Source organism: Apteryx mantelli, chromosome 10, assembly GCF_036417845.1.
Source record: "Apteryx mantelli isolate bAptMan1 chromosome 10, bAptMan1.hap1, whole genome shotgun sequence".
Taxonomy (NCBI): Eukaryota; Metazoa; Chordata; class Aves; order Apterygiformes; family Apterygidae; genus Apteryx; species Apteryx mantelli.
Genome location: NC_089987.1, coordinates 5,735,680 through 6,001,922, shown reverse-complemented (window position 1 = coordinate 6,001,922; position 266,243 = coordinate 5,735,680). Strand labels below are relative to the sequence as shown.

At 41.5% G+C, this 266,243-nt stretch overlaps 3 protein-coding genes across 5 annotated transcripts; all 3 read left to right on the top strand.

Moving 5' to 3' along the window:
• Positions 1-5,568: 5,568 nt before the first annotated feature.
• BCO1 (beta-carotene oxygenase 1) lies at positions 5,569-21,851 on the top strand. The gene is made up of 11 exons (XM_013941258.2): positions 5,569-5,656; positions 8,574-8,702; positions 10,623-10,752; positions 11,927-12,074; positions 13,021-13,168; positions 14,214-14,434; positions 15,217-15,474; positions 16,796-16,898; positions 17,935-18,029; positions 20,290-20,401; positions 21,103-21,851. The coding sequence occupies exons 1-11, from the start codon at positions 5,593-5,595 to the stop codon at positions 21,273-21,275; spliced, it is 1,581 nt and encodes a 526-aa protein (XP_013796712.2). The 5' UTR covers positions 5,569-5,592; the 3' UTR covers positions 21,276-21,851.
• A 3,960-nt stretch (positions 21,852-25,811) lies between these two features.
• On the top strand, positions 25,812-54,976 carry GAN (gigaxonin). The gene is made up of 11 exons (XM_067302444.1): positions 25,812-25,995; positions 39,777-39,891; positions 40,762-41,112; positions 41,593-41,810; positions 42,915-43,036; positions 43,518-43,630; positions 44,691-44,840; positions 45,963-46,099; positions 46,670-46,798; positions 52,628-52,737; positions 53,551-54,976. The coding sequence occupies exons 1-11, from the start codon at positions 25,829-25,831 to the stop codon at positions 53,730-53,732; spliced, it is 1,794 nt and encodes a 597-aa protein (XP_067158545.1). The 5' UTR covers positions 25,812-25,828; the 3' UTR covers positions 53,733-54,976.
• Positions 54,977-89,496: 34,520 nt separating this feature from the next.
• Positions 89,497-230,255, top strand: CMIP (c-Maf inducing protein). Of its 3 annotated transcripts, none has more exons than XM_067302433.1 (21): positions 89,497-90,490; positions 164,298-164,423; positions 174,791-174,841; positions 192,827-192,988; positions 194,177-194,218; positions 197,082-197,144; positions 198,224-198,304; positions 201,586-201,689; positions 202,257-202,361; positions 203,649-204,002; positions 213,387-213,452; positions 214,537-214,563; positions 215,026-215,074; positions 216,527-216,634; positions 219,180-219,296; positions 220,700-220,840; positions 221,760-221,807; positions 222,579-222,725; positions 224,242-224,347; positions 225,514-225,584; positions 228,340-230,255. In XM_067302433.1, the coding sequence occupies exons 1-21, from the start codon at positions 90,194-90,196 to the stop codon at positions 228,391-228,393; spliced, it is 2,319 nt and encodes a 772-aa protein (XP_067158534.1). In that variant the 5' UTR covers positions 89,497-90,193; the 3' UTR covers positions 228,394-230,255. The 3 variants fall into 3 exon arrangements, with proteins under 3 accessions (XP_067158534.1, XP_067158533.1, XP_067158535.1); XM_067302432.1 differs by having other exon boundaries at positions 216,527-216,652; XM_067302434.1 differs by lacking the exon at positions 222,579-222,725 and having other exon boundaries at positions 216,527-216,652.
• Positions 230,256-266,243: the final 35,988 nt, after the last annotated feature.

The window sequence follows — 266,243 nt, the reverse complement described above, 5'->3', positions numbered from 1 at the left end:
TAACTTCTGTTTATAGAATGTATATGGTTACATTTAGCACAGATGTTGCCTGGATAAGTCCGTGAGGATCTTCTCATAGGAACTGTCTTTTTGGAAATATCTAATATTGCCTTTGGGCTTGCTGCTTAAGTCTCTTCACTTGCCATATGGCTCATGCTTTAATACATCCCCCTTCCCCAGTCAGTTCCTATGTTTTATTGCTTCCCACAGCAGAACTCTGACTATTGGGAAGGAGACAAAGAGTGTGCCACGTAAGACCACAACATTAATGCAGCCTGTTATTGATAGCTAGGGTTAGCCTTGAACTCACATAGAAAGTAGCAGAGCTGTCTGAAACATCTGCTGACACCTCATGTGTTCTTATCATTATGGCTGACTAAGTGGCACAATTTAGATGTGCCATTACCTTAATATCTTAATAAGAGAACTATGCTAGGGATTCAAGATAACCTATTTGAGTGAAACATTAACTGTTGTTAGATAGCAAATGGACCGAGCTGTTCCTAGCCTATACAGCAAGGTAAAAAAATCGCACCTGACTAAAACCAGAAAACAGTTCTTTTTAGTTCTTCTTTTATGTTCTACCAAAGATGTACAGTAGGCTAAAAGGCAGGATAAGGTACAACATTAATTTGTCTTACTGTAAATGTTTGTAATACCATTTTTACAGCCTCAGTCATGGAACCTAATGCTTACCTCTGTATTGTCACTGTGCCCATTTGGAAACACGTTGCTGACTGTAATAGTCAATAGCATAGTAAATATTAAAACAAGTAAATAGTGGTGATGTTGAAAGCTGCAGGTAAGGTTATGCAAGTCTTATGGTGAGGAAGTTTGTGTGGGTACTGTTTGAATGTCTAGTGTTTAAATGTTTGGGCGTTTACATGTTTGGACATTGTGATGACTGGTTGAGCTCAGTCTGGTTAGATACTATTGTGGGTGGAGCAGCAGTTTTGTGCCTGAGCACTTAAACAATGTTGATTCTAAGTTAAATCATGTTTTTATTTAAATGATCAAAGCAGTATTTCTGGTGATTTCTGTACACAAAATGACAGCAGTAAAAGAAAAAAAAGTATTTTTATTTATTACAAAAACATATTAAATCTTCCAAAAAGTTATTTTGATTTCAAACAATATGACAAACCTGATCAGAATAATGTATTGAAACTATCATTATTTAATTTGAACAAACTATATTAATAGCTTGTATATATAGTTGTACTTGGACAGCACAAGATAATTATTCATACATAGTGATGCTGAGTGTATTTCTTCTGAAGGGAGGTCATGTCAATAAGACAATATTTAACAAAGATAAAGGTTAGAGCTCGCATGTCCTGGCACAGTGAGATAGCAATCAGTATAATTTCAGCAAGAACTACTCATATCTGCTTTAATATTGGAGTCTTTATGTGGTAATAACAGATTACGATAGTTAAAAGCACTTAGCACAGCTTAAAATCATATTGAGATAATTTGACCTTTGTTAACGGGTTTGAATTATAACTTGAATTTTATAATAGAAAGGTTGAGATTAAAGTAAATTAAATAAGTACTTCTCTTTCAATATAGAGATAAGGAATAATATTGTTCTCTCTCTGTTTCATAAGGCAATGATTTGCTTCTTGTATAAATAAACCAAAAGTAGAAAGATAGACCATGGCAATTACATTATCGTTATAATAAAAGCTTAATTAATTGGCAGTTAGAGCGGTGCAAAATACTTACATATTGACATACACAGAAAGCAAACATGATTACAATTTTACAATAAAGCAACAAGACTCTTAAAGCTACTCTGCCTTGGGAAATTTTGTTTTCATTGTCCAGCAAAAGTGGAATGAATCTGTTTTTAACAACAGAATGTCTGCTGCTGATGAGAGATTTTAGGCTTTGAGAGGTTTTATGCCTGAGCTTTGTCAAACTTGTATCTCATCTTGTTATTAGAACTAGAGTGGCTGGACTATTTCTTGAGAAAAAAATAAGTGTTTTGTTTTTCTTTTCTTGACATATGTTGGTGCTTGTTTGACTGTTTTATGCACTGAATCAAACCAAAAACATAAACCTTTATCCAGCACTTAGGTACCCCCCGTACAATGCTGGCTGAATACATCTGACTAGGTGGCTTCCACTCAGCTGTTACACTTGCTAGAAAGCTAGAAAATGGATGATGTGTCTGATTTCAGAAGATTCTTAGTGGAATCCAAGCTCTAATCGCAGAGATGACACTCTAAATGTCATCCCCAACCTTGCATGGCCACGGGATGCAAGCAGACCAAGGCAGAGCAGGGCAATGCTGTGCTCTGAAGATGTCTTCATGGCCCTTCACTAATAGATAGTTTCTGTAAATGAGGTCAGTCATCTGGAGAGGCTATTCAAACCGTGGGATTGAATCTTTTGCATTAAGGCAAGGTTTTCAATATCCCTTACTAGGAAGAGTCATGAAGGGTGCAGTGCAGAGACAATGTAAAGAAACTGTCACACAGCTAGTAAGGCACTAACCATGAACATGAATTTGCCTTTTGTGTTCCATTAAGCCCGTGAAAATTAGTTCATTGCATTTGAAAGTTTCAGAGGCTACAAAATATGGGTCTCCTCTCTACACCATTTGTTTGGCAAAGAACAGCAAAAAAAGGACCACTCCTACCAGACTGTAGATCCTGTTTTCCTAATGTAAGTACTTCTGCAACAAGCCTGATAGATGCCTTTTGACTACATTCATGATTTCATCTTACAGCTAAGATCTTTTCCTTCCTCTCTCTGAAGTTGTGAACAGGTCTGTTCCCTCTTCTTTCCTTCATTGCTAACTATTCAATTACATGGCTTCACTAACATGGCAAAAATCAAACACTATAGAAAACTGTCTATTCTTCATACATGCAGAACATTCTCCCTGAGTTTATAATGTTTTGTTAAACATTGTACGTAGGAATTATAATGTGCCTGGTAAACCCAGGATCAGAGAGGTGCTGATAGTCTCCCCTAAATCCAGAAAACGTATTTCCTGTAGGCCCAGTTCCCTTTTCTTACCTCTTCTTTGTATTGTTCTGTACAGGAAGTTTGAGCCAAAGCCAAAACGCACACATGAAAACATTAATAGAAACACTATCGGATTCACCATAAAGATACACAGTTTTGTGCTGACAGAGTTTTAGCTCTTAGGGAGGATCCTGTTGATAAAACAGAACTCTTTCTTTTTGTATGGAATATCAAAATAAATTAAAAGAATAGTAGGAGTAGAAAAGGTTTCTTCTACGTTCTCTCTCTGTTTTCTCTAGAACACGGAGTTCCATATTCTCTCCCTGTGCTCTCCCAGCAAACAAGTGTTTCTACAGTGGGGGAAGACACTTTGTGAAGTAATTTAAATAGAAATGTCACCTATTCATATCCACTTCCTCTGACAATTAAAAATTACTGTTGTAAATAAATATTTTGATACAGCTCCATTTCAACATAAAAAGGGGAAAACTACACAGTTAGCAAGAAAATTAATCTCTGTATCTTAAGATGCTTATCAGTCATTAGCACGATGAAAACAAAAAATGACGTGTTTTACTGGTAAATAAAGTATTTTTTCCATGACAAGCGGGAGAAATGAACTTTGCAAGGCTTTCTTAGTTAAGTTTTATAAAATATGGGTCAAAACCTTAAGTGCATAGATGCCTGAAACATGTCTGGGTTGATTTCAAAAGTTGATGGATATCTGTAGCTCCTTGTTCTTCCATTCAAACAACTTTTAACAAGGTTTTCACCTTGGATGAAACTTAAGCTAGATGGACAGTCATGGTGAAGAAAGGCAAAAGTGTTTTGAAGTAATATTTTTTGTTGCCTGCTTTCTGTTTGGAAATCTGCTTAGTGCTGCTACAAATTAGACCACTCACAGAACTTCTATTTTAATGAAGTACAGGCCAAATAATTAAAACTGCAGCAATAAGAGCTGTGATCATGTCAATGGATGAGGATACACTGAAAATAACATGCTAAAGCAAAGCAGAACATCATGGATAGAGAAAATGTCTCCATGGCTTAGTGGAAATAAGAATCAGACAACTTGGCTTTCTTGCCAGACCCTCTTCAGGCTCTGGCATTGCTGAAAAATCCCTTACTTGGGCTTGGGTCTGTGTTTCCAAAAACTCTACATATGTGTATAAACATACATGCATATATGTGTGTGTGTGTGTGTGTGTATAGGTATGGGTATTTATGAATACATATCTGCATATGTGTACATATGTGAACTTTGACCCCTCCATCTCCTTCAGCCTTAAATTCATCCTGGCTCTGTCCTGCTGTTCCTTTATTAATACTACAGACTCTAGCAAAACCCATATATTTTCTTTTTTAACTGGTTTCTTATTTTTGTTATCTCCTGCTTCTGTTGGTGCTTTCCAAATAGAGAAAAACGCATCCTGTTTTGAAGATCTCCCAAGGTGAGGATAAGCCATCAAACAGACAATGGGCAAGGAAGAAGGGAGCAATATATGTGTGTAGCAAGTGAGTCACAGCAGTCATGTGTAACATAAATTGTGTTTTAAATAAAATAAATATGTCTGTGTATAAAAGATCAGTCACCTTTAAGAAGTGATGTTAAAACATTTTGGGAACAACAGTGATTTAGCTTAAAAAATCGGATTTTAGGGTAGCCTCACATGAAATTGCATAATATATAACTGTGCAAAGAATCTTTTTATCCTTCACGTTCAATGGAGCCTATGATTTGCTCTGCAATCACATGCTTTATATTGAAATAATTCTTTTCCTAGAGGATTTTAAAATTAACAACATTGAACTCAGTTAAGTACCTTATCTTGAAGCAAAAGCAGTGAAGTTAAAAATGCCCCTTATTTTTAATGATCCCTGCCATGCTTACATAGAGACTCCAAAGAGCTGATAACTAGGTTCTCTGTGCATTCAGGTCACATAGGGGAGAATATGTTATAGTGTTTATATGTGAAAAGACGTTTAACTCAAAATATGCCACTCTAAAACAGCTTGTCTATAAAGAAATAAAGCACATAGGACTGTTCAATGATGGTATTTCGTTAATTCGTAGAAAAGCCCAGTTTAAATTTCCACAGGATGGAAAGGAAAGGACGAGACCCTGCTCTGAAATGTTTGTGACTCCCCAAAAGCCAAGTTCAGAATAGTGAGTAGAGATTTCTTTTACTTTTCTCTCCCTGTCTGTCAAATGGGTCAAGCACACCTAAACAATATATAAAATTTATCTGAAATGCTGAAGGTGAAGTTTTAGATTCATTCTTCCTGACTCCTTGGGTGTGTGTGACTGTTTGAAATAGGCTTATTTTGAGCAAAAAGGCAACTGAGTTACATTTTTCTTACTCTTCCTTTGAAACAGTGAAAGAGTTAATTTTAATGAGAAAGTGCAAGAATTATAGTGTGTGTGTTAGGGATTAAAGATCGGCTATTATAAATTGTCAATCTATAAGCCACGAGCCACTAGCTAGAAGTGCACTTTGACCTCATCCTTATATATAACAGGAAAGAGCTGTTCTTAGCCCAGGCAGGAGGGGACCACTACGACAGCAGGAACAGCTGGGCAGGGGACACGGAAAAATTTTAATTACATGAGCAATGGATGTAATATTTGGTAGAAATAAAGAAGAACATCCAGAGCCCATAAAAGCTGAGGTGCAAGGTAAGTGAAAGCAAACCTGTTCTAATACATGTTATTACTTTGGTGTTTTCAAATGTGTAAATATTGAAACACACTTTCACTCAAAGCAACACTGAAAAGGGAAGCTGAGAAAGTGAAAAACATAAGTGAATTTTGTTTAAAGGATTGAGCTCTCTGATCTTATTTGTGCCCCTAACTGTGGGACTTTTCTCACTTTATGGGAATTTCTGTGTACTTTTCCAGAAAGTCTGTTTGAAAAGGATTCACTGAAGTTGGTGGCGAGGGACGTGAAATCTAGGGATTTAATCTGGTGACATCTCCTCCCCCAATCTCTGTTCAGAGTTTCGGTTTCTCCTTTCTGTAACCCTTCACTACCCTCTCTCTGTTTGCTCTTTCAGCTGAGCACATTCTTCCTTGCTTCTTGGAGAGGATCAGCAAAACTGGAACTCTTTAGCAATAGTAAATCTAAACAGAAAAGCAGCAGTAACTGATGCCTCAGTGTTCTGTTAAAAAGACAGTTCAGAAGGTAATCCCGTAAAAAATGCAGAGTATCCTCCAGGGAGATAGTTTAAAGTGCCCCTTCTAGGGATGCATTCTTCATTACATTGCTTACTATTTTTATTGCTTTTTTATCCTACAGAAGGGGGAGGCAAAGAGTATTTTTTTAAGACAAGTTGCCAGAAAAACAGTTACAGAAGAGATTTCTTATTGAGAACCCCTATTTAGTTGAGAATAAATACATGCTGCATTCTTTGTGATATATGGACCAAGAAATAGCAGGCATCAATATCAATTTTAAAGTCACTTCCCAAGTAGGAGACTAGAAAGACAACAATTACAACTTGTGTGACTTTGTTGTTGCTGTTCAGTTTAGTGGCTGATTTTGAAAAGATTTTGTTTCAAGTCAGATGAAATGCTTTTTTTTTTAATTTGGGGTATTTTTATGCCTTTCTAAAATTTTTCACTCCAGGTGAAAACTTACTACTGTAACATTTGGAATTATTTTCAACCAAAACCATTTATCATATCTGATCTGTATAGAAGAATGGTTTATTCCAGTAAAGACTGCATATTTCAGAAATTAAAATAAATTTTACAAAGAACGCTTTCATCCCTAATGACGATTCACCATTTACCAATTTTGAAAACTAAGGGGAAGCTTGACCTCTTTAAATATTTAGCTAGCTCTGGGCTCCGCCAGTATTTTGTCTGGTTTGTTATTCAATATGTATGCTGTAAATATGACCCCATACTACTGACGTTGGCCATAATTTAACCCTTGCTTTCCTAAACCTTGTACATCCATGTGATTGTATGAGACAACTCCATTGCTATGGCAGCTAATAATCTTCCAAATATTTAGAGATTTTGCTGTGTCACTTTTGTGACCTCACACAGTACAGAAAAGTATCATTATTGCTACTTTATGTAAAAGTCTAAAGCAAAAGATACTAGGTCTAGACTTTTAAAGCTATTTAGGTGCTTTAGGATGCTGATCGGTACCTAGTGTGATTTACACGAGTTCTTAAGTCCTCGATTGCCACTGAGATTAATTTTCATCTGAAACCCTTACTAGATGCCCCTTTGCACCATGCTTTTTATCCTGCTTTTTTTTTTTTATGCCAAAAATTACACTAGATTACACCAGAAGTTTCAGAAGCTGCACCAAGTCTCTTATGCACAGGGGGACTTTCTTCCCTGTTTATCTCTCCCAGTGAATTGTTTTGTTGGCCTGTCCTGGAACTTCTTGAGCATCTTTATTCTGATATAGAGAAATAATCTCCATGCAATTTTTAGCCCCAGGTCCTGCAAGATGTTCTTTGAATTGCAGAAATATCTGGGTTTTTTTGAATGATGTGCCCCTAAGCAGAGGATAGTTTTACTGGGTTCAAATCCTGCCTGTGTACAAGACCTCAAATACAGCAGCAGTATTACGTTTTTGCTGAGTGGTAGGAAAGAATGGTTGCAGCAAGACCACGTGCAGTCAGCCCAAACTCAGCAATAGCACAGACATAAAGGTTTGCTGGGACATGACCAGCAGTTCATGTTTGTTGCACGGATTTACGGTCATAAATAGCATTGGTAGGAGCACAAAAGACCACACTCACTACATTGCAGTTACCCATAGTATTGGAGAAACAGCAGAGACTACAGTATTCTATTTCCAAATAACAGAAAACTGTAGAAAGGGAAGTGACAAGAAGTGAAACACTTGTATTTTAAGGCATATAAACAGGCAAAATTTGTTCAGTATGTGATTTTCTCAGCTTTGCAAGCCTAATGACATTTTTTGAATTTTGTTATTGTGTGTGTCAAATGGTAGCTTAATTTATTTTTTGCTGAAATTTGATGAGGAACATTTTGTATTCAAACCTTGACAGGACTTAAATATTTTCAGTATAATATTTCTATCCTCTATTTCTGTTTGAAACACCAGCAATAAGATTAGTGTCACAAAAGCACTGCTGAAATGACACTACATTATGTTGTGTAATTTAATTAATGAAATTGTTACTGGAATTCATTTAGCCTGAAGTTTAAATTGATATATTGAAGGCCAATGCAAGTCATATAACCTATAAAATATGTTTATTTCTGATAAGCCCCAGCTTTTCCTGGTAGGAGTAAAAGGATTTAAATGGATTACTTTAAAATCTGAGTTCAAGAAAGAAAGGTCCAGCTCTATTTACTTCCTGATATTTAGCAAATTATGTTCCAGCAATCTCATATTCTTGGTGCAGAATATTACTAGTGCCTTGTTTTTGAGCTGGTCATATTTTAGTTAGCCAAAACTCCAATATCACTATACGCTCTTAAAATTCTTGACTTACACCCATAATCTGTCTGCCTATATGAAGTCTGTGCCCTTTGGAAAATTGTCCTATAGCACGCTCATCACCTAAATGAATGGATACTGATATGTCCTTTTTGTTTATAGGTGAGTTGCCTACTTGGTTGCAAGGGATACTTCTCCGAAATGGCCCAGGGATGCACACAATAGGGGACACTAAGTATAACCACTGGTTTGATGGCTTGGCTCTGCTGCATAGCTTTACATTTAAAAATGGTAAGTTGTAAGTTGTAAGTCTTGGTGTCTCATGTTGCTAATTCTGATCTGAGTTTTATTATCATTAAAATGTTTTCAGCTCAAAAAATAGGACATGTAGGCTCTATTTGGCTGATTAGTCTGCCACAATTGCCAGTCCAGACAGGCAAGCATTTTCGTATAACTTCTTTCTGAGAGGGAAGGACTGTGCACACCTCAGAAGAGGAATGTCCAAAAGGGGCTGTAAATGAACTTCCGATGTCACCAGATTCTGGAGCTGCTCTAATTTGCCTTAGATGTCCAGTCACTCCAAGTGACCATTAGAGAAGGGCAGCTGCTGGATATCAGGATCTCTCAGACATATCCCTGTCTTCCAGCTACAGCTTTTCTCTCCCATCATGAAAGGAGATGGTATAGAAAGTGCTGCGATGGTTCACTGGGCCAGACCGTGATGTGAGAGTAATCCTTTCTGAAGCAATTACTTGTTTTAAGGCCAGCTTCAGGTCATGCAAGCACGTCACGCAAGCAAGACCACAGCTCACTGCCTATGCTAAATGAGGGTAAGATTTGCTGCTCCAGCAGTGCACTGTGTCTAACAGCCAGTTCCTGCCTCTCATCTGCACAGTGGAGTGTGTGAGGGAGTAACTGGCTTTGGGGAAAGTGTCTCTAAACATCCGCTCACACATTGCTCTCACTAGCAAAAGAAGCACCTCTCCAGTGCTGTTATCCAAGATATATTATGTTGTCCTTTTCCCTGGAGTGCCACAGTTCAATACTGTCTGAATTGCAGAACAGCCTTCAACCAGCTCTGAGCAGTCACAGCAGGGCAGCCTTTGCCTTGCACCCAGAGCAGGAGAACCTCCATTGTTTCAAACCACATCAGCCAAAAGTACCCTAATGTACAGAGGTTTTTCTGCTGTGGATGAACAACCTAGTTTCAGGGAAGACTAGCATTCCTCTTCTGGGATTTGGCTGTAGCTATAACAACTGCCAGGAGAGAAACTAGGCCACTGTGTCACTTCACAAATCAAGCCTCACTTACGTATTCATAACACCCTTACAAGCAGTCCTCCTACTTGACATCCTCATGGAGGGAAAACACACATCTCCTCTATCCAAAACAATATCATTTTCTGTAAATTTTTCAGTTAAAACATTTTTTGTCTTTCATCTGTTTTACAGTGTGAGGCAGGATGTTTTACATTGTGATTCTTGTTGCAAAAAGTGTATACCTGTATAGACACTGTGTATACAAGAACTGTGTTTTACTCCTGCCATCCTCCATTACTAGTGTTTATCTATTAGTTTCCATTTCTGTGGTAGGAGGCATTTAATGAAGCTGCAGGAAGTACTTGCCTGTCCAGCTCTATGTCCTTAAAAAAATAACCTATAAAGAAATGACCAGTCATTTTGTTTTCTAAACTGGCAGTATATTTTACTTCCTTAAACCAAACAGAGCTCAGTTAGTTCAAATGTAGAAGTCCATTAAGTGGGTTAACATAGACTAACCTTCAAAAAATTGCTACTCTTAAAAAACAGCAAGACTAAATTTTGCCAATACAGGATATTTACCACTGCCCACACATAGATATATAATTAATCATTTTAGCACAGATTGTTTTGGTTTACTAGAAGAGTTTAAATCCTTGCTTTTCTCTCACCAGTTCCACAGTATTGTCCAAATTTGTTGGGAATCAGGGAAGCTAGACAAACTGAAGTACTGGCTTATCTGTCTCAGCAGCCACAAGCACAGTTCTGGGTCCCAGGGCTGAAGAAGCCTTACAAAACAGGGATTCAGGGACACAGCAGAGTTTGTTTTATTGCAGCCTTTTCTTAGCTGAAGGACATCCAGTGGAGAAATTCCTTCTCTGACTTTGTCTGTGCTAATGTTCTGAAGAACTCAGTGTGAAATGTGACTGAAACCTGTTTGGCCTTTGTCAGGTGAAGTTTACTACAGAAGTAAATATCTGCGAAGTGATTCATACAAATGCAATGTAGAAGCAAACAGAATCGTGGTGTCTGAATTTGGAACTATGGCTTACCCAGATCCATGCAAAAACATATTTGCCAAGTAAGCAATGCTTTTTCCAACAAGATTCTGCTATCTACTTCTCTCTCCAACACAGATGTCTTTCAGTTTATGCTCTGCACTTATTTACAAATATTAAATTTGTATTGTAAACTTTCAATTGCCAAATGGCAATATCATCAATATGAGGCCAGGAGATATCTTATCTCTCTGAATCTCAGACAGCACTATGCATTCTATAGGTTATTCTAAGACAAATATTTTAAATTCATTTTATCAATAATTTTGTCTGTTTTATTCAGTATTGCAAGTAAATTTTGTTGTAATTTTGGAAAAGCAAATATTTTCCTTTTTAAGTGTTTCACAAAATTTTATAAATACAAAACTTTTGAAGGAGAGAAGGAGTAAGAAAGGAAGGAAAAGATGAAGAGATAGGGAAGGAATTAGTGCAAAGTTTACTCAGCAAAAGGAAGAAAATCATCCATAACTGAAAAAAAAAATCAAAGAAATTTCTTATTCTTTTCAAGTCCATTTTTACCAAAAAAAGAAAGTGATGAAAAATCTTAGTTGTTTCTGTAGACACGTGCAGTGCTTTGAAGGACTGCACCCATAGGTACCTGAAGTAATCTTATGTTCAAAATCAGAACCACTTGGTGTCATTGCAATAGTTCCTTTCATACCTTTAGAAATGATCAGAGTGTACGTATGAAAAATCATATAAAATCATAATTGTGATAAGGAATAACACTAGGAACAAAAATACACCATAAGGCAGTATATGAATCCATTGTGAAAGCATCTCTGAAAAACCTACCAGCTTTTAGGTAGAAACTGTTAGGCCAGTTCTCAAAATGCTTGCACACATATGAGTGTGTAATTAGCCCATCCTTGTTAAATATCTCACAGCTGACAGCAGGACTGGATGTGGCTGCCCATTTGTGCATGGAAAAGCAGCCACATGCATGACCTCAATCCTAGCGCAGGCTAAGGGCGCTCAAGAAGTCCATCACCTCCATCCCAGCCCTTTCCACGGGGAAGGGTAAGAGGGGCCAGAAGAGGCCTCAGCAGGGGAGTGCCGAACCCAGCTTCCTCACCCTGCCACTGTGCCCAGCCCACACTGCCCATGGGGACTGCTGCTTTGTGCAGGGTACAAACCAGTAAAACTTCTGCTTCTCCCAAGGACTAATGAACCAATATGAAACTTGCCTTTGTACAGGGCCTTCTGTTACTTGTCTCACACCATTCCTGAGTTCACAGACAACTGCCTGATCAACATTATGAAAGCTGGAGATGATTTTTACGCTACCACTGAGACTAACTTCATTAGGAAAATTAATCCGCAGACTCTGGAGACACTAGAGAAGGTATAAATGACTGTCTGTCATGGTTCCTTATCTGCTAATGAATACAATTTCAGGCTGACTCATAAGGCTTCTTTAACATCGGCAGGACACAAAATCAGAAAGATACTTTTCTTCTTCTACTATTTCGTTACTGACATAGTAAACTTTTTTGAAATCATGGTACAGTGAGATAGTAGAGATACCAGATCTTTTAAGAACTTATGAGTGCACAAGTACTTTACACTGTTCAAAGTATAAATCCCCGGCAGGTGAGGGAAAAGCTGGGCTTTTGGCAATTTCATTTGTACATAATCTCACAAGGCTGCAGGCATAATGCCATATCTCATGCTTATGACAGACATCTGATTATTTTGGACTGTTCCCATTTTTATGCTCCTGTAGTTATCTTTATAACAAACCAATTGATTTACATAATTAACAATAAATTCCATAGGTCAATTATATCACTACTTTTTAAGTACCTTATGCAAGATATTACTTAATTATTAAAAGCAAATCTTGACATATTACAATATGCATTGGAGTTTTTTTTTTCTGGCAAGAAGTACAATTTGAGTAAAATTTCCAAGCTGTAAAGAGAATAGAAATCTTTTTGTTCTAGAAAATTGCTAGGCTCAGAGCCCTGTTGAATAAATTGCATTCAAGATAAAATGGGCATTTGCAGAGTAACTTCTTTAACCAATCCTTCTGTTGCGTTACAGAGCTGCAAGGGAGAGATGAATGTAATTCAGATTCCGTAACTTGTTCTAGCCTTAAATTAGGAAATCATCTGAGTACCTGCTTAAGTCATTTGACTTAAATGTTTAAACTAAAAGCCTTTTTGAATTTGGGGCACCAACAGAAGGCCAACCAGCACTAAAAAGCTAGTGGACTGCATAGTGTTAGCGGTGGTGTTCCATATTCTTACTTAGATATCTCTAATATCTCCTGTTGTGTCATTTGCCAGGTTGACTATAGCAAATATGTAGCTGTAAATGTGGCAACTTCTCACCCGCACTATGACAGTGATGGAAATGTTCTCAACATGGGTACTTCCATAGTTGATAAAGGGAAGACAAAATACATTCTATTTAAGATTCCTTCGTCTGTGCCAGGTAAGACATGGCTTCTGTCAGTATTTCTTAAAAACCTGTTAGCAATTTCTTTTCTTCTGAGGTTAAGGGGCTGTGATACAATTCTTCTAAAAACCAATTGTGTTTATTTTCTTAATGTTAACTTAGTGTGAACTTAATGAACTTAACTGCTTAGCTTGTCTGGGCATTTGCTATTAGAAAGGTTCCTATTAAGTACTACATAAGCAGGGTATTTCATTAGGAAGAACATTGCTTTTAGAAGAATTTGTCTCCATTTGTAGCCTTCCACCCGGTATTGTGATGTGTAGATGGAGGATGAACAGAAACAATTTTATCTATCTGGCAGTGTCTTGTAATTTGAGGTTGTAAATTTTATTTTTTCTTTATAAATGAAAGTGCTTTTAAAATGCTGATACTGCAATTATAGGGAAGCATAACACCTAATAATACCTGATTTAGAGTTCATTCCTCACTAACCTGGCCTATGCTAGGCCTTGCTGAAATACTGTCATTTTTTTCACACAGCAAGTCACTTGCTCTTTTCCCCACAACACAGTCCTTTTACTTTCTTTGTTTAACACCAGCTGCTAATATGATGTCTGTCCTCTTGCCTGAATGATCAAGAGGCCTTCCATAGTTGAAAGATACGTTCATCATTAAGCCTTTCTATCTGGGGCTGAAAGAAAGTCAACAGAGATCATATAGGGACATCTCTTAACAATAAGTTCACAGCCATGGGGCTGCCATTTGAACCCCCTTGTAAAGCTGCCAATTTAATTGAACAACCTTCTCCTCTGTGCTGGAACTTCTGAAGACAGTAGCCAATGGAATCAAATACTGAGGCATGGGGTCTCTGTCTAACAGTGTATGGCATTGTGATCTTACCGGGGGGCTTCACTCAGATACAAACTTCCCTGCTAATTCTGCAGGAGGGAAAGAGCCATGTTCTTAATGGGAAAATGTAAAGACAACTGAGAGGAATGTCCTCCATACGTGGGAGTAACCCCAACACAACCACTTGCTTGGAATTTAGTATAAATACTTTATTTTTATTATTTATTTTCAGAAAAAGAAAAGAAGAAATCTTGCTTTAAACACCTGGAAGTGGTGTGCTCCATTCCTTCTCGCTCTCTTCTCCAGCCAAGTTACTACCACAGCTTCGGAATCACGGAAAATTATATTGTCTTCATAGAGCAGCCGTTCAAACTAGATATTGTCAAAATGGCAACTGCTTATATCCGAGGTGTGAACTGGGCTTCCTGCCTTGCCTATCATAAGGAAGATAAGGTACTTTTTCTAATGCTGAGCAATGGAGTCAGCCAGGCCAATAACCCCTTCCACGCTGTTCTGTCTTTCATCCGGTTCATTAATTTCAGTAATCACTCTTTTTTCTTCAATCCCTGACTTTCATGCAGTACATTTTTTTCAGAAGTCGTATGTTTTTGAATACTATCCCCCATATCCAGAAATTTCACAAATAAATGCCTGATTCTGAAGTGTTTGAGAAAGATGATGTTCTTTGGCATTATCTGGCCAGGACAGAAAATAGTGTGGATGAGATCTGCTCTAGATCCGTGGTATCAGATAGAAGAGCCAGGTTGGTGGAAATCCCTGGAGCCAACAAAAGGATAGTCTTTCATTGTGGAAACTGAAGAAGAAAACTGTTTTCTGAGGGCCTTATTTCCACATGCTATGGCCATCAATACACGGGGCATGTTGGGGCAGAGGGCGCCAGCAGAGAGCATGACAAAGGCTCTGGCCCGAGGCAGAATGATGCAACTTAAAAACAGGCTGTGGATTTTCCAGGTTTTACTGGAAAACTTCAATCCTCAGACTAGCCCAAACACAAGAAGGTGCAGATGTGCTTTAAGCTCATTTTACTCCTGCATTTTTTGGTCTTTAAGTTAGTATCTCTTGTCTCAGCAGCAAATCCTGAATTCTTAACAAGCTTTAGTAGAAACAAACAATGCACTAGATCATAGATGACATTTAGTAGAATAAAAGTTCTACTAAATAACTATTTGCTGATCGTGAATGGTTTTAAACAATAATTTTTTGCTATCTTTCAGACTTGGTTTCACTTTGTGGACAGGAAGACCAAAAAAGATGTATCCACCAAGTTTTATACTGATGCCATGGTGCTTTTTCACCATGTTAATGCTTATGAAGAAGATGGCCACATTATTTTTGATATTATTGCCTATGCAGACAATAGCCTGTATGATATGTTCTATTTAAAAAACTTAAATAAAGACTTTGAAGAAAACACCAAGCTTACCTCCACGCCAATCTGCAAGCGATTTGTTGTTCCTCTGCAGTATGACAAGGTAGAAAGAAAATGGCTTTTTTATCTGCTCTTTGATCAGTAATTTAAAATACATTAATGTGAGTAATGGGTGAATTATTAGTTGCCAGCCCTTGTGTGCAAATTTCTGATTCTTTGAAATAACATGTTCATGAAGTATGTAGGAGTTTTGTTTGCTTTGTGTGAGAAATGGCAATGAGCAGTTGGACATAGAGTTACGTGGATCTAGATTCTGATATCTTCCATAATGGAGACAGGGCTATTTAGCATACATAATTTTCTTGTCAGTGGGATTATTTGTAAAATGCTATCAAATATGAGCAGATATATCAGCTTGGATGTTGATTGGCAAGGCATGCATGAGGTTTTGAATAATCAGTCTCTTCCATTTTACTGGAAACCTATATAAAATGTACTCACACTCCCAACTGTTGCAATAGTTTTATCAATATTAGAAGATTTCATTTAAGTGTGAGATTTACCAGCAAGAGGAAAGATCTTATCTTTCAATTTAATTTAAAACATTGCTTTACATCATTGTTTGTAGGGAAAATTTTATACTGCCCAGCAACTTCGGCAAGTTTCTGCCTGATGCATTTGGAATGGATGATACTTTTTCTGACTATGTCCTAGAATCTTGCTTTTGTTAATGTCTCAAAAACAATCATGTAGCAATGACAGACAATGTGTTGGATCACACCAAATATCCAGCCTACACTGCAATCTTAAGAGTTCAGCAACAGCGTACTGAGAAAGTACTATTCAAGCTATGAATGTAGCTGTTCTTTAAAATAAATATTGGTGTTTACTCATTTTATAATGTAAAATAGCATCACTTTATTACATACACTGTCTACCTCATATTGTGCTTACTTAGAATATTACTAGAGTGAACTATCAGCAAATTAAAAACAGGAATGCATAACACCTATTTTTGCACTTGATCTATAGCAGGTGCAAACACGTAACTTCTGATGACTTTTAGTGGGAATTTGATATCTGACTCGACTCCTTTAAACCCATCTTCATAAATTAAATTCACAAACTGTGTAATCCATTTATTGTGTTTTTTAGCCATGTCCACATAAGTCTTTCTAAAGGCTCACTGTGATTCAAAATGGTTAAGCTATGCTCTGTTAAAATCATATGAATATAACAAGAGTTCTAATGAAATGGTCACAGTCTAATGTTACAGCATAAATGCCATTAAAAAGCAACTTCTTGAAGCTGGATTATTTGTTTAATCCCAAAAATGTATATATTAATATCAAACCTCATGAAAAATCTAAATTAGAAGCATATTCTTGGAAACACATTAGGTTTACAGCATATGTCTTTTTCAGGATGCAGAAGCAGGTTCTAATTTAGTCACACTTCCATGTACTGCAACTGCTGTAAAAGAAAAAGATGGCAGCATCTATTGCCGACCTGAAATATTATGTGAAGGTGAGACATTCATTAAACAAATCTCAAATATATCCTCTTACACATAGGTGCACTCTAATACTTTCTAGCTGTTTGCATATGTAAGATCTTTTTAAAACTAAAAGAAATGAAACTTTTAAATAATATGTTTTGTGTAGATATTGACAATGTCTTTCTCCTCTTCCTTACCCGCCTCCATTGAGTCTATCCAGTAATATAAGACCCTGCATCTGCAGAGTAGTTCAGGAATGTTTCACAGGCAGAATGCAGAAATCGAGGTCATAAATTGGGGCACAAATGAATTATTGATACTGATATTGATAATGGTACACCAGTTCTAGAAACATTTATATTTTAAAAGTTTAAAATATCATCGTGTTGAAGACAGAGATCTTAACTGGGCAAATTGTTGAGATCTCTCTGTTCTTACTGATGACCTGCAAAGTCAAAAGGAGGACAAATTGCAAAGGATCTCACAGGTCAGGCAAATACTGATTACCAAAAAACATCTCAGAACTTTGAACATACTAGTAGTCTTGACTGAATGAAATCCAAGGCATGCATCTCTCAGATATATATCAAAGGTGAAATTGTTGAAATTTCTGAAGTTACATCAGTTTTTTATTGGTATAGTATCCCAAGTTTGATCTTATAACTATTAATATGGCTTGCAAATCTACCTATTATAAAGAGTAACTTCAGTTATGTGCTGTATTTTATAAAGATTGCCTTTGAAAGTGGATTTTAAGCTTTTTTTTTGAAGTAGTAATCTCATGTATGTATGAAAAAATGAAATATAATACTCATAATTTCTAGTATAACGAATCCCTAAGAATGAAATATTGTCATTTTTTGAAGTCACAACCCAAGCTTAATTGTGCTGTGTTAATATCCATCTTCAGCTTTTTAGAAATACATACCAAATCTGTGAAACACCTATTTTAAATGCTGTCAAAGTATTTCATAGGACAACATTTCCTGAAGATTGTCATATGTAAATATGCAGTTAATCTTTTTTTTTCTTGTGTTTCTAAGTCTTGAGTTTTATGTTACCCAGGGATAGAGCTGCCTCACATCAACTATGACTATAATGGCAAGAAATACAAATATGTCTTTGCAACAGAAGTCCAGTGGAGTCCAGTTCCTACAAAGGTATAATTAACATTTATAAAGACAGGAACTGTATTTATAGAACACAAACCAAATTTAAGCAGTTATAGTAGACCATGCTTTATCAGTCCGGCCCAAAATATATCCTAATCTGCAGTAATACATGCAAATTAAGATCGTGTGGGTCTGAGGCCAGAACTGAAACTACTAAATCTTGGTTCTCCTCTGAATACAACTGAACTAGAAGCAAAACCCTTTTTTTTAAACAACAAGTTAAAGCTTCTAAAGGACAACAGTGCAGTTAAATACTGTCTTCACCAACTTAGCACTTGAAAGCAGGGGGATGAAAAGTTGGACGTACATGTTAGTATGACTAAAAACAGCCTCACTGGGCCAAACTAAACAGCCTCACTGGGTCAAACTATCAACCAGTATAAAACAATTTTTCTTCATTTTATTAGCTTAAAACCTGGAACATTATAATCAGCTGTTAAAAACATGTAGTTCCATAAGCAGCAGAACAAATGAAGACTGCTTTCTTATGGAAGTGTCTTGAAATTGGATTCTCTGGCATTCAATAGTGACTGAGTTTCTGTCAAAGCTTTTCCCATTGCTGGGTCATTCACATGAAGAGAAGCATGAATTGTCTAAATTCTACTAAGGGTACGCTCATGTTGCACCATTTCCTTCAAGAAGTACTAATAAACTCAGGCTTCTTTACCCACCTTCATATTTCCACAAAAGCTGTTGGAACACAATGGTTTCCGAGACCTCCACTTCTCAGCTAAACAGGGCTGAGCTTCTGTTAATGTGCCAAAAGCCACCGAGGAAAGAACAGGGGAAAGGAACAGGAGTACTAGACAGACATATATCTGTATTAAATAAGTTCTTTTTTTCCTTTAGGAAACCTAACTGAGAAAGAACTATCTCATTTTTCAGAAAGTGTTATCTTTTGCTAGAGAACTAGTTGTGGATTAGAGGACAGCAAATGCATCACTTTTGTATGCATGATGCCAACTTTTCAGGAGACAGCCTAGAGTACAAATAGATTAAGATGCAAAGTATTATTAATTGAAGGTAAGAGAGCTGTAGAGACAAACTCACTCTTTATAATTATTGTTCCATTAGAAGTGACTATAAGGCAGAGCAAACTGAGTTCACTGTTGGTTCTCGTATATAATTATCACAACTGATTATGAAATAAAGCTGGATTTCTGCATGATGCAAGAAAACTTATTGCAGCATATCTGACAATAGCTCAAGCAAATCTGCAAGCTTGTGATTTCCAGTACAGATAATCCCTGCTTGACTTAAATATAATCAAAATGGGTATTAGAAGATTTTTTTTTCACATCAGTTGATCTTTGCGAATGCAAGCACAGCAACAAACATGTATGATGGTAAAGGCTATCAGGGAAATGGTTGTCATCTTGGTTAGAGGAGAAAATCCAAATTCTTCCATGGGTTGAAATTAATTTGAATACTTCCATTTTGGTGTGAAAGTTTTCTTCTGATTAAAGAAGTTCAAAGGAGAAAAGAATAGGACTGCATTGGGATGGGCAGAGAGAAGGCCGTAACAGAACTGAACTGAAAATGCCATGCCTCCCCAGTGGCAATTGGTTTGGTCAGGCAGTTGGCCCATTAATGAGATCAAAATCTGTACTCAGTTCCTTCCATTAAATACCAGTATCTGTGTGGAATTCTTGCCCCATTGGTTTAGTCTTTACACATCACCGTTAAGACCTTTGCTCTGGTGTGTATCCCCTACTTAACAATACAAGGCCTTGATAGACACTGAGATAACATCAAAAGGAAAATAATTCACAGGATTAGAAATTGGAAGTTTCAAATCCTGTTCCCTGCTTTACTACAGAATTGCAGAGATTTGGGACAAGTCACTTAAACGTTCTGTGCCTTGTACTCTTCCTCTGTATAGTGAGGGTATTCGTTACCCATGATGCAGGATTCTCTCATGATCTATTACTATTTCTAAAATACTTAAAGTCCATAAATGAAAGGTCCAATTATAATATAATAAAATGGTATCAGTGCCTCTTTTAAGACGTCTATAGTAGAACAGTCTCTACAAAATAAAAATAAGATTTTGTGATTATGCAGCAACTAAATGTGATTCCAAAGTTTAACATTTTCCAGATGTTTCCTCCGTGTGATGTCACATGCCTTGTTGCTCCTTAACTCCTAGCATGGATCCCCCATGCTAGCACTCTGTTCCTGTTGTACCTTGGGAATAAAGCACTAACTGGTTTACTGACTTTTTTTTTTTTTGGTCATAATAATTTAGACTGTAAAATTTAATGTCCAGACAAAGGAAATGCTCCAATGGGGAGAAGACCATTGCTGGCCATCTGAGCCCATTTTTGTTCCCAGCCCTGATGCAAGAGAAGAGGATGATGGTAAAAAAAAAAGACAACATTCCATTCCATTCCATTTAATTTTTACATTAAATCTTAAAAGCTTTGTTGTTGTCAGTTATAACAAGAAAGTTGGTTCAGTGATTGATGTTTCTACAGTGAGCTTAAAACTAGCACGAACCATTTTACTCCTGCAGACGAAAACCAACGCAACAGTAGACCAAAATTAGCTTGAGTAAACTCCCAAGCTAGCCATAAACAATAAAAACAGCCCTGCTCAGGACTCTCCAGATAGCCACTTGGGGCTGGTGTTTATCTAGGGGTTAGAGCAGCTGGAGCTTTAGGAAGGCAGTGTTGTTACGGATCAGAACGTGAAGCAGCCCCGCAAGCATCCCTGTCGTCTCTGTCCCGCTGTTCTAGGGTGACTCCCTGCAATGGTGAATGACAGGCAGCTGAAGGGATGTGCCCCAAGCTTCCCTACGCAGTTGCCCAACAAGATTGCTAGGGACACCGTTCAGGGTTTGTTTGCTTCTCTCCTTCCTGATAAACTGCAGACAGACCAGAAAAGGGCACAGAAAAGAACCACTGATTAGTTCTTTAGCACTCTGTTAGACTTCATCTAGTAGGCACTTTGAGTTTGTATCCTAAAACTCTTAGGAAACAAGATTTGTTTGCAGATATTGTTCTCTTTTCTGTTTGATTTAACTAGTATGTCCTTCTAATTCTTCTTTTATATGTCACAGGTATTATTTTGACCTGTATTGTGACGTCTGATCCAAACAAAGCACCCTTCCTACTTGTCTTGGATGCGAAAACATTCAAAGAATTGGGCCGAGCCACAGTAAATATAGACTTGCATCTGGACCTGCATGGAAGGTTTATACCTGAGAAAGATGTGAAGACTGAGACTGAGTAAAATGCTATTTATTTATCCTATCACATAGACTGAGACAACTTTTTTACTGAATATGGAATAATATCCCTTTCACCATTCAGGACAACCTTATCTTCTGACAAGAAATTACCATATATAATCTCTTAAATAACTATATATAATATTTTATAAGAGATGGCAGTAACTTTTATTACAAATAATAATATGCACAATTGGTACATAACTATTCCAAAAGAAGAATCATCAGTATTTAAAAAAGTACTAATGTTGTATACAATTTGTGGAGCAGGGAATAGGAGAGAAAGGTAAAATGAAAATTTTTATTTGAGTAGAATATATTTTTTTGGAGCAAATGGAGTACTGTATTTATAATATGATATATGGCATGAGTCATGTTGTCTGCAGCTCATGTAATTTTTTTGGATTGTTTCAAGACTGCAGATCCTGGTGAAAGTTCTCCCCTGCCAGAAAACCTCAAAGTAAACTATCTGCTATGATACTAATAATTCACGGCAATGCATTTTGTTGGTGCTTGATTTCTTAAACTCTGCCATAACCAAAGTTGAGTATTATACTGAGGTGTTACATCAATTTATAGCCTAAAAAATCTGCTTTGCTAATAGTTTTATGGTATAATTTTTCATTTTTATGAAGACAAAAATAAATAACTTGAAATAGAATATATGGTTTTATGTAGCATTCAATTGCACTTTAGCATTATTCAATCCTAATGTTATAAACAGTTTGTATTTAAATCAGTTTTACTTGGGGAGAATATCTGATATGACATTTAAAGTAATTAGATGATTACACTATCTAAAAGATAAATAGAAAGGTAATATTTCTTAATATTGTTAATAGTCTTTTTGTCTCTTTGTTAATAACAATATGCATATGAATGAGAAGAGTGTATTTCTAGCATAACCCAGATACACATGTTCAACAAATTGCTTAGGTAAAAGAGTGAAAGACTTAATTTAGACCTCATCTGAACCACTCAGTAGCTAAAACTACAGTCTGTTGTTCTGTCTAGGCATTTTCCTTATTATCTGCTCAGGAGCATCCAAGTTGTGATGCAGGTTTATCACTGCCTGTAACAGATGCTTCCTAATAAAAGTATACAACCTTCTCACTCATACTCACAGTTAAAAAGCATGTTTCAACCCAGAGTTCTAACACCAGGTACACTATGTCTGGTTTTTGGTATAGGAATGGCCCCTGAGTGTACTTCTGTTTTGGGATTTGGGGCATGGATTTTGCTTTAAATGACAGTTTTTGTTCTTTAAGTTGTATTTTCCTATTTTAGATACTTTTACTGTTGAAGAAAACTAGCTATACATCTGTCCATGTTGGGAGTTCATATGGTCTGTATGTATCATCACATGATTTGGGTATCTTTAACTCTTCAATATATCCATCATCACAGCATCTCTGCTACTCGCTTTTTTTTACAGGTAGGAAACAGAATGAAATCATTGTCATTTCCTATCTACCCATCAGATGAGAATCTGGCCTTTGGTGACTTGTTCATGATTGCGTAAAATGTTTATGGCAGAGCAGAAATTGAATCAACGTCTCCCACAGTTCTTGCTTGCACTGTAACAACTGTACCTCCCTTTCTCTGCTTAAGTCTTTACAGTTTGTAAGTATAAAGAATATGAAGAGTTTGTCTCCAGAATTTCATCTGTAGAATTCATTGTTTTATGTTTCTGGATGATCATGAGTTTGGATACAGAAGATACTTGGCTTCTGAGGAGCTAATTCACATTGGGCAGAAATTACATAATATGGGAACATCCATCATAAAAATAAATCAGATATGTTATCTAACATCTAAGAAAGGAAGTATGTTATATTCATTTAGAAAGAATGCAGAAAATAATAAATTATAAGAGCTTGTTTGAGGTATGATTTTTTAAAGTTTACTTAAAAAACAAAGTGCACCGTATTCACTTGGTCAAAGTTACACAGGATGTGATTAGTACGATGTTTGTCGTCAGCCTGAAAAAAAAACACAGTGATGTAAATCTAGATTTGCCAATCTGAGTATTCAATCCAGGTCCTACTGCACCAGAAACAATGTGGTTCAGACCATAAGTATGGTTAATCACAAATCTGTTTGAGAATGTTTTTAGCAGTTGCAATAGCAGCCTGATGAAACATTTAAGGTGAAGATGCTAACACACAGTATCATTTCTAGGCTGACAATACCCGTGAGGAATGCCTGTAAGTTTTGCCAAGTGGCTGCAAGGCTTGTGTTTTTTTCTGCTGTAGCAACATGACAGATGGTAGCAAGTCTGTCATTTGTTGTGCTTCCCTGACATCCTTCACCATGAATGAATGTTGAGGGACAGAAGGGTTTGAGTTGTCTTTTGCATCAATTAAAGTCATAAATTAGCACCGTGAAACCAGTGGAGTTACTGTAATGGCACAGAAAAGAATCTAGACGCACTGACTGCAAATAGAAATAGTATGGCTAAGTAGCTTCAATAAATGTAAAAAAACAGGAAATTGTTGAGCAACAGAATCAGGCCATAGGTGTGCATACATATAATTACTTCAAAGATGTTACAAATGGCCCTCTAGTTGGTACCAGTGTTTTTTTTTATCAACAGGTTCCATTAAATGGAGCAAATAACAAAACATAATAATTATTGTTCTGTCCAAGTGGATATTATCTGTCTCATTGCCTTGTCTCATTGCCCCACATACACAGCAGAAGCAGAATCAATTAATTTGACCTATTTACTAAATATATATACATATAGAATAATAACCAAAAAAAAAAAAGAGAGAGAGAAATACAGCTGTGCTTTCCTACATAATAATCCATGCAGGAAGCACGGAAACAAGCCAGTGTTTTTCTTTTTAAATAACCAGGCTGCTCAATGACAGCTTTCACAAGAGCTTAAACCACTACTCCCTTGAGTATGCAATTACCAAAGTATTAATAACAACAGGCAGAATACATCTTTTGCCAGCAGTGCAAGATGCAGAGCGCTCTCCCCTTGCGTGATGCTCAATGAGAGCTCTGGATCCCTTCTGCCCTTCCTCGTTCTGCCGTGCCTACGCAGAAGGAGGGCATTCGCCGTGCTGCATAATTACACCCCAGCCAGAAGTGGCCTTCTAATATTTTTAAATGGGTATGTTGTGTTACGCCAGTCACGTGCTGCTGGTGTTTCGCAGGAGTTAGCCTGGTTTTATGCCCTGCATTGTACCAGGATGTGAAACGCATTCACTGTTTCTCCTAAAATACTTGTTCAAAGCGGCACAACAAACCTGGAGCACGATGCTCCTCCCGGTGCCCCTCTCCCCCTCCAGTCCGCAAAGTACCTAAGCAAGGGTGAACTCCAGACACTGCCTTAAGCGGCTATTCGCCTTCTGCTAAAGCAAGCACTTGCGGCAGAGTTTTCCCTTACCGAGGCCGCCGTGTGCGGGCGCCCCAGGGAAATCTCCGTCTGGAGAGCAGCATAGCACGATGTCCGGTTCGGCAGCGACCATGTTGCCTTCCGAAAGCCATCCGTTTCTCTTTCCCATGCCGACATTCCCCAATACCTTTATTCTAATTTTTCCAGTGGTAAAACTATTTGGAGACACTACCAAACTGCATTAGGATGAACCACAGAATACAGTTTTTAAGTTTTCCCCATTTCGAATAGATGTATTTTTTAATGTCACGCCTGACGTCACTGATTTAAGGAAGTGCCAGTAATAAAAGCACGCTATCTACCGCAGATATATCACATCAGGCCCTCAGGAAATGCTGTTCTCCCAGTGGAAAGCAAAACAGTGATCTCCCGTTGCAGCAGGGTATTTCACAAACTGAGAAATCGAAGCCAGACCACTCGTAGCTCGGCGCGGGCCCGTGGCGCGCTCCTCCCTGCCGCCTCCTGCCTGAAACCACGGTGAAGTAGGCAACAGTTGTTAAAACACTTTCAGTTGGTGCAAATTCACAGTTTCACTACTTAAATATTGGATGCTATTAAAGAAGAAACAGATGGCATCAAGTCATCCCCTAATGCGCAACTGAAGTATGTTAAATATATGGCCTAAAACCTTGCGAACAGTCCTTCTAAGGACATTCTTTTTTGCCTGAAAAGGGCGTATTACCAGCGGGCGGGGACAGCTAGCGCTGTGCAAACGCATCTCACTTTATGTAGTTCCCATTCGCTTTTAAATTTTTAATGCGAATGTCTATCATCTTCACGGCCAGAAGAAAAAAAATGGTTTAAATGGTCACACTGGGGCAGGGGGGGAAAGAAAAGCAGCTTATTCGATAGGCAGCGCTGAGCGGAAGGGGGCCCCGAAGGACCCCCGAAGCGGCCCAGCGCCCCCAGCACCGCGCCCTCGCGGACACGGACGCGGACACGGACGCGGACGCGGACGCGGACGCGGACACGGACACGGACACGCGCGCGCCCCGCCCCGCCCCCTTCTGCACCCTCCCCCTCTGCCCCCTCCCCCGGGGCGGGGCGGCGCGGCCCCGCCCGGCGCGGGGAGATGACGTCAGCGGCGAGCGGCGGGCGGGTGGCCATGGTGCGCGGGCGCTGAGCGGCGCGGAGCGGAGCGGCAGCATGTCGGGGCAGAGCGCCGTGTCGGACCCCCAGCACCCGGCGCGGCTGCTGCGGGCGCTCAGCTCCTTCCGCGAGGAGAGCCGCTTCTGCGACGCGCACCTGGTGCTGGAGGGCGAGGAGATCCCGGTGCAGAAGAACATCCTGGCGGCCGCCAGCCCCTACATCAGGTGCGGCGGGCGGCGGCGGCGCCGGGGCCTTCCCCCGTGGCCGGGGCCGGGGCTGGGGCCGGGGCCGGGCTGGCGGCCAGGCCCGGCCCGACCCGACCCGCCGGGGCGCCGCTGCTGGCGCGATGACTCGGCCGGAGGCGGCGGGAAGCGGAGCCGCCTCTCGCCGCGGGTCGCCGGCCCCGGGCGGGGCAGGGCCGGAGCCGGGAGCGGGGCCGGGAGCGGGCGCCGCCGTGGCGCTGCAGCGGGGCCCCGCGGCCTCCTCCCGGCCCGCGGAGCCGCCGCCGCCGCCCCGCGCTCGCCCGGCCGAGGGGCCCCGCCGCGGCGGCCGCGCTGCCCGGGTCGCTGCCGCCGGGAGCCGCGGCCCCGCAGCCCCGGGGGTGACGGGCCCGGCGCGGCTCGGCTCGGCTCGGCAGGGGGCCGGGGGCGGCATCCCGCTGCTCCCGGCGCCTCCGGGCCCTCGCAGCGGCGGGCTGGTGCGGCGGGCGCTGCTGCCCTGGGGGCGCTGGGCGCCGCGGCGGCCGGGGCTCCCCGGGAGGTCCGCGCTTCGGGTCTGGTTTCTCTTTCTGAGTGTTTTTTAGCAGTCCGTAAGGCTCCAGGCAGTGGGGACGGATTCTGAAGCACATCCCTCTTTAAGTTTAAAAAAAACGGGTTCGTCCCATCTCCTTTTCCTCTGTGCCCTTGCAGCATATACAAACATACCTCAGAAATCGCCAGCGGTGTCAAACCAGGTCTGTGGCAGCGGAGCTGGCTGTTCTTGGCAGCGGGTGCCAGCAGCACGTGCAGGCCACACCGTGCTCAGCGCAGCCGCCGGTGCTGGGGGCGCCGACGACGTTCAGCACGGTCACGGTGTCGGGGCTGGCCCCACGCTGCCTGTCCTGGGCTAAACTTCCAGGGGAACCTTTTTCCAGAGAGCTCCGGGACAGCACCGTCAGCTTTCCTTGTACGCTCAGCAGCGAAGACTCCTGTGGCATAAAATAGCAAAAGTGTACCCCAATGGGAAGATTTTTATAGTACCTAGCTGCGTATTCGAGAGAGTAAATGAAATGTATGGGGGTGAATTGCATAGTGGTGCTGGTGGTTTTCTTTCTTTTCTTTTTTTTTTAAAGGTCCTACCATTTGCAGGTAATGAAGACAGGTATTTTGTCTTAGCACGTGAAGAAGGAGCAGACCTTTCAGTTTCACATAAACTTAGGATTATCATAAGGCTGTAGCAGACTTCTGCCTTGTGGTTCTATGATCTTTCAGGCAATATGATATTTTTGGGTGATGATTGTAGTTGTGATGATTGTAGAGCTTCAGCATTCTTAAAGTATAAAAATAACCTAAGAATGAATAGCATGTAAAGTTGGTGATTAACTTTTAACTGGATGTCAGTAATGGGCAGACTTAAAGGAACAGTTTTCTGACCTTTTAAGTTAAAATCTAGGCCTGATTTTTCTGTAATACACGGACTAGCATTATGCATCAGCTAGCAGGGCTGAAGAGTAAAATGAAATAAAATTCACCAAAATTAGAAGAGCCACAAGGATTTGAAAATGACACCAAAAAGCTGAAGTACTAAGTCATTTTTTTCAGTTCTTGTCTTAAGAAGCAGTTCTGGAAGACTGTGATGAAAGGCTCATCGGAGACATGAGGTCAAAATAAATATGAGCAGTTGATCCAATACTCTTCAAAATGCCAGGATGTTTTTAGCTTGTTGATCATCATTATGAATACTTTAGATGGCCCTGTGCCCTATCTGAAGTTAGTGTCCTAACAAAGACTCCGTGGCTGAGAAGAAAGGTTTGATTTAGATGGAAAGAGGCCATATTCTTGGAAAAACTGCTACTCTACTATAATTATCATATGGATTTACATGAACTGTGCAGCCTTTTGCTATGAAAAAGGCTACTTAATTAAAAGATACCATAAGTTATTCTAAAGAAAAGATCTTTTTCACAGAATTTCTTCTATAAGTATTGCACTTAGTCATTCATCTCTGAAAAATGTACTGGGAAACATGAGCTAATAAAGTGTATGTGAAGAGTCAGAAAGCCAGACGTAACTACATTAATAACAACAAAACAGTCATTAGAGTTGTGGTTGTTTTAAACTTAAAATTGTGCAGGTTCACATCCCATCAAGGAACTCATTAACTATGTGTGAATGTAGGTTACATGTATTAATATATAAATATCTTTTCTTTTTTTTAAGCTTACTCATTTTTTTTTTCCCTTGGACTTGCAACAGGTAGTGAACCATAAATAACACATACCGATATTCTTTCTATGGCACATTAAGAAACACGTCTGTCTTGCCTACCTTTGCAGAGCCTAATTTTTACCTGTGCTGCTTGTCTCCCTTCTTTCCAGCACTCCAGAATCTCTTTCTTATTCCAGTTGCTCTTCCTATTGGGTAGAATTGGTCAGGTAGGTTGCTGATATTGGAGAATTAAGTTTCTAAGACAAAATTAACATTTCAGTGGATCTTTTTAGAGATAAAAATCACCTTTAGCCTGTCCCTAGTTTCTGCAAATATTTAGTCCTGTTTCTTTTGAGTGTTGTTTTTTTTATAAAATGACTAACTTTTTTTTATGTAAAAAGTTATTAGAGGAGGCTCATGAATCTTATGTTGTATGTATTTGAAGGCTAGATGATTCCAAAGCATGCTTTGGTATCAGAATCTGTTTAAGTCTCCAAGTGAAAATTAATTTAGATTGCTTTCGGTTGAAAATTCCAATATAAAGCTCAGAAAATCTAGTAACTAATTTCAGAAAAATTATTGGGTAGAGAAGTGAGTGGGTATGGGAAATGCGCGCTTAGCAGTGAGGCAGCGGCGGGATCAGTTGGCGCCCTGTCTTCTCTTTCTGCCTATGTCTCTGTGTGCTCTGACTGGGGACAAGCTGGTGGGCAAGCTGAGAAGCCCTGCAGGACTTGCACGAACGCCTAGTTTAGGGTGTGAGTGGGAAAAGAGGTAAGCGTGGGACCTTCTGAGGGGGCGGCTTGGGTGTGAGCGGAGTCTGTGCGCTGAGGGATTTGTGCAGCCGCAGAGAGGAGCGCTACCTGTTTTTGGTTGTGCATGGAGGTGGTTTGGCTGGCTAGCTGCGACTAGGGCACTTGTAAATTAGAGTGATGTGGTTCCCCTCTAGTTATTTGGCAACTGGATTCTCCACGGAGCTCAGAAATGGCAGCTTCTGAGAGAAGAGGAGGGAGGACGTGAAGATGAAGCAGCAGCACACGGTGGTTCTACCAGTGTTGCAGGTCCCATCTGTCTTTCTGCTCCATAGGCTAGCTACTGCAAGTATGGAAAAAAGCTGCTGGATTTATGAATAAATTTGCTGTCTGTGGTACCAGTAAGACTTTAATTTTCATGGTACTTTGATTCTTGAGGTCTTGCCACAACTGCTTAATGCCAAGTCCCTTGCAGCTGTGAGGGCAGTGAGGTCTTGGGCGGTTGTGTGAATTCCCACAGAACTGCCTTATACGTGCAGGCTTATCTCATCCCTTTGCGTGCCCCTGGAGCAAATCCTGCCGCTTACAAAAACCAGAAATCTCCCTGCATATCTCTAACATCTTGTGGTCTGTTCCTGAGCCTGAGAACAGGAGAACCCAAATGAAGACGCTGCCCTAAGACAAAGCGTGGTTTGGCTCAACAGGATATGGCTCTGTATCCCAGAGAAGTTAAATTGGAGCCAGATTAGCCTATGTTTTTTCCATGCTGTAACAAATCAGCCAGAAGACTGCACTTTTTTTTTTCCCCCAAACACAGTTTTTGTCCTGGCAGTATCCCTAATGCAGACAAAATTCTGCTGCCCAAGCTGTGTTTCTGTTGGTTTTAACTTATTTCATTTGTGAACCTAGTGTGAATTATACTGGCGTAAGAGTGCTTTTGGCAGGGTAAAGTGTTTACACTTGGAAGTTTGGCATAAGTAGCGGCATATATCCGCAAACCTTTTATAGGGTAGATTTGGTCCAAGTATTCCTGGTATCCTCAACAGTAGGAGCAAATGTTCTCCTCCTAACAGGTCTGTTGCTGTCTAGCATGAGTAGTTTGTGGCCGGCTGAAGCTTGCAGCTCTTAATAATTTGGTAGCATGCTATCTGCCGGCCTATGTAGCAGGGTGCTCAGAAGAACTGTTTTAACAAGGAGAATGTCTGAACTCAACTTCTTAGACAAACTTAATGTTGTTACACAGTGATTGTCCTGTTCTTCTGTCTTTAGCACAGTATTTGAAATTAAATGAAGGTTTTTTGTTATCTCAGCATGTTTTATTTTCACACATAAACATGAACAGATTACAGGTGGATATATGTATGCAATACTGTTCTACGAGGCTCTCCGAACTTAGTAAAGGATCTACTACTATATTTTCATCTCTCTTTTGGGGTGGGGCTTTATTTTGCTTACCTGGAAAATGCAAAATTAAGTTCACATTGTTTTCCATTTACTTTAAAAAAAAAAAAAAAAAAAAAGCTGTACTCTTTTCTAAATTGGCTTTGGTGAGAAGTAATACGACAGCATTTACATGTTCTTACTTGTGCAGTTCAACTTTCTGACGCCCCCTGAACCTTGTAGACCGGATGATGTTGTAAGACCCTTGCCCAACCAGAAAACTGTGCCCTCTGCCATTGCCGCAGCAAACTTCAGGGGAGCCCTGCTTGGAAGTGCTCTCTGTCACCATATCCGTGTTCCTTTCCTCCAAGCGCTGTTCACTTGTAGTGTTTTGAGTTGTCACGAGTCCCTGAGAAGGCAGATGAGTAAAGCTTCTTTGTTGTGTAAATCTACGTGAGCGTTGCTAAGCCCTGGTGTGAAAGGTGGGATGTGACATGTAGTCTGCGGCTTCGTGGGAGAGCTGGGCTTGGCCACTGGGCAGGTTTTTTCCCACAACGGTCCCGTCTGACAGCGGTAACAGCACGAGGCAGAAGCCAACGTGTGCTAGTTGCTTCTGCTGCTCATTTCCCGCTAGCCATTTGTTCAATTTATGCTGGCGTTTATAAAAAGACCTTTTAAACGGTGTTCCAGAACTGTCTATTTGTGACTGATACTGAAATCACTAATAAACTGCTGTTAAAGTCGGGAGGTACTTTGGTAAGCGGGACCTTGTTTTCTCAAGTGATTTAGCTGAACCGTTCTGTGCTTGTTTCAGGTCAAAGGCGCGAGTCTGCTCTCGCTCTCCGCGTCCCTGCGTGCCCCCAGAGCCAGAGGCTGTGGTGACCCCTCATCCCGGAGGGTTTGCAGCCATGCCGCATTCACAATTTTTTATGAGAAATTTGTGCCAGTTTCCTGGGAACTGTGCAGGTTGCTGTGACAGTTTGAACTCTTGTATGAAGTTTGGACAAATCAGCAGGCCAGATTTTCCTTCCAGCTTTTAAAGCTGTGGGGGGGTTTTTTGGTTTGTTTTTGTTTTTTTTTAAATAGGGAGCATTTTCCCCATGGAACTGAGGTGTCGCCTGTGATGCTTTAGCGATATCCGAATTAGTCACTCTTTGTAAAGCCTCTCTGACTTTGAGAAGCAGTAAATCCAAATAGCGGCCAAGTGCAGAAGCTCTGCGTACGTGGCATAACTCGGGAGAAGGGCTTTGGTGTGTGTTGGGTCTGAGCGAGTAACCGAGGGGCAGCAGCGACGAGGGTTTGCTAGGAGCTTACGAGAGGGGTTTAAAAAGCGCTGTACCAGGCTTGCATGGGGAGTTGTTAGTTATATTCCTGTTCTAACAGGCCCCTAAAAGATGGCCTGAAGGAAGCAAGCAAAAAGGCTCTTGCCCAGCTCGGAACAGAAAGCAAATACGGCTGGGCGTCTTCTGTGCGTCCAGCTCGGGGAGAGGGGGAGGTGGGGGCGTCTTGGCTGCATGGCAGGACTCCGAGATGAAGCGGGGCGGCTGTGCGCCGTCTGGAGACACAGTTCTGTACGTACGTGCTTTGAGAGGCAAGCTGGGGTGGAAAGAGGTGTGGCGGAATGGAGATTTTTGGGATGTCTGGGTAATTGATACTCTCTAGGTAGCCTTTACGCCTGTGTTAATTGTCTTGTTTGGCAAAATCTGTATTTTTAAGAGGACATTTCTATTAATCATTTTTCTTGCATGCTCGAGAGTGTTTTGTGGCTGGAGCAGGGCTGTTGTGGAAGTGCCGATTTGCCTGGAGAAAGGAATGTGGAGAGCTGAGCAGTCTGGGCACTTGGTTGGTTGGATCCGTTTTGCTTGCGTTGGTCCCGGCTGCGAATGAGGACTAGCAAATGTGAGAATTACGTGTTTGACCGTCTTGCAGAATTCATCTCTTCTTGGCGCTCTGCTCGTTCAGACTTCTCGTTTCATCCGTGGTGTAAAGCTCTCCCTGAGTCCTGCTAGCGCAGCACTGCCTGTGTGCTGCCACGCTGGAGTATGGGTTGTGCCCCCTATTTCGTCTTTGCTGCTGCTGAATATAGCCAAGAAAAGGAACAAAAAAATCACTGTTTGGACAGCTCTGAAATTATTCGTTGCCTGTCAAGGAAGTAAGTTCCTAACTCCAGGTACTTAGCGACTATTTTATGTCCTGAGGCATGTTGGTTTATACCACCTGAACAACTTTAAGCTGCCTAATACAACTGTTGTTATTGTTTATGGACACATTTAGTACTCCGAGTTGTAGATTCTTGGCTCATTTCTTGTGTTGGTGAAATCCATACTTGTGTTTCCTTTTTCTTCTTGGCTGGCCATCACTTTTCCCTGCAGTCTTGCAGACCTCAGTTTTCCAGCTCCCAGTGTATTTAGAGTTTGGTGCTTTCCTCAGTTGGGTTCACACAGAAACAGTGCTTGTTACCTCTTCTGGCTGTCCTACAGTATTACGCACACGCTTTAATTTTAGGTGTTCTGCTTCTTTCTTCCTAGCAGTTGTGGAAATCCTAGTTACCCTGATGCGTTTTTCTTCTGTGTGCTGCAAGAACAAGATGAGGTGTAAAGAACAAGATGTGGTGTAAAGACCTGATAAAGTTTTCTTAGCAAGTTCATTGATGTTTTCCGAATGTGATTTCAGTAAGTCACAGAAGTGTTTAGGTTATTAGAGATGTTACACAGCACTACGTTCTTTAATATTTTTAATCGCAGATTTAACAATGTGGGTGTGTTGCAGTACTTCTTCCTTTTAAGAAAACATTTAAATAAATTTAAAAGCAGAGTTAACTTGACAGGAAACATTTTCAAGTAAGATAATGTTCAGTTCTTGATTTAAAGCTGTATTCCAGAAATGCCCTCCTTGGAAGTCATGGTTCCAACCTGCTACCTGATAGACATAGCAGTACTGTTAGTAGAAAGTTGCTTATAATTTTCAGCTGATGTGGAGTGAAAGTCTGATGAATCATCTATTAGTGAGTGAACTTGAGCATCCTATGAAGCACAGAAATGTCACAAGTGTCGTACTGATTTAGTTTACTGAGAAGATGCTCTGACCAGTTAGCTAGCTTGCTGCCTGCTAAGGAAAAGGGCTATTAGATGTTAAAAACAAAACAAACCCTTTCCAAATTCAATGGCACAAAAGTGCCGCGTTTCAAAAGGTATTTCTTATATAAGAAGGTACATCCACAAACCTGTCCCAGAAGTGTCGTGTTGTAAAAGGTGCTTCTTATATAAGAAGGCACATCGTAAATCTGTGCTTTGTGTGACAAGAGCTGAATCGGCTCCATCAGCTGCAGGCGTAGGCTTTGCTTCGCGCGGCAGGCGAGGTGTCTGGCTTAAGCCATCGGTGCCCAGCAGCCGACTCCTCTGCATTGCTTGTGTTTGTGACTTGTTGGTAATCTGAGCTGCTACAATTTTTTAAGAATTTCTTTCTCTTTTTTTTTTTCCTCCTTAAGTTGGCTAAAAAAAACAAAGTAAATTTAGGTGATACGTACTGTTGCTTAGAAGCTCCGAGAGGCCGTTGGTGGGGACCGTGTTAGTTGAGCGTGTGTTCTACTTATGGCTAACTCGCGTGTTTAGGCAAGACGTGCTGGTTGGGAGTAGATCTCATTTAGATTATAATCTAACTCCGGATGAGATCAGTGTAATCAAGAGTCGCTTCAGATTTTCGGGGTAAACAAGCTCTTTGAGCAAAGCCCATGAGCCCTGGACACCTGCCCTCTGCTGCTGTGGAAGGAATTGCTTTGTTCTTTTTTTCTACTGCGGCTGACTTGAAATTTTGGCTGACTCTTGATTTTTCTGTCCGTTGAAAACTTTAAGTTGTTCCTAGTCATTGTTCCTCTTAAACAAAGCTAGGCGACTTCTCCAGTTTTTTATGCTGAGCTAAGTGAACTGTTTTGCCTTGAGACCTGAAGTTGCAGTTACAGATAATCTTAAAAAGAGAGGCATAGCCAAAATACCCTGAAAGCTGGCACTCTTCGCAGGGTGTGGTGAAGACAGCCTTTTATGCCTGCTGCTAAAGGCCAGGGTGCGACCTCAAAGAAAACCTACTGATTTGGTTGTAAAATATCTTTTTGGAGGAGGGGAGAGGGTGGGGTAAAATGCTGCATCATGTTTTTGTGTCTGACCTATTTAACGATATGTTTATTATTTATTTGTTTGCATGCAGAAAGACCAGCCTTGATGGGAGAAAAGTGTTGCAGGTATAAAGGCAGACAAGTAAGACTCGTGAACCCACATAAGGAAGCCCAAATTAGGAGACTAAATTAATGGTGTTTGCATTGAAACCAGAATTTTTAAGTTTTCTCCTTATTGATGCAAAAACTCGAAATACTGACTTGCCGTTTTTGGTGCTCCCTAATGTTTGATAGTGATCCCGTTCTAGCTTGGGCCTGAGTCACAACTGCGAGCATGTTTTAGTCTCAGTGCATGTCTTTGCTGGTAACTTTGGTTAGAGGTGTGACTTCTTTTTAAAATGCTCTCCCGAGAAGGCCAAAATAGTGGTGCGGATAAAGGGTATATTAGCGAAATGACTGTATTACTCTCTTTGACTTGGAAGGGTTGTTTTGCTGCTTCAGTCCTAAGATTTACTACTGTATTGGCAAGGCTTCGCTAGCGTGCATTGGCCCTTATGGTTAGTCTGCTTGGAGCAAAATCATTCCTTTTGAAAGAAGCTGTCTTTCCAAATTAAAGATATTTCCCTCTTGTCTCTTGAAGTTTTGTTTCGGACACGTTACTACAGCTTTATAAGCAGGTCAGTGGAACTGCATTGTTGGCTACTTTTCCCATCCTTGCAGTGCAGAAAGTTTTGATTTATTTTAACCTCTGCTCTTTTCTCATTGTCAGGTATCAAAACCAAAGCAACTGGCTCTGTCTCCCAGATTTTCCAATTACTGTTGACTGTAAATATTGCAAACCCACTTGAGGTGAATGTGGTCTGGAGTATACTCTTTTATGAGGGTGTAATCTTGGCAGATGTGTTTTCTTTACCTGATTAGGTACAAATATACCAGCGCTCTAAGGATTAAAGCATTCCAAGAACTATACTGTTGTTTTCTTATGTCACTGTTGTAGAAATACATTAGGTTATCTTTCCATAACAGTTTGCATGTAAGGTAGAGACTTTAAAGACAAAACTATTCCCACAGAATTATGTCTGACTCAGTTGGGAAAGCAAACCTTATATGTGGTGTTTGAGTCCTTTGTTTTGTCTTTCATTTTGTTTTTTATTCCCCCCCCCCCCCCTTCTGAGGTCAGCTGTAAAAGATAAAACAAGTTTTCAGGCACAAGGCCCTTTTCTGAACGGGCCTTGCTTGCATCTTGGTTTAAAAAAAAAAGTGTTTTAAAAAAAAAAAGGCAAGTTGGAGATCTGACTTAATTTGACTAAGAACTTTGGACAGTTTTAAATTTATCTTTTTTTTTTTTAAGATTTGAATCTGTTTTTGACCAGTTTTATGCTGTTAGATGTGAATTGTGACTCCTAACAATATCAAAACTTGTTCTTTAGTCCTTATTTTCATTTTAATGATTTGCCTTGCTCCGGTTGTTAGTTACCTTTGCAGAGGAGCTACTTGAATTTTTTCCTTCCTACTGCCTTATGCAGTGACATTTCAGATGACTCATTGAGACTGTATTCCTTAAGTGAGGTGGAAGAGCAGAGTCTAAATTTGCGTGTCTGTAATACCACAGTTGTTTTCCTGGCAGGTATATGCCAAGCTGTTTTCCTGACAGGTATAAGAGATTTCATAATTCTTGGGCTGTTTTTGTAGAACATTTGATTTATGCTCCTGTATAAATCGGAAGCAATTTTGTCTTATGGTGGTAAACTTAACTGAAAAAGCGAAAACACATTTCTAAAGTGCTTAAAGGACAGAGTCAAGCTGTTGAAAATTAAATGACTTAAGAAAACGGGACGAAGGAATTTTGGGGGTAGTTTGCTTGTTTTCCTCTCTCCAGCTCCTCCCCGCTGCGTATGCATCTCTTAGTCAAGTGCGCTCTGCTCCCAGGTAATAACTTTTCTGGTCGGCTGTGAGGTTCTTTTTCCTTCTAATTCTTGATGTTTTCATCTTTCATCTGCATTAAGGAAGACTGAGGCAGCCTTTCCTCCTGTGGTTTGGCAACTGGAAACGCCGTGCAGAGGGAGCAGCTCTGGTGCCGGCGTTGGAAGCAGTCGTCCTGCGGTTGGGCAGATCTCTGCGTGTCAGTCTGGTGATTTCCACTTCCAGTTTCGGCCGTGCAAATCCTAGTCTGAATAAATCACTGCGGAGAAGAGCAGAACGGGGAAAGGAAATGCCCTTTCCTGGGAGGGAAGGGAGGTCGAAAAACCTCTCTAAGTTTGGAACTGTTCTTCTGAAGTGGAATTTGCTAGAGAACCACAGTTAAACCAGCTTTTTGTGACCTGCTGTCCGCTCCCGTCTCATCTGACCTGGGAACAAACACGTTTGGAAACTTTCTTCTCTGTTGCGTGTATTACGACAAGGGTGCCCAAACTTCAGTTCACTAGCGAGGTGTGGGAGTGGGTGCTGATGGCAGCTGATAGCGGGTGATGCAAGAGGCGGCGTCTCCTTTCCCTCCTTACATCCGCCCTCCTTCCTCCTCCTCCCGCTTTCTTACCAAACACTTCCACACTGGCCTCGCAATTTTATCTTAATCTTTTTTTAACCTTCTCAGCCCTAAACCTACTTATAATACATCCCTTTATTCACCTTTTTGTTTTGTTTTTCCTTCTCTCCTCTCCTCCCGTCAGCCCGTAGCCGTCTCGCAGTGCCGATTTAAGCTGCAAGGAGCACCTCCAGCTGCCGCTGGGGACTGGTTCTTGCGCCGTGGTCTGGAAATCTCCCTGTCAAAAGGGAGAACCTAGTAACTTATTAGTTAAAAAGTTAAAGATGTATGACTGGTAGGTGAGGGAGCTACCGTTTCTCAGGACAGGTGATAGGAACAAAGTTCAGTTTGAAGCTAACCAAGTTGCATTTGTATGATGTGAGTATTTGTCCATGAGTAACTTTGGATTTGCTGGGATTTGCATGTTTTCTTTTAGAAAGAAAAGTATGATGTTCTCAAGGTTGTTTTCCCCCCCACACCCCCAAAGTGTTTGTATTTTTTGGTTGACATCAATGCTTTCCCCCCCGCCCTCCTTCAGATAAACAGTTGTGGCCTAAAATAATACACAGCAATTGGAGCATCTAGGCTGATAACTGGTTAGGCCCAAAACTCTGAACAACACGTGCTTGTTTCTAGGAGGCGTCTGCGTAAAGTCCATGCAAGGAGGTGATTTAGCTTGGGTGTGTACAGGAGATGCGAAGATGAAAGTTAATGATAAACATCGCCAGTCCTTACACTAATCTGCCCATTAGTGCTGGCAAGCAACTTGTTTATCCTGTGCCTTGCATCTGGTTTAAAACCCGCAATGCCTTGAAATACCCTTGAAGTACCTGTGCAGGTACCGCTGGGTCCCTGCCCCTGTCAGATCATATCCCAGCTCGCTGTATCTTTTTTCTGGTAATTCCTAGAAGGATGCTGCAGATCTTTAACATAAAAATTCTCAAGTAACAGAAAATGGAATTTCATTCCAGGAAACAAGATGTAGCCTTTGTTAAAAGTGGAGAAACCCAAAACTCAACTATAATTAGCATACATAAAGCTGAGATATTTTGTTTGGATAGACTTGAAAATCTGTATAAAGACACAGTGATTAAATCAAAGCAGTGTTAGAGTTCAGAACACGCACTTGCGTTGTGTGCGTGTGTGCTTGCAGGCATGGAAAATGTACGTATTCCGCGTGCTGCGTGCTAGCGCTTGGGGGAGGCTGGAGCAAGCTGAGATACAAGTTGTACGGTATTGCTGGAACTCTCTCTTCAGCTTAGAGGCTTTCAACTGACAAGTCACAGATCTGTTTCTGTTAATGTAGCCTGTGCTTTACTGTAAGTCCCACACAATGTATTTAATTAATCTTCTTCCAAGTGTTAGGGGGAAAAATAAAAAAGGACTAATTCAAATTATGTTGTTGTTAACACTGTTATTTGTATAACTTGTGCTAGGTGCTGTACAAATATGGAATGAAAAAGCTTAGCTTCAGACAGCTTAGTCATATACATGAATTGGAATAGTGTTAAATCTGAGAGTGTCCAGATAACTGGAGATGGATCTTTTGCAGCTTAGAAAAGCCATGAGAAAATAAGTCCACAAATATGACTGACTTAGGGGCTAAAATTACCATGATTATTCATACTTTGAAATCACTTGCAGTAGACTAGGATATTATTTAATGGGAGCAGTGTCTATCTTTGTGAGAAACTAATTTATTCCAAGTCTGAGTAAGTGAAGCAGAATCTGGCTCTTAGATCATATTTATGTCGTTACTCAATGTAAGGATAGCGGACAGCAGTGACTAATTAAGACATTTGCAGCTTAGCTAAGCCACTGCTTTTCACATTCAGAAGCTAATTATATGGAAGAAATATATTCAAATGAATATGAAAATGTTTTTAAAGGCTTTTATTTAAGTCTATATAGTGATATAATGAGGCAGTGAAACCAAATTTTCTGGTCCTTTTATGTTGTATTCTTAGTTCCTTAAAGTGTGAAAGCAGGTGTTCAGAATTATCATCCCGCAGCTCTGGTGGCAGTTCTTACTGGGCTGGCGGACGGTGTTTCTGAATGCTCAGAGTGCTTGTTCCTGGAAAAGTGTCTGTGCTAACGTGCTGGAAAGCCAGCTCTGCTGCTGCGGCATTAGCTCCCCATCTCATTCCCCCCAGTTCTCCTTCGTTCTGTTCAAAAGGACATCAAACTCTTCCTGACACTTATTTATTTATTTGAAATGGCCAGTGGTTTAGATGAATGTTTAAAGCTTGATTCAGCAGAATATAGTCTATTTCCTAGAACTGTGAGCGTGCAGTTCAGTTGCGGCCAGATATAATGATAGGCTGATAACATCATAAACTACACAAAATAGTAATGCAATCAAAATATCTGTGCTGCCAGTGTAGATTCTGATCACGTCTGCTCATTATAATGATTTTTTTTTTTAGTAAAGTGGGTTTTTGGTTTTTTTTTGGGGGGGGGGGAGGGTGTTTCATTATTACCAAAGCAAATCCTTGGTTTCATCCATCAGCAGTACCCTGTGACTAAGTTCTGGTTGAAGTTTTTGAATGCCTGTGATGAACGAGCCAGGAAAAAGTTACTTAGACTCTTTGATGCCAAGAAAAGTTTGCAAAGCTCATGGAATTGTTCAGTCTGGAAATGTGATGAGCAATATTAGAGACTTTAAATGCAGCCTTTTTGTCCTAAATCAAGAGAGAGAATTTTCAAATTATGTTGCAGGGTTTTAACGTATCTGTTATGGCTGAAGTGATCTGTAGCTTGCTTGCTGTTTTCTAAAGGAAAAAAATGCTGTGCTCAGGTCATGAGCTCTTTTTTAGGCTTCTTTTTTTTCCTTCCTCAGAACGAAATTGAACTATAATCCTCCAAAAGATGATGGCTCAACATACAAGATTGAACTTGAAGGGATTTCTGTTGATATCATGAAAGAGATACTAGATTACATCTTCAGTGGGCAGGTATGGTATTAAAAAGAACTAGACAGAAATGGAATTTTTCAGCAAAATAAAGTTTTAACAGTGCTATGCAGAAAGATAAACCTATTGAGAATCTTGCTTTTAAACTTTGATAAATTTTTTTCTATAAAGCAGTAAATCATACTCGGGCTTTGCATATGAAAAAGACAGTAAGCATTTCAGGAGCCCTTTTGCTGTTTTTCTGGTACAGTAGGGGAGGACCCTTTAAAAGATTTAGTGTCAAATGCTTGTTTTAAAACTGAATATCTCCAGTAACCTAAGTTAAAGCATGCAGTCTTTCAGAATGGTAAAAGATAAACTGGGTTGGTAGCGATGGAGATTAAGACCCCATCACTGAACTTGCATATGGCAGTACATCAGGCATCCTTCCTTGCTGACCCCATAATGTCCAGTTTTTTGGCCTCTTGTTGGTGACAGCATGCCTGTTCAGTCTGGGTCAATCTTTGTTTCATTGGTTTTAGCGGGACTTATCGCTGGTGTGTCCAGTCTATTCGGAGCCAGGTTGAGATTGCTGAATTAGTTTAACTTTCAGCAGAAAAAAAAAAAAGGCAGATGAGAGTTCTTTTCTGGGTATGTTCCTCCCCCGCCCCAAATTCGTTTTAGGTTCTCAGATTAGATTAGTAATTTCATTGTTCCTTCAGGCACAAAATTCTGCAAATACCTTCTGTTTAGTTAATGCCTTTCCAGTCCTCTGTTCATTTATAAATGTGCAGTAATCGCATCTATTTCTCATAAATTTTATATTGGCATTAATGCTCAATTTTTCAGCCGCTGAGAATGAGTGTTATGAATGTGGACATCTCATGTAGCAATGAGTGATAGTAGCTATAACTTCTAAATTAATTCTTGCAGATCAGGCTAAATGAAGAAACTATCCAAGATGTGGTACAGGCAGCTGATCTCCTGCTGCTTACAGATTTAAAAGCTCTCTGCTGTGAGTTTTTAGAAGGTTGTATAGCTGCTGAGAACTGTATTGGTATTCGGGACTTTGCACTACGCTATTGTTTGCATCATGTTCACTACCTTGCCTCAGAGTATCTGGAAACTCACTTTCGAGATGTCAGCAGCACAGAGGAATTCTTGGAACTGACTCCAAAAAAACTGAAAGAAGTGCTGTCAATGGAAAAGCTCAATGTTGGAAATGAAAGATACGTCTTTGAAGCGGTGATTAGGTGGATTTCTCATGATGCAGAATCAAGAAAGGTAAGGATAGCAAAGAGTTTGTTTTTTGAATATGACTCAAATAACTGTGTATATTTTAATTGGTGGGAGCTTAAAATAGATATGTCTTTCAGGGCTGCTGTTGCATTCACAGAATTAATTGAATTTTGTCAGAAATGCAGATGAGGGCATGGCAGTAAAAGCACGAAAGCTATGCTTGGCATGTATTACCTGCTGTGTTATGATGTTGTCTTCTAATAGACATTAAGTAAAAATTTTGCTTTTTTTGGCATTAATGGTATCAACTTGTTTTTGTAGAGAGAAAGCAAGTAGTACCTCTTCAGCGAAACTTTGAAGACTTCATCTGTTTTCTTAGCATTGTGATAAAGATTTTGTTATTGCTTCCAGATACCAAAAATACTCTTCAAGTTTTGATCGATGCAGAAGTTTCTGTATGTACGAGTGCATTAGTGCTGTTTTGTGAAGTGTTGGCAATATTCTTCCGTTTATCTCATTCTGCAGGTTCACATGAAGGATGTTATGTCAGCAGTGTGGGTTTCGGGCTTAGATGCAGCATACTTACGTGAGCAGATGATGAGCGAACCGCTGGTACGGGAGATTGTCAAGGAATGCAACAACATTCCCCTCACGCCCCCGCAGCAGGGAGAGGCGATGCTGGCCTCCTTCAAGCCCAGGGGTTACTCCGAGTGTATAGTGACCGTTGGGGGAGAAGAAAGGGTGTAAGTATCGAGTGGCGTTACAAGCCGTCGCAGGTGGTAAAGTAGAGGCAGCTAGCATTCACAGCATGTCTGAAAACACAACGTGACGAGAACTTGTGCATCTAATGTGTACGTGCTTATTGCTTTATCATTTGAATGTTTTTAGGTTGGTCAGCTGCACCTAAAATGCCTTTGAATGATTCAGCAATAAATAGTTAATTTTTGACAATTTTCTTAAATTCAACATAGAGTTTTTAAGTTTAAAAACTAAACTCTTTCATGTTGCTTCATACGTGTACAATATCATATAAATGTTATCAATCTAAGTCTAATTTTATTCTTAAGATCTTTTGCTTAGGGAGGTTCATTTAAAAAAAGAAAAAAAGCTTACAGTAGGACATATTGTTCTGTTCAGGAAGTGGTGGCTGTTTTGTAACTGAATAGATTTTATCCAAAATAAGCACAAAACATTGGTGAAACTAAAGATCTGAAAACCACCTATAATAAATCTTAAAAATAACGGACATGTCCTCCGCTTTGACTGTTTTGTTTATAATAGCTGTGGTTCCGAAGAAAAGTATTTATTGGTGCATCTGAGATGCCAGATGAAAGTTCCTGTTCCACAGAATAATTCCTTTATTTTCTTGAGTATCCCCTGCAGTAGAGGGGAGGGGTTTGTCCTATGTTTAAATGAATTTAGGGCTTTGGTATTTGCTCTTTATAGAAGTGCAATAAAATATTCAAATAAAATCTTGCACTTCAGTTTGTGTATCATTTTACAAAGAGATTACTAATAGGCTGTATCAGTGCTTTTAGTTGATTAAAAATATTTTTAAAATTAAATTATTTAAAAATATTACAGGCAGATATAGTAAGAATGAGGTGCACCTGTTTTGTCTCCAGTCTGTACGCAATTAAATTTATGCACATTTGACCTGTGGGGCAAATTTATTAAAACTCCTCCTTACCAGGGAAGTGCTACATTTTATGAATGTGTGTTAAGTCATGTGTGTTTCAGACAAAGTTGCTAACAACTAACTAATAAACTTATGTCTGTTTCTCTGTGTGCGCTTTTTTCTTATCTTTTTCCTTCTGCCTTCCCTTCCCACCTGCCCCCGCGTTCAGATCACGGAAACCCACCTCAGTGATGCGGTGCATGTGTCCTCTTTACGATCCCAACAGACAGCTCTGGATTGAACTTGCTCCGATGAGTATTCCACGGATCAATCACGGAGTGCTGTCGGCAGGTACAGGGGAACCTTGTGTTTGTAAGGCTGATAGTATGGAAACTTAGCAGTGCCTCAGAATCTGAGATACGCTTTATAATATGTTTTTTTCCCTCAGGATTAATGGCACTGGGGTTATTTCTTGCTTCTCCTTTGGCTGCCCAGAATGCTACTTTATTCTGTGATAATTCCCGTCATCTGAACATTGTAGAATAACTTTCATATTTTGCAGGAGTCTGCTACAGCTGTTTCTCCAGGAACATTTCATGTTTTAAGTAAATTGTAGTTAGTTGCTGCATCACTGAATTTGTTGAAGATTATCTGCAGTGATAGGCTGGAGTATAGTTGAAGATATGTGCTTTACCTCCTTCAGTCCAGTTTGACCTGTGACCAGTCTGAGTCTCTTAATGAATTCAAAGATGCAGCTAACCAGTCTTGTGGTCTTGCCAAGTGTACAGATGTGAATCCTGTTTTTAAGATCACATTATATTTTGTTTTACAGAAGGATTTTTATTTGTGCTTGGTGGTCAGGATGAAAACAAGGCAACGCTAAGCTCTGGAGAGAAGTATGATCCAGATACCAATTCATGGAGTTCCCTGCCACCGATGAACGAGGCAAGATCACTATCTAAATCTTGATTTAATTATTCACTTTGGCAAAACGTTCATTTGCTTCTGCAAAATTTTATTCTGAACCTCCAGTCATTTGCATCTTATGCATTCAGGATCATGGTGCAGACTGCCCTCTGTTTATTTCTCTGTAGTTACTTTTGGTCCGGTAATGACTATAGGATCTAGAAAATACTACTTATTGGGCAAGAGCTAGCTGTAAAGCTGAACTACAGAATTTCATGAATTACACGTTTAGTTGGTCATATAGTGTCCTTAATGTCTTCTGTATACTGGCTGCCTTAAAAAATAAAAATAAATAAATATATATATACACACACACATATTATATATATGTATTTCCCTTCTGTGTTATGCACAAGAGAATTCCTTATATGGACAAAGGGATTGAACTATGCAGAAACAGACAGAGGACTACAGAATTTGGCTTGTGCAGGCATTTATATTTAATTTTGGTTTGAGCTAATGTTTCCTCTTCATGTTTGCATTCCATCAAAAAGTGACAGTTTATTATATGTAAACATATATCCTTAATATGCCTATGTTTTATTTTCTTGATGAAGGTCTTTTTATTAAGAAATTGTTTTTCTTAAGCAAAGGCTGTTGTTGGCATAGGCCTGTACTTGCACTTAAAGGAAACCCAATGTTGTAGTCATGATGCATTATTTTTCATGTTTTCTGTGAATAAGATTGAGTGAGGTTAGATGTGCTCCTATACAAGAAAATAGCAGAGTTGTCTTTCTGCAGAACTATGGGTCCAAACTTTGACAGCAGCAGCTTCATCTAGTAGACCAGTACTATGCAAACTGGAACGCAGCTAAGCACTGTTTTTTAATTTCTGTAGTCTCTTTTGATTTTGCTGTTCTATCTGTTTGAATACTGTTTTCTTTAGAGATTTTTAAGAACAACAATATCTAGAATAACATTTTAAAAAAAAAAAAGACAAAGTCTCAGCAGTAATGCTGCAGACAGATACAAGAAAAAAGATGGTAAAACATAACTGCTGCTGTAAATAAATCAGTACAATGTTGATGTTATTCCTTAGGCACGGCATAATTTTGGTGTGGTAGAGATTGATGGAATTCTGTATATTCTGGGAGGTGAGGATGGTGAAAGGGAGCTAATCTCTATGGAGAGTTATGATATTTATAAGCGGACCTGGACCAAGCAGCCAGACTTGACCATGGTTAGAAAGGTAAGAACTCCATCGTATGATCATATGTTATAGCATTATTTATTGTTAAACAGTTAGGGTCAAAATATACGTTGGCCATTTGTTTCAAGTAAAAGCTGCAACAAACCCTCCTCAAACGGAGAGGAGGGAGAGCAGCTTTATATCAAAACCCAGCTGCTGCTGGCAGTTCTCATGGGCAGCATTGTGCAACAGGCGGTGCGGGAACCCGAACCCCTCTCTCACTCTGTCTTGCTTGTCATCCTACCCCTGCCCCAGTTTTAAACTTCCGTAGTGTTTTATTCTTTCTAAGAGGTTTTTTGTTCTTTCCCCTTCTGGAGATCAGTCTATAGTGTTGAGTCCTAAAGTGGTGGAAGGAAGATTCTTTTAGTCCTCTCTTAATGCTTGTTCAACTTTTGCCATTCAGAATGAGGTAGGAGAGGACTCGTTTGCTACACTGTTCTCTTCAGCAACAAAAATAAATGTTACGAGAAAATGTTGCATCTACACTCGCAGGCAATTAAACATTTAAAAAACTAATCATTTAAGGCTATATAGTTAACTTCATTGCTGCTTACTACAGAGAAAGCGAACTTTTTATGCAGACTGTTTTTGGAGAATTGTCACAGAGCAGATGATAAAGAAAAATTAAACTGAAGGCAACATTGTGCAAATTGAACTGTAACAGCATTGCCCAGTATGAGCAATACTTTAACCTCACTTTTGCTGTGTTTTATTCCCTTTGTTTTCATAATAAATGGCCTAATGTTCAGGGTGGTAGTCGCTAATATAAAGCCTGTATTGGTTAGCTAGTTAAAAGGAGCAGTTTTATGCTCATATTTCTTTTCGACCTGGAAGTGAAATCAGGTAAAGAAATTTGAACTAGTTCTCCCCCACCTCTCCCCTTGTGCTTAGAGACTATTCTTTGCGAAAAACTCAACTTGTGTTATGATTATGAGCGTAATTAAGACTCCTCTCTGCCTTGTTGCTTAGACTGTGTTTTATTTATTTTGATTAAGCTTCCTGACATGATTTTTCTAACACTTAACACTCTCTATTAAACAAGATTCTTTAGTTTTGAGCTCTTGATATTGTGTGCAACTTTGGGTGTTTGGTTTTGTTTTGTTTTCCCCCCCTTCATTCAAGATTGGCTGCTATGCAGCTATGAAGAAGAAAATCTATGCAATGGGTGGAGGCTCCTATGGAAAACTCTTTGAATCTGTGGAGTGTTATGACCCTAGGACTCAGCAATGGACAGCAATTTGTCCTCTAAAAGAGAGAAGGTGGGTGACAATGGAAATAAAATCTAGATTACAAGAATATATTCAGTGAGAACCTTCCAAAACAGTTAGAAAAGTGTACTCAACTTCCTTTTACTTTTTAAAAAGGAGTTGATTGTTAATGTCATCAGTGTTGTATCAGTATATACTTGATAACCTGTATGGTTCCTTTAACGCTGAAGCGCTGGTCCTCTGATAAGAGGAAGTTGTCTTTGTTTCTCTGAAGAATACCTAAGATGTCTGTTAGAGTCCTATGAGTTTCAGCGTGCCTTTCTGAATCACGGTGGCCTGCAGTTGTAATGCCAAGATGTGGCCGAGTAATGTGTCAGAGTTATAAATACATCCTGATGTTACAAGCAATACTACCCTGATGCAAACTGAAAACCAAAAACCAAACACAGATAAATGCTTTATTGTTCTGTTCTTTCACGTGGTATGGCTTACAGTTCACATCCATGACTCATCTAATTTTGTTGATTATGCAAGATGCCCAGAACAGAGAAAATTCAGAAGGATATGTAGAATGGTTTAGATGCATCACAACTTTGCCTGTTTTCTTATTTGAATTCTCAGATTTGGTGCAGTGGCCTGTGGAGTTGCCTCTGAGCTTTACGTGTTTGGTGGGGTCAGAAGTCGTGATGACAGTCAAGCCAGTGAGATGGTGACATGCAAATCTGAATTCTATCATGACGAGTTTAAAAGGTAACTAGCCACAGCTATTAACATAGGAAATACATAATTTAGATGCTCATCTGTCCATTTCACCTCCACTTGAAAGCATATTAGACACTTAAAAGCTTATTAGACCTTTGCTGTGCATCTCTGTTGCTCATTTTACCTTGTAACACCCCTACGGGGTCATGCAGTGGCTTGTCCCTCTAAGATACCACACTGGGCTCTTGATGTGTGACAGGGCCACCATGAAAAGTCCTATCTGTACCTGAAAAGGAGAAACATCATGACTGAAAAGTGGTTTGCCTGGCTCTTCGCCTGTGCTCTGCAGTTTCCCTAAGTTCACAACACTGCTGTCACCACCCTTTACTCATGCCCCAGGCTCCTAGAGACTGCTTGTGGAGAAATGTAAGAATATATAGCAATACTTCCCCCTGGTCCAGGCCCGTTCCCAAAGACTTGCAGCTTAGGTGGTTCCTGAGCTAGAGCTGCTGAATTAAGATATTTCATGGATTTCTGTTCCTAGCATTCATCTGATTGCTGTTTGAATCCACGTAGGCTTTTGCCATAGGAAGGACGCTGTGGATGCTATGCATTTCTCGGTTATCTCTGCACACTGTGTATGGCTAATCTCTTTGTGTTTGTTTTGAATCTGCTTCTTAGGACTCCATTTGTTATCTCCTGGCTCTTGTATTAAAATCCACCTTAGGCCTTATTACATGTGGTAACTATTCAGAACATAATTTGTGTTAGACAAAATTTTGCATGGAGTTCAGCTTATTTTCCAGGAATAATTGACAAGCTTTGGTACCTCCCATGCTTTCTTCTTGCATATAATTATAAATTGGATGTCTTATTTCAATGTAGTTTATAAAGAAACTGTCAGATATTTCAAGGATTGTTGACAGTGGAGGAGATTAATACATCTGTATTACAAAATCAAGACTGATTTATGACTGTGACCTTTATAAAAGCACATGAAAATAAAATAGTAGGGTGTAAGTTTACGATATAATTATCTCATAAAATGTGGTTGTAAAGAGACTTCAGTTTCTGCATGAAAATATCTTCTCTGCTCTAAGTAGAGTCCAAAATAAACAGCTATAGTCAAAAGAAACTGGAGAAGAAGAAATACTCTTCAAAGTGACTATAAGAAGCAGGCAGATGAGATAGCTTGTTGCTCCTCATGTTCCATAGTGACTTCTCATCCTTTGAGGGTGTGGAGAAATGATAAAGCGAATAAACTTCTGGGCAAGAGTTCTTCCAGAAGGAAAGAATTCCAGCAGGAAATACTTCCCTACCTCCCAGTTGCTATTTCTAATTGATTTGCTTGAAATGTTTCCAGACTGACTCTGTTTTTTGAAAGGTGGTATATAGCTCAAGATTCTCACCAGTGACTGTAAATTTCTAGTCTCCTTGGTTGCTACAGATTAAGCTTTCCTAAAGCGTAATTAGAAAAAGTTTGCAAGTCCCAGCCTTGATTGTAGGTGAGTTCTCACTGCCACCTACTGCCTGCAATGCAGTTGTATAGCTGGCAGTATTTCCAATATAATTACATTTTTACTTGGTGGCATCCCAGAGATTTTCCTAGATTCATGTAAAAATATAATAAAAATCCAGCTGCTTCAACTCTTGAATGGTGTTAAATTATGGTATTGATACTTATGGAAGTGTCAGTATTTCTTCCCCCATAACTGTCAATCTTCCTTCAAAATATTCCAGACCAGTTGGTCTTGGGTTGGTGGTCCTTTTTCCTCCCCTGACACCTGTTGATAGATGCAAGGTTAGGATAGGTAACTGGTTTCTATTGAAATGTAGCACCCTGTGTAGCGTGTGAGTGGCATGTGAGCTGTGCTGGCACAGAGGAAGGTGAGGTGGAAGTGAGTAATCTCCCTCTACGTACTGGAGGAGGCATGTGTTGAGGGCTGCTGAGCTGTCCAGGCTTTGTCTCTGCTCTGATAGTTTGGGCTTAGAAACTTGAAGCATGTGTTTGCACTCCAGACTGTTCACAGGCGTGTGTCCTCCATCAGAAGTGGAGGGCAGGGGAGACCAGAATAGTTACTGCTTTTGCTTCAGTAGTAAATGCTGCTACTCCAGCTTTAACTCTTGTTTTCCTGTGTTTGAAGGTCCACTAGTTTCCTCCCCGGAGTGGTGTTAGTTACCAGAAGAGGGTGCTGTGTTACCATGTTACTTGATAGTTAGCTCTAGCTCATGAGGACTAACAGTTATCCAGAGCTTCAGATTAATTCAGATACATCTGTGCAAGCTGAACACAGTCTGCTGTAGCCATGGTGGTGACTTTGCTACCTGAGCAGTTGTACCTACTTGAGGAAGAGGGAAAATAATCATAAAGGGACCTCACTACAAAACAAAGTGACCAAATATTCCCCTGCTAATACCAGGACAAAATACTTTCTGCTGTCTGGATGGTACTTGTTTACTTTGCAGTACGACTGAGACTGGAGAGTTAACATAATTTCATTGTAATAGTGGCCTGCGAGCATCAAGTGAAGGCAAGTTGACTGTTTCTGGAAAATGCAAGACTCATTTCTTCAGCTGATTCAGAAATAACAGAAAACAAATCTAAATCACTTTATTTTGAGTGAAGGAGTAAATCTCCTAGTTTTAAAATATTCATCAAGCTAAAAATTTTTCTTTAAAAAAAAAAAAAAGGTGGAGAGTGGGAGACAGGGACAGCAGAAGGGTAATCTTGGCTCAGTGATCCAATATTTGTTTAGTCTGTAGAAAATAGGAAACCTTAAGTACATATCGAAGATCTCATTGAGTTAGTCTTTCTTTTGGCCAGAGTTTATAATGTATGACATGGCTTTGTGTTTCATGTAGATGTGTGGACACCTGAATGGTGTCTGTATACACTTTTTTTTTTTCAGTGTGGATATTTGGAAATCCTTAGAGTGCAAAGTGCCTGTGGGATTCTTTGCAAATGCATGATAAAACTGCTGGTGGAGCTCTGGCCTTGAGTACAGCTGCTGCTGCATTTACTGGTGTTCTGTAAATGTGGGGTAGGCCTTCTTTCTGCTAGCTCCTGATACAAAATTACTTATCAAAATTTGCAGGGTGGGGGTTTTTTGTTTTGTTTCTGGGGGAGGGGGGGGAATACAATGAGAGATGCTTGTTCAGGGGCAATACTTGGTAAGCACCACTTAAAATAATTCTCTTTGCTACTGAAACATCACAGAAACCCTCTAAACAGTATGTAAATAGTAAGCTAAATAATCTTATGCCATAGTATTTGTAGCTAGGAAGATGCTCCTATGCAGTGCGCGGGAATCTCATCCAAAGGAAATGCTGCCTATACAAATGCAATGAGAAAGCGAGCTGGCTGCCTGGCAGCGCGTCAGATAAGAGGAACACTCACGAGATTTCCAATCGCTTGTAGGCTTCGTGACTCAGCTGGTATGAGCTTAAGGTGAGGGGTCTGAAATAGGTTGGTTCTGTATTGCCTCTGTTTTACTCCCATCTGGAAATAAAATAGTTACCATCCTGCTTATTAATTACAGCTGTTTGGATGGATTTTTAGTTGATACCACTTCAACCCCCCCAAAATCGGGATTCCTTCCCCTTTTAATTTCAGGGGAGGCCCATTTTGGTTTCGTATTGCCCGTTTTTGTCTGTAGTTACAAAGGAACATGTCATCTCTGTTCTTCTCAGAGTCCGTTTTAGTAGAGCCATCCCAGGGAATTGCGCAGCAGAGCTGTGCTCCAGCGAGTGCTTTCAAATTCCTGAAGACTCCGACTTTCTTGTCCTCATGTTTTTTCATGCTGCTCAAACGGTAGGCAAATGATCAACCCGCATTAAGCTGGAGCCCAGTCAAGTTCTGATGAAACGTGACCCCTTGCCCTTCCTGTCTTTGTTCCTTCCGAGTTTTAACTGCTAAAACTGCTGTACGCATTCCTAAAAAGTTGGGGCTGTTTTTAAAGTATATGTGTTGGGAAAGGTTGAGAATGAATTTTCACAAGCAACTAAAGATACTTTAAATTTTTCTTTTCTTGATGTGCAGTAGCAAAATGTCTGGGTCCTGCGCTGTATTTCTGTTCGTTTAAACTCCGAATCCATGAGTATCTAGCACTGGCAAGCCCCCAAAGTTCACATGATTTCCAGCTGCTCCATCAATAGCTAGAGTAAAAACCAGGTTTTGCTTTTCAGTGAGACATCTCCTCTCTGTGCTGTGTGCTGAAGCTCAGCACGCTCAACTCATTCTGTGTTCTTCCCTTCTCTGATACAGTCCTGTTCTTTTTTTTTTTTCTCCCATGTTTTTTTGCTGTTTATTCAACTAAGTTGAGGTAACTTGGTGGTGCTAGAATGCACTGCAAATATTGAATATGCCCCCTTACCACAGTAAGGGGGAAAAAAGCTAATGATACATGCTAAAAGGTGTTTTGCTGTCTAACAGACTTTCTGAATGACTATAGAAGACTTCACTTTTTTCCCGTTGTTAGTTCATCTGTCGTCCTCTGCGGCAGTTACACGGGTTCCCGTGCTTTCTGCGGACTCCTAAGCCTTCCCTGTATAGCACAGACAAAGTGACGGACAGCTTATCCTTTAGTGTGGCCTTTAAAAATTGATGTCTCTCTCCAAGATAATGGCTGTGTATCAGCATCTCCTTCAGCCTCAAAGAGGCTTACCTCTGAGTCATGAGTTAAGATGATGCAGGGTCTTCAAGGGTCAGCAGTTTCCATGAAGATATTTCCTAACTCTTCCCTCAAATTAACCAGGTATGGCAATGAAAATACATAGGATGCTTGTAAAAGGTTTTTCAAATTTCTCTGTTCTCTGTAAACTATTAAAATATTGGACTCCCTCTAGGAGAGGTCACCTAAAATAGTCTTGATTTTACATCTTAAGGGTCTGTAAATAGTAACTATGCCAACATCTGCAAAAGTTCAGCAGCAATCTGCAGAAATTTGTTTCAAAGCCATAAGGAGGATGCTGACACATCTGGATAAATGGGCCATCTTTATAAACCAGTGTCTCACAGAGGAGTGGTAAATACATCCATACTTAGCTGGTTTCCAAAGGCTTCAACGTGGAAAACTGCTCTTCACTCTGTGGGAAGATCAGGCTGACGTAGTGCTGAAACAGAGGCATTTTTAAAGTGACCATAAGGGATTTTAAAGATTTCAGTAGGAGCTAGGAAGCAACTGAAAAGAGCCTGATATGCGGTTGGGAAGTTCTGCTTCAATTCCAAGGAATGGACTTTTTTCTTTCCTCAAATCCCTTAACACTGAGTTTCAATCTTCTATCCCTTGTTTAAAATTAAGTATTGCCAAGTGCTGCATTCCCTATACTGCACATGGGATTTCTTGTCTCTGACAAAGTACAATTAAAGAAGTTGGGGAATTATGTGGGGGAAGGTACTGCTTAATAATAAGGCCTTGCTATAGCAACGTGTTATTTCCTCTGCTATGTACTATTAAGATTTCTATGCTTTTATGGCTATGCTGATTTTAAGACAAAGTTGCCTAAAATTTTCCCTGTAGGGAAAATTGACTGTTATAGCTGTTGCAGAAAAGGCTCTCCTGTATGCCTGCTGTCTTCCAGAAGAGCATACTGGGTGGCTGCAAGAAAAATTTATTCCAGATAGATTACACAGATGAGTGGAGCAATCCTGAAATAAAGTAACCTCAAGATAAAGTATCTCAAACTTTCCGAATAGCAGTACCAGTTACTTTTGCTGGCTATGAGGCCTGATCAACTAGACAACACTTCCAACTTTTACATAGAAAATTAACTTGTATGCTCTGCTTTTCATTCAAATAGGACAGCTGGAAAAAGGACCTTTTTTTTGGTGCTCAATAAAAATAACATACCAAAATCTTATTTTATTTATTTTTACAGGTGGATTTATCTAAATGACCAGAACTTATGTATCCCAACTAGTTCTTCTTTCGTGTATGGAGCTGTGCCTATTGGAGCCAGCATTTACGTGATTGGAGATCTTGATACAGGTTAGAGTTGAAACTAATAATTTCCTGTTGCTTGTTGTCTTCAAGTCTTTTAAATACTTGGTGCTAATGAGTCTGATCTTTAGAATTAAAGGCTAGGACTTTAATTCTTTGTAATTCTGAACTATTTTCTGTTCCAGTACTGTTGCCCTCAGGGGAGATGTGCTAGATTTACAGAAATGTGCATGTAGGTTTTGTACATTGGACCTTTTCAGAAACAAAATCAGTAGTACAAGCATTTGGCTGATTAGCACTGCAAAGATGAGGAGAAAAGACCAAGAGGAACAGCATAGTATTGCATTAGTTTAAATATAAGAAAAAAAGTTGGTGTCTGTGGGTTTTTTCTCCACCTTTTCAGTGGTGAGCAGGTGGTTCTGCATTTTGTGGACATCATCCTGTGGCTCACACAGCTGGTAGCAGCTCTTGGCTCTAAATCCCAGCTGTATACAGGTGTACTTACAGATGCATTAAATTCTCCTCCCTCATAGCTTTCAGCAGCAGGCCAAATGCTGTAGGAAATGTTCGAAGGACTATACTTGCTTTCATGGCTGTATATAGATATATATGTGTGTACGTATATAGACTGTCTACAAAATATGAAAAAGCAAATTCAAAATCTGGCGATTTTAAGTAGATAAATGTCTGTTTTCTTTTGAAAATAACTTTAACAATATATCCAAAAACTGTTTTGAGATTGTATGTGTGCTCTAGTGCACTCTAGTAATAAGTATTTGCCTTACTAGAGGTTAAATGTGCTGGTAGCTACAGTAGGCATTAACTTTTTTTTTTTTTCATTCTTTGTGTGTGTGAGTTTAGGTACAAATTATGACTATGTTAGAGAATTTAAAAGAAGCACGGGAACCTGGCAGCGCACTAAGCCACTACTTCAATCAGACCTTCGCCGTACTGGCTGCGCGGCTTTGCGAATTGCAAACTGCAAGCTCTTCCGACTGCAGCTTCAACAAGGATTATTCCGCATTCGTGTACATTCTCCATGATCCCTGTGCTGGAAGTGGAGGAGACTGGAAGAACTCTACGCAGTCCACCATAATATAGCTCTATATAAAGGAAAAGCTGAGAAATTGCAACTGAAACTTACACTGTATGCTGTGCTTTGGTATGGTAACTGTTTTTGTTTTAAATGCTTAAAAAGCTTGAGTCTCAGTTCATGTTTCGGGGACAAATAACTCTACGTATACATTAAAAGAAGAGATATAAAAATGAGATAAGGAAACACCTTCAGTCCTAACCATTTGGAGTTTAAACTGTGCTATCGAAGGAGTTTCTTTGTGTCTGAAACTGGTGGGAATTGGTATTCCTTTGACAAAGTTTGTTGAAAGCAAAAATGATTTAAGGTGCATTTCCCCTGAGGGGAATAGATAAGGATGAATGTGCTATCTTGGACTGGATAGCTATAATGCACAGAAGCTATATGAAAACCAACCTCTCTGGTATACTGCAAAGACTGTTGTTTGACTGTAATGCCGTAGGAGATGTTGGTTGTTGCACCATTTATTTCTAGTCCTTCCTCAAAAGTTAAGGTCTGTGCCTAAAAATGGTGGAGGTGTACATATGTTTTTCATTCATTTGCAATGTTTTCATTCCTAAGAATATTTTTAATATATTTAAAATGGACTAATCTAAAACAGATACACTACAGATAAGTAAACTGTTTTTTCTATGCTGTCATTTGAATAGCCTGATGCACTGGTGTACAGACGGGTGGCATGCATTTCTCTGTGGATTTTGGAGGCTGTTTTCTTGAAGTAAAGGGAAAAGATAATTGGAAAAGTTCATGACAGTTGCTGCTCTTGGTAAAAGACAACAGAACTTGACAAAGAAAATAGGTTGTGTTCCTTTTTACTTCAGATGTTTTGCTAACTAAGAGTAGGGTTTTTAAGACTGAGGATTGTAGGAAGGTGCATTTTATCTCTGTTAGAACAAAGGTGGCATGTGACAAGGATATATTTGTTTTGCAGAAAACATGATTTTTGGACCATCAATTAAGGAAAATTGTACAGCAACTTTAAATTGGGATCAAAAGCTGGTTTATTAATGATTTCTATGCTAAGGTACAAAGTCTTGTTTACTACTGTTTGACTTTGAAAGCTGGGTTTTATGGTGTGGTTATAATGAAGAATTTAGTATCTTGCATTTTATTTCTTAAGTCTTGTTCACATCAGTAGTGATATTTAATTGACTTATTCATAGTAAAGATCGGCTGGTAGAACATTTTACCTCACTTCTTGATTTCATTGTTGTTTGTGATAGGTGGGATATAACATATTTATTTAAAAAGAATAAAATGAGATGGAAATAGAATCGAAATTTCCTGCCCATCAGAAAGACTTTATATTACCAGTATTATAACTACATATAGTACTTTCCATTCTGCAACTTTGTGGACCTCAGACAGAAGCCAGTCTTTGCCCTCAGTTTTGTTAGTGTAAACGTTTGCAGTCATCTTTGTATCATTATAGATCTGCTGAGATACAATTCCAAATTAGTACAAAATAATTATATTTAAATATTCCTTTAAGAGACATTCTAAAACTTACTCCTGCTCATAATCCTTCCATAATGCTGATTCCTAGTTGGAATTACTCTGGTTCTGAGCAGTGTGAGGTGGGAAGGGGCAGCAGCTAACCCATTGACCACTATTTATTTTTTTATTTTTTGTAATGCTGAAGTGCTGCAAGACTTGAACTATATACATCAGTTTTCTGGCCTATATTAGTTGGCGTATTAGAAATTATATATATTTATGCATTGCAGTAAACTTGGTGTGTATATATATGTCTTAAAATTTTAAATTTATATATAATGCTTTACTACAGAAATGTGAACCACTAATTCTATCTTCAGCTGTCTTGTGAAATAAATCTCAAGTGCTGTTAGCTTATCCGTAAAACATCCCTTTTTCGAAAATTTTGCATTGATTAATTTTTTTCCTGAATAAGTGCTGAAATCCCATATTAAAAAATGATCGAATTGAATGTTTCCAAGTATCTATCTCACTTTTGAGCTTAGTTTTCTAAGTGGCTTAGAAAACTTCTGAAAATGTTATTTAAAATGTTGCAGGCTGCTATCTCTGAGTCCTTGTAGCTCCCCAGTACATTTGAGGGCATTCAGCATCCAGAAAAACTAAATAATAAATGCACATAATAACAAATAATGTATACATTAGCAGTGTTTTGCAGTTAAAGTTAGTGAACTAAATGTTTACACTTTGAGTAGGATTAACAGTAGATTTTCTTACTTAAAAAAAAAAAAATAAAGCAAACAAAAATCTGCTGGTAATTGGAGTGTGTTGCTAATACACTCAATTAGACTTGACCGAGGAGCTTAAATCTTGTCGCTTGGAATAGTTGCAAACTTAATTTCATAGCACACGTATACTCCTATAGCTTACTTCAAGATTGGAGATTGGGAGCCAAATCTCTAGAGACACTGTCACCTTAAGTTTCAGGTATGTAAGTTGTTGAAGATTTGGTATTCATTCAGTCTCAAAATTGGCTTCCTTGGTCCTGCTTCAAGCAAGGAGTTGAACCAGATTTCCAGTATGGATTAATTGGTGATTTTAGAATTCACGTTGCCCAACTACCTGCCTGACCCTCCTAGGGCTTAAAGTTGCAGTTCTGGGGACTTGGAGTAGCGTGTGGTGTGTGTTTTTGTCTCTGAGCTAGTGAGCTGGATCAGCTCCCAGAGAGCTGGTGCGAGGATGGGAACCTGAGGCTCAAGGTGGAGGAAGATGGAGCATGAAGCAGTAGAGCAGGACAGGAGGCTAGACCTGCCTCTTTGGGTGGCAACATGCCATTGATCAGCCTGCATCCTGCTGAGGAGCTGGGAGGAAAGCTGTCTGCGTCTCCGTGCTGCTGGTTTGCTCCGACTCCTTTTTATGTTGCAGCCTAGGTAGGGGATGGGGATGGTCCTCAGACTGCTTTGTCTGTGGGCCTGATCAGTAGATGATCCAGCCTAGCTTGTGGTTGTGCGTGGGAGAGAAGGGATGTGTCTTGGGGTCTGGTGAGCATATGTCTGTCTGTCTAGCTCTTAATCCACAAGCCCAGTGATGAGCGTATTTTTGGGGGAAGTGAAATAATCAGATTTTGGTTCCCTCCCAGTTTGGAGCAGGATTTAGAAACCAAGGTTCTCCTTTCTTCAGGGTGTGCCTGATGGTTCAGGTGGTTGTGTATAGCGAGATGGATAGTTACCTCTTTCTGGCTTTCTTTGGGAAAGAGATTATCTACTTCAGCAGTGGAGGGAGGATTTGATACCAGAGGTCCTGGGTGGAGGGAGGCAACCAGCCCAGACCACTGGGAGGTAGGATGTCTCACTGATGAACAGCTCTGGGTAGAACTGGATCTGCTGATAAAGGTCACCAGCCTGGCTGTCCTGGCTCTTCTGGGCAACTGCATAGCCCTTCGTAAGATGCCTGAACCCTGTGTGAAGCACCTTGTGAATTTTCCCTGTTTGCAGTCCAGGTTTAGGTGTTAGGGCAGTTTAGAAACTTGTTTAAGTTGTCCTTGCTAGGCACAGGAGCCTTGACAGCCATCCCACCTTAATTCACTGCTGTTCATGGATCAGCATTCTTAAATCCAGCCAGTTTCCTCAGATTTTTTTTTTTTTAATAATTTTCTTAGTGAGCTCTCTGTGCAGTCTGCTGGTTTCTGAGAATCAGGTTTCTGAGCTCCTAATCTTCCCTGCTGATTTACTGAACTGGCTGCCTGGTTAGGGACCGTGAGTTCAGCATGGCATTGAAAAGTTCTTGAGGCCAATGTGTATATCACTTAAGAGTGCCGCTTGCTTTGCACGCACAGGGCCTAGAAGATGGCAGTAGGGGAGGCCTTCTTCCCTCCTCGCTCTAGCTCTTACCGTAATTCCCCCCCAAAAGTTCACTTTTTCTTCCTTTCTACACATGCCACAGATTACTTTTGGAAAAGCAAATTGCGAATTCAAAGAACAAAAGTTTGACCTTACAAATGGAAAAAAAAAACATATGCACACAAGTGTCCTCTGTGCTTGTTTTACATGTGTAGTCTTGTGGCTCCTTTGCGCAGAAGGTGATTACTGCTGTGCCCCTCAAACGGAAGTAAAGGTATAATGCACGAAAGCACTCATGAAACAAAACTTCTAGGTTTCATTCCAGGGGTTCTACCAGAAGTGGAAGAGACACGCAGCAGGCTTGGTGTTGTGCCTTGCCCAACCTGAGTTGAGAGACGCTCATGTTCCTCAGTGTTCAGTGTTGGACTGGACTTCAGATTCACATCCATTTTGTTTTTCTGGCCCTGAGGAAGGGACATTCTGCAGAGCTTTCTGTTTGGTTAGACCACAGCGAGGTCTGTCTTTAAAAGTTGAGGAATAGCTGATAAAACATTTAGTTTCTGTGAAAATGCTGTGTTAACTTGGCTGTTTCTGGTCAAGTGACTTGCAGTAGCTTTGAGGGTACCTTGTCTTTGAACTGAACCCAAGCTGATAAGAGGTGACACCAGAGAAGAGTGGTGAATCTGAAAATGAAGGCAAATTTACAAAATCAGCTTGCTAATCACTGCAGGCAAGCTGTGCCCCTTTTGCTTTTGATGGCACAAAACTCATGCAGTTTACCTTCTGAATCGAAATTCTTGCTGAAATAGGAGTGTTTTCATCAAATCTACTGAAATGCCTGGCTTTCTTTATAAATTCCCCTTCCAGAAAACACCAGGCAGCTGAATTTCCTCTTTGCAATATTTTCTTGTGCCTGCATGGTTTGGTAAATGCACAAGTACGGAAGTGAGGGGGTTAGGGGGCTTTTTTTGCCCATTTTGACTGCAGTTTCTCTAGTCAGTTGCATAAATACTGTCTTTGTACAGTTTAAATGTTTTTGGGTTTTTTTGGTAATACACCTTTGCCATACAAAGTGCAGGATGCAATAACAAAGGAAAGCTGTTACAAGTGCCAAACTTCTGTTTTCCTCTATATGTAACAATGATTTAACTCTTCTGTTAAAATACAGGGGTGCTTAAAATTCACTGTGTTCCAAAAAGAGTAGTGGCTCTTCTTTAAGTGAATGCTACTTAAATCACTGTAAATCCTTACATATCATCTTTGTTTTGTTTTTGATTTTTGTTTTAATGCTCTTCTGCAGGTTTGTGTTCCTCTTCACAGCTGCCTTGAAATGTCACTCCATGTGATGCATACGGACACTTTGCTCTTTATTAGCACACTAGTGCCATGCAAGTATATAATAATGGTAGCTGACTATAGGTTTTAATATTTAAAGTTATAAATACTTAGATAAAGTGCAATTCATATGAATTAATCTTATCTGCAGAAGGAAAGTTGTGTCTCAGGAAATGTGATTAAGACCAGGGACACAGGCATAGTTAAGACAGTAACTTTGATATATTTTTGTGCCCCTCGCAGGGATGCTTTCCAAGGAGTTTTGTTTAATTTATGGTATGGATCCTTTCTGCCTCTGATGTAAGCATCAGGGCTTTATTTCTCATAACTCTTTGGAGTGTTTAAACAACTTTTTCTAGGCTGTTCATTATGTAGGTGTTTGCTTAGCAGTTAGAAGCTACTGATTCTAGGTTAGTTTGGAGTTTTTTTGGTGTTGAGGAGATGGAATGGGTTACAGCCCGTATGTCAGGCATGACTGCTGTAGCCTTTTGACGTTTGCCGTTTTCTGTTATTCTTCCATATTTGCTGTTGCAGTTATCAGCTGCGTCAGGAGGATCTGTGTTTCTGTGGCATGCTACCTCTGAAAGGAAAAAGGGAGCTCTCTAGTCCTGTGAGAGTGGGAAGCTGACCCAATAATAGCTGATACACTGCAAAGCCAGGAAGATTCGGGTGAAGCACCACTCTTTCTCTGTAGAGGTCACATCCACGTGCCCTGAAGTTTATTGGTAGCTTGAGCCTCTTGAGCAGGCATCTCTGTGTGCTCTCCAGCTCCAGGCTAGTTCTTGAGAAATTTCTTGCTGTAAGAACTATTGCAGCCAGGCTTTGAAGTGACAGCTCCGATCAGCCGTGTCCTGCATGAGACTCTGTAATTTAACTGCTATTGTACTTCAGTAATCAATTCCTTTAAATTTTTGATTACAGATAAGCTGAAAGAATAGATAAAACCTTTCTAAGTGCCTAACTAAATAAACATCTGCTAAAATGGATTAAATGTAATGGAGGAATTAAATTTTAAGCTGCTACCAACAGGTGATATATTATAAATTTGTTGGCAATAAAAAATCTTAAAGATTTTTCGGAATACCTTAAAATAGGTTATTCTAGATAGCTGCTTGTTATAAAAATAACCATCATATGTACAGGGTCAGATTTATTTAGGAATAATATTTGAAGGTTATGTGAAATAACTTATTGAAATGTCTAGAAAAGTGAGCTTGAAGATTGGAACTTTTCAATGTAATAGGCTAAGTGGTGTTGCCCAGGGTTTTTGCAGGGTTTCATGTGAATGACACATACCTGCAAGAGCACTTCAGTAAATGAACATGCTCAATGCAATTGCCTACCAGTGCCCTTGAGTTTTCATAATGAAATGAGAATATACTGAGCCCTTGTAAAAGCTGATGTATTTTATTACAATAACAAGATAGGAAGAAGCATCCCCAATATAAGTAATGTCTATTTTATTGATAAAACATGAAAAAGGCATTTTTTTAATACCAGTTGCTTCTGAATCACCACCTGATGCCCTTGATTTCTTCCTTGCCTTTCCTCCTTTCCTTCCTCCTTTCTAGGTAATGCCAAGATATCTTCTGGTTCTGTCAAGGGCAGTTTTTCATCTGTACTTTTAAACCCCATCAGAGCTTGTTAGATTTTTAAGCAGGCTCTGCAGTGGGCTGTTTTTGCAGGTATAATTTCATGTCTGTGAATTCTGTTAGCATACTAGCACCTGTACGTAATGTCAGAATAGGAAAAACCACCTCTGGAAGAATATTGCACCTGGTTTAAAAAAAAAAAGGGGGGCTGTTTTGGAAAGTCTAAAATGATCACTGGCAGTTCTTGGATTTTTCTGAACTTGATGACCTCGTGTGTTAAAGCTTCAGCTAGCCTGCGTCTGCTTTATTAATCTACCCATATTAATGGGAAAATGTATTATCATCTTTGTCACTTGTTTCACTCTTAGTTCTTAAAAAAGCCAAGTATGTTTAATTATTAGAACAAGAACATGTAAAGCAGTACAGCAGGGTATCTGGCTGGGTGGTCAAGTTGAAGAGAGCTGACTTTCTTTAAAGCTCTTGTTGTTTTGTTCTGAAAGGGAGCCAAGGAGTGCCCTCTTAAGAAACACCTTCTCATAAACTTTTTTTAGACCCAGTCTTAAATTTTTGTTGGTGACTGTTAACATCCAAAAGACTCTTGGATTGCTTACAGAAACTGGGGATTCGTTCTAGCTTTTGCTTGCTTGGGGGGGGGGGATGCTTAAGTCAATTTTAAGCTAAGCTTGTGTGTGGGTTCCCCCCCCCCCCAAATTCCCAAACCTAATGATTGACCTTGTAGCTGAAACTTTATATTTAAGGGTCTGCGTCTATATTTTGCAATCTATTGCGAGGATTATATTGATATCTTAGTTTAATTGATTTAAGCAGAAGCTGTGTTCTGGTGGACTTCTAAAAGGTAGCCTTAATATTGCAGCGTTAGCAGGGGAGGAAAGTTATCAGTAAAAGGACAAGATTCTCCTTATGCTGCGTACAGCCTTGCTGTGTGCATCTGATGGGACAGGAGGCCGTTCGTTCTGGCACAGAGCTGGTGTAATTGCCACCGCTTTTGCTGCCCTTGCTGTTTGGAAAAGTGGCGGGGATGTTGCCCAGATGCCAGAGGGATCTCTCGAGCCCCTGTTTGGCTGAGAACTATGCCCTGCAACACTCGTCACAACCCTGAGGAACCAAAGATGCAGCTCGCTGGGCATACCCCACCACGTCCTGCTGCCTCCTGGCCTCACTTGTTTTGTCTTTTGCTTTTGTTATTGTCACCGAAACACAGACTCGTTGGGGTTGGCAAGGACCTCAGGAGATCTTCTGGTTGGATGATCCAACCATCGTGGACCCAGCTCCATGGATGGAGACTCCACTACCTCTCTGAGCAACCTGCTCCAGTGTTCAACACAGCACAGTTTAAAAAAAAAAGTCTTATTTTCAGATGGAATTTCAGATAGTATTTTGGTTTGTGCCCATTGCCTCTTGTCCCGTCTCTGGGCACTGCTGAGAAGAGTCTGGCCCTGTCCTCTTTACTGCCCCCATCTTTATATGCGTCGACAAGACCCCCCTGAGCCTTCTCTTCTCCAGGCTGAACAACCCCAGCTCTTTCAGCCTCTATTACTAACAGTGCTGTTAACATGATTCTTGCCCCAAATTTACTTCTGAACCTGTAGCTTTCCACGTGTGATGGGATCCAAGGAAGAACTTCTTTGGGTTTGAGGAAATCCGCCTCGAATCTGATCTTCCCGGGCCCTGGCTTTCTGCATGGCTTTGCATCCTTTAATTGCGCTCGGCATATGTGGGGAGAGTGCTTAACAGATGATGAAATGGCTTTTCATCAAGCTTATAAAACTGTAATGTGGCAGGTTAGAGATCACCTGAACAGATGTGAGCAATCCCGTATGTACAACACATGCAGCACCCTCCCCTGCATGGATTTTACTTGTGGCTGGAAGTCTTTGCCTTTTTGTCTATGGAGGAAAGCCCCTATTCTCAGCCACTTTTCTTTTCCTCCTCTGTCTTTTTTTAACTGCGTTTTGTCCTTCAATAAAATGCCAGAACCAGACAAGAAGCAAGGCAGAGTAATGCCATCGTCCAAGGACGGTTTACTTTAATTTCATTTTAAACGCATGTTTCTGGAGGAAAGGACCAAGGCTGACCTGCAGCTGCTGTAAAAAAAATAAAATTTTATATTGCTTGAAAGTAACTACTGTGCTTGTAAATGAGAGAAGCAGGTGAAAGACTGTCCTGATAATTTTTAAATTAGAAAACATGTTTTTTTTTTTTTTAAAAAAAAAAGGAAGTCTTTGCCTTGTTTTCTCTCGGCCTCTGCTCTGCACTGCTTTTTCCTGTGAAGTTGATCCATTATCTCAATAAAGCCTCATTGATTTGTGTGTAATGTCTAATCAGGGCTCTTTTGCATGGAGTTCCCACTTACACATTTACGCAGAAAAACTGTCCAAATAAATACTCACTTTCCATACCTGAGATCATATTTCTGTCCATTCCTTTGGGACCTTCAAGTATGCAGGTTTTGCACAGCTTGGAGAATAATAAAACAAACTACTTGCTTTTTTTTTTTTTCCTGCTCTTAAAGGTGCTATTTTGACATATTTTTGAATTCCTGACACTGTGCTTGAATTCTTAAAGTACCAATGCAAGCTAATAATCAGCTCTTGGCTTGTTCTGTTTTTTTGAGCATTCAGGACTTTGTGAAAAATGACTTTTTTTTTTTTTTTTTTTTAAAGACAGCTTCCTAACTGTAAAAGGCCTTAATGATCCCGAATGAAATGGGAAACGGCTGCCTCTTCTCTGTTTTTGTTTGTAAAGGCAAAACAAGAAATACTGTATGGGGAAGTTCTGGTCTAAAATTTTAAGTAGCAGCTCCTATTGACTTTAAGTGTAGCAAGGATTATACCGACCATGCACAAATATTAGGCGTAAAGCAGGGGGCTGCACCAGTTGGCTAATTCCAGAGCTTTCAATGGGCATCGTGGCAGTTATGTAGTAAATAGAGATCTCCTTGGGCCGGATCCCAGGATCTGTCCGCGTGCCGCTGCCTGCGCAATTGGGACGCGCCGACCTCCGTGGCCGTCGGGGGTCCGGGTGCGGGACTGCAGCTTCTGCCTCCCACCAGCCTGATGAGCCCTCGGGCAGCGCGCGAGCGGCCGGCGAGGTCTGCCACCACCACGGGGCCGGCTGCGCCGTGGCAGCGGGAGACTGCCGAGATCCCGGCCGAGGTTAAATCCCGGATCCTCCTGCTTCGGGGAGGGCGGAGGAGCAGCGCCGCAGCTGGGCGGGTGCTCGGGGGCTGCTCGCGGCTCGCTGGCGGCCTGGGCAAGGACGGGGCCGCGCTGCCCCTAGTTGAGGTTTCTGGGCTGAGCAGCGTAGGGGATCAGCACTGGAGATCCTGTGTTTGTCGTAGCCAAATCTGAGGGTTGTGGAGGCGACGGAGCCGTTTCCGCAGGGTGGAACAGCGGGTGGTGGCGTCTGTGCCCGGGGTCCTCTGGCAGCCCGTTCCCCACCGCCTTCCTAGAGAGACCCGGCCTGTGTAACTGCTTTCCGGTTTGCGCGTACTTCATGTTTAATCATCTCAGGTGGGAGCCTCACGATTTGAGATTGTCTTAGTTTTGCCCCCAAAAGGAAAGAAATAGTATTTCTTTATATTGGAAGCTCTGCCTTAAGCGTTTGCCCTCTGTAAACCATGTTTATTGAGTGCCATGAGTATCGTAGGATTGGCTGAAGAGCTAAAGTGTGTAGTGGGTGAATGGTCGCTTGTATGCTTAGTCTAATTTTGTCCTGGACAAATCTTCTATTTTAGCATAAGAGAATGAAACAGCGACTACACTGATTGCTCCAGGTATGATGTCCGTATTGCTTGAGACAAGTAATGGGGCGATGGGGAACGTGGCGCCTTGCCGGAGCGCCCCGCTGCCGCGCCAGTGACGGGTCGCCACTCTTCTCTCGAACCCAAGGTCCCGGTACTTGCCGAGATGTTGTCAGAATATATTGTCGCCTTTTCTACGAGAAGTACGTCAGTGTGGCGTGGTAGAAACACACTCGCCCGGTCTTGTTTACCATCACCCACACGCAGCTTGACAGCAAGATTTGCTCCAGCTGTCAGGCTTTGACTGCGCTCTTACAGATTTGTTTACTGTTACTGGCTTTTATGTGCGTCCGTCTTCTGTGGGTCTTTTTGTGCTCTGGCATGCTCTGTGGGAACGAAGTTGTTCCTTGTAGATGCTTAGTCCCAAGTCTTCGTGTGTTGCTTTAAAATCGGATTCGTGAGTCTATTTGGGCCCAACTTGGGAACGCTCTGCCTGACCTGCGCACATAGAGGTATTTCTGCTACAACCAGGGGAAAAATGAGAAGTAAATGCTTATCAGCCTCAATCAAACTATGCAATAAAAACCACCAGAGAGCTGCATTTTTCGTGATACCGAAGATGCGTGGCTCTTGTGTCCTTTCAAGTCCAGGCCTTGGTCCAAGGTTAGGAGAACGTGCGCTAAGTTGCTGCCCAGGAATCTTGCATCCAAATCGAGTCTTGTCCGCTGTTTCCCCTCCTCTTCCCCTCACTGCGCAGTTTGGTAGGCGTTTGGACTGTGAGTAACGTGCTGTCCAAAGTGCATCCCTCCTGTGGGTCTTGGCAGCTGGAGCTTGTCTCGTGAGTCCGCCCGTGTGGTTTACCCAGCAGCGTAAACCGGGGGCCGCTCTGTAACACGTGCACCTCTGGTGGAGAGTGCTCTGGGCTTTTAATTTTCCCTGGGCCCCTCCAGCTGCTTGTTGTAGGTCTTGCTCATGTCCCCGTGTCGTTTGGTTGTGTCTGGTGCTGACAGTAAAGAATATCCTTGACGTCTCGAGCGCAGCCTAAGTTGGTCTTCGTTTCCACTGCTTGTGCACACGCACGCGCGCGTTTCTGTCGCTCCCATCGCAGTTCAGGGATTAAATGCCCCCGTGGTGAGGACCGTCGTTAAAGATTCCTTATTTTCCCTTTGTTTCGTTTTCTTTGGTGAAGTTTGTTCTGTCTTTCTGTGTTCACGGTCTTTCCCCTATTAAGTACTACTCAAATCCGTATGTTATTTTCCCCTGGTTCTGCGTCCTGTGGGTAACTCTTCCCTACCGGTCTGCCACGACTTGCCACCGACTTGCCACCTTCGCGTGCATTCGTTCGGGTGGTTTGCTCATATTGTCACTTAAATAACCCCTTTTGTACCTCGTGCTGCTTCTCCTTCCGAAGTCTGTTTACTATTTTGCCTTTCTTAATTCAGGTTATATTAATTTGCCTGACTTGAAAAGGGATTTCAGTGCGTAAGGCAGGAGACAAAGAGCAAATGTCTCTTCGGATGTCTGTGTGTATCCCTCCCTCGCTCGCTCGCTCATGCGGCGCACGGGGTTCAGGCTGTGCCCTGCCGAAGCCCGGCTCCTTCGCGGGCAGAACAAAGTCTGAAGGTGTCTTTGATTTCTTTTGTTTATTAAAAATATTTGGAAATTTTCTTCTTTGGAAGCAGCCAACCCAGATGAGTCGTTGGCGTGTGGGACGTTTGTTATGCTTCCATATTCAGTATTTTTAATTGAGGAACAGATTATTTATTTTGGAAAAAGATGTAAATTTTTTTGTATTTGTACGTCAAAGTGGCCTTTATAGAAAAAGCACATAAAATGTTTAGATTAAAATTGCTTAGTTCTGTAATTTTAGTGGGGATTTTTGTATTGACAGGGTTTCTATGCATTTTTCAAAATATACTTGCTGTTTTGTGTTACAAATTATCGGTGATATTTTTAAAATGTATATTACCATATTTTCCATGGTCGATCCCTTTACTATCATTCCTTTTGAATACTACAGAGATTTTAATTAACCCTATAAATTAGTTTTCCCCCACAAATATATGCATAAAGCCAATGTAGTGAGTTATAGCATGGGTATGTAGCTTTAAGGGAACAATCGCAGTAGTGTAGCTTAATTATGGAGAGATTTTTTTTGAGAAGAGCAGTATGCAGTTAAGTATTGCACTTAAAAGACTAAATTAGCAAATTAAGTTTTTGCTGTACCTCACTAGGGTGTTTTTAAACTTATTTTTTCCATCCTATATTGTTTACACTCGAGCATTATTTAAATATGTATTATTTGTGCAGTATGCAATTTCTCCTTCCGTTTATCAGGATAGTACTAATGTTAGTAGATATGGAAAAATTCCAGAATAGGTATGGTATCGTAACAGATACGACATGAGTTTGGGGGGGGGAGGGAGGGGAGAGAAGTTAGAACTGTTAGTATGTTTTTCCATTTAATAATGTGCACATTTTCACACTAGCTCAAACTAAAGTAGTTGAACTTGCATTTGAATTGTAAGCAAAGTTGGTGTTTTGAGAAGAGGGAAAAAACCAAGGTGGAGTTTGCAGAACTGCAGGCAAAAATACGCTTTTAGTTGCACCTGCCGTCTGCGTGTGCAGTTGCCGTGGCTGCCTGCGCAAAGCAGCACCGGGGTTTCATCAGCGGGACCCTTCTGTCATTGCTCTGACTTTACCTTCCCTTCTCGGGGTGTTATTGTAAGTCTTGCTGAGTAGAAACTTCCCCAGGAACGTTTGTCAACCGCCACTTTGGTTCTGTCATCTTATGTATGGATTTTAATTTTGTTTGCGGTTGCTGTTTAGTAAGAGATCCCACATCATTCGCAGGTTAGCGCAAGCGCGAGCTTTTAGGCGTAGTAACAGACTAACGTTGCGTGCTACCGTCTATTCTCACAACCGAAGAAAAATGTGCAATTTTAATGGCACTTTGTGACCTACTGCTGAAACGCTGGGTTTTGCAGTGGAACAAACTCTTGACAATTGAAAACACTCTGTGACTAGATTAGATGCCTTGAAGGTGAAGAAAGAGGTAGTTACTCAGATTGTACCCACAGGAAAAAAATTTTTTTTAAGAGCTTTGTGATCTATTATTAGAAAAATATACGTTTCTTGGTCTACTTTAGTTGCCATAAATTGCCCAGTGCAGAGTCTGGTCCACCTCCATCCATTTATTTTCATGGAGTGATCCTACACAAAATTGTAACAGCAAAGCAGAAAACTGGTTACTTACGGGTAACCTTTCTTGCAGAATTGTTTTGTGGCTCACACACGATACAAAAAGGGACATGAGACTTTTCCTGGATTAAGTAGCACTTGCTTTGTTTACATGTTCAGTATAATGTTGGGTAACTAAAGGGAGGTTCCCTTTTTCAAGTATTTGGATTGTGCTTTGGGGACTTAGTTGCCACTGTGCAAATTGTGCTGTAATATTGTACCAAGGATCAGTGAAAGTGTTTTATCTTTTTTAATGTCGTTTGTATTTGACCGGGTTTTATAAGTGTAAGAAAACAGAGTGTTGTATTTTGATCTGAAATTTGCGTATGGTAAAGTAACTTTGCTTTATGTATTGGAGGTTTGTTGAGAACTTGAATTATTTTATAGAAGGGTACAGACCAAAATTAATTGTCTTAAAGGTGTTTAATAAACTAACCAAATAAAACACTGATGGTTTGAAAACTTGTTAACTGCTTCTTGTGACTTTCCTTTCTATTTTAAAAAGAAGGAAGAACATAGCTCAAGATTTTCTCCCAAGGTCTTATTAAGAATGAAAAAATGTAGTAGATTTTATAAATACCACATCCCGTGGGTTTTCTGCTTTATTATTAAACATACCTACATGCCAGAAGTTTAATCAAAGGGGAAAACCCAAAGGAAATAAATAAAGGAGGAAAGGCCAGGGAAATAAGGGAGGCGGGAGCCGTCCGACAGCTCCGGCTCTGCCGGGCAGCAGTGGCTCGGTGCAGGCGAGCCGCGGGGGCGCTCGGGAGAGACGCGCTGGGAAGAAGCTCCTGTTCGTCTGTAAAAGCTCGAGGGCTGCTGAGAACCGCAAACGGTGCGTCAAGGTCTCCGTTCTCCCTGCAGTCCCATCCCTTAGTCCTCCTCACAAATACTGCCGCTTTCATGTGACCTTTAAAAATTGGAGGGAAAAAAAAAAAACCCACTCGAAGCATAACTGCTCCCAAGGGCAGGTACAAATAGCTCGTTCCGGGGCTGCCGGCTGTTTGGCAGCCCTCGGCGGCAGTGTGGCGTGCGTGCACGACCCCTGCAAGCTCAGAGATCTTCTGAGGGCTTTTTTAAGACGGCGAGTAGCTGCAACGCAGATCAGGCAGCGTGCTGCCTTGGCGCTGTGCTCGTCCCGGTACTGGTTTGTCTGTCGCTGCTGCTCTTCCGCCACCGCTGATGGAGAAGGGGCAGAGCGAGGGCTGCGGCCGCTAGTGGGAGCGAGGCAAGGGCTGGTGGCTACGGCTGGGAGCGCGACCACGGCGGTCACCTCGGCCGCCGCGGCAGTGCCCTGCATTTGATTTCACCCAGAGCTGTCTGCTTTCTCCTAAACGAAAGGGTGTTGAGGCGAGGCCAAACGTGAGGCAGGAGGCCAAGAGCAGCAGAGGTTTTAGGCTAGCTGTGGTGAGGAGGGTGAGGTGGGAAGGCAGCCCCACAGCTTCAAAACGGAGCCCAAACCCGGGTGTGTAAACTTGGTACGCACGTTTTAAAGCAGACGCTGGGAGTAGGAGGGGATGGTGGATATTTGCTCGGTAAAACCCTTGTACTGATTAGTGCAAAAGCCATACCGAAGTGAAGCCCAGGTCCTGAACTGCTGGGCAACTTGGTGCAGGCCTCCAGTGTAAACATGGGCTTGAAGATAGGGAATCCAGTGTTGATTTACCTTTGTTGCTGGTGTTCCTATGGTTATTGCTGCGTAGATGGGCTCTGCCGTATCTCCCCTGTCTTGCTGAGCGCTGGAAACAAAGAGGGGAGGTTGCGTTTGGATTTATCTTTATTCCACAGCCTGGAATTCTAACAGAAAGGGAAAAGGGCTGCTGCTTGGCTTCCTTTACCTTTTGTGTGCAGAGGAGATATAACTTGAAGTTTCCTTTTCTTCCCCTTTTTCTCTTTAAAATTTTTTTCCTAAAGTATCACAAAATAAACCCAGAAACGGTCCCTTGAACAAACAGAACTTTCAGCTGCAGCTCCCGATGCGTTTTACAAAGGAGCAAGGCGTCCCTGTGCCTCTTTGCTTGCACGGTGTTTGCCAAGGTTACGTACTGATTCTCCGCGGTAGGACTCGTGACTCCAGTGATGTCCCTGCCACAGGGAATCGCAGAGCCGGTTGCCCACTGTTGGCCAGGAGCAGCCGGCAGAAAGGACGTCTGCTCCAGCCTGAGCAAACAGCGTCTCCCCGGCTTTCTCCTGGCGGGAGGGTGCAGAGCGAGACGATGTGGCTGGTAAGGGTTTGCTGGTGTGAAGGTTTCTGGATGCGCGGAGCAGCCTCTGGTTTGCCGAGAGTCTCTTCCCAGGCCCCGGTCCTGTTCGGCAAGTGGTGGTGTCGTGTCCTTCACAGACCCCTGGTGTCAGGACAGGCTTTCACCAGGCTGTTTTTTTCCAGGTGAAGAAGGGAAAGAAGGGGATGTGGAAAAGCGGAGAGTCCAGGCAGCAGCCACCGCCTTTGGCTGAGCAGGTAACTGGTCCTGGCCCCCAAATCCAGCGATGAGCCCCTGTTTCCACTGCATTGCGCATTCAGCCCTTTGGCAGAGCGATAACTGGAAACAGGGGAATTAACTGAAGCGACGTTGCTGTGCAGAATTCAATACAATCCTTTACTTTTCATTTGGAAGCTGCTGTAAAGCTGGAGTGAAAATTAGTGCAGAGTCCCTGGGGTCCTGGGAAGGGAGCAAAGTAACTTGAGATGGATGATGCTGTTGCCCTCGAACAGATCTCAGCTGCTGCTGCTCCAGGTGAAGCCAATGGCAACAGGATCAGTGCTATTATTTTTTGCTTTTTCTCCAGTGTATTTGGACTCGCCCAGGCCAAGCTGTCACGTGTGGCCTCTAAGGAATCGTGAACCCCAACACCGTGGGCTGGGCTGAAGGAGCTGGCTAATGGAGAATTTACGGTAAGAGCAAATGTATTTTTAACCACCAGGATACGCTTATCGTCAGGAAAGGGCAAGCAGTACTCCTATCTCTCCAGGGAAGTGTTGAGCGTGACTTCAGTTTTTTCCAACTTATTTCCAAACTCTGAAAGGGTTTTTCTTGCTGAGACGTGTTGTCGGATTAAACCAGGGAGTTAAATAGACATCAGTCCTGGGTCACAGGTGAAAAATATTAAATGCCAGACACGCGGTGTTTTTCCATTGCACACGACGTGTGTTTACCCCTTTTGTGTTCAGGAAAGACCTTTGGAAAGAGCGCTTTGAAACGGATCCATGTTTTGCTTTTTATTGATATAGTAAGAGTCTGCCCAGAAGCTTCCACTTTTTCAGGGCAACTTTGATGTCCCCTGTCTTGAAGAGGAAAGCAGGTTCCCCTCTCGGTCCCTCACCCCAGCCGCCCGCCTCTGGAGCAAGCAGGACGTCAGCCGGGTGGCTGCAATGTTTGGCTGCTTTTCGACTCAGCTGCTGTGATCAGAAAGGGGCTGGATATGTTCCCCACGGTCGTGCAGTGCCGGGATGTGCATGGAGCTGGCTCGGCAGGGAGATCCGGCGTTTCGGAGCCGGGCGGCCGCGGGCTCAGCGCCGCCGTTGAGCGTGGCCAGCCCGGGCGCAGGACAGCTCGGCGCAGGCGGCTGCGCTCGGCTCCCTCCCTGCCCGCGCCGAGGGACGCCCGCTCGCGGCGCCGGCTCGGCGTTGGCCTCGGCGGCCTGGGCTGCCGTCACCTTCCTTGCTCCTGCCCCAGGAGCAGAAACCTGGCTCTTTAAGTGACACACGGCGTGATTTACTTGCAAAACAGGCAATAATCCCTTTCAGGGCACCTAGGCAGAAGGGTTTTTGCTGATTCTATAAATACCCGCTCGCCTATTTTAGTAAGCGGTAGGAGTCACAAAGAGAAGAAATACTTTGAAATGCTAAAAGCTGCCCGAGCAAAGAGCCGGGCTCGGTGTGCTGCTCCGCCTGCTCGCGCCGTTCCCACGTGCGGGGATGCTGCCCGCCGCCTCCACGCGGGGCAAAACCTGTCTCTCCCGTCCGCCGGCAGCCCCGAAGCCGCCTGTCTGTCCTCGGCGCTGCGCGACCTCCTCCCGCCCCTCCGGGCTTCCCGTCGTGCCGATGCCTCCCTTCTCCAAGGGCTTCTCCTCGGCGCTGCCTGCTCACACTCCTTTTTTTTGCTCGGGTTTAAAAGCGCTCGCCTGCGTCCTCGCAGCAAGTCGTTGCCGGCGCCGGCCGCGGTCTCTGCGCGGGCAAACGTCCAGGCCCGGGGTTGCGCGCGACCCCGCGGGCTGCCAAAAACGCCCGCTCGCTGTTCGCCCCGGCTTCGCCTCCGCCTCCGCCCCGCGGGCGCAGGGAGGCTGCGCGGCTCCCGCGAGCGGCTCCTCGAGCGGCTCCGGCCCAGGCCCCCCCCGTGTCCTTCTGCCTTTCCGTTCATCTCCTCGTCCCGGCTACGCCTGTGCTGCTCTTTTTGCTGTCACGGTGTGAAATATTTGAGGAGAAACATAAAATTCCCTCGTCTGACAGTGCCGTACCACATCTTAAAGCTTGCCAGGAGGCACAGGAGCGTTTCTGGCTCTACCTGCTTTGAGAGCCGGCAAAGGAAAGCTGCGAGCGTGGTGGTGTCTGGTCCGGGCAGATGCTTTGGAGACCAGCCCGTTTTCATGGAAATTAGGTTGTTACTATTAGTTTATTTTTGTCAGAACCTGAGCAATTCCTAAATCGTTTTTCCACTTTCATGAAGTGGTTTGTGAATCACACACACGTAAAACTAAGGAGTTAGCGAACGCTGCTCCCCTTTGATGTGCGGTAATCCAGCCCTCTCATTTTTGCAGCTGCTCCCTGGAATTTTCCATCATCTTCTTCTTATTTCAATGTGAGTTAAAAAACAACAACAACAACAACAACAACAGAAAAACCCCTACCTTGTACTCTTTAAAAGCGAACAGGAAGATTGTGCAAGCTAAAATGAAAAAACTGGTTTGCAGCTGAATACTTGTGTAACCCACGTGTTAAGAAATCGGACCAGGAAAGGGCTGAGGAAGAACATTCCGAAACGAACCCTTCGGGTACGGCCCGTGGCTCGGGTGGGACCAGCCCTGCTCAGAGCAGTGCTGTACCCCTTACGGCTTGGCGCGGTGATGATGTTTTGCGATGATAATACTTTTTGCGAGCTGGAGACGTGGCTACCACCTTGCCTCCGTTCAGAGGTGCGGAGCCAGCGTCAGCGCCAAGCGTGCCGCCGCTCGGTGCAACGTTTACAGCGTTTCCCGACTTTCCTTTCCATGCCGAATGTCGTTTTATATCCTGCAGATATTAGCCTGACGGCTGACACAAACAGAAATCTAATAATTTCCTACTGTTTACTATTAACTGCCCACTCCAGCTTTCAGGGCTCTTTTTTCCCTTAAGCTAACCTGTTCCTTGGGCTGATGCAATTAAGATGACACTGCCTCAGACCCTGCTTTGAGACGACAGATACTTTCTGATTTTTGCTCTTCACTGCATCAATGTGTTGTTTTAAGTCCATGGCCCCAAAGATGGACTTTCTTGCCTAATTAGATTCCAAGAGTAATTTAGGGGTAGCACAGCTGTTGCCTACTTTGTCCTGGGGCTTAAAAAGGAAGGTATAAAATTATTCCAAATATTTTCCTATCTGAATTTGAACTAGAAGTTTTTGCTGTTTCCACTTTTTCGCCGCTGTTGGAGGTGTGGTGGGAGAACCCCTTCCCGCAGAATTTCTCTAGGAGGTTCAGTTCTGTGGATATTCTTCAGACTCGTTGATGAAGTAAAAAGAGAAATGTCCACTCTTTCTTTCTGCTTGCATTTAACCGTTTGGAAAATATTATCATCTGAATCAGAAAGCATTAGAATAACCTAAGTTAATGGGGGGACAGCCATCACCGTGCCCATCTATATCCCTGTGCTACTTTCTAGAGAACATCCGGAAGGAAGGAATCTTCCACGAAGTATCTCTGGCTAAATCACACCCTGTTTCCAACATGTGACGTAAAATATTACTGTAAAGGGGGTTTTGGGGGTGACCCTGGGTTCTGCGTGTGTGAGCAGCACTGAGGATGCAGATCAAGGCCCCAGTTCAACGCACATTTGGAGCTGTGCTTGCTGTCTGCAAAATCCTTGGTCCGACTTTGCGGAGGGCCCGTGCGAGCGCAGCAGACTGCTAGAGGAGGAAGCGTTGTCTGGACCTAGAACGGCACGAGCTCAAAGGCAGAACGGGTCAGGAAATCTGAAAATTTGGGGGGTAAAGGGAGTGCGTGCTCAGCAGAGCTTCTCCTCGGTTCTTCCACTCACGCCCCCACGGTACCAGTTTATTAAAGAGAACTGAAAAAAACTAGTTCTTGCCAGTCGGGGTGACTCCTATCACAGCTATGACAGGTTTATTCCATTTGCAAGTCAAAACACGTTTCTCTTCTCTCTTGGAGGTACATAATTATCAAGATCATCCTTATTGCTACACCCGCTACCATTGCCTATAATCTTTTGGTATTTGCACTTTCCTGGCATGGTCCTGATTGGCAAAACAAAGCTTGCATGTGTGATAAGTTTAGCATAACAGACTCTTCTCGTTAGCACTGGATGCCATGAATCATAGAATGATTAAGTGATTTGCCCAAAGCACAAAGTAGCTTTAGTGTTGCTGCGCTGCAGTCCCACTAAATCATGAGTGTCACCAAAATCACAAATATTACCTAAAAATAAATCAAAAGTAGTCATAAATATCAGAAGTTTCGAGTTACATTGTGGAGCTCAAGCTATTACCATTTTTTTTCTTACGTTTTTCTACAACTAAAAACTTCTAAAAAATTTGATGTTAAAAGGGGAGAAGGGCAGAAACCATCCTGTAACCGGAGGCTACCCGATTTCTGTGAAGCTCTTGAACCCTGAGGCCGCCGCAAGTCTTCATCTCAGGTTCTGCCCTTTTCTCTCCTTGCTTTCTGAATCGACAACCTACAGGACAGTGCTCAGCGCTGACCGACAATTAAAAGCGGCCTCGAACACCGTTTTCCCTCTGTGCTCTCCACGTCGAACCTTTACGTATGTTCTGTCTGCTTTTACTACACTAACTTTTTTTTTTTTTTTTTTAAAGTTGACGCCTCGGTAGCTTAAATCTTTTAAGTACCAAAAATATCACAAAGGTAGCGGTCCTGTCTGGAGAACATTATTGTTCAATGCCAGAAGAGCACCTGAAGCTCCCTGCCTTCCTCAGTCCCTTGCCACGCGTGCCTGCGCCGGCCGAGAGCAGCCCACCGCCCGCGGCCAGGGGCGAGCGGCAAGCGGCAGAGTCGGAGCCCTTCATCAGCAGCGACGGTCGGACTCTCGCCCCTCGCTAACGGGCTGGCAAGTAGCTGCGTGAGCTCCGGACGTTTTTTGGGGGGCCACCAAGCCTGGGAGTGGACGAGGGGAAGGGAGAAAATGCCACCAGCGCAGGTCACTGGTAGCTTTGGGACCGACAGGGCTTTGCTCTCAGCTGCTTGCGTTTGGAAAAGCCTGCTGACGTCTTTGGTGAGATCAGCACAATTTTTTGTGCTGTTCCTGCTCCCACACTCGCCCCTGGCTGCAGGGACAGACAAACATCTCCATCTGCCACAGGCCCCAGGACGATGCAAAGAGATCTCGCCCTCACTGCCTCAGTAGCCAGCGGCGTGGCTGGGAGGAGGAAGCGTGAAGGAGATGAAGCTGTTGCAGCGCCTGAGCCCTCCCTCCTCGCTGTCGTTGCTCTTTCAGTCATCTTAACTCTCCTCTACTTCTCAGCAGAAACTTTGTGCAGTTTTCTCCACGGCTACGTACGTACCCCTGTGCCTCTGCCTCCTCGATGGAGCCTGCGTCCCTGCTCCTACAAATTTAAGGAAGCCACGTCAGTGGATTCACGCATTTCAATTTGCATTCGCCAGGCTGGTTGGTAGCAAACGACTCCGCAGGCTCCTCGGCGGCTTCTCACCCGAAGCATCATGCAAAGCGTATGCAAACCTCCCCTCGCCCAGCGGAGGTGAACCGTGCCCCGATGCCAGGTCTGCTGCCGGACAGCCAGAGGCCGGAGGGCCCCGTCGCCGCGCAGCGCTGGGATCCCGCGAGGCACGCGCCAGCCCTGGAGCGCCCAGGGGGCAGAGGCCCTTCCTTTCTGCCCCCACTTTTTCCCCCCCCCCCTTAAAAGGGCTCAGCCAGGCTGTGCCTGGGGTTCACCATTCGCGAATCCCCCGAAACGCTTCCCTTAAGCTCATCGCTGCTCGGCTGTCGTGCTGGAGAAGGAGCCGGCAGCGTCACGCAGGCACGCGCCTTGCGGGCGCAAGGAAGGGGCAGCTGTGATTTATATCCCGAGCCCTGGAGGGAGCCTGCGGTTGCGTCCCTTCCTCCGTCGCGGAGGCGCTGAGCTAGGACGCGCGTCCGCACCTCCTCCGTCCCAGGCCGCGGCCCGGTGGCTCACGCCGAGGTTTCTGTGGAAGGTGCTTTTGCCACGCTCTTTGCTCCCAAACTTGGTGTAGCTGTCACGTAGCCTTCTTGCAACCGCGCGGCCCCCTCCGCGGCTGCTTGTGCCTGCCGCTCTGCCGCGAAAACCCGCAGGCTGGAGCGCGGGGACAAGCCTCATCCGCCGCCCTGAGAGCAGCCGGGCTGTTTGCACCGCCCGTGTTTGCAGTAGATTAGGCACTGCGCGTTCAAACCTTAGTTTATTTTGCGCTCGCCTCCCCGAGCAGGCAAGTGACTATCTTGCTCAAAGTGACTTGCCCACTTGATTTTGGACAGGTACGTGGTCTCCCGGCTGGTTCACTGTTCGGCAGCTGAACGTTGCTCAGCTATCGCAGCCGTGGCTAGCCTGATTTTTATCTGTGGCTTCTGCAAGGCGAGCTGTGGAATGCAAATTATTCCGGTGTATTTGCAGGTCTGTGCTGAGGAGGAGATCCCGGGAGCTCGATACTTCTGTTTCCCAATGACTCATTATTATTACGTAGGTTGCGTTGCCCCACCGCTTTGAGATACGAAATGCTGGGGTTTTGCAGGTCGCTTTTCTTTTGTAAAAGAACACAGGATGATCACAACGTGTGTGTGTGTGTGTGTGTGTGTGTGTGTGTGTGTGTGTGTGTGTAGCAGGAAAGTGGCATTCCAGTGGTGATCACACACCGCTTGTATTCAAACCTTTCTTCCAAAATCTCGCCCAAAATCTGTCTCTAGGCAAACAGGGCGTCCCCTCAAGCACTTTACGCTGCTCATGGGCTTGGAGGAGGAATTTGTGACTGCAGACAGCTCTGTGAGTACAGCAAATTCTAATGGACCTCGAGCTGCTTTCTGCATGCTTTTATCTCAGGTGTGCAGTGTAATCCTTTGCTTTCATTTAATAACCCCAACAGCCAAGGAGAGGTGGGGGAATCGTTTGATAATTATATGTTCGTTTGATAGAGTGCACATAAGTGACGGCAAATGCTTGCAAATTTTAATAAGTCTTGAAGTTGCATTCCAGTCGTTCTGGTTAGATGTCCTTTCTGCTCTACTGCTGAACAAAGGAGGCAATTTTATCAGTTGCCTAAGCATGAGAGATTCTGTGGCTTCCTTAACCAAAAGCTGTCAAAAGTAGGTTAAAAAATCTCCCCCTCGCTTTCTCCCTCAAATAGCCAGCTCTCCCTGCTGTCTGCAGGCAGGGTGGTGGATTCGCTGCTGCTCGGGAATGAAGATGACCCTTGGGAATGAAGATGACCCTCGTTCAGCACCGATTCGCCCTGTGGGCAGGGATGACCCAGAAGAAGAGAGCTGGGAAGAGCATAGGGAGAGCTTGGTGAGAGGAGGCACTTCTGCCTTGTGAGCGAATTAAAATGTGTTTGATTACGGGATAGATCTAGGGCATCACCGCAAAGCTCAGCCCTGCATATAGTCTTACATTTGAAAGGATGTCTGGATCCAGGGATTTGAACATCTGTGCCTACCTCACCTTTGCTTTTGAGCTAACTCCTGGCTAATACCCACCGCTGCACTGACATCTGGGCCTCAGTGACTCAGGCCGATTTGTCCCAGGCTTTGGTTTCTACAAGGAAACTTAGCTCCGAGGCTCCGAGGCTAAGTCCGGCTCCGTCGGGGCCGCCCTCCCAGGACCTGCTGCGGTGGGGACCAGCTCCAAGAGCAGCAGGGCCGAAGGCCAGGTGTGGAGCACCCGGAGGGTGTCATCTGGCAGGACGGGGCACAGGATTTTTGTCTTTGTCACTAATAGTCCTTCCGCTAGTGTGCGAGACAGCCAAAACAAGGGTTTTTCCGACTGCTCTGGAGATCCAGATCAGAGTGCGTAGGTGATTTCAGAGGAATGCAGGCCAGGCTTTGACTTTAGATGCCTTTGCTTACATTCAGAACTAGCTTTAAAAAATGCTGGTAATAAACAACAAACTGTTGCTTACTTTAGCCAGTCGTCTGGAATACATGCTCACTCTTCTATTTTCTGTATTTTTGTACTCAATTTGACCATGGTATCTGACTGACTTCCAGTTAGGCAGTAGTCAACCTGACTAATATTTGTCGCCTCCTGTGAGCTAAATATAATTTGGATTTTATTTACCCCATAGTATTTCTTTAACAGCCTCTCTGATGTGACTTCTTCCTGGAAAAAAAAAACCCAAACATGTTGCTGTCCTTACGCAAAATAAATAAAATCTTTCTGTGTTGTTGCCACATTTAGATCTATATATATCTTTGGTACACAGAGGAGATATCAGCTTGGGAATTGGCATGCTGAGGGTAAATAAATGAATTTACAGTAAAGCCTGGTTATTGTTTTTAAAAACCTATTGAAAGGAGAAGACTGTTCTTAATTTTCTCTCATAATCTCATTTCAAGATGTGTGGCTCAGAAAGGTCTGTCAGAGAGAGGGCCTGGAGTTTTATCTTTACTCTCCAGTTTGAAAGCTGGAGGACAGACAGGTCTTTAACCCTCGGCCGTGGTCACGAGGAGAAGCCGTAGCCAATGTGGGGCGAGATCCGGCGGGTCCCGGCCGCGCTGATTCCTTGTGCAGAAGCGCAAAGGGCTGCTAATCCGGCGTTGTTTGCTCTGCACACCACACCCCTGCTTATTGCCCACGATCTAAATTACAGAGGCGGCCAAACTCGCTTCCTGTTAAAAACAATAGTCCTGGATGACACATCACATCATAACGCAGGAGGCGAAGGGCCGGGAAGGGCCTGGTGGCCTCGCTGCGGCGGGACCCACGGCTGCGCGCCCCACAGCTGCGCGCCCCACGGCTGCGGGACCCACGGCTGCGCGCCCGGCACCCGCGCGGGGGACGCTGCTTCCAAGCATATAGGGGCGGCTGATAATGGGCTGTGCAAAGGATTTACTTAAAGGACATCAAATTAGGGGACGCTTATCTGGGAAGTGTCCTGAAAAGAGTAAGCATGGACATAATCATCGAGGGTTTATGTCAGCGTGAATTTCTATAGGGAAGCTAGCTGGTAAATCTCCAGCTGCCTCAGGATTTGGATCATGTTTTTCTTTATTGGTACCAAGGGGGTATTATTTTGTTGCAGTAAACATTTTCATCAGGCAGTTTTTCAAGGACTGTATGCAGGATCTAAGACCTCAGTTCTTCAGTTTCTCTTACCTCACCTAGGAAACACACGTGACAGCCACAGCTGATGTCACTTGTATATAATGCTGTGATTGAGAAGAGCTGTATTGACTAGGAGAGTCAGTCAGTCCCTCTGCAAATAGAGGATATATAGAAGATGTCCCAGGTACTTCTCAGCCACTATATTGGATCAAGCCAAAATGCCATGGAGGACCCAACACTTCCATGTGCAAACAGTTTTGTGTTCACAGTTACCTTCGCTGTGTCCACAATGTCTGGTTAACGAGTACTGATGCAAGTTAGGTGTAAGCAGAATTGCTGTCCTTTGAAAACCTGGCTGCCAGTGACAGAAATTTATGATTCTTTCTGGTGTATCAAGACACATCCATTGAATGGGTGCAGAAAACTCTGTAGTTAGCTATTTAGGATGTGTACCAGCTTCCAAAATAGGAATGATCTGTTTTTTTGCTCAAAATGGAACATGTCCTATACCCAAGCTCTGCTCACTGCTGTTGCCCGGTGCTTACAGGTGTGAGGTGCCCCTGTGTCCCGGTGTTTACACTGCCCTCAAACTGGCCAAACGGTGCAGCAAAGAGCGGGGGGAGCTGGGCCCACAGTCATTTAAGTGCGGCAAATCAAGCTGCATGTGCAAAGTGATGTGGGCAATGGAGCTGGAAAATCAGTAGGAGCTCTTCTGCTGTTGGTTTGAGGAGACTCATGTTATGAAGGTGTTCCTGGGCCATTACTAAGGCTTATTTTTCAATGGCTGCTGGAACGCTGTGAAACTTTGCACTTATTTGGATTTTAACGTTCTTTTGTTCTGTTTTCTGACTCAGAATAATATCTCCTCCCTGCAAGCTGGCTCTACAGCTGGAAGAGGGTTACAGCTTCAAAGCTAATCCAATATTCCAAAGATCTGCCTCCCTGATACGGGTTAGAAATAATTTTCCTTAACTCTACTTACAGTTTCCAAGGGAATCTCAGGCATACCTTGGGAAGGTTCTCCCTCCCTGCTTTCATCCTTCGGGATCAGATTACATCTGGCTCCGTTGCTTGACAGCCTTTAGATAATTTACTGTTTCCATCTCTTCCAGCATGATCTATCTGATCCTCTCCTGGGACATTTTAATGTGTGGAATAAACTCCCCCATCTCCCACACTGAGGCAGATCGTTAACTGTAGCCAAATCTACCCCCTTTTCTCAGTAAATTATCCCTTACTGTCTCCTCCTTCCTTTCCTTGGTTTTAACTAACAACCTCATGAAATGCCTGACTCCTTACTTTTTCTAGGGAAAATTTTTAAACAAAACCACATTCAGACACGCAGAGAGGCACAGACACACACACACGAAGCACGAACAATGCGTGCTCACAGACAACCAACAGCACGCTCACAGACACAGGCTTACAGAGAGATACAATGACGTAAATCAACACCCAGAAGCATTTATTAAATTACCCAGATATATACACAGAGAGACAGGCGGATGGATTAAGGCTGCAGTTTTTCTGGTGGATGAACGAAACCAATACTTTAAAGCCCACAGGAGAGTGTTCTGGAAAAGCAGTGGCAGTAGCAGCACCAGATATTAAAGGTGATACCTCTTTATTCACTTTTTTGGACTAACTGGCCTATCCTAAGAGATGGCAAATGCCGCTGCACGCCAAGTGTTAACCCATCTGCTTCCATAATCGAAATCAGTGTGAAAACAGCGTAGCAGTCTTTCCCGAAATCATTTCCTGTTCCCAGGCGATGAGTGATTCCAGGAATTGCATCCCTAAACTCCTGCTTTTGATTGCTCACTCTGGGTAGCCCCCGCCTTCCTTTTTTCTTTCTTAAAAATATGAAAACAAACTAAGGAGTCTGCCATGGTGCCATGCCGCCATGCCATGGTGCTCAAATCCATTGACACAGAGCTGGTTCTTTGACCTTGAAATGGCTTCCTTCCCAGCGGGTTGTGTCCTGTGCGGTGTAGGAAATGGATCACTGTAGTTCTTGTGCTCATTCATGCTGTATTGAATACACTTCTCCCTGAATGCTCACGGTCCTTGGGGTGTGGGGCATTAGGAAATACTGCAATTCAGTCATGACTGGTACTTGGTTTCCCCCCACTTACTGCTAAGCTAACTGTAATCTCCATAGATGACGTTGAACTGTGGGATTCACCTAAATCTTCAGTATATTTATACCAAATTATCATTTGTGTGATATGATGCCTTTAAACATTCCCTGTTAAACCAATTCTATTACCTCTACTTGCCCCTTCCTGCACAATACATCAGTCCCGCTAACTTCACCCAACAGTTTCTTCATTTCTTGTCCCAGTGTTAAAATTTGGATGTTGTTTAGAACCGCTCTGATCTCTGGTCTTGACTGCAGAACAAACGAGAGGCCAAGTCCCAGCTGGCTGTGCTCACGAGCAAACCTGGCACACACGATGCCTTTCCACTGCCACTGTTGATAACGATAACCCAGCCCGAGCCCGCGCCGCGCACCTTGCGGAGAGCAGTGCCTGCAGCTCCTCCCTTTCTTCCCGTCACCTGTGTGGATGTGGTAAACAAATGTCAACCGATATCTGCACTGCTGCAATTTGCTGATGGAGTTAACCAGTTCACAAGTTGTTTTTCACCAACAGCTGTACCATCCCTAACACTCTCAAGGTCTTACTAAAGGCCTCAAGAGCTTGTGCTGGATAGGTGATTCTTTTTCTACGATCTTATATTCTTCTGCATTGTATCTTCAAGTTTTCCACAGCATCAATGAAAAGCTCGATCAAGACGTACTCCTTTTAGCCTACTGCTTTCATGTTATGAAAAAATAGCCTTATATACTGGAAGGCAAATTGATACATCAGAGAAAATGTCTCAATTTTGCAATCTTGTGGTTGCCCAGAAACTCTGATTTTTGTGGTCAGCCACAGCCTTGGGCACTACCAAAGCTATATGTATTCTTTGTCTGTTTCCCCCCCTTTTTTTTTCTGGTTATGATGTTTGAGGCATTTATTCTAGGTATGTAGTACCGCCTGTCCATGTGGGTGAAAGCCACCATTACTGACCATCTGCTCTCTTCACTGAATTCTCCAATGTCGTCTTCTTGCTCTGCTGCTTGTCATCTGGGGACTGTCCTAAGCGAATCACGGCCATTCCCTTATCTGCTGTTTCCCCTTGGACTGTAGAGCCTCCAAGGGTGTTATACTTCCAAGAAATCTGCCATGCTCAGCTGAGGGACAGGCGGAAATTGTTAATATACTAAGATGTATAATTACCAAAGCACACCCAAACAATCAATTTTTTTAGTTGTATCTGGGAATATAAAAACCATGAGAGATAACAGTATGCTAAATTGATGCTTCTCTTTTGTCCTTCATATTTGTTTCCTTAGACTTCTTAGGCCAGGGACTATCTTACATATATGCATAAGGTGCTTTGCACAAACAAGCCACGAGCACTAGATGATGTGCACTGTCATTGGATGGTGGTAATTCATATTTCACTTTTTAACCCTGCTCATCCTAATGTTATGTTGGAAAATGACTGAGGACAGGTGGGAGATTTCCATCTGCCTTTTGTGTAAGATACTTTATTGAAGTTACCGTAACACGGGAGCTTAACAATAAAAACAATAATCAAGGATGTTATTTTATCTTCTTTTTCTTGCTCCATGACAATTCCTCACCAGTGAATTTGTGGATACTAATCCTGCTAATAGTCTTATGCTCTTTCCCACTCTGCATTTTTTTTTTCCTGATCTTTTCAAAAATAATCTAAGTCCTTCAGCATTTCTTCCACTTCTAATTTCACTTCCCTGCTGTGTTGTTTCAGTGATCGAAAATACACTTCCCTGATTTTTGGACTACCTTCTTCTTTTTTAGTTGGTTCTCCTCTGTTTTGGAGAAACTTCACCTTGCTACAAGTTTACAGCTCTGCATGGTCTCCTTTTTCCCTTTGTTTTTTAATTCTTATTTGCATTATGGAGATGTTTTATAAGTGTTAAGTCCTAATAATTCTGGACTGAAGAGCACTCACTGCTTAGAAAGACTGGTAGGATGTAACCTACTCATGAAACAGCAAATATTAGCAGGGGGGGTGGGAGGATCAGGTAGCAATAAAGCAAACAGTTTAACAGAAATGGTGACTTTTCACTAAGTGCAGCCAAATGAAAGCTTTTTACATACATCTTGATGGAAGTAAGCTCTAAAGGAAAAAGGGATGGGAACCTGACAAGGTTTGTTGGGAGCTCTTTTTCCAGGGCTTTTTCCACGCCTGGGCATGTTGGTAGCCCTAGAAAAAGGCAGAGGCTGGTGAGGAAGCAGTTTACTGCTTATGCCTGCTGTCCTTAAGGGTGAATGCACGGGGAAGACAGCTGATATCTTAGCTGCACTGGTCGGTACAGCAAAGCAGAGAAGACCTTTCAGGCTTTTTCCCCTCCCTTTGTATCTTCTGCTTTCTTCCTTCCTATCCACTTGTCTGTTTATTTTAGATGCCTCCATGTTTCTGTGTGTCCAATTCAGACTTAGACTTGAGATTACAGACTTCAGACTTCCTCTTACCGCTTAGATAAATTCACCCCAGCAAGTCTGTTAATGCTCCTTATATTCAGATATACGTTACCTACTTTGTGTAGTGCTTCATCCTTACAAAATGTACTAGTATCAGATCAGGTAAAAGTCAGACTGGAGTGCTCTTCAGATCAGCAGATGGCAGGCTCCTTCTAGCAATTGATACCATCAGCTTCATCCTACATACCCCCGTATCAGAACATCTGATGATGACAGGTGGAAAAAAAGTATGATTTCTGCATCCTTACAAGTGTGCGTTATGCCAGTAAGGAATCAGAAATACCTTTGTCACCAGAGTCTGTGTGGAGTGCAGTCAGCCCCTTAATGTAATGTGTATCAGATGGGAAAACAGGAACACAGTGACCGAGTAGTGCTGATAACAGTAGAAATCTGAATGTCAGAGACTGAGATTTACAAGTTCATATCCAAGTCTGATTTCCATCTTAGTATTCCACCTGTGAAGATTTCCTCCAAAATAAAACATGTTAGGCTCAGACAGTGAAGTGATGAGAAATTTGGGGAAAAGGAGGAGATGCTGGTAAATGCAATCTTAATTTTATGTAAGTATCTATGGTCAAATGGTGCCCTAATCAAGCTCTTCCTTCCCATAAAGTGCCTATGAAACTGCTCCTTATATGGTGGGTTTGTTGTTTTTTTTTAAAACCATTATCTAGTTAGGTTTTAAATGTGCATCACCCCTTTTGGGAAACAATTCTGTTTCCCAAAGTTTTATGTATCCTTCTGACACAACGGCAATGAACAATCACAGGCCTTTTAGCGTTATTGATGTAGCTTCTCTTTTATGTTTTATACGTTTGCTCAAATTTGTTGTATTCCCCAGTTTCACCAAAGAATAGTTTTAAAGTATTTTTAACAATGCAGCATTGTTATGAAAATGAGCTGACTAGTGAGTCTGATAGCAGGAATTTGCTCTGAGTCAACAGTGGCAATTTACAAGCATTGACTAATGAATCCCATAATGCGCACAGCACCTCTGTGAATAAGGGAAGAAAGCTCCATTATCTCGAATATGCATCAAGGATTCAAATATTAGAGGCACAAATGCAGAATCTGAACGGATAGTGAATCCAAGCTGGGAATTCCTGGTGCTCACTTCTCTGCTTGGAAAAAAATGCATTTCACAGCTCTGCACAGACATCTCTCAGAGACGTGTTGACCAGACAATAGCAGCTTTTTTTTTTTTTTTAGCAGAAAGCTCTAATGTGGTAGGCCCTTACAGCCTCCGAGAGAAATTTTTAGTGAGAGACAATAAAAGCAGATTTCTTTTCTCCCTCTTTGATCAGACTGGGGAAAGGGTTTACCAGAACATCTGTTAATATTGTAACATTCTGTAAACTAAATTAGGAATAATTCAAAGGTGAAGTAAAGGCTTATTTTATTCTTTTTTCCCCCTTTGAAAGTGTGTGGCAAGCCCAGCTGGGGCTAATCTCCTTTGGGACAAGTGATCTCTCCCCTGTACTTGAGGCCTCTCAATATTCATATCCGGCCCTTGCCACAGCTGCTCCTTCACCCCCCCTCATTTAGAGTGTCATATAAAGCCACTTGCATGGGTTACTCTCATGCAAGGTGCCTTTAGGCAACACTTTTCTCCCGTGTAGGTTCTGGCATCTCACATGCTTTCTTTCTCAAGGGTGTTCCAAGCCCCCTCTCCTACACAACCTGTGTTACGGGCATTGAGAACTACCCATTAATTTCCTGTCTTCTTTTCCTTCAGAATATTATCTTGTTTTTGTTTTAACACATGGTTATAAATGGATGATACTAAGTTTAAGCGCCAGTGCCTCTGCTTGGGCACCCGGGAGGGACCTTCTGCAGAACACTTGATGGCCTCGAGTGTAGACAGGCAAGAGACCAAACACTGGAAAGGCAGGAAAAGTGTGGTTTTTAAGATTGGAGTCCCAGCTGGAATTTGCAAATGGCTGTGTTCATGGGCCTTCCTGGTTTTACAGGCTTATAACTGAACAGATGAATATTCTTGCTTCTAATACAGGTCACAACCTAGGAGGAGGAGGAGGAAGAAAGAAGTCTGAATCTACTTCTCTATTGCTGACCCAGAGCCAGTTCTCTGGCTAAAACTGCATGGTGGGGATATCCCAATTTTTCCAGTCTACAGTCTCTTTCAGTAAGTGATGCTTCTATTTACAAAACCTCATTTAAAGGAAAATAGGAGTGAATAAGAAAAAAAAGAGCAAGATAGAAAGAACTGTAAATGAGAGGGCAAAGTTTAGGAATGGGGCCCTGGACTGGCAGGCAGATCTGAGGTCTCTTTCCACCACTGACCTCTCATCAGGAGGAAATGCCTTCACCTCCGCCAGCTTCCCTGTTAGTCCCTGTTAGTCCAAAACTCTTGTTTTGGTCTGATTGCACTGATATTTCTGCAGAAGAGAAGTCTCTCTCTTTCTCTCTCCCTTTCCAAATTTGACCTGTACCTATCGGCCCTGACTTAGGTAGAGCTTCCATTTGGTAGTAATATCAACAATAATAAATAAACCACTCAATTTTCATTTTCAAAGCCTTTTTTTCTGTTCTAAGCATCTGGCAAATGTTTAAGCATGAAAATCATTGGGACTGTTCAGCACAGAAATGAAATGTTTCACAAACTCATAAATTTCTGAATTATTCAAAATTGATAGCATGCCCATGAATACCTTGTGAGTAGCTAAAGATGTACATTTTCATTGATATGCTATTTATTATGAATTATTTGCTCAGTGTTTATTATATGAACAAAGTATGTCCCTCCTTCAAATAAAATTCTGATTGTGTTTGCTCTTAAAAATTAGATTCCTAGGAGAAAAAAAAAAATACAGGAGCCCCCAAGCATCACTTTGAAATATAGCCAAGCACGTACACCTGAAGTGTCTACAGGGCTGCATGGGGCCAGAAGAGGAAGTTTGGAAAAACACAAAGCCAGAAAGGCATTTCATCCACCTTCCGCTTGGTGTAATTTATATGGGATAAGAGAAGCAGTACTAGTTTTAATGTGCTCAGCCTTGGGTCACATACCAACCATTTGCTGCACCTTGGATGGTAAAATGCATTTCAGCAGGTTGTGCAGCAAACAGCGTGTTTCAATTTCACTTGTCTAGACAGGGTTTTTGGTTGCCCCATTCTGGCAGGCAACGTGAAATTTCCTCCCCTGATCATATCTTTGTGTGCTGAGTTTACTTCAGAGAGAACACCTGCAGCCCTGAGAGTACATGCAGTGAGAGCTGCAAATGCTCAGCGCCTCTGAGGATTTGGACCTCTGTCCTTGACAAGGGTTGCTAGCAATGGCACTGCCTGGTGTGCTGTGCTTTTGTAATATCTCACTGGATTTCAACACTTCCAAACTGTGGATTTCCAGAGGAGGTATGGATCCTTTCAGGTAACACATATATGTTGATGACTATATACCATATACAGCTTTGCTTTTTTGTTACCTTCTGTGGAACATGCGTTGAAAACATCTGTGCTAATTTGCCAGGAAATTTACTTGAAATCACCAAACTTTTTACATATAGTCCTCCCATTAGCAAACAGCTGTCAGAGATGACAATTACAGTAGATTTAAAGCAGTGGTTTGAACAGGTGGCTAGTTTGCACAGACTTTCACCAAAATAATTACATTGGTTGCAGTTCACACTTATTGAAGTGTTAGTACAGGTCACGTGTGTGCGAATACTCCTACTATTGTCACCATTATTATTTGTACGAGAACAGTGCCTTGGGTCAAACAAGAACAGGTCTCCCTTGTACCAGGCATCCTACGAACTCACAGAAACAGCCAGTTCCTGCAGCAAAAAGCTTATATCAAAATAAAGGTGTCCTTTTAAAATTTAGTTTAGAAGGTTTTTTTTTTCAAATGCAGATCCACACATATTTACAGGTATGAGTAGATCTAATTTTATTTCAGTGTAAATATGTTTGTCATTCATCCCTAGCAGTAATATGGTATACAAAGCTTTGTAGGAACTGCCTGTAATGTTTAGTGCATAATGACCAGTCAGTTTGCTTAAGATCAGAAGGTAAGTAATTACCAATGCTATGAGATAGTCACAATTTGAAAAGAGCTTTATACAAAAGAACTTTGTCTTACTGTTGGTTGTATCATACGTGGCATTAAATGAGTATATTTCTTCTAACCTTAGCCAAATTGCATAATTCTGTGCATCATACTATAAACTGGCACTTGTGAGTACTCTGCAGACTTCCTAGGTTTTTATAAATAATTTTGATGCTAACATTCAACAAAAGTATCCATAGAATTTGATAAGTAATTGATACGTTACTAAAATCTTCCTTCCTGAAAGTGTTTAAATAGCAATCCTCCTGTCAAATGCATGCCTATTTCAGCACAACAGCTTTATAACGTAACACGCGATGGACCTGCTCACAGGAATTGCAGTCCATCCACTCACGTATTCTCTTTGCCAGCATTCAGTACAAAAGGTTTTGTGTCAAAAACTCCCAAACCCTTCCAGTGACAGCTCACCTCTCAAACAAATAATTTGTGCGACTCTAAATACTACCATGAGTATCAGATGAAAGCGTTTTCTGTTGGGCAGGCTCATGACTCCACTCATAACTGCTGGCACCTCTCTTGGCATTATGATCTTTCATTTGAGAACTATTGCACTAAAAGAAGCTGCCAGAAACTCAATTGCAGGTATACCCTGGGAAATAATCCGCTTGTCATGGGTACCATCTCTTTCCCAGTCACCCTAAATTAGAGATGGGTTTAAACTTTGAAGCGTGAGGCGTTATACTTTCTCCAAACGTTTTGCTAGCATCAGGCAAAACAGCCCTGTAAATCCCTTCTAAATTCTTGACCTCAGCAATAGCCAGTGTAATGAATTCCACAGTTTAATGACACCTACACGTATTTTATACAATGTAACTTCTTTTTTTTTTGGTCCTAACCTGCTTGTTCAGATCAGGAAATTCGAAACAAGATCTGAGTTCCATTACTACCTTTGCCCGCTGAGGGGGGAAAAGAAAAAGAAAAAACGTGGATAAATGATATAATTTCTCTTTGTATAGCATCCACACTGCTCACAGCATTACAGAGCTGTTAAACAGCTTAAAGGTCTTAAAGGGAGCTCTTTTTCTTTCTTAAATTGCTCTGCCTCTTGGATTACCGGAGGATATTCACCATCCTGCTCATCGCGGCACTGTCCGGGTGCCCCGCTCGCCCCGGGCCCTCACACTGACCGCCGTGACGGGCGCTTCGGGGCAGCGTTCAGTTCCCCGTACCCTCCTAAGGCCGGAGGGAGGGGAGCACCGCCGGGAGCCACCGGCGAAGCTACGGCGACCGGCGCCTTGGGAGCCTTCCTACTGCTCTCTGCAGCGGTTGCCCAAGAGCTACCGCGCACCGAGGATGCTCAGACGCACCCTGCGAGGCGCCGCCGTCGCAGCGCTTCCCGTCTCCCTCCGCCGCAAGGGCGAGGCGCCACCTCCGGCCCCGGCCCCGGCCGGAGCGGGGCCAAGGAAACGGGAGATTCACCGCGCTGAAAGTCGCCTCCTCCTCCCGCCCGCTTTCCGAGGGACCACCCGGCCGCGCAGCGCGGGGCTCCCCTCACGGCGCTGCGGGGGGGCGGGCGGCCTCCGCGGGCGCGCAGGTGTGCGCGCACACCTCCGCCCTCGCCGGGCGGCTCCCCCCGGCCTCCTGCGCGCCGGGGGCCGCGCTGCCCCCAGCCGCCCCGCGGCCCCTTCAGCCTCCGCCTCCCTCCCCGGGACGGCGACGGCCGCCGCGCGGCGCCGCCACCGCTGTGAGGAGACGGGTGGGGGAAGGGCGGGGCGGGGCGGGCCGAGCCGCCCAACGGCCGCGCGCCGCGGCGCTTCCCGCGCACCTCGCGCCGCCGCCGCCGCCCTCGGCGGCTCCGCGGCCATTGACGTCAGGGAGGGCGGCACGTGACCACGCCGGAGCCAATCGGGTGAGGCCGGAGCCGCGCCGGCGAGAGTCTCTCGGCAGCGCTAGCTCCGCGCGCCTCCTCCTCCTCCTCCCGCGGCAGCGGCGGCGGCGCGCACGGACACGCTCACACACACTCACACACAGACACACACACACGCACTCACACACACACACACACACCCCACGCGCGCGCATCCCCCACGCAGGCACACACCGGCGCACACACGCACCCACATACATGCACACACGCGCCCGCCGCCGCACGCACTCGCGCACACGCCCCGGGGGGAAGGAAGGAGCCGCGGCCGGACGCCCCGCAGCCCCCGCCAGGAGTCCCCGCCGCCGGCTTTTGTCTGCTGCCCCCGCCGCCAGCCCACCCTCCGCTCCGCTCCGCGGGCAGCCGCCCGGCAGCATGGATGTGGCGCTCTGAGAGCCGCCGGAGGAGCCGGGGCACAGCGGAGCGGGGCGCCCGCCGGAGGGCAGATTTTGAAGTTTGAATAAGGATTTTTTTATCGCTTCCCTTTTCCCCCCTCCCCTTTTTTCTTTTCCTTTTTTTTTTTTTTCTGTGTGGCTGAATCCCTTCCCCCATCTTCCTTGACAGTTTTTTTTCTCCTTCAGCGTTTTTTAATCTGCTGTGTGGGGTTGGATTTTATTTTTTTTATATATATATATCTAGCTAGCTAGCTCTCCTGCCTACAGAAACCTTCCTCTTCGAGGCGGCTAGCGCTAAGCAAGATACAGACCCGCAGGCTGCTATGGATTTTAACGGCAGCTCTGGTGGGGGCAGCGATCACAGACAGATAGAGGAGAGCAAGCCATTGCTGGGTGAAATGTCTGCGACGGAGGGGAATAAAATGGGTGCTGCTCCGTGCCGGCGAGCGCTGCTCCACTGCAACGGCATGAGGTACAAGCTGCTGCAGGAGGGGGACATCCAGGTGTGCGTCATCCGGCACCCCCGGACATTTCTCAGCAAGATCCTCACCTCCAAGTTCCTGCGGCGGTGGGAGCCGCACCACTTGACCCTGGCGGACAACAGCGTCGCCTCGGCCACGGTAAGCACCGGGCCGGGCCCGGGGGCGGCGGCGGCGGGGCCCGGCCGCCCGCGGTCGTTGGCGCTGAGGGGCCGCTCGCGGCCGTTGGTTCTGTCGCCCGCGGCCGTTGGCGCTGAGGGGCCGCTCGCGGCCGTTGGTTCTGTCGCCCGCGGCCGTTGGCGCTGAGGGGCGGCCGTGCTGAGCGGGGTGTGCGTGTGCGTGTGTGCGTGTGTGTGGGGGATAATAACTTTGAGGAAAATGCGTGCTCTTTGTGTCAATTTCTGCCGTTTGCGAGCGCTCCCCGAGCGTGTCCCTCCCCCTGAGGTGTGTGTGTGTGGGGGGGGGGATGTGCGTGGGGGGGGCTGCGTTTGGGTGAATCCTGAAATGCCGTGTGGGGTTTTTCCATCTTTATAATCCTAGTGATGGTTAATTTTGTAATTACAGCTTTTTTTTTTTTTTGAGCAAATCAAAAAAATTTTTTTACTGCTTTTTCCCCCTTTTCCCTGCTGGCAACACGAGACTGACATGAATTTAGGCTTGAGCAATTCCTTTCTGAAACCGAAGTCTGTGAATGTCCGCTGACATATTGGTAAAGTTGGAGATGGGGAAGGTGGAGGATGCTTTTAATTTGAAAGCAAATACTTGGGTTTTGCACGGCAACTACCCTGCTGTGTTTCAGGCCTTGTTTTGGGTTCTGATTTGGCGGTCGCATATCCTGCCCAGACACTGACAATGTGAACTTAAAATATGGAGATTCCTTTAGGGTTTTCCTTCTAATGGAAAATAATGCAAGAGAAAAACGTAAGGCCGTAATATCAACAGCACGAGATATGTACAAAGGCAGATGCAATCTTTAAAAATGTGATTTATATTTCATGTATAGCTTAAAATTTCAGTGGGCAGTATTACTGGAACATTTATAGTATGTGATGTGACTACACCCAGATTTAGTCTGGTAGCAATTAACACAGCTCACAGAACATGTTTAACACCGATTTATAACCACACAGTACTTAGGTTACACTCTTTTTTGATTTATATGTAAATATCTCATTTTTCTGAATGGTTTCATTCCGGCCTTCCTATAGGACGCTCATGACATGAGCATGCGAATTGGCTTTTATATAGATTTCTATTAATGGTGGATTTAAATGGGTTTCAGCCAGCCTGTGATGTGCTTGGAGGTTTTTTTTTGTTTGTTTGTGTTTTTACACTTTGATATGGAGACACATAGTATGTGTAAGTGTCTTTTCTGCATCATACTCTGCTACAGACTATTCAGAGCAGGTTTTTGATGGGAGCTGCTTTAACCTTCAGGTAGGCCGGCTGCTTGTTCTCACGGAGTTCTTCTTTTGTGCCTGCAAAACTGCCACAGTGAGATCTTCACCTGCTGTTTCCACCGGACTGTTGAGGATGTTTCCAGGGGAATATTTTTCTTTCTTCTTTGAAGGAACTGCTGTAAAAAGGGAGGAAGACGAGTCAGTGAAGTATTGCTGGACAATACCCGAAAAGACATGAGCACAAGTAGTTTTTGCAGTTCTTGGTTCTGTTAAGATACCATCAGTGCAAAGGGGAAGTTGAGTATCAGTGGAGATGAGGCATTTTCCTGGCAGTAGCCATAGCTGATTACTTCTGAAAAGAGGAAAAAGATACTGGTAGAGAGAAGCAGGATTGTGCTACAGGCATTAATCTCTGTAATGTAGCAATACTAGACATGAAGTTGTATTTGTACAGGAGATGTCAAAGTCTGCTGTCTGGCAAACCTGTCACCAAAGACACAGTCTCTGAAAAAATTTCTAGAGTCCTATATGGTAGTGCTTTAATTAAAATGTGATGCATTTTCATTCCTAATTATTTTGGGTATGTAAGTGGCAAGAAGATACTAAAGCACTGTATGTACCACTGTAGGCTCCATTTTTCTGAGCAGAGCTCTTTGTGCTTGGTCTTGTGCCTTATCATTTTTTTCCAGCGCTAACTCTCCAAATAAATACAGTTGTTCAAAGAAATATCTGTTCTTTATTATTTCAAGTACTGTCTTTGATTTCCAGAGAGTAACTAGGGGACAAGGATAAGATCCATGTTCACTTGTTGCCTGAATGTGTGGATATGTTAAGCTGTTATCTTTTTGACGTCAGATGTAAGATACCTAGCTTCTACTCTCTCTTGGAGCTGAAAAGGTGTGATTTAAGCAGAATATATAGTAGTTTAAAAAAAAATCGTAAGTGGGAGATGGACACAATGCCAAAAACTCCTGAAAACCTTGGTAGATATTTAAATATAACTATTTAAACATAACTAGCTTGGTTTTCAAGAGCTGTATAAAAATATCTATACCTTCCATTGAAAGTATGAGCATTGGGAGCATTCAGCAGCTTTGATAACAAGGTCATTTTTATATATAGTGCTTTCTACAATCAGGGTGCTTTATGAACAGCCACTAATTAATCTTCACATCATCCCTTTGCAAATCCTCTGGCACGACGAGTTTTACTGCATTCTGTACAACATGAATAAAATTGAACAGGAAAATAACATCACTTTGTTTTGCGTTTGAAAGCAACAGTTGTAATGACAGCTAAATCCAGATCTGGGAAATTTTGTCCATGAATACTGTGGATAAGTTATTTGTTGATTCTAGATACTTGCTATCCTTTGTATGGATACCTGATACATATACTCAAATTAAAGTCTTTCCACACAAGCTCTTTCTTGTCATGCCTGGGCTGCAAAATAGGAATTAGCATTAGTTTGTGTGTGGATTATTCGTATGTGTTTTTTTTCACTGATAGACACCGTATGTGCCCACATATAAATATCATTAATGAGACCTTACCTACAGTTTCTTTTGCAAGAGGTAACGACTTCCATTGTTTAAGTAGGCAGTTATATGTTTTGTGTTTGACAAGATAGTTTTCCTTAGTGAAGCACTGTGCAAGAATGTAAAGAAAGAAGTGTTTAGGCCATCTTATTTTAGCAAAATTTAAGGAGGAAAAAATAATTTTCCTACAAAAGGCTTTCCTAACCTTATCAGAAGTGACTATTTCAATTAAAATAACCCTATATGAATAAAAAAAGATTAATAACTAATTATATTCTGAGTTAGTATTCGTGCTCAACTAATAAATGGAAACGTGTTAGGTCTTACAGTGGAGAACCCCTTACTTCTGGTGTTTGGACTTCAGCTGATTTACATGTTGTTTCCATTGTTTGCTTCACTTTCCTCATCTCTCAAAGAATGAGTTACTTAAACGTAGTATGATTTCACCATTACAGTTTCACCAGTACACATACATCTTGTATAGGCTTTTATTCTGGTGCTGGTAAAGGGTTTTTTTGGTATAAGTAAATACAGATCTGTAACTTTTTTTTTTTTTTTTTTAATTAAATGCCAAAGTCCCAGTAGGAAGTTTCGATATTTACAAACTTTGTTTGCGAGACAACAGCTTGCTTGGGGATGAACCTGACTTTCTCCCCCATGGGAGGAATAATGTTTGTTTTATAAACACTTATCAAATCCAAATGTAGCGCCCTTGCTAATTTTTTTTTTTTTTTTTAGTAGAATCTGTCCTTGCACAGCTTGAAGGGCAGTGACAGCAAAAACAAAGACAGAAATAAAATCTAATTTAATACTTCTTTTGTGAGTTGTTGTGTGAAGAGGAAGCTGTTGCTGTCTTCAGCAAAAATGCTAAAATTCAATTGTAAATAGCTTAAAGGTGGTAGCCATAACTGAACTTCTGTGCTTTTAATATCCTTTTGCCTTGTCCCTTTCACGTCTCTGCTCTTTTTCATTCTGTTTATTGCACCAGTTGGGAGTAGATGCTTAGGACAATGGGTTTTAAAGTACTGGGTTACAAGGAAGACTTGTGCTATGCATGTGCAGCAGAAAAAGAATAAATAAGCGATTGATTTTTGCTAACTCAGGATGACCTCTCTAATTCCCATCTGGGAAGATAGGACATAATTGAGACCATGAAGTTACTCATTAATATCCCTTAAGCAGGTGGAAACTTTGGCTTTTTATGTCCTTTTCACATTTCTTGGCTTCGCCTTTACGGGTAAGGTTAATATAATGTAATGTTATAGTCGAAGCTGACGACAGCCCTGAAAAGCTTTGAGTGTCTTTTAAACTTTTTTCTGTGCAAAAATGATGTATGAGGACAATGTTTTATTGACAAAATAGCTAATCAGAAATACTTTTAAAACAAGAATGTAAGTAGATAAGGGAACTGCATTTATATTTGTTTTTTCTGGAAAAAATCATACACAATTAATATTAAATGAGGCAGGGTAAAATGATCTGTTTTAAATAAGACAAGTGGAATAGAGAATCGTCTTCTAATTACTTTTTAAAAACTTCAGCAATTCTGCTACTGCATGTGTTTCAGCATGCTATTACATGTTCTTTTCCTTCCTTCTTGTTGTAAAGATAGAGCAAAAATTCCTATCAAGCAAGACCTTTGTTTACTTTAGCACAGGTTCCCATTAGTTAGAAAAACATGCTTTTAAAAATTAAATTTCCCTTGAAAAACAATTAGCTCAAGTGGGAAATATTATGCAGAACTCAGAAGTTTCAAAACAGTCTTGTAAAGAGATTTCTTTTTTTTTTTAAGCTTTCCTGAAAAAGGAATGCCATACCATTACCCAGATTCTAAATAAAATGATAATGTTTTTCCTGTAGTAGTAGTAGTAATAATAATGAAATAAACAGTCTGTTCAACAAACCAAATGCAGACTCTTAAGTCCTATGCTATTGCTTGAACTCTACAAATGTGAGTTAAAACTGGCTTGATTGGCCCCGTTCATTACACACAAAAATAAATATGAACACATAAATAACCAAGCAATGTAAAGGAATTTCTTTTCAATCCACTGTGAAAATGGAATGCTAACTTACAATTTTAAAATAGTATTTTCTCTTTGTTTTGTACTTAAACTGATTGTTCTTATTTGATAAGAAGCAGTACATGTAGATTTTGGGTGTACCGGTTTTTGCCTCTTCTGAGTATCATGTAATATGGGTAACCCTGTTGCCATCTATCAGATATTTTCTTCAGGCACATCAGAAAAAGCAGTTAATGTGGTAATTTGTACGCAACCCATGATAATTTAATGTCTTTGCAAATTGAGGCCAAATTGCTCCCTGTTATTTATGCTGTTGAAATTTAGATTCCTATTTCAATATTAAAGGATGGCATACATCTGTACTAACAAAACCCATATTTTCCTGAAAACTCAGGGATTTAATGGGATATTATTCTGTTGTGACAAACTTGTTCTATTGCTGTATTAATCCATAGCTAAGTGTATAAAAAACCCCCAAAAAACCTAGAATGATGTTTCTTTAAAGTTGTTTAATGCCTATCAAACACACTGAGTATATAGTTCCTAAAGTGGTCAGAAAGCACAGCTTATTTATAAGTCTGTAGTGTTAAGGTATGTGTTTATATGTCACAGAGCTTATATAAAATATGAAAACAGGAGCTATATTCATTGATAGAGTGAGAGCTCTTAAGGCTATTAGTGTTAACACCCGGCCAGTAAATTCAACATGTTTAGGACCATAAATGAAAAGGATACTCAGAAATACTTCTGCTTAATTTTTCTTTTTGGCTGTGAAGTAAAGATGTGGTGCTAGCCACTACATGGTAGTAATAGTCCCCCTGAGGAAGCTTGTAAATTGCCGTTGGTACTCGATGGGGACCTGATTCTATGTCAGAGCAGGGAGTGAAGGAGCTCAGCATCCCTCGCAGGATTGGGTCTTTGTGGACCTGTGAGATCAGTTTTGTTTTTTTATACTGGAACATGGTAGCTAGTGATGGAAGGAGTTTGCTAGATCATCTAGGATGGGGTATGGTCCTTCTAGGAAAGGGTGTACCCAACCTGAAAAGAATGTTTAGTTTTTCAGAGGTAAAAGGCTAAGGTGAAAGTCCAAAATGCATTGATACGGGCTCAGGTTTGAATTGTTAAGAAGAGTGGAAAAACAGAGGCTGAAGTCTTTGTCCCACCAAAGTCACTGGCAGAACTGTGTACATTGAGGGATGTTGTGGAGGAAAGAGATTGTAGGTTAGGATGCTGGGGAGGAATGATTTTTGGAACTATTTACTTTATTGTGTATAATTTGATTATATTTTTGAAGTTTTTAAATAGTAGATGAGGTTTAATGCAGTACAACAAAATGGCTTCTCTGGTTTTCTTGCATCTCCTCTGTTAGTAAGCATAACTGAATTACACAGGCGTTTACTTATCTCTCCACATAGGATTTATGAAAGAAGAGATCTACATCAAATAGTTCAAGCATTCTAGAGTCTTTAGAAGTAATTAAATTGTGGATAACATGGGTAGATTGTGGCATGTTTATTAGTGTTTTGAGTATTGCTAGTTGCATTGGTTTCGTCCTGTGTCTGTAGATGATTATAGATATGTAGTGTTTAATTCCATATACAATTGTATGTTTGATGATGATTGTTATATTGGCATGTGTAATCCATATAGAGCACTTGTACACATATGTGCACTGAATAAAAAACTTGTTTGCACTGTCTGATGATGCATAGTCATTGGCAGCACTGCTGTCTTAGGTAGTCTTACCCTATGCCGTTCATTTCTGCATCTGTACCCATACCGCATCAGTCTGTACAAGAGTAACAGTTTCCAGGGTTGAATCCATGTGAACTGGATGGGGCCCCACTCTCTCTGTTTGGACTTTTTGCATATTTGTTGTCTTCTTTTAACTGGATCAGGGAACTGATCAGTTTCACTGTGCAGTCCACCAAACTGTTTAGGAAGAAGAGAGAGCCACAGGGTAGGCTGAAATTGCTGCTAAAAACAATGTATTATTAAATCATTGCATAAAATTTTCCTGTTTTGCACAATATTTTAGAATGCAAGGGCAATACCAGGAAAGGGAAAATACAATTGAAACTATACATTAGAATTGAACACGTTAAAGCTGAGTGAAGTTTTAGCTCTTGTGGTTGCAGAAAAAAACATGAGAAGGTCAGAAACAGATACTAAATTAAAAGGTTGTCACTTTATAGGCTTAAAAATTATGAGAATTTAAAAATATTCTTCAGGTTTTGGATGAGGGGCTCTGGCTTGGGGTTTGTGGACGTTGTAGTTACTAGTACTTGCACTTCTAGCATTTACAGTGATTTCCTTGACTTTCCATTGGCCGTCACATGACTGGTGGGATAGGGCCAATAAGGTGGGAAACACAAAAGCAGATGATACAGTAGACCACAGGCTGCAGAGTCCAGGGTAAGAGTGTACAGTAAAGGCTGTTTTTTTTTCTACTTTGATCTGAGTTTTCTGTATGATTTTAAATAACTTTAGATCTTTTTCCTCTTTTTGAGATACTCAGTAGAAAGGCTTCTGCTGTTCTGGATTTAAGTGTATCTACTGGGATAGATGTGTGCCTGTTACTAAAGGAGCTTAAGAAACTCTTCAAGTTGCAATGACTAAAATATGATTTAGAACTATGCTTAGTCGCATACATTCTTGGTCTTGGTCTGTTGAAAGCAGTAATAGTTTATCTGTGAATGGCAGAATATAATGCTCAGAAAGCAAAAAAGTTTCACTTAAAAGATCACTGTGCAGATTTCAGATTGGTTACTGGTTGGTAGAGGTGACTGACTCTACCATTAAGCTTGTACAGCTCTATGCAAAATAGAGCCCCAATTTTTTATTTGACTGACAGATCTCTAGATGTTGAGTAGTCTTCACTTGGATGAATGACTCTTTTAGAAGAGAGAGGCTTGCTTGAAATTTCCCTGTTAGATAGCAACAGCCTGTATACTGATTCTATTGCACCCATTTTATGCTAACATTTAAACATCATTGCCCTGGTGGAAAGTTAGATTGTGATATGACTTCTTTCTGTGTAGAAAACTGTGGCAGTGGACAAAGAAACTGTGAACAAGGGCTGCTCACCACAGGTGCAATTGCTATCCTGGCAAGGATAGCAATTAACATCTTCAAGGTGTGGGAGACCCTTGGACCCTGTGTCTCTTCTGGAATTTCATATCCAGTGAAGCTGAAGAAAATGTATGCATAATTTGTTGCAGTGTATTAACATTTAATTATCAAGAAGGATTGTGGTAGGTCAGCAAATGTAATTACCACCAGAGCAAGTTTTTTGTTTAATTCAAGGCCCCACACAGCTAAAAAGTCAGGGTACTGTGGGGTGAAAGCGAGGCAAGCTAAGAGCTGTAGCTTGTGCCGATGTCAGTGATTCAGTGAAATGCGATCTGCCTTCCTGAGTGGCCCTGGGTCAGGCTGCACCAGGGTGCACGCCTGTCTCATTGAGAATTCCCGGAAAGGTCCTGCCAGCTGCCGCAGCTCTGCTGGGTCTGCTCCGGCTCCCTTCTGCCTTCTCTTCCCCAGACAATAGAGGTTTATTAAGAAAAAAATGCTACTCGCTGCAGATTGATGTTACTCTCCCACTTTGACAGAAACATCTGCACTTGCTCTGTTTTTACTGCTTTGCAGAGGGAATGTGATTTTGATGCTGAAATTAGCTGAAACTCCACTGTGGTGTGTTGTCCTAGCTGAGGCTTGCATGTGGGGGGAATCCTCCAGAGGGGCAGCTACTCCCAAGCCCCGGGAAGCATAGGAAGATGGTATTTTTGCTGCTGCTGCTTTTGCTGTCTTACTTGATATTCACATATGTAGCCATTTTTCACTTGGGAGGCAGTGGCAAAGCGAGAGGTTGAAGACAAGATAAGCCTTGTATGGGCCCTTTTTGTGTCTCTTTCCCTTTTCTGCCCAGAATTATCAATTATTTCAGAGAGAAGAGCTTTTGCTCTTTTCAGAGTATGTTACAGTTTTCTTAAAGCTCTAGTTCCTGTAACTGAGAAATTACATGATTTTTCTCATTTGAGTGAAAATTTTAAAAGGAAAAATTGCTTTTGCTCTTGTTAAGGAGAAGAATAATAGCCAAGGCTTCAAAAAAAGACAAATAAAAAATGTATCTAACACTACTTCAGACTCCTGACCTCTAAGCTAACTTCATGATTTTAGGGATGGGAATTTTGAACGCTTGGAACTGTCAGAAAAGGACTTTTGCTTCTTGGATTTCTGATGCTTAAAGAAATGCTGAATAGTATATATATATATATATATTTTTTTTCTCTCTTTTTAAAAAATGTAAAATGCAAATCTTAGATCACACAGGAATGGATTTAGGTTTTGTAAAATTCATTTACAAAGATGTCATGCATGGTGCAATAAATGTTGTCTGAAGAAAACTGGGATTAAGTTAAATTAGAGATTGTATTTTTTTAAGAATACATAATTTTTTATATTTTTCTTAGGCCTAAAGAGAGTTTGCAAGAGACAATCAGAAATATTGTTTTTTTTCTTATGAATCAGTTATATGTATTTTTGAAGTGTGCAAGTCTACAACTGTCTTTGCATATTTGTGGATCAGATTTTTGGTGATGTTAAGCCAAATGTAAGGCAAGAATTTTGTAAACAAAACCCATCTCATTTTGTATTTCTTTATGGTTACTTAACATCTAACTGAACATACAAATTAGAAGGTAGACAGTTCAGATAATTTTTGAAAGAAATCTTGTTTTTCTAAACTTCCTGAAGATAACCATGGCATGCTCCCAGCAGAATATTTTAAACTATGTAGAACAGATTTGTCTCAACGGTAAAGTTGTGATATTATGATGTCTTATGTGGCAATGTTCCTTTCTCCTAGTCTTTGTCTGTTCTGGGTATTTTGATTATAAGCTTTTGGGATCAGCAGATGTCTCATAACATGTCTGGTTCCTGTTATAAAGGAGTTCTATTGTACTGCGGAGGTTTTTTTTTGCTGCTGTAATGCAGTTAGTGCATATTGTGAGCAGGCTATATCTTTGCTATATCTGTGCAAACACCTAAAATAAGGCTAGAATGATTTTGTTAGCCATTTTCAGGGAAGGACATTATTAATAGTAAAGTAGAAACTGCTTTTAAAACAAGCATTTCTGAAACGTGCCTAGTGGAATCAACTTGTTAAATCAAAATACAAAGGCTATGTATTTTTTTCCAAAAAATATGAATGTCTGTTTAACCTTCTGTGAACAAAACAAGGTTTGTTTTTGGCTTTTAAAACAATCAGAAAATATGATTTTTGGATGACAGGTTAATTATTTTGTTCAGTAAATTTTTGGATTTCAACTTCACTATGGTTCAACAGTCTCAAAGTGCTTTATTTTCAGTGTTTTATACATGGGAAAAATGAGAGACAAAGAAATGGAGATCAGGTTTTTCAGATGTGTCTGCTACTGTTGGTATGCTTAACTTCCAGTTCCTTTTTGGAGGCGGTGTGCATCTATGGTTCCCAATGGAGTGTCTCAGGTGGAGACACCAAGAATCAGTTGCATCTCTTGATAGTATTAACTCATAGTATTAACTTGCCATAATGTTCACAATAAATCAGTGGTAGAGTTGAAGCAGAAACAAAGTTTCCTTGCTCTGTCCAGCTACCAGGCCACATTGTCCTCTTAAGGGTTTATTTGAAATCAGGGAAATTGTGACTGATAACAGGGTGCGGCCCATGGTGCCATTGTCATCTTACTACCTTCCAGTCTTCCTGCAAGGAAGATACCTGTCAGGAAACTAGGTGCCAATCAGTTTAAGTCTCTTGCTTTCTGCTTTGTGCATGCTGTGCTTGTGTATTCTCCTAATAGTCCTTTCTGACACCCTACCACTTTGCTTTTGCTTTAGTAGCTGTTAAGATAGATTTCGGAAGTAAAGAATAAGTAGGGGAAAGCCTGACTACACTGAAACTTTTCAGCATGAAAGTGATCTTGCAAAGTTATTATAGAAGCAGGGCACTGTGGTCCGTTTTTGAAAATGGACCATACCCTCTCATACCCTGGATTTAATATATGAACATTTTGCAGTTGACTCCTTAAATTTAGGAATCACTTGAGAAGAATATGGTTACAGAGGTATCTCAAAATATCACACTTCCACCTATAGTGATACAAACTGTAGAAAAGATAGAAAACTGAGTCATGTGGACACTTAAATAACTGATCTGTGAACTGGTCTCAGATGGTGTAAATTGATGCAGCTCTGCTGATTTTTCGTATAGCTATGCAGTTATTCTATTTGGGGATCTGAGAGTAGAGTTCTTGGCTGCTTGAAAACACTGTTGTACAAAGGAAGATTTCTTTGCACTACTTGTTAGAGTGCCAGACTGGGCATTTGATGTCCGTGACTGAGAGTTGTGACTCAATGGTTTCCTTGGATGCTCTGGCTTCATGATGTTCTGGTGGTAGCTATGGTGTTCTGTCATCTGAACAGTTTGCTTAGTCTGGCTGTGGGAAAGAATGCGAGGAGGGGACCAAAACTGTAAAAAGCCCACTGATCCTTTCAAGAAAAACTGCATTTGCTTTTGCAGCATGGGAGACTTCCATCTACTTCAGTGGACTGTATTGAATGAGATCCATCCATGTCCTTGCCTTATTGCTCAGTAGTGAAATGCCTGTAGTTTGAACAAGCACTGTGTGTTGCTTCCTTGCAGAAGATAGGTGCTCAGTGAAAGAACCATGTCCTTTAGCTCAGAGTGACATAGAATACAGGAATTATTTGTGTGTCTGGGGAAAGAAGAAACTATCATATGATGAATGAAGAAAATTATATAATTATTGTAAACTGCTACCTTTACTAAAGAGGTTATGGTAGCATGATTATATGATTGGAAGAGGAGCTTCAACTTACTTATTCAGTGCAGGAAGAATGTTTCTTTGCATGTTCCTTACAAAAGGAATACCAGACTCTGGGTGTGTAGTAACAGCTCTAAGTAATATTCCCAGTTCTTTTTATTATGAAATATGAATCAGCCATTTTTTCCCCAGTATATGGAAGTGAGGAGCACTGATGAAAGCTACTATGCAAGTGCAAATTATTAATCATTACATTGTTTAATTTTTCTTTCAACTCTTTGTGGTTCTTTCAGGTCTTCTAGTTTATTTGTCACTGCTTTTATGGTGGCTTTGGAGGAAGATTTCACATTTTTACCTAAAGAGTAGCCTGATATCTAGAAACACTGAACAGCCTCTTCCTTCTCTCCCAGAGGATCAAATAGCTTGAGTAGAGTCCTGGCACTAAAAATTGCACCTACTTTGCAACAAAGTAATGTGTACTTTGAGGAAAACATGAAACTTCTGCTGGCACAGAACTTTGCTGCTTAAGGTGAAAATATGGACACAGCCAACATGTCTTGTTTCACTGAAAATGCATTTTTTAAGGTTAGAAGATTCACCTTTTGGAATTGCTGTGAATGAAACGGGAAATAAAACTGTAAGAGCTTGAAATTAAATGAAATGTGCAGGACCAGACATGCACTTCTGTACTACATATCAACATACCCCTTCTAGGTAACCACTTTACTTTTGGAGCCCAGCATTTTCCTGAAGACTCTAATGTCTTCTTGTGCACAGTTTTATGGCAGAAAAAATTTTGGCATTGAGAAATATTACTACTTAAGCTTCTTTTGGTGCTATGTCACTGTCTCCCTTGAAATTAATCTTCTCCGATCTGTTGTAAGTTACATCAAATGCCCCCAGTGACTGGGGTTGCCTAATGTACTTTAAATCTGGTGAAATCAAATCTGTCGTGGGAGTTGACCATGTATAAAGCTGTTCCCTCATGGAGATAGATGACACGGGAAAGTACTGAGCCCTTCTTGGTGCTTGCCAAATATAGGACAGATCCTCTGTTGGCTTTAACTTGTGCTGTTTCTTTGACTGCAATGAAGGTTGGTTGATTTTAAACCTGTGGGGAGTCTGGATTGAGGCAACACTAACTATTATTCATTTTTTTACACATTGTGCTTGCTGTATGTATTCGCTGGTAGTACAGTAGGTCCTGGGTGGACTTGGAGGGGGGGGAAGGGAAAGAAAGGAAGCCATGGTTTGAGACATTTAAACAAAGCAGCTTAAACCAAGAGATCACATCTGTATGCTCCAGCTGAAAAGGGAAGTCTTTGAGTTAGAGGCTGAAGCGTGCTTATGATTAGGGCTTTTTGACTCATCTTGTAGTGTAGCTTCTTAATATGGTGTAAACATGTCCTTCTGGAGCAACCCACAGTGTTTGTGAAGCCTGTATCATGTAAATAATGGAAACTCTTAAATTTGATGGGTGACCTGTTTCCCAGTGCCTTTTAATTTATCATACCCACTTTAACTGAGATAAAGATGTGATATTGTGTTACGTTGCCTAGATTTAATGTCAGGGGTTTTGAATGTTGTGTCTCTTTGCTTTTCAATTTTCTGAGCAGAAACAGGAGAAATAAACTAATCTGTATTTTTCTGCCTGTACAGTGTGTACCTGTAGATCTTTTGAGAGCTGCTGTCTTGAGACTCTTGTGTGTGATCTAAGACTCTTGCTGTGCTCAGATTTCAGGTTACCAGGTATTTTTTTTGCATTTATAAGAAAAGCCTGTACAAACAATGCTCTGCTGTTTCCAAACACTGCGAAGTTTTCCCCTTTGCTTCCTGTTTTTGTAGCATGTGTTTGTGAAAAGACCTTGTCATCTTTGCACTGAAGTTAGCAGTAATGTAAATGCATTCAACATTAGCTACTGTGTGTTCCAGAATGTAGGGACCCGAGCTGCTCTCTAGCAGGTGTTATTACTCTTTATTTGTGGTAAGACTAGATTAAAAAAGACTTGTGCATGTCGAAGTGAAAGCACACGCACTGTTAAATTATGCAGTCATGAGCTTGTTATTTCCCCTCCCCCCAAGTATGCAAGCTAGTTAGTAACCTGGTGATCTATACATGAGGCTTTAATTGGATATATGCCCAGAGTGCAGATTAATATGGAAAAGCTATAAAGGCATGGGTTCACCACCTTTATTTGGCCACATGAGGACCATCTGCATGATCCCATGTGGAATGTTTGAGGGATTCTCAAAACAAAGAATTACCTTCATGTATTTGCTCAGATCTGCATGCAAACCACAGTATACAGAGGTGATGTCTTTGTGTTAATGTGAATAGACTGTTGATTAAATAGTACTTAATCAGTATAATATTCACTTCATATTTCTTAGGAGTGCCTTAAATGGGGCAGAGGTGCATCTGTAGCCTCTTTTTAATTTACCTGACTTCTTATGTTTTATTTTGAAATTGTTGAAGTTTTCTTTTTATGATTGAACATAATTTTGGCCTCCTGGGGGAGGGGGGGGGAGGGAGGGAGAATCTCCCATAGCAAAGTGAAAACAAGCAGATGTCTTGACTGCAGCTGGCTAGAGATGAATCATTTCATATAAACTTGCCTGGAGAACATGATCTCTCTCTATAAACCTATACTCCAGAGGGAAGGGAGAATCCCCATTAGTCAGTGACGCCCTCCTGGCCTAAAATTCCAGTGTTTCTAGTTTGCAAACCTTATAAAGCCTATGCAGACTACAGGCTGTATACAGCAGAGACTTTCTCAAGTTTGAATACAGTTGTAACACAGTTTTTGTGCCTCTTCTGGCAAAATTTTTTTCTAAATGAAAATTACAGTATCCCTAAATGAATAAAAACAGTAGCACCTCCAACCACCCCAAACCAGTTTAATAATCATGAAGTCTCTTCTAAACTGGGATAGTATTGTAATAAAGAGTTTGACAGCTTAGCAGAACCCTGTTGCAAGAGTAGCTGACCTTTCTCAACCTTCATGTGCCTGAGAGCAGCAAGATGTGTATCGCATATCTCAAAACTCTCTTCCTCCCCCTTCCACTTCCCCACGACTTTCTGGAAAGGACTTATGTGTCAGAAATGACAGTGGTTTCCCAGGGCCTCACTGTGGGATGGTACAGAGCTTGGTTGTGTGTCTGGGTCCCAGAATGATCTACTAATGCTGGCTTCTTCAGCCTTTTCTATCCTGTTTCCTCCCACAGCTTAGGATTCATACTAGTAGCGGTCCTGTGCCAGTAAAACTTTGCTGTTGATTTGTAACATAGCTCTAGCATTGGAGATGTGCTGCTTGCAAGTCTCCTGCAATTCAGGATCCATGGGCTGTTCTGATACTCTTTTATTCTCTTAGCCATCCTCCAAGTGGAGTATGGCACATTCTTTAGTTGTTCCCTGATGGTTGGATGGAGATGGTATCTCCTATGGCATGAGGCCTAATCAACATTAAGAGTGGGGAACTGAAGGTAACTGTGCTTAGATACTTGCAGAAAATAAGATAACCCTACTTAAACTTCTGTGTGAGTAATTTCAACGTATGGTTCCAATGATAGCCTGACTCACAAATACTTGGAATAGTCCTTAACTCTTTCCCTGCATCTAGAATAGGGGGGTTGAAGTGAGTCATTCTCAGGCACCCAGCCTGGCAGTGGGAAAGAGGGACTGTTGCTGTTGCAGATAATTCCCTAGAAGTCACCTTTGTGCATAATACAGTAACTGAAGGGATTCATGAGCTACATAATGTCACATCACTGCATTTCTTCATCAGGAAACTGGAAGTCTGACAGGAAAGAGCAGGAGCTTTTGGGTTTTAAGTAAATCTTATATTCATAAGAAGAAGGTATAGATTAACCGACATACTATCCTGTATTGAACTTGTTTGCCATGTAGCTTGCATTCTTTTTGTCATTCTATCAGCTGTAGGGACAGAAGCAGCTGTGTATAAAGACATGCATTTTTGAGTGCACAGAAGTGAGCAGTGGAGATGAGGAGGGAACTGTTTGCTGCCTGTTTCTTCAGTGAAGTGCAGCAGAAGGATGGATGCTTCCTGTTTATAACTGATTACCATCTGCGATGATTACATTGGTCTCAGAAGAAGTGGCATATCTTTATATTCATGAGAGAGTACAAGGCATAGGATACCCGCGCAGAGAGCTGGAAATGCAACATGATACTGTGTGGTCTTTGTCCATTCCAGAGGGGATGGGAGCATATGTATCTCTGGGAAACATACTCCTGTAGATAGTAATGTATTCTTAGTAGGCAGATCTGATGTATTCTGTGGGCAGCAGAAAATAAACAGTGTAGCCCACTATTTGCAGATTTAAACCAGAGAAGGGATGTGCTGCACCTACGGAAATCAGCCTTACTTTATCTGATATCTCAGCTCTTGGAATAAGTAGTACCTTAATTTTGTTTTTCTCTAGGTGCCTGTATTTCTGACTGTCTTGCCCTTTGCAGATTCAGGTGAGAGCTAGTAAGTAATGAGTCCCTTGGCATTTGCCACAGTTTATCAGGTGGCCTCTCAAGACACTGCTTCAGCCTGAGCTTTTATCTGTGTGGCAGTTTTATGCCATGAGAAACATTGCACAGAGAAATATAGTTTAACACTTTATTAGCTACTTGTTAGAAAAGGTGCACTCATACTTTGGCTAGAAAATTTATTCTACATCTTGATTGAATTTCTAAGCGTAAAGCATTTCTGAAGCATCTTATGACTTGTGATCTGTTCCTTGACTGCAGAGAGCTGGTCAAGGGAAAGAGATGCCCTTTGCTATGGCTTTTTGCGCTCCTGCCAGCCTGAATTTTGAGAGTATTGGGAGAGGCAGTGAGATCTTAGGGCTGGGCTCTGATACCTTTTGGCTCTCTAGCAACTAATTCCACAAGGAGGTCTCAGTGGTTTCAATTGCATGACTCGAGATCACATTTACTGTGAACAGCCATAATCCACTAGCTACGTTCCTTTGTCTATGGCAAGCTGGTTAAATAATAAGTAGTACCTACTACTTATTATTAGATCCACTAATAACTGAGTTTTCCTTTATCTGTGCCTTTGGGAACATTTCAGTACTTTGCTTGGCAGTGTATCGCTACTCTGAATCGTGTGTGGAAAAATGTCTGAAGCAAATTAAACAAAGTGACTTGTGAGTAAAAGATCAAGTCAAAACACTGTCAAGACGAAAGTCATTGAGTTGATGGGTGCAGTCTGTATGTGACTGGGGAACCTTTAGTGATGCCAGTAGAAAAAAATTGACCATGGTAGACAAAGTTGCACTTGAGGTGTCTGTGACTTAAAAAATGTCTTTATTCCTATGATTTATTATTTCTGTGGTCCCATGGCACCAGCTACAGTGAACACAGAGTGTTAGAGGAAGATCTTAGCATGGTGTCAATTTCAGCAAAGTCTGGGTACGTCCAGACAAATAGAGGTGGAGAGAATGGGAGTGGGAAAAAAAATTATTCTCCTGGCATTATTTGTGGTTTGGCACATGTAGATCCTGGGAGTCCATTCCATTGCTTTTACTCATAGCATCTTTCTCTTTTGTTGGGAATCACCAGGAGTGATTTGGCTTCTGTACCCTACTAGTAAAAACAATCTTAACTACTTATAATTAGTGAATTGTGTAAGCTGGCAGTCACTGATTTGAGAGGATGGAATAACAAACATAAGTACAATGTGAATTCTGCATTGACTGGCAGCATATGTCAGAGAAAGGACTGCTTTATTTATCTGGTGCTGAATTGCCTTAGCATGTGGACTTTTAAATAAGCAGTGCTTTAAGAGAGTCTGTCAGTTGTTTGAGCTGAAACCTATATCTTTGCTGAAAAAATGGCATAATTTTATATCATTGTGTGTATCATGATATTAAATCCTTATGAAGAGAAGATGCTGCCTTTTTTTTCCCCGGTGTATCTATCTGGAATTAGTAGGTGGGATGATAAACTGTTGACCTGCACTGGTTACGCTGAGATAACCTGTCTGTGCCTTGTTGGTAGGTTTGTTTTTTGTTTGTTGTTTCTTTATTGTTTGGTTGCTTTAATCAGGATGGCTTACTGTAAAAACAAAAGAAGTCAGATAGAGATCCAGCAAGTGAAAGAATGGTAGTTTTTGAAAAAAGGGCACTTTTTTTCCAAAGATCTTTGAATTTTTGTTGTTCTTGATGGATGGAAAGTGGTACTTTCACTCTTTCTTATCAAGAGTGAATCCGCAGTAAAGCTTTTTAAAAACAAACAAAGAAACCCTATTTGGATTTGTTTTGGAAGGGAGAATTTTTTGGAACACTTCTGTTCAGACCCTTGTGGTTTGGTTATTATCTTTCTTTGGATTGTTTCTTGAGGGTATATATGTGTCTAATTCAATCTAATACTAGACAGGACGTGCTCCGCTTTTATTTATTTATTTATTTATTTTTATTTTTTGAGAATGTTATACTCCACATTAATATCTTACAAAATGCTTCTGTTCCCCTATGGAAAGAGGTCCATTTCATGGTGAGTTGAGGTTCTGGGCAGTACATCTGAGATAACTATAGATACAAGAGGAAGGGAAAGCAGCCTCAGAAACAATGGAGATGCTTTAAAAAGCTGCTTAAATTGTGCCAAGCTCCCCCCCCCCCTTTTTTTCTCTCCTCGTTGTCATAGAAATGTGCCAGTCCGTGTGTCTCACAGATGAGCTCACTAAATGAATGGCTGTGCAGGATGAGTCTGGTTTCAATGAAGATGTTTATACTTGAAGAACACAGATGGGCTTAAACCACAGCCCAGAATCTAAACACTCCTGAACTCCTGGGGGAGGGGAACGATAGGAAATGAAATCTGAATTTTATAGCTCAGGCCTACATCTGTCCTACTTGCTTTGAATTTCTGAGTTATTATTGGAAAATAGAAAGGGAAGAATATCTGGAGTAAAGAGGGTTGGTTGGTTGTTGGATTGGGGGGGTTGGGCATGATTATACTTTGTCCCAACTCCATTGGTTTGGAAGAGCTTTCCTGCCTAGATTTCTTTGCAGGACTGTGTCACAGCTGAGTTTAGTTGATTGTAGAGATGCTACTCTAATGTGCAGTCTTTAGCAGTTATTTTTTTGAACATTTCTATACTTCTCTTACTCTTTGTCTTGAAATAAAAGATTTTGAACAAGAACTGACAATCTTATCTACTACACTGCCGTGTAAAATGCTATGGTACAGGTTTGGTAGAAGTTTGCACTTAAATTTTGCTGGTTCAAATGGCTGCACATGACAGAAGCAGCATCAGACCTATGAAATACCAAAGAATTTGCAAACTATACAGCTAACAATCTTCAATCAGGTTTTGTCATTGAGTTTTCAACAAATGTAGTGCAGTCAACAAATATAATACACTACGTTTTACAGGGTGGTTTAGTGCAGGCAAAAATGTTCTTTCCAGGATTTAGTCTCTGGACTGTTTGCTTATGAACATAATTCTGTGAATTATTTTTACTTCTAAGAAGCCCATCAGTTCATTATTTTCGTCTACGTTTGACATTGTCATTTTACGCTTAAGGTCCTTTGACGCCTTTTGAAATGAGAACTGTGGTATCTCCAGAGTTTTCAGGTATCCGAATGCTTTGTTGATCTGGCTGTCTTGCTCTCCTTAGTTTTCTATTATTGGAGCTGAGCTCCAGGAAATGATGCATGTTGCTGAATGCAGAACAGTCCTTGCTATAGCAAGGGGTATTCTTGGAAGAATGAGATACTCTATGCTATTCATTGGTAAAAATTATGAAGAACATGGAGTAAACGGAACACTCACTGGCTAAAAAAAATAAAGTATTCCCAACAAGTGAAGCTAGTACCTTTTCAAATGAAACCAACCCTGCAAGAAGTTTTCACTGTTGAAAAATACTTTTAAAGACTTCACACTCGGATCTGTTTGAATGTATTTGAGCCTTGACTTTGGTCGCAGTGTTAAATATAGCTGTGCAGGCTCTTCTAATATTCTATTTTTGCTTGTTATTTACTCTTAAGCATCCTGCTTAGCTCGTGTTGGAAGATGGGTTTGGGGTAGAATCACTTTGCCTTTTAATGAAAACTTTTTTTAAAGTAAGATGAATTATTTTGCACATGTAAAAAGCTTTGGGAAACACAATTTCTGTGTACAGAAATTCCTTTTCTCCTAGCCTGACTCTTGCTTTGTGGAATTTTAAAAGGTTCCAGCACTCTGTAAAAGACCTTACTCTGTCAACTGCTCTCATCTTTGGAGGGAGAAAAGGGAATCATTCATTACAGTAAATGGAGACACAATTATATGCAGGCTAGAGCATTACATGCATATCATTTGCTGTAGATCTCACAGTGCTTCACCAATGTTAACTGTCGTGTAACTGTAATGAGTTGGGAAGTTACAGATGAATAAAGTGATGCATAGAAGTAAAATACTTGATCTACCCGAGGTAATTGGAATGCCAGAATTATGACTTCCATTTTCTGGTTCTCACCAAGGGGGACAGCCAGCTTAGTGGAGTCTGAGGAGCCAGGAGCTCCCGTGCTCTTCCAGCTCTGCTGCTGACTCACAGTGCGAGTCTGGCAAAGTGCTTGACAGCACTGCATGGTTTCCCATTCGAAAGATGGTGTTAATAGATTTGGTTACTGTATGTAGTTATTTTAAGGGTTAATTAATTAGGCATCATCAACTGGAATTTTTTGAGACAAATCTATTTGTAAGACTGCTCAGTTTTCTGGGAGCTTTCTGTGAATAGTTTGTCCTGCCTTTCTTCTAGTTTTGTATTAAATCCTGAAGATGTACAATAATGTACAATGTACATTATCTTTTCCCAAATCCTCCTTCTTCATTCACTTTTATAAGAGCCTTCCTCGAAAGGGACATCACAGCTGATGACACTGTGTTTAAGGAGCTATGGAAGCGATCTGCTGCCAGATGCACAGAGCTAAGGTGGAAGCAATTAAATGATAGTTTTTAAATAAAATTTTTCAGTTATGTTCTAGAACTGAGACCAGGACATTTCAGACAGAAGGATGACTTTCAGGTAGTACTACTGTTTTCACTATGCTCTAGATAGGTTAAAACACTGTGTCAAAACTTAGTTCTAGTAGCCACTGCATTGTGTTCCCTCAGTTCTGATGGCCCAATCCAATATTCGTATTGACTTTACTGGATTTGGGATTAGATCATAGGTAAGGACAAAGTCATAATCTGTTACTTTAGGGTTTATTAGTAAGTGTAGCAATTAAGAAGAATAGTGAATGACCAGAGAGGCCATATATTTATAGGACACATTTGCTGTTTTACTTGCCTGATAAGTTTGCAGTGATGCAATATTATTGAAAATTATCGCTTTCACTGTAGAAGCATTGTTGTAGTGCTGTTGGAAAATACCGCTTTCACTCTAGGAGTGTTCCCTTTTCATCTGAGGTCATGAAAATTATCTTGTTTTTAATTTTACTTTTGTAATTGGCTTAGGTTGCCCTTCTTGGGTTAGGGGGACTTTTGGGGTTTTGTTGGCTTTATTTTTTACTTTTAATTTGAAACACAGTTTTGACATTTGGATTGTTTGAAACAAAAACAAGAGAAGTCCCAACATGAACAGAGAATATTTTTAAAGGACTTTATGGCTCTAAGTTCCTAACACAGTCCAGATGTCTCCTATCTCTGCTCTTTCTGTAGCATTTTCTGGCGCAACGTAGTTGGATTTTGAACTTGGTCCAATCTGTGTGCCAAGTCCTGAAATAAAGTAAATCAGTGAGTTGTTCTTGGACGTTTCTCCTTAATCCAAACCAACCCAAATCAAACTTTAGCTCTGACCTCAGGACTGCACATTCAAATATTTTCCTTTGCCTCCTCAGTTTCAAAGTAGCAAAAGCAGGAGATTACCACTTTGCAATATTTAAACAGACGGCCTGTGCGACATCCGTGCAGCTGAGGCAACTGCGTTACTTGGGACCTGGTGCCTGCTAAAACACCAGTGATGTCTGCCAGCCCTGTGATTCTTCATTGTGATTCCTATTGTGGGGTCAGGATGCATGTTCCGACCCCACTGGAGAAGGATTTATTTGGAGGTGTGTATTGTGTCAGCAATCAGGTAACAACCGAAGGAAACAATTTTGTAGTCCTCTCTTGCGAATGTTACTGTCTAGATGTCTTAGAAATTATCACTAGGAGTAAAAACAGTAACCCCCCCCCCCAACCAAAGATATCAAAAGCAAGTCCTAGGATAAACTGACCCTTGTTTATCTTTCCTTATGCAAGCACTTGTTTCCATTGTATTTAAGCACTCCATTGAAGTTGGCCTATCGTGCAAATAAATTGTGACTGAATGGACCACCTTTTGTTGTTTAACGTTCTAGTGACAGCATAGCAGCTTATGTGGAGAAAATAGTGTTGGGAAAGTATTTACTTTTCACAGCAGTTTATTTGTTGGAATAAGGAGAACTAAGAGTATGTGACACACATGTTCTTTGCAGGACATAGCAGGTTTGAGTTCTGCTGGTTTAATTCTTAGCTTTTAACTTCTGGTTGGCCATGTTCAGAAAAGTTAAATTGAACCATATCTGTCTTCCAACCCTTTGTTAACACCCAGCTTCCATTTAAATTAATGCAAAGCTTTCCTTTAACTTAACAGGCTTTGCACTAGGTCCTCACGTGTATGATCTGGCAGGTCTTTGGTATATCATTGTACAGGCAGGGTCACGAACAGACAGGATGCAGAAGTCTGGAAGCATTTCAGACACAGCTGCCTTGCAGTGGGGAATGAGTTTCCAGCATGCGTTGTGTTGGCCTCAGTTGTTTCCCACTCTCTGGTGAGAACAGAGTCTGTCCTGTGCAAGATGCTTTAGGAATTCTTACCCGGGTTGAGCAACCAGTCTCTCACACATTAACAACCAAAACATATGTTTGAATGGCCACAAATACTTTAATTACTCTTACCAAATCAAACCTATTCTAAAACATGTATGGATCAGAGCTTTTGACAAAGGTATGGAATTCCTGTTCTTGGTACTCCCACAGCAATTGTGGATGTATACATGACTACTCAGGGAATACTAACACAGAGCTTTTCCATGGAATAAAATAAAACCCTTTTTAACAAGGAAGTAGCAATGACCCTGTTTGGCAGAAATCTGGATAGGAAGGTTTACTTGCTTATAGGAAGGTGTTGCATATTATCTGGCCAGTATGATTACTCCCTGTATTTTTATTAATCGGTTTTATTCCTTCTGGTTTTCAAGCCAGTATGTGTCTTTTTGGCTGGATTCTGTATAAACACGAAGTGGGTGACTAACAGATGCTGCCTTGGGGCCAATGAGCACAAATTCTACCATTCCAGAAGTAGCCAGAACAGCCAAGTGCCTAAAAATAATCCATATTTTTCATGATGAATTCTTTAAGCTGAATTAAATGTTTACAGGCACTTTCACTTGCTATGTTGTAGCACTCTGAGATGCAATTACAAAGTTATTATGCAACAGTGAATACCTGGGACAGCAGTAAATGAGATCTTTTACAGAGAAAATGCCATAGAAAAGGATGATTTCAGCCCGTGTATGTCTTGTAATTCTTTCATCACTTAGCTTTTGCATACACATGGCTTTGTGTCCTGTGAGATGCCATGTTTGGTGCTGATCTCTGGGATATTCAGGACTGTTTTGCTTTTTTTCTGAAACATCAGGCATGGACTGACCAGTCACCCTAAGTTTCCTTTCTTTGTGCACTGTACAAAGATTTGTCCCATATCTAATGTGGACCTCATCTGAAATCCGTGTTAGAGCTTCTCTGCTCTGTGTATTGGCTGCTTGCATAGGGACTGGACCTGGCTGTTTTGAAGAGTGACCCTTCTGTAAGGGCTGACCTGGCAAGCTCTCTGGCATGGGATCAGGAAACTATCTTTGAATGAACAATTCCTGACTTAGTCTGATCTTCTGCTGTTGGTAAATTATCGTAGCACCCTCAGCCTAGACACTATGAACTGCTTAATATACCCTACATAAGAAACTACCAGGATATGTGAAATGACGTTCCCTTCTCTGTCACCTCAGGAAGAACGTAAAGGTAAAGGTGGGCCTTGCAGTCTGTCTGCCAGAGGAGGAGGTATGTACCAGAATTTAGGTCCGTCTGTCACGGAGAATTTTTTCTCCTTAGTTACTGCTTTGAACTTCTTGCTGGAAACAGCTTAACAGAGATGCTGGGAGAAAGGCTGCAGCGGGTGCAACCTACATATGTGTGTTTGCAAATAGATAAAAACTGCTTAGGAGATCTTACGGGCTTCAAAAAAGGGGTGGTTGGAGATAAAGCTCTGTCAGGGAGCAATGATAAAAGAACTGAGACTGAAAATGAAAGAGCTGCTGGGTGATAAGAGGAAGCTCGTGTGTCTTGAGACCAGGACTTCAGCTAGATAAAAATCTTAGGAGCCCTCTGCAGATCAGCAGCATAATGGTCTTGCCTAGGCTTCACTTAATTTTCCTTCTTCTGCCACCCAGGCTGCAGGAAGCAGTTTTCATGCTTCCCTGGCAGCAAGATTTTTGAATGTGGGAAACCCGATAGTGTGTCTGCTTAACTACCAGACTTTGGCCTGGTGCCCTTTCTGGTTTCCTTATGGAGTAACTGCAGTGATGGGAAGAATGCGCTTCTTACACATGTAGTCATCTCAGTGATAGTAAACTGTAACACCGATACCCTGTTTAGCCTACCTCTGCCCACAGAGCCATTGCCACAGTATGTGGGGGTCACTGACAGGATAACGAGAAAGCTGCTTAGGTTTGGAATGTAAAAGAGAAACTAAAAGTCAATTTAATACTTTTTTTTCTGTCTGATCTTGGAGAAACTGTAGTTGGTTGTCTTAACCTGTCAGCCTAAATGCATGTTAATCTAGTTTACTCTATTGAGAGTCTTGCAGTAACTCTTCAGATTGCTTGATTTGATTCAACATAAACAAGTGACTATCCTGCTTGTTGTGAGGATGCAAACACAGAAAGACTAAGTTATATACTAGCAGCAGTTTTCACAAATTGGTCCATTTTAACCATGCTTAACATGACCAGTTCAGTTGTGACACTGAAGTATAAAGAGAATGTGTCTAAATAGTTAAAAAGCTGTGCTACAACCATATGAATGACTTGCAGTAGACCAGTAGGCAAAAAGCCAGGAATTTTGAAGGTTTTCCCTTGCAATTTTACACTTGTAAAATTGTTTTAGTATGGTTTTTGCATGATGCTCAGGTCAAATAGAAAGGAATTGAAGTAATACAAATAGCAACAGCAACCTGCTAGGAAGCCCCAGTTTGTGTATTCGTCTGATGGCTTACCGAATTGAATTTATAAAGCTTGCCAAACAAAGGCAAAATGTTTTGAATTACAGAAATATAAACTGAAAATATGAAGGCGATGAGTTGATAGTGGAGACAAAAGGCCCTTTGGAAATGATGAGAAAATGGTTTTATTTTATTGGAATTTTAATGGCTGTATTTTGTTTGTTTTTATTTGGGGTATGTGTTTAGAAAATCAGCTTGCTGTAGATGTGTGCTAATTTCAGACTTTGCCTTCCAGCATTCCCAAGTGGAAATGAACCTGTAGGTGCCAAGTACTCTAAAAATGAATTTAAGATCTTGAAGAATCAACAGCTAGGACACATAGGACTTGATATTGCAAAATACTGCATATTCTGACATTCCACTGGAAACTGAGTGTGCTGTGCAACGTGCAATATTAGAGCCAAGAAGCTCTCAAGCAAGGTAGATGTGCACTAGGAAGTGATCTGGCAGACACTCATTTCATCCTGATGGAGCTATTTGTGATAGCAGATGCTTACAGAAGCCTTATGCCTTGGTCCTGAGCTGCAACTGTGCACAATTGCAGTGTAAAAGTCTGATGCAAAACCTGATTAATTTGGGGGAAGTCTGAACTGGCTCCACTGGCTTTAGGGTTAAATCTTGAGAGTTTAGTTCTGAAAAAAACCCTTTATTTAATATACAAGTAAAGTATACTTTAAAGAGCATGATTTCTAAAAGTTGTAATTATTGGAGAAGGCTTTGTATTTCTGTTGGAAAGTATTATTTACAAGGAAGAATATTTCTAAAATATTCTAGCAGTTTTGTGTACAGTACATGGCAAGTGACAAATTGCTTGCTGTTGTGGTGTTATACAAAGAGGCGTTTGTGAGTAGTCATTAAGATTGTCTGATGTAATTTTGCAACTTCTTAAGATACCCATTGTGGACTGTTATCCCAGTGAATCTCATAAATCACAACGTGGTTAACTACTACTTATGACCTGAATAGCCTTCATTAGTGTGGTATGTGAGGCTTGGATTCATCTCTCCTGACTCGAAATACTGAAGCCAGAAGCCCAGTCCCTTAAAGTCTGGAGAGAAAGAGAAGCACCTTCACTGGGTGACTCATCTACTGGAGATCAGAAAGTCCTCTGAAAGGGCCATTTTCTTTTCGTAATTGTAGGAATCTGCCTCAAATAAGATAGGACAAATCTATGATTTAGTGCTTCTCATGACACGCTCCTGTGATTGGGCAATATTATTTGCATGTCTTTGGGGAAGTTAAGCCGTATATTTCTACCTAAAAACAAATTCAAAGTCTATGTCAGAGCAAGAAATGGAAGTAGACCTTCTGAAGTCCAAGTTAAACAAGTTAGCTAAATGAATGCTTATCTTTGATTAAAAAAAATTTAGAGTTGAAAGAAAGGGAAAAGAAAGGTTGTCTTATATGGTTATAGTCCTGTACAGCCCCCTCTTAACGTGGCAAGCCAGTTTTCTTTACTGCAGACACACCTTTGCTGCTGAAGTCATTTCAAGTCAAGTTGTGTTTGAGTTGTACAAAGATTAAAAAGTTGATGAACTATTCTTGAAAGACTATTTCCTCCTGGAAAAGCTTAAGGAATTTTACTGAATTGTTCAACCTCAGCCTCCCCCATCACATTTTTTTGAGGAAATAATAATTCTGATACTTGCTGACAGATTTATATCTTCAAAGCCTTGTACAAGCATGAAGTAATCAAAGTATTTAATTACAGAGTAGTGGAAAATAAGGCTCAGTGTTTAACTGAGTGTCTCATTCAGCCTTTTCTCTTCCTAATTTCATGGACCAAAAAATTTCTAGTAAAGGAATATATTTCCTAGTCATGGGTGACTTTCGTTCTACTGTGGCAAAGTTATTTTGTGATCCTCTGTTTATATCTTACGTGGCAGTACAAAGCTGTTTTCGCAGTCATATGTATGAACGTATAATAAAGGCCAGGAAAATAGGTCAGCATCAGTCAGTATCTCTATCTCCAGTAATGAAGACAGCTAAAACATCTCCCTTGTCAGTTCCTAATTTATATAAGTTGTTGCTGGTTATTCATTTGTTTCTTCATCTCTGGAGGTCAGAGACGCATTTTAGAAAGCAGGTTTTCAGCTTGTCTGATTAATACGTTGTTATTAATTTCTGTATGGTACCAGACAAATGTTGCTTGTGTTTCATGAGCATTGATGTTGACTGTTTCCTAAATAGTTCTACTGATAAGTGTGCATTTCTGTTCCTCGGAATAAATTGAAAATCTCCTAGTAATAGCTAAGGAGAAATTAATAATAAACCTTCCCACTGCTGAAGGGACAGTAACAAAGTAAGTGTGGCATTTTTACCTGAAATTATATGCTTAGGAGTAGCAACCAAAAGGAGTGAAAGTGATAGAGTAATACTTTTTCCAGTTGGAAATGTTGCTTTAACTCACAGAATAAACATAACGTCAGTCGTGATGTTTCTTCCATTTCAGTGAGTCAGATTTTTGTTCTGTTTGTCTGGGTCTTTCAAACAGCAGCAGAGGAATGATAAACATTGGGACTGGAACCTTCTTAAAATGAAGCCATTTTTTCCTCAGGAAGAATTTTACTACACGTGGGAAACTTGCTGTAACCAGAATTGCAGCCGTTCAATGGCACTGTATTATTTAAAGAATTGAGGGTATTCATTCTCTTTCACTCTAAACAGGGTTTTGCTGTACTTGTGGTCATCCTGAGTAAATCCTTGTGTCTTTATTTGTGTTTCTTTACTGCATTAGGCTAGTAGCATTCAATAAACAATGTTAACTTTATGTTGCTGTTAAATACACTGACCTTTAGTATTGGTTTGCCCAAGCTCTACACAATGTGAGTACCACTGAAATACCAAGACCGCTTTAAGTAAGTTGCTGTGCTGCATAAAAAATGACATTTTTATTACAGAACAGATGTTGCGTCAGCTATAGGTCTAGTATTTCCCAGAATTCTGCCTTTCCATCTTTTGATATTTTGGTGTGGCACTATTTCTCTTTGTGTCTCAGTTTCCTCACCTGAAAAATGGAAATAAAAATTCGGTGTCCTCAGGAATAACCAGGTTAATATTTGCTGAGTGTTTTGAGACTGTATGGTCCCATGATATGCTGTACAGGGTCAACGTGACTATTGCTAAATCACACTCTAGTCAGAATTACAGTCATTAATAGCTCAGAGTCTGGGGAAAGAGTCATTGCAAATACTGTAACAGCTACTTTAACTGTTTCCTTTTAAGCAAACAAAACCTCTTGACATTTCTGCTGAGCAAGTTATAATGGCTTAACTTATTAAAATGCTGCAGCGTATGTCATTCCTTAATGGCCGCAGTAGCCTTTTTTCTTTTCGTTGAATCAACTGAGTAGTGAAATTCCACCAAAAATGATGGCAGTTCTTCAGCTCAGTGGATTTGGAGAATCAAATTCTTACTGTTACTCAAGTAAAGGTCCTGAAAACATGCAAGCTTCAGTAATTCAACAACAGGAGAAAAGAGGAACCTAGAATCGGTGACGCACGTTCGGTAATTCTACTTCCCATTCCTAGTGTCTTGGCTTTGGGTTTTCAGCACATTAATCAGCTTTACAGAGGGGAATGTCCTGTTCTAACAGAATTTAACTCTGTCATTCCCAGTGGGTTGCTGTTAGTGGACCAGCTATCCTTTTGAGAGATCAGGAATGGGGGGATACTGCCAGCTGACCTACTTCTTGTGAAACGCATTCAGAGAACTGTACTAGGGGGTCACAGTTTCACTGTGACAGATATTGCGGAAGAGGTATTTTGGCTTCAGGACCTCCGTGGGCGATATGCATTGTGCCTCCCTGATGTGAGAAAAGCGAGACTACATGTGCCTTAGTGTTCTGCAAGATGAATGGGAAAAACGGTGGGAAGGGAGCAAAGCAGCCTGGCAGCCACAAAAGCCAAGTTCTTTTTGACTACACAAATTACTTAACAGTAACTCTCTTAGTATCTTGGTTTTCCCATCTGTAAAATGGAGGCAATCTCTCCATGCCTAATCACTTAAAAAAAAAGCTAATAAGGGAAAAGAAAAACAACTTCCAAAACAAATAGCGGAGGAAACTGAGGCTGAAGAAGCTATCGGGCTTTTTCTCAGCTATGAACTGGCTATAGAAATTTTTCAGTCAATCTTTTCCTATGTTTTTGCAAAACAAAGTGTTTCCATAGGGAAAATGAATGAAAATACTGCAAATAAAAATCCGGCACTAGAAGAGAAAACTGAACTACTCTAATTTAATTAAAATCTATGTAAAAGTGTGGTACTATGTTCTCTTCCTCGGACAGCTAAGAAAACAAGAATGGTTCTTGAACATGTATCTGAATAAGCGTATGCTTGTAAGCGAGAGGTGTCAGGAGAGAGGAAGTGGGCTAGTCCTGTTCTCATTTTGCAGATCTCTGCTGTCTGCTTTGTGAACCATTGTGCGAGATATGTGAGGTGAAAGGTTTATTAGTCACAAGATTCAGGAAGTAGATTCAAATTGAGAGATTAATTCTAGTCTTATTCACAGCCATCTCTTTCCCACTGCCTAAAAAAAATAGCTCATTAGGTTTAGAATGAACTACAGTAAAAAGCCCCCTTTTTGTTTTGCCTTTCCTCTCAGCTGGAGCACTGATGTTGCTCAGGACTTTAATTAGGAGACCTCCTCTTGCATATTCACTTTAGGACCACCGTGAGGGGGGGTGATACAGGGCGAAATTTTATCTTGCTTATTCATTTCAGTAGTTGATCAGAACCAGGCCCAAATACATTGTTTTTAGGATTAATGTTGCCTTCCCCTTTTATCCTTTTCCATCCTATGTTGACCCATTGGGATAAATTTTTTGAGACCACTGATAAAAATAATGAACCAAAACATCAAAAGGAGAATTAATGATACTGAGCTGAGCCTTTTACAGAAAAGGATCTTGTCAGTACTGGTTTACTTTCAAGCATTGTTTGGGCTTGAAGACTTAAGTTCCTAGGGATGCAATTTCATGGTTTAGTGTAAGCCTGTCTTAATTCATACTGGCACCAAGAGGGGCGTCTCCCCAAAGTTGCCATGCATTCCCATCCCTCTTGTGCAGCTGCATGGTGAGTTGGATTAAGGATGTGATCCATCTGAAGAATTTTTGTTGTTATTTTGTTTTTTTTTGTGAGGTTAGTTCTTAGCCAGATCTGTTCTCAGTTTAAACTGTGAAATTTAAGTCTCTCAGATTCCCTTGTGAGTCAGTAGGAGTTGAGGATACATGGCCCTTACAGGAAGCCCTCAGTGATTTGCAGGATTAGACCACAAAGTGCTGTGATGATTTGCCCAGTGTACAAATTTAGATAAAAATGAGATATTTTGGGTAAATTATTTGGGGAAAAGTGGGGTGAATTCCTGCTTTTCTAGTACAGAAAAAAATCATTTCTCGTAACTTCAGGCTGTGAAGGTTTTATTTCAGCAGTTTGCATGTGATGGGTGTATCCTTTGAGGAAAGAAATGGTGTTTATCTAAGATGCATGGCCATGAATGACAGGACAAAGGTTAGGTCTGCATTGAAAAGGCTGGACATTGATTTCCTAAAGATGGTTTTGAAAGCTGTAGCTATCTGGTAGCATGAGACCTTGGTCTACAGAGTTACTCATATTTTGATCAAAAGTCACTGAAACAAGTATGTCAGTCTCATTCTTAATCTCTTGCAGAGAGATGATAATATTGTCAGCTTTCTGATACTTCTTTGAAATGAGGTGTTGTATTAAAGTCTGGCTCAGTGATTTTGCATGGACTTCACCCCATGTTTAAGATAATTACTGCAATACATTTCTTCCTGAAACTGAATTGATTTCTGAATGGCATAATGATTTCTTCTGCTTATCAGACTGGTCTCTCCAGGCAGTTCGTTTAAAGATCAGATCCTTTGTGCTCATGGGGCTGCCGCGGGAAGGTTTGCTGATAGATTGGTAAACAATTAAAAAATCCAAGGAGATCAGAAAACACTAGGCTACATGAAATAGAGCCTGAAAGATTTCTTTTTTGACTGTCAGGATTAATTAAGCTTCGTGTTCCCTCTCTTTTTAAGAGTAATGCATTGTTAAGTGGTAACTTAAGAGCATTTAACATATCTTTAGCAGTTCTGTCCTCAGCACCTGCATGAACTAGTCACTATACACCATAGCAAAAAAACCCCCAATGCTTAGTTCCTGCAAAAAAGCCCCAGTATCCCTCTGCTTTGTCTGTGCATGTTTCATTTCAGACTTACTGAGCTGCCTTTGAAAAAAACAAAAGCAAGGGAGAAGCAAGAAGTGGATCTGTTGACAGCTATGACAGAGATCAAATTCCAAGCCAGGCCATGGGATTCCTGAGAGGGGGCTACTTAAACAGAACTCTCCTTTGATTAATTGGAGATAGGGTGACACCTTGGACGTCAGAACTGTATTTGAGCTTGGAATCAGACGCAGAGGGTCAAAGAGCTGAGATGCTTAAGGGCTGAAATGTGATCCCTGCTGCTTCCCTCCCTCCCTCTCCCCTTTTTGGCTGTTGTACAGGCCTGCAGGTCCTGCTCATGTGGCTTCGTTTTACGTTGAATGCTAGCTCTGCTAATCATGGGTTCAGAAGCCTGCAGCAGAATTTCTTGCTTTTCTCTATTACCCAATGTTTTCTAGCATTGCCGCTCTAGAAATCACACTGTTCTTTACAACTTTGCAACCCCCTTGGTTCAGGCTTTGGAAACCTTCTGCCCATTGCCCAACTATCTGCTGAAGACTTAATTATTTTGCCCCAAGCCTGTTTCTCATAAAGGACAATGTTTTTACGTGCTTAATGGCTTTTGCTTATCTTCCCTGATAGCAACTCTTCTACAGGTTTCTTTTTCAAGTAGAGATTGCCAGTATTAAAAAAAAAAAAAAAAGGCCCGTGGAAATCAAGGTTTACTGCCTTTCATGCCTTGTTAATGGATGCTATCGGGCAATGCAGGGAAGTAGCCTACAGTGTAAATCTAAGTTTAGTTTAAAAATTAAAAATGTGTGAGTATTTCCTTGATATCTCTGGTGGAAGAATATTTGGTCTTTTGTTCTTCCCTTCATTCTTTCCTCAGGCTGTGGACTCATTTGCTTTAGCCAGATTGTTGATCCAAGATGAAAGACTTAGGGTGGAATTCAACTTACTTGACTTTAACAATTTAAAGCTAGGCATCTAATTAAACTAGTCTGCTACAATCCTTTCATTGTCAGCTGACTTCAGTCTTCTGCTGCGAGTAATTCATACTCCTCAGGTTTAATCCTTTAGCGCCCAAAGGGCAGTCAATTAATAGGGATACAAATCAGACCTTTATGGAACATTGAGATTCTCAAGAAACACTGGTTATAGTGAGGCTACCTTTCTGTGGTCCTTTTGTAGGTTCTCAGTAATAGTCCTGATAAGTGTATGTAACCTATAGATTTAGATACTATAGGACTTTTGTAATTGGACCTGCAGGTTGCATTCTTTTTGTCCTTAATGCATGCGAGTGCGTAGGAGGTTGCAGGTTTGAAAATACTGAGTGCCTACAAATGCTCGGGGGTGTCAGGCAGCATCTGCAGCAGGTTTGCTTAGTAGTTGCTTGCACTTCATGCTAAGCTTCTCCAAGCATCTTAGGGAGACAAACTGACAGAACCGAGGTTTTATAAAATATGCAGGACAGTTCATTGTAAGACAAGTATACTTTAAAACTATGTAAAGAGGCAGTTTGAAACAGTAGGAAAACCTCAAGAGATTGGGAAATTACTAATTAACAAAGCTTTGAAACTGTATCCCCCTTTGAGTCTGGCCTACCTTGGTAGTGACTTTGGACATGTGAAGATTTTTCAGCTGTTATCCTGAGTTTTATTTGGGAATCTTTTTCCAATTTGCAATATTCGGATTATAGAGATGCCACCAGAAGTGGCGTCTTTCACTGACCATCTCAGCAGGCTGGTGACTAGCCCGGTGAAGGTTTCTCCTGGGCAGATCTGAGAAATTTTAATGGGGACACTGAGGGAAGATGACAGTGCTTTGGCAGGTGTTCTCCCCTTAGCTGTCGGTCAGAGTCCTTTTTGAGTATTGTTTTTCTGAGTTCAAATTAATAAAACTTCAAACACCCTATAGAATTTCTCTTGAAACAACCCTGAAGGCTAGCTGTTGGGGGAAGAATAACTTATTATGTGTTCTGGGGCATATTTTGGGCTAATGTCTTAAGAGTCCTGGCTATATTTTTGTTAATGGAAGAATTATAAATCCAATTCTACACTAAACTTAATCTTAGCCAAAAAGCTGAGAAGTGATTCAATATAGTGACTAGTTCTGCGCCCTTAACTTGGTGTCATTAAATGATGAACTGCTCTCAATAAATTCACATGACCTTGCTTTAAAAGCACACTTCTTAATGGAGGTGATCCTGGTGGGTGATGTGCGCTGCAAACTGTATACGTTGAAACGGCTCTTAGGAGAAAAAAGGCAAGCAGCATTTATATTATGGCCAGAAGGCTCTATTTGGTAGCATGCTCTCTACAAAAGAAATAATTATGCAAAAACACATGCCAAGAACAACATGGTTTAGAAATTTGATTCATTACCCAAGTATAATGACCAAAGTTTGAATCCAACATGCAACCAAGAGACCATTTAAAACAATTATGTGTTTTAAATGGAGAGACATAAATGGCAGCAAAAGTGTAACTTTTCTTGTAGTTTACCCCGGCCAAAGGCCTTTTTACTTTTCTGCATGTCGTAAATGAAGTATCGTGGATGTTGCACAAGGCTCAACCAATTGCTACCAATCTTTAGAAGCCCATTCCAAAACCTCAAACTTTTATCAGCCAGTTTAGTGTCTGTTAAAATAGGATTTGAATCTGCCCAGTGAAAGCGAAACGACGAAGCACTAAGTGTTATGCGGTGCAGCTCTCCTGCTGTTGCTGGCCTATTATGTAGGGCAGATGACCGAGGACCTTAGCAGCAGGCTCTGTTTGTACGTATTGACAGCGGCGAGGGAAGAAGTAATTAACTCCATAAGCTTGTTTGTTGTTTTGTTTTGAAGGAGCTTGTTGCAGTTTTCACTGATAATGCTGAACAACATACAGTTGTCTGGCTCTGGGTTTTGTTGGGTTTTTGTTGTTGTTGTTTTTTTCCTTCATGGCTTTTGAGACTGGCCTTAAAAATAAGCCTCAAGTGGCTGCCCTTTTTGTGGCTGGATCATTATTTGTAAAAATGAGCAGTACTGCAGAGTTACCATGGTAGCCATGCAGATGGGATTTCTAGAGCACAAGTTGCAATGACAGAGACAGCTTTTTTTTTTTTTAATAAAAACTTTTTTGTAAATGACAGATATTTTTGTTTACTTAAATGATCTACGTATGTAATGTATTTATGTATGTGCTGTACATTGGGTGATTTCTTTTGACAGACAGTTAAAAATCTGCTAACTTGTCTGTGAAATGGCTCTTGGACTGTTGGGAAGATCTCAAAAATGGAATTGTTTCATAATCCCTCAGCCTCCCACAAACTGATTTTGCTAAGGGTTTGACTTTCTCTAATGTATATTTTTCAGATTTGGCAGCACAGTTGTGATTCTGTTGTTCAACTAATGCAACAATAGATTAATATGAGGCAGACCTGCGTGATAGAAATAACTTCTCTACTTGTGTCTGAAGCCCTTGAATTTTCCGTATGATTTTGAGACAGGATTACTTGTCTTCAGAGCAGTACTGTAAATGAGAATGTTTCATCATTTTATATTTTTTATTACTTCTATCACGGTGTGTCTGTGGGCCCCAATCCGGGAATAATTCTCTTGTGCACTGATGGCTGTGCAAATGCAGAACACAGGGATAGCCCTTCTCTCTGAGACTTTGTAATCAGAGTAACAAGTGATAGCTTGGTCAATTTAGGCAAGGCATCATGGGGAGGTGTTATTCCTAATCCTCTGTAACAGCAATCAGTATGATATAATAGCATCAGTATATTTTCACTATTATTCTAATCTTGGTTCTCCTCCACGTTACACTTTGTGACCCCTTTGAATATACCTTTTCTTTCAGCTGCTCAGATTCATTTCTAGGCTTTTAGTCTGATTGCTTGCTATTTGTTTCAGGTGTTATGGTAAGATATAAAAAAAACATGAAGATGATAGCATTGTTGGAAAAATATGCCTGCTCTTTTCTTCCCTTCGTCTTGGAACAGCAATAGACCTTGGGTGGGTGTCTTCCCATTTTTAGGTGAGGTATTGTGGTAATTACAGTGTTTAGGTATATCCTAGATGAAAATAATGTATTACCTAATATAGAACAGTTTAAGAAACAATATGATGCTGACACTGCATTTTTCCACTTCTCTTTTGAGGTTGATTGTTTTCTTATAGAAGAATAAGTGTCCTTGGATGAGGATGTTTGTGCCACATAAATAACGAAGAATTTTAACTTCTCAGATAGTTCTCTGATCAAAACACAAAATAGTCCTGATTATTCCTATTTTACTGGAAAAGCCACACCATCTTACACCACTGAAAGATACAGTGATAGTTAGGAAACCAGCCTTTGGAATGAAAACAACAGAGAACAATTTTTTTTGGATGAGGAGTAAACTCAAGACTGCTAAATCCTTTTCAGGAGTACCATATTCCTATGCAGTGTGGGTTACTAAACAGGTTTTATGTGACATCCTAGAACGTGATTCATAGATACTAACCTCCACATTTACTTGACAGGTGATTAAAAAACAATCCTCCCTCCTCCCCAAACAACCTGCAGTCTCAGATTTGTCCCTCTGCCATCTAAATCTTAACTTCTTGGAGCTGGCACTCGCTGACCAGTGTGGTCTCTTCTTAAATTGATCTTTTGTACAAACAGTGCTCATCTGAAAACCTCCTGCCTTGATGATTGCTGTTAACTCTAGGTCATACATCCTCAGGTGCTGAGGAGTCTGTAACAAAGACACACGCTCACTATTTCCTGTTTGATTTAATTTTAGATGAACCAGCAATGGGATATGATTTCAATGAACAACAATGCTAGAGGGCTAAAGAAAGAATTGTTGAGACATGTGAAGAAAATAGTTTTGTATAAAATCATCAATGTATAAGAAGAATTAATCATGGTTTCTCAGAAACAGATAGTGACTCTTTTCACCTAATAAGTCAATTTTAGGTTAATCAATTATTTACTAATTTTGTTTGAATGTGAAGCTTATGAATGGGCCTGCAATTGACCTTTCCAAATACAAAATTCTATATGTATGCAAAGCATATTGGCATAATAGAGAAACCTGTTCTCTGTAGACATAACTAAAGTTCAGATATTACATTATAATAAGTTTCTGTTTAACTGAGTGATAGACTAGGAATTTTTGATTTGCAGCTGACCCTGTGAATAGTCTGGGATAAGGTATTTTTCTGCCTCAGTTTCTTCCTGTATAAAACAATATTAATCTTTAACTCTTTGCACAATGGGGTTATGAAAGCTAATCAGTTCATGTTCTTGCGGTGCATTTTTGGGCTTGACATCAGTGCAGTAGTCACTGAAATGAGTACACTCATGTCGTGGTACTCAAATGGAGTAAGAGAGCGATTGCGTTGTGAAACACCAGGAGCTGTGCAAAGGAATTGGCTGAGCAGATAGGTTGGCTCAGCAGGAAGTGGTTGATGAGTTACTAGTGTTACTGAGCTAAGATGAAACTCGAGATACAGCTTGAACTTACAAGTGCGATAAAAGTCTTTACAAGGTAGAATTTTAGCGTTATTTCTATTTACTTTACAGAACTTTGCTTGTTCCTGTGTTTAAAAACAGAGTCCTAATCTGAAATGCAGTAATGTAGTCAGCTGTTCCTAAGTTAATTTCAAGGAGGAAAGAGCAATTTTTTTAAAAAAAACAGCAATTAATAATAGTCTCTGTTATGAACAGCTTCTCTCAGTCAAAATTGATATATTCATTTGAAACCTACTGCTGCGAATGAACAGCTCCATACTTGGAGTAGAAATATGAAAGAAAAATGATCATTTTTCATTTCCTGTCTAAGCTCTTTCAATAGCGGTGGCCTGTTCCTTTGACTGTATGGTATACAACTTCCCAGTTATGCTGGTGGTTGTAAATCTGGCATTGAAGATGATTTTCCTGCTAAAAGAGGAATACAGACCTTACAACTGAAGTATGATAAAAGTCTGATCAGATCTGCAAAGTTGCTCTCCAGACCTTGATTTTTATCGTCTACTTGTGATTCTTTAAATTAATTGGAGACTTTTCTTAGTGGAACTGGGCTATATAGTTTTTCTTTCTTTCCAGAAATGCCACAAGCTGCTGAAGGCAGGAAAATTATTCTGGGGAATATCCCTGGGTTGCCTTGTTCTCACACTCCTCACTTGAGATCCACTGTTGGATGGTGCTGGAGATGTGCTAGCTTCATGGACATTTGAGCTCATCAGTGGGGCTTTCTTATATTCTCTCTCGACTGGTGACTAAGGGAGACCAATTCCAGCAACGGATACTGGGCAAGAAGTCATCTAAAAGAGTATAGCTTGCTCTGGGTAGTCTCCTGGACTGAGAGAGACTGGGTTTGGAGCCTCTGTTTTGAGGACATTACATTGAAAACTTACTGCAGAATAAGCTGGGATATGAAAGTACAGTTAATGAGCGCCTCCTGCATTATCTCATTTGGTCACTAATGAGGCTGTTATAAAAGGCAGGAAACTGGACAGAGCAAGGCTTGAACCTGAATCTCCTTGTTTTCACCTGAAAACTCTAGTTACAGAGCTGTCCAGGGCTTGCTCTCTTTTTTTCTTCTTTTTCCTTTTTCCCCATCTGAGAAAGGGAAACCTAAATTGCATGTTTGCTGAATTAAAATTTCTCAGGTGAATCAGAATTCTCTTGGGAGATGAGAAGAAGAAACCAAAAGAATATCCTTCGATGAGTGCTGCAGTTGTAGGGGAAGGAGAAAGCAGAATTAAAGCGAGGTCCTGGCTCATAACTCAGAATTCAGTTTTAACTTGGAGATTCTTCTGCTAGTAAAACACCAAACTTTTGATCCAGATGGAGTCCTGACAGTAATTACTTATACGTATGGTACAATCATTGCTACTATACACACGGCTATTCTTGAAGAGAGTAGGGTGTTTTTGTGTTAGATATCTATTACTGCTCCCTCTGTTTTCTAGGTATAGCATAGCATTATTTTGTGGGAGTATTGAGCCCTGCTGTCGTTGATATTGCCTGTCTGGCTTTTAGCACATCTGAGGATCCAGCAAAGTTGATTGTTTTATGATAACTTTTATGATAACTTTTCTTTATTTTCTTTATTTTCTTTTATTTCTTTTCTCACTGTAACTACCTCAAAGATGTTAAGCATCTAGGGTGTAAGTGAATGAATTGATTTCACAGGTGGAATATTAGTATGTTTTAGCATTTGACCTACACAGATCAGATCACATCTGATGTAGTTTTTATTCTGTCTACGAATGCCTTTTCTGCACACAGGAACCATTTGATTAGAGGTGTCTGAACTTCTGCCCTGCTTTGACCAGGCAGCAAAGGTGTGGATCCGTGCTGCGTGCGCTACGTGGCAAGGCCACGCACCCAGAAGTTAGCTGCTGCAGAATCGTATTGCCTCAGTCCCAGTGTGAGTCTGTCCCCAAGGACCCGTGCCATCTAAAAATTCAAATTAAACATCAGATAACCCTGGTTCCGCAGCAACTATCAATATTCTTGTTGGTGGACTTAGATCAGAGGCCAAAGGACAAACTGGCAATGGAGGGTTCCAATGTGCACTGCTCCTTGGCTGCAAGACTCGATCCAGAAGCGACTGAAGGACCCGAGCTGTGCGGCTGTGTGTCAGGTGTGTTCTGTGGTGAAACAGGCTGGTGACGTCACCGTGACACCTTCCACCTGCCTATACCTTTGCTCAAGTTCACCTTTGAAACCAAGTCACTAGTCTGAATTCTGCTATGACAACTATGTCCAAAGTGATTGTTTAATGGCCTCTGTCTTGCTTTTTCAAAGGGTGGCACAACTCAAGCGTCACAAAGTTCATAAGTAGTTCAGTCACTGAAGAGGCCAGAGGAAGAGCCTGGGTGGCAGCATTTTAGATGCCCTCCCAGAATAGTGTTATTAGTGGAGCTTGTGCCATGGAGGGGGCACCAATATATTGCTTTTGACTGTATGGATGAACAGTTGGGCCTAGGGTTGATAAAGAGCTGGGACCCTGCATGTCTGAACGGCAGGGACGTAGCAGTGCAAGCCAAAGAAAGTGAATGGAAAACAGTAGTGAGAAGAAGCAACGTTCCAGAAACCAGAGGCAAGATGAGAGAGCTCCTCTTTCCTTTCCTCCCCCTTCCCTGCCCCCACAGCAGAAAAAATAAAATGGAGGGTTTTATACAAACTTTGGCCAAAATAATTGCATGAAAAGACAGTTAAAAAGCTGACAATAGTTTTAAGGTATTTAATTAAATGCTGTACTGAATAATGTGCTGAAATGGAGCAATTTTGAGCAGAAACACAGAAAACCAGAATCATATATGGACAGGTAAAAAATCTAGTTGTGTTGTTAGGTATTTGGCTGATGCCAGAACCTGGCAGTCTGTCAGTTGTGCTTGCGATGGAAATCGATTGCAGAAGTCTCTAAAGTTTCACTGAACATTCTGATATGTAAAGATTTACGAGGATGTGGCTATCAAACTGCTGCACTTTGTGCTCTTACCATATTCTGCTTGTTATTCTCTCCCTCCCTGTACCTCATCTTGCTTGTGGACTACAAGTTCCATTGCCACTTTGAACCTGAAACATTATATTCCAGCTAATTTTACAGCTAGGGCCAAAACGCACAAAACTCTGCAACCCATTGCCAGTTTATCTTAATCATCATAAACAGTAAAATGTGTCTGCCCTCTGACAGACCCTTTAGACTTATTACCAAAATTTATGCATGTAAGAACTGCTGCTGAAGTCAATAGGAATAACCATCTGCATGCATTAGGGCTTTTTAAATAACTTGGTTCCCCATTTGTTTGGGTTGGTTTGCTCAGGTTTTGTGTAATGATCCAGTGTTGTTGTTGTTGTTTTTCTTTTTCCCAACATGGTCACTGGAAAGTTTTGTTCTTCGGTTTCCTTACATTGTAGGTTCATAATCCATATGAGTTTTCTAATATTTGGGTCTCATTGTGGAGAAACAATTTTCTTCTGTTACTATGTATTTAATTTTTCATTGTTGGATATAAAAGTGCAAAAATGATAATTGCAGTAGCAATTGATCTTACAGTTCAGATTTGAAATAACAAATCCTATCTCTTTTTTTCTCTTTGTAACCCATCTTTCTATTGGAAAGATGCTTCAAAGGAAATTATCAGTATCTGATTTATGCAGTGGAGAGAATACTTGTTTTAAATCTGAACACTAACAAAAGAATTCATAAAGAGTTATGTGCCAACAGAAACTGAAGCACTGGTTTGCTGCTGCCGTGGTATTTGTAGTTAATTGAACTGTGGACACTAAGAGAGGAGTAGCTTAGCTTGACTTCTTGGCATGTAAAAATTTTTATCCTGACTAGTAATTTTGAAGACTTGCTTGCAAGCAGTGGTTCAATGGATGCGCTTTCAAAATTGTGTGGGTAGTAATGTCAGAAAAATTTACCAGGTCACAAGTCTAAGTCTTCTGCCTCAGAAATGTAAGGAGAAAGGGAATGAGAACTGAAGTGATCTATGGACTTTGTGAGAACGCCAGTTAGTAGAAACTGAAGGAGATACTATATATATATATATTTTTTTTTTTTTGCTAGCAGAAGGCTAATGGTAGAAAATGGAGTGATTGGATGTATTTTTAATAGTTCTCTAAATCTTGACCAGTACATTATATTCAATGAAAGGTACATTTGAAATGATTTGGCTTGCCATTAAGTTCTATAAATTTGAGTAAGTGCACTAGCAGTTAGCTAACACAAATTAAATAGATAATACAGGGGTATAGGATAGTAAAAGCATTGTCAAGAGGAAAAATGGAAGGAAAAAGGAAAATTTGGAAGTAAATATCTTTAAAGGTAGTAGGAGCTATTTTCTTCTAGCCTCTTTTCCTTTTCCCCACTATTTGAAAACATCTTGCCTCAAAGGTAATTTGTTTTGTGCTCATCCAACATTAATGGTATTCATTTTTAATTAATTTAACAGTAGCATTGTCCATCTGTCAGTGCAAACTTAATCTGTTAAACAGATAAAATCAACATGTCTACAAGTTCATTGTAGGTCAGCAGGCAGCAGTTGTTTATATGCATTCACAGGTCTCTATTAAATAATGCAAAGACTTTTATATGAATACACAAGTGAAGAGTCTTTGAAACTGAATGTGCCTCGATATGCTAATCGGGAATGGCAGATAAAGTGACCTAGCTAATGGTTTGAGTGTCCCTACAGCTGGTTAATCTCCTTCACCAAATCTGGAGTTAGTCACTTAAACAAACGTCCCTTTGCAGATGGTAATGGAGAACACTACAGAACATTCAGTATTTCTTAAATTTGGCCTCTAGCTTAGCATCTTTATTTAGAATACCTGTCTCTTCCACACCCTTCCCCCCGCTGAAAAAAAAGAAAAAGGAAAAAAAAAAAGAAAATTTGCATTATGAAAGACATTTTGAATGGAAACAATTGCTGGATGTGCTTTTCATTTGCACTTTTTCAAGGTTGCTGAAAAGAATAGAGGAGCATATATGTACGTCTGTGAGAACACACAACTTTTTATGAAAATGTAATTTGTGCTACTAAAGATTGAGAGCTGCTATCTGTTAACATAGTTTGAAGCAAGATAAGTGTTTTAAAACTATTCCAGTTTCCTGCTTGGATGCTAAACTATACTAACATTGTTTGTATTTTTGGTTTGAACAGAGATAAGTATCAGCAGCATAAGAAGAACAGTTTCCTTTGCTACACTTGAAACAATGTCTAAATGATCTGTATGAAATACCAGATAATGCATCTGTTTTGTACACAGGTAACACAGTGGAAGCCAGAGTAGAGCTGTCTTTAAAAAGTGGGCAGGTAATGAGCTCAGATTTCTCTGTGGAATTTTTACTTTCACAATAACTGGCTCTAACAGCAGTTTAAATGGGCTCTTGTGTCCTTGCGTCATGCTGTTTGAGGTTTGAACTGTGTTGACTAACCCAGAGATACTTGGATAGAGAGTTTACTTGTCTTTATCGCTTGAGTAGCACAGGTCCTGTGTTCTCAGCTGTCGTTGGGCTTGGAAAGGATAAAACACAGAAATAGGTCGTGACGCTTAAAATTCTTTCACAGCCAGGCCTGACCATAGCGGAAAACAACTGCTTTTCCCCACGGGTTCCACAGCCTCCTCGCTGAGATCGTTGCGTATGGCCTTTGTGCTCTGGTTTCAGCTTTGGTTTGCTTTTCATCATTTACCTAAGTAAAGCTCTTCAAAGTAATACGAGAAGTAATACGCTGGCAGTGCTGAATGGTATGGAGTACTCTGCTGTTAACTGTGGTCTGTGCTTCTGCACGTAGCTGAGCTTGGTGTGTTCGCCTTTCTTCCTGATTTGTAAATCGGGATCCTTTATAAAGACAAAATAGAGGGGAAAAGGAATTCAGGTAGAATTGGGAAGTTATGAGGTATTTCGGATAGCGTGACTGTGAAGCTGAAACTGTTCATTGACCTCATTGCATCTGACCGTTCAGCTGGGGTAAGTGGTTAACTTTCAGCCAGCTTTCAGTGGAAGCTGTGGAATATGAAACTGTGTGCAATAAATGTTGTCCAAAGTGCTCGTTGTAATTTATGTCTTTTCAGAGTTGATAAGCAATTACGGGAAACCAATGCAGGCACCTAAAGAAGGTGGCTGTGTTTCCAGAAGTGTCTGTAATGCTGTCACTACCGTTGTTGCCATTGGAAGTTGGTGGCTGCTCAGCAATTTTCAATATCGGGTTCTATGTCTATATAGAAATCCAGTGTATATATGTATTTGGCTATTTATTCTTTTCTGAGTCTGTGCTTAAGAGAAAATAATCCCGGTCATTCTTGAAGCAGTGCAAGGATGGATGCTATGGGTAACAGCTCCTGAACTCTTTCTTGGCTAAGCAGCCTAGTATGTCTTGTGAAGCCAAATCAAGTGCTTGAAAATGAAGTGCTTTGTAAAAGAATATTACATTATAAATAGATATCTTCTTTGGTTTAAAAGCTTGCAAAGAAATGAGATTGAGCTTAAAAATTTAGAAGAATTAAGTTTTGGAAGAGGAATGTGTGAATTTAGGGATCTCCTTGTCTCCAGAGGAGGGTACTCTAATAGGAGCAAGTTGTTTCTCAGCTAGTGAAAAAGGCCATAGCTGCACTGACAAAAGCTGTCAGCCGAGAAGTTGTCTCTGTGTAACTGCAGCCTTAAGCACTCCGGGCCTCCTGACCGGTCATTCCCGCCCCACGCTCTGCTTTGCTTGGGTGGTCCAGCTGTTTATAGGCAGTGTGGGGAGCAAGATCAAGAAACTCATCAGAGCTGGAAAAAAAGGAAGGGGGGTTATTTTTAGCCTGGATCAGTTCCCTGATCCCATTTGCCTTCCAGGCCCACAAATGACTGAACTAACCCAGTGAAAGGGGCAATGGTGAAGCAGGAGGAGGGAGTGGGTTAGCCCACTACCCTGCCTGAGAGAAATAATCCGTTTTCACTGATAGTGGGTTAAATAAAGTACTTCAAGGCTGGATTCTCAGCCAGAGGTTTATTTTATGCTGTGCTGGCTCATGTAGTCTAGAGAAGTGGCTCTATCACCTTTGTTTCCAAGCACCAAATTCCCTTTAAAACTAAAACCCGTTAAAACCCTTAAGCCTTGCAGCAGGGATAGGGCTTTGGTAACCTAGCATTTATACAGTTCTGACTGTGTTAGGACAGGTTCAACTTCATGAACTTCAGTATAGGTGTATGCTCTTGCCACACTGTTCCTGTAAAGATTATAGATTAACTAGAGTTCTGTGATAGCTACAGTTTTATTATCAGGAATTTTTAGAACTAAAACTTTGCTTGAGATCTCCCTAAAAACAAAACAAAAAACAAAAAAACAAGTCTAACCAGGGATGACTGAAAACTGATGTGGGGGGTTTCTCCTCCTTGATCTGTCACTTCTTCAGCCATTTCCATTGGGACGCAAGTAGCAGCGAAGCGCATGGAGCCAGTAAGCCACCCACTAGCATGCTGTGGAAAGGCATGACGCTTTCATTGCATGCTGAAACCCTGGGCAAGTTAAAATGCATGTCTCCTCCCAGTGCCATATTGCTAGGAAATGTGTGGTGCAATCTCTGTGTGTATGTGTGTGAGCGAGAGATTTTTTTCTTTCTCACGTAATATACTGATTTTGAAGCAACACTGCAATTATAGAGGATTAACCTGTTGATGCCAGATCAGCTTTCAAGATTGCCATTTTGTCAAGTCTTAAGTTGTTACGAAGGTAAAATGGAAAGGTAGGTCTGTGACCTTGTATCCCAGGGAAAGTCTCCTTACTACTAAAGCTTAGCTCGTATCAGACTAAGGATTCCTCTCAGGACTGCAGCAGAGGAAAATCAGATTCTACCCACCCCTTTAGTTACAAATCATAGAGCCAGTTGTAGATTCATCCTAAAATACCCTACATGATGCTTAAGACCAACTTCCATGTTGTGCTAGCTTTTAGATGACAAACTAAAAACTTGGTATTAAAATCTCCATTTTCCTTAACAAGAATGTTACCAGACATTGCTAAGCAGCTCTGTTTATTTTCCTAATGAAGAGCATACTTCCGGTTTCTGGAGAGACAGTAATCATTACAGAACTAGGGGACATAACCTTGTCAGGATGAATTGTTTTCCACCATTCATTGTTTGGAAAAGAATTACTCATTGTTGCAAACTCTACTGTGAGTACCTACCCTGAGACCAGCAAAGTTTCACTAATGTATAAATCTAATACAAATAAGATCATATTTGAACTCATTGGCTTGTTAACACAGATACTATATTACATTTCTAAGCCTAGGGCCATGTACCATACGAGGGTTTCAAAGTTTATAGCATAAATAGGTAAATGATTGGCCAGTAAGTGCATGTTGAGAAGGATGATTTCCTTCTGTTACCTTTCCCCAAATCATTGTTCTGAGCGAGGTAAGTAGGATCTGCCACAGGTCAGGGTCATGCTTGGCAAACATTTGCTGAGTTTGGACCCAAATTGACCTATTTTCTTCATCAACCAGTATCAATTTCTGTAGTGGCATGAAAGGGAATATGTGCTGGATCTCTCCCTGGTCTAATGTCTGTGATGAAGCAGTGTTGTAAAGTTTGGTCCACAGAGAAGTGATTTTTATTTATCTTTCTAAAAGTACTTTGCTAAGGTGGAATGGTTTACCTGATGGCAAGAGAACTGGGCTGGGGAGAGACCTCACACTGGAATATTCAGAGCAAGACAGCTTAATTTATCTGGCTTTAATCATACCGTCTTTCACTGAGCTGAGAAACTGGCATCTGTATTCTTGCTTTCAGTGCCAGCATCAGCTGCCAGGAACTGCTGCCTCACTGGGTAGGGCTCTCCGATGAGTGGAAAACCAAAAGAACGGAGAAGAGTTGTTAATTACTGCAGATAGACAAATCAGCTTCTGCAGGACCACCCATGGCCTAAGCACACTGTTGAAGACATGCCTAAGCAGGGAATATTTTACTGTTTCTTTGCCCCTATCTGGGCAGCTGAACAAACTTTTCAGCCATTTTAACATCACGCTACATATGTTTGATTCCTCTGTTGGGAACTCTGGGGAAATCTTTCCATTGAAATAGGAGCAGAAAATTGATTTTCCATATTCCAGTATCTGCTGGACTGTAGAAATATTCATGGTCTATTCAGCACTGCATGAAGTTTTCTGTTTTCTTGAACGAGAGAGGCAAAGAGAAATGACTTGATGTGAATGCTGCAATGTGGCATGGCACTCTGACATTCTCATAATATGGCTTTTGATAAAAGCCTGGGCTGATGAAGGCCACAACCTGCGTAATTGATCTCCCAGCAAACTCGTGTACTGGCACTATTAAACTCGTTCATCAGCTACATTCATAACACCACTCGGCATCACTTTCAATCCAGTTAGTTTCTCCAACTGTGCTTTCTTCATGTCGCGTGCTATTAACCAGTTCAGGGCATGCAGGAGATAGATTCAATCATTGTTACGTAGGGGAAGGTTCTCTGATTTGCACACAGGTTGTATGTAGACAGCAAATGATACTTTTTCAGGAAAAGTATTTCTGTCTTAACATGCAGATTATGTTTTACTCCAACTAATACTAATGCGAACTATCTCGTTTCTCAGTGCAAGGAAGAATGGCAAAGGTAGGATGTTCTTGGTGTGTAACTGAGGGCATCTGTGTGCACCTCTACTTCTTCTAAGTGCAACTGTTCTGATTATCTGGCTGATACTTTCTTCCAGCAGCAGCTTCTGTTGCAGAAGGAAATCTCTTTAATGATGACTTTGCATGGGGTTCACCTGTTGAAAGGAAAAAATCATCTTGGAGAATTTAGAGGGAGAGCCAGTGTTACCTGCCTTTGTGGTACAAGCTACTTAACAGCTGAATGTGGTGACCACTGTGTACAGAATGCCCTTGGGAATATTGCAGGGTCCTATCTTGTTTTTCTTGGTCATCACTCTATTTCTTCTGTAGTATGTTAGTAGGTCTGCCAGCTTCTTGACATGAGGTCTCTGTTCAAGCAGCTGTGTTTAATGGAGAGCATTTACCAAGAGTGACAGTGTGGTGTGAATAAGTGTCTGGAGCTGGAAAGAAATAGCATTTGCCAGGACTGTAGAACCCTTTGGAACAGTTTGCCATCTTGTATAGACTGTGAATTTACAGCCTAACAACCTGTGAAGGAGCAAGCAAAGAGTAGAGAACATTGAAGAGATTGTGCAGAAAATGCAAGTTGTCCTCTATGACTGCTTGAGACAACATTTACTTAAATTTTTCATCATTTTCATCATTTACTCAATTTGGTGGCTGTAATTTTTGTCAGTCATTAAAAGAAAGTGTTTTATGAGTAGGCATGTTTTCCAGCAAATATGATAGAATAGATTTGCTGACGGAGAAAGAGGTACTTTTGTGATAGTCAGGAACATACTGAATTCAGTCCTTTGAAGTACAACAAATTATCATAAGATTTTTTTTTTTACCAGACTAGATTTATTTAATATTTTCTTTTCACATACCTTTCCAGCTGTGATTTTTTGTAAACTATACTTTGTAAAATGCACTTTTGATTCAAAAAAAACCACCAACCCCACCTTCCATGTTTATGCTATTTTCTCTAGCTTTTATCAGGGCCAGAACATTCATTTTAGACTAATGCATTAGAAATAAATTTATAATATCCAGTATTTCTTGCACTCAGAGTTTGTGTCCTTTATTATGACGTGCATTACCAATACAGGAGTTGGGTGGAGACTATCATCGTTTTACTGTTTGCTGTATAAATAGTAATTACAAGTAGAACTTGAACATCTAGTCATTTCTAATAGTATTTGACTAAGAGTGATGTGTGCTTTTATGACTGTAAGGATGCAAATGATGCTGGATCCTCTCTTTCAGAAATCTTTGTGTGTGTGTGTGTGTGTGTGTGTGTGTATATATATATGTATATATATATGCGTGAATACTTAGCCTCTATAAGTAAGAGAAAAAATTGCTTGCTGAGATCTAATCTTATGTTCTTGGTTGTAAATATTCTTGTACTCTAGTTTCCTTCATTGTTTTACTAACATCTGCCACCATCTGAAAAGGGAGCACTGGAGCATGAAGGGAGATGGCACGAGGGGAAATCTCGCGTTCTGTGTGCAAAATGTACCAAAACTGTTTATGTTCATTTTTTAGTTTGGTTGTGAGTGCAAATCTTGTAACTCTTCACATCTGTTTGGTGTGTTTTCATCCAAAGATGTGACAAAACTTTAATGAATAGCTCCTTTTACAGTTAAGTTTTAATAGCCTGGTTTAATTGAGGGGAAACTGATATGCTGAAAGATAAGCTCTGAAAGTGACTGACTGGTTGCCTCCAGTTTTGTGTGACTGTGTTAAGAAACCTGGAAGCTGTTTTTAAAGGAGCTCTATATCTGCTGCTAAAACTGATTTTGATGGGTGCTTCAGGAGTCTGGAACCTATATGTCCAGGTCCTATAGGCTGAAATGAGTATATCTGTCCAGTCACCCAGAATTAGTTGGAAATTTTGAAAGTGTTTGGTTATGAGAAACTTGATTGTATCTCAAATATTGATAGACCAGAGAGTAGAACACAGCTCTGTGTGTTAAATATAAATTGTTCTTTCTGCTTTCTATTTGAGTTTTTAATCTATGTTTTAGAAGATTGAATGACTTAGGTAATCAATTTAAGCAGCTGTTTACTGTGATGTATCTTCTCGGTTCTTCATATGCACATGCATTCCTTTTTCTTTCTTTTACAGGCTAACAGTAGTTTTTTGGACCAAAGTTAATTCTGGGAGTTGAGATGAGGTTCTTGGTTAGCTGTAGGCCTGGCAATGAGATGTCCTTATACTTCTAGTCTTGTCTGTCTTTGTCACACCAGTTGCTCATTTGATTGTTCTTTGTCCATATCTTGAAGTTTCTACTGGGAATTTTTAACATATGGAATTTGAACCTGTTTATCTTCAGCACAGAAAACTTGATTAACATTTTGCTAGAGGTTGACAGCAAGGATGAGAACAACAACAACAAAAAATTTCCTATCAACCACTTTGGCAACACATTGAGCAGGAAGCAACACCCATGCTGTGCGTTTACTGACTAGCCCTCAGACCAGATACGCAGTCATTTCCCATCATGAAGCAATTGATTTTTGTTAGAGGCAGCAGCTGCGTGCAAGTGGGAACCCTAATACATGTCTGACTCTCTCCTGGTGTGGGTCTCTTGCTTTGTTTACTTACGGTTAGTGGTGACCTTCAGATAATTTCTCTCCTCTTGACGTTGAACTCTAAAGACGACAGCATTTCATGATAAAGGCATCCCAAAAATGTAGTGCTAGACATAAAGTGTGTTGCCAGCATTTCAGGCTTGAATCTTTTGCAGGAAACAGGTTGTTACTTAGGATGGTCAGTGGGATTTGACTGCTGACCTGCAGCAGGAAAATTAGGCCTGAGAACTTCAGCTCTGCTCATGCCACACTGTCTGTTTTCACAGGTTAGGTAAAGAAGATTCATTCTTTGTGAATCTTTCTTTAGGTTCTGTTTATTTATTTATTTGGTTTATCTTCACTGTAGTGCTCCTGCCTGTGGGTACTTTGTACTTTTAAAAACCGAAGCAAACACAGTTAACTACACTAGATAAAGAAACTGTGTAAATATACAGTGACTACACTTTAGAGGCCCTTTATTGGAACAGCCATGTTTATGAATGATTCTTGTGTTCCTCAGCAACCAACCCCAGCTCATGAGGTCTACCTTTTAATTCTTCTCACAAATTGACCTGTGCTTTTGTGGCTCAGGTTTCCTGGAAATGAGTGGAGGAGGGCAGGTTTCTGCCCTTGTTTTTTACTCTTCTCTTCTCAGTGGTGAGTCTGGGTTAGAGTCTATTGTGGTTGAACTTCATGGGCTTGAACTTGATGGTAGAGAAGTGCCCCATCCTGATGGTAGAGTATGTGCCCCTTGATGGTATACTTGTAGTGTACGCCGTCACATCCACTAATTTGGACTTACTTGAAGATGGTCATAGTTGGTCCCTCTCTGTAGTCCTAGCTATGGGCTCGGGTGCTGGTCCTTCCTAGTTTTGTAGTTTTGCTTTTTAATCCTCCTTGTCCTTTAGGCAGAGAAGTAAAACTCCAGTGGAAACATGAGTGCTGGGTGTAGGCTCTCCTATGAGGATTTGCATGAACACAGAAAGCCCTTTTTAATGTATCCTTTTCCCTGAATTAAAATCAATGTTTATGGCATTGAGTAGCTTGCTTTAACTTAGGGTGTGACCACAATGTTCCTGCAAACTTCCCTGATACAGTGTACTAATGCCATGCCACCGTCTTGGCCAGCCAGTCACTGGCGTAAACTGCAACGGATCTGGGTGTCCCTGCTTGCGCCTGCCCTGCGTCAGAAGGAGATATTGGAGAGAGCACTCCTTTGGCTTGGTACAGAGCAGTGTGTCACCTTTATTGAGATGAGTAGCTTGCTGACTCCTGGGACCAAACTGCTGTGGGCTGCACCACAGACTCCAGTGTACAGAGAGAACTTGCTGAGCTCCTGTGAGACAGCAGAGACTTCTTGACATTTGAGCTCTTTAGAGCAGCTGGTCTTGCGTGGTGCTTTCGGATTGCTGCCTTACGCCTTTTCATCTCCTCCCCAAGGAATGTATAAATGCACCACAGTCACACACATGATAATGTGTTGGTTGCCTGAGTTTGCAAGAGCTGCAAATTTTTTGTTGTTGTTTCTTGTATAAATACTAACAGATGTAACCAGTGGACTCCATGAAAGATCAACATGAGTAAGGGATCATTTGTGTTTAAGACCCATCTAAATATATCAACACAAATAAACATTTTAACAAGAGGCAGGCCATAACCAGTGTTGGGAGACTGCTCTGTTCTTTAAAGAGTGAGCTTTTTCCCCCCCGTATTTTGTTCTCTGACAGATGCCAAATGTACAAAAAGAGAATTTCAATGGTGGTTTGTGCAGCTAGTGTGTATGACTGCATCTCTCACAGGTTATTTTTCATTTCCCCAGTGCCAGCCCTTTGAGGAAAGCCTTGTTCTGTCATCTTCGTTTTAGTTTAATGTCCTTTAGAGTTTAATGGTGTTCAGATAGGGAGGAGAAAAGAGGCGAATGCAGTCTTAAACAGTTATATAACTTTTTATGGAACAGTAGTTATAAAGGATGTGATTCAGTTACGTGTACATAAGAGCATAGTGCCATTTATATACTTGAAGATATCTAGGATATACAGAAAAGGGTGGCAGATGTGACAACGCACAGTATACTGGCGCCTTTCTGTAGAGGTCACTGGATCCTACCGTGTCTCAAATAGTGCTAGCCATCTGGGCTTAGTTCAGCTGCCTGCATGTACAGTGCCTTGGGAAAAGTTCGGTGGCAGAAGTTGCAGGATCTTGGGTACCTGTAGGCAAGGCATCCTTTAAGCCTTTCTGCTGACTTGCTGTGTAAGAACAGGCAGATGACTACCTTTTGAGCCTTGGTTTCACTGTCAGAAAAACAGTCACGATACCTTAACTTGTCAGAGTTGCTATCAGGGAAGTGGACTGATAGTGAGACAGACCCTTTTCTCTGTTATGGATTTATATACTCTCCATCCTTTCAGTGAAGGGAAATTAGGTTTGTTCTGATTGTTTAAAGTGATTGGTGGGATTTGCACCTTGTTGCAAAACATGGAATAAATTCCCATGTTGTTATGTTGTCTCTCTTTGCTTATGTGGTCTTTTGCTGTCATTTAACAAATAAATCCCAGTAAAAACTGACATATTTGAGGTAGAGGAGGAAAAAAACCCATAACATTGAGGGCTCCAGCAGAGACTTCTGCATAGCCTTTGCATCTTGAGTAGATCATCTTGATGCAATAGGAAATTATCCTGATTAGCATTAACCCTTTGGGTAGTAGGGAAGAGCATGCAATTATGTGTATCCATTTCCCGAGTGTTCAATAGATGAGTAGCCTGTAAAATGGCCTTGCCTATGTGGTTTTGCCCATATAACTGCAAGAAAGAGGTCTGTGTGAGTGGTGCCTCACAGGTTTCTCTCTGTAAATACAGCTCACTGAAATGAATAACTTCTGGGAGAATTCACTGAGATTTACTTATTTTCTTCATTGTTGTTTTAACTGCTGTATAGAAATATACTTCAATACATGCTGCCAGTGCTAAAATAATCTTAAAAAAAAAAAAAAGATAGTAACAACAGTATTTGCTCCATTTGTTGTGTCTTGTCCTGCAATTTGGGGAGCAGAGGGGAGGAGGAACAGTGAGAGAGGCACATCCCATTTACAACAAGGTTGAAGTGACAGCCACCTCTGAGAGCGTCTTCTTTTCTTGGTCACTTCCGGAGAAGAAGCTACCAGTCTCCGTCATACCTCCGGTGAGCCACTAGTGCCCTTTGTAAACATACCAGCACTCCCCCAGTTGCATCCTGTCGGAAGGTATGCAAATAGAAGAGACCAAGTGCTGAGATGAATCAAATGTCAGACCTCCCTAGTCCTGCATTTCTTCCCTCACTCCTTTCCCCTCTTCCAGGAATCAAGGTTGCCTCTGTTTATCTACGCTATACTTACATACTGAAAAAGCCCTGGGCTTCGGTTTCCACTTCAAAGGCAGTGCTGGCTGCTGCCTTAGAGATTGAGCCTGATAATTTTGGTTATGAGTGGCTGGTATGTTCCTAAGGCTGAAATTAGTGCTGGTGGAAGAGCGGAGCAGACAGCTTTGCAGAGTGATGTCATTGTGCGCAGCGAGGGCAGAGGGAGGGAAAGCAAAGTTTCTCCGCGAGTTCTGCCCTTGTGGCAAGACCACCTCTAAGAGATGGCGTGCCAGTCGTTGCTGGGCTTCTCCACGCAGCCTGCTTGAAAGGATGCCAGTTAGTGTCAAATGCGATGGTGGCTTTTATGCTGTGTCTACTAGTAGTTAGATTGAGGAGAAACTGAAGGATTTGATCCTATAAGAAGAGAAAAGAAGAAGCATATATGTTGTATTATTGCTACATTCCACTATGAAACCAATGGACTTGCTTACTCCTTTCAAAAGAAACCATTTGGAGCAGTTTAACTGGTACGTGCAACTGTTGTTTTAGATTTACAGTGAGGCGCTACTGAAAGAACCTGACAACTTGGGATTTGGGTCTGGGTGTTGATGTAGTGGTTTGTGCAAGAGTACAGCTAGTTAGAGGATCTCTGTAAGCGTAACTGTGCTTGCTCATTCGGTGGTCAGAGTACAGGAAGCTTGTGTTGTGTTTAAAAAAAAAAAGGCGGGGGGAGGTGGTAAAGTAATAGGTAGGTCATAGGAAATGACACAACTGCTAGCTAATCCCTAGGTTTTTCCTCTGCTTTCTTTTAAATTGCAGCATTTACTTTAAAAAGTTGTTGTTTGATTACTCAAATCAAAGTGTAAATATGTCTTTTATATTTTGGAATAAAAACCACCCTGTCTTTATTTTGAACAGAACCTTTGAGAAAAGTGGTCTGGATTTTTAATTACACTTGCCAGCCGTGTAAATTGCCAAGGTAATTGTAAACATCATCGTTGTCTGCCCTAGTTCTGCTGTTGTGCCTTTCATCTGTTGATCTTAAAGTGCTTTACAAAGAAAATTCCTTCATATTTGAAGATAGGGAACTTGGGGCATAGAGAAGTGAAGTGAACGTCCATCTCACGGTAGTGGAACCATGCGGGCGAGCAAGTTCTTCTGAGTCCCAGTGGACCAAGTGGCATTTGTTTTTTGCAGAAGTGCACACACTTACTGATTACTTCCATGCACACCTAGTATATACAGCATAACTGCACGCCCATCTTTTTCCAGAAAATGTCTTGCATTTTTTTTCTCCTAACTGAATGAATGTTGTACATGATTTCCTTCTAAGTCTCTAAAACAAAATAGTTTATGGTTCTGCAGGTTGCTGTTACATTAGTAAATTAGTTGTGCATTTTCTGATGACTTTTATTTTTCCTTTGATGCCTCTAATGTCTCCCAGTTTCTGTAGGGTGGGCAGTAGGGTAGTAGGGGAGCAAAGACAGTCATGTTGCGTTTAATTTTCTGCAGCAGTAACTTATTTATAATGCCTTTTTTCAGAAAGTGGCTGGTAAAGTAGTGGCTTCACTGACCTACAGATATGTGACATAGGTGAATAATCCCACGCGTGGTTAGGCAAGGCTTTGCTTGTCTAAATGGAGAGTAGTTTTTAGCTGCAACACTGTTTTGCAATGTGTAAGCTGATCTTTTTCTGAAATTGAAATCAAAAGAGGGTTTTCTGGTAGGGGTCAGTGCCATTTGCACATTGCTGTAAAATGTATCTGTTTTAGATCTGATGAAAGATGTTTGTTTGTCTTCTTCCAGAATCAAATCTTTCTATTTATCCACAGAACCGGAATATCAACAATACAGTCTCCCACTACCGCGTATCCCATCCCTTGCTCACTGGGGACCGCATGCAACGTCAGAGGTGCTTTAACACTCCTGGCCGAGTTTTCCCTTTGGTCTTCCTTCTGACTTAGCTTGTCACTGGCCATCCATACCAAGTACAGTTGTGCTAGAGAGTACTGATTGCCAGCCTCTTTCCTACAAAGGAAAATATGTGGTGGCTTTGTATTTGCTGTGTTCCAAAATTTTAAGCACAAAGAACTTAAGTGGGATAGGCAAGAAGTCAGATGACATTGCTTTCCTTCTGTTCATCGATAGCCAGCTGTCACTTTGCAAACCTCTGTGTTGTGTTTGTAAGGAGCTTTCAGATTAAGAGCAGGAATGGTGTCTCCCGTCCTAGGCGATATATTTCTCCCTTACTCCTCCAGCACTACTGTACGTCATATACAGTGAAAATTGCTTCATGCTCTTGCTGTGTGAAATAGGCAGGCGCAGTACCCGCAGCGCATTGTGTTGCTGAGAACATTCATCTTCTATGTTCCAAGGGCGTAGTATCCTGTGCTCAATCAAAAGCTGACACCAGTACAATTTATGGCCTGATTGCGGTTGAATTAGATGAACTGTTAACATTGTTTGAACTCATTTGCACTTAGTCCTCTTGCTGCTTGGTCAAAACAAGGGGCTCCGTTCGTTGGCATGAGGTAGTAAGTGGCCTAGAGAAATATTGGCAGTAGTGGCATGCTGAAGGGATGAGTTAGATACCAGCAATATCCAGAATGTATGGAAGCTGCTCTTTAACATCCAGACTGCACTCTGACAGCGTGTCACTCTTCATGTATAGAGCTGATCCCAGCAGCCCTTGCAATTTTTAAGGAAACATTCTCTGTGCTGGTGAGTGCTTGGACGATTTTGTTCAGGAGGCTTAGGATTAGCTGTACCTATTAGGCGGTGGAACACATACGTTGGGTGATTGCTTTCTAAAAACGTCATGTAGTATAGCCGTGTGCGATACTACGTGGGAGCAGTGCTGTTCTTACTTTTGCAAACTTAATTAATCAGTTTAACAAAACAGACTGGCCTCAGCTGTCACGTGCTACTTTGTGATAAAGCATCTTATGCCTGAAATGATTTTATTTTGACAGTAGATCCTTCAAGGTTGGGGCTGTGCCTTTCTCACTATTTTGTCTAAAATAAAGCTGAAGCAGCTCCGTGTGACAGCAAATGGGTTTGGGTCCCTTTTTTTTTTTTTTCTTTTTTTTTCCATATTTGACATATGTGGCTTCCTTTGGCAGAGAATGAAAGAAGAGCTCTGAAGAGAAGGCAGGTTCTGTATCTGAAACATTTTACAGTGAACCCAAGTAAGAAAGTCTGTGGGTAGCCAGTGGTGTACACTATGACCTAAAGGAAAGCATATGAAAGCCAGACACCATCAAGAGCCTTAAAGGTCAAAGCAACCTGTTAAAATCAGCAGGACAGGGTGCTGGAAGCTTGGGAAAAGATGCCAGAAATGCAATATCATGCTGGTCAAACATAGCAGTCGATCAGCTCCTTCTCCATTGTCATGCAATTAAAAAGCTTCTGATTTTTCAGATTTGGTTATTTAAAAAGACTGCCTCTTCCCCTTGGCTGTTTTTAGTTGCAGATGTTTGTGAGATTACAGTAGCACTCGCAGTACATTCACTGACATTGCATTTGCTGAAGTAACCCTTGCTGAACCCTGCTCAGGGAGCACAGCTTGCTGCGTGCAAGGTCAGTCTGTCGTATTTGCACGGCCAGCCAAAGATCAGGCAGCTTTTAACACAAAACTTGAAATCAGGGGCTTGCTTTCTGCAAATTTTCTCTATTTTCTCAGGAAATAAGGAACAGAAAGTCCAGTTGCTGACGTCTGTTAGTTTCTGCTGAAGTAATCAGGGAGTGCTAGCTGCAGAGCTGAGCTCTCCCCTCACTAGGGCCTGGAAGGCCGTGTGAGGGAGGACTCTGTTTAGCTGAAAGGGATTTCATAATCTCTGGTAGGAAGGCAGATCGCGTCACTGCAAAGAAACGTCTTCAGGAGTCGCGCATCACAACACTGATACTGGAGTAGTAAATACATTGTCTCCCTCCACCCTTGACTGCTCTTTTGGCGCAAGCAACCGATATTGCTGGAATGTGAACATTCGGTGGGTGTGTAAAACTCGCGTGATTTCTCTCTGCACAGGAACTTGCCTCTTGAGTCAAGTACTGGAAGGAGTTATCTGTGTGTCGCTGACATTGCTTCTGTTTTGATGGCCTTATTTATGGGCACTGTTACCTGGCTGTTGTTACGGGCTTGCTGATGCCTGAGCTTACTGAGAAAGGAAAAAGCTGACTGTGTGAGGGAAAGGAGCGCTTCTGAATGCACAAAGCCGGCTAGCTTTTATATGACAAATGACATGAGGGATCTGCTGACCAGAACCAGATTGTTGACCATGTAGGCTTCATCAAGTGAATGAAAAAATCTGTGTTGCCTTCAGAGGGAGATGGATTGTGGTCATAAATAGAAATCATCTGCTTTCATTTTGTTCCTAAATGTAAAAATATTGGGAAAAAAAGGTGTCTCTGTGTGTTCATATGTTCTTTATTTAAGCACTTCTCTTTGCAGTTTGGAATCTCAAAAATAGTGTACATCAGGCATCAAGACTATCTGAAAGTCAAATTATGCTCTCTGGTCTCATTGTATTTGCAGAACACGGCACAAAACATTGAGGAATAGCACAAATGGGAGTTGGTGAATCAAAATGATAAAGGCAGAATTCTATTCCTAAGAATGACTTTTAAAATTAAAAAAAATATATTTTTTTCTAATATTAGAAAAGAGCAGTAGATGTCAGAATTCAGAAAAAAATGTTTTTATTTAACAAAAATAAAACTACTGTTTAAGTGTTAGTTTTAAATGGGAAGCAAAGCATGAAACCACAGGCCATTTGTGTGTGTGCAGTGTTGCAAAAGACACAAAAGAGACTGCCAAGCACAGCAAACCCAAGCTTTAGAAGTGATCATTCAGAAAGACTGTCCAAAAAAGTACACAGAAATCTAAAAAGTATGCTGTGCTTTTTTTTTTCCCCCTCTCTATTCTTTTTAGTCATGTAGAGAGTGGATATTGAACTCCTCTCTTGTGTATTTAAGGTCACTATCTCAAACTCACACCCTTGTGTACAGGCACATACTGACTGGAAGTGGAATCATTTACTGGAATATATTTGGAGAGCTTAGATCCTGACTAGGTGTTACTAAAGTTTTCCTTGCTGATTTTAAACAGTCGTTCATCTGCACAAATTAAGTTCTGTAGTTACTTGTCTTTTGACATTGTAGACATCAAGCTTCAAAAGTTTGTTTTACTGCCAGATAAAGTATTGGCATCCTTTCATTTCTAATAGTACCTAAAATGAGAGTGTTGAAGGTTCTGAGCTAGAAGGAGTAAGTTTTGATCATGTTGGAATAAAACTGAAATACAAAATCTCATTTACTCTTTGAGAATAAATTAAAAGAGGTTGAGTGGAGCAGGAAAGACAACTCAGTCTCCTCTTCCCCAGTACTGAAAAAATGATCTCATAATTGAAAAGGGAGTCTGATTGTGCAGGCACATAATTCATTATTTCACATGAGACAAACATGCTATTTTAACAGAAGAGGGTTAAAACATTTAGCAGGGGCTATTTTCAGTTCTGTTCCTTGTCACTGTACGGTGATTTTACTCTTTTGTTTTGTGTGAATACCAGTTTTGAACTTACTCAGTGCAACATTATAGAATAAGAACATGAAAGACCTGCCATTATGTTTGCTACATCAGTGATTTCAATTTTTTAGTGTGCTTGTGCTGTTCTGGAATTTAAGGCTTATAGTTCAACAGTGGCCATAGAAGGGTGTCCTAGATTACCTTCTTTTGATAGAAGAGATATCGTTGCATGTTTTTGATGGATTCCTGCCAATATCTGTGAAGGTGCAATTTCTGGTCAGTCCCACGGGATTTGCAAATGCACTCTTCCAATTGCTGGTGATGTGTGTAGCTAGAAAAAATCAACAATAGAGGGGATTTCTGATTTGATTGCTTTTTTTTTTAACCTTGATTTCACCATTTCTGATGGACTAGTGCTGAACTCATCTCTGGATATGGTTTCAGATAAATGTAGTCAAAGAAGAGATTTGTAAAAACTGTCAGGTTCAATTGATAAGTTTTTGTATTTTGGGAACTACCAAATCCTGATGAGAACGGCAGAGTGATTGTATGTCCTCAGCTGTGATTACCATTAGCTTTGGGTCTCCAGTGCATTACACAGCACTAATTAATATTTTAAAAAAGGATTTCAAGGAATTTTATAACTTACAGAATTCTGTAGCATGAAAATAAAATGTTGTCTAAGGCTTTTCATGACTCTGGATTCTAGGGAGAGGGTAAAACTCCTGTTTACGTTGTGTATTACTTCTGCTGCTCTGTTGTTTGTTAATTCTGTAAATCTCAGTTTAAATTCCACTAAAAGCCATGTGATCTCAAAATTCCTGCATTCTGTAAGATTTTTCTATTAGGATCGAAATACAAGCATATAGGAATCTATATGTGGGTAACATTAAAGGATGTGCACAAACCTGGCTAGCTTAGCAAGTTAGATCAGAAGTGCAGCTTTTGCCACATGAATGTCGGTGTTTTCTGGGCATTGATATGGCTGGACTTTGTTCCTGGATGACGGGGGAGATGCAAGGATTTTATTGCGTAGTACAGTATTCTGCACAGTGCAGACACCCGGGTACTTGATTTCTGGATCTTAGCATCTGATTCACTGTGGTCTAGGTTTTCCTAGATTTGACTGGGTCACTTGTGGAAACTGGAGAAATGAGGACTCATGTTTTCTTACTCAGGTTTCACATATGATTTAAATGATATCCCTGGAGCATTTTGGGGCCATGCAGGAGAAAAAGGAAGATGCGGATGTGTGTACTTTGTATTTTCCATAATGCAGTTGCATGTGACTCTGCTGCATTTACTCTACTTTCATATCAACGTAACTGAGAGCGACATCTTTTAGCCTCTTGAATTCTGTCTGTTGTCTGAATTCACATCCTTGATGCTTTGCTTTGGGGAGGAGGGCATTAGTCTTGGTATCTGCTCAAGGCAAAAGTGTCAGCCTCTGACTAGTCACGTTTGGCACCACCCAAGACATCTCCCATCCTCACTCTGATTCAATCTGTACTTTCTTAAAGACGTGTTGATGGTTGAGCTGCAGGCACATGCTAATTTCTGTGTCCCCAAATAATTACAGTGCATGTTAATGAATGTCATTAATTGACAAAAATGGTTCATGAGACGACTTGAAGATCTCAAGGAGTCCCAGCCTCAAGTATAATAGCTTAGAAAACTGCTTATCTTCTGTGTCTGACTTGGATAGCAGCTGGAGTCGTCTCTGAATGGGAACGGTCTGATGGCTTGCATCAAAGATTCTTGCAGAACTGTCATTTCAAAGGCCTTTTAATTAGGTGTTTTAGAGAGCAATTGGGTGATGTAGATTATTAGGGGAAAAGCAAATTCCTTAAACTTCAGTCTTTTTTTTTGGACCTCCAGAAAGTGTGAACAGGGTCAGAGTAATCAGAATGGGGTTGAAGGCTGTAAGAGCATTCAAGTGACTGACGTGGCTATTTATGCTTTTGTGTCTCATAGGGCTGAGGGACAGCTCTCTTAAGGTGCCTGGTCAGTAGCTCTGTATGGTTTTCGTGGCAGTGGTGAGAGCCCGTAGCTTGCTTGCTTCTACCTCTAAGGAGGATAATACATAGCCATTCTTATTTTGTCCTAGTATTTTTTTTTCTCTCTGGGAAAATAGAAATGGATGCAGTGTTTGGTTAATGACCATAGTTTTTAAGGCCCGAGAAGAAACATTGTGATTGTCTAGTCTGACTTCTTCAAAACCTCATCGAGGGAGTTCTGCACTGACCTGTAATTTACAGTTTGCTAGCTTTTCATTCAGTTCAAGAAAGTGTGAGCAAATAGATCACAAGTTTAGGGCTTGAGTCGCAGATCTTTTTAGTCATATGATGAAGGTGTCAAAAGGCATTTGCAGGATCTGGACTTCTAAATGCCAGAGGCATTAAAGTGCACCAACAGTTTTCCTAATGACCCGCTCAAGCTAGTTACTGAAGGGCGGAATTATGCCTTGCTTTGTTCACATGAGTAAATCCTAGTGTGTCCAGTGAAAAAACCAATGTGATGCTTCACAATGTAGTCTTCATTCTTGAAAGCGCCAGGGTTTTTATCATGCTGAAGACAATACTGTATATGCAATGCTGTTTTATGTGGTGTGCATATACAACTAGATATTTAGAGAGGCGTATAGTACTTCTAGACTGACAACAAAGTGTTTAGTTTAATGCGAGATTACTTCCAGGATTACATGTGCAGGCTGTATTTCAAGGAGTGCTGTTTGAATTCAGTCACATCTCCAGTACATCTGTTGCCACCGCGGCATTACTGCTGCATCGCTGCCTCTCACAGAGGTCATGGCAGCAGACTGGAACATTGTGTTTCCAGCTCTGTGTAACAACCTCCTGAATGAATGATATACTGGAAAGTAGCTCACTAGATGAAAATATTAATAAAAATAAAACAATAGAGGAGCTGATGACTGGTTGTATCTTCCTTGTACATGTGCATGTGGAGACTGTGTACTCAGAGAGATGTGATAAAAAGAAAATGGGAGACAAGACAAGAATTTCAGAGGTGTGGTTTGCCTGGCACTGACTTTTGTGACTCTACTCATGATACTCTGATATGCGCAAGATAGGTTTATAGGCAGTTGCACCTTTGAAAATGCAACACTCTCGTCATGCCTGATCCTTGCATCACATGAATGATTTACAGTGCACCCTTTGATCTGTGCTTTGAGAAAGGTATCGGCAGAAAGTCTTTAGAACTGGCTGTAGGGGTTTTGGGATATGGGTCAAACTGAAACTTCGAATCGGTACTTTGGGATCTGAATCTAAATGTTTTATTTTGCAAAGGAGAGAATTTAAGGCTAAGGGTTGGAACTTCCAATCTAGATCAGAAAAGTATACTTCTAAGTTCTCTGAATTTTTGAGCTGAGTTTAGTAATCTTCCAAATTGTTGGAATATTTGGAAATAATCTGTTACAGTGTTTATACTGCAAATGTTGGGCTTGGATTTGGTTTCTGTTTTATCCATTTCCAATAAGAGTTGGTAATTTGGGGGAGAAAACAAGAAAAGTCTGATTTGGAATTCAAATAAATTTTTAAAAGATTATATATATTTCAGAAACAGTAAGCAAAAAGGCCTTTCTCAGCAGGGTGAAGGTTGGAGCAAAAAGAGGGTACTTTATTATGCAAGCTTTATTTCCTTTCTAATAATAATACTTCCCTAAAATGTCTCAATAACTTTACTAGAAGCTTGCCAGTAACTTGGGCCTTTTTCAAAGGATAGCCTGGATGCTGTGCCTGATTTTCAGATGCTTTATATTTAACCTGTTTCCTTATCTCTGAGGAAACAATTGGTAAACACTGTCTATATTAAGCATTCTTCTGAAAATTTTACCCGGGAAGATGTAGGCAAGAAAATGAAGCTAGCGCATTCACAGGGCTTGGCTCTTCCTACTAATTCTGCCCTGACTCTTTTTCTGATAAGGCAGATTTTTCTCCATAGTTGCAAACATAATAGGTCTATGAGATTGTGGTAATGTTGTAGTAAGAAGTAGCCAAAGCAATTAGAAGGAAGAAAGCTGCTATTAATGGTAAATTCATATATACCTTTTGCTTGGCCATGGTTAATCAGAACTGAATTCATCAACTAAAATGTTAAGGAAGTGAAAACTGAGAAATAAATCCACATGCAGTTCAGTGCAGGTGGCTGGTTTTTACTTTGAGGCTGATCTGTTGTGTCATTGACCCTCTTGTTGGAAGAAGTAAAACAAGTGTGTAACACAAAAAGTTGTACTTAAGTGGAGAGGGCCTGACTTCTGCAGTATAGGAAGCAGGATTTTTCTTCTGTCGCCATTATGATTCTGTTTTGCGCGGTGGCTGTGTTATACAGTGACATGGTGGTATTCGTGGCTCTAAATTATATAGAGGAGGACAAGAACGGTTATCCTTTTTCCCATTCCTGCCTTGGGTAAAGCTGATGCAAGCAGAAGCGGTCAAAAACCATGATGTGTGTTCAGGTGTAGAGTTCAGACATACCTCAAATTTGGAAGCATTTGGATGCTATTAAAGCCAGCGTGCCATAGAGAGGAAGCGAGCCATATTTTCATCAATCTGTGGAGTCCACGTCATAACACTCAGTGGTAGTTGTAAGTCCGTTGTGGTTTGGATTCAGATCTACTGTTAAATGTTAATGTTCTCCAGTAGTGTTGGCTTTCTGATAGCTTTCTGCTGGAAAATCTGAGGCCAGTTTAACTTCAGGCAAACAGTTTGGGCAAACAGTTCACTGAAGGCCATTCAGATTTCCTTGGTAGAAATTTCTTGGACTAATAGTAATAGCTGTTTGGTAGTTGAGGTCAAAGTGCTGAAATGGTGCAGTTCTCTCACCCTTTCCTCCCTGGGTGGAAAATTGAGTCTACAAAGTTGTGGTTGCAATATTTAACGTTTTGTCGAAATGAGCTATTTCCTTTAGAGGCATAAATAAATGTATAAAATAATCTTGACAGAGGGCAGAGATGTTGCTTTAGAAATGTGTACAGGAAAGCTGACTTGACAATGGTTTTGAATTTGAAAACACAAAAAGTAATCACCAAAGGTGTGGGTGATACCTGTAGCCAATGTGCCAGCACAGCCTGAAGGTCAAGGTTGTCCAGAAGGCTGGACCTTTTTTTAAAGCAAATTTTGATATGAAACGGGAAGAGGGGAAAAAAAACCCAGCGACCTAGACTAGTGTGCAAGGCTGCTTTGCTGGGAGGATGTTTCTTCACTGAGCGTATAACAATACCAAGTGATACTGTATAAGCCATCTCTGTGTTGCTAGGTAGTGTGCCACATAATGTTTTCCATTTAAGCAGTAGCATTGTGGTAACCTTCACGGTCTGAGGATATAAGTAAGGCCAAGTAAATAGGGAGAGGAAATTCAGAAAACTCTGATTTTTCCTGCAGCCTGGGAAACACTTGTATTCCTTCTCGCTTGCGGATGTGCATCACTAGCTGCTGCCTGGGCAAGCAGCTGTTTTCCCCCCAAACTGCATCACCCTGAGGCACATGTGCATGGTCTGTTGTGTGGTAGGAGCCCTTGCTGATCTCTTGTAACAGCAGTGGCAGGGCAGGTACTCATTTTCTTGCCCGTGTGCGAGTTCTGCATCACGTATCCCAAGATACAAAGCAAGTAAGTGGGTGTGTTTTGTTGAGGGCTGAAACAGCTAATTGGAACAGAAAATACTGTTGGAGGAGTAAGGTGGTTTTTGTTTTCCCAAAACAGTGTGAAAGAGGAGAAGAGTGCATGATACATCAGCTTCTGATAAACAAGGCTTCTCTAGAAACACATCTCTTTGGAGTCCTGCTGATCCTGATCCCTGGGGCTAATGCTGCAGTTCCTTGGAATTCTCCTGCAGCCTTTAAAGAACCACCCAGCTCAGAGGGTTGGGCAATTTCAGAAGACATGATTGTAGGGTTGTTTTTTCTTTTTTAAAGTGTGTCTGTTGAGACGATGGTAATGACACCTTTCATAATGCTTCACTTTAAGGAGCTCTTATTTAATTATCTTGAAAAATAACTTGCTAGGCTAATAAATATTGTACTGAAACAAAAAGTTTGCCAGTTGGATATGTCCGTTTCCTACAACTTCCTCCTCCATGGGCATAATGCTTTTATGATTTTAGCTAAATATTTGATTCTTTTTCTTTTTTTTCCTTTTAAACAAAGAGAAGGTGGCACTTCAAATACCCCTGTGTATCCTTTTGCATAGTAAAGGAGTTTACAGACGTAATTTAGGCTCTAACTGGTGCTTTACTTCCTCTCCATTATGCGCCTACTAGTCAACTGACACTTTCCTCAAATATTTGCTCTGATATTTTGCTGCAGTTGCCCTCTCCTTCTCCATTCCCTCACCATCTCTCTTCCATGGAGGTATGGCACATATTTCAGTTACCCTCTATTTAAATAGCAACACTCCCTTTCAGTACAAACAGTCAGTCAGTCATTAAACAATGAGGAAGACCAACGGTGAAGGAGGTTATGGGTGGGGCCAGGAGTGTGTGAGCACAATTTTGCAGAAGATTTCCTGCTTAAGAAAAGAAAAGGACACTTTCCGTTAGAGTGTCGAGGTGTCATTCTGTAATGCTGGGAGAGATACAAAATCAAGAGGAAATCACTGCTGCAGACACAAGCGCTAGACGTAATTTAAAATTACGTAGAGGTGACCAAATTACTGTTAAAAGCAAGACACTTGAAACAAAACACTGGAACTTTAACCATATCTTCCCACCTCCTCCTGTAACAAAAGGGAGGAAGGAGCAAGGGGAGGAGACGATCTTTCAGAAGGTGATTCCAAGTGGCTGTGACTCATCCTCAGGAGGTCCCTGCCTTTCTTCCCTAACAATAGAGAGAGTTTAGTGGGATTACCCTTAACAGAGCATCTATAGCTTTTATAAAGACTTCACTATGGTGTCCTTTCTCTTATCTAACATCTGGCCGTCAAGCTAGCAGAGGGTTGTATTGATAATCTGCTGGGAACTCTAGGCCTGCTCATCCTTGCTCTGTGAAAAAGAACAGTGGGACATTCTCTGCTGGGAATTCGAAGTTTAGTTGGGACTGCAGTCCCTCTCCTGTACTTGTTCATCAGATTGAGATTAGATGTGGCATCCTGGGAACTGCAGGGTTAAAGGTGCATTAAAAAGGAAAGAAAAGAAAAAAATCTGTAAATAGGAACCATCTGACTATTGTTGTGTCTAACAGTGTTTTAGCTCCACAGGTAAAATGCACGGAGGTGATAAGTAGTGTTGGAAGATTCTTGTTTAAGCGGAGAACACAAACAATATATAGCACATTTATGCTATGTTTAGTTTTGCAGTGATTTAATTTCTAGATGTTATAAATAAAATGTAGTATGAAACAAGGCAGGATGTGCAATGAAGGCAGTGAAATCTGTCAGGATTGCTGAGTCTAAAGTCTAAAGTCCCTAAATTTCTAATGGGATAGGCAGATAAGATTGTTACCAAAAGGCACAGGATGACTTGGCTCCTTCCCCATTTTAGTGTTTTATATTGGATCACTTTCAGGTTAAAATTCATACCCAGAGGTCATAGACATGAATGTGTTGCTTCCTTTGCAGCTGCCTTCAGCCTTTTTCGGTTTGTGAAGCCCTAAAATTTTCCACGAGAGGTAGAGATTCTTGCACAGTGAACGTGACCCTGTTGATGACAGACTTGGTTTCCTTCTTTGCCTTTTGTTGACCTGAGAGAGGTAATGAGCCACAGGCCCTTGAAGGTCTGTAAACCAAAAGTATGAACCACTGTGTCTGCAAGGACACTACTCAGTAGAAACATGTTATTGCCATTAACTAAACCAGTGACTTCTGAAAGGTGAGACCAGTTCTGAAAAACACAACTGAACAGAAATTCTCCTTTTGTATTAAAGGTATGTCATCAGTAGGGCAATGTTTCAAAGGATTTAGCAGACTGATTCTTTTGCAGGTGATAATGTTGTATTTGAAATCAGCTGATGGTCTTTCATTTCTGGCTCTCAGGGTTGTTCCTGGTTAAAGGTGTCATTAAGGGGGGGCATTTTAGCGTAGTAGAGATGGTGCCTGGCTTGGTCTGAGAATCCTTACAGCTAGCCCTTTCTGCCCTCTTTGCTTTGCCAACATTTGATACGTTTCATGGTATGTGGCAAGGCTGATTTATTGAAAGAGATTTGAAAATAGCAGCCTTGACTCAAGAATGGTTTGTGGATGCAGTTTTGTTTTCTGTCACATCACAGTTGCTATGGTGACTTAGCGATGGTCTCTTTAGCAGTCACTAGATGCTGCATGTTCTGGGCAAAAGTAAGGGATTTTTCAATATTCCTGTAAGCTGAGTTGTTTCGCAGAAGCGTGTGTGTGTGTATGTATGCAGTCTTCTGCAATGTCCCTCCCTGCTGCTGTTGTTACTTATTACTGTTTCAGTGAAAAGTTGTGTACCTGCTTTATTGTGGCTGGTAGTGTCCCTTCATCAAGTCATTTCAAGGAAGGTGGACAAACAATGTACCCATCTGGTCAAGATTATTAAATATTACTTCCCCAGAAGGGATGAACAAGCACCACAGAGTGCAGTGGCATATGGAACGGAATAAAGAACGTGAACTGTTCTAAGGAATGGTCTTTCCTATGAATCGGTTATGTAATTCTGGAGAAGGAGGATGGGTTTGGAGTCAATTCACATGCTTAGACTCAGGAAATCTGAGTTCTCTTCCAACGTTTGTCAGACTTCTCATGTCTCTTAAGGCACGATCAAGAGCATGATGCATTTACAACCTTAATTGAGGTTTTTCTTCTTCTTGGTTGGTAAGTGGGGGGGAAAATGATTAAATGTTCATGAAATGAAATGAAATGCTCATGTAAATTAAATATTAAAGCCTCCTAAGTTCATTGGAAGGCTAATATTTGGAGTTATTAGTGGTTTGCTCTCCTTTGATGGTGGATACTATGTAATTACGAAGTATTTTAGAATAAGGTCTTGGCAGTCTGCACGATATAGGCATACATTCCTAGGTGATGAGCAATCCCGTTTTGTCACTGTGCCCTTTCAGAGCCTTCTCTGAGCTGCAAAACACTCTGCCTTCCCATTGAACGCAGCGGGGGCTGAAGGCTGCAGCATGTGCTTGGAGAAGGGCTGCTCCAGGCATCCCACCTGGCCAGTGAGTCAGGCGAGTGCTGCTGTTAGAAAGTCTTGCTGTGCCCAGCAGGTTGCATCAAACATGGCTCCCTCCCCATCCTCCTCCTGCCCACTGGTCTGGGAGCAGCCTTCCCATGGTGGGCAGTGATTTGGCAGAGTTTGACCATCTTGGTGACAGAGTGTGGTCAGCCTGCAGCTCTTCCGCGGGTCAGGCGCAGGCCTGGTGGAAGGACTGATCCATCCTCCATGGCAGATGATGGAAAACAAGAGACAGGAATTCTTACGTAGATGCTACCCCAGAGAAAGTTTTTTGGACACCAGCTCTGCAGCTGATAGGCATTCAGCCCTGCCGGAAATCCCAGTTGTGTTCCTTTGTCATGCTAAACTGGCCACAAAGAGAAACAGTTGATTTATTTTGGGCTACTTAGACAGGGTTTTCTTGATGATGGGCATCTTCACAAGGTCTTCAAGATGCATGTCTTATTTTACTCCCCAAAATTCAGATAGTTCTGTGGGTGAAATGAACTGAGTACTTGGAAGTGATTCTTCAGGTGAGTCTAACAGTAAAAGAGAAGAATCTATTCATAAAAATATTCTATTACATTTCAGGTGACATAATTTACAGATTTTCTTCCCACTTATGTGACTCTTCTGTCATGGTACATGGACTGAAAGTGACTGTATTTTTCTTTCCTCCTAAGGATAAACAGAAATATTTTAAACTTATTTCAAATCTGAATTAATTTGAAGTTCTCCCCTTTGCTGGTGTCTACTGCACTGATTTCTCAGATTTTGTAGTTCTTATGTGTTAATGTTGAGACCAGCTTTTCTTGTCAGCCCTTTGAGGAACAGTTTTGTCCTGTGCGCTTTCTGTAGCTCTGCAGAATTGTTACTTCCACCCGCTGTGGACTGGAAAAATTCTTTCTGCACAGTCTGCGATAATCTGTTTCTTACTGATAGATCTTACATTTTTGTCAGTTTTGTAAGGTTAATTAATGCTACAGCCTCCCCTCCCCATTTTCTTAAATATTTAGGGGGAAGAAAGAGATTTATGCACATTTTAGCTGCAAAGCTAGGTTTAGTTGAATTTCTGAGTTAGATTCCCAGCTGGTGTAAATGAGTGCAGTTCCACTGAACTTTGCATGTGGGCTGATCAGCTCAACTGGGAATGTGGCCCGTCTCAATTAAATGGTGTCACGTGTTGAGATTGAGCTATTTTATAATGAACATATGACAATCTCTGTTATGTTTTTGTATATCAAAAAATAAATAGCATAGTTTTCTACCATCTTTTATCTCTGTGTAGCTATAAAGACGTGTGTGTGTAGCTATAAAGACGTGTGTGTGTCTGTATGTGTGTACGTGTACGGTTATACACACACATACACACACAGATGTTTATACACACAGTCACCCACACACAGATAAATGTGGTAGGAAAAACCCTCCTCCTTTTTCCTATTATTAATTTTGTACTAGGACACCCTTAGCTTCAGCAGTGAGTAGAGCTTAACTGAAGATTTGGACCACTGTGTTCAAATTTGCTTCTGTGTGTCAAAAAGCTCAAGTCACTTAGGAAAAACTTGAAAACACTTAGAAGAAAGCAGCTCCAAGCAGAAATAATTTAGATTTGCCCTGATGAGAGGTCCCTTCCACATGCTTCTTTGATTTGCCACCCTTTTCACCCATTTTTTTTCCTACCCTGTGATGCACACAACAAGTGACTTCCCCTGTCTCTTCTTATGGTCCAACCCGTGAAACCTCTTACTTATCAGTTGAACTAGGAAGGGAATGGTGATGATGGGCAGGAGAGGGATCCAGAAAATGTGGTGGATTAGATGCAAAAGTTGTTGCAAGGAAGCTTAGGATTTCTTCTGGGTAGCTTTGGGACGGAGATGCCTGTCTCCCTGCTGTTATCCTTTCTGTTTTCTTATCACGTTAAACTCCATGAGATTAACATTGACTTTAAACTCTTAGAAGTCTTTATGACAAGTGTGCATGGCAGTAAATTCTTCCATATTAAGAGTGAGACAAATTGTACTGCGCTGCATATTATGGCGTAGTACTACTAATTGCTTAACTTGATAAATGTCTTCTGATAGGGTATATAGTTAATGAACAAAGATGTTAATTGCCGTTATCTGAAATAGCTACATTTGCAGGGGCGTTCTCTGGAGCCATGGATGTCTTCTAAAAGAGATTTATTTCAAATCATCCATTGTTTTCAGCAGTTTCAGAGTCCATTACCTATCAGTGCACTGACTGAATACTCTCCTCCTCCACCAAAGTTTTAAGAGCAATCAACTCTTCCTACATGTTATTCAGCAAGAGAGAATCTTATTTGGGTATGCTCAACTTATCTGTAATACAGTATGCTCATCGTGGTGTGCTACAGTGACATCCTTTATTCTTAAGAGCAGCCAAGAGAGAAATGAGCACCTGATGGTGGAAGAGCGAGAGTCTGGAATAGCCTGTTTTTCCCCCCATCTGGAATATTTAATTGGGAAAATCATTCTTTATTGTTATTATGCTGGTGGGAGTTATGTCAGTTCTGTCTAAATATGTTATAATGCAGATAACCCTCTATATTTGTAAAATTCATCTTTTCTAGATGCTTTCTTTGGAAAATATGCAGCTGAAGATTTAGTATATTATTATATGAGTAAGTGCATACAAGCCTCATATTAACAATGGACGTCATGTTTATTCTTTCCTTTTAGAATTTCCCATGGAAACAAGTGGGCAGATTTTTGCATTATTGAGTAGTCTGCTGCTGCTGACTTTTCCCAGAAATGCTAAGAGAAAACCAGTTTTACGCGTGAGCATAAATGTCCTTCTAGTTTTAGGAGCATTCTGTCCCCCTAAAATTTGATTTAGAGTAGCTTTGGGTGTGCGGGTATTCTGGAAAAAATACAGTTGTTTCAAAGTGGTATGATTAACAGATCTTAATGGATCTGAAAAAAGTGGATATTTTCACTGAGATTAAAATGTATCTGATTCTCTAATGGAAAAGCTGCGTGCTTTGTTATGAGATTAAAGGCTAAGGTGAAGAAAAGAACGTTTCCTTGACTTAAGGCTTTTGTTTGTTGCAATAAATCTCATTTTCATTTAAAAATCTCTTGCGGTTTTTGTGAACCTATTCAACAGCAAATAGTCAGAAGTCAGAAGTTAGAACTGGAACTGTAAAACTGTCAACTGATATACATAGTTTCTTTGGCCAAAGTTTCCTAAGTTATGATTAATTTTGTAGAGTGAATAAGAGAAGTGAATTATCTTGCTTCATTTGATAGATTTCAGACCTAGTCAAGTAATATAAATCTCCCTTCAAAAATGACAGCCATAATAATAATAAAATTTATTATTTTCTTAAATAAAGCCATTTACAACTGAGCGTGATGTATTACTGCTCAAAGATGCTGCGGTTTTTGATTATGAAATGTCTTGTACTAACATTAGATTGAAGTATTCTGGTCCTCACTGCTCATTCCCTTCCCCATGATATGCTGCCCCTAAGTTAACATAACCCTTTCTGTGTCCATGTTACAAATCAGACCAAACCGGCTAAAAAATAAGCTGACAAAAGCAAAAATAATAATAATAATAATAATTTTTTTAAGGCTGGATCCGTTCCCTGATCTGCCTGACACCACAGCCAAACAAATATTTGTTCTGGCAGGGGCAAAGTGGGTGGAGTGTGCTGTAGGGTGGAAGGGAGACTGCGACGTAAAACTAGTATTAATGCCAAATGCTTCACAGTAACCCACCCAGGATCGGTCTCACCTTTTTTTAGGTGTTTTCAAATGTTCAAATCCACATCTCTGGTTGTAGGTGTTCCTATCATTTGAATTTCCCATGGATTAACGTGGGGGGGAGAACACAGCTTCTGGGGATTTATGCAAGCTGGACCTACTGGAAAAGGAGAACTTTCAACACTTGTCTGCTTATTTATCAACCACAGTGATTCACAGTGATTGACATCCACATACCTGAATGTCAAAATAGCCCCTGTTTGGAGAGGAACCAGTGACTCAGGCTGTGGTTTTTACCTCCAGCCATTTCCCGCTAAAGGGCTGAACTCTGCTTGGTTTTGCAAAAGCACAATAGGGGAACACCACTCTTTTGCATCTGTGTGCAAGGCTTAGGGAAAGGACAGCTTTATGAGGGGCGGATCTTAATGTCCTTAGTGCTCCGTCTCTGTGTGGAGCCTCTTTTGGAGCATCTCACTGTCTTAAATGGTGCTGTGCCGGAAAGAACGAAGGCTTTGCTGTACCTAAAGTGGATTCAATAACAGAGTTCCCATGAGGTCTAGGAAGTCTCATGTCTGAGCACAGCTCCATTTCAGTATTTCTTTAAAGCATTTTTGCACAACCCTAATGTGGGAATGTGGTCTTTGGTGTTTCACAGCATCTGAAAGCACCATTTCGGGGAGCTTTACGCAGTAATAAATCACTTAGCTTTAGCCTCTTTTGGTTGCATAGTAGAGGTGAAACTGTCTATAATGTATGTTTCAAGCTTGAAATCACCTGCTCTGAGAATCCTTCGCTTACTAGAACATGATGTTTTTAATGAAAATAGAAGTAATACATATTGCGTGGCTTTTAGAGATTAAAATAGATTTGGGCTATTCTCTTTTGTGTAAGATAGCAAACAGAATTGTAGTTAAAGTTTTGTGCGAGGTGTGGCTGGATAGAGACTATGGAATTGGGATCATATGAGTGCTATATAAACTACCTTATTGAAATAATGCTTTAATTTGGAGAAATTAACCATCTGTACAGTTTTATGTTACAATTTAGGTAGTCATCTCATCCTCTAACAGGAAGGTAGCAGAACTCTGCGTTATCCCATTCTCTCTAAAGAAAAAGACTTTTCTGTGAGAACCAGCGTATGTGGTATTTAGTGCCTTTGCATAGGGCTACGGAGCTGTGATTGAACTGGATCAGGTGTCTTTAAGGCTGTTTAAATGGGCAGTTTAAGGTATAGAAGAAGCTTCCCTTGGGAACAGATTTGGTGAGTTTCTTCAGATCCTCTTTGAAGTTAATGGAGGTATTAAGGGTAGTCAACATCTTGTTAAGAGAGAAATTTAAATCGCTTTGACTCATTTCATTTTATATTTGCATCTGCTGGTCCTGGATTTCTCCCCTCTCCAGTCGCTCAGAGCATGTTTTTGATAAGTTTGCCTCCTGAGCATACTAGACTTCGTACTGGCTGTTTTCATATTTTTCCCTGAGTGTTGTAATGCTGATTACCGAAGGATCTTGGGCCTTTGGCTTCCTGTGAGAACAAGATAATTACTCTCCAGTAGGCAAAGCATGACGTACAGTATCAGCATTAAGCCACTGGGATTCCAGTCACTAGTGTAGAACAATATTGTGGGTAAATGAATAAGCAGAAGTTTATCATACTTCCTGCATAACAAGGTTTTTGTTAAAGAGACAGTGAAAATTGTTTTCAACAAGGGCTAGTATAAAATGAACACCCCCACAACAAGCACTACTTAAAAATATATTAAAGTTCAATTCCTAGGCTTGTTTATTTTTTCTTGCCGAAAAGACAACGGACTCTTTTGCTGCGGCAAATTGGTATTATAGGACCATCAATTATGTTTTGGCAGTGGCTGTTTATGGCCTTGTGAACACAGAAAGTGTATTACTTAAGAGTATGATTTCCAGCTGCACCACCTACTTAACTTATGGGCAAACGTTGTACCAATAAAAAGTAGAGAGGCTCCAAAAGCAATTTGCTTGTTTCACACTCGCCCCCGGGAATCCTGTGTTGTGAGTCTAGGAGCTGCCCCTGTCTGCCCCTGAGGTAGATGTGGTTTCTCCCTTGTCTTCCTCATTGCAAGGCTGTCAGTTAAAAATAACTTCTGTATTGGGGACAGTGGGAGTGAGTTTGAGAAGTTTAAGTTAGAAGTAAACCGTAATGGAAAATAATTCATAAATATAATGAGTGCTCTCCTCCTGCAAGAAATGGCCAACATGAGGGCTTATCCACGTAGCAGGATTAATCAGCGTTTTTGTAGAAAAATAGTTACTCCGCTAGACCAATACTGATTGCTTTGCTTATGTTATAACAAAGTGAAATAAATGAAGTCTTTGAGGACCTCTGTTAAGTACGGGAATTACTTAGCCTAAAGATTTGTGTGTAGCACAGTCTACAGATGCATACTCAGTAGATACACCGCTGTATCGCTGTGTGTATTTATTGGTGTCTAGAACATAATTTTATGCGTGCTTGCACATAGGCATGTGTATTTCAGAGAAAATTGTACAAAAAACCTTCTGTAATGCCTAAGAATTATGGGGATACTAGTAAGGAGCTTCATGTTTAACTTGTTTTTTTGCTACTATCTATTTATGTTGTGCATGTAACTGCAATGTGCAGTTACTTATTTATGTTTTAATTGTGACTTTTACTGGAAACTGAGCATCAGCAGTCTCTTCAGGAAACTGGTACTTATGTATGAGCTGAGATGAGTAGGTTGGTTGCTCTGTTTTGATTATGAGTCTGAAAGCTGAAGGCTGAATTTTGGAGTCCCAAGAACTATTGTCAAATGTAGCAATCTAGATTTTGATGATGTGCTTGATCAGCTTTGGAGGCAGAGAGAAAAACAAGAATGCATGGAATAAAACTACCTTAATATAATATACTGCTGTTCTATCTGTATGATTCAAATACTTCTTCCCACATGTGATTGCATATGCATGGCCAGACACCTTCATATCCCAGTTCAAGTTGGAATTAGGTTCCATTGCTTTTTGGTCCAAAACAATAGCAAAAAATTTGGTCTGTGACATTTCAGTATTCCAGGCACCGGGATCTCGTTTAATCTTGCTTATAGATGGGTGGTTTTACACTTGAACAGGTTGGATGGAAGTGAGTGGATCAATCTTTGTTGAATATCCTATATAGGAATTTTATATTTTACAATTAGGTATGATGCAGATATTTTCAACACCAAGAATAATTTTGATTTTGTTGCTCTTCCTTTGAAATTGTGAAGCTTCTGATGACTAAATAAACACTTTTTCCTCTCCTTTGTTTTCTTGCAGCCAACGGGGTACATGGAAAACTCCATTTCCTACAGTGCTATTGAAGATGTTCAACTGCTCTCCTGGGAGAATGCCCCTAAGTACTGTTTACAGCTCACAATCCCGGGGGGTACTGTCTTACTACAGGTACAGTAAACACAGAAGTACAGTTCTCTTTCTGTCTCTTATGTGAGTCTCTCTGAATTTCCGTTTGCTGTTCATGAAGTCTTAGTCCTAATTAGTTGGACCTAGAAAAGGCAGATAATTTATTGCTGTCAAGTTGCCTACCTGCCAGCAAATTCACTCAGGGTGTTACTTCTGAAACTTTTCTTATTGCTTGACAGTCAGAATGGGAATTTTGCACCACAGTGATTTAATCTTCTCTCTGATTTTGTGATCCAGAATAGTGCTCTGTGGAACAGTGCATTGATTCAGGCCTGAAACAATTGTATTAATACAGTCTGTTTCCCACATGAAACAAGTCAAGAATTTTATCCTCCAGCTCTTAGAGGAAATCCATAACTTGCAGGGGAATGAATGGGCATCTTTTTTTTAAAGATATCTAGTCTTCATTTCACTTGAGGGCTGGATATGTATATGGATAGATGGGTAGACCTCTGCGTTCAGTTCTCTAAGAATTGTTTTCGAATAGAAGGCATCATATTTACATTACTCCACATTTTCTTCTGCACTTCTGAGATTTTGTAGGTCTGAGATCTTTCCAAGTTTAGTGACAGAAGAGCACTTTGACCTTTGAAGTTACTTTACAGTAAGAAAAGAAAAGTAACTGAAAACCCAGCTGTTTGGCCCCCCCAAAATTTTGAATAGTTGTAACTTGGAAAAGACTGAATTGATTCATGTGTAGCTCCTTTTCACTTACTTTGCTGGTCTAATCCTGGGGTTTTGCCCTGCTTTGTGAGTTAGGACTGTGAAAGTTGGACGGTTCCATCTGAGGAGAGGGTCCCTGCTAGGTTTTCTGGGTGCCTGCTTAACTGCTTGCAGCCCTGCGAAAGGGGGCTGCAGTCATTCCCCCATTTTAATCTGAAAGCAGTGCAGCTCAAGGAAGTTTGGGTTAATCTGAGAATGTGTGATTTAGTGGGCTCTTCTGGTGCATAGGGTTTGGGTGCATTTTCAAATGTCTCTGGAACGTAGGCATGTGGTCAAAACCACACTGAGCATATGCGTGTGCCTCTGCTCAGTGCCTGGCAAATTTCTGTGGCTCAAAATGAGTTGCTGATTTTAGGCATTTCCAGGGAGTGTTGGGAGTCTGAATTTCAGACAGGCTGCTGCAAGTCCACCTAAGTCCTGATTCTGTGGTTTGAAAAGCCTCTGCTGTGTGTGACATTGGGGGAAGCAGGAAGGTGAACTCTGGTTTCCCAACAGCTAGATTAGGGTCCTCTTTATTGTGAAAATCTTCCCTGTCTAATCTGCTGATTGAATTAATAAGAGAGAAACTCCTTTGTTGAGTTGAACAATTTGATTTTTTTCTTAAGATAATTTTGACTCTGTTTATTTCCTTAAATTTGTTTAGTGGTGCTAGCATTTATGATTTCTTCTGTTTCAACAGCCAGATAGTTACATTTGCATTTCTAAATTATGTGTGGGAGTCTTTAGTTGATGGTGGCCACCTTTACTGGCCTGCTTAGCGGTAAACAAGAGAAAGTTTGAAGCCATGGCTCCCTGCTGAGTTTAAAGGGAATTCATTAGGGCATGCAGACTTTTAAATGGAGCAGCCTGCCATTTGTTTCTTTAAAAAAACAAATGATTACATTTGTAAGAAATTAACATCTTAACATGGATGCTTTGGTATTTTCTTTGAAAAAATTGCTATCTTTGTGCAACCTCATAGGAACTGATAAAGTAATGGAGTGAGCTGGGCTTCTCTTATGTCTATTTTTGACTGCATTTCAATGTAATTGAAAATACAAACTTTAAAAATATTTTTAGTATGAGTTGCTCATTGGTAGTGTCTGGATTCATTAAATGTGACCATGTCAAAGGGAGTATAAAAATAGATTTCCCAAGTACGGTTGTAATGTGTATTAATAAGACTAAAATGTTATTGAAAATTATGTAAGTATACTTAAGAAATCAAGATACAAAAACTAGCTTTATCTGCTGATTGAGTTCAGAGGGAATTCTTTGGTATATGTGACAAAGAATCTAAGTATGCAAAAGATACATTTGCTGAGGCTCTGAGAAACAGATGCTGAGAAATTGTCTCTTGCGTACTTAAGCATTTCCAGATTTCCCAGAGACTTCAGTGCGTTTATGGGAAATTGGGGCTTCAAATCTTTTGCAAATCTTTCAGCCCTGATAGTCCAAGCAGCAGTGTACTGCCATGCAGTGTCAGGCTCTGGAATCGGGAAGCGTGTGATAGTGGAACAAGTAAAAAGCGTCCAAAACATATTCTCAATAATACTCCTCTGAAGTGCAGTTCTGATGATGATGATGTTTTTTTTGAAAGACTTGATTTAAATGAGGTTATATATAGGAAAATGTTTAAATGAACTGTTATAATTTCTTTTTCTGATTTTGTATTTCTGATTAATTTCAAATTTATATTTTTAATATGCTTTTGCACATACTTTATCATAAGGTCTTTAATACCATGTGATATTACTGCCACAGTTTGACATAAACTGAAGCGTTTTAGTAGTTCTGAATCATAGGCTTTTCAGAATTTTCATTTTGCGGAAAAGTTTAAAATTTCAACTACTTCTGTTTCTCTGATTTGAAACAGAAACAAATTTCAGACTGACGGAATCTCCCTCAGAGTGGCAATTCATTTCCATGCGGTTCTGGTAACAGGATGTCAGCATGTGGTATTAGGACATCTTTCATGTATTTGTCTGTGTTAGGCATGATAAATGCCCCAAGAGAGTTATGTCCATGTTGGAGTTTTCATCCCCTTGTCTGCTGTCACCAAGGTCTGTTTCTGGGTTATGACTGCACAGTAATGAGGCAGAGAAGGAAGAGGGCCATTACCTTTCCTTACATCATCCTGATGTCCTCCCGTAGAAATACTGACCCATCCCAACCTATTTTAACACGTGAAATTTGACAAATAGCGCCGGAGGTGATGCAGCTTCTCTGAGGAAATCGGTTCATGATAACAGGATGCATCTACCTGGGTCTCAGAGGAGGATTTGGTTCTCAGGCGGCAAACAGCATAATCTGGACTGGGATCACATTGAAAAGTCATCTTCGCCTGTGCGCTTCCCACTCAGTGTTTGTTGTATAAGCACAATTGTCTGAACAGAGACGTATTTCAAAGCACAGTGTTTGTTTCGGCAGTTGGGAATTTCATCCTCCCTTGTGGGAGTCATGGAAAGTCAGTTTTCTAGACAGGCTGGTATGATGCAGTGGTTTATGTTTTCTTTCCCGTTGCCAAATGATTTGATTCCAGGTTGTTCCAATGAGAAGGCGTGAACGCTCCCAGATTCTTTTTGTTCTATTTTCTTTCATGCAACTAGGATAGCAGGTGTGAGTGAGGGTGTTGCTGGAAAAAAGTTCATAGGACACAAGCTCTTTAGGCCAGGAGACAGGAGCTAAATTTAGCCTATGAAAAAGTGTAAGCTCTTTAGTATTGGTAATAGCTGGGCCCCTTTGCGCTATGTTAAACTTTGGTCCTCCTGCTTTCCGTTTATAAAGTACTGTGCACACTTCTGGTATTGTGTGGATGATGACGAAGAGGATGCAGCAGCTGATAATGAAATAACTCAAATAACCTGTTGAATGTGAATGAAGAAATTAGGGAGGATGGAATTTTACAAACTGCTCAGAACCAAAGGTGGAAAGGGTCCCAGGAAGGCTTTAATATTTCATTTGTGACAAACCTGCCTGCTTTCCCATGAGGTTTTCTTTCTTTCATGTGGATCCTAAATGCCTTAAAGTTGCTTCTTCCAACCCTAACGCTAGTGTTGTTTTATTCATTTCTTGGCAATTAGGTGCAGTCAGAAGGAAAAACAAACCAAACAGGAAGCCTTGACAAACACAGCACTCGCACGGTCAGCTCAGTGCTTGAGCGCACTGTTTTGCCAGGGAGTCCCCACGGTGAATGTTTCCATTGGAGTTTTTTGATAAAATTTTATTTTAGCCTACAGTCCAGCTAGAGTTCTCTTTGGAGAACCCAGCTTTTGGTTAAATGCGAGTCCAGCCAGTGCTGGTGCAGCGGGGCCATACAAGGTCCACAGTCCGGCAGAACTGCATGAGACAGGGAATGTTCCTGTACAGTTCCTGAGACATTGTGAGGAGAAAAACTCTTCTAGCAATAACCAACAGCTCTGTGGGTACCTTGCGGCGTGAACATTGGGCCTGCCCGTTGTAAGGGAGGCGCACCTCTGGAACATGCGTGAGCAAGATACGGATTTTGCACAGACAGCAGTGTGCATGCCACGGGGATTGGCCTTCCTGCAGCCCGGAGCGAATCTGCAGGGGCTCCTCTCTTCCCTTGTTCCCATGTGTGGTGGGTTTGCGTGAAGAACCTGGAGCTGAGTAAAACTGACTGATAATAAATTGGTGCAGAGAAGCCAGCAATGTGTTACGAGTCTCAGTAATGAATATCAGCTGGAGGAAAGCGTAACAAAAACCCATTCTTGTAACTAGAGAGCAAGCAAGGGAAAGGAAGAGAATTACGGAGTATAACCAGGAAGAGGTAAAAGCAGAACCTGGATCTTCAAATCCCTCTTCTTATTGCCACTTATTTCAGATGGCAGAGTTCCTTAAGAGGGTGTGCGTGAAGGACGCTAAGCACAAATATCGGAACTTTTTGCTGTGTGGACAAGCATGTTCTTGTGTTCCTCTGAGCAATGCGTGTGCCAGTAAAAAGTGTTGCCGTAGTGTAGTAGGGCCAGTTTACTGTTGAAGGAGTGTGGCAGCATGGCCTGAGTGGTGGAAAGGATGAATCGTTTGTGGATGCAAGCTGTTGTAGGCATGTTGATATCGGTGGAGCTTTGAGTATTCATATTAGCTTTGGGTCTTTAGTGTCGTTTCTGGAACGGGCTGCTGCTTGCAGGGTTGAGGGGGTCTGTTTCTCAGCAGCACCCAGGTTCCTGTTTTGCCTCTTTCTCACCTGGGTGGAAGTTATTGCAGAAGCTGTAATACTGGCATGAAACAATTGTTCAATTTCCTATTTTTGTTAGGAAAAAAATCTTTTTTAAAAGTTCACTGCTTTTTAATGAAAAAGTGTATTCCTACTCATTGGCTAAGAAATGAAGTAGTTGGATTGCAGAGAAAAATACTTCCCTTTTTGAGCAGAGGTGTAAATTTATTCATGTTGACCAAAGCTCTGTATATGCAGACATTTATTCTCTTGCACAATTTTCCTGCTGCAAGCAGTCTGTTTGAAACCTTTGGAATTAATCCCACGAGTAAAGTTCGTGCTACATCAGGTCCCAAGTGGCTTTTTGAACATGTGCACCCCAAAAATTAGAAAGTAAAAGTAAAATTAGAAAGTAAAAACTCAGGGTCAGCCTATCTCAAGAAAAGACCACTTAAAGTAGGTGCAGTGTGGTATTCCTGCTTGTTGGAGCAATAAATAAATAAAAATGCTACAAGTAGTTTTGAGTCTTTCAGGATCTTCTAAGGGTTTTCTTGCCACATTTTCCTGTTCTCTGAAGTACTTTTCTACTACGTGTTGTGGTTGTGCAAAAGCAATGGGAGGTCTGGGTTGTGCAAAAAGCTCCAAACTGTCAGACCTTGATACCACCCACCACCCGGCTAAAGCCATAGTATGGGAGAACAAAATTCCGAGCAGAATTGGAGCCGAACGGACTAGTGAAGGGAAATGTGAAACAGATTCAATTTGTCAAAGTGCGACCTACAAAGGGACCCAAACTATGTTTTATTTAGATAGATAGATACAAAATCTCTAATGTACTTCATGCATGTCTTAATGGCTACTTGTAACAGCAGGCAAAACATTTCCAGAGTCTTTTTTTAAGGTGGAAAATATACCTATAAGAATTACTGGAGTAGAGCGGGACCCACTCTGCAGGCAAGACAGAGTGAAAAAAAAAACCCAGCCTTTTCCAGTGCAGCCAAAATACCTAATCAAAGCCTGTTTAAAGTCTTCTGTGTCTCATTCTCTCCTCTTTATTGCACGCTAGAGCTGAACAAGTACAGTAGGTGATACCCTCAGCTGGAGTGAAAAGATGTAGGTGTCAGTGCACTGGAAGTGATGACTTCAGTGCGGAAGTGCTGGAGTCTAGGAGTGCACGTTAGGGAAGTCCTAGGCCTGCAAAACTCAGTACGTGTGAAATTGAAACCCAATTCAAGCAGGAGCCAGCCCTGAAATACATGATTTTGCTTTAAGGATCTGGAGAAGGAAGAACCTAATGATGGGTCTGTTCCGTGTTTCAAGGCTTGTCTCAGCAGTTCAGCAAGGGGCATTTCATGGATAAAGGCTTCCATTTTGTGACATGCCTTTGAGTAGAAATACATTACTGTTCCTAGTTACAGAGGAATAAGTAAAGCACAGTATAGGCAAAACCATAGCATACAGTGCCTGCAAAATTGAAACAAAGAGTGAATAATGTTAGCCTATAAGATGTTATTCTGATTTGGAACGAAGCTGTCATCAATTCAAAGACGAATTCTAGTTCCCTCTACAGTTTTACACTTTGGTCCTCTTTGCTTTAAACTTCAGAAATTTTATGTCCATGTACGTCTGTGTGTGCAGAGACAGCAGTCAGCTGGACAGTTGTCTGGATGGGCACCTAAGAGACACTGATGGCATTTCCGTCATCCAGCACACTGTGAAACTCAGTCCTTTCGGTAGGAAAGGAATACCCCGGTATTCCCTTTCTCAGTGTAAACTTGGAAAGGACGACGGGGGGGAGATGGGATATTGTGCAAGAGCGAGGTGTTTGTTGCCCTCTGCAAAAGAGCCAACGTTTCCTGCACACAGCTGTGGTTTTGCAGCTTGCTAGAATTAGGCAGGCGGAAGGGTGCGCTGGAAGGATTAGCTTCTGCCGCCTGGCAAAAGGGGGGAGTGCGGGTGTCAGGCAGCCTCTGCGAGATAGCAGTGGCCAGGCTAAACAAGTTGGGTCAAACACGTTTAGCACTGTGGAGAGTACTGCTTGAAATGGCCGTTGACTTTCTAAGTTCCTTTTACCATTGATTCCTGATCATTAGTAGAACTGCTGGGATTCCCTCCAGGTTAGTTTTTCTCTTCTGTGTTCACTTGAAACTGTTGTCATCTTTGCATTCATTTTCCTTGGAAGTGGTCTTGAATGAAAACTCTGACAGTTTCTAGTTTTAGAGTGGTTCAGACTCCAACCCTAGATCCAGATGTAGGTTTTTTTGATCTCTCTTCCTTCTTTACAATAGCTAACACTACGTGTAGACATTGCCTGGGCCCACAGTTGAAGCCTGGTCACTTTGCTAGTTTAGTGTTTTAAATGGTATTTGTATGTCACTGTCTTCAAGTTCCATGATTCTTTCCTCTGCTGCTTTTGTTTTCACCATTTATATCGTTCTTTATTTTCTCCTCCAGTATTTGCAGTCCACTCACACCTCTCTACCACAGCCTGGTGCTGTTGTCCTCATTAATTTTTTCTCTCATCCACTTATATGTAAGTTCCTAATCCTAGTGGATGTATAACGTGCAAGTTTATTGTTGCCATTTCATAATATGCATGCTTGGTCCTCGAAAAACTTTCACAGTTTTACTGGCTCTTCAAAGGGCTTCGATACGATCATTTGAAATGAAGAAGTCTTATCAGTGAGACATGCGAATACTGAGAATCAGGAAAACCACCTTCTAGGGGTGAAAATAGGCAGTTGTTCTCTCATTAGAATACTGAGCTTCAAGTAGCAGTTGGAGTCCAAGAAACATTGGAGGAAATCAGTCCTTAGCCTCATCAGGGCCAGAAGGGTAAAGGGTTTCGTGGCAGAGTATTTCTGGCTTCCGAAGGGAAGGTGTGTTGGTCTAGTGGAAGGAGCGTGGGGCTCGAAGCTACAGCTTGGGAGTTCCTATCCTCACTTTGGTTATGGAGATTTAAAAAAATGAAGAGTTTCTTCCCACAAAGCTGTTAATGGGTTTGGAATTCCTGAAAAAAAGAGCAGTATAAATACCAATTGCTGCAATTTTAGCAGGTTTTGGAGAATTTTACAGGAGCCTATGATCATTTCAACTGACGTAGTCTTGCCCTTCAGGACTGGGCACTTCTGCTTCTGTTCTTTAGCCAGCAGAGCCGCCCTTCTCTCCTGATGTCTTCAAGTCGCATCTCTTTCCCCAAGCCGCGCCAGCACAGCTGGCTAGGATTTCGGGCATGGATTGCCTCCGGGTCTCCCTGCAGCCGGACCTTTCTGTCGCTGTCAGTGCTGGCTCCATTATAACGAGACGTGAAACTTTAGCTAGTGTCACCTTGAGCTCTCGGTTCCACAGGGTCATTTGTCCAAAAACCGATACCGATGTTTTCGTTCCCTTCCATGGAATGGTTTTCTGCTCAAAAGTACAATTTGATTTAAAATTCAATCTTTCACAGCAAAGCGTGTTTGGTTTGTTTTTTTTTTTTTAAACGTATTGTCTAGAGAAAGATGAGAAATAGCTAAGCGTATTTACTTCATGCCTTTTGAACAATGTCAAAAAATGTTATTCAGGCTTTATTGTGGCAAATTTTTGTTGCTCTTTCTGTTATATACAAATATAGTATAAAACCATACTGAATTGAAATTCAATTATAGAACATTTATAGATAAAAGATAATTTTTATCATATTATGATATGCATACATAAAATACTGTGTAAATAGCAGACAGAAAATGTTTAAATAGTGGCAAACCAAAATATCCTGACATTTAGAATTTTTCACTGCAGGCAAGAAAAAATTTATACTTTTATAATATTTATACTTATTTAATAATTATAAATTAAATATAATAATTTACATTTATTATTTTTGTTTTAGTTTTTACCAGTTCATATTCTGATATGTCAGCATTCTTCATGAAATGGAAAGTCTGTTTCTGACAAACTCTGTGGTCAGTCAAGACTATTTTTGATGGATTTATGTGATTTTCTTGCCTAGAGATCTACTGGATGAGCAATTGATTCTTATATAAATAATTTATATAATATGTTTCACATGTAGATTTCATATTATATTCATATAATATATATTTACATATTTTACAATATATAAATATATTGATATATAGTATATTTATATACTTTGTAAGTATTTTTATATAGATATAATATTTTATATACATATATGTATATGAAATGTATGTATACAGAGAGAGAGAGAGAGAGAGAGAGAGAGAGAATAGCTCCATTTAATTTACAGAAATCAGTCCAAATTCATGTCACTGTGAGATCAGTATCTAACCTGGAGATTAAACAGAATTCTGGTAACCATGAAGCATTTTTACTTTTAATATTCTTGCCATTATCAGTGATTTTTGCAGGAAATAAAATTCATTCTACAGTGTGGATTTTGAATACATATCTAAAATGGGGAGAAAAAATTGTTGAAGGATGCTTTAATTTGCAAGAAGCAAGAAGTCTGTATTTTTCTCTAGTGAAGAACCTCACCATTTGTTTGAACATGAGTGCAAGGGCTGTCCTATAATTTTCACTGGTTACGTAAAACATTTTGAATTGTAAGTAAAAATTGCTTGCTGGCCGAGACTAAATGAGATCGAGTTGGAAAAGCCAAAGGGCATGTCTACCCACTCAAATATTTCAAACTTATGTCACCTTGTCAAGGCATGCATATTTACGTCACCGTAGATGCTTTTATATTTTTTGATACTGAGCCTTTTGACCTTTGGGAGTCTCGAACTATTCCTGCATTGGCTATGAACCTTGCTTCACACTGAGAATTTCTGGCAGCTAGGCTTAATACGGACAAAAACCAGTGATCACTGGGAATGATTATTGCAACATTTGTGCAGTTACTGCAAACGGTCTCTGCATGTATGTGCACGTCTGTGTGTTATGCTTTTCACTCTATTTTAATATTGCTAAAGAGCTAAGATGTTATTTGAACTGCTTTGTGGCCAGCTGAGGAATAGGACAAGAAGGGAAGCTAGTGTTTGGAAAAAAATGCAACCTTCTAGCAAAATGTCAAGCCGTCTTCTTACTCTGCTCATGGTGATTAATAGAGAAGGCAAATGTCCTACAGATGTTAAAGATCTGATCAAAACCTGACTGAAATCGATGAGGATTTTCCACAATCTTAGGTTGGACACCACTGTAGAGAAGATTAATGTTTTGGAGAGTTTTGGTTCAGTATTTTACATGTGCAGCAAGGTCTTTGCGTCATTGCTTTCTGAGAAAATTAATTTGTTATAATGTAAAATTGTAGCTTTGAGCAAAGAGTTTCCCTCACTCTGATGAGACTGGGATTGAAGTTAGCCAAGGTCATGAAGTTCGGAAGAATACAATGAGTGCAACTTTACTGGTTTTAAAGAACACATGGGTGATTTGCTTGGTTTTGGCTCAGTGATCCGAAACACTGATAGAAACTAATGATTCTATTTGTAACTTTTTTTTATTGCAGGCTGCAAACAGTTACCTGAGGGATCAGTGGTTCCATTCTTTGCAGTGGAAGGTAGGTTCTGCACTTTACTGTTTTCCTTGTATTATCCTAAGAATACTTTAACTTTCACCATTACTACTTTGTAAGAACCCTGAATGGAGGAAGTCTTTTTCTTCTAGAAACTCTGAATTAGAATATGTATGCAATTTCAACCTGTTCATATAGTGAATGAAGTGGACAAAGTCACTGGTTACTAAGCCTAGGATTATCAACGTGTGGTTGTTTTCAAAGAGTAGATAGCAGCTAAATTCATTGTTAAGCAGTACAGAGATTGGATGGTTTTGTTTTTGTACTTGTGAAGCGCAATAAATTAGAGAACAACTGCAGCCTAATAATATGTTCTGAGCTCTTGGGGTACTTTTTTCTTCTGAGAAACTAGGGAGAAAAGGTGTCCTTTAAAGTTGCTTATTTTGAGTGACATCACTGTGTTATGCATCAGTCTGCTTTTATTCTTTAGAATGATTTGGATTTAAAGGCAGTTTCCATTTCAGAGGTCTCAAGCCGTTTCTCATTTTCAGTGGGAGCAATGGATTGATTGCTCTGAGTAGGGGAAGTGGATCACAGTGACAACATTGCTCAAAAGCAGAACATTCCTCACCAAAAAATGTAGCTGTTGACCTTTGGATGGAATCCGTATGGATCTGAGATGAAACTGGAAATATGTTTTGGTCAGATGGTGAATATGGTTGTCCTCTGTCTTGCGGTGTGAAGCAAAAACAGTAACTTTCCAGCTCAGGACTTTTCTTTGGAAGTGTTTCAGTGAAGTCAGCCAGGTTGGCTGTGTAGCTTATCAAGATTTCGGCCTGCTGACAACAACCACATGTGAAAATATAAGGAAGTCTCTCCCACCAAACTGGTTTTGTTGTAGGTGTTTTTGATAGTACTGCTATTGCAAAATATTTATGTGGCAAAACTACAATATTTGCGTGCTTTGTATAGCCATCAGCTTTTGGCAGAGTCATGTTCTAAATGGATCCAGCTTCTTATCAGTAAGAGCCAAGTGTTAACTCTTTTTCCAGACTGCTGGCTTATTCTCCAGCCCGTTATCCTACTTGTCTAAACAGCCACGGGACAGTAGCACCAACAGCAGAAGGCTGGACTGTGGTGTGGCACTTTATCTGGCCTCTTGGCAGTGTCATTAACCCAGTGCCTAGCTGGTGGTGCTTCCTTTGCAACTCCCGAGCATAACAAAGAGGCATCGAAGCCTAAAGCATGCAAAGATGGTCTCTACCTGTGGCTCCTATTTTCCCTCCTGCTTTGGCAAGCAAGGCTGCGCAGAGAAAGCATGGACAAGGAGTGCTTAGAATTTCTTTTTCTGCCTAGCCCCCAACCGGGGTGCCTGAAGTACTGATGTGCTGTTGGCATGTGCCCACTTCCCTCCAGTGGTGAGGGGAAAATTAGGGCAGAGGAGCAGCTCTGAACAAAGGTAGAGTGTAAAGATACAACCTGCATGTGCCCCCCACCCCCCAAATTAAATTATGAAGAAAAAGCTTAGACAAAATGACCTGACTTGCTCATATGTCTTTCAGTCATGGGGAGGGAACTTTGCTCTGTGGGAGTTGTTTTTAAAGGAGCATTTCTTAAACTTTACAGTTCTTCTGACTAAGCCTCTCATTTTGGGAAACTCTGAGTAATTTAACTTGTTGCAAAGTAGAATTTATTTTTGCTTCTTTGCTTTCCCCCTTCCCCCCTTAAGTTCACTTTTTCAAAAACAAAAGTAAAACGTTATCTTGATTTGAAAAACCTTCCTTCTACCAAGAATAGCAAACAGCTTTTTCCCAAAAGAGCAATAGCAAAGTTTGTCATTGCCCAGGTATTTTGCACTAACAAGTTCCTCTTTGCTAATATAGAGATAGTTTTTACTCTGCTCTTTACCTTGAAGAATGTTTGTCAGGTTTAAACAAAATCACAACAGAACTAACAGTGGCAAGAAAATCGGTATAGTAGAAAGAGAATGGAGGAAAGCAGTTATGTGGTGTATCCCTAGTGAAGTTTATCACTTTACTAGCACTATAACTTACAGCTTTTCAGAGGCAGGCGCCAATGTTCATCTCACGCTGAGATCTGTGTGATGAGCAGGTAGTGAGGGAACCCAAAATATGTGAAGTCTCTTCTTTGGGAATGCGTTTTTTACACAAAGCACCAGCTGGCAGAGAGATCTCTGCAGCTGTATTATAATTGGGTGGTTGTGCTGATGAATGATATATTTGTCCAGTGGTCTCATAAATAGTACAGGTCAAAACATTTCTGCGGGGATGTAGAGCACAGATGAAAAATGGTGCAGATAGCCAAAGCAGTTACTCAGGGGAAAGCAGATACTCAGCAGAGATGAGCTGCCTATGGTTTGTGTTGGTGTGGTGGAAGTATCTGCAGGGTCCAGCTGAACTGAGAGCCTTGCTGTACGAGGCACTGCATAGAGATACAGCAGGAGGACTTCACCTCCCCTGCACTGCCCACAAACTGCATAAATGAGACTGAAGGACCCCATTTTACAGATGGCAAATCAATATCCAGAGAGTTTCCAGCAGTGGGAATTGGCCTCAGGTGTAGCCTCTTGATCTTAAACAGGAATACTTAAATTACAGCTGTGGGAGCAGGTTAATATTCTGTCAATGTCTTTCTGGCTGTTTTCCCTTCCTTTTCCTATTTCAAGCCTTGAGAGTCTGGTGTGGCCTGCATGTTGTCTGAGCTACCTGGAAAATGGCTAGGTCTAGGAACGAGTGGTATTGTTAAATATTTGGGGAAGCTCTTCAAGTTCAGGCCCCTACTGGGTATCCTTCAATCTCATATGAAGGTGCTACAGGCTGTGAGAGAGCTTTTATGTGGCACAGTTTTAAGGATTAACACACTGTGGGAATTCAATTTGCCAGCTGGCACCCTGGAAATAATTTTTATTCTAGAGACAAATATTGAAATAAAAATCAAGAATATTTTTTTCTGCAGCCCAGAGAATAGTAAAAGAGATGCTACAGATAAACAGAAATAAAAGAAAACTAAATGCATGAATACCAGTGTTTCAGATCCACCTCCAAGAGATTTTGTGTGTCATCCAGCTAAGTAGCTGTCAGGATGCTTACATGGCTTTTTAGACGTGACTTTCTCCTTGAATGCTGTGTTCGTTGAAGGGAGTCTGGAGGTAGCAGGGGCAGACTGTTCCTTATGTATTCATTTCTCTTTGGGTTTTCTATTAGATTCAAACGCTCCCACTAAGGGTTACTCATAATTCCTCATTTAATCTGAATATCAGTGTGTATCAGTGTGTAACTCCTAAAGGATTATTGGCCACCTCAGCCTATTTTTAGAAATCCTGATTTCCTTTGGGTTATAGCTAAGCCAAACTATCTTTGTGCAGGGAATAAACAGAACATGTTAACAACTGTCCAGATACTTAAACATAAACAAATCATTGATCCATGGGGTAGGAAACATTCCTTTCAACCAGGGAGGTTGGACTGAAACCATGATATGTAATCTTTTGGAAGCTAATAAGTCATAACAGTGTATCAATAAAGATAATGAGACTTTTCATAAATATACAAAAGTGAGTAACACATGCAGTTTATTACTGGTTCTAGATCTAGACTAGATACAGTGGTAACCGACCCATACTGTGGGGGTGAATATGTCTAAACTTGGCTCTGAGGGGTACTTGTGACTTTTTTGGGAAGCACTCAAATAACAAGATATGTACCCCTGGCATTTTCCCCGACAGTATCCATCTAATATGTTGTTTGTTTATATCTTATTGCCTTTGGGCCAAGGCCCGTGTCTATGTATTCGTATAGTGTCTAGCACCACTTAGGAGGATGTCGTGCCCATACGCTTAGAAAGCATTGAACCCCGCTACAACATACGTGTACAGTATTGGTAATGAAAAGACCCACTTGACTAATTTAATATCATGTTGCACTGAATTCAAAAAGATGTCGGTGAGGTCTTCTCAGGGGGCCTGCGGGTGTTCTCTTGTGATATGCAGTGCAGATACAGATTCACATTGGGGGGGGGAAGACATCTAAAGGTTACACAGGGCATGTTGCATTTTTTAACATGCCTGATAGTAAATTCTGAGCACCACCCTCATTATGGGATGTAGACCACTTGTGCTGCTTAGTTAGCTGAGTGATGCAGCAGTGAAAGGTGTCGCTTGAAGGCGTTGGGTGGATTGTCCTGAGTTGGCACCATACAGAAGGTCTTGTGCAGTAAAGTGTGTAGCATGACTAAAGCTGAGCTTTGTGCGTGTGCCTCTGACCTCTGTCTTCTAGAAATGTTTGCCTATCTCTTGTCTTTCCTGCTGATGCTATCAGCCAGTCTTTAACTGTCCTCTTAGGAGCAATGCTGTTTGGTTTGGGTTTTTACCTCTCTGCCAGCATGGACAGTGAAAATTTGTCAATTGTAGAATAGTTCAGGTTGGAAGGGACCTTTGAACATCATCTGGTCCTCTCTCCACCTCCCTCCGTGCAGGGTCTATTTTGACGTTGTGTGAGGTTGCTCAGAGCCTTGTACAGTCAAGGTCTGAATATCCCCAAGGATGGAGATTCCTCAGCTCCTCTGGGCTCCTGCTCCAGCGCTTAATCACCTGCACTGTGGAAATGTTTTCCTTAGATCTAACCAGAATTTCCCTGCTGCAGCTTGGGTCTGTTGGCCCTTATCTGTTCACTGTGTGCCTGAAAAGGGTCTGGTTCTCTTTCCTTTGTAACCGCCGAGTGGATAGTTGAACGCAGCTGTTGGATCACCCCTTAGCCTTTTCTTCTTCAGCCTCTGTCATACCTGGTATTATCTTAATGCCCCTCCTGTGGTCTCTTTGTGACTTACCATTATGCCAGGAAGCCCGGAACTGCGCACGGTGCTCATGTACGGTCTTGCAAGTGCCGAGCAGGGGGAATAACCACTTCCCTCAAGCTGCCGGCTGCAGTCTTGCTCATGCAGCCCAGTATGACCGCGCACTGCTGACTTGCAGTCAGCAATCAATTACCTTTATTTTAAAAATTCCTTTTCCAAACAAACTCCATGTTTTGATTCCCATGAACTGGAAACTAGAACAATGTTGTCATTAGGGATTCGCAAGCCTTTTGCAATGAATTCTAAAACGAGAAATGTTGGCCTTTATTCAAAAACTTTAATTTTGGATTAATATTTCTCTGGTTCTCTGAGGGACTGTTGTATCTCTGTCTTCAGGAAATAGATACTTTAATGCCCAAGCAACCCTATTATTTGCAAAGGGATTTCTTGTTGTGTAAAGTCATACTTGACCTGAATAATGATACTCTCTAGTCTTCACTGTGTCCAGTTTATGAACTCACTGCCTGTAGATATGGAACGCTTTTTATACAACAGGTGATTCGCTGAGCTCTGTGTGAGTATCAGTATCGGCATCTAACAGTGAAAGTTTGGAGGGGTTTATTTTTCTGTGCTTTAAAACTGCAAAAAATTAAGTTGAGAGAAAGTGTTTTTGAAACTGTGGTGAAGCCTTCCTTGTGTAAAGCACCTTTACGGTTTTGTCACCATGGTAATGATTAAAAATAGTGCTGATACAAGAGTGGGGTTTATATAGAATTTAAATGATGACATTAAAGAAATTTATAGCCCTAAATCTTGGTAACTCATGTCTTAAAACCATGAGATCAGGAAAAAATCACATCAGTTATAGTTAAAAAGGTCCATGTTTGTCATTTGTATTTAATCACCTGATTTATGATCTGAGAGAGGAAAGCTTTGATAGTCGGTGACAATTCAATGAAGAAAAGCCCTGTGCTGAACTTTACAGTGAAAATATTATTTAACGAGCTCAACAGTTCTTTGGAATGGTGGTTCCTGGACTTCAGCCCCTCTCTTTGGTGGTTACGCAGCACACGCGCTGCTCGCGTTGTCCCAGCCATTTCTTTGCTTTCTTTAGCTGAAACCTAAAGTGTATTTGTGGAACACAGAACTTCACATTTTCTGTGTGTGTGTGTTTTGTTTTGTTTTGTTTTCTATTATAAGAAGCAATAAATAATTTTCATAGAATTAGGCCAATGACTGCTTCCCCCACCCCCCTTTTGTGTCTGTATATGAGTCAATGATACATTGATGGGAAGCTAAGCTGTGGAATTGAGTTTTGCCTTTCAAAGCCTCAGGGCTTTGAAAGCATTGTGGGCTTTGGGTACTCGCAGGTTTTGAAGGAGCGAGTTTCTTGCTTTGGCAGAATAAATGGAAGGCACGAGGTTTTGGCTGGTGGTTTTATTCTTCCAGCAGAACACATGGGTATCGCTTCTGGGAGACCATGAGCAGGTTTTTAAGGTAGCTGCAGTCTCTCCCCTGCAGGGCTTTGAACATCCTGACAGAGTTTAAGACTGGACTTTATATTTTGTAGGGAACAGATACAGGGAGTAAATGGTATGTTCATGGATCTGAGTTGCCAAGAAGAGAAACTTGTACCAGTTAGAGCTTTTTAGTGAATATAGTGGAGCTAAAAGTAAATCTCAGCATTTTTCAATTCCTGATGCCCCCTTTCCGGGTTAGGCAACTTTTACTGTCAGGATTTAACATTTGTTCTTCTTTTATATTTGGAAGATAATGTGAATTGCAGCTGTGTGTGCCTGCCTCCCTGTGTGCCTTCCCTCACTCTTCTTGCAGTGATGGATAATACCGGCCGATCCATGGTCTAAACAATCCCATTGCAAATTCAGGAGCTACCTCATTGAAAATCTTGTCCTGCTTGCAGAGCCTTCTGCTTATGTAATGTTTATTTTTTGTAGTTAAATACTCCCCTCACTCCTTTTTAAAATTTTTTAAATTTTTTTATTTATTGTTTTTTGCTTAGGACAGTTTCATGAGCACAGGAGTGTTGGGTTTTTTTTTTCCTTCTTTTCTAAGTCCATTGGCTCCTTCCTTTTCCCACCCAAGTTTGATCAGTCTTAGGCCAGCTATTATCAGAAGTCACTTTAAGAATCTTGGCCCTGTCTTCTCTTTCTGAGATCTTAGTTTGTTAGAAGTAACCATGCTGTCAGCTGCAGAAAGACATTAATCTCAATTTGGGAGGTGGAAGTGAATAGATGAAAAACAGACTAGATGTTGACAGAATTGGATCTAGACAGAAAGTTTCTTCTCTTATTTTTTATGAATCATTGGTGATGTTTTAAGAAGTGGAACAGGTAGAACAGTTAATTTTTTTAAAGCATTTTGAACAAAATCACTTCAGCTGCCTTTGCATTAGAAAAATACTTCACTCTTTGTGGGTGACATTAGACCAGGTTCCTCCCATAGGGTACGTCTGCAGCAGCAGAGGCTGAGCTCAGTCTGTGCTCTGCACTGGCTCGACGTGAATCGGTGGAGATCTGGGAGCTGCATGTCCGTGTCAGCACAGCACTTTGTCCAGCCAAAAGAGGCTCTCGGCAACGTGCTGGGATGCCAGCCTGGAGGTGAGCTGCTGCTCTGTGCTGCTCTGTCGTCATCCAGCCGTATACACACGTGGTTTGTGTACCCTTAGCTGCCTCCTGCATTGCCAAAACAGGCTTTTTTATAGAGACAGAACTCAAGCCAGTTAATGGCATACAGGTGAAATCCAAGTAGAAACTGGACAGTTACTTTCTATCTTGCTTTAGCTAAGTCAGGACTATCTCTAAATTTCCCCTCTAGACTTGGATACTATCTTATTTAAACTAATAGTAGGTCTGAAGATAGTGGGGTGTCAAAAACAGCTGAATAAACAGGCCAGCTTGTTATTGTGTACTTAGGTCTCCGCTCCAAAGAGGAGTAAATACAATTGCTAGAGTATATTGCTTCTCAGGAATGCTGAACTACTGCTCAAGAGAGATCCTCATTTTTTGTGCTGGTGAACTGCTCTTAGGCATTATTCCAAGGCTGACCTGATGACTAACTCTTAACAATTCAAGACTTTGAGGTCATGGTGACCACTAGTTTCACCAGATTACAACTTCTCCTCTGTAACTGTCATAGTGTAGAACTGCACCAAAACTACTCTCTCGTTCAGGTGCCTAGTTGCAGAGGAAAGGTAAAAATCTGGATTTTTTAGGAGGCCTCTTGCAGGTACTGCCTTGGTAGTCTTCCCCAGGAGTATAATTATCCTTGTCACATAACGCATTGGGTGTGAATGTCTAACTCTGGGAGTTGGTAGATGCTAAGTGCCTTGTTAAGCCACTGTGTTGGGGACCAATTCTGCATTATTGACATTATGAGGACACTTGCAAATTACTTCATTGGTGGCAGAAGACCTACGTGAGCCTAAAGTAGCAAAGAGGATCTAGGTGCTGTTTTAGACTTCCCTTTCCCGTCTTGCACGTTTTTCCCCTCAGAGTGTACATTTAATTCTTCCAATAAAATTACTGTTTGTCCAGTGCCTAGTATATATAATATATTATAAGATTATAAAATTGCTGGTAATATCCACAAAAAACTCTGAAACAAAATGTTCTAAATGTCAAAGCTTTTATCATCTGTTCTAGCACTTGCAATAAATCACGTGTTCAGCTTGTCTGTCACACTTCCTTTTTTTTTTTCCCCCAGAATAATGTTTCTTTCAAAATCAGAAAAGAAGTAACAGAAAGTAATGCTAGTAAAAGTCATTTATGCCCTTCATTCCACTGTCTTCATTCAGATGCCATTGCATCACAATTATTTGCCATAGCCTGTTCTCTGGTGCTTTTTACTATCGTATTTAAGATGAGAACGCTAGATTAACTGTGTGACCAGAGAACAGATGAATCAAGGACAACAGGGTTGTTGCATGCAACTTATCTGCATCAGTTTGTCTCTGAAAGTGAGGCAGGCAGCGCTTCTGGTAGCACCCCAAAATTCTCAGATGCTCAACAGGGAAGTTAGCCTTGGGATCAGAAACCTGAACGTGGGAGGTCTTGATTCAGTCTTGCACACCAAGCAGCATTTATACAAAAGAGAGAGAAAACAAGCAAATTGCAGAGACTTGTTGACATTTTAGTAGGCTAAAGAGTTGCAGTAGGTTTGGGTTTTGTGCTGATTTGGTGCGGTGAGATGGGATGTAAAAACATGGAATGAAGTGATGGGACTGTTTCAGTTGCAAATGCTGAAATCTGGTGTCTCCCTGTGAGAGAATGGAAAATTCAGAGCTCCAAATTCCAGTGATCCGGAGACAGAAATACCTTGCTTTTCTGAAGTCCCTTTTAAGATGCTTGCAAGCATCGCATCGGTATCCAGTATCTGTGCTCTCCCTAAGGCTCTGCAGCAGCTTTCTGCCACAAACATGTTCCTCGAGCTGTGCACATCTCTCCTGCTGACGACATTGATGATGCAGGTGCACATGAGAGAGAAGACAATTTCAAAACCATTTATGGTGCTGAAGTGCTAGAAACTCAGCAAAATAATACATTTGCCAAGGAGGAGAAAGTGAAACAGGTGGGTAAATGACTGTCCATTTTGAAGGTTTTGCTGAGTGGAGCATAGGGAGGAGGGTAGGAAAGAGGTGAGGGGGCTCACTGCTAGCAGTGCGGAGTGAAAAGGAATAGGCATGACGTGGCTTTTTAATCTGGTTTGTATATCTGGGAAGAAATAATTGCTTTTTATGTTACTCAGTGCTTTTGAAACTACTAGGATTTCCTGGAAAATAGAATTGGAATGGATTCTCTTTTGGAGAGAATTCTCTTTTGTTAACAGTTACTGAAATACATAGCATTAGTAACTGCTTAATCCTAATTTGAGGTCTTTTTTCAAGTAGAAATTTCTTACCATCAGAGTTCCTACGTGCCTGAAATGACTGGTGTGTGTTTTGCAGCCTTGCAGCTGAGAAAGCATTCTGTTTTCCTGGACAACCCTCTTTTGCCGGAGTGGGCTCTGAAGGGGGTAGTGTCAGAGTGGGGTGGTTTTCTGCGCAGCAGCTATACTGTCTGGCTATTCTCCACGGTGGCCTTGTGCACAGCTTTTTCTTTGGCAGACCTGGTCAAAGTGCAATGCCGATAAGATTGTGTGTGTTCTTTTTTTTTCCTACACACTATCTCTCCTCTGCAGTGGCAAAGTCATTTATTCCCACTGCACTCTGAGAGCTGGTGGATGTCAAGGACTAGACTCCACAGACACAGCCATCAGGTGTGGAATATAAAGTGCATGAATATAAAGGTATGGGAAACCTGCATCAGTTCGGCTTTGTGTTAGATGCAGTCCATAAGGTAGTCAGTAACGTTAGGTCTCTACACAGAGAAGCACACAGCAAGGACTGCACCTATGTCGTAGTTAATGTCACAGTGCTTTGTCTTCTGCTTTCTGTTTCATGCATGCTAAACTCCACAGTCAAACACTGCCTATTATAGCTTACCAATTTAATACTATTTTTTTACTCAAGCACTGCAATGCAGTTAGTCCACTGAAGGTTTTGGAAAGAGTGGAGTGTGTATGGTGTACATAGCCCTGCTTTTCATCTATTAGTCTGCTTTTTTAAATTCCTTTTTATTTTATTTTTTTATGGACCATGGTTTTGCTGACTGCAGCTCATACTGCATAATCTCAAATGTAGGGGCACCTCAGGCTCACGCCCATCTGGAAACTATAGATTTTGCCAGAACATTGAGATCACGATGTCTGGACAGTGTCTGTGTTGAGCATTTGCTGTTTTGGAGAAAAGGGCCAAAAATCCTGCAGCTGGCAGCAGTGAGGTCCTACAGGAGGAGGAGACAGTTGTGCCTAAACATGTTTGAAACCTTCTCTTTGATGATGATGAGTAAGAAGCTGTTAAAGTGGTGTAGATTAAGCAGGATGTCTGTCTCCTGCCCTAATTGTTTGACTCTAGCAATCTCTATATGGAGTTTTTTCTTACTCATTTTGAATGAGAGTTTAAAGTTTGTAAAAACCTCCAGTCTGCGGTGAGGGCATATCTTCTCTGTGCAGTGTGGGGCAACTTTGTTGAAGTTGTTAAAGTTCTTCCTCCTGCCCGAGATCAGGAGAAGAAGGTGTTGTGTGACTTCTGTTTAAAAACAGCAACAAAACATGGTCGACATAGTTTAAAAAACATGATTTAAAGTATTTCTTCTTTTGGGGAGAGGTTACATGCGATTTGCAATCCAAGCACACAGCTGTGTCTCTACGAATGTTTTTTGCAAGTAGGGAGTGGCTTGTGCTTCTCCTAGAAGCATATCTGCAGTCATAGTGAAATTCCGCATAGCCGGAGCAACATTAAAAACAAACCCTAGCTTGGCTCTGTTACGAAAAATACGGAACAGCAGTTGCTGTGTGCAGGATGAAAGCTGATGTTTTGCCAACCTGAAGTGTAAAGCTGGTGCTGGAACTGGGGCCTGAAGAATGGGAGTGTTTGCCAAAAGGAAATGGAAGCAGGGATGGAGGGTTTCGGGGAATGCATCAAAGCCAGCCCTGCCAAAAAAAAGGCTCCCCTGTGGACAGGTCTGATTACGATAGTAACCGCATTAGCCCGTGCAAAGTGCAGCTGGAGCCACAGTTGGCCTTTTGCATTTTCTAGCTGTTGAACAGCATCTCGAATGCACAGCTAGGGAGATCTGGTTTTGGATCTGCCAGCTGTGTTTCTGTATCTTTATGACCCAAGGGCTGTAGGCAAGCATTTGAGAGAGAGAATGGGAGATCGGCAAAAACAAAGCTCGGTTTCTCTGCTTAATAATGGGAAGGTATACAAAGATAACCCATTCCAGCTCCACTTTGGGGGCTAGAAGGAAGCCACAACTTCTGAGTTGTCTCAAATTGCTGAGTTTTTGGAGGCGCACATACTGTATTGCACGCAGAGTTTTCTTCAGTGGAGTCCATAAACTGAAGGCCTGTTTGCCCAGTGTTAGTTTTTTTCTCCTTGGATACAATATCCCTCCCTCCCCATCTTCTCATCCTATTTTGTTCCCCAAAGATATCTTAGCAATATTATTATGCATATCTGGGAGCACAAGCCCAGGGCAGTGGTCGGTCTGGTGACAACTTTAGGCAAAGGAGGTGGTGTGTGTGTGTGTATGTATATATATATGTATATGCTTTGGGAGTAAGCTCTTCCATGCATTAATCTTGCCGCTGCCCAGTGTTACATAGGTGGTGACTGAGGTACTGGAGGCTGTCCTACGGGACCTCTGTTCACGCTTCCCCTTTGCACCTCTATCGGTCCAAGCAGAAATGGAATCTGGGTTTCGTCCTTTTAAATTTTTGTTTGTTTCAGCATTCTGTTAGTCTTGCGGTGGTGTCGTCCCAGCGGTATCTGAGCAAAGGACAAACTCCGTGCCTGTGGGAAGTGTCTGTTTTGTCATTGCAGCTGGTGTATTAGTAACAGCTGAACTCATATCGCCGTGTGCTGAACCCGTTGAACTCTGGTAGCTTTGAAACAGTACTGATTTGAATGTTTGGGGTTTCCTGAGATCTGGAGCAAGATGGTAGACACCAGTGGGGGGAAAAAAAATGAGTAAACACATGTAGACTGAAAAAGGGTGTGGAGGGAGGTGTTCTGAATGTGAAGCCCTGCAGGAGGATATCAGCATTCAGCTTGCTCCCGACAGCCCAGTTCCTCTTGGTGGTGCTTTTATTTAGAGATGCCATGGTCTAGCCGTTAGCATGGAGGTGTGAGAGTCAGAAGACCTCAGTCTTGGCTCTCGTCGTGGCTTGCCATGTAACCTCAGGCATGTCACCTCATTTTCTTGCTGTTGCTTCTTCCTGCCTTTAGTCATCAAGACCGTGAGCTGATCAGGGCAGAGATTGTCACTTGATATATTTATTCAGGCTCTCGATTCATGGGTACTACTCATAGAGCAATAAATAATGGTGATTTCTTGGGGAGTTTTTGAAATGAATGAGCAAAAAAAAAAAAGAAAAAAGTAGTGTTTTGTAGACCTCAGCTGAGTGAGGATCAAGGAGTCTCTAGCTTATCGTTTCCCTCCAGTTCTTTGAACTGTGGAAAGGAGCCTGCAGGCAAGTCAGCCCAGAGCAAGGCGATTGCATTCTAAGAAACAACTGAAGCAGAGGAGTTGATGCGCTTCAACATTTAGCACCAGGTAAAATTAAAATGCAGAAACTCCCTTGGCCTGAAAATGTTGTAGGGTGCAAAAGGCGGCTGCTGCTGTTAAGCAGCTACTTGAGAGAGCAGCACATTAGTCTTTCTGTGCAAAACCCTTAGGGGGTTGTGAAGTTTGACGCTGCAACATGAGCAGCCTTAAGTCCCTGGTTTGTAGAAGTTTGTATAATCTGGTCCTGACCTCAGCCCTTTGCCTGGAACGGGACTTTTTGGAGGCTTAGTCTGTACAGGCAAGTTGCTTTTTTTCCTAGTATTGGTGAATGTTGCAGATCAGAACACAGTTTCAAAGGCTTTCAGTGGATGCACCTGGTGATTTAAGCCCACCTCTGACTATAATGGAAACTTTTGTTAGCAACAAGTTATTCTTACGTATTTTCCAGAATACCTTGAAGCACCAGATGCTTACTAGTATTAGAAACAGAATATGAATCTAGATGAGTTTTGGGGATGCTGTCTTAGTATTTATGTAGTCATTAGTTAATAGACCAGATGCCAGCAGGTAATGCTCAAGAATACATGATATAGTTCCCAAATTTTGTAGGATGAGCCAAGCATGTGTATTGTGCATCACAAGTAACTTTTCCTGTTTCTCGTTACATAGTATTTTTAACAAAGTGTTCTGCTGCATGGAAGAAAACGGTTTCAGTGCCTATTCTATGTACTTAGCCATTTGCATCTAGCAAGTGACACCTCCATTTCATATAAGCCCTGTCTCACCATCAAAATTAAACTGTAACACTAGCTTGGCTCAGCCATCCCTGCAATGAGCTGGGAAGGACCTCTGTGCGGGAGGTTGACCTTTTCCCTTTAGCTGGAGCTGCCCTCGTTGCTCAGCAAGAAGTAAACAATTGCTGGCACGCGCAGCCCTTGAGGTCACCATACGTTTCTGCAGTAGCTCTGGTGTGGCCACAAAAGAAGCGATTAGTCGTGTGCTGTTGTGAGGCTGAAGAACAGAGAGCTAGAATTTAACAGGCCATTCTGGATTAGGGTTGGCAATTAATTTTTTTAACATAGCAAAGACAGTATTTGGTGACAGGAAAACTGGTTCTTAAGAATGTGAATTGTTTCCTGGCCAGCGACAAAGCAGGGGTGAAATTTGGTCAACAAGAAAGCTAATTTCATCTTGCCCTTTTTGCATCAAGTGTGCCAACTGCTTTAAGATGTTATTAACTTGGAAGGTCTTGTTAAGGTTGAAGGAGGTGTTTGTGCCGTGCCTTCTATTTTTGTGCACTGGAGTCCAGTTTTTTAAGATCCTGAGTACCCAAGCATTACCGTTCTTGTCCCAATTTTTGTCTGTGGAAGTAGTGTATGAACAAAGGCTGCAGACTGAGGCCATTATGGGCTAGAATAACACATGAAGATGGCTTTTAAAAAAAGCCCAAAGTCTCTTGTGCCATAGGCTTTCCTGAATGCGTTCACCGCAGTGTCCAAGGGCTTTTGAGCACTGATGGCAAAAGCCAGTGCTTGCAGACTTTTGTCGCATGCTTGCTTGGTAACACAGGAAAAGTAAATTTTCTCATGTGGGTTTCAATTCCTCCTCCTCTAAAAGAGGATTGAGACTTAAGTCTTCGGGTTTTCTGCAAGACTCAATTATAGTGAATTGAGAATGAAGGATGCCCTGTCAGTGTCATTTATTCCCCCTGCTGCTGCTGCTTGGTACTTATTATATTCAATGGTTTTGTTTTTAAAATCAGCACAGCAGGATTTTAGAATGACGTTAGCTGTGGGGTTCTGGCTGCTCAGTAACGAGAAGGGTCGAATCCCGAGCTGGCATGTGCTGCTCTCCCTCGCAGGAACCGCTCCTTGCGGTGAAATCCTTGAGGGGTCAAATTCCCGCTCCAGTGTCTTTCTTATACATGCCATTAAAGACGAATATTGTGTGGGCATTTGGGGAACCTGAAGGCATGTTCTACACGGATACACGGGGAGCACGAACTCCTTGCACCAGCTGACATGCCCCGTCTCTGATCTGGGTCTTTATGGGGCAGCTTTGCTTGTCGGCTCACGAGCGAGTGTTTGTGCTTGCTCCGGAGTCAGCACAGGTAGAACGGAGCAGATGGCTCAGCGTTGGCCAAGTGCTGGCTGACACAAAGCAAATTGCTCCTGTAACCTACTGATAGGTTTCAAGCTTTAATTGAGGCTTTCAGCAGGGCGCTCAGCAGTGAATAGCATTCTGCTGAGAAAAACCGCAGCGTAACCATGGGCAAAGGTTCAGGATAGCAGAGTTCAACCCTCTTGGGGATGGCTTCTTGATTTATTTATTTATTTTCTACTTCTTTCCCACCATCACTCAAAAGTCCTGTAGTGTTGCTTAACGATTACAGCCCAGTGTAGCAGTGTAGCACACCCCTTTGCGCTGAAAACTTGAAGTGGAAGCACAGGTCTGGGTTTTTCGCTTGTGACTTGCTCAGCACATGCGGAAAGGTGGCTTTCGCTCGAGGCTCCCTGCGAGTTGTGCTCTGCCCGGTGCGAGCAGCAGTTTTGGTAGGTCTCCCTGGCGCAGCAGGGAGTACAGCTCCTTCTGTCTTTTCTCGTGTGTGCGTCAGCATCAACAGAATTTTAATTTTTAATGGACATCTCTAAAAGGCAAAGGAAACCTCCCCTGCTCCTCCCTGCCCCCAAGCACGGGTGGATTTGAGAATGGAAGAAAGCTATTTGGGGTAAAGTTGTCTGCGCAGGCAGCCGCCCTTTGGGCAGGAGGGTTTTGTTCAGTAGCTGTCCCTCAGCCTGAACGAGCTGCTCTCCGAAGTCGCGCCTAACTCCCCTGAGTAAGGGCAGCCCTGCTTCGGCAGCCATACGGTGACCCAGTGATCTAGAGGGTGCGTTCCCCCCCGTCCCCCTTTAATCTGAAGTACTCTAGTTTCTGCTTTGGATTTCATTTATTTGTAGGACAGGGCCAGGGAATAAATTTCAGCACGGAAACCTGTCTTTTGAGCCAGCTATGTTTAGTGTCCTCAATTAGTCAGAAAGGAGTTGCTTCAGGTTACAGAGCTGGCTGATTGGCTTTGAAGTTTAGATTTTATTTAGTGCTGGAGTGGGTCTGACAAAAAAGACTCTTTAAAAAAAAGCACTACATGAATAAAAGAAATTAAATTCTCTGTGATTCAAGTTTTCTAAAGAGTCCAAAAATCTGCAATGGTAATAGAAGTAGTGTCGGTAGCTTAAAAACTCCAGTGGACCCTCGCTGCTCCAAGGAGCTTAGAGATACAAAGATTTTTGCTCCATTCCAAAATCCAAAATGCATTTGATAGTGTCTGCAGCATGTTTTATATGTTCCTTTAGCTTTTCAGTGCTTTTGTACTTGCAAGAATTTCTTTGAAAAGGTAATTGGATTGCTTTATCAGGCTTTGCATGTCAGCCCAGAGCCACCCTCTTTCCCCCTGCCCCCAAATAGTATAGAAAACCCCAAAGCATTTGAAATCTGTATCTTCTGTATTCCTTTTTTTTTTTTTTCATGTCTTGGTTAGGATAAGGAGGTGACTGTATTTTCTCTTGGCCGTGAGATCTGTTGCCACCCCAGTGGGAAAGAAGCGATGGGTAAGCAGATAGCCTGGCTGTTCCCATGCTTCCAGAAGGGGCTGCCCTGGACGAGGGAAAGGGAGAAATGCCGTGTAACAGCAAGGCTTTTAAACAAAACAACGCAAACCAGAGCGCCCCTTTGTGAAGTCCTCTGCCCTTATTGCGCTGATGATGTTCAGTCCGAATGATGCAGCTGAATCTGCAAGCTGCCCAACGTGAGCAATTCTGAAGGTTTCTCTGGAAATGCTGCTGTGGAATGTAAGATCCGTTTTTAGTGCAAAGCGCTGATGGCTTTATGCAGACCGACGAGCTGCCCAGCCTGTGTTGTTTAATAAACCTGAACACATGTGCAGACTTCCTCTCATCATGAGGGTGCTCATCCCTTTGATCAGGGGATCAGATTTACAGACAGAGAGGAGTGAAAGGAAATGTGAACTAAACAAAAATTTGTGGTCCTGGCGATTACATTCCCGCAGCCAGCAAAGCTCCTTCCCTGCCAACTCCGTGCCTGTGCGGCGACACGAGGAGTGTCTGTTTTGGCAAGTTCTAGCATCTCCTTTGCGTTGTCATCGGGAGTGGCGTTTTAACTCTCGTCATCATTTCCTTGAACTTCTAGAGTTTCATCAAGCTACCTCTGGGAATTTGGGAGGATGGGTTTTCTCTAAAAAATACTATTTACAATACAAAGCAGCCTGGATTCTAGTCGTTTGTGGTGACATGGCTGCCGAGGAGGTAAGAGTTGTCTTTTACTTATCCAGCCAGGCTGTTTACTAGATAATAAGAGAAATAGTTTAGACGCTACCAGGAATGATGCAGGAGAATACAGAGGAGTAGGTCATTTGTGTATGGGCAGAAATGCTTTTTGGGGAATAGAAATTCTGTTACATGGAAGGCTTAGAGATTTTAAGTTTGTTTTTTGTGACAGCTGAAGAGTGAAAACACAACATTTCAGGATTCTGCAAGAAAGAAAAAAAAAAAAGCCTGTGGATCAACTGAAGTATTTCACTTTGATAAAATTAATTTTAATTCATCCTGAATTTGAATTCATCAATTAGCAATGTAGAATAAAGTATTTGTAAAATGATGTTTTGATGGGCTCTTTCTCTTTCTGTCTTTCTTTCTTTCTTAATGAGGACTTTTAAAAGGACTTTAAAAGGACTTCTAGCTTTGGAAACAGTACAGTAGCAGTTATCTGTTATTAGACTGGGGAATAAGGTGCTTGCAAGAGGAGATGATGAAAGAAAACCGCTCTGAAGTTTAAAAACTTATTTTTAAAAAAAAAGTGCCACAGTTTTTCATTGCTTCTACAGAACAAATTGGTTTAGATATATGAGGCTTCCTTTTCAATTTAAATGTTTTAAGTACAGTTTTTTGGCAAGTAGAAAAGACAAAACTCAACATATAAATCAGCCCACTTGACAGTTGCATGTAGCAGGCCCATATCGCAGCAGTTTCTCCAAGGGCTTACTGTGGTGCCACTGCAGCTGTCTTTCATTTTCTTGCAGAAAAAGATTTACAAGTACAAGAAGGTGCTCAGTAACCCCAGCCGCTGGGAGGTGGTGTTGAAGGAGATCAGGACGCTGGTGGACATGGCGCTGACATCTCCGCTTCAGGATGATTCTATTCACCAAGCACCACTGGAGATCGTCTCAAAACTGCTCTCAGAGGTATGAGCTCAGCAGTGTTCCTGCAAGCCTGTGTCACCTTGAGATGAGAAACAAACAGTTAAAAGTTTGTGGATAGGTTTTCTTTTAACTTGGGTTTTCAAAATTCTTCTTTAAGTATGCTCGTGACTCCTGCTGACTTGAGTGGAATTTGTACTTGCTGGGGAAACAGAGAATTTGACCCATGTTATGTAGATTTCTAGAAACAAAACAAAAGGCTGTTTTCTCTCAAGCCTCTTTTTCTTTTCTGATTGTTCATGGTAAATTTATTAGGGGTCTGATTCATGTCTTATTTCAAGTCAGTGGTAAAACTTCCCTTAACTTTTATTGGCTTTGCTGGCATAATTGATCATCCTTGTACCAGGCCAATAATATGTATATATCAACAAATTCATTACGCAGCTGTTTTATTATTACCAATTCTGTCAAAGAAAAATATTTTCCTTCTCCAGAAATATCTATCCTTCTTTTCTGTGTTTATTTCAAATAGTTAACCTTCTGTGGGCAGGAAGTACAATGCCAAGCAGGTTTTTCATGTCCAGTTCTGGTATACAAAGATTTGTGATGAGCAAAAAAGTTGCTAGCTATTTTTCTTTCAGTAAGCTAAGATCTTAGTGGTTTAGAAAGCTATAACCTCTGAATGGATCATGTTGCTGAGAAAGCCAAACACAGACTCTTCACTGGTGAAAACTGAGGTAGCATAGGGGACTTCCAGTAAGTTTCTTGATTTTTACTCGTTCCATATTAGGAGAAGGAATTTCAGAAAAAATGCAGCAATTAGCTTACTACCCACCAATGGTATACAACACCACTGTAATCCTTTTATTAATTTTCTTAGAAACAGACAGACTGGCTTAAGAAAACATATTTAAGAAACATAGCACTAGCTTTAATTTTCCAGTTGATTGAGATCTGCTCTGGCATCTTGATGTTTGTATGCTCAGCTTTCATGACTGGGGTGGCTTGAATCTGATGGTACTGAGGAGAAAATGGAAGCTTGCACAATCTCTCATAGCAAAAAATATATCACTTTCTCTAAGAGAATGGTTTTAATTTGATTAATTTTATTCTAAAACCAAGCAATTGCAGTGCTGAGCCTTTCTTCTTGTGTCTGGTGGTAGCTAAGAGTATGCTAACGTATCAACTCTGAAGACTGTTTGTGCATTGATTTCTTCTGTTCAACCTTTTCAGAACAACAATTTAACCACTCAAGACCATGAGAGCATTATTGTGGTGAGTATCCTTCTGTCAAAAGCTGGGGACAAATCTGTATTGTTTGATGATACTTCTATTAATGCTTGTCTCTGCTCCATTGAAATGGGGCAGGTATGAAAGCATTTCCATCAATGCTGGTGAATTTAGGCAGGATCAAACCCATCTGGCCTATTACTTTTTGTGTGTTTTGTCATTCCTGTTTTCTTGTTTCATATATGAATAACAATAAAGCTTCCTCATCAATATATATGAAACAGCACAGCTTGTTTAGGGTTAATCTTCTCCCAAAATGGCCTCCTTACTGGGCTACACAATGCAATGCTCCTATCTGCATGCGCACTTTAAACAGTCAAAAAACATCATTTCCAGATGTACCCTATAAAACTCGTAGGCTTAGTAGTTTCCTGAAGGGCTGGTGCTACCATATACAGAATGTCTCTATTGCTGATGGTATTATGAGCAAGTGACTGGTTTTGTAAGCGTGGTTATGTGTTTGTGTCACTATAGTTTAACCCCGTGTTTACGTGATTTATAAAAATATCCTCTTTAACTTTTGCCTTTATTCTGTAGGCTGCGTTTATTTAGACATAGAAATAAGAGAATCAAATGGCAGCTCTCTTCCCTAAGCAACAAAATATAAAATCTCAACAATTTATCAGAGAGTGGAAATTGCTTCCCCATCATTGTAATTTAATTTCAGTCACTGGCAATTTCCAGGAGACTTTCCCAGTAATCTAATCTCGAACTTTACCACCACCTGATCATATCACGTCTCTGAATCTTTCTGCAAAAGAACAAGGCAGAATGTAGCTGCCAGTAGGTGTGAATTGCGTTTAACTGCTGTTTAAGATACCATTTTAGCAGGAATCAGTCACTGAGATAAGTTTCTAAAGTGGCATTTACTTTTCTTTGAGATCTGCTGTAGGTTGTGGTTTTTTGTTTTTTTTTCCTCTGGTGCCAGGGTTGATTCAGCCTTCCATTTAAAACTGGTTGTTTTAGGGGAAGGATTTTTTAATAAAAGATGTAAGACAGCCCTGCTTTGAGCAGGGAAGTTGGACCAGATGGCCTCCAAAGGTCCTTTCAGCCTGAGTTATTCTGTAAGTCTAAGTGACTGCTGCTTCAGTTCAAATCCTGCCCTTGATTTTTCCGGGTCCTGTAGGTTGTGCCCTGAGCATTAAGGGACAGCGGCTTCTGGACATTGAGAACTTACTGCTGTTATAGAACTAACCTGTGCTATTCTTAGGAAGCATTGCTATTATGTGTATTTATGTAGTATCATAAAAGTACACAGTGATTTGCTGTCCAGATGGAACCATGTTTCCTTCTCTAGATCATGCTGGAACAGACCACTATTACATCTCATTCCTTCCTGGTTTAGGAAGGGGAAGCACATGTTGCCATAACTGGGCAACGCAAGACAAGTTTCTCTTTTTTTACCACAGAACAAATAGGGAAAATATAGGCTTCTTTCATTCTGTCTCTCTTCCCCACTGACCGTATAGGCGGAGCCATGATCTGCTTGACAGTGTCTGTTGTGGTTATTTCCTACATTGAGCAGGGACTGGACTGAAACAGTAAAGCTTATTTTTCTTAGACTGACAACCAGCCTGTTACTGGACAGATGTAAACACAGTGATTTTGCAGTGCATGGCTGCTGTGGTTTGGCAGGTGCTATAGCAAAAAGATGAATTCAAGGAAGATCTTTAGCTTAGGTGTTGAATAAGTAGAAAAGATATTCTAGTTTCCTTGAAATTGTGTTGCCTTCTCCATCAGTAAAAAGCATGCACTGTTGCTGGACCACCACCAGAAGAGTAAGTAGTTGGAGACGGATGGCAGAAAAATGCCGAACAGAAATTTCACAAATGTTATGTGTAACCCAAACAGATCTTTGCAGATGTTAAAATTCACATTAATCTCAACCTGTTTGTGTGTGAAAGTGGCTATTGTGAAACATGCTCATTTTCAGCAGACTCATTTGGGCTGAAATCCTTCAGAAGAAAAGAGGGAAAGCAAAAAAACAAAACAGGCTGCCTAGTAAAACTCCAGATGTCATCCAGATAAAATATCTGGTGTTCAGTTGCTTAATACAAAATGTCCTAGCTGCTGTGTTTAGAGTCTTACTTTTAAATGGGTACTGGGAATCCCTTTAGCTCAAGATTGGAAAAGCCCGAAGGCACCATCGCACAGAGAGGATACATTGTTCCGGTACCATTTTCTGATTTACAAAGGAAGTAACAACACCATAAGTTCATTACACTCTCAGTGGCAGGTATGACCTCTAATATATTTACTGAGCATAACCACATTGGTTTGCATAGCAACAAAGAGGGAACAGTTGATCTCAACTGTCACAAGGTTAGATGCTTGATTTTGTTGAATAGGGTCCTTAAAGGTAATAACAGTGTTATATCACTTTTGGTGAGTTACTTCTTATAAAATTGCCTGTTTGGTATTGGCTGTATGTGAGCATGAACTCATTATAAAAGACATATGTTTATTTGGTGTATTTCTATTTTTCATCTAGAGAGATGTTATTACTGAAATGGCAAGCCAGATTCATCCCTGCTATGCTTCATCTTAAAACAATGGGTCTGATCCTGTTTTCATTTAAACCATTATAAAAATTGTATTCCTTCACTGTCTTTGAGGGATTTACATTGATGTAGTTAAAAGCAAAATTTTCCAGAGGGTTCATAGCAAGGATGTGCTTGAGCCAACAGAACAAACAAACACACAACCCACAATCTAATTGCTGTATTGACACTTTTGTTCTTCTTTTTTTTTTTTTTTTAAGTAAAATGAGCTTTTTCTTCCCTGACTCCAGGCTTCTTAATTAAAATTTTTGTTCTCTCTCTTTTTTTTTATTTTATTTTTTTTTAAGGCAATTGCACCTTTGCTGGAAAACAACCATCCTCCTCCTGACCTCTGTGAATTCTTCTGCAAGGTATCAGAACAGACTTGCCTTGTGAAATCTCAGTAGTTGTATATGAGTTTAGTTCTTCTAGCTGTGGGGGTTTTTTGTTTGTTTTTTTTTCTCTTGAACTCCTTACCTCATGCCCAAATTGATCTCAGTTTTTGGTCAACAGCCAATGATCTTGAAATCATAGCACCATTAGGATAAAGAGATCCATATTCTTAGTAGACCAGACTGCATAGTACTAATACGCTGTGACAGTTAAAATCTTCAAAGTCGCATATCCTGCATTTTTATAAGCCGTTCTTAGATCCATTTCTAGCCTCAAATACTTCCAAGACACTGTATTGACCACTAGCCTTTTGTCCTCAAAGCTATATAGGCACTTTTATTTCTATTCTTCTCCTTTGATTTCCATCAGAGGTGGCTACCTAATTGTCTTTGAAGGTGTGGGATGGGCTGTGTTTAGTTGCAGCAAGGGAAATTGTGATTACAGGTTGTGGAATCTCCCTCCTCAGAGATACTCAGTGGACAAGGCTGTAGGTCAGCTAATGTAACTTCAAAATTGGCCCTGCTTTGAATTGGGGGGTTGGAGGAGATGACCTCCAAAGTTTCTTTCCAACCTAAATTACTCTAATCAATATTTTAAGGCTGTATGGATGGGAGAGTGGCTTGTTGGTACCCTCCAAGGTCCACCACAGGCCCTTAGCTTGAATCCCAAGGAAAGGAGGTTTGTGCCATCACACTGTGTGTGTCTACGTATCTTTTAATCCCCAACCCCTCTACCTTTAAACCTGTTGGCCAGTTTCAACCAAATTTGACAGAAGGGGCGGAAGTCTCAGAAATACCATATTCCAGTGAGTTTTGTGAAGAATAGGCTGTCGGGAAAGGAATTCAAGTAGTTCATGAGCTCCCATTGTAATCTTTTATTACATGCCAGCAAGTCCATAGGAGAGAGCAGAGTTACAAGTATCCCAGCCCCCGGGAAAGCTTAATTTCGCCCTCAGATTTTGTTAATCTTGAAGTAATCCATGCACAGGGTGTGAAGCCAGAGAAGATCCATCTTCATAATTTCTGCAGCTCACAAAATGACTTGTTGCTCATTACAGCACTGCCGAGAGCGTCCTCGGTCGATGGTTGTCATAGAAGTGTTCACCCCGGTGGTACAGAGAATTCTCAAACACAACATGGTGAGTATCTGTGTTACGGGAACTTGGTCAGTTTGGAGATTTTTTTTATTGTGATACCTTGTGTAATTAGCAGCTGCTCTTTTGCCTGTAATGCACAAAACATTTTTATTTATTTAAACTCCTCAATTGTGAATGCTGCATGTAACCATGTGTTGCTTTGTAGGTGCAGAACTGTAAGCCTTCAGTGGGATTTTCAAAAGTGTCTAAGCAAAGCCATGATTTAATGAGCATTTCTTCAGGCAGTAGTGCCAGCTTATGCAGCTCCAGCTCTCTCCCACCTGGCCCTTTGCTCCTTGTTACTTCCCTTGTGCCATCCTTGTAGTTGTAACATGAATTTGGTTAAAAACCAATTCAGTAACAAAATCAGAACAGAGACTTCCTGAATTCCATTTTTCTTTAGACTCATGTTGAGTTCTTACTGAAATTTCCTGACTTGCCTTATGTTTTTCTGCTGTTATCCTTCTTTTTCTTTCCAGGAATCATTAACACTCTCATTTTATGATCATTTTGACCCAAGCTGCCTTCCCTCTTCACTTTGCCAGTCAATTCCTTGCTTGTGATTGGAATAAATGCTAGAAGAGTGCCCTGCCAACTTTGCTTTCTTTACCCTGTGTACCAAATTTTCTCCCCCTTGATTCTGAAGAAATTCTTAGATGATGTGTATTTCTTTCCTGAGAGACGTCTGGGTGTTTACAAGCCCTCCATCCTTTGAGGCATGCAGAGTTTCCAGCTGCAGTTTGTAATTTGCACAAAGAGATTTTGCTTCACAAAGCTGTGGCAAGCAGTAACAAATAAATATTATATTTAAGGCAATTCACTTGTCTGTGATCTCAGGGATGGGTCTCATACCTCTGTAAATATACAGTCAACTTCTTTTCACTAACTGGTGTAATCTTAGAGACCATCCACTGTACTCCTGTGTACAGCATGAATCCAGTAGAAAACAGTTCATATTTCTTATTTTTACGACAGTATTATTATTTAACTCCTGGAGTTTACAGAGCTAGCTAGAAGCCTAAGATGGCTAAAAGGTCATATTCCTGGCTCTGTGCCTGTACTCTCCAGACATGTAAACATTTTTGAATATTCTGTAGTGTTCAATGAAATATTCTGTAAATGTTATTCTTGGATTCCAGACTGATTTTTTTTTTTTAAAGAATCCAGAGCTCTTGAGGGGTCTCAAATAAAATCTAAATGCATAGTGTAATGCTTGTGTTTGGTTAGCTTCAGAGAATTGGGTATATTTACCATACTTAACATCTGCAGATTGAAAATCAACATGTCTGTACCGCAGTGTGTAGTCAGAGAATTTACGGTGTCATATATAAATTGGAGTGGATTTGGGCACTTTACTGCTCTCCGGGGAATTCTGTACTGAATAATCTTTTAGAGAGAGAGAGAGTAGGTGTATGTTCATGTGTGTGTGCATACATGTAAATAAAGCTAGTTATCTTTTAGGGGGATCGGTATTGTTGGCATTAAACTTCATAACCTTAGGAGGCCACATGCAATTCAATGTGCTCAGAGCAGGAGACCTAGCTTTCTATTCATACCTGTACCATTAATTTGCTCTGTCATCTTGGATAAGTTCATGACAAGTTCTGTCCCACAGTTTCCCACCTATGAAATGGGACTGCTTGCTTTATCTATCATTTCGAGATTTCAAAAGGGATCGGCCAGCTTTTTATATTACTGATTCTACGGGTTACCTGCAGGACTGGAGATATTGTATGCTGAATTGTTCCAAGAGTGCTCCGCACTGTTTGATTTCAAGACAAACTCAGCTGTTTGTAGGCTCAGCCAAATATTTGAATTTAAGCACTATTGCTATATTTTTAGGAGCAGACAATATAGGTTGCGTGTATTATTTTATAACTGTTATGGTAACAGGGTGTCACACTATTTTTTTAGAGTTTTTTTATTTTAGAGCGACCTGGTCAATAATAACATCCTCTTTATGATTTTGTGGGCTTTTGTCGTCATTTCGGTTAGGATGCTTAGTGAAAATTTTCATTAAAAAAACTGTGACCACATAAGCTATCTTGCAAGGAGTTTTCATGAAGTTAAACGGCACCAAATGGTATATGAAGCACGTGAAGTCTCATGCTGTTGAACCCAGTGTATGTGCACCTGTCAGAAGGAGTTGTTAGATGTTCAATGATTTTAAATTATAATACCAGCTGTGGAATTGCCAAAAGTCCCTTTGTTGTGTGAAGTTACCAGGTGATGATGCTTGAACTTGAAGAGGACTTTGTTCTGCCTAGGGTTGTATTCACATTTTTAGTAATCTCTCCAGCTGTAAAACCTGTGAGATGTTAAGATAACTTGTGCTATAAATGTCTCTAAAACCAAAAAAAGTAACAGAAGATTTCGGTGGTTCAGGAATGTATCTTCACTTTTTCATTCCCCCAGTTCGTTACCATTTCCAGCATTTCTTTTATGATTTCAGTTGCCATTTATTTATTCGGGATGACTCTTCTTCTAAAGTCAGCTGCTTGAGGGATGACTGGGAAGGCTTGTTTCTACTCATTGGGCCCTGCTCACCACTTGCTAATTTAATTTTTTTAGTTCTGTAACACCTGTATAATAAGGTTACACCTGTGTAAATTTGAATAAATGTGCTGTGGAATAACACTCACCAGCAGATAGAAGATTTTACTGTTTTCACATCTCAAAGTAGCAGCTGATCTGAGGAGATGCAGGCTTACAGTCAGTAAGTGTTTTTCCTGCTTCATGGTAGGAAATAAATGACTGTTGAGCTCACCTGTCAAATTCATGGTGTACTTTGAGTACAAATGGCTAGAGAAGGAACTGATCTATGTTTTTGTACTTTATCATTTATTGATAACGTCAAAAAAAAGATTGATTTTTCTCTAAAAGCAGAATAGATACGATGGGAAAAGTTAAAATTCACACTTGTGTTACACTTCTAAAAATTGCAGTTATGAATGCAAGAAAAAATGCAAAACAACAACAAAATATATTTCAAAATGAAGGGTATGGAAGAAATGTTGTAAGTGCAGATGGGATTTTACGCACTCTTATTGCATTAAATATCTTTTGTTTCAAACGTGGGTCTGGGGAGGGAGGGTGGAAAGTTGGAAAACATGCCATTATTGGTAGTAGCACATTACTTCACCATACAGTGATACTGTTCTCCAGAAGCTGTCAGCATAATAATGAAGTGAATTCAGTTGTGTTTGGGTTGATTTCTGTTGAAAACGCACTGTATATTGCAGGCATGTTTCACCATCTTCACTGAGTCTCTCCTTTTCGGACAGGATTTTGGGAAATGCCCTCGGTTGCGTCTGTTTACTCAGGAGTATATTCTGGCTTTGAATGAGCTGAATGCTGGAATGGAGGTGGTGAAGAAGTTTATTCATAGGTTAGTTATATTTTAATGCTATGGAGTATCTGTAATCCTATATATATGCTTCCCTGTGATACTTCTCTCAGCCCTGCTCATCTCTTTACTAGCCGTTGTAGTAACTGGTGGGTTTTGGTACTGGCAAACAGCAAATAACTGAACAGAGACCATGAGGCAATGTTGCTGAAATCTTTTTTTAGCTCATTCTCAAATATGGCTGGCACGTTCTGCCTATTTGCATACTGGAGGTGAATGGACATTGCTGTATGTATGTTCCTTTTATGCATTTAGAATCTGAGTCTCTACAGAGAGATTCCTGTTAACTTTAGGCCACACAGTGCTCAGTCATGTGTGAGATTTCATGAGGACTGCAGAGATACAGCAAAAAATAAACTAAGGACACAGCTTAGTCCTGTTCTTAAATAGAGCTATGCGGTGGGGATTTACAGGGTTAAATCAGCTCTCTGTTTTGGCCCTCCTTGAAGATTCCCCAAGGCTGTCTATCCTGTTCTGGCACCCCATTCTGACTGTTTTGCCCACAGAAATTTTCATCACAATGATGTCATCTTGGTTTTTGTTTTTCAGCATGCATGGTCCAACTGGACAGTGCCCCCATCCCAGGGTCCTGCCAAATCTTGTAGCTGTCTGCTTAGCAGCCATTTATTCGTGTTACGAGGAATTTATCAACAGGTCAGTATGAATTCTCAGCTGACCACATGTTACTTGCTTCCAAACCCGTGGTGTCAAAGAGTCTTCATTCAGGCTGTAAACAAGATCTCTGTGTGCATGGGTATGGGTATGTGAGCACGTACTCATTCTCGCTCTGCTCACTGCTAGCATTACATTTTGGTGTTCTGTTCAATTACGTGTGTGTTTTTGTAGACAAGTGACTGTATTTGTTAAGCTTTGTGTGTTTGTAAATCTGAAGGACAAGAGGATGTTGAATCTTTGATCACTTGTACTCACTGTGGCATGTTTTGGGGGATCGAGTATGGCATATCATTACTACACATCTTTGGCTCCCATGCTTGTAACTTAGGGCAGTGCTGGTGATATGGGGAGCTGAGGAGCTCAACAGTTCCCACTACATAAGTACTGCAAACTACAGTAACTTCCAGGAGGAATCTCAACACTCAGCTGCATGCTGATCTTGGCCACCACTGAGATATTCCTCTGAGACAGACTGTAGCCATAACTAGCCTTTTTAGAACAGAAGAAGGTGAGGAAGTTCCACAAGAGCTCTGTCTCCGGGAGTTAAGAACTAACTACTCAGAGCAGTGTCCGTTTTAATCCCTTTCTGGCACACAAAGTGTGTGTATATCTAAAGCAAGGGCAAGGGAGAAATTTTGAAGAAGGGGTTGTGTTTAAAACTCAGTGTATCTATAGCTCTGAAGCTGAGCTGGTTTCATTATGCTGTCTCAATTATTGTGGAAAATTTGATTCCTGACTTACCACAAAATAGATGCTACAGTTCTTGACACATGAGCCAGTTTCCAGTAGACACTGAGGGTTCCCCTCTGCTTTGTTTCCTGTTTGTTTAAGCCTATCTGACTTTCCTCATGGTGGGGCACAGGCAGTGGCTGCTTAGTGTCCAACAAAAATTCCAGACGTGAGGACTGCAGACAAATGTCTGGGCATGTACTGTAGCCAGATACATACTTGGGCATGGATCCTATTACAGCTTTGCACAACTTGGATGGGAAAGTTCACCTTTATACTAAACTGGCATGTAAATTAGACTGATGAAAAGCTCAAATCTTTGCAGAATAGGGCCTGCAGAACAGTCCTCCTGGAGACTTTTAATATTTTTAACTGATTTCAATAATTAGATTACATGGGAGAAAGAAGTTCAGCAGGCTGGGGTGAAATACAGTGGGAAATTGCAAAAGATCTTGGCTTCTCAGTGTTGCACTCGCTCTCCCTCTCTCTGCTGTTATGTCTGGCTATTGAAATTATTTGTTTATTTTTAAAACTCAGTCGAGACAATTCACCAAGCCTGAAGGAAATTCGGAATGGCTGCCAGCAGCAATGTGACCGAAAGCCTAATCTCCCCCTCCGCCTTCTTCACACAAGTCCTGACCTGGTCTCTCAAGAGGCCACCTTGACTGAATCCCGGCTCAAACCAGTCATTGTCACTTCAAATGAGATCCACGTGGAAGTAGAGCGCAACAACACAACAAATCAGAAGATGACAGCTAATGTTGGCAATGACAGCGAGCCCAACCTGATTGACTGCTTGATGGTCAGTCCTACCTGCAGCACCATGAGCATTGAGCTGAGTACCCAAGCAGACAGGATCCTTGGCTGTTATGTTGAAATACTCAAGATGCTGTGAGTAACTGTTTAACAGCTTTTTGAACAATGTCATCTTAACAATGGGGGGCTTTTCCCATAGGCCTGTCTTCTCCAACATCTGTGGCCAGCAAGATGTGCAAACACATGGTTATAAATCTAACTCTATCACTAGAGTCCAGCTTCTGAAAGAGACATCTGGCACTGCCAATATATTCTAAAAATAGTGTTAGGAAGATGAAAACAGAAAGCTTATTTGTATAGTGAGCCTCAGGCATATTACAGAAGATGGGATATTGTTGCCAACGGTTTCTGTTTTGTTGTTAGCCACCAAAGAAAATCCATTTGTCTCCTCCAGAGCTCTCGGGATTGCCCGAGACAAAGCTAGAAAAGACATGTCTCTTCTAGGCCTATAGCTTGTGCATTGATAAGCAGTTCTGCTCCTCTGACTTCAGCAGGAATTGGATGAGGTCAGTGTCTCTCACCTAGATGTTCTCCCTTCACATGTTTGATCTTGGAAGTTTTATGACTTGTTCAGATGTATAGTGGATCCTCCATTTTTTGACTAGCCCCTTTGGAACAGTGCAGCCCCTTTGGTACAGTGAAACTTGTATTGGTAAGTGAATGCTCAAACAACCTTTACAAAATGATGGCTGAGTACCCGTGGTTTCCTGGAAGGCAAATCCTATGAAATGAATACATCTTCAAGAGGAATATAAAATAAGTTATTTGGGAAAAGCTCATTTGTCACCTGGATAAATAAATGAAATGAAGGAGAAAACAGAAAAGGTAGACTGCAGAATAGCAGTTTATAATAGAACATACATTCTTGAAGGGTGGTAAAATAACCAAAATAACTTTGTTGGTTTTGACAGCCAGCTTTGCTACTGAGTTGCAGTATGTCTGTGGGCAAACTGTGATATTTCTACATTAATTAATTTTTAACAGTGCAAGACTTAAATAATTGAAGTCTTTTTATATTATAAGACACAATGTGTGAAACTTGGACTCTGTTATAAATCATGAGCACTGGCTACAATGAAATTAAATGCAAATCTAGGTGTGCACTCTCTAGGGACTAAATGAAGTCCAGTGGCCATTATGGAGGATTTTATGAAAGTTTTGTCCCACATTTTCAGTGTTTTCAAAGTACATAGTACCAATTTCAACATATCCTTTCACTCACTGCTGAGATGGCTTGGAAGTACATACATAAGCACACACTCAAAATTGGAGGTAAGACATTTTCTGGTCAGGAATTGAATCTAAAATACTGTTCCCATTAGATTCTTGAGCAGGAAGTTGCTGAAGGATATATATTTTTTTCCTCTGGCCTAGCCTTCTCTGCCTTTAAAAATGTTTGCATTAGAACAGCACAGCACCTGATTTTGCTTTATCTGATGGCTTCTAAGTCTTTGTGCACCCAGGTGGTGCATTAAACACATTGTGTATTTTTTCCCATCCCCTTGACTCTTGATGTTTTCCATAAACACCGTGAACTCTTGCGGTCTTGATGCTGGCTTGGATGCTGACTCATTAAGCATTGACGATTTTGGTTTCGTCATACAGCTGACACATACTTATAAACAAATTCACGAATGGGCATGTTCTTCCTCCTAGTCTCTCCAAATTTTATAAGATACGTATGCCAGGGCTCCATTCCCATATAATTTCATGCACAAAGAACTCTAATTTCGCTTGTGATTGCCTTCTTTTTCTAATCAAGCTTTTCAATAGCACAGTGAAACTGGGAATCTGCGTAGCACAGGTTATAGATGTGGAGCAACTCTGAGTCCTTTTGCAGCTTGTAAAATGGTAATTCTGAAGAATGAAACCCACGGGACGTGTAGTGCATGACCAAAGGTTTTACAAAATTGATGCAACTCTCCTCAGACCGCCTTGCCAGTGAGTCCATGCCCTGCTTGAGAAATCACCACCTATAAGAAATGAGAATATAGGACAGTTTCTGAGGCAGAGCCATGGCTGGTGTAACTTGTCCTAGCTCCACTGATTTGGATCCCTTCTGTTCCCATTCATCCCTTGTTTTTTTCCTGAACCTAAAGCATTCATGTAGAAATGGGTTCTGTTCCTGATTCTGCCACTGGCCTACTGGGCAATCTTAGATAAATTGCTTCTTCTCTTTGTGAATCCATTTCCTTACCTGAAGAATTGAGTAATGATACTGGACCTCGCTGTAATAAACTCTGAGACCAGTGACTGAAAGGCACTGTAGAAGGGCTAGTAATTATTAACAAAATGCTAGATAGTGCTTGTTTGTGGTGCTGATTTTTTTTCCCCCTAAACTCTTTCTGATGCACTAAAAGCTATAACCATACTTTGAAAAACAGAATACGAAGAAAGAGAGTTGAAGAGCATGCCAATAGGAAGAAAACACTCAACTATCTAGGAGCAGAGCTCAGCAGGCGGTCACTAAAATAATGTTTTTATGTTTTGCTTACCACTGTTATTAATAAATAAGTTGGTTAGCATTGAATTTAGTTGTTCTTTTAGGTGTCTGACTTAGTATCATCATCAAAACAAGAGTCACCCACAATGATATCTTTTTTACATAATTAACTTAGGGCAGCAAGGAGTAATTTATTTAGACAAATTTTAATTATTCAAGTCTAGAAAATAAGAATTCTTAATGATACCTTCAGCAGAGGACATTTATTGTTCACCTAACTCCTACACAATACATACTTTTGGATAAAAAGCCTCTAATATTGATTAAAATGTAACGACAATTATTTAGTAATCGCTGTAATACCTCACATTCTGTGCAGAAGGCTAAATTTGCAAATTGGAAAATTCAGCTCTAAGAAAGTTCTGCTGTATGGCTGTTATTGTAGAACTAAGAATATCTTTGACCCTTTTTCTAATGTAGTTGAGTAACAAAACACAATTATTGCATACTAAAGGAAAACATAAATTTGTGGTTTTAAAGATGTTGGCAGATGACCAACAGTCTGGACAGATTTTAAAGGAGACACAAACTCTAGTGGAACATGGTATTTTTTTCCTGCACTCAGAGATGGATCAAACTTTTGTGTCAATATTCTCTAATGCATTCCGGACTCTGATAATGTTATTGATGCCAGTTGGTGCCTCTTGAATGCTGCAAGTCTTAAACTGGTACTTAGCAAATATACTAAATGAATTGAAATCTTTCTGTTCAGCATATTAAATTAAAGGATCTGAGAGCTATTTAGTGTTGTTCAGCTCCTACTTGCATGTTAGTGTTGCCATGCCTTAGAGAATTTCTTGTACAGTCAAACTGGTGCTTGTGCAGCAGAACTGTGGTTAGAGAAATTTACAGTAAATTGGGCTGTGTTTCCATTTCCTTGGACTGATTAATATCAAAATCTGCATGTAACTGGACAGATCCCTTTGGTTCCCCTGGCACAACCCGGCATATATGGGACACAGTTATGATCTACAAGTTATGTTTGTGGTAAAATTCAGATTGCCAAACAGCAAACTAAACTGGCTGCGAAAATAGTCACCTCTTAGGGAGGCAGTGGCTGTCGTTGTTAATTCGTAAGCTGTCATCCTTCCTCTGTGTTGTTTTTTTCTTGCTGTGGATGCCTGCAGTGGGCTCAGTCCAAATATAAAAAGCGCAAATACTTGTACCGCTGTGTGGGGCTGTTTGTGACCATAATCGAGTTGGCCACCTTAGGCAAACTTGCATAGCTGTTTCGTATGCTGCCGTGTCATCTGTGAACAGTAGAGGCCTTTGCTCTCCTGAGCTGCCAGTCCAGGAGCTTTCCATGGCCTTTCAACAGGGCTAAATTTGCTTCTTTTGAAAAACAAACAAACCCAGCTCAAAACAAGGCTGAACATGAGAAGACACCTAGCTCTTTTACAGATAGCAGGTTTGTGCCTTAACTGAGAGAAGGTCTGAGAGGGCCATTTCTCATGGCACCCTGCCCTAAAGCCCTGAGCTAAACGTAGTGCAGTGTAATTCAAAGGAGCTCGACCTAGAGAGAGGGAAAGAAAGGGAAGGAGTAAGTGAATAAGTTTGGGGGGGTTGTCCATCTTTTATTATCTGATAACAAAGGAATTAGATAAGATTTTCGATCTTGTCAAGCTGCTCAGTCTAGAGAAACAACCTACTGTCAAGTAGTTGCTTCCTGTCTCTTTCTTATTCTCTAAAAACAAGGAGGACTTGGGGCTTGCAGTCTCTCAGTGATAAGACCAACAGCTTTCCAAACACAAACGGCCACCGGAGCTTCCCCAGCCTCCTCCGCATTCCCCAATAGGTCAGTGGCATACTCTGAATATCCCAAGTGGATTCTCTTATGTCATGTTTATCAGGGTTGCCCTGGGCTGCTAATATGTTTTGGATTGTTTGTGCCACACATGACATATGGGCAGGTTTTCATTTTGGTGAAAGGTGATCCCTAGGAAGGAAAATGTATTATGTCAACAGGCCAGTAGCAACGATGGCCCAAAGGCAAGTTCGGTGTAGTCAGGGATTATTTAATTATTATGGTTGGCTAATATACTGGCCAATCCCCTAGAAACTTTTCTGGGAAAGTAAAGTTGTTTGCAGTAGCAGGTGACTGCTCTGACAGCCTTCACATGGTTAGCACCCTGACACTTAACCTAGCACTCATTTCCCATGAACTCGTAGCTTGGACCGCAGGTTAACTGCTGTGCTGCTGACGCCAGTTCTCACTTCAAATTCTGAATCGTGCAAAAATCATAGACAGTATGTACCCTGGGGAATATTTCTCCTCCTCTGTTTTTATACGGCCAATCCCAGAATTTAAGTTTTATGATTAGCATGAGTGTTCAGCTCAGTGCCCTTTGAAGAGCTCCAAAGGGAATTTTGTCACAGGCCCTTTTCAGAGTTCCTCCTGTAACTCTGTGCACTATCCTCCTCCTGGCATGGCCTCTTTGTCTGGCCATTGCAGTGGTTATTAACTGTAGCCAGAACTGATCCATCTCCCTTTCTTTCCCTGCTTCAAACACTTCTATGTTGTGTTAGAGCTTTGAATGGACTGAAAAAAAAGTCAGCTGTTTGAAATGAAAGAAGATTGCAGAGAACTAAGATGAGCACAGAGAGAGAAAATGCTTTTGAAGAGGGAATGGGTGGGAGGAGAAGAAACACCGTAGGCTTTTAATAAGTAGTTTAGTTTTATTCTTGAGCTGTTTGTTTCACGTTTGCTAGCTCAGATTGAAGGGATTAGAGGTTGTGTAGATTTTACATTCAGGTCCCACTCATGTGTCCAAATTCTATATATTTCCTACAAAAGTATATTATTTCTTTCTTCTTCTCCTAGGAAAATAGAATATGGTGTATTTTCACTGCCATCTCACAGACCTTACTTTGCAAACGGATGCAGTACCTAACTCCCAGTTTTAGAAAGAAAAGTGAGAGAGTGATAGTGTCCACTTCTGTCTGCAGTGCCTCACTCAGCATTACTCTATTACAAAGCAGCTTTTTTCTTCCTCTCACAATTTCCTTTGAAGACCAGCCATCAAAAATTGATTGTTTCACATTATTACTAATCACAACTCTCCAGATTGATTAAGGAGGAATTTTAGTGCTGTAAAATTTAACCTGAGATGTCACGGGAACTAAGCCTCAAAGTGGGTCTCAGCTTTTGCAAGGAAAGATTAGTAAGTGCTTTATCTTGTGTGGTATGAAACACTTTTGAATTTCCCAACCCAACCTGTTGACATTGGGTTCTCTTCTGTTCAAAATTCAGCTCCTAAAGTTGTTTGCATTGCATCTAACAACAAAAATGTGTTGTATTTAGAGTAAAATTAGCTGCTGTTTTAGTAGCAATTTCCGAAGTATATGTAGAAAAAGACTGTCCTTGTTAGATTTGTCTGTTCTTTGAGGACCCAAACCCAGGCACTGAGGTTCATGCGTGGACTCTCCAGGGTCAGTATTCAGGCTGCACCCAGCTGTCACTTGCAAGAAGAAGCAGGGCTGTGATGGGAAGGTGACTTGAGGCTTGGACAGAGCACTGATCCAGGCACATCATCACTGCAGGGCTGCCTGTTTCTGGGGTATAAATGGTAATGAATGGAGCAAACAACACCCTGAATACAGAGATTAATGTCTGAGTGCAATATGATGCCAACTCCGAGTCAGACAACTTCTTGTGGTCTGGACTGTGTTCTCACACTTAACAAACATACCAAAACCCAGATTGTCTGGGTCAGAGACCTCTGGCACTTCTCATGGCTACAGCTGTTGCTCTGCCTGCCTCATACAGAGACCTGGTAGGTAAGCAAGAGACTTCTAAATGAATCTGTCTTTTCTGTTCTTTGTCACTGACCCGTTCAGTTCATCTGTAAGCCAGAAACAATAAATAGCCATGCAGTGAGGCTTAATTAATCAAAGGTTTGATAAAAGAACCCAGAGAGCTCATCTTAGAGGTGCTTTGTCGGAGTTGTCCTTGATTTATTTCAGTTTATATGGCAAGCCCCATCCTCATGTGTTTCACAGCATTCACTTCTACACAGAGACAACGGAAAAACAAACCCTCCTAATAAAGTCCTGCCTCGTGCCTTGCTGCTCTGAGGCGTTAAATGGAGTTGGTCATCTTTATTTGTTTAGTGTCTCTAAGCAGGCAAGGTTTGTTTTGCCTCTGGAAGGAACCTTGTGAATGGGAGATCATGAAGTGCTGGACTTTACACTTGTTTTAGGCTAGCATAGCCTCCCGTACCTCGGGGGAGTTGCTCCTAATTTAGACTAGAGAATAAAATTTTTGATGGAGGAGAAAATTAGGCTCAATGCCTTTTAGAGTGACTGGCATAGGTGTGAGGGTTTCTTTTTTGGATTACTGTAGCTTGACATGCGATATGCTTTGTGCCTCAAATGCTAAAGATAACAAGAGGAAGATAAACAAGTTGTATTTATCAGGGGACATAGCCAAGATTCTCAAATATTGTTTGTTTGGAGTTTTGAAGAGAACCAGCGCTGAGATTTTTGCCTGGTTTGTGCCATCTCAGTTGCTTGACTGCCTGCCTGCCTTGTATCCAAGTTCTTTTATTGTTCTTTAACAACTTCAGGTGGGGAAAAAGAAATCTCCCTGAACTCAACACTATTTTGTGCTGCTTGACCTGTTGGCAGGGAGGTTTCAGGAGGTGACTGGAAAGTATGTACTAGGATTAACTGGTAATGCACTTGTAAAAAGAACAAGACTATTTGCTGAAGTTACCTACCAAAATTATAGGCCTTTAGTTTTGTCCTTTCTTTTCCTTTTCTTACTAAGATACGTATGGCATGGGAAAGAAAAGTCTAGATATTGAACTTGGGACTTTTGCATGGTAGTGTGGAAGAAGAACTACTAAGCCATCCTGCAGTTCTTCTATATTGCATTTGTCTGTGTGTGGGTTTTATTTTTATATATACATATATATATATATATAGGGTTACTGTCAGATTGTAGCTAGTTCTTGTTGATTGGTTACTTGCATGGGGTGTTGTATATTTATGTACCTTAGAGTCACACCACTCTTGGGCAAGTGATAATTGTCTCTCCTGTTGATTTTACATCAAGATTATCCCTCAAATTAAAAATTTTCCATATGTTTCTTCTTAAAAATATCCTATTTATGCACATAAATTTTCTGTGTGTCCATGAAGATGCCTTGGTGAACTGTCCAACATGATGCATGTTAACCTGTCTGTCTTAGTTTATGGAAACCTTTATTTTTTCTGGTCTTGGTTCAAAATGTGGATGAAATTTTTGGAAATGCAACCATCTTCAATTTCTCTCTGCTAGAACCTTCTCTTTGCAAAAAAAATACATTATTTTGGAAGGCTTCCTGTGCATATGTTTTCTGTTTCTAATGCTATCAGGAGACGCTGTCCATTTTAGAACATTACGCTTCATTCCTTCCTAAAGAAACATCATACTTCTGTGCCAAGTTTGCAATAAAGCTGAGGCCAGTAATCTAGCTTTTAAAACTCCAATCCAAAGGATAACAGCAGTAAGAGGGGGCCGTAGGCTCTTCTACACTGTCTTCTCCAGATATCCCAAGGTGTCTGACCCCATGTGAAGTTTACTGTGTTTAATCCTGTGCGTGCTCATTGCTATTAATCAGAGTGAAAGCAGCCTAGCAGATAATGCTGGTGTCTGGGCATTGACTGGTGGGTTCTATTCACAGTTTTGGTGCTGACTTGCCAAATTCCTCACTTCGTCACGGGAACACTGAAGTGTTCCTCACTTCATTCATCTGACAGTGATCATACCCTTTGTGCAGTCTGTTGTAACTGCAGTTAATTGATGTTAATTAATAAATATTTGAGATTCTCTGAAGAAGTGGGGTCTCAGTGTGCAAAATGTCATTGCTGCATGAGAAGCCGTACCTGCTTCGAGAAGCTGGCTTTCTGCAGGTGGATTGAAGTGACGTGCTGCCACATTGGTTTGCACTGACCGCTGCATGCTGTAAGCTGAATGTTGTCTTTATCCTGATTCACAAGAGCATCCCCTTATGGACAGCTCCTCCTGTAAGAACAGTTCTGTATATTGAAAGCAGCAATTAAAACAAAATGCATCAGCTGGCATACATGTTGGTAACAGGGTTCAGAAAGGAGACATTGCTCATGGGGTCCACTGGCCTGAGCTCTCTGCTGTGGCTGTCCTCATCTGTCCTCTTCCACTCTTAATAATTTCGAACTGAGTCATGGAGAGCAACTGTACTTACTTTTCTCTTCACTTTCCCTCATAATCTAACAGCTTTGTTCTGTTTACACTGACCCATTCATTTGTGCCAAGTGTTTCAATTTCTTCTTCGTGCATGCTCTGGTCCCTGTAACAGAGACAGCGCCCTTTTGTTCCTGTGTTTTGTTGTGTGCGCAGGAATATAGTGGCTATGTCTTTGAAGCAGGAGGAGGAAAAGGCTAATGAGTTGTGAATGTGCACAGCAATGCGTAGAAAAGTTCTGCATAAAGTTCACAAAAAAACCCTCAGGTGAATGCTGTGTAATTGCTTTATAAATCAGACTGTAAAATTGAATTTGGTATGTGTGGGTCAAAAATGGGGGGGAGTCTGTTTTTACAAATGGGCTCACCTCTTATAGGAAGAAAATTCCAATTAAATTCAGAGCAGAGCTGTAAATAATGATGGCCTGGTAATTGCTGTGCTAACTTAGATGAAAGTATTATCTAGTTATTAAATGTCAACAGGTTTCATAAACAGCAAATGTCTTTAAGTTGACATAAAGAAGGCCTCTCTGGAGGTCAAGTGTTTCATTGTAAATATCAGATTTATTGTGCCTCGGTGGAGAATGTGCTGAAAATGGAAAGGGAAAATGTCACCATAGATCTTCAGAATGTCTCAATAAAACAGAGGAGCTGTTGCTGCCTGCATTAAAAAGCTTTTGACTCCTTGAACTAACTGTTGACAAACCCTATTCAGTACATGCTATGCTGTTAACAAAATGTTCATCTTTCAGGTCAGACTATGATGACTGGAGACCAGCCCTTGCCAGCTTGCTTCAACCTATCCCGTTCCCCAAAGAGTAAGCTTGCACTGTCTTAGTATTTACTGGGTTGTTCTTGTTACTGTTGGTTTATGGTGAAATATCGTGTCAGGTAAAAACTGATGGTACTAGAAGCTTTGTGCTCCTCCTGTTGATTTAGAATCTAGAATTGATTTTGGCTAATATAGAGAAACCTGGAATTTTCCTCATCTTCATCTTCCTTCTCCATTCTCCTAAGATGATCCTGAAGAGAAAAATGGTTAACCGGAGACAGACAGACAGGAAAGGAAGGAAAGCTTGTGAGGAGGAGAGTAGAGTGAGAGATTTAGTGGAGGAGGATGCTTTGCTGGCGTCACAGAGACTCAAGTCATTTCTATTTTGCATTAAATGAAGAAGCTACCCTACGGATCAGCCAGACTCCCTCAGAAACCTATTAATGAACAGTAGTGTTTATAAAATGCAGACCTCCATGGACAAACATTACAACCTGTAATTGTACCATTTGCTAGTTTATCACATCCCCTAATGACCTGGTGTCTTGAATCAGAAAGGTCTAATCCTCTGTGCCGGGTTACCGGGACTACAGCAAGATCTTGGAAGTAAGCAACACAGGCATCATTTACCTAAGTCAAACTTAGGTCCCGGGGGAGGTGTAAACCATACCATGATGCAATGCACTTCATAGAATGACCATTAATTGCTTTACTGATGTCTGATGTTAATTAGTTGTGACCGTACCTTAATTGCATTGCAATTAAACAGTTCAGCTGGGTCTTGGAGCTAACCAAAATTCTGTTTGTAATTATGTAGTTGTACTGTAAGTCTTTTACTTACTTTCTTCTGACCCAAAGCTCCCACTGAGGTTAGTCAGTCTTGTCTAAGACGGGACTCAGGAATAGTGACAAGATTCATTCCAACTAATTTTTTTCTTCATTTGTTTCCTAGATTAATGAAAGAGATTTTTCCTATTCTTTTTTGGAAAGATTGTGCTTTGTGTGTCTTGTGTGTTGCAGTTGCTTTGGAAATCCTTCTGTTATTTTGAAAGAATTAGGGGAAAAAAAGTTTGTTTGTTTTTTTCTCTCACCCCCAAATTCTCATACTCTTCTTCTGCTTTAAATTTCAGGGCGCTTGCACATGAGAAATTCACAAAGTAAGTTTGTGGTATTGTTTGTTTTATTAAGGAGGGTGATTACTTAAAATACTTGTACTAAACAGTAATAGCAGTGATGCATTATTCAATATGTATCTCTAATGTTTTATCTGAGAGAGGCTGTGAGCATGTTCTGTTAGTAATAAAAAATATGTAGTTTAGTTTGCAATTTACTGTGGCAACAGGAACCCAAGGACTAAAGACACTGGACGCTGATGGAATATACAGACTAGTTTGTCACTGCACATCTCTGAAAGTTTTCCTATTTTAAGTAGACACTGTCCTTGGTAATGATTTTTAGACCTCCTACTTCCTTCCTGTGGAAGCAGTACAACTTGTTTCACTCTGAAGTGCATGAATATATATTATTTAAAGTGCAATCTAGGAGAAGTGACACTTGTGTGAATTCTGCAACCAGTAACTGTTTATTCTTATTCTTGTTCTTTTTTTTTTTTTTTCCAGGGAGCTGAAATACGTGATTCAGAGATTTGCAGAGGACCCGAGACAAGAAGTGAGTTTGTTTCCAATTTACACAAAGCGTTAATTGGAGAGTTTGCACGTATACCTGTTCAGAAGATCGTTCCTTAAGTAGTTTGTTTCAAAACATGGTGTGGTTTTGCCATGTTTTTTATTCTTCTAGGGAGTAATATCAACTCAGGACAGACTGTCTTAGTATAAATAGTTTCTTCTCTTATGTATAAACCTGTCTTGTCTGAGACTTTTTGATGTCCTTGCTTCGCAGTAAACTGCAACCAGCAAGATTTTCCCACTCTGTTCATTCTCCCCCAGCTTTTCATCTTTCATATGAAAAAGAGAAGCAAAAGCAGTGGATCTTATGAAATAACAGGTTTTATTTAGCTGTGTTTCAGTTATATTGCGTGCAAATGACCCTAATTCTCACGAGTTCAGAGGAAAAAGGGGTTGGGGGTGTCTTACTGGAATGAGTGCATAGCTCTTGTCTCCTGGTGGCTGACTGCTTCATAGCTGCATGTGTAAGATGTTCAATATAATCAGCATTGGCTGAGTCAGAGGGGACTTCTCATCCGCATTAATTTTCGGTGTCAGCATAAAGGGAAGAAAGCTACCCCGAACTGTGGGTAAGGAGACTGCCTTGTCATCGTTGCCCAGAATTCCTGGTTTTCATTGTTATAGGCTCTGTGAGCAAAAGTCACCCCTTTGTTAGCTGAGCTGAGACTTCTTGTCTTAGAATGGCACCAGGATTTGATTTGTCACAAGTGTTATGTGCCCAAATGAAAACGCATGAACTTTCCATCTCCCACACACACCTGAAAAATTGAAACAGAACATCTATGTATCTTTAAAAAAAAAAAAAAAAAGTGACTTCACTTTTAAAGTGTGGGAGTAGATATAGTAATCTCTACAGTGGGCAAAATTTGGACTGATGATTGCACACATGATTATGTGTGCAAATTCTTTTGTGCCACTTCTACCTCATCTGTCCCTGCTGAATTTTTCTTATTGGTTTCCTTGACCCTGGTGCTGGTCAACTTTTATTGGAGCAGGAATAATAATAACTTGGCCTGATTAGAATGAGTGAGCCATCATTTGCTGCATTTAGTCTTCGGATCACATCAGAAGTATAGACACATATGCTGGGTTGATGGGAGAAAGTGGAGGAAGCTCAGAAATTTGAGTCTTTTTTATGTTGTCATCATTTTCAAGTGAAAGGAGCTCTTCAAGATTGGAGCCGTTCTGTGTTTGATTTGTGTAAAGGGAATGAAAACGGCCATGCAATTAGCATATAGCAGTGGTATATCCTTGCTTATACTGAAAAATTGATTCTGTGAGTGATGACATACCTACAGCTCTGTAAACTGGAACATTAACCCTAAAAACTGCCAGCAGTCCTCAGTGTTGTAGAGTTATCACTGTTGGGCCTGTGTGGGAGATGCTAGTGATTATTGGCAGGAACCCTAACCCTAATCGCTTCGGTTTTTCACAGGTCCACTCATGTTTGCTGAGTGTGCGGGCTGGCAAAGACGGCTGGTTCCAGCTCTACAGCCCTGGAGGAGTGGCATGCGATGATGATGGAGAGCTGTTTGCCAGTATGGTATGTGTCTGCAATAATGTGAGTTTAGTAACTTCTTTGCAGTAAGTCACTAATCTATAGCTAGTGATAAGAAGCTGTACTTGCTTTTGTCAAAAAAAAAAAAAAGAAAATCATGCATCTGTAAATCACAAGGGTTTACCAGGAAAATCTAAACCTTTATCTAATCAAATTCATTGAACTTGCTTGCAGTGGCAGTTTGATTAACATGTTAACTTTCTCTTCTCAAACTTTGGCCTGTTGTTTTTAACAGTAATGTAATGCACCAAACTGGGTGCATATATATACGTGTGTGTGTGTGTTTGTATTTTTGTGTTTCCCATATATATGCAAAACTCCCTTAGAGAATACAGGCAGCCAGGGGAGATTGTTCTTCATATCCATCCCCACAGTTTTCATTTATAGGCTACCGTGGAATTTAAAAACAACAATAACATTAAATTATTCAGAGCATAGACAGGCATAAAAATGTCTTAGCAGTTTCTCTGCTCAATTTCATTGTTGTGGGGAGGTGTAATTAGAGCCCAACATTCTATTCCCCCCGTTTATTTCTTTTGTAACTATTAGAACTGGACAGAAAATAACAAATTTCAATCACTAATGTTGACTCAATCTTCCTATACAACCTGCGTCAAATCATATAGGTCGCACTGTGTCTTAATTCTCCATATGTCAAGTAAGAGGGGAATGATATTACTTCCCTGCTCTGGTTAGGGAAAAAACATCTGTTGATGTTGGCAGCTGGGTATACACTGAAGTGGCTTTCATTGGGATCTATACTTCATGCATCTTCAACATGCTGAACATTTTGAGTCGTATAGAACATGTATGCCTGTCTCTGCTCTTATCTTAAATTTGCATTGATAGGATGCCAGTGAAGTAGATAGATAATGTACAAAGACAATTGACCGAAAGGTTGGTTTGTTTTCACTGATTCAATGTATTTTTATTTTTAAAAAGAAAAATTCTCTAGAACTAAAACATTTCTCCTGAGAGCTTCTGTGGTCCAAGATATTTACGAGCATCAGGAGACTGTGTGCATGAGAAAGCACATTGCTAACACACATTAATATGCAGTACTCCATGCCCTTTGCAAGGATGTCGATAAATACTTAAAGAGCTGCTAATGACTAACCATAAAGTTTGAAAAACATCCTGTTCCATGATGAGCCTTACATTAATCTTAGTGTCAGTATTTTCCATTGTTCAAGAAAACCTCCAAAGAAGTTTGATGATAACAAATACATGAAATGAAATCCTTTTTGGCTTGAAACTCACTTTTTTTTTTTAAGGCCACCTGAGCAGATGGTACTTAAGAAACAAAGAATTTGTGTTCTTATAAAGGCCTTGCTGGTGATGAAGCAAGACCACATGATCTGCATAGAATTGACTTCATCAGGGAACAGTTGTGGTATTTTCAGCAGTTTTGAACCTAGTCCAGGCAATACTTTGGACCAAGCAGACCAATGAACATATTTACAATTTTCTTGTAGAATAGTAGCCATGTGGTTTCCACATAATGGAGCCCAGGTCATTGGAAACTAAAAATTCTCATGTATGGCTCTGCTAGCAAGCTAGTGAATCAGTGGCCTGGGATATAAAACAAAGACTTTGAGCTAGGAACCAGAAATCCAGTTAATCTCCAGTGCTTGTAAATGGGAAAGGACGTTGCCAGCCTTTTTGTGAGAAGATACTGTGTTACATTTAACTTGTACGAGCAGCTTTGCATTTCTGCTGCAGATATTGCTAAGTGGTATCATTGGGTGCTTTCTGGAGATGTGAGAGTGTCTGCAGAACCTTTTTGTCAGTTAGGGGACTCAAAGGAGTCTTATTAAAGAGATGTTCTCAGCGTGTCTTTCCTTTCAGCGAAAGCTGAGCAAAAGGGAAAGCAAGATAATGTCCCAAGAGCATCAAAGCACATGAAGTTGTCCCTGACTTAGGGCTCAGGACACTCTTGCCTGAATCACTGGATTTTCTTAAGGCACTTACTCCCTTCCCAGTCAACTTCTTTTTGTTCAGTCTGAACAGGTGATTTTGTCCCTCATCACCCATCAACCAAGGATGCTGTTCAACCAGCAAAATGCCAACACCACTGTCTTTTATGCAGGCATCCAACACATGCAACCCTTGTTTTTCAGCTGGCATTTTCCAGAGAAACTGAATTACAAACAAATATGAAAGCTGCCTCTCCTGAGGTTCCCCTGGAACAGGGTTCATCATATTACCAGGAGTGGGGACAATTGCAGAGCTACTCTGAGGTTTCCACGGGGAGGCTCTATGAGGCCTCTGTGCTGTCAGCTGAGCTCCTTCACACACAAAAATGACCTGCTCCCTCAGGTCACACTACGCATGACCTTTCTCAGAAAGTCACCTCCAGTCAACAGTAAAACTATTGAGAGATTGCAGCCATAATAGTGATGGAGATTTCCTTTTCTTTAGTTTTGTTGCAAAATACCTCTATTTGTTTGACTGTAACAATGTCCCTTCCAGAGGCATATGTATTTCTTAGGCTTACAGCTCTAATCTTAGCTCTCTCTTTCTCAAATAGGTTCATATTTTAATGGGATCCTGCTATAAAACAAAGAAGTTCCTGCTTTCACTGGCTGAAAATAAGCTAGGACCCTGCATGCTACTGGCTCTGAGGGGTAACCAGACGATGGTAGAGGTAAGGTGTAAGCACAGTCATGTAGGTTTATGGGCTATATTGAGAGTTTTATCCTGCCCTTCCCAGAGTTAGACGTAATGGAACTAGAGAAGTCAAGTTCAGCTTGGTGTCAGATCAAACAGTTGCAGCAGGAAGTTATGTTCCTCTTGATTAAGTGGACTGGAATATTGTTGCTCTAGAGATACGAGTATGAATCACAAGAAAGGTGGGTGCAGGTCCTTTTGGAGACAGACATTGTTTTCTATAGTTCAATTGGAGAGACTTTGATGATAAGTAACTTTTCACTAAGAAATGGCAGTGATTGTATGGGCTGTAGCAAGGGATCAGGATATAGAACAATGAGGCCTTTTGACAGCTAAATGCCTGATGTTTGTCTTGAAGCTTTGCAGTCCGCCTGCAAAATTAGCAGTGCATAAAAAGTACATTTATAAAAAATGGTTTATTTCATCAATATGCATTTTTAGTGCTTGGGATAGGTTATCTTTCTTGGACTAGCAGTTTATGCATATTATTTTTCTGGGTGCCTAAAGAAGTGGAAGGAGTTACAAATTTTCATTGATTTGTTTCTCTGCATGCTAATTTAATCCAGTAAATAAGAGAGGGTGTGCTACAGAATTTGAATATAATGTTGCTTGATTTTTTTTCATTTAAAAAGCCGTAAGAATTATGGAGAGAATAAGATCTTTATCATGTCATTGCAAATAGAATGTGTATAGCTGAAGATGACAGGCAGCATGAAGAGGCCAGCTTGTGGCCTAACCTACTGGGACCATCCAGTAGAGTCTAACTTGCTCCCGACAGCCCCTTGCCCAGGGGTGAGTCAGGCATGTTCCCAATGAGAAAGAGGCTATTTTGGCCACAGTGGCTGACTCTCAGGATCATCCTCCTTTTGGAGCCTCTCAGACCTTTCCCCATCCCACCTCATAGCATGGATATACTTAACATGCATTCCGCATGCACAGAAAATCCAGCACTTAAGGAACCACTTGGCTCTAATGCTCGTGTGTAGTATCCTGAATCTGCCAATCTGCTGTCCACCTGGTGTGCCTGGGAAATACGGGATCGATTGTACCTGTTCTGATGAGGGCTGTGACGTGAAGCCATCAACCAGGACTGATGCAAAGTAATTGCACCTCTCAATCAAAAGGAATGAGCACTAATGGAAGACAGGATAGATAGGCTGACTTTCAGAGAGTAGAATTCATTCTTTACCAATAAAAATTTAGTTTCTTGTGCTGGAAGATCAGTAAAAGTTGCTAAAATCCTCTAATCTAGCCTGCATAATGCGTGCTCTAAAAAATTATTCATTAATTTACAATAGGATGCCCAGGGTAGTAGAATATTAGGAAGAAACTGAGTATAAGCACTGTAGTGACCACTCTTCTTTATCATTCTGCTGCTAGATTTTGTGTTTGATGCTGGAATACAACATCATCGATAATAATGACACCCAGCTCCAGATCATCTCTACCCTGGAAAGCACAGACGTGGGAAAGAGAATGTATGAACAGCTGTGTGACAGGCAGAGGGAGTTAAAAGAGCTGGTATGTTGCCCTGCATGCAGTATTGCCGTAGCACATTGTGCTCTGTACTCCCCAGAAATGGAGGTACAAAGAAAGACAAGCAGGGTGTGAAATTCCCAGTTAACAACAGGATGGAAGCAGTATTCAGAGGGTTTTACTGTGCATATATCTGCTGTGTGCTGTCTATTGATGTGTCTGATCCCATACTATGTTCCTGAATGATAGTCAATCATCTGTTTAGAATCTGTATAAAAGAATAAAGGTGAAATCCTACTGTCTTAAGGTCTTAAAAGTCAGCTTGTCAAATCCTGCCACCTTTTGACATATGAGTAGCAAATTCTAGCCCTGGCCAGCATTTCCTAATACTCTGATTTCCACACCGAGAGGTTCTTTAGGTCAGAGCAAAGGCCTATGAGAAATTGAATTTTCCTGATTTTTAAAGGCAGGATCTACAGTTTCAAGCTAAATCTGCTCTCATTAGCGTTCTTTTACCTATGCAAATATACCCACAGTCTTTCTCTTCCTTCTCCTGCTATTCCCCTTCCCCCCACAAAAAGAATATGCTTTTTTGAAGTCAAACAAATGGTTTTATGAGCTGCACAATCTTACCCCATTTGCTACCCTAGTCCAGCATTTTAAGGCTGTTTCCTTTAAAGTGAAAGTAACCAAATACTGGCAGCCTGAACCAGACAGAATGCTGACCCATGGCACGAGGACCACTAACTACTGTTAGTAGAAGTCCCCCGGGTAACAGTAGGCCCGCATTTAGTGTGCACAAAAAAAATCTCTCAATGCAGAAAAAGCGGGGAAGAGGTGGAAGACCTGGGAGGGAGCTTTGAAATCGGGGCAGGGTTTGTTCTAGTAAAGAGCTTGCCATACATCAGTTGGTCAGAAATGTAGAATAGCAACTTGTGTAACCAAAACGTGTTCTCCCTTACAGCAAAGAAAAGGTGGTCCCACAAGGTTAACACTGCCATCCAAGTCAACAGTAAGTTAATCATGTCAATAGAAAAAAAGCTTTGTCTTTTCATTTTTAACCACTCAATTTATGTTTGACGTGTGGCATAGTGGTTTTGGTCAGTCAAGAAGGGAGCCATTCCACTCGCTTGGTCATCAAGATTGGAGTTTACACACGTGATGGAGCATTTCTGCTCTTAGGTCTGTGCAGCAGTTTCCAATGCCAGTACAAGCATCAGGCTGTCAGATTTATACTGGTGCTTGGATTTGGAATTTACAGTAAAATTCAATGGTAGATTTGGAAACTAGATTTTACATTTAAAAACAAATTTCAGAATGTCCAGTTCTGGATTCTGCACATTAAAGCTTGAAAGGCACTATCACTATCACTAGTACAGTTAAGACTGGTGTAAACTCAGACTGACTTTGCTGAAAGCAGATACTGGGCCAGAGCATAGTTTGGATCTAGAATTTGTAGTGAAACCTGCATTAAGTTAAAAGGCCCATCTCCCGCATCTGTTCTGACAGTGGAGCCTCCATTTCTCAGAAGGATACACACACAAAGAAAATTTTTGTCCTAATGTCCGGGTACATTTTTCCCAGGGTGTGTGAAGCAATGCTGCCACAAGAGTCCAGCTGCTTGCCAAACAAACAGAAACTTCTCTGTGTGGTTCTCTATTACTGTAAGCAAGCGGTATCATTGTGCAACTCTTGCTGGTTAGCAGTATCAGTAATGCTGCTGCAGATGACTGCAGGCTGAGGAGTCGATTATCTTGCTTATCAGTCTGGTGTTTGCTTTCAGGATGCAGACCTGGCCCGCTTACTAAGCTCGGGATCTTTTGGAAATTTGGAAAATCTCAGCCTGGCCTTTACCAATGTAACAAGTGCTTGTGCTGAGCACCTCATTAAACTGCCTTCACTCAAGCAGCTGAACCTGTGGTCAACTCAGGTAAGGGCTTTGCAGACTGAAACTCAGAGTGGGAATAAACGCTGACTGATTCTGAAATTTCACATTACGTCAGCACAAGAAAAATGTGTGAAGAGGCTTGCTTAGAACGAATTTGTCTTCATACTATTTTTAGGTGGTCTTTCTATGGTCTAGCTGACCTTGGAGACTGATCTTCACCCCCACCCCATTCCATATTATAAAAGATTGCTGTTGTCCTGGGTCAAATGTTCCAGTTAGGCCTTGTTGGTACTATGCATTTTACAGTACATGTGCCAGTGGTCATCTGAGAAGTGCTTATGCTTTCACTCATTTAGGACAAAAAATAATGCTGTGCAGCTTATCTAGTCAAGCAAAACATGTGCAGTCTTTGCAGTCTGTGTAGCGAATTGCCCTGAATGCTGATTAACTAGAATTTAAAAAAAAAAAAGTCAAATAATGAATAAATATAAGGAAACTACAGTGATAATGTGGTTATTTTGTAAGCAAAAAGAGACTAACTTACCTGAACAAATTATTCAACAGTTAATTGAAAGAGCTTTTAAGATTAAATTTTTCTTCTACATTTCCCTGTTGGTTTTGGTGTCTGGGATTCTCCACTGAATAGGTTTTCCCCATGTACTGTTAGCACTTATTTGTAGCGCTCACTGAAAATATGATTGTTCCTAGCACAACCACAAAAAGCAGCACTTTTTTTCACTGAAATGTCACGTAAATATCTTGCCCTATTTTCCTAGCTGCTTTTGTATCACAGAAATTTCCTCTTTTTGTGTGAGGAATATGAAGTAGAATATGATTGCTTGCTTGTTTTAATCCTGTCTTGCATCTCCTCTAGATTTATCCTAACAATGTAACTTTTTGAATTTGAAAACGTTGATGCCTATTGCTCCAAATGAGTTTGATATCACTGGACAAGGAGCCTGCTTTTTTGGTTAATTTTTTTTTTTAAAGAAAGTTTAAATTCCATTTTATTTTTTGATATCCTAGTTTTCATTAATAAAGAATTTAGAAACAACAGAAGTGAAGTGGGTCAGTAGAACAATTACCAATCAATAGTACATTGTTCTTGAGACCAAAATAGCTAATTAATACCACTTGCATTGAGGGTTTTTTTGTGATGTGGTTGGGAACTGGCTGAGACTTCCATAACCATCTTGTATAGGCTGGGTGGGAGCTCTCTCGTATAAAGTCCAGACTTCAAAGGCACCACTTCTGGTTAAATGATGCTCCGTGGTTAAGGCATTGGGTTGCAAATAAGGAGACCTGTATTCAGATCCAGGATCTGCCACAAAATTATTTAGAACCTTGCACAAGTTGCTAAATCTTCCTGTTCCCCATCTGTAAAATGGATAACACTACTTCCTTTCTCTCCTTTCATTTGAGATTGTAATAAATAATCTGAGTGTGGCTTTGAAGGCTCTTCTGCAAACCTAGTTCTAAGTGTTCCCTGTTTGCACCGAGTTACTTGCACAGCAATACTTGTGCATTGTTTGAAACCAACTTTGCTTGCACCCCACAGTTCGGAGATGCAGGGTTGCGGCTTCTGTCCGAACATCTCACAATGCTGCAAGTGCTCAACTTGTGCGAGACTCCTGTCACAGATGCTGGGCTGCTGGCACTTAGTTGTAAGTGACCAAAATAAGCTACAGAGGAAATTCATGTGGGTTCAGAGGAATTCATGTGGGTTCAAACAGATTTATTTCTTGGCTGCCAAAGTGCTGCTTCCACAGTGATTTAGGACAGGCCATGGCCGTGTTCAGATTAAACTTCCCTCCTTCTGCCCACTCAAGTGACCATTCAGCTTCAGGACTGCGAAGCAGGACTGTGATCCGAGCCTACCTACACTTATGGGCTTAGTGTTGGGCTTGTTGTCCCAAACTTTACTCTGACACTTCCCTCTAACTTTACTGATGTCATTTGTCTTGATCTCACATTCTGACCTGCTGCCCTGGGACTTCCCAGCTTTTTTCACACTCCGTCCTGTGGGTGGATCCTCTGGGGAAGTGTCTGATCTTGTGGTGGAGGGGAAGATTGCAAAGCTGTGTAGTAATTTATTAGTGAGTTTAGCAACCATGCACAGCAGGTTTCATATTCTCTCTGGTATGTTTTATTCCTGCTTTCTGGGGAAGTGAAACTCTGACTGTCTTTATTTGGTTTAATATCAGGGTTAAATAGGGCAAGGCAGAGTGGGGCCAGCATGGGCCCATAGAAGCAGTATTCAGGATTCCCTGCGCACAGAGAGCTGCTTGACATGCCAGAATGAGACCCTTTTTCTACATCCAACAGTGTATTATAGATGTCACATACTGGGTTTAAAGGGTTCCTTTAATAGGCTTGATCTTATACAGACATGCCAGACAGGCCAGGAGTTATGGCTCATCTTAGGAAACTATTCTGCTAAGTACTGGAGCCCAAAATGGAAATGGGGGGGCGGGGGGAGAAGAGGGGGCTGCTAGATCAGCATGCCCCTGCATACAACAAACAGCGCGCTGAGAACTGACACTGTTCGGAATAATGTGCAGGAAACTGATTATAAGAAGTTGCCTGAACTCCTTTGAAGTCAGTGGACTTCAGCATATGCTTAATGGCCCTTCCTAAATAGGGACTTTTTCCTGGATGAGGGCCCAAGCAGCTGTTTATCCATTTGTAGTTCTGTATTTTACACTATTCAGCTTTTTCCTGGCCGTGCTGCACATAGTCATGTCTTGTTTATGCTTTGGCCTACTGTAAGCCTGATATTTTAAGAAAATATTGCAGGATCATAAATACGTATCTGTGTGTTTTCTTTTAGCCATGAAGAGCCTGTGTAGCTTAAATATGAACAGCACTAAACTTTCAGCGGATACCTACGAAGATCTCAAGGTATTTCTGGTTCTGAGTTACGTCTGCTAAAGAAGAGAAGTAGCTGGTCCAGGAGCAGATTTAGCAAATGCATAGCAGTAGTGCCCAGCGCAGAGAGAACTGGCCCAGTGGGGTGGGTAGCATGAAAGTGATCTGCAGAGGTTTCCGCTGACTCTGGAGTTGGCTTTGACCTCTGCAGGTTCCTTCTGCAGTCCTCACTGGAAGGGTCAAATTTAGTTGCTTGGAAGAGGTTTAGTCCAACAACAGGGCAGAAATGGCTGGTTTGGGGATTCCAAATAAAGATCATATATTCATGAGGATCTACAGAGCATCTGTAATGAAAGGAAATGTATTCAAAAGTAAGGAAGAAACGAGGTTACCTTAAAGAGTGGGATTTGTTGGATTCTTTTTGAGCAAAATGACTGAAAACAGCATTCTGAGGTTGCTAGCTTTGATGGACTCATGAAATGTTTAATCAAATTAATGAAAAAGTATGAGATGGAAACAAACAAGTTCTTTTTGACTAGTGCTATCAACAATGAGGGTTTCATAAGTATAGAAGTATATCAGTTGTTTCTGTTGGTGATATACAAACCAGATAATACCTGGTTCACACCTCTGAAGACATGTCCTGAAGCGTTAACAGGACTAAAAGTAATGTGAATGAACAGTATTACAGAACTTTGATTCAGAAAATTAAAGGCATTGAGGTAGGTGTAAGTTTGTCTTGATGCCTTTTGGAATAGAACTCGGCTTTGAACAGAAACACCTGCACAAATGCCTGATTCTCTGGAGTCTGACATGTAAGATACCTGGTGTTACCATTTTGTGAATTTACAACTACTTCAGCAAAATGCTGAAGTATTAGAATGTAGCTGTGGGAGGGGAACGGCCCCAGGTGGTTTCAGTCAAAGACTGTCTGAGCTGCATTGGCTCTCATGACTTCATGTGGACTTTTTCTTCACTCTGGTGTTGCGTGAGTCACATGTCCCAGAATCTTACCTTATAAACTCAAGCGCTCAAAATGAAGCTCCGCGTTATGTTGTCTTGTGTGTTGAAACCTTAGATTGTGCCAGGTTTACTCAAAAAGGTCACAACCTTGGGTTGAGTTTCAAACTTGAGGCAAGTCCTGAAACTGCTCTGCTTTCAAAATTCACTGCAAATGTATATCTTTAGTTTTTGCTGTGGAGCCAGGGGTCCCCCAGGGACTCACTTGCAATGCTGCTAAACACAGATTTTTCAAAATCAGCTTTTCAAAACTTGTGTCACAATTGTATATGCAAAGGAAAAGTCCTTGGAATTAACAGCTGGCTTGCAGATGGATTTCGTACAATGGAGCTTGTATCAGGCCCAGGCATTTACAGACAATCAAGGTCAACTCTGCATTTGGCCCAGGGCTCTGACATGGAGTCTGTGGAAAGGATCCTCCACTCCTACTCCTGCCTCTGAGCCCCTTTGCCACTAACTTCAGACTGAAGCTCGTATTTTCCTACCTGATTCCCTCTGCTCTGGTATTGCATTAACAGCCCTTACCACCAACACAATGAAGTGACTTGCCAGGGCAAACAGCAAAACTGGCTATGAACAAAGTGCTGGTGATTGCCCTGAATTAAAAAAGCTGAGAAAACAGGCGTGTGTCACATCTGCCCCTCTCACCTCTTTCATTTAGATTAATCTTAGCGGTCATTTTTTAGAGCTGTGTGTATGTAAAGGGAGGTACATTAAAAGGAGGGTAATAGGGTTTTTTTCCCCTGGGGCAAGTGGTTATAGGTCTGTTGAGAACAGCTCAGACTTCAAAGAACGTATTTTTGATACAAGTTTTTCCTCCTCCTCCCCTCGGTGCGCAAGAGTGTTCGGGGCACAAGGCAGTGATGACATTTCCTCTCCGCTCCAGCCCCCACCCCACTAAACATGCTTGCACACACAGACACCCACATATGTACCAGGCAGGCTGAACCAGACAATAAATAAACACCCACTACTGAAGTCATTATTGCCTAACTGAAAAATTATTTGCTGGCAATGTCTGTAGGATTATGACTAGCTCTTATCAAAATATGCATGCACATAAATCAAGCAGTGAGGTAATAGTGACTCCTAGAAACTTCCAACTCCTCAGTTATGCCCTAGCCTAATTAAATGTGTGTGTTTGTTTTTAGAGAATTAGTTGTACAATTATGGTCAGAGATCATGGAAGAGACAAGCAAGAAGAGTGCAAATAGCCTGGTTCTGATCTGTCTTGCACAGGCTAATTCAGGACCAATACGTCTGAATGCATGGGAGCGATGGGGATGGAACCACACGGAGACCAAAAGTTACTAACGCTCCCTCAATTTTTTAGTAAACAGGGAAAAATTAAGCAATGACATAGTGTGGAGGCTGGAAAAAGAGCATTGTGTGGCTAACTACTGAAGTTTGAGTCCACTGCTTTTAGAACTGGAGTTTGACAAACAAACTTTGCTCCATGTCTGTATAAAAAATAAAGTTTGGGGTCTGATGTTGGGCTGATTACTAGTGCCATTGACTTTTATAGAGCCGCTCATCTTTGCTACAGGTGTAATTTAGTCTCGCGTGCCTTTAAAGCTCAGCGTTTCACTTCGCCATGTGCAATACCTGCATGCTTCAAATGTTCACGAGAACCCTCAGCTCACGGCGGGGGGGTTTCTGGCATCTGTACCATGCACGGGGAAGGCCACAGTACAGATCTGATAGGAACTTTTTTCCGAGTTGTGAACGCTTGTAATTAATTCTGACCTTTTCCTACCCTTCTGCACAGGCTAAACTACCCAATCTGAAAGAAGTGGATGTTCGCTACACTGAAGCATGGTGAACTCTCCCTGTCTCTGTTTCTCTCTTTTGCTTCTGACAAGAAGAAAAAGATTTTTAAAACAAACCAGAAAAAAAAAACTTTTGGCTAATACCTGTAGAGCAGTGAGTTCTGGGACTTGGTGATAGGAGTCGTGGTTGTGAGGTAGAGGAGTCGCGTCGTGTGTGTGTCGGGGGGGGGGGACCGAGCGGGCCTGGACCCTGCCCGATTCTTTCAGCTTTGTAATTTCAGAATGAACATAATTTAAATTGAAAAAAAAAAAAAGACTTTGTAGCAGCAAGAGGATTATAAAGAGGAAAAAACCCACCATTTGTGGACTTTATTTGCCTTTGTGTTTTATGCCGTGTGGAGAAAAAAATTATATTCATTCGTCATTATTTACCTGGGTGTCCTTGGCTGGGACCCATCCAGTAAGAACTCCTCTTTGACCAGCTTTGCTCCAGAAAAGCAAACTCATAAAATATCAAGAGAAAAAAAAAACCCGAAATCGAAATGATTTTCACCTCCCCCCCATGTCCTTGCAGTTGTTATGCAAAGTAATTTTGTTGTACATAAGATTTACATAATGCACCTATTTAAGAAAATGGTTCACAAATAACAGGTCTGGGACCTGTCTTTTATTTATGAATTGTTAATTCTTTTACCCTTTTTTGCGTATAGTACTGTATAAACTAGTTTGCTGTCTTGTTGTTATTATTATTTTTTTTAAAAGGAAATGTCCTTGAAGAATTGCCTTTTAGTAATGCATACTGTATTATAATCCCTCTCTGTCACAACATTCATCGCATTGTCTTTTTAATTTCAAAATGCCTCAAACATTATCAAATAGGAAGGAAAATGCCTATCAAGGGTATGGTTATTGGGGGAGGGGGTGCAGGGATTCATGTAAGTCAAATTTCCTTCCGCAGTTTGAAAACTTTCTTTAGTCTTTTAAACCATGTTAGCTTTACACGTGGGGGATAGGGAAAATGCGTTGTTTATTTTGCCAATGGGATATTCACAAAACTCTCTAGATTTTACAAGTCACCTCTGTTGTTTTCAGTTTATGTCCAATATTTCAAAAAGAGAAAAAAAGCTCTCCCTCCATTTTGTGCATAAGTTTTTTCTTTTCCCTTTTTTTTTTTTTCCCGTCTCTCTCCTCCTCCCTCCCTCCCTCCCCTCCCTTTCCCCCTACCTGTTTTTGTGCACACATTGTTCTGCACGTTCCTCTGGGGAGACCGAAAAAACAACATTGTGGCTGATCTGATAGCTCTGACCTGTCTGTAAATGTGACTGCTACATTTTCCAAATTTTCTTCCACAACTGCTTAAAAGATGATTTTTAAAAAATTGTGGTTTCTTTTATAACTATGCTGTTGACTTTCTTTTTCATAATGAGCCTTCATTGTACAGAGCTGCTTATTTGAAAAAAGAAAAAGGCAAAACGATTTTTTCTTCTGTTTAACACCTTTATTTTATTCTTCAGCACCTCAAGGTTTCACATACAGCCAATGTAATTTTTTATATATAAATATATATATATTTAATCTTATTCAATGGAAGCCAAGCTTTTTTTTTTTAAAAAACTTTGTTGCTGTGTAGACAAGCCCTACCCAAATCATGTTCTTTTTTTTTCTTTTTGTAAGGAAATGAAACAAAACCGAGTCTTAACTCACATAGTGTGCCAGGTTCTTTTTCCCCTTCAAATCCCAAACTGTATGAGGATGCAGTATGGGAAGAAAAAAAAATTAAAAAAGAAAAATTATGCCAACATTTTCCTTAGCACTGTTGCTTTTACCAATGGTTTACTACTACTGTTCTGTAGCTGTGTACAAAGAGATGTGAAATAATTTCAGGCAAAAATAAACTGTAAGTGAATATCTTTTAGCTGCGTGCTTTGTGTTTTCTTTGAAGGAAACTTTCAGTGTCCTGATGCTGTGGGGATCTTGTGGGAGGTCAGAGGCACCCGAGACGGAGGACGCTTGCTCGCTGAGGACGGTGTCGCAAAGAGCCGGCTGCCTCGCAGCTCTCCCCGCGCCCCGGCCCCGCTCGGCACGCCGGCGCCTCGGTGCTGCCCACTGCGACTGTGCGCCGGGACTCGGTCTGCACAGCGGAGAGGAGAGCTGGCAGCGGTCACGGGCGTCTTCCTGCAGCCCCCGGGCTCTTGGACACTGTAACCCAGCAGGGACGAGGAGGAGGAGGACAGCTGAGTCTCAGCATATTCAATTCCTGCATCCCTCAGCAAGACCATTTCTCTCTGCATCGTTCCTAATCCTTTGCAGGTTTAAGGACTTGTTGCATTTGCCATCAAAAGTGTTGCATTTGTGGGTTTTTTGAAGGAATCATCACGTGGCAAATGCCGTATTAGGACCCTAGAGAGCTGCTGTATGGTAGGGGCAGCAGCTACTGCCTCTGTTGAAAATGAACCGCTGACTTAAGAGCGAAAAGCTGTTTCTCCTTAGCTCCTTGAGCAAGTTGGTCCTCTAACTCGCCATGATCTACACATCTGCTTCCCTGACAGATGGTTTGTGCTGGTTGCCTGAAGTGGGCAGTACTGGCAACACTGGGATGTTTCTGGACTCCAGAAGGGTTTCTATATTTTGAGATGCATTTCAGGGCAGCGGCCAAATGGAAAGTCTGCTCCTCTTGTATTTTTCCCATTGCCCTTGATAAAGCACTGTAGTGCAGGGGCTTGCAGCCAGTGGGAAATCCAGCTGTAGCTTCACAGCTGCACTTCCATGTCTGGAAAATTACCAAACTTTTTTAGCTTTTAAAGAAACAGGCCACATTTGAAACCAGTTCCACCAGTTGTTCTGAGAGCCTTCTTCATCACCTGTGTTACTTGTCTTATTTTTAGCTGTATTTCTGTCCTATTCCACAAAACAGACTTTAAGACACAGAAACATGAGCATTTATAGTGTATTTCCAACGAGGGTGAGAAGCGCTTACAGGAACAGCCACTGATAAAGAAGATAAATGTTCCTTCATCTTTTCCCACTGAAACTATACTACATTATAGCTGAGGCTGTGAAACTTTTTAAGTGCTTTCCCCTTGGATGGTCACTGCTGTGTATGGGCTGTCTTCTGCAACAGGGCAGGCGGTCTTGGCGCTGCATGGACTTCACAAAACTTTTTGGGGGGGAGGCGGAGGGGAAATAACTTGGAGTGAGCAGGGAAGCAGAGTGCGCTCCCGGGCTAGAAACCCCGAGGTCTCTGTTCAGTTGCTTGCTGCCCCAGGCTTCTTGGGTGACCTTGAACACATTGATTCTTTGTGCTTAGTTCCCCCTCCTGGTAAGTCTGTTTGAAGTACTGAACCATCACGTTTTTGTTCCTACGCTGGCAACAGGCTAAACAACATTGGAGCTAGCTAGAAGATGATCAATCTGTTGTTAAATAAAATAATGCTTGTGGTCTGTCTAGTTTTGCAGTAGTCATCTCTATGCCAGGTGCCTTTGGCATCCAGCCAGCAGCAACTGCGAAGAGACATTGCATCGGGATGAGGGATTCTCGTATCAGTTACAAAATGGGAGGATTCGGCACGTGCTGTAATAAGAGATGGTGCACCTCAGCCTGTGCTCGGAAAGGTTTTTCTGAGTTTTTTCTCATACAGCACTTGGGCTTGTAAAGTGCCCTTGCAGTTTCACCTGCGTAATGATTCCTTTCTGCCTGCCTTTCAGCTGTTGCTTGCTGATAACATAAGCCCTTAAAAAGCTGCCCAGTTTCATTTGGGAGGTTGCTGCAGCTTGTCTTCCCAGGGACCATGAACACCAGGGCTTTGTCTAACCTGCAGAATTTGACTTTCAACGTGAACTAGCACGACAGCTTTGATGCAAGGCCAAAGAGTACAAAGCAGCAGCGCTATCGTGTTTCAGGGGCAGTTCTCTCATGTCATTAAAAAGCTGCAGTTGTACTACCTTTCTGTTGCTTCTCCCACTGTTCCCAGCTAAGTTTTGAGTTTTAGAAGTTAAGCACAGAAAAATCTCATGGAGTGCCAATAGCTTCCAGTTCCTGAAATGGATGAGTAGAGCATGTTTGTTGCTCAGAGAGTAAAATATATGCCTAAAATCTTGACAATTCAGTACTAATTTGTTTGGAGGGAAGCTCAGGCAGGCAGCCACAGACAGAGGAAGATCTACATCTGGTACTTTTACCAAGTAAAAGCATCAGTTTTGGTCCAGATGCCAGTAATGGGGACACAGGATTTTTGTTTTGGGGACTTTCCTCCAACTTGGACACACTGAAGTGTTCATCTGCACTCTGTAGGACATAAAGGACATCTACAGCTGGGTTCAGCATCATGCTGAGGACTTTCAGCCATGTATCTGCTCACTGACCTTGCACACTCAAGCTATCATGTGCACACTCGTGCACATCATAGCTTCTATAGCCAAATTGACTGGTCCTGGAGCCCACAGTGCTCCTAAAACTTGGGATGTCGCATTCAAATGGGCCTTTTAATGAAGACTGAGTCCAGGCTATCTACAAATCCTATCTGCTGTGAGGCCTAACCCTGGCCATGGTACATTGTGGGTGGATGTGTTGATTCCTCAATGCCCTCTGAAGGCCTGCGTGCATCCTGATTGCATGGGAACGAGCTGGCTGTCTCCAGAGCAGGTAAGCAGTAGGAACTAGCTTTGAATGAGCCTTGACAGCATCAAGACCACTCTGACCAAGCAGGGGAGATGTAGCCACTTGGTCCTGTCCCTGAGCTTCCATGCCGGTGGTGCACAGAAGACCTGCTGCCAGGGACCACACTGTGGGCATGTCAGCTTCTGAATCCAGTCCCACCTGGTCCCATGCAAAGTAGGTGAGATGGGATTTCGTAAAGTGCCTCTGATATTCTTGCCCCCTTAGGTTTTCCAGAGAGCATCAGGCTTCCATTAGGGTGAAAGCCCTCTTGGTGGTGTAGTTGGATGCTCTCTGGAGCGAGTAAAACGGCCGTTTTGGTAGATCGGTGCACAGCACATATCAGAGTAAGGCCTGGATTCTTGACTGGCGAGCTCTAAATGCAATAAATGTGTAAAATAATAATGATGATCTTAAAAGGGCATAGCGTGTATGCAAACTCTGCCCACAACTCTGTCTTCTGAATGATATAGCAAGAGCCGCAGCTGCTCCCTTCTCTGGGATTTTCGCTCCCCTGAAGACCGGGAGCAGGGGCTCTGTAGTGACCTCGTGCCTCCAATGTACCAGGATTTCTAAACCAGAAAAGAGCTCCTTGAAATTTTCTTTGCATCTGTAAGTGATAAGACCATAGTACTATAACCACTCTCATGTTAAAGGCAATGCTGACCTCTCCCAGCATTTGTAAAACCAACCAGATGTACTCATTAGAACATATCAGTCAACTATATTGCTGTGTCTTGAATTTTTAATGATTTTTGCCCACTAAATATAGTACATGCATCAAAATACTTGTTTTAAGTGGATGTTAACATCCAGGTTTTTTCCGTTCTCTTTTCTATTGATTGGGGAATATCTTAAGTCAATACTTGAAATGGGCCATTTTTATTAATAACAGATCTCAGAATATCCTTTTTTCCAGTAATACTAAATATGCAGGTATTTTTCCTGCTAGTGTGATGCCTGATTTTTTTTTTTTAGCTGATCTTGCTTTCATGCTTCGAACCTACTAGATGGAACAAATACTGTAATATATTTGTACTTTTAAAATAGGCACTATCAGATTTTAAATATATGTGTACACAAATCTCAGAGTGACCCGCTGATCGTGAAAGAACTCTGTCAATATAGCAGTGCTAATGTAAATATATGTTCTTTTTCTATGAATCTCTACAAAGATTAAAACAAAGGTCTATAAATCAGAATATAGTTCACAGCTCATTTTCAGTTCATTACTGGTTAGTTTGACCAGCCTAATTAACTAGTTTGCTTCACAGATCAAGCAGCTAATATAGGAGCCGGTTTCTCATCAAATCTTGTTCCAGCTGAGCTATAATATCAGAACAATATTCCTTTAATTTTAACACACAGTAAATTTTGAAGTTGAAATGTTCACAGCATTAAATGAGATACTTTGTACTATGCTTTAAAAGCATCTCCCACCAAGAAACCCCCATTCTTACATATGCTTTTACTATAAAATCAATACTTCTGTATTAAATCATAGAAAGTTCTTCAAAGAAAACCAAGAAAAGCTCACTGAATATGGGGTCAGGGAGCTGCTGACTTTCATTTCAATAAAAATGTTACTAGCATCTTTGGTATGCATTATATCTTATGATATTTAAAATACAGAAATACTGGGCTAGAGATACTTCTATTTCCGTATTTACTAACTATGATGACATTAGAGATAACTATTGACTTATTTGCCAACTGCTTTGAGATCTTGGAGCTAGGTTTTCTTATTAATATTTATTAATGTGTTAAGGGTTAGTTTTGTACTGTTATGTGAACGTTGATGGTTGCATAAACGTATTTATCAGGAACACTGAATTTCAGTTTAAGCATCGTGTTATGAAGACACAAGTTTCCGTTGGTTATTTTTCATTTTCAAGAGAGAAAAATACTGCAGAAGGGATCTGTTCACTAGGATTTATGCGGTTCTCCCACCCTATTTTACCTGCCACATGGTGCTCTCTCTGGGCGAGCGCCGCGCGTGGGGTCTCCAAACCCCGCAGTGGGAGCGGGGCAGAAAAGGCCTGTGAGGCTGGAGCTGCAGCTCTGCTCCTGCTTTTAACGTTTGCTCTGAAGATGATTGTAACTGCTGGGTATAGCGTTGCAAAACTTTATCTGAGTGGTATGAGCACTAGGACCAGGGAAGACCAATGTCTTGTAGATGTGTGTTTTGAGAGTGTGGAGTCTCTGATGTTTAATAAGACGGTTGGGCATCTGCTACAGCCATAGAGGGAACAGAAAACAGGTCTGTCTTCTCTATCGGAGCCTTTTTTCATGAAGCCCATGGAAAGCTTGTATCTCTGAGGCTTTGTTTCTTTTTTTTTTTTTAAGTTAGAGTCTGGGCAATGTACTCAGAAGTTATAAGGGACAGATAAACGTGCGTGTGCCCATAAACATGCACACACACGTGCACGCAAGACTGTTCATGAAAGCATCTTTTTCTTAAACCAGAAACATAGCTAAATTACTCGATAGAGTCCAGGTCTTGTATGCACACAAATTATTGCTCTAACTGGATGATGCACCATCCTCCTTCCGAGGAACGTGCCTTCGTCAAGGCCCTCTTCTCCTGAACGGAAAAGGGAAGCAGCTGTACCGCTGTATATGACCAGCGAGCTGGTGCAGAGCTAGGACTTGTACCACTGTAACAGAAAAAAGCAAATGTTTATAAAAATCCCAGTCAAAGCTAAGGCTGAAATAAAACTCATAGTGATTCAGGTACAGAAGCTGTGCCTAAGAGGGGCTAATCGGGAAATCCAAGTCCAGCTGTAACATTACTCCTGTGTTTTCAGTTGTATGAAACGCTTGTTTTAACATCACAGTGAATGAGATAACGTTTATTGTGTTTTCCTCTGGAACAGGATGACCCAGACTTCTGCAAGCAGCCTGCTGTTCATGCTAAATGCCTCTCCACGGGAAGGGTAAAGGAGGCTCCAGCACGTTCGAGGATTTGCCGCACTGGATTATGTCCGTCCGTGGAGCGGGGGCTGGCCGAGGCGCGAAGCTTCCTGCCTGAGCACGGCGAAGCCCTCGCAGCGGCGAGCGGGAGATCCCCGTCCCGGGCCGGGTCCCGACCGCCAGCGAGGCGCCCTCGGCGGCAGCCTCTCACCCCGGCTCTCCGTGCGGGAGCGAGTCCTGCCCGCAGCAAATCCGGGCCACGAGGCGGTTGTATGAGCTGCTGCGCTGATGCCTTGGGCCTGCCTGGAGAAGCGGTTTTATTGCGCAGGAGGAAGCGCTGTTGGTACCCCCCTTCCTTTTTGCGGCCGCTCTGCAGCTTCGGTTTTAAGCGCAGCCTTGGCCAAGGTTGCACGGCGGTGCGAGGAGCCCTCGTTTTCTCCCCAGAAACGGGCCGGTCGCAGCCGAGCCGCCCTGCTCGGGAACAAGCAGCGAAACTCGCTTCTCCCCTAATTGCCGAGGCTGTGCCGAAGCGCTGGGTACTTTAGATAACTGAATACCCAGAGCAATGAAACTACTCTTTTCTTCAGAAAAGCATGACAGGTATCGCTCGAAGATGGATTTTTTTTTCTTTTCCTTTTAAAGAGTAATGTTAAAACGCGGCAGCTGGATGGGATGGAGCAAAGGAAACACCCTGTTGGCAGGAGCATCCCAAAGGCCGTTGCAGAGCAGCCTGGGGCCGTGCTGGCACGAGCCCTGCTCGCGGCGGACGTGCTCCGGCAGCCCCTCGCTGGGGCGGCTTGACCCTGCGCCCGCTCGGGGCCCGGCGGCTGTGTCGGCAGCGCCGGGGGCTGCAGCGCGTCCGGTCCCCAACCGCAGAATTAGTGAGGCGGGTGGACGGGACCCAAGGGATGAGCGGGAAGCTGTGTGTTGGTTACTCCGTGGGGTTCCCAGCTCGTGCCGGCGGGGACAGCTCGTGCCGGGGAGCAGGGCCGGAGCTCTGTGTGTTCGCCTCCCTCCCGGAAACGCGGCGCGGGCGCAGGCCGGCGGGAGAGGGGCGGCGTGTTCCTGGTCTTGTGCTGGGGCGGACGCGAGGCCGGGCACGTGCGGGGGCATCACCCCGGCTGCAAACGTTCAGCTCGGCACGGCGCGTGCAAACGAGTCCCCGCACGGTGATCAGCTCTGCAAGCCAGGCGCGGTGTCGCCTGCGCGGCCTCGGGTTTTCTGCCCTGGGAGCCCAACTCCCGCATTCCCGAAGGGGAACGGAGCGTCAGCAAATCCATCTTAAAGCAGTTTGACAGCAAATCTCATGCATTTCTGGGGGGCTGAATCTGCGGGCAGGGACGCGGGAAGCTCTCCCCGGCTCGCCTCTGCAACGTGTCAGCTGGCCTCTCCAGGAGCGTCCAAACAATTTCTCTTACCAATAAACAATTTCAGACAGTCTGTCAGGGTGGGGATGGCGGAAACTGGTGGTGTGCGCAGAGCAGAGCCCGGCCCTGACAGCTGCGTTTCCAAAATAGGAGGTGGAGGGAGGTGGTGGCGGTGGGGAACGCCGTCCCTTGCCCGAAACGCTCCGGTCCGGCAGCGCCACGGCGGAGGCCCTCCTCGCCGGCGGCTCGCGGGACGGGGCTGGCTCCCCGCACGCTCCGGCTGCCTGCAAAGGCGACGTTACGGCTGCAAGCGTGCCGCGGGGTGGGCACACGCGCGGCCTCGAGGCCGGGAGCAGCTGCGGAGTCGCGTGGAGGTTTCGGAGGTGCAGGCCTGGTGGGCGAAGCGCCCTTGGTCCCCGCAACGGGCCCGCAGGGAGCTGGCGCCCGGCAGCGCCGCTCGGCTGCCGCTGCCCGAGCTTCTCTATTTCTGAACTCTTTTTGCAAAAAAAAAAAAAAAAAGTCACACTTGAGGTTAACGCCGCTCTCCGCAGCAAAGCTGATGACATCAATGTTGCTATGGTGACAAAAATCTTCACTTAGGTATCCTGAGTGCCGTTAGCCGTTAGCCGGCTACCAAGGAAACCCGCCTGAGTGACAACGGGAGCATCGCGCCGCAGCACGCGCCGCAGCCCCGCTCCCCGCGGCCTCGGGCGGGCGCCGGGCCCGGGGACCTTCCTCCTCCTCGCTGCCCTCCTCCTCCTCCTCCTCCCTCCGTGGGCTCTGCTCCGCCGGAGCCTGCTGTAGGCTGCGACGCAGCTCCAGCCTTCTGCAGGGGCCTCGTGTCTCTCGTGGAAGTTGCTTGGCAAAATCTGCCTTCTTTTCCTACGTGCTATTGTCCCAGCAGCTCCTTCCCTTTCCGAGGATGAAAAGGGATAATTGCAATCAGCTCCGGCAGTGTGGGGCTCGGCAGCTTGGCAACGGCCCTTCTCCCTGGCACCGCCGGCGGCAGCGCCCGTGATTCATATCCCCTCCGTTTCGAGTTTTAATGAACTGGAAAGTCTTCATGGAGGCTCAGAGATGCTGAGCTCCGTCTGCTAATGAATGAAGTTACTTCTCTGTTCTGGTCGGGTGTTGCCTGACCTGGGTTCGCGTGCCGCAGGGAGGCCAGGCCGGCGTGCGGCACTGCCAGTCCCCTCTCCCACCGGGGGGAATCTCTCCAACGCCGGGAGACGGGACGTGGTGAATGTCTCGTGCGACGTCCCTGCAGGCCGTTTCTGCGGTGCCCTTGGCAAGGGGCAGCTCCTGCTGTGCAGCCCGACCCGGCTCCGGGACGGCCAGCAGCTGGAAGGACGGGTGGGTGGGTGGGTGGTGGGGGCATTTCTGCGTCCCACCGTGGCCTCGACCCACGGGACAAATCAAGCCATGGGGCAGCCGCGTTGTGGTCGCTGGGAGGCCGCGCTGCCGCTCGGGCGGCCCCAGGGGCAGCAGCAGAGGGGCTCTGTGGGGCCGGCCCGGAACAGGCAGTTCGGTGTACGCACGCCTCGCTTTTTTCCTGTGATACTGCTCCGAGGCCTGTGTGCGCTCTCAGCGCCTTCCACGTGGTGACCACCCCCTCGAAGAAGAGCTAGGAGAAATCCATGGGATGGAATTTCCTCCTCTCGCTCCCCGCTTTTTTCCCCCCCTCACCAGTATAAACGAGAAACTACTGCTGCAGGCTGGCTATTCCCTGGCGATCTTACACCTACGGCCCGTTTTGTCGGGCCTTGGAAACGTACCTTAGAAATGGACGTTGCTGTCGGTGTGATCGAGCGGTTCCCGATTTGGCGAAAACTCCTGCCTGGTTACTGCTAGGTGAGTAAAGCGTTTGGGCCAGCAGGTCTGGATCTGAGCACGGTCAGGATTTCAGCGCCGTACCCGCTGCGGTCTCCTGCCGCACCCCGGCTAAGCGCCAGCGTCCTGCCTTGCTTTGCCCAGGCTCCTGCGCCTGCTTTGCTGAAAACCGGCCCAAGCCGATCCCAAAGGCCGCCCCGGCGTGCAGCCGCTCGGAGGCCGCTGGCCAGGTCAGTCTGGTCTGCGGTGACCTCGGCTCCGGTGGAAAAGCGTAACCTAGACCGCTAGGAAAGGCTCTCTTTTAGCGTAGTTTAAGGCAGGCCCAAGAGCTCGTTAGACAGACTGGGGGTTTCTGGTTTTTCAGTGGATATTGAGCACAGGTTTAGAGGCTCTAGCGATTTACCGTGGCGAACGATGCCGCTGCATCGGTTCAAGCGTGGCAGGAGAAAGCCCTGCGTGACCCCAGCAGAGAACCTCTATCTGCCTGTCTGTACGGTGGGCTGTTGCTTTGCTTTTGGTTTAGAAGATGGGGTTTTGGATCTCGATCAAGCTGTTGTTGCTTCAGAGAGAGAGAGAAAAAAAAAAAAAAAGACCTGATGCGTCTAAAAGAGAACCATCTGCTGGAAGCGAGAAGCTGCTGGCTTGCAGGATTCGGGGTCTGCAATTAATCAACCTCCGAGTCACGTCGCAGACGAGAACACAAATGACTCGAACCGGTTGTTTGAAAGGAAAGTAAAAGCGAGGGAGAAGCACGACACATCAGGGCAGCCAGTCACCACGGTGGGAGCCAGGATGGCTTCAGCAAGATAAATCTGATCAAGGACTTGCTGCTTAGTTTTCAGGAGAATGAGTGCCGAAGGGTGAGCATCACCTCAAACCATTTTTATTTTGGGGTTGGGGAAAAGCCACAATTTACTCCAAGGCAGAACTACAGTTTCAGCGCTGCCAGACCCTCCACTTGAACCCTCAAACATATTTGAAAAATCCAAGTAGCTACATGACAGTTTTGGAGTGAAATTATTTGGTGTTATTATGGAGCTGTGATAGAAACAAAGGAGACTAATTAGTGGCAAATATCTGAAGAAACTGAAGGGATTTTAGGCCCGAATTTTCTAAACTAATTATCAATTTATTGGTACATTTTCAAAATAATTATGAATTTTACACAGAAACAGATCTCCACTGTATAATTTCTGGTCACAAGAGATGAATGTAGTGAGGGGGAAGTGACTCATGGCAACCTGTCGTGGAAATTAATGAGACATTTATCTGGAAATGTTCCTGTTAGTGTCTTTTCTTTGTAGTCCGACTCAGGACAATAGTATGGAAATCATCTTCGAGCAAAATGGTGACCTCATTGTGATAGCTGCAGAAAGGGGAGAATCTGCAGGGATAAGCACAGGAATAGCTGAGTTATGGATTTTAAGGCCAGAAAACACCAGTCCGAATATTCAGGCTGACTTGCTGCAGGACACAGACCTGTCTTGCTCACCAATTCCTGTGTTAACTCCATAAGCCGTATTTACCAGGGAGGGGAAGGGAGAAAGGGGCTTGTGAGGAAAAAGCAAAGTCAAACTACAACAGCCACAAAACCTGTTGGGTTTGTTTTATTATTACTCTGGGAGTTTGGGATGGAACATTTCTTTGCACGTTGACATATTTATTGCAGATATGGAAGTGCTAACCGCAGGCTTCCCTGGCAAACCAAACTGCTCCAAAGGCAAAATTGCCACAGAAAGCCCTTTCACATCGCGCATTCTCCTTTCTGCAAGGAAGAGGTCTCACATAAATATGCGTGTGACAGAAATCACTCCCCTGCCAGTGTCTGGAGTTATCCCGCCTGCCGTTTTCCCAGAGAGAAATAGCAGTGAATATGCGAGAAGAAATTTTGTTTCCTGCAGTGCTTCAAAGCATTGGCCTGCCAGCCAGATTATTGATCAAGAGGAAACGTCGGTGTTTCAGAAGCTTCCCAAAAAGGCACGCAGGCTGCTCGGCTCCCGTGCGTCACCAGAGCTGTTTTTATCCGCGGATTTTCCAGCATGTTTAACATAAAGCTGGGTCGTCCAGGAGGGACCCTGGCAGAATCTCCCTTCTGCGTGACTCATGCTCACACATCATGGGAATATGCGATCGCTTCAACATATTGCACTTTTCAACTCTGATTCATGCCACCCCAGGAGAGTAAATAAGGCAACTGCACACACGTCTCAGCCGTGACGAGTTACCTTCCCACTGAGAAGGTGTCAGGACAAGTGACGCTGCCAGTTAACAGTGTCACCTATAGCTTAACCAGCATTCTCCTAATGAGGGCAAAATGCTGCTCTGCACCTATGCCGGGAATCTTAGTGCTGCCCAGGATATCTGCAGTCCTGCATGTTGCAGGAGACCTGCACTAAACCAAAAGATGCTAGGCTGATTTCAGGGAGCGTTGTAACAGCTAAAAGCCTGGGGACATTTATTCAGCAGGGGATTCTCACTTTTCAGGCTATCTCTGCAGATCACTTTGGAAGGGTGACTCAAAAAGCAAAGAGCCTGGCTTGTCTGGATGGTTCCCAAAAGCAGGGTAACCCAGATCACTGCTGCAGAAAGTGTTATATCATATCAATGTGTTCAGCATCATACAGAAAAAAATCAGGAGCAGATTTTTCACAGCATCTAAACCAATTATGCATCTAAAATCAATTGCTTGGGGAAAATTTTCAGGTCTCACTACTTGCACCTGGATGGTGTTTAGCCATCTAATTATTTCCCAGTGTCTGGGAAAGGGATAGCTGGGTAGGTGGATAATGAATGGATATCTAGTTGCCTGTTAAACCAGTGAAGCAATTCAACTAAAAAGCCTCCTGTTTAGGTCAGACATTTCTGTGCTGCAACGTTACTCCAATCCTGGCTTGCAGCTCTAGCCAAGAAGACACGAAGAAGGTACCAAGGGCTCCTCACATCTCCTGCTGGCAGCTGCGCCACAGCCGGCAGCACCGGGCAGCGGCGCCGGCGGGTTCCTTATTGCGGCTCCCACTGGCACATGACATTGCTCCAAGTGACTCAGCAGGAATATCACTGCAGAAATCATTAAAAGGAGGAAGTCTTAAGTGTTTCCTGATACCAGGTTGTGAATCCAGCCTCTGTGCTTTTTATTTACCCAGATCTGCCATAAAGAAGACCATGTAGATATTCCTCAGTTCCTGGAATAAAGTCAGTATTACAGGTGATTTTCCTGATTGCAGGTTGTGAATGTGACAGAGCCAAATGTGTCCTTATTCAGGTTGGCCAAACAGAGGGGCACAGTTTTTGAACATGCATTAAATGAAATTGAGCGCTTAATTCCCAAGGAATGTCAGTTCCCCCCTGCTCCCTTAGGCTTCAGTAAGAGTCTTGGTCTTACTCTCAAGCCTACAGAAGAGAAATATCCAGGGTGGCATGTTATACCAGGTCTTATACTGGTGTGACGTTGTCTTTCTTTCAAAATAAATGAAGAATTCCCCCCGACCCCCGCCTTGATTACATGTTCTGTTGCTTTCTTCAAGCTTGTCAATGTGAAGCGCAGAGATTGCCTAATCTATTCTTGTTATTTAATTACGTGCCTACGGTACGCTGCTCTGGCTTCTGTCCATAGCCCATTGCAGCTGGCACTGCATTCCTTTCCAGCATCCAAGTGCTTCAAAACTGGTGGGCATGGGAAGTGAGTCCTCAGGTCTCTGCTCATCGGGCACCACAAGCGATTAGCAAACCCTGGGTTAAGTAAAGGACTTGAAATCCAGCAGGCAGTAGCTTGGCGGGTGACGTGAGCCAGGGCCCTGCATCCTGGGAGCTGGCACCCCTGGATCTACAGCTTCAGAGGGAGCTGAGCCAAACCCTCGAAGGGGAGGCAGGCAGAGGCAGCACTTGGGTGCCCACACCCTCCCGTGCGTGCCTGATCACTGGGTGCACAAGCCAGGATTTGCGCTCCAGCGTCCTCGTTCTGCTCTGCTTGCGGTAACCTCCCGGCCCCGGGGTGCGGAAAGCACCAGAGGACGCGGCGTTGCCTGGTGCTGGGAGCGGAGCTGCAGACCTTGCACAAGTCCTCCCTCCACTGGCCAGCGAACATCTGCTGCTGTCAGGTGATATCTACAGCTTGTGTGGGTGTCTTAATCTGACCACTTAAAAAAACCCCCAACCTTCTTCTGCTAAAATGCTGTTGGAGGAACAGCGAATCAGCAAAATGAAAAGGGCAAAGAAAACAAACTGCATGGCTCAATGACATGGATGAGAATTTAGCTTCAGTGATGTTACATCACAGGTGAATTTATCCTCTCAGCCTTACTCAAACTGTCTGCATTCCTTGTCTCTAAATCATTGTCTAAATTGTCTTGTTATTCTGTCTCCCTCACAGAGTTGTTAAAGCCCTGGGTACGTGTTTAAAAAAAAAAAAAAAGTCTCACCGAGATAGTGTCCACGTCCTCTTGCATGGACAGCTTCTCCATGCACAGCCATCAGTCGAGTACTTTGGGGATGCTTGGAAGGGAATGAAGGAGAAGAAAATAAGAAGGCCTTGTGACATGCAGAACTTGCTCCCCGCCTGTCTCCACAAATTTTGATGGGGTTATTTCTAGTTTGCTTATGCCTTGAGACACAAAGTGCCTTCCCTTCTCTGCTGCTCACAAGGAAATGGGTTGCACTCAAGATGGCTAACAGCTCAGAAATAAGGCCTTCAGCACGAGGTTGGTGTAACTCTTGGAGATGGTCATTAGCAGGGGGATGGATGTGTGACAGTGGGCTTAGAAATATTGTAAAGAGACACTTAGATCAACAGCTCTAAACAAGCACTTTCTGACCTTACAATTTTTGAGTGTGATATTCTTCACCATTAGGAGAACACCTGTAGAGGCACAGAGCGGTGTAATTCCTGTCAGCTGGAGTCACATTTGCCTGTATCTAAGTAAGTTTTGTTCTGTGGGTAAAGTGGACCTTGTGGAGCTCCTGCCACAGGGCTGACGTTGTCCATATCCAAGGCCACAACACTGACAAGGGAGAGCTTTAAAAATGAAGGAAGAATCCGAAAGCAGAGAAGTAAGTATGCACCTTGGAGACTTATCTGATGTTCCCAAATGCTATGGTTTTCCATAAATACATGCACTGTTGCCTAATAGAGCTTTATAACCAGCAATGAGCAGCTCATGTGCAGAAATTCTTACACCGTGAAAGACTCATGCCCAATATGTATCTTAAAAATATGCTGGGGTGGGGGCCTGTCACTATGTCATCCCTGTTCCCTGCTTGGAGATCGTCAGCAAGGTTTCTGGGGCCCTACCAAGTCGCACGGCTCATTGACAGTCTGCCTAACATGTCCTAATTGTGTTTCGCAGAACCCCTCAGTGTTTGCAGCTGATTTGCTTTGACATCACCAGCCTGCAAAAACTTCTCTGTGTCGGGGTGCGTGGGAGTGCTATATGACACCTTAATCATACTAAACAGGAACACACATTCAGATTTCCTCAGTATTTCAAAGAAATGTGATTTCCTTTGTGCTGCAAGAGAAAGAGTTGACTTGATTGCGACTCTCTGTGGAGAACGGGTCTATTGCGTGTGAATTGGGATCTCATTCTGGGAGAAGAGGGGAGGAAAAATACAGTGGGCTTCCTAGCTGTAGCCATCATGGCCAATTCTCTTGCTGATAACCTGGGGTAGTTTTGATGATAGCTGACTAATTAATTGGCGAATGTAACCAGAAACCAGATTTTTGTTCTTAAAAAAATAAAAAGAAATCTTTTAAAGTCAAAGTATCCGCAAATATGACACTAAATCCCAACTTCTAAAACAGTTGTTAGTCATTTGGTGCAGGCATCAGAAACTAATTAAAAGTCCAAAAGAGCGATAACTTGTTAATTCAGTTTTCTTTCCTTTATGATAAAGATTTAAGATCTCAGTGAAAACTCAAATAGCAATGGTTCAGTTTTGATTTAGTTCGCTGTTCTCTCACCCAGGTGAGGGGAAATAATAGCAGAAAAGATTCCTGAGAGATCTGCTAGCAAAAGGTCAAGTAAACAGCAATACATGCCATATGGTGGTATTTTATAGCTTACAATCTGTGATATGCAGTAAGACTGTTAGAAAAGTTGACTTTGTTGGTGTGCTCATCCTGCTGAGAGTCTCACTCTCAGTCTTTCTCAGTCTTGCTCATAGAGACACATGACTGGATTTTCAGTATGAAAGTGCCTTTCATATTTTGTGATCTATGAGATATTAAAATCTATATATTTGGTAATTTGCTGTGCTTAGTATTAAGAAAAACCTGTTTGATCTGATAAACTGATTTGAATGATTATGCTTAATTTAGAAAATGGCTGTGTTCCTGCTAGATATGTACCCAAAATATACGTCTGAAATGGGGTATTGTCCAGTAATCACTATCATGGGGCAGTAATATTTTCCATTGGGCTCATCAGACATGTGATAATTGTTGCTTCAGTCCCTGCCTGACAGTTTTAGTTTACAGCACTGAATTAACTGTTGCCTAACCCTATTCATACAGAGAGTGTGAAAAGTAGGTCACTCGAGACAGCAGGTACTACAAGTCTTGGAAATACACTTCTGCATTTTCACAGTTCAGCAGTTCCTCTAGAGGAAGAATTACATCCATTTCCACCAGAATCCTACTAGAATGACCTCTTAAAAATAGCAACAACCTGAGTTCTTTTCCCTAGTGCAACACAATAGTGGTTTTTCTTTTCTAAGTGGACTGCTCTGGGACAGGGAACTTCCCTTTTCATCTTCGGTGGCAATTAACTTTCTGTTTTAACTGGGAGTTAATGATAAGTTGCACTTGCTTTCTGCATTGGAGTCCGGACTTCCATTCTCAGAGGGGGAAATGACGTCTCTCCTACAAGGGCAAGCTTAGTGGAGAAAGAATTTCTTCTCCTGTTCCTTGGTCTACTCTCCCTCCTTTGAGCTTGCAAAAGCCAAGCGGTGCCCGGGAGGCAGGCCCAGCCCCACTGCTGGGCCTGCCGAGGAACGGCAGGGTGCAGGGCACGTCTGTGCCCCTGGGACACCATCGCAGCCATCCAGGATAGCCCCCCGGGATGAACTGGCAAGGAGTTGGCCGGGAAGCTTGCTGGTAGCGCAGCGCTGCTCTGGAAAGAAGGACGATAAGGAATGAAATGTCTTTCCTTGGCACAAGCACGGTGGGCTTGTCCTATGAGAGTGTTTGAGATGAGTTCAGCCTTAGATTGACAACATGGGAGGTTTATCCACAATAAGCTGTTCTTTCCCACGCTGCTCAGGCACGCTCCTTTGCCTCGTTCAGGAGGATTAAGGCAGCTCCCATGTTCAGCCAGTTCTCAGCACCCAGCTTACCCGCTCTGATATTTTGCGGTATGAATCCTGTCTGCTGGGCTGGAGCTCACCAGCCCTGGCCACGCGCAGGAAAGCACCCCCGAGAAGCAGACTTCCTGCAGCTCGCCGTCAGCTGCACTGCCATGCAGCCCCAGACGCAAATGGGTTGCTGTCACCTGCAGCGGTTGCTTTATTTCAGCTGGCCAAGCCGTGTGTCCAGCTGCCTGCCTCTATGGCAGCAGGTAGAAGTGTGCTGGCATATTTCCTGGGCAATCGCTAACTGCGAAGTGTTTCTGTTCCATCAGATAAAACACATCTACTTGCATCTCTATATGGATTCAAGAGCAGCGCTGATATCAGGCCAAGTTCCATTTTTGCTCTTTTTCTCTGGGTAGAGCAAGGTCCTCTCACAGTACACGTTTGTCAGTTTGGGGATTGTTGTCATTTTAGAGCTGTGGTTAAGCATTCACACAAAATTACCTGGGTAAAAATAAAGTGCAGGGAAATGTTAGCTAAGCTTAGCTTAGATCACTGCAGATGTGTTATTTTGGGAGTGTATTCATACTGTGAAGTCCTTATTCAGACAAAACTGCAATTGACGTAATTTTTTCCATAATGTTGCTTTTATTTGAAATCATATCTATACATCTTGTACAAATCAAACTAATAATATGCATTTCCATGACAGATTCTACTTATGGATTAATTCTGGAATTTAGTTTATAGACGTGATTTGACTTCAGGGGGATTTATGTCCATAAAAGGACTGCAACAACAGGGGACAAATGCTAGAAGGAGGATTTTTGTCTATAATTCAGCATGTTTGTGGAACCCTTAACAATGTTCCAATCTTCCATCTGAAAACTGCCTTGTCACCTTCTGATTTACAGCATTTTCCATTGCCTTTACACTGTTCTTCTTACTTGGTATTTCTTACAAGGCAGGTATTGTCAAATCTCTTTCTTCAAACATATAATAACCACCTTTTGTATCGAACAGGCGTATAAATTACTCAGCTTATATGACAGAACAGAAAATAAAGAGTTGAGTATCTGGCAGAGATGCCAAAGAGTGATGTTATTATAACCTTACTGTGAAAGATTTGCCAACAGAAAGTTACATATCAGTTAGGTAACCAATGACAATATTTGCAGGAGGAGGCTTTATTACACCAAATATTAAAAAAAATTATTGTATGATATATTTACAGACAAATCACACCTCTCTTATCAGGATGTTCAATAGCCATCCGTGTGCGTAACAGATGGGATTTATAGCTTTGATAGACTACAGGCATCGAAGGGTGTATAATCACAGGTTTGCTTGTCAGTATTACAGCCTTATTGTTCAGAACTTCTTGGGAATTTTCCCAAGGTATTTGGTTTTAAAAGGAAAATATTGTTCCTGGAAAATTAAAATCTTGCAGTTTTCCAGTTTTCCTTTAAGAAATTTATAATAGGAAAAGCAAATCCATTCCAAGGTCGAATGGTCCAAACAGAACCAAAGCACAGTGCTTGATTTTGATCATCTGAAACTATCAACCCATCTTTGCTTGTGCTGCTATCACACCCAGGGGACTTTTGTTTCGATGCTTTGCCCCATCATTTTCTCCAATAGACTTGGCTTCCCAATGCGCTTGTCACCTTCCTCTGGGTGAAGCAACGCAAAACCCCCAGCAGCCAGCCAAACACAGGGTACCTTGGGGATGTAGTTTGGCAGGGAAGCCTGGGCACAGATGTAAAAGGAAGCCCACTGAAATCTTATAGGAAAAGCTGAAAACTTCATTGTGTAGGGGAAAATATGATTACAGGGTTGAGTGGCAGCTTAGGGAAAAGTACCTGTAGCCAGCTCTTCATGTTGCAGTTATCTGTTCAGACTTGTACAGTCAAACGGAGCCTTCTTTAAGCTGCAGAATAAACTCGCCTTTCCAAAGACCATCAGGACAACACAACACAGCCACTGAAACAGAAAACCAAAACATTATCTCACCGGATCTGTTCTCGCTGGCTGACTGCATCTTGAGGCGACCCCGTTACCTAGTGACTAGTGGAAACAGATAACCCTTTCCTGAATATCACCCATAGTACACAATCAATAATGTGTTGTATTATAATCAGCACTTTCTGCTTGATTTATCACTGCTCTACAGCAATCAGCTGACCTTGGACTGAGGCTTAGGATCAGACTGGCTAAAGTGGAAGAAAGCTAAAAAGCTCTTGGTAGTCATTTAACAGTGGTTGGCATTTGGTTCAGTGCTCCACCTCATGGCAGCAACACAAATGTGCAAGGGAAGAACTACAGCCCTGGTTTAGACTAATGGGCTTAACGGGATGATGAATGACACTGGTTCCTTCTTTGTAAAATAATTGCTGAGTGTCACCAGATTAAACAGACTCTTAACTGATTCTCTTCTCCCTTTACATGACACAGACCATGACAGAAAATCAGTGTTCAGGTGCAGCTGAAACCTGAGTGTTGTGCTTTTTGTGTACGAGGCCCGGAAACCTCATGCAGCCTTTGGATGCACTAAATCATTTCCCCTGTGTCCCTTACAGGTGGGATGGGCAGAGCTTCCCACAGAAAAGACTACCCAATGCTTCCCAGTATTCTACTCTATTTTCATATGTTTATAAGAAATTATTTACAAATAGTTAGGAGGCAGCAAATTTTCAGGCCCAATGTCTGCTTTAGAGCAACTTTCCACTAAAATACATTAGTATTTTAGTGTATTTTCAGGAATATACTTCAGGAACCAAGATGAGAGGGAAATAAACGTGCATCTATGCTAAAACAGGCTTTCAAACATTATTTTCATTTTCAGCTGCTTTAGCACTAGCACATTTTGGATCAAGAACTTGAAATTTGTTGGGTTGAGGAAGAGACTGACAGTGTGTTTGCCTCTTGCTGTTTCCATCAGAACTTAACCAAAAATTTAAAATGTTGTGGCCTCAGTACAGACTTATTTAGCCATCTCATTCTTTGGACACAGGCTCCGGCTCCTCACAGCTCTCGCAGCCCTGCGGGGTCTTTAGTGCAGGTTGCGGCAGTCCCATCGCAGGTTTTCCTGCAGCCAGCGATGCCGAGGCTGTGCTGTGGTTTGCAGCTTCCGTAACGGTGAGCACCCTGCTTCAGGGCGCCGCATTAGAGCATGGCCCCGCTGTCCTGGGTATGGGGGGGCTCCCACATTTTTTCTCCCATAAAATGCACGGACGGCTCAAGCAAGGACTGGGAACCTGTTGCTGCCCAGACCGCAGCCCAGGCGGGAGAAGGCAGAGCCGCAGCCGGCGCCGGTGCAGGGGGCGGTGGGCCTGCGTCCATGGGGCTGGGGAGCTTCCTCGCAGGAGCTCCTCAGCCTCCCCCGAGAGCGGGAGCCTGCACAGGGCAAACTGCTCCCCGACCAGCAAGCTCTGCTGCCCTCACGTGGCACAACTAGTAAAATGGGCCTTTTTGGGACAAATTCAAAGGCATGTTTTGAGTATGACATCTTTCATTTGTGACTTTTAATACAGGTTTACAAACAGTTCGGCAAGTGCTGATGGGTCCCTCACAGGGAAACTCTGCACAGTAATAATACTGAAAATTGATCATCGCTGAACTTCTGTACGTTCGGATGCAGTAAAAAATCTGACCTTTCAACAAACTCTGTGGAAAAGGTCTTAAAATTATACTTAATAAACCAACTTATCAAACCGTGCTTGCCCATGCACTGGCTCCTGTTCTGCTCTTTGGTAAGCTTTTTTTTTTTTATAACACCATTTTGCTCTTTAGCAATGCCCTCCATCTAAGGTTATCAAAATGCTAATCAGTTAGGCCTCCCAAGAGCCCATTACATGGGAAAATATTACTCATCCTGCAGGCAAAACACAGCCTCCAGCTCTTCTTTGGATGGATATAAAAAAAGAGCATTCAAGCCGAGTGGTAATAGTGAAAACTGTTTGCATTAGGTTCTTCTTCCTGCTGTTGCTAGTAAACGTATTTTATAAAAGCATCAAATTATGAATCAGAATTATAGATCAGAATTCAGCCTGCTTCTCAACTGTGAGCAGCTCTGGTTCTCTGAAGGTAGTAAAATACATTTAAACATCTCTCAGTACCCTGCATCCATTTCTAGTTGTAACTCAGCAATCCTTTGCTTTTATTGCTTTAGCTTAATTCTAGTGCAAGATTTTCCTTGCCATTCATGTGCCCACTGCTAAATCCCATGATAATATTTGTAACGTGATGTACAAGTGTGGGCATGCTGTAGCAATTATAGACACCAGAAAAAGTTTGTTGTAAAATGGCTAGTAACGTAATGGCTAGTATGCAAAGCACTAAAACCACCACATCATGGGATATCTGCCATATTCAAATACAGGTCACATGTGCAAAAGCGGATTTGAAAAGATAAGCTGCTAAACTGGCCCATCTCTGGGAGACAGTCAAGCTGACAGACTAAAACAACTGAGCTAATAGCTAACTTGATCTTTAATCCAGCACTGTTGTAAACTGTCTAAAAGATACTATTAAGCAGTGTCATGCATAGATGACTTAAATGGTAAGAACTGCAAGTCACTATGAGAAACTGAGAAAATCAAGATTTTGAGACCTAAAAACTACTGTAATTGCATAATTGCATAAAGTACAAGGCAGAAGAAAGTCAGCCCTCTTTTCATGATTCCAGACAAGCAAAAAATGTTTGTTGTTAATCTGGATTAGTTCCTGGGCTGGTTCACTGCGTGTCTGTGCAAATGCTGTGTCAGCACAAAGGCAGCACAGACCTGCTCGTAGTAAGGGAGAAGGGAAGACCACTGCTTTCTTGAGTTTTTCCAGTTTAAACTGAGTTGTTTTGCACAGTGACACTTCTGTGACTCCTGAGGATGCTTTGAGTGACTAGCCAAAGGTCCAAGGTTCTAAAGATCTCATTTTAAACTGAATTAGTAGACAGCTGCGTTAAGATGCAAGCAGGCCTGCGATCCTAAACTAGCTTCAGAAGAGGATGGGTAGGCTTCCACACCTAAAGATACTTGCTTAATAAAAATATAACCCCTGGACACTTCTGTTAAGTTTGCCTAAGGAGGAATTCTTTCAGCTGTGGATAGCCTTATTACACATACCAGGCTGTTTCTAGTTTCTACCCCAAAGAAAGTCAGGTAGAGGAATTCAACCCTTGGGAAGAGCAGATGTAATTAGAAAAGGGCTTGGGAATTCCTTGGGAAGACTGTGTTTGATCATGTTGTGCAATTTCATCTATATGGATGAATGAAGGTCTGTGGTACAGAAAGAAAGAAATCTTTTGTTTTGGTGTTGTAAGGTTTTATAGCTGTCAGAGGACTGGAGAAAACGTTGCACTGGAGACTGTCAGGGTGTCTATACTGTGGGCCAAGAGGTGACTTTGCTGATGCAGTTATTTTTAGCTGCTAAATTCTATTTCCCTTTTGAAAGAGAGTAGTCCAAAAGATGAACTGGGTGTGCAGTACAAAGGAAGGCTCTTAGGAATCAAGCCAGAAACTTGTATGATCCTGCTGAGGTAGCAATGCTTCCACTAAATGAATCCTGAGTAGAAAGTCTGCTAATACTGGATGAAAGCAGTGAGTGGCATCATGGTATCACAGAAGAAGCAGCAGAGCTAAAAATGAGATGATTATACACCTCAAAGATAAAGATCAGATGCAGAGGAGAGGTTATTCTCAGGATGGGGATCCTACCTGTATTTCAGTGTCCTGTTTCCAGTGTCCATGTGCAATTATGATAATCAGTGTTTGCTGCAGATTATGCAAAAAAGGTCATTTGCCAATGGAGTTTGTGTTGCTTTCTCTCTGTCCTGCAATCCCCACTGGCAAGAAGAAAAGCAGTTAAGTCTCCCTCTCTCCCTCAAACTCCTCCTGTGAACTGAAGTGATATGCCTTCTTCATTACTTGCAGAAATACATAGCCTTGATAACAAATCTTGATGATATGAAAATCTAGTATGTTTGGGCTCATAGAGCCATTATTAGTTTATGATTAAAAGGGAGAATGACACAGCAGGCACTAAAAGAAAGGGTATGGATCCTGATACATATAACAAAACAAATGTCTGAGTGTTTGCAAATAGCACAGATGCTATTTTATCCTCCTTGGAGGGGAGAACTATATGGATCTGGATAATGAAGACGCTCACTGGTGTTTCTGGGTCATTGGCTTGAAATCATAGCAGGAAGGAGCTCATTCAAAGCTGCTGATTTATCTTTTGGAAGAGACATTTGCTCCAGCCCAGATCCCATAGGGTGCCAATTCTAGCCAGGCATATACTGGAGCTGCAGTGAGCAGTTATGGTTGTCATTTCTCAAGTGGGGCTGCCTTATGTGGTCGAGGCTGTGACACTCCACCACAAGCCTTCCCCAAGCAGAGCCTGGGGGAGGGCTCTGCTCCTCGCCTTGCTGCCCTGCCACCTCTGCCACGTACTTCTGCAGAAGTTAAAGGTTGTGCACTGAAGTTGGTGAAGGTGGCACGAGGTGAAGCAAACCTGCGCTGCCAACACAGATAAAGAAAGAACTTTGTTCCCCAGCATATAGGGGGTGTCATCAAGATGATATTTATCTATGTGTTGACCATCTCAGCAAACGCTTACAAAATATTTGCTCAGTGCCCTGACATTTTTCAGTGATTTCTTTGCTTACATTCCTCTCCTCCACTCAAAAATCCAGACTCATATCATTTTAACGAGGCAAACATCACACCAGCAGAAAGTAGAGCTGCCTTCTTCCAGGGATATGGTTAAAGGTGATAGTACCAAGACTCATAACTGAAAGCTATAGTCAGGAGGAGTGGAACTGAAGCTAAAGCAAATTTGCTTGAAGCTATTGAGGCTGACAGTACACAAAACATAGCTTTCCAGCTTGAGGAAAGGCAACAGACGGGACATATAAATGCAATGTGAGATACATGAATAGGAATATTTGGCAGGCTTCTTCTGTGTTATATTCTCAGTGGCAGCACCTACAAATCATCTGCTCTGTTATGTTTTATTATCTGTAAGTAAATGATAAGGCCAGTGTTGTTTTAAAATTCAATCTATCACACTAATTTCAAACCCCTGTGCTATCATATTGACTTTCTTTTTATTACATAGTCCTTTGCCTTCAGGAAAACAGTAAAGAAGATGTTAAAGTTGCCATAAACAACTGATGTTTTTAAATATATTTCTTCTTTTGCCAACATGATTCCGTCATGTGGAAATATAGATAAGAAATATAGATAAGTATAGCTGGTATATTGGCCTCAGAAGTACAAATTGTTTTTTTAATGTTGGGCTTGCACAGATTTATTTTCCAAACACATCAGTGTAATTTTTATTACTGTAGACAACATTCCAGCAGTGAAATAATAACAGTGTAAATTGTAATGATAATGCTAATATTAGCCCTGATTTCTTGCTGATACCTATGGTAGGCACAAATAGTGCCTTTCCTTCTCTTCTTCCTCAGTCTTGAAGCAAGAAGATCTCAGGAAAGATAAAAATCTTCATCTCCGTTTTACAGATGGGAAACTGAGCACAGAGTGGTACTGTGACTTGCCCAAAGTCATCGAGGAGCAGAGCAGTTGTGCAGTTGAGAAGAGTGCAACTGTGTCTGGTGCCCCAAGAGGAAGTCTGCCCTGACATGCAAAACCCCGAGCTATGGACAGCTGCTGTGCATGTGCAGACCTGTTTGCACCCGGGCAGGGGCAGTGGTGGTGACTAGGAAGTCCACGTTGCAATGCAATGTTTTGAGTCCCTTAAAAAAGGCTCATAACCTTTTTGGGTGCAGCTGTTCTCTCTAGATCCATATGCAGTGCTGTTCCTTGTATGGAGAAAGCTGCCTCTGTCCTCTTGGCTGCAGCCTTATCGATGTCCATCATATTTGCCTTCCAAAAGGCTGAGGTGAAATGAGAAAAGAAAATGAACTGTCATCTGATTTCCATAGCGTTCACTGTTTTCTCCTGGATGCTTTGCTTAAGTTTTGTTTAAACATACTAACTTGAGTTTTGTTTAAACATACTAACTTCCGGCCTTAACTAAGGTATGAACAAGCAAACAAGCCACCACTGTTCTCATACACATATAAATGGCCCAACAGTGGTCACATAACAGCAGCACTTCAGACGGTGTTCAAAATTTGACCTGATGCTACAAAACCACAGCACAGCCTTAGTTATGTCCTTTGTTTAACTATACTCTTAGTTCTCAACAGCCTATAGCAACATCTACAGAAATAAAGAGTGCCTGTTTGGAATTTTATGATATTTTTTGAACAAAATTTTTCAAATCAGCTGCTAAAAATGTATCTGTAATTTTTTAACAAAAAATTTCCTGTAAAATCAACTAGAATTTTCACCCTTGCTGGGCTTTCTTCTCCTACTGTAGTAACCCAGAACTTTTGTAGAACAAGAATGGTCATTTTTCCCCTGCCTTTTCTCAGCTAAAACATGTCCAGAAAGACTGTTTGTCTTCTCCACTCCAAGGGAAGCCTAATTAGAAAACATGTTCATTATGCCCTGGTGAAATCAGCCAATGCTGAAAACATTTATCTTTTAAACAGTAAAAATGAAAAGAAAGTAATGTTAAACCAGCATGACCCATGCACTCACACACAATGAAGAGCAATCGCAATTTGTTTTATCTTCAGCTGATCCAAATTTTTCTGAAAAGCCTGATTTTGATAGGATATTTAAACACAATTTTGGACTGCCCTGGGGAGGCAGTGAATTTGTTCTAGCCACATATGAATAAAGGCCTGATGTTTGAATGACTGAAAAAATTTTAAACAGTATATGTCAGCAAAAACCATCATTTCCAAGGCTACTGTACTCTGTTTTTCTGCTTGAATATTTCAACAGAAATTATTAGTGTTGATATTTTTTATCATCATGGAGGTTTTCACAAAACTTGGTGATTCTTTTTGTTTTTGCAAAATTGTCCCTTTATTCCAAGGAGTGTAGCGTTGACACATCGCTTATTCCATTTTCACTTCTTTTGCAAATCAGCTGTGGTATCTTCAGTTTAATTTATTTTTAGGTATTTTTAGATGTCTTGACAAAATGGATTTCTCCTTTTCTGCTTGTCACCATAGGAATCAGTCATTAACTGGCTGGGGTGGATTTTTCATAGTCAAATTTCAAATCACATATTGCTCTGCTTAATTATGAAGTCATGTAGCACTTTTTCAGCTCCCTCATTAGAAGACAGATATAACCAGCCACTGTAATATGCAGATCAAATTCCAGATATTTCAGCCAACTTTACTGTTCAAAGACTATTGTGAGTTTTTGAGTGTTTTGGTTATATTAATTTTTCATGAACATTCACAGCAGTAAAGATTATCAGCTAGTTTACTGTTAGTAGGTAATAATCATGAAAGGACCTGTTAAAAACTATTTTGTAATTTAAAGATGCATTTATGACAGGTATTCTCTCTTTCCGCTATTTGAAACACGTATAATGTTAGTTTTGAATTAGTGTTTTCAAATACCTTAGCCATCTTGTCTTTACAAGGACCAGCCCTGCATTGCTTCCTTTTTCTTCTCTTGTTTTTGTTTTGCCAGGTCAATATGGGTTTGTTCTCTGATGAAGCTTATGGAGCGTGAACACTTGTGCGAGCACAAGAGACCGGCTGGGGCAGAGATGGAAAGAAGCTGACAAGGACAGCAGAAGGAGGGACTATCATTTTTCATTATAAGTGCTGGATGAAGAGGTACATGAAACTTCAGCTTTAAACCAACTGTGCCTCAGCTCTTCATCTGTGTGAGCAGAGTTTATAATCTCCCACTGTTTTCCCATCCTGTCTTCTGCTATTATCTGTACTGCGATGCAAAGAAGCACTTGTTTTAGCTAAAAACCTGTGCACTTCTATAATAACTGCAGCTGCAGCTGCAAATCATTCTACCTACAGGCTGCATTCTTCCATGTGAAACATGACATCCATTGATAACTTAGCTATCTATAAGTGAACTATAACTTTGGATTTTTTTTTTTAGATAAAATTTTTTTTCTTGCATGTTTTTTTGTTCTCCGAGAAAAACGATCTGAACTTTCCGCCAACATGAAATAAAATATATCTTTAAAAAGCACAGCCCCAGACTTCCTGACTGACCTAGTATGAGCCACGGCTGCTCTGCACACATTATTTCCTCTCTTAAAAAAAAACACACAAGCGATCAGCCACAATCTGGCAACACCTTGCTTTCCCATTGACCTCATCTCTCATCTTCTGGGGATAGCAAGCTGCTCCTTACAACCTGAAGTAGAGAAGTTAGTGATCAGAGTATATCCTTGATGCGTGATACAAACAATTTGAGACATCTGTTTCTCCAGCCCTGGTCTTTTCTGATTTTTTTGACTGGTCTCCTACCTGGCATCAAAGTCCCTCTCTGATGTTCACCTTAGGAGGAGCTTAAGAACTCCCTTGTTTTGCTCTGTCTGTATGAGTCACGATTTTCTTTTGCTGCATTATTAGTTTGGCCATTTTAGTTAGCAAAATATATCCTTTCTGCAACAATACTGTTATTGTGACAATAAGTGTTACAATCTGGCTACTGTTAGAATATAGAAATTTTCCACGAACAATTTCAGCTCTTGACTTCCTTTGCCTTTGTAACCAAGTCCCTCCTTCTGTAGGAGTAGCCAGGGTCTCCTCTTTCCTCTGATGACTTCTGTCATCAAACTGGCAGCTCTGCATGTCACTTCCATCTGTGCTGCCAGACCAACAGAAGCTGTTGGTGCCCGTCACCTACTGGGAGCTGGTCTTTTTTATTTTCTTTAGCGAGCTTATAAGGAACCCCTTCTCCAGTTATATTCCTGCAGGATTTTTCTGAGTTTTGTATATTTCACTTCTGGTAAAATGTTCTCATGTTTTGTTTTCTTTTCACAAAATACCAGCAAAAAATTAACTCTGCTTTTCCATATTTGAACACTGGTTTTGATATAAATATTTGGATTTTGTTTTAATCTGTTTACAAATTTATATCTATTTATAAATATATTTATATATATTCTATTTATAAATCTATGAATAAGTTATGATTACTATTTGAGTATAAATCACTAGAAAACTGAAGTAACAACTCAGCTATAATATCTTCATTATTTTTAATAGGGCAAAAATGTTAGTTAGAATTATCAACAACATTGACAAATGTGGCCTTCCTTTAATCTAGTTCCCTGTGGGGTAATTAATCAGGAGTGGTCTTCTGGTCTAACATTAAAATTTCAGGTTCCACGTGTAAGCTGTTTGTGTGCCCACAGCATGTGGGTGAATGTGAGGTGCTTATATACATTTTATAAATGCATATATGGAAACAGAATAGAGCACTTTCAACTATCATGTTTTTTTTCTGAGGCTTAAATATATTGGACATTTTCCTTGAAGCCCAGCTGCTGGAGTCAGCAGAGTCCATGAGACTCTTAGTGTTTATTAAAAGAAGTAAATTACAAACTCCCTTGGTTGCAGAGAAATCTCAGAAACAGGAAGTAAGGGCATCCCAAAGGTTTAGAAGCCAGAAAGTAAAGCATTCAAAATTTGTCTAAGACAAACCAGAAACTGTAACGATTGTGTTTATCTCAGGTGGGGGCATTATTAATGCATTATTAATGCAGGAAGCTAGTGACACAGCATGAAGAGACCTCAGCCCATGAAGACAGTAGAAGAGGAGAGATTATTGCTCATTGGAAGTGACATACTTCAGAGTTAGTGTTACACTTTCTTACAACTTCCATTTTTTTTCCCTCTCTGTTAGCAACAGTCATAACAAAATGTGTCCTTGGTGAAGGAGAAGGGAACGTCATCAAAGGTGACTTTTTTTCCCCCATATATTAATTAAAAGGCCCAGGCTGGCTAAAACTTGATTTAAGTTTTTGTACACTTAAAGCGTCTTAACAGTATGCTTTTACCCAGGTGGAATCAGAGAACAAAGAGGAAGAAACCTCTGTCTGACACTGCCTACCTAATCTCAGCAATATATCATTCATTATTCTGCACAGGATTAAAGATAAACTTTTTATTGGTGCCTTTGAAACTCAGCAGGGCAGATATCCTCTAAAGAAATGGGGTTAAAAATCCCTGATATGTGGCAAAAAGGTTCTAGAGACAAGACAGTTGGGTTTAAATTACCTGGCAAAGCTGTCTGTGTTCTACCTTTTGTCTTCCCTCCTGTAAAACAGAAGTATTCTGTAGGTTAGGTCTAGAATAAAAGCACTTTCTAAATCATAAGGGAAATGTAAAAGGCATTTTTCTTGAAAGGGGAGAAGGTATCTTAAAATCACTAGTCCAGTTTCAGGAAACAAAAGTGGAGAAAACATTTTTTGTGTGTGTGTGTTTGTGCATGTGTGTGAAATTTTTAATGTCATTACAAACACGCACAAATATGGCCCGGATGCTCAGATGAAGATAACTGAGCTATTTTAATTCATACCAATTTGGAGATCAGCTCAAATAAGCATTTGCAAATTCACATTCTTAGGTTCTTTCTTCGTTCTACATATTGGCTTGTGTTAAATGAGAGACATGTTAGAAATTTTCCATTGAAAGAAGGCTTGTTTGTTTTATCATGTTTTTCTCTCTGTTGGAAAAGTTTAGATTTTTATGTTTCTTTTTAAAACAGTTTATACTAGGTATTTGTTCAGATTTTCAGTCAAATGTTATTGATTGATTGATTGATTGAGAAGGTGTTGGTAGCTGGTACTTACAAATGTATTGTTAAATTTCTGAATTTTGTAGCACAAATAAAATCTGTCAGGAGATGCAAAAGGCTGCTCTTCTATAGTTTTTAATATGGTAAGTGAAATAATATGATTTTATCTACAGTTGAAAACATGTATTTGAGAAACAGAGCATGTTATGTGTTGGTTGATATCTGTTTGAATTTCGGAAAAATGGATCCTTTGCAAACAGAGGTACTTTTGAAGTTGCAAAGTTAAATTTACTCAGCATGGTATTCAAAAGACCATATTACAGAACATGGGCCTCAGTGAATTTGCAGATTGTAGTATCCCATCTTCTCTGCCTGCCAGCCAGGGAGTAGAGTACACAGCAGACTCTAATACAGCTACTCTGCTTTGTCCTGCAAACTAGAAGGCAGTTTGAGAGGCTAGAAAACTTGAGCAGCTTGTCCTGGTTATCTAATTTATTCAAGATTTTAGTTGTTAGTAGATATATTATCTGCATTTTCTCCTCCTTGATTAATTCCCTCTTTTAAATTGTTAACAAATACACCAATAAGATTGGCCCCCAATGCCAGGGTCTGTTGTACCTCACTCAATACTGGCTCTTACCTTCATCTGTTGACGCACAAGATCTCCAACAGTGTATGTTAAAAAGATGCTTATCATAAAAAGTAGAACAGAAGGTTTTGACCTTTTATGTGACTCATTCAGTTACGACTACAGTGCATAAAGATAACGGCAGTTGCAATAATGATTTGCACTCTATACAAATATGCTGATCCTAGAGATACACCAGATGGACTCTCTTCCAAGGTGCATACAGCTGAAATGCATATCCCAGAAGAATATCTATCATTCCACACCTATTCAGAAAAAATCGCTCAAGTGTATTGTTAATTTTTCACTCATATTCTGATGTCAGTGATATTTTGACATGTGTTTTTATATGGTTACACGCCTATCTGTATTAGGACCAGTGTGCTCTACCTTCAGTTAATTCTAGTGCTTTGATTAGCTAGAGGGCTTTTCTAAACTTTTCTGATGCAGTGTGTGACAGTTTAAAGCTGATCTTTGCATGAGTGAACATAGATGCAACGAACTTCTCCCTCCCTCCCTTCCTGTGTGCCCTGAGCGAAGGTCTTAGACAATAATAAATCCCACACTCAGCCATGTTCAGAGTAGAGAAAGCCAGGGCTCTCTGTGTTATGGTCCCAGAAGTGCTTCCACTCATAGCAGCCAAGTCAGTGTTAACAAGACCTCTGCAGAACCACAGAAAAATAAGAAATGATCGGCTAGAGCATGTTGTATCAGTACTTGCTCCATGTCGTTCCTGTTACTAGAGCACACTGTAAGCTCCCACCATGGCTCTTCATGACTTTAGTTCAGAGCCGTAGCTAAATGCTCTAGTCTACCCTTGCTTATCATTGTGCCCAGCCTGCCTTTAGTTATCCTTCTTTATGCCTCTAAGAGCTTACAGGGATAATGAGTGAGAGCAGGAGGCTAAAGCAGATGCTAACAAAATGCTTTTCAATCCTTAACTTGCTTGTGGTGCTGCTCTGTAATGGGAAAGAAATGAAAGACTGAAAGATAACTAGATGGAAGATCTAGACTTTTTCTTGCTGAGCCACAATGCACTTCATTCAAAACTACTGTCAAATGCTGTGGTTATTTTTTTTTTCAGTGCTGCCCACCTGCCATCACATTTACTCTTAGGAAGGCAGTTGCATTATTGGGTTAAAAAGTATAGGAGAAAGGTGTACCTGGTTCCCTACAGAGCCTCTTGCAGTTTTCTTGTTCTACTGAGGCCTTGTTAACAGAATTTTTCACTGTTGATGGTACTGAATGGAAGTCCTAAAGTAGTCAAGGCAGCAAGAGATGCTGGCATTTTACCACTGTGGGTGCAATGGCTGTGATATTTCACATTTAATCAAAGGTGTGATTGCAGTTCTAATAAATATACTGGTGTCTGGTGCAGCCAGCAAAAACTGTGTAAATAATCAGGCAATTAGTACGTTGAAAAACAAAAACAAAAGCCTCTTTCCTCTAATGTTCAGTTCAAATGTTCTCACATCTATTTTGGATTTTTATTTGATCCCAAATCCAATGGCAGAGTTTCTGCTCAACTGAAACTTTTGAAAAATAATTCTGACAAATAAAAACTTCTCTTCTGGCACAGATAGCTTTACTGTGAGGAAATACCATTCCTAAAACAAGCCACCATTATGAAACCCAGAAGATCAAGGCTTGACTCTGTCTGTGAGACTTTTGGCACATCTCCTCACTATCTGTGCCTTGATTCCTTTGAAAAAGTGAAATAATGATTACCATCCTTTTCTAAATAGTTTTGACATCTAGAAATGAAAATTGTTACAGAAATGGAATATTACTACATTGTGTGTATGAGAAACACACATATAAAGGACAGTGATTCCCCAAATGTTTTTTTTTAAAATAGTGCTTGCAAATAACAAGGGACAAGGTGATTGAACTGACAAGTAGATGAACATTTTAGCACTTAGACAAACGTCGCAGCAGGCAACAGGTCAGCTACTTAAAAGCACAACCTCCCTTCCTTCATGTCAACTTTTCCACTAACTACTTGAGTAGTTTACTTTAAATCAATGTTTACTTTAAATACTATGATTAAGCAACAATAATTTACCAAAATTAAAGTGAAACTCTGATAAGCATGGAGCCAAGTAAACACTAGAACACTCTTTAGAAGAAGTCCACTTTGCAAGAAGATGTGCTGAGAATGTTGTAACTATTACACAGTACAAACGAATGTGTTTGCAGGTGGCTCCTCTGTAAAGTCCATTATTTGAGTTCTGTTGCTACAGCTAGACAATATTCTTAAAGTTCAGATTCATGCTATGAAAGCATTTTGGAACACTAAAGGTGATAACTAAAACTTGATTAAGGCTTCTGAGCATAGCTGAAGGTACTTCCATGAGGATCAGGGGCTGGTACAGGACTCCTCCTACCATGCGAACAGCCAAGAGGAAGGAGCTAGAGAACTGGAGGGAAAACCCTGCAGACTCTTCAGTTCCTGCTCCTACTGGGAAGGTAGATAGGCAAAAGCACAGTGACAACAGTTGCTGGAAGGGGCATCATCATTGTTCCCTTCCCCTGCCCCAGACCGGCAGCAGCTGCTGCCCCCTCTCATCTCAACTCTGGAATAGGCCAGCTGGGCAATGGCTGCTTGGCCATTGCAAGCAACCTGCTGCTCTAGGCGTTGGTCCAATTTGCTGAGGCCTAGAACATTTCAATTTCTATGACAAAGGAAAAACTTTGAGAAAACAAAGATGTATATGAACACGAGCTATACAACAGCAATACATCCTTTGCATTCGTTGGCCCCCAGAATCCCAGTAGCCAGTCCGTGTGTACGTGCGTGCGAGTGCAAGTGTGGGACTGCCTATCTATCCAAGAAGTAGTAAACAATTCTGCAGTGTAGTATCACTCCACTTACAGGAACTGACTTCAGTCCTTAACAATCACAGTCTTCTTTCACAAGTTGGCACCTGCTTTCTCATAGGAAACTGGATTGACACACAATTCCAAGACTGTGGTATGCAAGTTTTCTGGGGAACTGGTCTGAAAAAACTGCTTCAGAGTCCTGCATATGAAAAGTTCAGAGAAGAACAGCTTGAAACTGAAGCATTGTCTGTGAAACTTCTGCTTATAGGTTTTGCAGCACTAATCAGAAAATCTAGCTGAGCTCATGTACATCCTGCTAAGGAGGTCAAATACTATGATAGTGAGTAAATACTTAGGCTAGATAGTCTATCAGTGGCAGTGTCTAAAATATTTGTTCCTCCTGACTAATGACTCTTTAACACTGCCTTTGTTTTACAAGTAGGAATTGACAGGATAGAGCTATTCAACTTCCATCCTCTATACAAAAGCTGTATTTCCTTTGCAGCACTTATGAGAAAATGGCATCAGGTTTGTGACTATTATTTATTATATCCATGAGGCTACCTAGCCAGTCCTGTGATTCTCTTTCATGCTTTGCTTTATGCTTCAGGGGAAGTAATCAACACTTCATTACCAAATACGATAATAAAGCAGGGCTGAAGCTTCCAGTGCTGTAATTAGAAACTGTCGGCATCAACACTATAAATTCCCTTTTTGAGGGATTGATGACTTAAATGTAAAAATCTACTCCCAGATGAAAACTGTCTTTTCAGACCTTAGAGTGTGAACTGTGATTATTTTTTAACAATTCAAAGAGGCTTTTAAAGCTATAAGAAGAAAGTTAAACTGAAGAAAAAAAAAAAAAAGGAAGGAACATTTTATTCCAGTGGGTAACCTTATTCTCCTCTTTAAACACAAAAACTTTGGTGGGGTCAGATTCTTCAACTCAGAAAACAAATTTCCTCACACCTTTCTCCTGCGCACATGCATATATATATTTTCCATTATGAAAAAGAAAGACTGGACATGTTATCTGATAATTATCTCTGTCTGTGAAGTCCATACTCTGTACAGAAAATTCTGTGTCTGCCTGGAAGGTCACACTTTCCAGGTTTGAAATTTGGATGCCAGAAGTTGCTGATTCTGACAGTAACTTTGACTCTTCTGTTGTGATTGCCAGGGAACCTGAGTTCTCTTCCATTCTGGTGTGGTAGATGTGCTGAGTAATAACTAGTGGGTGTTTACAAGGCTACTATTTTATTGGTTTGTATTTAAGGATTGCTTACGCCTAGAGTGACTCTTTAAATGGATGAGTGTATGAATCCAAATAACAATGTTACATGAGCAGAAACATATTAACCTCTTCTCCCTCTTTTTGCCCCTTCACCCCAGAAGCTCCCTCAGTAGCTGGGAGCTGACTTACTTGCCCTATGGTGGCTGAGCAGTTTGACACTTGAAAGGCATTTGTTCAAAAAGTGCTTGGTCTCTTGAGAATCAGTCTTGTGAAATCCCGTCTCAACTTCTGATCTACGTGGCTAAGATTTTTTTACATCCAGCAATTTATGGAATTCAATGTTATGATTTTTACTGCAGAATTCTGGATTTTCTTCCACGTACACATTTTCTCTGACTATGTAACAACTCTTCAGCTTTAAGAGAGACAGTTTTATCAGAACACAAAAAATGAGACAGTTAAACCTAAAGCTGTGCAAGAAACATTGTGATTAGGTAGGTTTTAGTCTTCGTTCTAGGACAGCATTTAGGCACTACTATATTGTAGCTTGCCTAGACCAAAGTTTGGTAAAATTTGCAGCAGTGCTTAGCTTCTGCAGCAAAGTCTCTGAATATCACAGATGATCAACTGCGTGCCTGTGTGGCTTGTGGGTTGTTCAATGGTGGTTCCTATGCTGCAGCTATGCCGTGCGACTGATGAGGAGACCGTGTTGGTACTAGGGCTAGTGAAAGAGAATGAGGAGCGGCTGCTGAACTTGACAGTTTGGAGTTGTGCTGGGACTTAGATTCCCTATCAATTTATCCAGATCTAATCATGGAGTTGACAAATGGTATTGACAGTGTACTGTTATCTCCTGTTTGCAAAAAGCTCTGGGATTACCTGCACCCTTTAGCTCTCTATGGTATGTAGCATGTGCCTTGGTGGCTTTGACCATACAAATGTTTTGGTATTCAGTTTTTGCAGCTGGGGAAGTTGGCCACTTTGCACTAGCGTTCTATCATTGTTCATGTAATTTCAACTGCAACTTCAATGTGAAACACTGAAGGTTTTAATGATTAAGAACAAAAAATTAAACTATGGGAGAGACACTGTCACATTGGTGTGACCGATTCTAAATTCAGTTTATATTCTGCTACTCTTAACCTTTCAGTCTTCTGTCTCCAGTGAAATGTTGTTCTGATAATTTGTAATTGTATCACAGTTATAAAGAGGGAAACTTTCTCCTGGTTTGGTGTCTGGGAAACTATAAGGGGCCTTTAGCAAGGTGGTTCACGAAATAGCAAACAATGATGAAATTGGAATTGTAATCGTTTGACTTTGCATTTAAAATAATCCACACCCTTCACAGGTAGTGGGTTTTAGGTTTTTTCCTTTTGTGGTATCATATTTTGAATGCGCTCTTCAGTTCTGATCCTGATAAGCCATGCTCATTTGAAATCCTTGGATGCCTTTTACTTTGATAAAGGTTTGTTAGCTTGGCTTTGGGCAGTGTTTCCCAAATTGCTCCTACAGCTTTCGCTGTGTACAATGGACATGTTCTTCTCTTTCTGAACAAAACATGTAGGTAGCGTTGTTGGGACTGTGTGTTGGAGAACTTGTTGTCGTGACCCCATTCCAACTACTGTTCTGTTTCAGTAGTTTCTGCATTCACAGGGTGAAACTATCAATCAAAAATAATGATTGATTGCTGTTTAACCTTTTATTTGTCTGGCCATTCCTGTGTATGCTTTGTTTTGCAGACGCTGTACCATCTCTAGCTTTGGTTTCTAGGCATTCATTTTTCAGACTGTGACGTGACTGGTTCTGTGCGATGACTTTGAGATTCTGTTTATGAATTTAGGAATTCTAATCAAAGAGTCGTTATGAAAAATGTTTGCAAGATGGACTATCCTCTATACATGTGTTGCATCTAATGGTGTTAAAAGATCGTGTGACTACAAACAGAGGTACATTTATTTGTTAGATCAGAGCGGCTGTCTATTCCACTGGAAGCACCTCAGGATTTACAGAATTCTGTGCGAATTAATTTACTGTAAGCATCTCAATGTGCTACTGTATTTCCACTAAAGGGTTTCAAGACAAAATGAGGAAACCGCTCCTATTAATCATTTTCCCAGCCGTATCACATGGATGGGGGACTCGATCAATACCTCAAATTTCACGGCAGTATTTAGGCTTGGCCAGAACGTCAGGATCTATTAGTGCTCTTCTGAATCCCAAGCTGGGAATTATTTTTAGTATGTCGGACGTGAGCTGGGGTGTTGCGCTTTCTTATTCCAGCTGAGGGTGTTGCGATACAACGCACTCTGTAGCGGACCTCACCAAGCGCACCAAGTTTAAACGGAGAATTTAGCTCCCGTCACGGCAAGTTTTTAAGCCTTTCCCGCTCGCCTTTCGCCTACACTTCCAAACCTCACTTTTCCCCTTCGCATCCCTGGCGCCGCAGCGCGCCCGGTAGCGGAGAACCGTTACGGCGTAACGGCCGCTGCCCCTCAGGGCGGCTGCCGGCTGCCGGCACCC

Bases quoted from the DNA above. Each gene is read 5' to 3' on its own strand.
- CMIP (XM_067302432.1), top strand. From the start codon at position 90,194: ATGGATTTTAACGGCAGCTCTGGTGGGGGCAGCGATCACAGACAGATA. The intron at 202,362-203,648 runs GTCAGTATGAAT...TTTAAAACTCAG, and splicing joins TACGAGGAATTTATCAACAG to TCGAGACAATTCACCAAGCC. The intron at 214,564-215,025 runs GTAAGTTTGTGG...TTTTTTTTCCAG, and splicing joins GCACATGAGAAATTCACAAA to GGAGCTGAAATACGTGATTC.
- BCO1 (XM_013941258.2), top strand. From the start codon at position 5,593: ATGGATGTAATATTTGGTAGAAATAAAGAAGAACATCCAGAGCCCATA. The intron at 16,899-17,934 runs GTGAGACATTCA...TATGTTACCCAG, and splicing joins ACCTGAAATATTATGTGAAG to GGATAGAGCTGCCTCACATC. The intron at 18,030-20,289 runs GTATAATTAACA...ATAATAATTTAG, and splicing joins GGAGTCCAGTTCCTACAAAG to ACTGTAAAATTTAATGTCCA.
- GAN (XM_067302444.1), top strand. From the start codon at position 25,829: ATGTCGGGGCAGAGCGCCGTGTCGGACCCCCAGCACCCGGCGCGGCTG. The intron at 41,811-42,914 runs GTAAGTATCGAG...CCCCGCGTTCAG, and splicing joins GTTGGGGGAGAAGAAAGGGT to ATCACGGAAACCCACCTCAG. The intron at 43,037-43,517 runs GTACAGGGGAAC...TTTGTTTTACAG, and splicing joins TCACGGAGTGCTGTCGGCAG to AAGGATTTTTATTTGTGCTT.